The sequence below is a fragment of the Elgaria multicarinata genome, chromosome 9, assembly GCF_023053635.1.
Source record: "Elgaria multicarinata webbii isolate HBS135686 ecotype San Diego chromosome 9, rElgMul1.1.pri, whole genome shotgun sequence".
NCBI lineage: Eukaryota > Metazoa > Chordata > Lepidosauria > Squamata > Anguidae > Elgaria > Elgaria multicarinata.
Window position 1 is genome coordinate 510,679 of NC_086179.1, and position 279,102 is coordinate 789,780.

General features: G+C 57.0%; 3 protein-coding genes across 3 annotated transcripts in view; 2 read left to right on the plus strand and 1 right to left on the minus strand.

The window, feature by feature from the left end:
- The first annotated feature begins 7,492 nt into the window (after positions 1-7,492).
- On the plus strand, positions 7,493-233,431 carry SND1 (staphylococcal nuclease and tudor domain containing 1). Its single transcript, XM_063134449.1, has 24 exons — positions 7,493-7,587; positions 13,087-13,236; positions 15,027-15,147; positions 27,672-27,750; positions 29,506-29,666; positions 29,881-29,972; positions 31,074-31,232; positions 32,143-32,249; positions 33,757-33,847; positions 47,544-47,657; positions 98,083-98,172; positions 117,333-117,433; positions 132,063-132,173; positions 136,064-136,136; positions 140,934-141,075; positions 164,055-164,164; positions 222,125-222,313; positions 229,435-229,576; positions 230,230-230,353; positions 230,548-230,617; positions 231,657-231,770; positions 232,447-232,650; positions 232,869-232,913; positions 233,084-233,431. The coding sequence occupies exons 1-24, from the start codon at positions 7,525-7,527 to the stop codon at positions 233,147-233,149; spliced, it is 2,718 nt and encodes a 905-aa protein (XP_062990519.1). The 5' UTR covers positions 7,493-7,524; the 3' UTR covers positions 233,150-233,431.
- LRRC4 (leucine rich repeat containing 4) lies at positions 199,817-201,880 on the minus strand. Its single transcript, XM_063133657.1, has one exon. The coding sequence runs from the start codon at positions 201,839-201,841 to the stop codon at positions 199,892-199,894; it is 1,950 nt and encodes a 649-aa protein (XP_062989727.1). The 5' UTR covers positions 201,842-201,880; the 3' UTR covers positions 199,817-199,891.
- A 41,124-nt stretch (positions 233,432-274,555) lies between the features above and the next one.
- LOC134403922 (collagen alpha-1(I) chain-like) overlaps positions 274,556-279,102 on the plus strand; it is a 51,875-nt gene continuing 47,328 nt past the window's right edge. The window contains exons 1-2 of the mRNA XM_063134465.1: positions 274,556-274,622; positions 276,781-276,874. Coding sequence (XP_062990535.1) covers positions 274,556-274,622; positions 276,781-276,874 — 161 coding nt within the window. The remainder of the gene's footprint in view (positions 274,623-276,780; positions 276,875-279,102) is intronic.

Below are 279,102 nucleotides of genomic sequence, written 5' to 3' on the forward strand. Positions count from 1 at the left end.
CGGAGTGTGGCAATGAGGGACAGGCCTTTTCGGTGGTAGCCCCCAGACTATGGAATGATCTCCCTGACGAGGCTCAGCTGGCACCAACGCTGCTGTCTTTCCGGCACCAGGTTAAGACTTTCCTCTTTGCCCAGGCATATGGCAGCACATCTTAATCACACACATGTTTAGTTTTTTAATGGTTTTTAATGCTTTATGTATGTATGTTCAGTGTTTTAGAATTTTAAATTTTGTATACTCGTTTTTATCTCAATTTTAGAATTTCTGTAAACCGCCCAGAGAGCTCTGGCTATGGGGGCAGTATGTAAGTGTAATAAATAAATAAATAAATGAGAGGAAAAATGAATGAGCAAAGGTGGGCCTTTCTCACAGCTTGCGGCTCACCCAGGAAGAGGCTTTATTTGATTGTCCTGGCTCAGGTGGGCAGGCAGGGAGACACCCCCCCCCCCGAGCTCTGAGGCCAGGGCAAAGGGCTGCTGCCCCAGGGCGGGATGGGGCTGGGCCAGGAGGGGGTAGACAGCTTGCTCTGCCTCGCCTCCAGTTGTCTCTTTGAGCATCATCGGGACAAGCGTTTCATTGCACACTCCAGACTGCCCACTTACGGATGTTCGCGTGTCTCCCTCCCTCCCTCCCTCCCCCCCACATGCCTCCCGCTCCTTCTCACTTGTTTTCTGTCACAAAATGGAACCCTTTTAATCCAACCTTTTTTTAAAAAAAAGAAAACTGATGTGCTGCCATTTCCTGCTGTGTGCAGGAAAAGTGGCCCATCAAAACAGCCTGTGAGTGGGCCACATGGTCTTTGTTTACTTTGTCTTTCTTCTCCAGGTAGAAAGAGGAAGTATCGTGGGACAGGAGGGGGGGGGCGGAGAAGAGAACAGTAGAGAACTGCAATTCCCCCCTTCTGAGATGCACATCCGTGAGGAGGTGGAGTTGAGGCCCCCAGCAGTTCCGTAGCACCAGTCTTCTGCACCCTGCTGGGTTGCTCACCGCCAAAGGGCAGGACAGGATCCTGCTTTGGAATATTGTGGCCCTTTGGCTTCAGAACAGGAGACTGCTAGGCTTCAGAGTCTGCCTGCTCACCCCTTACTCAGCCTAGGGTTGGTCAGGAAGAGGGAGTTCGCCTGCAGGGAGCTCTTGGCCTGCTGAACCCAGAGACCCTGACCAGCCCCCACCCCCAGGACAAACCCCAAAGTGATGTAAAACCTAGAATGTCCACTTCCCCCTGACATGCATTCATACACACGTGTACACTCAAGCACCCACTCGCACACACACACGCACCCCCCAGGACACTCTACTGAGAACTACGTCTATTCCCCTTGACATTTTCCCCTTTGCAAGCCCCACTTCCCTTCCAGGAACACTGCTTCCCTTCAACTTCCCATTTGAGGTTTTGGCAGCCCACCAACAATAACATGGCTGCTACATTGTAACTTAGCCACCGCGTTCACACGGTCAATTAACCGTGGAATGTAAACAAAGACATGCATGGCTGCAAAACACCCGGCTAGCTCAGCTCCAGGGAGGACTCAGTCTACCCAAGCAAGAGCGCTATTGAAAGCCTGCGCAGGAACACACCTGGGGACACCTGGGAAGGGTAAATGGGTGCACAAGGCAGGGAAGGGAAATGGCCAGATGCCCCCCCCTCAGTAAGAACTCCATTTATCCCCATGCAAGTGGCACGTAGGCACTCACCCAGTCGCCTAGCCCAGTCAGAGGATACTGATTGAATTAACCCTGCCGAATCTACTTCACTGACTAATTGCCCAGAGATTGCCATATAAGGGAAGGGCTACGTGCAGGTATGTGGCACAAAGCACACCTGGGAGCAGGCATCTCACACATAGTGATGGCGACAACCAGATCCCCCCACCCCACTGCAGTTCCTTGCTTGAGCGCAACTGGGCATGCCTGAGTGATGTAACAGATGAGGTGGACCAATGTGATGTGGGCAAATGACGTGTAACATCTGGACTATATATGCTGTAGTTTGAATGTAATGCAGTGTGACCCTGTTTTTGCTGCGTGAGTGCCAGATCATCACCCTATTCTCGAGAATAAATGTTTGGAGCCCAACGCCTTGCCTGTGATCTTTAGCGAGCGTTTCGATATTGGACTTTGATGCACTCAGATTAGCATATTTTTTGCATCACCTTCCCTTTCTTTGATTGCCGCCACCCCCTCCCCCCTCCCTACCTTTTGAAGTGGGTGCTTCGCAGAGCCATTTTCAACACTCTGGGTTTGTGCATGTGTACATGTTTGTATTTAGTTTTGAAAACAGCGCAATTGTAAAATTAAAAAAAAATGTTTTTAAAAAGACTGCCTGCCTGCTGCAATTAAGGGCAAGAGGAATACAGCTAAGGTTTATTTATTTATTTATTACACTTATATACCGCTCCCATAGCCAGGGCTCTCTGGGCGGTTTATAGAAATTACTTCTGAGTAAGTGCAATTATTGACTGGGCTGTAATCCTCATTGATTTCACCGGAATGCTGGATCCCTTGTGTAGCCAGTTCCATAACCAGATGAGTCAACCTAATGTAATCAGTTTCACCACTGAGCTGGAAGACTCAACGTATTGATTGAACATGGTTTTGGATTGGGCTTGGGAAGATGCAGGATACAAAACGGCTCTGAAGCAGAAATGGGAGTCCAGCAGCCTAGAGGCGGCAAACCCAACATGCCACCCCACCATTTGAGCCTCGATCATTCGTGTTCCCATCCACACCTGCAAAGGGATTGTACCACTTTTCTGCTCTTAGAATTAAAAATAAATAAATAAAAGGAAGAAGCAGTGGGTAAACACACAAAAGGATTACAATTGGCTTAAGTGGCCTTGGACCCCAGCTCTGGTCAAACTGTGTGGAGGGAGGGAGGGAGGCATGGCAATTGCACATTAGTAGCCTCACCTAGAAACACCCTAAAACACGAGGACGCACAGAACAAGCTGAATTCAACAAAAGCAAGCTGAAATAACAGAAAGAGCACCACCAAAATTCAAGCAGAGGCACTACTGTGATCACCATGGGATGGAAGGCAGCCACAACCCCTCCCGCAAAAAAATAAAATAAAATAATTAATTATATTCATATCCCACCTTTTTTCAGGCAAGGAACCCAAGGCGGCTTACACAATCCTCCTCTCCATTTTATTCTCACAACAACCCTGTGAGGTAGCTTAGTGACTGGCCCTAAGTCACCCACCGAGCTTCATGGCCTTCAAAGGCTGGAGTGCTGCATGGGTGGGGCTTCTGTGTTTCAGGCATGTAGTCACAAGGAAGACCCTTCTCTTATGGGGCTCCTCCCCCCTGAAGGCCCTTTTGGCTAGAGAGGGTGTTCCAGAAAGAGGGCACCACCACCATGAAGGCCTTATGCCACACTCTCCACCCTGAAGGCAGGGCAACAGGATCAGGGCCTCAGAAGAGGACCTCAGGGAAGGGGCAGGCCAGGTTCCCCGAGAGCAAGGCAGCCCTTGAGAACCCTTGGCGGTCCCTCCCAGGCCATTTAGGGCAACCAGGATGATCAGGGGTCTGGAAACAAAGCCCTATGAAGAGAGACTGAAAGAACTGGGCATGTTTAGCCTGGAAAAGAGAAGATGGAGGAGACATGATAGCACTCTTCAAATACTTAAAAGGTTGTCACACAGAGGAGGGCCAGGATCTCTTCTCGATCCTCCCAGAGTGCAGGACACAGAATAACGGGCTCAAGTTAAAGGAAGCCAGATTCCAGCCGAACATCAGGAAAAACTTCCTGACTGTTAGAGCAGTACGACAATGGAATTAGTGACCTAGGGAGGTGGTGGGCTCTCCCACACTAGAAGCCTTCAAGAGGCAGCTGGACAACCCTCTGTCAGGGATGCTTTAGGGTGGATTCCTGCATTGAGCAGGGGGTTGGACTCGATGGCCTTGTAGGCCCCTTCCAACTCTGCTATTCTATAATTCTATGATCAGCAGCACTTTGAACTGGCCTAGGAAACACGAGATCTTCACTGGCTCCATGCTTGCTCCCCAGGGCAGTTCACACTCAATTGAAGGCACATGTGCCAAGACCCTGGCAGGCCCCTCTGTTCCAGGGAGAGGCTGGATCACGGGAGTAGATTTCCTGCATTCCCAGGGAGTTGGACACATTACTGTACTTTTATCCCGCCCTTTAGCCAATAAGGCTCTCAAGGCAGCTTACAAAAATACTTCTTCAGACAGTCCCTGCCCACAGGCTTACAATCTAAAAAACATGACACAAAAGGAAAGGGGATGGGGAGGGAGAAGGGAAAAAAAAGAAGCAGCAAATTCAGGCACTTGGTTCTTAGTTGCAAGATGATCTCTGAAGACCTGCTCAACTGCAAGCTCACAGTTCTAAGTTGTCTTCAATGGCGGCTGGCTTATTGTACGCCGCAGTTACTGTGGCAAGGCTCCCTCTACCCAGGAAGTGCTGAAGATGTACCAAGTGAAAAGGACTTGGATGTTTTAGCTGATCACAACTAGTACGATGTGGCTGCTACATAAATATGCGATCGCAGGCTGCATTCAAGGAAGCACAAGGCTCAGGGAGTCATGGGGAGAAACAGATCCACACTCCTCTGCACTGACCAGGCCGCACGTGGAGGACAGTGCCCAGTTCCCAGCACTACATTTTAAGAAGGACCTTGACAAACTGGGATGCATCTCTGGAAGAACTGAAAGTGGTGGGCAGGTCCAGCACAGAGGAGAGAGGGTTAAAGGGCAACAGGATAGCTGTCTTTCAATATCTGAAGTGCGATCAGGGAGAAGGTGGAGCAGATGTCAGCTCTGTTGGTCCTGCAAGCCAGAGCCATGGGTGGAAACAGCCAGGAAGCAGATGATACATGTCTTTACAGTGGAGGCTGTTCAGCAGTGGAGCAGGCTCTGCCTGTGGAGAGGTGCGTGTGTGTGTGTCTCCTTTGCTGGAGCAATTTGAGTAGAGACTAGGAGGCCACCTGCAAGGGATGGTGTAGCTGCACCTGGCAGTGCAGAATCTGCATAGAGCAGGGGGTGGGCTAGATGACCTTGAGCCCCTTCCCAACTCTGCTATTCTATGATTCTATGACTCTGTGCTGCGATTCTATGGTGCTTTGTTCCACAGGCACCTCCTGTCTGTCAGGGATGCTTTAGGGTGGATTCCTGCATTGAGCAGGGGGTTGGACTCGATGGCCTTGTAGGCCCCTTCCAACTCTGCTATTCTATGATTCTATGACTCTGTGCTGCGATTCTATGGTGCTTTGTTCCACAGGCACCTCCAAGCGGAGCCCCCGGTCTTTCAGTGGGGAGCACAGCCCTACAGTGTACCTGTTTATTTTCTTTATTGATTTAAACATTTGTAACCTACCCTATATCACAAGGATCTCAGGGCGGCATACAGATAAAACCATACAAACAGTATAAAACAATAAATATACACAGCTGAAAACAAATCAAATCATTAATAAGCTAAAACAGTAAAACCAATTAAACCAATTAAAACCATGTGCAGGCTTGGTGAATTTAGCCCTTGAAGGCTTTGATAAAGAGCCCTGTTTTAACCTGGCGCTGAAATGAAGCCAGTGCCGGCGCCAGCCAGGCCTCCAAGGGGAGGAATCATAGAATAGCAGAGTTGGAAGGGGCCTACAAGGCCATCGAGTCCAACCCCCTGCTCAATGCAGGAATTTAATGGACCCCACAATTGTTGTTTTTAAATGGATACTGTTGTTTTTATACTGTTTTTTATGTGTGTGTGTGTTTTAAATTGTATACTTTTAATGTTTACTATTTTTAAATGTTGTGAACCGCCCAGAGAGCTTCGGCTGTGGGGCGGTATATAAATGTAATTAAATAAATAAATAAATAAATCCACCCTAAAGCATCCCTGACAGATGGTAGTCCAGCTGCCTCTTAAAGGCCTCTAGTGTGGGAGAGCCCACCACCTCCCTAGGTCACTGATTCCCTTGTCGTACTGCTCTAACAGTCAGGAAGCTTTTCCTGATGGCCTGCCAGAATCTGGCTTCCTGTAACTTCACTCTGTGTCCTGCAGGACACTGTGTTCACGTGTCCTGTACTCTGGGAGGATTGAGAAGAGATCCTGGCCCTCCTCTGTGTGACAACCTTTTAAGGATTTGAAGAGTGCTCTCATGTCTCCCCTCCATCTCCTCTTCTCCAGGCTAAACATGCCCAGTTCTTTCAGTCTCTCTTCATAGGGCTTTGTTTCCAGACCCCTGATCATCCTGGTTGCCCTCCTCTGAACACGCTCCAGCTTGTCTGCATCCTTCTTGAATTGTGGTGCCCAGAACTGGATGCAATACTCTAGTTGGAGGTGTTATTGATTAGTACCCCAAGCCTGGCTTGGGGACTGGAATTCAACTTGCCCTAGAAGGGGTTGTGCTCCTCCTGAAGGATCAGGTCTATGGCTTGGGAGAGCTCCTTGGGGCGCGGAGGAGGGCTCCTCCGGCAGGTCTCGGGCAGGCAGGTGTAGGGAGAGGGCCTCCCTCTCGTACCGAGGCCCCAGCCCCTTAGGGCTTCGAATGCCATCACCAACCCCTCGAATTCCGACTGGAACCCTGCAGGCAGCCGGTGCGATTCTTCACGTGGCCTCCGTGGGATGTGCCGAGATGCTGCTGCTGCTGCGTTTTGCACTAGCTGCAGCTTCTGAGTGGTCTTCAAGGGCAGCCCCACGATGAGGGCGCCGCAGTAGTCTAACCGGGAAGTCCCCTGCATATCCACAGCTGCGGCTGCGGCTAGGGAGCCCCGGCCAGGGAAAAGCTGGAGCTGGCGTAGCTGGCGGAAGCCGGGAGGCGGCGGGGAGGGCCGCTGCTTTCCTCTCGGCCTCGCAGGGCGTCCGGAGGGTCGGACCGGCCGCTGGGACCGATGGGGGCGGGCGGGCCGGTGGGTGGGTGGAGGGCTGTGGTTGGACTGCAACTCCCATCATCCCCGGGATGGAGGAGGGAGGGAGGGAGAGGCAGCCGTGGGGGAGATCGCCCCAGGAGCAGGAGCGCGCGCGGATCGGGCCCGGAGCCGCCACGCGGAGGACTAGCGCCTTGGCAGCGGGGCGGGGCGGGGGGCGGGGCCCAGGACGCAGCCAGGGAATCCCCCCGCCCACGCGGCCCGCCGAGAGAGGGCTTCCCCGGGATCCCCCCGAGTGCGCACGCGCAGCCCCGCCCCTCTTCGGCGCGTCCCACGCGGGGCAGCCGCTCTTTGCCTACGTGTCCTTCTGCCAGCGTGCCCCGGAAGTCCCTCCCCCGCCGCGACGTCCTGGTTTGAATACGCTCCATTCCCTCCATGGCCGCCGCTCGCCGCAGCGATTGGTCCCCCGCGAGCCCGGGGGGCGCGGCCAGACGAAGCGCATGCCGATTGGCTCTCCCGAGCGGGGGGCGGGGCTTCTGCTCGTGCTGCGCGTGCGCGGGGAGGCGGGGAGGGATAAATGCCCGCGCGCCGCCCCGCCCCTTCCCCTCTGCCGCTCCAGCCGCGCCGCTTCCCGCAGGACGTGACCCGGCCAGAGACCCCCGGACCCCGCGCACCGGCAGACCCAGAGACCGGCGTCATGGCCTCCTCCGCCGCCGCCGCCCCGCCGGCCCCCGCCTTGCAGCGCGGCATCGTCAAGATGGTAAAGATTGCCCCTGAGCATGTGCAGCGCAGGGAAGGGGCGCGACGGGCGCCCCTCGGCGTCCTCCTGGCTTGGCCGGTGGGGGTGGTCCTCCTGCCCCCTCCTGCCGAAGCCCCCCGCCGCCCTCCCCGGCCCGACGCCTGCCTGCCTCCCTGCCTCCCTCCCTCCCTCCCTCGCTCGCTCGCTCGCTCGCTGCCTCTGGGCCGGCTGCCCGCGCGCTTCCACGTGCCCGCGTGGCCCTGGCCGGAGCTGCCCACTTGGCGCTGGGCCGCCCCGCGCCCGCCCGCCCGCCCGCCTTGGCGCCTTCCTTGCCGCCTGTGGCCCTGCGTGGCTCGGGCAGGGCTCGGTCCCCTGCCGCGGGGAGTCCGGCAGCTGCTGGCGCGGAGCGTGGCGGAGGAAGCGCCGCCTTGCCTGGCCCGGACCGGCCCGGACCTCGGGCCCGCCTAGCGCAGCGCCCAGCCCAGCGCCTCCGCCCCTGGGCCAGCTGCTCCAGCCAGCGCCTCCGCGGGGCGAGGCCGGGGTGCGCCTCCCCGCCCTCCAACCCCAGTTTGGGGTCCTCCTCCCTCTCAGCCAGGGCTGCCCTCCATCCTGGAGCCTCGGAGGGCCTCCCGGCGCCTGGCCAGGACCTGCCAGGGCTCCCTCAGGGGCTCCAGGTCCGGAAGGGAAGGGAGGAAGCAGCTGCCTGCCAGAGCCTGAGGCGCTGCCTTGTGCCGAGTCAGCCAGTCCTCCTGCCCCCACACTTCCTGCTGCCTGGATCCACGGAGCCCAAGAGGGTCAGCCCAGGCCGGCAGCAGCACGGCTCCCTCTTGCCTGGGGTCTCCTCCTGCCTGGCGATGCCACCGGAGGGTCCGCCTTCAGAGCCCTTTGCTTGCTCTTCGGCCACTGCGTGCACAGAGTGCTGGGCGAGAGGCACCCTCGGTCTGATCCGGCACCAGGGCTCTTCGGAGGGTCGTGGGCCACTGAGCCGCATCGCGTCTCGATGCAGCTGTGGGGAGTTCCTGTGTCTACCTCCTCGGACGGAGCAAGAGCCGGTTGTGACATCTGAGTCGGTCGCCTTCTTTCCCCTTGGAGCGCTTCACGCTGAGCGCAGCTGCCTTGCCGTAGGGGTGAAGAGAGGTGGGAACAGCCGTAGCTCAGTGGCCGCCCCCTTGCTGGGCACTCTGGGGGTCCCCAGCAGCCTCTCCAGGCCCCTGAGACCCTCCGTGATGAAGGCTGAGCCTGACCGACCAGAGGGCTGGCTTTGCTTTAAGGAGAAGGTCAGGCGCACGCAGCCCTGGCGTTGTGGTTGCAGCTCCTATCCTCCCCCTCTATCGGCTATCCTGGGAGGGTAAGGCCACTTCCGATGACCTGTGGAAGCCTCCGTGGTAGATGCGGCCTTCGGCCCTCTCCAAGGCAAAGGACTCTTCCGGGGCAGGTGTGGCAACTTGGTCTTGGAATCTGAATCTGCCCTTCCTGCCTCGTCCCTTGGAGGGAGGCTGTTGGTTCTGGCTTCTTCCACCTTAGGGAGGAGTAAGGAGGAACCTTTTAAACCGTGAAAGGAGCGCAGTGGAGGACGCACAGGAGCATGTCCTGCAGGCTGAGTGGACGGCTGTAACTTGATAAACAGCAGAGCAAGAACGTGAGTTTGCAGGTGCAAGGAGCGTCTCTCGTTGCGGGCTGCCCCATTTGCTTCCTTTCAGTTGGTATTTTGACCTGCTGGTGGGAATTGTGTCTGCGCAGGAGCGGAACTGGCAGCTGAGTGGAAGCCTGTAAATTGCTTTTGTTCACGGTTCCGTCCTGCTTGGGCAGAGGCTGGTGCTCAGGTCGTGCAGGGTGGTCAGTTTTATCTTGCTGTGCTGGCGGAGATGCCACGTGGAGCTGTGGCATCTGGTGTGTGCGTGCGCGTGTGTCTGTGGTCTGGCTGTGGAGCGGCAGCTGCTTGTCTCAGCCTTCGTGGTGTGAGTCTGCTTTATGTCTCCTGCTTCGTTGATAGCTGACGAGGCAGAGGTGATGGAAGCTCTCCGAGCTGCTGGAGGGTTTGAAATCGCTGCCGTCTGAATCCAAGCCCTCCTTACGCCGTCAGCGTCATACCTGCATTCTGCAGAGCCTCAGCTGCGTTACAGGGTCGTCCGTGAGAGGGTGCAGGTGTTGGTGACGCTTGGCAGGTCCCCGTTGTCTTTCAGATTTGAACTCTGAATGGACCTTGTGGATACTTACGAAAGCTGGCAATATTGGTTGGCTGTAAAAAGCCACAACGGGGGATGGATAAATCCAGGCACCTGCATGTTGAAATGCTTAAAAGGGTCCTGTGGGCACCTGGGGAATGGCAGTACTTTTGCCAGCCTCGCCCGGCCTTTGGTATCAGACCTGGGCACACACCTGTGAGTATATCCCACTACCACAATGAGATCAGTAATGACGCCTCTCTCTTCTCTGACGGACCGCTGCCCCACTGCCCGAGGGAACTTACCCCTGGAACATGCAAGTCCAAGGGAGCGCTGGGTGTGCGGGGGGAAAAGGCCTCATCCAGATTCCGCCGCAGCACAGCAGACCCTTGGGGTTTCCTTGGCAGGCAATCTGATGTGGGAAGTGCTCAAAGCCACACGTGGAACCGGTGTTTAGTGCTGTCCTAAGAAAAAAGAGCACCTGTGCCCGGAGCCTAGGCTTTGTTCTGAAGCGATGGCTCTGAACTGCGGACCTTGGGTCCCTCTAGGTCCCTTTAGGGTGCTTCAAACCAGAGAGACATCTGTGGTGCCCGCCCCGTTCCCTCGAGCGTGGCCATGTGCCCCCAGTGCAGCCAGGCCTCTCTTTGCCCAACGCAGCAGTAGGTTGCAGGTGCCTTGTCTGGTGGGTTGGTCAGGAGGACCCCTGGCCACTGCTGCAGGCTCTAGCTCTTGGCACAGTGCGTGCACGTGAATTGTGGTGCAATGACCCTGAGCCTTGGGAGCAGGCAGGCACACAGCAGGATGTCCAGGGATCCAGGCAGCCCGCCCCTCTCCGCCACACACCCCTGGTGGGACTTGATGCCCCTCTTGCCTTGTGCTACTAAGCAGGGGAGGGAACCATCCCAGAGCATGGCAGGGGAGCCTGGTCCCCTGTGTGGCAAGGGGTGGGATGGGGGAGGTAAAGGCCTCTTGCACTGGATGAAGGAGGATCACCGCTTGGGTGTGCCAGGCTGCGGGTGTCCTTTTGGCTTGTAGAAGTGCCGTTGGTGCCTGGCTAGCAGCTCCTTTTGCCCCAGGGGCTTTCCATACCATGAGGAAGCTGTGCAGCAAATGGCTCTTGGCCAGGGAAATCTGTCTCTCTGGGCCTGATTTGGCTGGCCCTTTTAGCCGCGCTCGGTTGTGCTGTTTTGTTTGAAGGTCTTTATAGCTGGCACGAAAGCAGTCAGAAATCCTGTGAGAACGAGCCCTCAAAATGGCCATGGAAGTGCTTAAAGGGAACCACCCCTGGGGTGGCTTGGGAGGGGCTGTTGTGCTGGGGCCTAGCCCCCGCTTGGCCTGCAGCAGGGCCTGGGCTCCATCGCCGGCTGCGGCAGTGCTTCCAGTGAAAAGGGCCCCGGGGGGATTTGGAGAGCCACGGCTGCCGGTTGGAGCAGGTGGTGCTGGGTCTGGCCTGGGATGAGGCGGCTTCTTCTCTTCCTCTTCCTATCCTTGTGGCCTCCTCAGAGCAGTTGGTGAAAAGGTCCTCCAGACCGAGGGGCAAAGAGAAGCGGACAGCGCAGGATCTGGGCCAAGCTGAGCCTCCCCCTTAGCAGTGGCAAGGGCTGGAACTGGAGAGACGTCCACGGGGGAGTTTCCAGGAGCAGGCCCACGATTGAGGCAGGAAGCTTGTGATCCCAGCTGCTGCAGCGCTGGCCGGTGGGAGACCACTTCACCAGCCCACTGCAATGGGCCCCAGGCCGTTTCCAAAGATGTGGGTCGGCTGCCCAGACAGCCCTGCTTCTGTGCCCTTCCTGCTGCAGCCGTCTGCCTTCTTGAGGGCCGGTGTTTCTAGGAAAGCCGTTTCTCCATGAGAGCCAGTGTGTGTGTGAGGCTCACGGCTGCTTTGACAATATGGGGAAATCTCTGCTCTTTCAAAATACAGAGAGAGATTATACATACGTTGTTGTAACTTCAGTTTTGCTCTTAGGTAGGCGACCAAAACAGTAAAAGGACCCAATACTTGCTGCTTGTCTTTCATTGTTTGTCAGATATGCTAGTAGATAAGGGAGACTTTGAGGTTAGATACAGCTTTGTAAAATACATTTCTCCTTCTGTTGCCACCAGTAACTTTCCTGTTCCTGTTTCCAGGCTGCCTAGCTCATATTACACTGACAGCTTGGAGGTGTTCATTGGCTCACTTTTTCCCTCGGCCTGGGCCTGGGCCTGGAGCCCAAGTAACTCAGGACCTCCTTCTAGCACTGAGAGCCCCCTGCCCTCTGGCTGTACCTGCCTTTGAAAGCGGGCCGGGGCCAGGTGGAGTGCCTGCCAGGGAGAGGAAGTCCGTCTCGGTCACGGAATCCCAAGGGTGGATCTTCTCCCAAGGGAGACCTGCCTGCCTGCCTGCCTGCCTGCCTGCCTGCCTGCCTGCCTGCCTGTCTCTCTCTCTTGGACATTAGATGAAGGTCGTGGCTGGGTTATTTTTTTTGATGTTGGAATCATTTTTGTTTGCGTTTTGTTTTTGGCAGCCTTCTCTGTGTCAGAGTAGCTGCTGGATGTAGGTTGTGGCTGGCTGGCACTACGTTGTGCAGCTCTTTGCTGCTTTGAGAGAGGTGTCTGTATTAACGATTTTACCCTTTTATGCTCTGTCTTGAATGCCCGTCAAAATGATGAGGGAAAATACACTACGTGAAACCAAAAAAAGGAAGAGATAGTCTCTAGTGTTAAAAAGTAGAAAAGTTTTAATCTCTTTGTACAGATGTCTCAAACGTTTAAAAATGTATTGTTGTTACAGGACTTTTTGAATAAAAGCTCGACGTTTCGGATCTGCCGATCCTTCTTCAGGAGCTGATACAACAGAATAACATGAACTACCAAAAAGTCCAAACGTTTGCTGCAGATACAACAGGCAAAAAGAACGCAAGGAAGTCTTTTGACGGCTTCATTTGGACTTTTTGGTAGTTCATGTTATTCTGCTATATCAGCTCCTGAAGAAGGATCGGCAGATCCGAAACGTCGAGCTTTTATTCAAAAAGTCCTGTAACAACAATACATTTTTAAACGTTTGAGACATCTGTACAAAGAGATTAAAACTTTTCTACTTTTCAACACTAGAGACTATCTCTTCCTTTTTTTGCTGTCTTGAATGCCGCCGTGTGGCAGAAAGGGAGCATAAACACGTTCTACTTAACTGATGCAATTTGCTGACCTGAGGTGTGGTGATGGTCAGTGGCTTTGAAAGGGGGCGAAATTAATGCCTGGTGGGCAAACGCTCCTTGGTGCGATGGGCTCTTCCTGTTCAAAGGGGTTCTGGGCCAGTGGCCGCCAGGTCCCCCAAGAGCCTCAGGTTGCCTAAACACCCTCTGTCTTCCCTCACCAGGTTCTCTCAGGCTGTGCCATCATCGTTCGAGGCCAACCTCGCGGAGGGCCACCTCCTGAGAAACAGATCAATCTCAGCAACATCCGGGCTGGGAATCTCGCACGCCGGGCAGGTGCCGCGCAGCCAGACAGCAAGGACACGCCGGATGAGGTCAGTGTGGACTCTTTGCCCCAGGTGGCACCTGCCTGATCTCCAAAGTGTGTGTGTTTTTAAGTCAAATAGAATCATAGAATAGTAGAGTTGGAAGGGGCCTATAAGGCCATCGAGTCCAACCCCCTGCTCAATGCAGGAATAGAGCTTGGACCATGGAGGATGAGGACCATACAATAAGTTTCTCCGTCTGTAAGGTGCTGCAGTGTGTTTTCCCCTCTGTGTTTGCTGTAGCCATACGTGGGCTTAATTCTGCAGCTTCAGCATTGGATTTAAGAGCGCTTTCAGCATGATCCCCACCCCCGGGTCTTAAGTCGTTTGCACTAGAATTTTTCTAACACTGTTTCTTTGATATTACTCTTTCTGGGGATTCAGTAGGCCAGAAATCTAAATCTGATTTGCTGGTGGTATTTTGTTTGGGAGCGATCTTCGCAGAGGGGCAGTGATGTGGTTTTTACGAAAAGAAATTGAGCTGGAAAATTTTCCAGAAGAATTTGTAGTGCAAATTGCGTTAATTTTCATAGTGTCATTTGCATGGGAGAATTGAACTCATAAGTAGTGTCAGTGAAGCTGAAGGTGCCCCAACAGCCTTGATGGAAAGGAGTTGAATTCTGTTGAAATAGATGAGTGGGTGTCAGCCTGCCATGGGGACAGTTCTTTGGAGTGCTACATTCAATCAGCGTGTCAAAGTTTTCAGTACCTTTCTTTAAATTTTAAGGGAAAAGAACAATGTAAGGGAAGTACATCCTGTTGTCTTCAAATTTTTACAAGTATTTCAATAACGGATTCTACATAATGTAACATTTAAATCACATTCAGTGTTTTTAAAATCCCCCCACTCAAATATTTCATGTCAATTATTTGTGGCATATTGGGACAAGCAAATAACATGGGATGCTTTTTTAGCTTTATTTACTAAATACTAATAAAATAATCTTGCTAAATTAGGTCTCTCTGGGGCATCAGAAGATCTTCTGATGCAAACTGAAAAGTTTGCTCTAAGACACAGATGTATTTCAATGACTTATCTGTATTCTTTCACATTAGGGTTAAACCACCTGAAAATCACTAATTAAAGCTTTCAAACTGTCAAGGTGGCGTAATATTGTTTTTGCAGTTGGCCTACATTCGTGTTTACTAATGAATTTAGGGAATGAAAACTTTTCCGCAAGAAGCGAACGTACTGGAATTTTTTCTGTTTTCTGCCCCACATCACTGCGGAGGGGTAGTCGTGGCAGTGGCAATGTCACGTCATGGACCGTGGCCAGTTGCTGCCAATTAATACATGTGGAGGTGGTGGAAGCCGTTATCCTGATTCAAGCCTCCAGGGATAAAATGAAACCCATTGATGAATTCTGACTCAGCGGCATCCCATTGTAGTCTCCTGGTGAAGCTTCTTTGCTTCGCAATGGGCACTTTCAGGTCCATGTCAGAGAGCCCTGGGAGGCTGGAGGGTCCTCCGGCAGGCTTTTGGATCTAGCCGTTTCTGATGTCAGGCTTGGCTCCATATATCCGTTTCCTCTCTCTCCCCCCCGCCCCCAGCGTATTGGGAGGGAAGCCTCAGATTTCAGGATGGGCTCATTCCCAGCCATTCCCTGTTTCAGTGCTGTTTGCCAGTTAGGGTAGCTTTTTATTCCGTTTCATGCTGGTGTTTCTTATTCTTTCTGACGGCTGCCTTGTGGCCAGGTGAAATGTGCCCCTTCCTCAAAGGGAGAGGTGTGGGTGTGTGGGGTCTCTAGGGTTGACTAGTGCTCATGTCATGATCTGCGTCTCTCCTCTTCCTTCCTCAGCCCTGGGGATTTCCAGCCCGTGAATTCCTGCGGAAGAAGCTGATTGGGAAGGAAGTTTGCTTCACCGTGGAGTACAAGGCCCAGATGGGCCGGGAGTATGGGATGGTCTACCTGGGGAAAGGTGAGAAGGGCCACACCTGTGGAAGGTAGAGCTCTGCCTCTTACATCTTCATGGCGCTGCAGCTCAGGGCGATGGCACTGGCGAGTATCCCCATCGGTGCTGCTGGGTGTGCCAGGCTCGCTTTGGGCAGCAAGTGGCCTGGCTTGAAGTCCCTGGCATCTGTGGGTCCTCCTGGTGCCTGTCTGGTCTGGGCTTCCCACGTGCCTTCCAAGGCGCGGTCGGCAGAGGCTGCTTGGCACAGTGTGACATTAGCGCCCTGATCTACTGATGCCCCCCCCCCTCTGCCAAATCACAGTCCAACCTTTGTCTTGCAAAGCATCCAGGAAAAGAGATTCTCCAGTGGCCTGTTGCAGCTTATGTGCCGTTCATGAACTCTTCCGTTTGGAATTTGCTTACCTGCTGTAACTCCAGGATGCCTCCTTCTGGTTTAAACCCGGTGCTGCTTGCTTGGGCTCTTGGGGGGGCGGGGGGCGGGGGGCGGGATGAGCCTCCTCTAGTTCTTCTTCGTGGTCTCTATGCATCACACATATGGGCTTTGCGCCTGCGCAGAGACCAGACCGGAACCTTCTATAGCTAAGTGGAACGTTTTTGGCGGGAACCCCTCCCCCACGCTACTGCGCATGTCCATGGGGTTCCCGCCCTACCCTCAGTTCTTCGTCGTCCGCCATCGTGCCTAGACCGAAAGACCAAACCTCTAGCGTTTCTCTGTTAAATCTGTTTAAAATATTTTCTAGCTACCTTTTTCTTCAGCTTTCTTCTTTTTCGTCCTTTTTCGTCCTTTTTCTCTTGTTATCTATAAAAAAAAAAAAAAAAAAAAAGTATTATATTCTTGTACATAGTTTATCTTAGCGACTACGGTCGCGACTGCCGCATGGCAATAAAGGCCCCGTTCCGCAAGTGTGTCAAGTGCGGAGCCAAACTACCTCCTACGGACGGACACTCCCTTTGTGTCCTTTGTTTAGGCGAAGGTCATATTGTAGAGGCGTGCCACCATTGCATGTCCTTTACAAAACAGACCAGAAAGAACAGGGCAGACCGTCTTCGCTCAATACTTTGGGAGAAAGCCCTCAGAGCTACGGAGGCTCCAATGGATAAAACGGCAACTGATAAGCCCGTTTCTGACCGAGGCACAGGGACGAGTGTGCAAGCCAGAGCAATTGATAGGGCACAGATACCCCTGACGCCTGGCCGGTCATTGGCAAGTTCTGCAGCCAAGAAAATTTCAAAAAAGGCCAGAACGCCAAAATCTTCCTCCGAAATGGAGAAGAAAAAGAAAAAGAAGAAAAAGGATACTGAGAAAACCTCTCATGGTTCTCCTCGACTATCCGAGTCTTCTCGGAGACAAACAACCCCTCCTACCGTAACGGCTGTTTCGGTATCGAGGCATGTCTCGACGCCGAGACCCCAGTCGATACCGAAGAAGACGGTACCGACGCACCCTCCCAGTTTATCGGAGGGTGAATTACGTGATTCGGCATCGGCAGCCTCATTGAGAGAGCCTATTAGACCTCAAGTACCTCAAGATATAATTCCACTACAACCTTCGCCTAGACGAACACCGAGGCGTGATTGGGACAGAATCTCTCAATATTCTGAGCCCCAAACCAGACAAGGTTATTATGACTGGGATCGCTACCGACCTCAGAGATATTATGATCAATATCCACCGGAGGAATATTTCGCCCAGCCTCCACCCACATCCAGAATTTGCCAATTGCCACTGCCTCCTTCTTCTATCCACCAATCTCCTGCTCGACGCCATAGCCGTTCGTCGACACCAATCACTGCAGCGGCTACGTTACCGACGCAGCAGGTATTAGTTGATCCAGCACAACATCAGATGCAGCTGGTTACTGTTTCGTCTCCAGAGGGTAACTACCCATCTGATTCCGATTCAGTTCATTCCGTAGTAGCATCGGTACCATCACCAAATGATGCTGTACATGGAGAGGATCCCTCATCGCCATCGGATGATATGGTGAGGTTCTCAGATCACATGTTAAGAATGGCCCGTGCACTCGGTTTAGACTTTGAGCAAGCAGACGAACCTGTAATCGATCCCATCTACGATGTGTTTCAAACAAAAACGACCTCAACAATTGCTATCCCGTTTCCGCCGGCTCTCAAACAAGCAGCGCAACTCTCATGGGAGACACCGTCTGTGACACAACCCACCTCGAAAAGATTAGAGACTCTTTATCGGATTCAAGAGCGGGATGCTGGATTTTTAATCAAGCACCCAAAACCAAATTCGATCGTGGTGGAGTCAGCTCAGGGTCAGTCACAAAGAGCCCATTCCGCTCCCGTAGATAAGGAGGGCAGAAAGTTGGATTTGGCAGGTAGAAAGATCTACTCCGCGGCATCTCTCGGTATCAAGGCCTCAACTTACGAAGCAACGATGGCGCGATACCAGCTCTTCCTCTGGGAGAAAGTGGGGTCACTATGTGACTACCTCCCAGAGGATAAAAGAGACTTGGCGAGAGTTTTTCAATCGGAGGCATCAGCGATTGCAAGACAACAACTATCGACTGCAAGACATCAAGTTGATTGTCACTCAAAGAGCATGATGGGGGCCATATCTTTGAGGAGACACGCATGGCTAAGATCTGCCAATCTCGCTACCGAAACTAAATCTAGGATCGAAAACATGCCTTTCGATGGCGAAGGCTTGTTTAATAGCAAGACCGACGAGACCCTAGATAACATCTATAAGGCTCGGTCGACTGCGAAGAAGATGGGTTTTTCTGCTCCTCCAGCGCAGTACAGACCTAAAAGATGGTCAAGGCCACTTATGCAACAACAATATCAGCAGCGGCCTCATTACCAAGGCCAACAGAGACAGCAACAACAACAGCTGCAGAGGAAGAGGCCTTACCAGGGCAGATACCAGCAGGACAAGAGGCAACCCGACTTCTCTAAGAAGCAGCGGGTTTGACTCTTCGGCCCCAGATCCACTCCCTTTTGCGAACCGCCTAGCACCCCATTACCATCAATGGGAGTCAATAACATCGGACTCCTGGGTGCTCACTATCATCAATTCGGGCTATGCCATCGAGCTCGATGCCCTTCCTCCTTTTTCCGGCGTGAAAGTAACGACTCCATCCCCTCCTCTGCTGCTCGAGGTACAGACCTTGCTGGCGAAAGGAGCCATTTCTCCCGTACCTACAGAGGAAATCAACCAAGGTTTTTTCTCCCGTTACTTCACGGTCCCGAAGAAAGATGGAGGTCTTCGACCGATTATGGACTTAAGACAACTGAACAAGTTCATCACCCCGAAGAAGTTCCGTATGACAACGGTTACTTCAATTTTGCAGCTTCTACAAAAAGGAGTTTGGTTCGCAGTGGTGGATCTGAAGGATGCGTACTTCCATATCTCCATCAGGAAGTCGCATCAAGCTTACCTGCGGTTTTCGATCGGTGCATCCCAGTACCAGTTCACCGTTCTTCCGTTCGGGTTGGCCACGGCACCGAGGGTTTTCACGAAGGTCATGGCGGTGGTATGCGCCCACCTAAGGCAGAAAGGCATTTATATTTATCCATACCTGGACGATTGGCTCCTCGTAGCGGACAGCAGCGAGGCGCTCCAGTCAGACATACTAACCACCCTCAACCTGTTGGACTCGTTGGGGCTGTGGATCAACCTCGAAAAGTCCATTTTGACTCCGCAGCAGAGATTGGACTTCATAGGGGTAACCCTATCCTCTCGAGACGGGAGGGCATACTTACCTTCTACCAGGGCAAAAACCCTTCAACAGTTAGCCATCGATACCGAGAGCCGCCGAAAAGTTTCGGCATGGACAGTTCAGAGACTGTTAGGTCTGATGGCAGCTACTACGGCAGTCATCAGATTTGCGAGACTCAGAATGAGGATATTGCAAGCTTGGTTTTTGAGGACTTTCGATCTCAGGCTCAATGCTCGACGAACTTACCTTTCGATACCGAGGCAGGTGAGGGCATCTCTGAGTTGGTGGTTCTCGATGTCGACTCTTCTCGAAGGCGTTCCATTCCAACAAGACGCGCCTTCGGTAACGATCACGACGGATGCATCCTTAGAAGGATGGGGAGCCCATTGCAGCTCTTTAACTTCTCAGGGTCGTTGGCCTCGATCACAGAGGGAGCATCACATCAACCATCTCGAACTCCTGGCAGTAGAAAATGCAGTAAAAGCATTTGCACAGATGATCGAGGGCCGAAATGTCTTGATCGCAACGGACAATACTACCGTGGTGGCATACATCAACAGACAGGGTGGAACAAGATCACACCCCCTGAATCGTTCTGCACTCAGAATATGGAACTGGTGCATAAAGAGAAGGACTTACCTGACTGCGATCCATGTAGCCGGCAAGGAAAACGTCGTTGCGGACTCTCTCAGCAGATCCTTCCATGTCGACCACGAGTGGGAGCTCGATGTCGAAGTGCGGGAAAGCCTTTTTCGGTACTGGGGCCGCCCTGTTGTCGATGTCTTCGCTACCGAGGACAACGCAATCTGCGCCAAGTATTGCAGCAGGGCAGGAAGAGGAGAGCAATCTTTAGGAGACGCCTTCACCAGGACTTGGAGAGGAAATCTCCTGTACATGTTTCCTCCCTTCCCACTATTGACAAGGGTGATAGCCAAGATCCAGATAGACAACTCCAATTGCATCCTCATCACTCCGTGGTGGCCTCGACAGACGTGGTTCTCTCACGCCCTTCGGCTATCGAGAGGGGATTACATCAGGCTCCCGTCGACACCGAAGCTACTGTCTCGACACCAGGGCAGGGTTCGACACGCAGATCTGTCGACCCTCAAGATGACTGCATGGAGGATAGCAACCACTCCTCCTCTAGAGCCAGAGTCTTGACTGTGGACCACATTATATTGGCAGCTCTAAAGCCTTCAACAAGGAAATCTTATGCAGCAAAGTGGCGGAGATTCCAGAACTTCGCATTGGAAAAGAACCAAACACCAGAATCTTGTCACTTATCCTTGATCCTCAATTATTTATTGACACTTTTCCAGCAAGGACTTAAACTTACATCCATCAGGGTTCACCTAGCTGCGATTACATCTTTTCATCGGGGCATAGATGGTTTTACACCTTTTACCCATCCAACAACCAAGAAATTTTTGAAAGGTCTGAAGAATACGATACCAACTGTGAAAAGTATCGTGCCGCCATGGAGCCTATCGGTTGTGCTGCAAGCACTGACACGCAAGCCATTCGAGCCCATGGCTTCGACAGACCTTAGGCTTCTAACTTTAAAGACTGTCTTTTTAGTAGCCATTACATCGGCAAGACGTGCAAGTGAGCTTAAAGCTCTTAGGATAGATGTCCCTTACACTATCTTTCATAAGGATAAAGTTGTGCTACGCACTGATCCAGCCTTCCTGCCTAAGGTAGTGTCATCGTTTCATCTGTCCCAGCATATTACTTTGCCTGCTTTCTTTCCTAATCCATCTACACCTCTTGAGTCTTCTTTGCATACTCTCGATGTAAGAAGGGCTCTTGCTTTTTACAAAGACAGAACAGACAATTTTAGAAAAACAAAGCAATTGTTTATTTGTTATGGGGAGCCTTTTAAGGGACTCCCTGTCTCCTGCCAACGACTGTCTCGTTGGATAGTGGAGGCAATTGAATTGGCCTACTCTATTTCTAAAATAGAGTTAGTGAAACCTGTGACAGCTCATTCCACCAGAGCTGTTTCAACTTCGGTGGCCTTCACCAGAGGTGTTCCACTGGCTGAAGTCTGTAGAGCCGCAACGTGGTCCACTCCCTCCACGTTTGTCAAGCACTACAGTTTGGACACCCGTGCGAGGCAGGACTGCTCGTTTGGGAGGACAGTGCTTTCAGAGATCTTCAGATGATGCACCAACCCACCTCCAAAGGTATGTCAGCTTGCTACTCGCCCATATGTGTGATGCATAGAGACCACGAAGAAGAAATGCAGGTTGCTTACCTGTAACTGTAGTTCTTCGAGTGGTCATCTATGCATTCACACAACCCACCCACCATCCCCACTTGGTGGTGTGAGACTTACAAATGACACAGTTATATGTGAAATGTACTTTATTAAAATTACACTCAGGTTTATGGGGGCACGATGTCGGACTCCTGTAAACTGAGGGTAGGGCGGGAACCCCATGGACATGCGCAGTAGCGTGGGGGAGGGGTTCCCGCCAAAAACGTTCCACTTAGCTATAGAAGGTTCCGGTCTGGTCTCTGCGCAGGCGCAAAGCCCATATGTGTGAATGCATAGATGACCACTCGAAGAACTACAGTTACAGGTAAGCAACCTGCATTTCTTGTTAAAGACCTGGAAATGGGCGGTTTCTCTTTCTGATCCCCCACCCCAAACAACCTGGGCCTGTTCGTGGTTGATGCAGGCGGTTGCAGTGACTTCTGTTCCTAAAGAACCCTGTCTTGTAGGAGCTGTGCTGGTGGGTAAAGGGATGGGGTGGGGCGGTAGCTCCTGAAAATACATCGACCTGGTCCACACTTAACTGCTCAATGTGGGTTAAGTAAGCTGTAGCCACACTGGAGTGAGCGATCTGCCTCCCACACACTCATCGTTTCTGCTTCACACCCAGTTTTGTAAACAACCCAGAAAAGCATCATTCCTGGATTGTGGGTGCGATGTATGAACCCAGCACTATGTGTTGTTTAAACAACCCAGAGTTTTAGCCAGCAACAATCCAGCTCCTGGGTTGTTTAGCAAAGGGGCAGTGGGTGGAGCCAGCATGCTTGTTCATTCCCACGTCCTCACAAACAGCCTTGGCTTGTTAACCATGGCTTTCTTGATCATGTGAACCAGGACATTGATTTAAAAGCAGAGTAAGAACATAGTAATGTGAGATGGCATCCGCAGATATAGGAGGAAGCCATGAAGCCTGTGAAAAAGCAAGCGAGTGGCCTCCTGCTCCTGAGGCTGCTCCCTCCCAGCCACGTCTCTGTGTGTTCTCTTCCTCCTCCCAGAGCCAGCTGTGAGCACCTCTGGGCTGATCAAAGATGCTTGTTGAGGTGAATGAAGCGGCAGGGGCGGTGTGTGTGTGTGTGTGTGTGTGTGTGTGTGTGAGGCTAGTCCAGTCCAGTGGGTCCCACCCTTCGTTTGGAACTTCAAAATCCCCTCACTCACCTTTTTATTTTAGATTTTTTGGGGGGGTTATGTTTAATCCCCTCTCTGTAGGATGTGATTCAGTTAACGAATACCAAGCAAACAGAGGCAAATAGTTAGGAATAGTAAAAATGTTAATAGTTTGCTTGGGTACATGTGCAGAATTTTAGGGACAAAAGTAGATCTTGTGATCAGTATACAGAAGAGAATCTGGGTGGTCTCTTGAATTTCAAGTCCATTACATCAGAATTGGGTGCTATAAAATCATCATTAAATTTGGGGTTAGCTGTAAGAAATGCCGTGCTGGATCAGACCAAGGGTCCATCTAGACCAGCTTTTGATTGATTTGAGATCTTAACAAGAATCGATGTTTCCCATACCTTATTGTACCCTCTTTTTAACATTTTAAAAAGGACCCTGAAAGGGCTCCGGCAGCAAGACGGCGCAGCAGCCCACCAGTTCTTCCGGCTGTTCTCTGGCTAAATAAATTCTTTTGGGGTTAAGCTGGTTTATTTTACTAGGCTTGTTGATGGACTAAATAGCTTAGCAAGCAGACCCAGTTTAAGTGAATGAATCTGCATATTTTCCAAACCTTAATTGAATGTCATTTTTGAAAGGGGACTCCTGTGAATCTGAGCTGTGGGGCTACGGAGGAGGTTCACAGAGGAGAGGGTGCCCAGGGCCCCGGCCCAGGGCTGGGCTAGTTGCACGGGCCTGGAGCCATGCCTGTAATGGGCTGGCTGGCTGGGCAACCTGCCCCCTCCCTCTCCTCAGCCCCTCTGGAGTTTGGGTTTTTACTCGTCACCCCGTCCAGCATCCTGTTTTCCAGTGTGGCCAGCCGGATGCCCGTGAGGAGGAAGCCCACAAGCAGGACCTGGGAGCAGGGGCTCATGTTCCCCAGCAACGGGTATTCAAAGCCATGATGCCTCTGATCCTGGAGTTAGCCTGGAGCCGTCGTGAGGAGCAGCCGTGCGTTTGTTTTGTCTCCCTCTGAAGCTGGGGGCCATTGCTGCGCCTTCTAGTGGCAAGCACAGCGGCCTTGTGGCTCAGCTGAGCTAGGGACTTTGGAGGCTGGTCTCAAGGCCAGGAGCCACCTCTGTCCGCAGAGCAAATCCCCAGGAGGTGAAGATGGGGCTGGCTGGCTGGCTCAGAGGAGATGAGCACGGAGTCCTTTCAGCAATGAGCCTCCTGCAAATCCCAGCAGGGCTGTCTGCTAGCCCAGGGCAAGATCTAGCGGGTTACAGAAGGGGAAATTCGTGTTGGACGTGAGGAGAAGCCAATCAGCAGAGCAGTTTGACAAGGGGATCAATTGCATAGAGCAGCGTCCCCATGCCAGGTGCCCTCCTGGTGTGTTGGACTGCAGCCCCCATGTTAGCTGGGGTTGATGGGAGTTACGATCCAATGCATCTGGAGGACACCAGGTTGGGGAAGGCTGACTTGGTGGCCTCTACTTCCCTGGGTGTCTTCAAACGACAGCTGTTTCCTCGGGATGGGCACTATGGATTCCCTGCCTTGAGCAGGGGGGGTGGACTAGATGGCCTCCAAAGCCCCCTCCAACTCAGATAACGAAGGTCACTATGTTTTGGCTCCTGTGTGTGTTGGAGCCATCCTGGGATTCCCTTCTCCGTGCTGCCCACCCTACGCACTGGCTTTTTGCTCTGCAAAGACCAGCGTTCTGCAACGGCCCAGCGAGGTGGGAGTGCGGCTAGTCACGGGGACAGCTGAGGGAGGGTTGGAATCTAGTTCTCTGCAGTCGACAAGTGCGGCCTGCTGGAGTGGGTTTGTTCTGTGGCTGTATCTTCTGAAGCTTTAAGGACCCAGAAAGAGATCTTGGGGTCGTGGTGGAAAAGCTCGATGAAAATGTCCACCCAGCGTGCAGCCGCTGTCAAGAAGGCAAACTGCGTGTCAGGCATTATAAGAAAAGGAATTGAGAATAGAACGGCCAGTGTCCTACTGCCCTTTATACAAATCTACGGTGCAACCTCACTTAGTATACTGTGCACAGTTCTGGTCACCACACCTAAAAAAAGAAGAAGAGGTAATTGTAGGTATGGAGAAGTTGCAGAAGAAGGCAACTCAGGCAGTCCAGGGATTGGAGCGTCTGTCCTGCGAGGGAAGGAGGCTGAGGGGAGACCTGATAGAGGTGTACAAAATCATGCCTGGTGTGGAGAATGTGGAGAGGGAGGCATTCTTCTTCCTCTCCCAGAATACGAGTGGGAGATTCAGGACAGATCAAAGGAAGGACTCCTTCACACAGCGCAGAGTTAAATTATGGAACTCCCTACCACAAGATGTAGTGATGGCCACCCATTTGGATGGCTTTAAAAGGGCATTGGAGAAATTCCTGGAGGAGGAGGAGGCCATCCGTGGCTACTAGTCCCAATGGCTCTGCTATCTCCAGTATCTGAGGCAGTAGGCCTGTGTGCACCAGTTGCTGGCGAACATGGGTGAGAGGGTGCGGTTGCCGTTCTGCTCCGTTGACAGCTGGTAGCCACTGTGTGGACAGAATGCTGGACTAGATGGACCTTGGTCTGATCCTGCCTCAGGGTTCTTCTTAGGGCCACTCTTCAGCGCCACGTGGGCCCTTCCGTGGTGCTTTGCTGGCTGTGCAGAGGTCTCCTCTGGCCTGGCCTGGCCTGCGGTGGGGAGTCTGGCCTGTGCATCAAGGCCGCTCCGTTGCGCTTGCGAGAGGCCTGCAGTGCCTCAGCAAACCTTCTCTTGCAGCCCCCAGTTTGTCTATCCATCTTGTTGCCTGCGCTGGGGGCTGGACATAAATCTCCGGAGGTCTTTGTTTGGCAGCAGTGCTGCTATCAGTTCTAAGTCTTCGGTTCCAGTTATCTTTCCACTTGTTTCCTGCCACATTAAGGATTTTTATGTCACAGTGGTCTCTCTCGTTGCTGCAGCTTGACAGCCCAGGATTTACTTGAATAGATGGATCTTTCCTAATGAACTTCTCCGGTATTCAAAGAGATTCATGTTAAAACTGCTGGCTGGCAGCTCTCAGCCGCTGCCTTTCCCCCGAGCCGGGCCAGGCTGGGTAGCGTGTCTGTTACTATGCACGTGTGGACCCACGTGGGGGGCTGGGAGGAAGGGTCAGGCCCCGGCCCTACACCAACTCTTGGGGAGTCTTTGGGGTTTGGCCTGGGCGAAGCTGAAGAGGCGGCAGGGCCCTGCCTTCTCCCCTCTGCAGCCCCCGTGCCTCAGTGCCCCTCGTGGCGGATGGCTTGCAACTTGGGCGCTGCGTCTGCCGCCTCCTGGCAGGCCACAAACCCCTGCCTCTGCCCCCTGCTTTGCCCCCTGTTTGCGCTGCCTTCTTTCCGGGTTCATTTCCTCAGAGCTTTCCTTGAGCTAGGAGGGCCCTTCCCCGTGGACCCCTTTGCTGTGGTGTCCCCCGTGGAGTGGCCATGAAGGGGCAGGCAGGGAGGGAGGGGTCAAGGCTGCCGTCCCGCCAGAGCCTCTCTGCCTCCCCTCCCCTCCCCTCCCCTCTCTGAGAGCTGCTTCCAAAGGGCTCTTGAGGGAGCAGCAGCCAGGGAGGCGGGAGCAGGGGGGCGGTGGTCCTCTGCGGCTCCCTCCGGGTGCGCGAGAGGCAGTTCAGTGGGGTGCAGAGGGTTGGGGGGGGGCTTCGTCTGTGTCCCCACAGGAGTGTCTGTGTGGGGAGCCTGGAGATGGGAAGGCCCTAAAAAATCATGAAAAAAACCAAACGCATGTTTTGGTCTCTCCCCCCCTCCTCCCCCCCAAATTGAACAGCTTGGATTATGAAATATTTTCTTTTAGAATTTGAGGCAAAGTATTTATAAATTGTTACCCAGCCTTAACTTCCCCCAAAAAGATTTCTCAAAACTATGTCATAAGAGCACTTTTATAGAAAGATCAGAGTTTTAAAATGCTTGGAAGTAACGAAGCCATGGAGGGGGGTGGGATCTTTTTTTAATCCTCTCTGTAAGATTCCCAGCGTAGTTATTTCTGTCATTCCTTATTGACATTATCGATCCAAAGTATATTTTGCTGATCGGCATTTATGCTCAGTTTCTGCGCAGCCTGTGAGCAGCGTCACCGTTGCCCGTTCTTGACAGTAAATGTGTCTCTGCTGTAGCAGCCATTTAGTCCCAATCTATTCAAACAATAATTACAAATTTACTAATTGCGTTTACTTTTAGAAGTATTAAAATAGAATGATAATTTTATGAGCGATTGAGTTAGGCATGAAATAACTTTATGTCCCGACAGCCCCCCCCCCAACCTGGTGCCCTCCGGTGGTTTGGGACTACAGGGTCCAGCATTCCTGACCATTGGCCATGCTGACAGGCTGATGGGAGCTGAAGTCCAAAATATCTGGAGGGCCACAGGTTGGGGAAGGATGCCAGAAAGCAACCCGGTGACTTTAGATTGGGTGCTTAAAAAAAAAGGTATTGATTATTTTCCGTTCCTCCCACCTTCCAATTTCTTATATAAAAAAAGCCCCCCCCCCCAAATTCCCAGAAACTTTACATCTCCAGTGGAGCCAAATGTGACCGGCCCTTCAGCCTGTGCTCAGTTGCAAAGATGGCCGTCCCAGTTGACCGTGGTCCCAGGCGCTCTTGGTGGTGCGTGGACTGCGCAGTGGGAGCCTGTGGCTTGGATGTGGCTGCTGTGGCCTCCCCGACCTGGAGGCCATGAGTGCCAGGCCGTCTTCAGGCCATGGTGTGTGTCTGTCACTTGGGCAGCCTGGGCTGGGGGCTGCCATCCTCTTCCTCCTCCTCGGTCTCTCGGCCGTGGGCTGGAGCTGGGTGGGACCTGTGGGAGCCCGTGCTCAGAGGGCTGAAGCCTCCTCCAGGGCAGAAGGCCCAAGCGCAGAGCCTGTGCTCTGCTGCCTGCTCCCAGGGGCTGTGGGGAGTGGCTGCAGCTGCCGCCCCTCCTCGACTGTGGGTGTGGGTGTGCTGCTGCTGCTGCTGCTGCTGCTGCTGCTGCTGCTGTTCCCTCACATGTTTAGTAAGAACATCAGCAGAGCTTGTCGCTGGATCAGGCCCAGGGTCCATCTAGTCCACAGCTCTAGTCCCACAAGCAGATGACGAGTCCAGCAGCACCCTCCCACCCATGTTCCCCAGCAACTGAGGCCCATGGGCTTACTGGCTCAGATATTGGAAGTAGCACCAAGCCGCCACCACCCAGAGGGGAGGTTGGTGCCCATTGCAGCCAGGGACTCCAGCACCATCCTCTGGCAGAGCCCGGTGGGCCGCTGCCGCCCTTGCTGGCTCAGGGCCCTCGCTGCCCACTGCTGCCTCGCCAGGGGCTTGGCCTCAGGACGGAGCGGTGAGGCCTGGGTTGGCGCTGGGGCCCCAGGCTGGACCTTCCACCGGCTCCGGCTCTGTCTGGACCGCCTCCTGCTTCATCCCCCTCCCCGCCGCCAGGCACAGCGCTGCCCTCTTCACTCTGCTTCCTTTTCATTGCAGACACGACCGGGGAGAACATCGCTGAGTCGCTCGTGGCCGAAGGGCTGGCCAGCCGCCGGGAGGGGATCCGTGCCAATAAGTACGTCCGCTTCTGTCCGCCCCCCTCCCCCACAGAGGGAGAGCCTTCCCTTCCTGGCTTGTGGTGGGGCTGCAAGTTCCCCTTGGCAAGGCCTCCTTGGCTGGCAGACTCCGGGTCCGGAGGGCGGTGTGTGTGTGTGTGTGTGTGTGTGTGTGTGTGGTTCGCTGGGAACAAGTCCTGCAAAAGAGGGAGCCACTGACCCTGTGGTCTGCACAGTGCCACCCTTCCGCTGCTGCCCCTCACGTGGTTTGGCCCAGTTGTGGTTCTTGCTGCTCTGTTTCCGTGAGTGATGGTGGAGCCCTCGTGGGTGCCCTGGGACCCAGGTGGCTTTGCAGAAGGCCAAGATGTTGGGCTTTTGTAACCGCCCCTCCATCCGCAGTGAGATGCGGGTGGGGTGCACCTGGTTCAGCCGAAGGGGGACGCTGAAGGCAAAGGAGGTCGGGCTGAAATTGCCGGCCCCTTTTAGCCTCAGAGCTCTAAACTAAGCCTTCGGGGAGGCATTTCAACCTTTTGGCAAGTGTGTGTGTGTGTGTGTGTGTGTGTGAGAGAGAGAGAGAGGGGGGGGGCAGGATGGACTCCTGCAGAACGCCTTGGGTCTGAGCAGCTGTCCCCCAGCACCATCTTCTGGAGCCATGTTTTCCAGAACATGTAAATAGGCATATTAAAAAAGAAAAGGGGAATTAGGAGTGAGCAGTGAAGTGGCCGAGTTTGCCAGAGGCACCAAATTACTTAAGGTGGTTAAAACACAAAGGGATGGTGAGGAGCTCCCAAGGGATCTCTCCAAGCTGGGAGAGCGGGCGTCCACACGGCAGATGCGGTTCAACGGAAGCAAATGCAAGGTGATGCACGGTGGGGTAAGAAGCCCTCCCAACTTCAAGTATAACCTGATGGGAGCTATGGTGGTTACTCACCAAGAACGAGATTGTAGGGTTGTGGTGGACAGAGTGATGAAAATGTCAACCCAAAGAAGGCAAACTCCATGTTAGACACAATTAGAAAAGGAATGGAGAATAAAACGGCCAGTCTCACACTGCCTTTATACAAGTCTATGGTGCGACCACACTCAGAACACTGTGTACACCTAAAAAAGGTCATTGTAGAGCTGGAAAAAGTACAGAAAAGGGCAACTAAAATGATTAGGGGGCTGGAGCATCTCCCCGATGAGGGAAGGTGACAACAGCTGGGATAGTTTAGCTTGGAAAAAGGAGGCTAAGGGGAGACGTGATAGAAGTGTACAAAATTATGCATGGTGTGGAGAATGTTTATAGGGAGACATTTTTCTCCCTCTCCCATAATAATAGAATCCAAGTGGGTTCAGGACAGATCAAAGGTAGTATGTCTTCACATAGTGCATAAACTCTGGAATTCATTCCCACAAGATGTAGTGGTGGCCACCAGTTTGGATAAATTCGTGGAGGAGAAGGCTATCAATGGCTACTGGTCCTGATGGATAAGTGCTAACGCCAGTAGAATCCTAGAAGAGCAGCGTTGGAAGGGGCCTGCAAGGCCGTTGAGTCCAACCCCCTGCTCAGTGCAGGAATCCACCTCAAAGCATCCCTGACAGATGGCTGCGTGCACCCGTTCCTGGGGAACAAGGGTGGGAGGGTGCTTTTGCACCTGTGTCCTGCTTGTGGGTCGCTGGTGGACAGCTGCCTGGCCCCTGTGTGAACAGCGTGCTGGACTAGATGGATCCTTGTTCCCCCATCTGTTGCTTCCTTGGGTTGCCATGTAACGGAAGGCCCTTCCTTCCCCCAGCCCTGAACAGAGCAGGTTGGCTGAGCTGGAAGAGCAGGCCAGGATTGCCAAGAAGGGCATGTGGAGTGACGGGACGGGCTCTCACACCATCCGAGACCTCAAATATACCCTTGAGAACCCCCGACACTTTGTGGACTCTGCGCACCAGAAGCCTGTGAACGGTGAGTCTCCCGCTGAGGCAGGAAGCAGAGGGGTGGTCGGGGCGCGTGTGCTCCGTGGCAGGTGTGGCGCTTGATCAGGGCAGCAGTGGTGGCGGCTGCTGCCGGTGCTGGCTGGGCAAAGCTGGCTTGGCTGTGTTGTGTGTGTGATGAGCCCGCCTGCCTCTTTGATCAGGCTGCGGTGGGGCGAGCTGAGCGCCTTGTGTTTCTCGTGCAGCCATCATCGAACACGTCCGGGACGGCAGCGTGGTCCGAGCCCTGCTCCTCCCTGACTACCACCTGGTCACGGTCATGCTTTCCGGCATCAAGGTGAGCTCCTCCCCCTCCCGCCCGCCTTCTGGCATCCAGGTGGGCTCTGCCCCTTTCTGTTCCTCTCTGCCTGCAACGCACGGACCGTCAGGAGGCCAAAAGGCGGACTTCCCAGCGTAGGTCGAGTGGGGCTTCTCTTTCCTGACGCAGCGTGAGACGGAAGGGGGCGTGGGGGTGTGTGAGTTCAGCTGGATTAATTGACATAGAAGCTGAGGGCCTTTGCGTCCACCTTTCTGTCTGCCCCTCTCAGTGCCAAGGAGTGTCCTGGCAGTTCCTGCCAAGGGGCAGGGCTGGGTGGCCGTTGCTTGTTTTGCTGCGCTCTGTGGGGCAGCATTTGGCCCTAAGGGCCCCTCTGCCTTTGAACTCGCATCCTGCTGTCTGTGAAGGAGTAATGAATGCAATAGCAGTGCAGCGTCTGCTGCGCTCTGTTGTTGCTGGGGCCGAAGTAGCAAGCCGAAGGCCTTCGAGACCTTGCCGGCCGTGCGAGGCGATGCGCTCAGTGTTCGGGAGGAGGCCGTGGGGCCCCCAGCTGCCTGACCTCTCTTTCCTTCCGCGCTCCGGCCCCTCCCTCCCTCCCTCCTCCTCCTCCTCTACTGCAGCATCTCGATTGGGCACCTGGGCCCCATCCCACCTGCTTCCCCCCAGATCTCCTTGGTCCTGCCACTCTGCTGCTGGTTTTGCAACGGCCCTCAGGAGGCCGTTGCTGACTTGGGCGTTGGGGCTCTTCCGTGCTGGGGGGTCCTGCACAGATCCACCTTGTCTCTGAGAGGAGGCACCTCTGCCCCCCCCCCCGGCATGGCTGACGGGTGGGCTGAGGGGGTGATGTCAGCCTGCAGAATTAGCGTTTCCCTGGGAGGCCGGGGGTGGGGGGGGTCCTGCCTGTCGGAGCTAATGCGCAATGCCGAGGCCGTCCGGTGCAGGGTTGGTGGGGTGCGTGGGTCTTGCGTCACGGTGCAGTTTGTCCGGCGCCCTTCTCTGCAGGGGGGAGGAGCGACTGGGGGGGCGCCCCTGCCTGCCAGGGCCTGCTGCCGCCGCCGCCGCCACTAGATCCCTGGCACGATTTGCCTAGCCCCGACCCCAGCCTTGCTGCTCTTATTCCAGTGCCCCACATTCAAGCGGGAAGCGGAAGGTGCGGAGACCCCAGAGCCATTTGCAGCAGAAGCCAAGTTCTTCACGGAGTCGCGGCTCCTGCAGCGAGATGTGCAGATCGTCCTGGAGAGCTGCCACAACCAGAACATCCTGGGCACCATCCTCCATCCGGCAAGTGGCGGGAAGGGGGTGGCAGGGGGTGGGGGTGGGGCGAGGTGCCGCGGCATGGCCACGCTCGCACTCCCCCATCAGCATACCAGGCCCCTCCCTGGGCTCCCGTAGGACAAAGGCGGCCCTCGCCCGTCAGGGCCTTGCAGCCCAGCGTGTGGCCGTGGGGGAAGAGCCCACAGGGACTGAGGTCGGGCCGTGGGCTGGTGCAGCGGCGCGTGTTCCTGGGGTGGCAGCTGTGGGTGAAGATCGTGGGTTGCCCTGAAGGCGCCTTGGGAAAGGCGTGTGTGTGTCTGAGGTGGGGCTCCAAGCGCCTGTCCCGGCAGTGGGTTGGGGGGGCACCCCGGGGGGGGGCTCTTGTGCCGCCTGAGCAGCGGGGGCCCTTTTGCTTGGCTGAGGGCGCTGAGAGCAGCAGAAGCCAAGGCTGGGGGGGGGCCTTACAGGGCGCGTGGGGGCAGTTCTGAGGAGAGAGGTGAGACGGTGTGTGTCCTCCCCCCTCCCTCAGAGATTGGGGCCTCAGTCTGGTTACAGACCCCCACCATTTCCACAGAAGGTGCAAGCCACGGCGGAGGCCCAGTTGCTGGTGGCCCAACCCTGTGCCGTAGCCCCTTGTCTGTGTGTGTTTAATTTCACTCCTGGGGGCTCAGAACAGAGGGGCGGAAGAGGTCTTTTTGGATCAGCTCCTCCCTCGCTGGCACTTGTGGCGACCTGAGTGGGGAAGGGATGCAAAGGCCAGGGAGCAGGGGCCGAGGGAGGCAGCGCTGTGCCTGCTTGGGGGCTCTGTGCCTTGAGGAGGGGCCTGGCGGTGGGCTTCCTGAGGGTGCTGGCGTGGGTCTTGTGCTGCGAAGAGGCCGGGGTAGGGTGGGGCAGGTGGCTTGTAGCAGCAAGGTGACGCCCTCCCTCCCTCCCTCAGAATGGGAACATCACGGAGTTGCTGCTGAAGGAAGGTTTTGCTCGCTGTGTCGACTGGTCCATCGCTGTCTACACCCGAGGAGCTGAGAAGCTGCGAGCCGCTGAAAGGTGCTCCTCATCCCTCCTTCCCTCCACTGGGCTCCGGAGGGAGCTGGCCGTGGGGGCTGCTCCGGGGCAGGCCTGTTGAGGGTGGCTGCCTTCCTCACTGCCCGGCTGGGCCTTGGGGGTTCGGTGGGGCGAGCGGAGCTCTTTGCCGACAGCCGTGGCGTTTCGTCTTCATAGAATCATAGAATAGCAGAGTTGGAAGGGGCCTCTGAAGCCATCGAGTCCAACCCCCTGCTCAATGCAGGAATCCACCCTCAAAGCATCCCTGACAGAGGGTTGTCCAGCTGCCTCTTGAAGGCCTCTAGTGTGGGAGAGCCCACTTCCAGATGTGCTGAATGCAGCTCCCTAGAATCTGGAAGTATCCATAGAAGTGTCATTCAGTGTTTACATGCAGCCCCTGAGTATTGAATACATCACTTTGTTATAACCCCACAATATAAACGTTCGGCATTAGAGATCACGATAAAAAGCCCGTGATTCAAGAGGGCATCTTTTAGACGGGGTCTCCGCCCTAAGGGATTAGCAGCAGGCGCCCTTTTCCTGCCGTGAATCGGTTTAACTCCTGGGTTTGTTGAGCGACAGCTGCCGCCCTCCCCCAGCCCACGTGGTTGGACTGGACAGCTGGTTGAATCCATTCGTGGGTTGGAGCAACTGACTGAACACCTTTCGCTTGATTAATTGGGACAACTCCTTCATTAGGCCACGTCTTAAATGCAGTTTATTTTCAAAAGGCAAAAGGGGTTTAGAAAAGCTGCCCTGGAAGAGGTGCTCTCCTTGCCCTCTCCCGGAGGGAACGCCTCTTCTACAGCTGCACCTGTTGGGAGACGTCCCTAGGCCAGCTACTTCTTACTTACCTGCAGGTTTTAAGGTGGCTTGATGAATGGACCGAGATGCCTTTCATCTCTGAGCTGTGGAAGGCTGTAAGGGTCCAGAGCCATGCCTTGGATTGGGCCCAGGAAGCAGGCCCGTCGCCGGTACGGCCTCTGCAGAAGGGGCTGGCTGGGACCAAGGCCTTCCGCCCTGGCAATCGTCCGCCTGGACAGTGACACAGTGGGAGGGGATCTGCTGGGGTCCCAAGGAGCCCCCCTCCCCCTGATGCTGCACCTGATCTGGCAGAGCCATTGATACAAGGCAGGGCAGGGCAGCCGCTCTCCCCACTCACGCTGCCCCTGGCGTGGCGAGATTCAGCCCGAGCCCCCTGACCGGTGTCCCTTCGCCACAGCCTTGAGATGCGTGTTCAGGGCATGTGCCCCAAAGAAGCCAGCGAGTGGATGCTCAGGTCTCCCTGGAGGAAGAGGGAGCGCAGCAGGCAAGCCGTTCTGGCGCCTGGACAGTCCGCCTGTGGTGGCAGCGCTTGTTCTGAGCTCCTGCCCCTCCTGATGGGGTGTGTGTGCTGGGCATGAGGCAGCCTTCAGGGCCTCCTGAGCTGGAGGGCCGGCTTTCCGTCCGTCCGTGCTGGGGCACGCCTTCAGCCTTTGACCGCTCTCCTTATGTTCCCACTGGACCCCAGGTATGCCAAAGAACGCAAGCTGAGGATCTGGAGGGAGTACGTGGCCCCCACAGCCAACTTGGACCAGAAGGACAAGCAGTTTGTGGCCAAGGTAGGCGGGGGGTGGGGCTGTGCAGGGCAGGGGGGCTGGCCCGGGGCGGCTCCCTCCGGGGAGCGACGGAAGGGCTGCTTCTGTGGAACGCTGGAGCCGTCCTCCTTCCGCCCAGAGCGCCTGGCGGGCAGTTTGGGGCAAGGGGGTCGCTGAGGCTGGGCAGCGGGTGTGCTCCCTGCTTTTCTTGGCTTGGCCAAGCCCTTCGGCGCCTGGAGGGCAGCCCCTGATCCTAGAGCGGAGGCCGCCTGATGGGGGCGGTGGGCTTCTCCTCTGCCGCCCCCACTGAGACCTTCCTGCGACCTGCTTCTCGTGGCGGGGGTGTGTGTGTGTGTGGGTTTCCTATGCGGAGGTAACCTCGTAAGGCTAAGCTGCTGCGTAGGTGAGGAAGTTAACACCAGAGTCTGCCGTGGGGGTGGGGGGGTCTGTGCTGTGTTGGGAGGGAGGGAGGGAGAGGTTGCGTTTTTACTCCGCCGTTCAGCCAGGCTGCCAAGGAAGTGTTGAATGCAAATTTGCGATAATGCAATTGCCATAGGAAGCATTTCAGTCCTGCTGTGTGGCTGCAGATGCAGAAGCAGCACGAGCATCTGTCCGGGTGCAGGGGTGTCCAGGGCTGAGTTTGGAGATGGAAGAGTCCCAGGGAGCAGCCGGGGCTTGGGCATGGAGCGCCCGCTTTGTGGCCTGAAGACCCTGAATCTGGCCCCTGACGCCTCCAGGGAGCAGGGCTGCCCAAGGCCTTGCAGAGTCAGCGAAGACCTTCCTTGGGAAGGACTCCACGTCCCTGTGTGCCGTCTGAAGTGGCCCTTGGTTGCCAGCCAGTGGGAGTTGGTATCTGTGCTGACCTGGCGTAAGGGACGTGGCCTCCTTCCCCTTCAGGGTCACGTGCTGCCCAGGGTGTGGAGGTTCCCTGGTGGGGGCTTTTGTGCCTGCGAGGGCCTCTTGGGACTGCCCAGAGTAGCACGCCGGGGAAGCCGTGACTCCCTCTCTGGTGACCTGGCATGTTCTTCAGTCCCTTAGTGCATCTCCCTTGACGGAGGCCCCTCCACCTGGGCTGAATGAGTGGCCTGGGGGTGCTGCTGTGGCAGCTCTGAGGGCCATGGGCTGGAGCTGCAGAGCCTGCTTGAGCAGCTGAGGCAGGTGTATCCGTGCAGCTGCAACCCTGGCCAGGGCGGGTGGATGGATGGATGGATGGATGACAGCGCAAGAGCCCAACAAGCCCCCCCCCAAGTGCTGAGGAGGGATGGCGCACACGCGTGTGCAAATCCCTGGGTTGTTTTGCTATTTCTATCCCCCCCTCCCCACAATGGTAACTCATTGTTAAGGTGGCTTGCAGGATAAAAAGTATAAATCAGCCCACAAATTACAATACAATCTCAACCATAAAAACTGTGAAACAGCAATGAAACAGCCTCATCGGCAGCAAAGAAAATCCCCCCTGGAGTAAAGAGGAGCTTAAGAGCGTCTTGCAAAGTGGGCAGGATCTGTGAAGGGAGCTGTCCGGCAGTTCCAGGTGAGAGGAGGCGCTTTCTGAGATGGCCCATTTAGGAACGTGAGGGCCAAAGCCAGCATCTCAAATTGAGCCCGGAAACAAATCAGAATACAGCACCCCCGGGGCGGAGTTGGCCTTAGAGAGAGTGCACCGGGTCAACCCAAAACAGCAAAACAGCTCTCGGGCCCCGTGGACGTTTCCAGATGGTTTTCAAGGGCAGCCCCAAGTAGAATGCATTGCAGCAATCCAGCCTGCGAGTGGCGGCTCGGGCACAGAAGGCCACGGCTCTAGCGCCAACCCTCTCCACGCCCCCCCTCCTAGTAGTTCTCTCCCAGGCAAAGCCGCTTCCGCTGCACAGCGCCTGGGAGGGGGCGCTGTGGCCAGGGCAGAGTTCAGCCCTTCTCCTCGGCCTCCTTCCATATTGGGGGGGGGCAGGTCCCTGCTTCGATGCACAGATCCGTGGCTGCCGCCTTCAGCTTGGGAGAGTGACAGCGCTTGACCCCAGGGACCAGAGCCTGAGCCTAGCAGCTTCAGGTCCAAGGGTGGTGGGATCAGGCAAAAGACCAGGCCTCCACAGTCCGGGTCTCAGGCGGCACAGCAGGCGAGGAGCAGGTAGGAGGGAGCCGGAGCCAGAGCCCCATCCAGAGGGACGCGCGGCAGGGACCGGTCAGAACGGCAATCGGGAGTCCAGCCAAGGGGAGATGGATGCAGGCAGGTTTGGCCGGCGTTGTTTCCCAGCAACTTCCTCAGCTTTGCAGGGCTGTCTTTATGAAGAGGCTTGTCGGAGCCTTAGATGTGCACTATTAGAGACTGCAGCTGAAGAAGTCTTATTGTGAGCAAGCCTGTTGCATACGAGTAGACCTTTTCACGCCAGGCGGCCCCTGTGGCTCAGTTGAGCGCACCTTCTGGATTCCTGCCTTCTCAGGCTTCCTCCTCCACCTCCTCCCTGGGGGTTTTCTGGGCCTCCATCCGTGATGGCCCGCGGGCTCCTCCTGGCCTCCTGCTGCAGATCCGGGCTTTGCCGGCAGCAGACAGCTCTTCCTCCTCCAAGGAGCCTCCCAGTGGGGATGCGGAGGGCTTTGGCCACTGGAGGCAGCTGGGACACGAGGGCTTTGGGGCAGGGGAAACACCTCTGCGTCCCCCCGGGAGGCTGCAACAGGAGGCGGAGCTGCACAGAGGCCTTCCCAGGCTCCCGAGGAGTGCCAAGCGCGCCCCAAGGTAACGGTTTGGAAATGGCCACCAGATGGCGCCATTGCCCCACCTGGCTGTGTGCTGGGATGGCTCTTCCTTCTGGGAAGGGGGTCCGCCGACGTTCCTGGAGCGAGGTGCTCCGGGAACAGGCCCTGCGCACCTCTCGGGAAGTGGGTGTGGGCCCCTGCTCCCTCTCTGCTCTCCAGAGCCTCTCCCGCAAGTCAAACCCTGGGACCCCCCTTGAAACGGCCTCTGGAATTCAGTTCCGGGACTTGGATGGCCTCCAGGCGCTTTGGGATCAGGGGGGTGGGGGCTTCTGTTTGACCTCTGCTGAGCTTCAGTGGAGGGGCTGGGGGCGGTGGCGAGACAGGGGCATTTGGCAAGGCAGAAGCTTCTCTGAGCCGGGCTGTGCTGCGGCTCTCGTGCTGCCTCCCTCTTTTGCAGTACGCACGCTGCCCCCTGGGACGCTGCTCCTCCCCACTGGCTGACTGGCTCCCCATGCGCCTCCCCTGGCTGTGGCTTCCGGGGCCTCCGCCATCCAGAGGACTGCCTTCCCCTTGCTCCTGTTTGGCATTGTTGGGACTTGAGCTGGGTGGTGCCGAATATAGCCAGGTGGGGAGGAGGACTCGGGAGCTGCTGGTAGGCCGAGTGTGCCTCTGGGCCACCCTGGCGTGCGTGGCGGCACATGCACAGGGGCTTGACAGCCGGGTGGGGGTGGGGGCATCGGCGGCACCGAGAGAGGCAAGCGCTGCCCCCCCTCCTGCAGCAGCATGACTTCCGCTGCTGCCTTCCTCTTCCTGCTGAGGGTGGCGGCGGCAGCGGCCTTGTTGGCTGTGGCGACTGCTTGCCTTAGCTGTGGCGGACTAAGGCCCAGGGAGCTTTGGCTACTGGGCAGTCTAGGAGGAATGTCAAGAATGCATGAATAATCGTGATCGGTTGGAGAAGGAAAGGGTTTGCGTGAGAATCTGGCGTTCCCTACCTAACCAGTGGGCCGGACAGCCAGCCCTGACCTCCGCCACACCTGGGTGGGCCGGCCGTTGTTCACCTGGGCGTTGGACGCCTTCACTCCCTGGAGGACAAGGGAGGGCTCAGCCTTGCCTGCCCTGCCTCACCCGGGGGCTAAGGATGCCTTGAGTCTGGTCTGGGCCTCCTAGAGGAAAGAGGCTGTGGGTAAGGGGGCCGCCGTTGCCTTGTTCCTCTAGACTTCGATGGTGCGGGGTCAGAGATACAGTGGGACAGAATGGGCAGATTAAAAAAAGACGTCCGACCGCATCCTCCAAAGCAGCGCTTCCGTGTTCAGAAGCAGCCTTTCCGGTGCTGGAGAGCAGGGGGCCGACCCATAGCCCTTGTGCCACTGGGCGCATGGAATCCAGGTGTGTGCGGGTGTGTGTGCTGTGCATCGGTGCTGCCCTGGGCAAGCCGCCTCCATCCCCGGCCACAGGGCTGCTTTTCTCCCTGCTCCGCCACAATCCCCTCCTCTGGTCTTCTCCAGACGGAACCCGATGGAACCTGGGTGGGAGCCGCCGCGCTCGCTGGTGGCCAGCTCTCCTTGGCGCCCTGGTGAGGCTGGGGCTCTGCCTTGCGCTCTGAAGCTGCCATGTAGACACCCAGGCCCCGGGGAACTGGCAGAGTGTCGATCCGGGCGGGGGCGGGCAGCGCCGGGGCGCCTGTGTGTGTGTGTGAGCCTGACACCACCGGCTCTCCGCTTCGCCAGCGGCCTCCGCTACCTTGCACCGGGCGAGAGCTCCCCTTGTCTCCTCCGCTTAGCTCGGCAGCATGTTCACTTCAGAACGATTAGCTGAGCTCCCCTCTGCAACGTTGCTGCCTGCCGCGGTGCGCCTGTGCGGCTTCCTTCCCCTTGTCATTTCTGCTGAGGGCGGCGCTTTCCTGCCATATGTTCCCCGGAGTGTGTGGCTGGACGGCCGGCCGGCTGCACAAGCTCATCCACGGAGGCTGCCTTTTGCAGCTGGGCACGAGCTGACACCCGAGAGCCTGCGGGGTGGGTGGGGAGGGGGCGGTTCGAAGGTTCCCCGCGTCGGCCATTAAATCCTGCCCCCCTTGTCCTCTGCCCCCCTCCCAGTGTGGCTCTGTCCCTCCTAAGGTGGGCCTCTGAAAGGTCCTGGTCTGAGGCGCTCCTTCGCCTTGGGCTCTCCGGCAGACGCCCCCTCTGCCCCGTTCCCCAAAGATCCCCGTCTTCGCTCGCAAGTGACTCTGGCTTGTTGTAGGGGGCGGGGAGGCCGGCTCTTTCGAAGCCCGCTCCAGCCGGGTTCAGTCCCGCTGTGCAGCGGAGGCCAAGCGCCTGTACTCTTTCGCTACAGAATCGGACTCAAAGAGTACTTATCAATGGAACCTTCTCAAACTGGGGAGAGGCAACGAGTGGGGGACCGCAGGGCTCAGTCCTGGGCCCAGTGCTCTTCAACATTTCTATTAATGATTTGGACGAGGAGGTGCAGGGAACGCTGATCAAATTTCCAGATGACACAAAATTGGGTGGAATAGCTAATACCCTGGAAGACAGAAACAAACTTCAAAGTGATCTTGATAGGCTGGAGCGCTGGGCTGAAAACAAGAGGATGAAATTTAATAGGGATCAATGCCAAGTTCTACATTTAGGAAATAGAAACCAAAGGCACAGTTACAAGATGAGGGATACTTGGCTCAGCAATACTACAAACGAGAAGGATCTTGGAATTGCAAGCTGAATATGAGCCAACAGTGCGATATGGCTTCAAGAAAGGCCAATGCTATTTTGGGCTGCATTAATAGAAGTATAGCTTCCAAATCACGTGAGGTACTGGTTCCTCTCTATTCGGCCCTGGTTAGGCCTCATCTAGAGTATTGCGTCCTGGGCAGCACTCTTCAAGAAGGACGCAGACAAGCTGGAGCGTGTTCAGAAGAGGGCAACCAGGATGATCAGGGGTCTGGGAACAAAGCCCTATGAAGAGAGACTGAAAGAACTGGGCATGTTTAGCCTGGAGAAGGGAAGGCCGAGGGGAGACATGATAGCACTCTTCAAATACTTAGAAGGTTGTCACACAGAGGAGGGCCAGGATCTCTTCTCGATCCTCCCAGAGTGCAGGACACGGAATAACGGGCTCAAGTTAAAGGAAGCCAGATTCTGGCTGGACATCAGGAAAAACTTCCTGACTGTTAGAGCAGTACGACAGTGGAACCAGTTACCTAGGGAGGTTGTGGGCTCTCCTATAGAGTCCTTCAAGAGGCAGCTGGACAACCACCTGTCAGGGATGCTTTAGGGTGGATTCCTGCATTGAGCAGGGGGTTGGACTGGATGGCCTTGTAGGCCCCTTCCAACTCTGCTATTCTATGATTCTCGTGGAGCCCCTCCGGCAGGTGCAGCGCTGTGCCGGGTGGTGCTCCTGCCTTGCCCTTAAAAGCCACTTAAACCTGACAGGCTCAGAGCAGGGGCTGCGGAAGAAGACGTCGCACAGAGCCCTTGGGTAGCCCAATTCCGGAGTGTCAAGTTTTGGTGCCTCTCTGCCTCGCTGTGAATTGCTAGTGACAAGGAAAATCAGGACGAATGTCTTGAGTGCTTTAAAGTGGGAGTGAGCCGCTCCCGCTCCCAATGAGCCTCTGATGGAAGGAGGGGGCTCTGTGAGCACTGATCCATCTTCATGATGCTCTTAAGAAGCACGTCGGTGGTAGTTGCCATCTATGTGTGTTGCGGGGAGGGCTGGAGTTGGCCCTGGCAGCTCCCCCCCCCCCCGGTGTCCATCTGCCTTGGGGCTGATTGCGCTGGACAGCCGGGATGCTGAGGCGTTTCAGAGGGGGGCTGGCTTCTTTTTTGTTGGGGATGCTGTGCCTGTGGGGCGGCTGCTGAAACGTGTCTGGCCCCATGTAGCACAAACAGAGTTATTGATGGTCCTGCATGGGGACCCCTAGGTCCCCACGTTCCCCAGCGGTTCTCAGAGCATCTCCAGCCCCAGTGGAGTCCTAGTGCCCGAGAAGTTTTCTCTGTCTCAGTTTTATTTCTATCCCACCTCTCCATTAGAAATGACACTCAAGGTGGCTAACAATAATAACACAAAAACAAAACCACAATGAAGGCAAGCTAAAGGCTCTTCGGGAGGAGGATCTGTGCTGCTGCTGCTGCCGCCTCCTCCTCCACCAGGCCGCCGTGCACAGCTTGCGTTCGGGCTGACCGCCTCACCGTTTCTATCCTTGGAATAATGAAGTTGCAGGAAAATCCCTGCGTGTGCCAGTAACCATGTCTGGGTCGGAAGGGCGAGAACCTCCCCTCTGTGGCTCCTTTTCAGTCCTGCTGATTGTGACGAAGGCAGCGTAGTTAGGTTTTTAATGCCCTTATTTCTTTCTCTGTGTGTGTGTGTGTGTGTGTGTGTGTGTGTGTGTGTGTGTGTGTGTGTGTGTGTATAATACTTGCGTACCACTTTTCAGTGCACAAGGCTCTTGGATGGCTAATTAGCAACTAAGGAAAGACGTGCAAAGAAAAAGCAGTAACCTATGAAACCAGTGGGCCTCCATGCCAATGTGTTACACAGGGTCCTTCCAGCGTCACCTGAGGCTGTGTCCGAAGGGCAGAAAAAGGCAAAGATAGCATCAAAGCTGGGAGTGACCTGGGGTGTGTGTATGTCTTTATGTTCAACTTTTCCAAGCTTTGAAGGTTTAGCTTGGCCCATTCCACTCCGGTTTTGAGGCAGAATTGGGCTTGGCCTCCCTGATGGATGACCTCCTTTGGGAGAGGGTTAAGGGGGAGCTTGGCTGTGTCGCTCTTTCTCGGTCTCTCAGGGGCTTTTGGGACTATTGGTCACAGCCGCCAACCGGACCACCTCCGTGAGTTGGGAGCAGTGTTCTGTGGTGGTAAAGCTGTGACTTTGCGGTCCGTTCCAGAGAATGCTGCTGTGCCTCGGCCCCCTGGCAGTTGAGCTGGGGGGGGGGGTGCAGGAGGGGAAGGGAAGGAGGTGCTTCCTTTATCTCCCAGCAGTGTAGGTGAGGATGAGAGGTGGGCTCCAGCTGTACTCTTAACCCGTCAAAGTAGACTGCTGCCACACTTTCTGTCCCCCTCGACTTAAACCGGGGGACTCCCAGGCCTTACAGGACAGACAGCCCTGGAAGAGATAAGGGCTTTGTTCCCAGACCCCTGATCATCCTGGTTGCCCTCCTCTGAGCACGCTTCAGCTTGTCTGCATCCTCCTTGAATTGTGGAGCCCAGAACTGGACGCAATACTCTAGATGAGGCCTAAAACCAGGGCCGAATAGAGAGGAACCACGACCTCATGCGATTTGGAAGCTATACTTCTATTCATGCAGCCCAAAATAGCATTTAGTTTTTTTGCTGCCACATCATGCTGTTGGCTCCTATTCAGCTTGTGATCTACAACAATTCCAAGATCCTTCTCGTTTGTAGTATTGCTGAGCCAAGTATCCCCCATCTTGTAACTGTGCCCTTGGTTTCTATTTCCTAAATGTAGAACTTGGCATTTATCCCTATTAAATTTCATCCTGTTGTTTTCAGCCCAGCACTCCAGCCTATCACGATCACTTTGAAGTTTGTTTCTGTCGTCCAGGGTATTGGCTATCCCACCCAATTTTGTGTCATCTGCAAATTTGATCAGCGTTCCCTGCACCTCCTCGTCCAAATCATTAATAAAAATGTTGAAGAGCACTGGGTTATAAATAAGTAACCGAGTTATAAATAAATAACTCGGCTACCTGGATCTGTCTTATTAGCTCTAAGCACGGGTCTTCAGTTAGGACAGGTCCCAAACTGTGAAACAAAGTCACAACCAAAAGCAGAAACGAAGATTATGATGGGCAAAATGAAACGAAGCCCCCCACCCTTCTTTTATACTCAAAAGCCTCTGATAACTGAGAGGAGTTTCCTTAGTCAATCGCCAGCTGGCTGAATAGCACCCTTAGGCTTTCTGGAGGGTGAAATTATTCAGTCTAATTAGCAAGAGTTCTGCCCTGGCCTTGAAGCCAGAACAGCACGCGATAGCGCATGCAGGTGGGGTGACGAGTGTGTGCAGCCCCATCTTCACGAAATAGGAAGTCTTGCAGGCAGCCAGAACACAAACAGAAAACTGATTTCTGGACACGGCGTTCTTCTGTCCTCCTCGCTGCTCAACATCTAGAGGAAGCCATTGGGAGCAGTCATTAGGAGATTTGGGGCGGGATGTCACTCATGTCCAGCTCTCTTTCTCTGTGACGTCTGAGTCAGAAGGGGCCAGTGTGGTGTGGTGGCTGAAGTGTTGGGCTGGGAGTCGGGAGAGCCAAATTCTAGTCCCCGACTCAGCCATGGAAACCCACTGGGTGACTTTGGGCCAGTCACAGAGTCTCAGCCCATCCTTCCTCACAGGGTTGTTGTGAGGATAAAATGGGAGAGGAGGAGGATTATGTATGTCACCTTGGCTTCCTTGGAGGAAAAAAAGGTGGGATATAAATGAAATAAATAAGGGGCTGTGCAGGTTCTGGATGGGTGCTGGGATGATGAGGGCTCAAGGGCTCCTTCTGGAGGCTAACGAGCATCTCCTCTTCTTGTCCATAAGTGGCAGATGTTTCCCGAGGGCTCTGTTCAGCACCGGACACACCTGGGGTGGGTGCTGCATGCCAGAGAGGATGGCCCTTTGCGTGCGTGCATCCCTCCATCCCCTTCCCTTCCCTGCCAGCCAATAGCAATTGTTGGCTCCGCTTTGGACAGGGTGCTTTGAAGTAGTAATTTACTGTAAAACAAAGTCATTCTAAAAGCTTTTTTGAAAGCATTTCATCAGCGTTTAGAAACGGTGCAGTAACAAGCACGGGGGGGTGGTGGTGGGGGAAGGAGCCTCGCGAGGGCTGCCTTGAAGCGGGCGATATCCCATCGCTCTCTGAAGTGACGCTGCGCGGCTCCCTCCTTGAAACCCTGTTTCCACTGCTCAGCTGAGCAGGAGCAGCTCTGTGCCTTCCTGGCGAGGAGGCTGCTGCAGCCCAGCCCAGCCCCTTTCATTAGCCAGCCTTCTGCCCAGGAGCAGCTGCCGGCAGGCTGTCCCAGAGGACCGTGCAGAGAATGAGGCGGTCGGTTCCGCGTCATTCTGGGGGTGGGGGTGTCTAATGAACTCTGTGCTGTCATCCAGTTGGAAGTGTTTGGCAGCAGGTCCAGGGCAGAAGGAATGGAAAAATGTCCCTCCGTGCAGAATTCACTGCCTCGATGTTGGCCGGCGGCCACTGGCTGAGAAGGGCTGAAGGAAGCGGAGGCTGTGCCTCGCAGATGGAGCTCTCCGCCACCGTCGGCTGCCGGAGCTAAACGGGCCCTCCCTGTTCGGAGGCAACAGGCGGAAGGAGCTTCCCAGAGGCCTCTGCTTGGCCTCGATGGGGTGGTGGGCCGGATGGAGCCCTGGTCTCCTCCGGGTGTCTCCTGGCATCTGCAGCAGGGCACTCCCTGGGTGATGCCTGCTTCAGCTCAGGAGGCACCAGCCCCAGAATTCAAGTTCCTGGGCGGTGCCTTTTCTAAGCAGGGTAATCCGCATTGTCCTGCTGGGACTTACGGGCAGAAGAGTGGACCAAGGCAGGCGCGTCTCTAGTCCAGTGTCCTGTTTCCAGCAGTGTCCGCTTGTCTGGGAAGCCCATAAGCAGGGCGTGAAGGTAAGAACATCGGAAGGGCCCTGAGGCTGGAGCAGACCCAGGGTCCATCTAGTCCAGCGCTCTGCTCCCACAGGGGCCGAACAGCCGTCGGCCAGGGACCAACAAGGCAGGACGTGGTACAACAGCACCCTCCCACCCATGTTCCCCAGCAACTGGGGCTCACAGGCTTTACTGCCTCGGATACTGGAGATAGCAGCACTTCACATCCTCCTGTGGGAGACGATTTCTGAAGAGGATCGGTGTGATTGGTCAGCTGGAGCAGTAACTGGATAACTCTCGTCCTTCTCCATGACTTGTTTGAATCTCTCTCTGCCGCCATCAAGGGCAGTGGCTGTAGCCGTGGCTTGTAGCAGGGTGTGTGTGTGTGTCGTTGTACAGAAGCATGTTGCTTCTTCTCTCCAGTGGTCCTTGGCTGAACCAGAGTTCTAGTCTTGTGCTTCTGCTGTGTCGGCCGGTGGAATCCTAGAATAGCAGAGTTGGAAGGGGCCTACAAGGCCATCGAGTCCAACCCCCTGCTCAATGCAGGAAGCCACCCTAAAGAGCGGCAGCCTTGGCCCCCCATTGGGACTTGGCTGGGCCCTTCGCGTGTGCTGGAATCTCCAGGTGTCTCAAATGCTGCCACGGCCGGTGGGGAGGAGAGAGCCCGGCCCCTGCTGCTCTGTGGGCGCCTTCTCCCCTCTTGGGAAGTGTCCCCTTCCCAGCGGGGCTGGCTGCAGCTGAGTCTGGCCGCGTCTGGCCCTGCTCTGCAGTGCGTGTAGCAACAGCCGGGCTTCTCTGAGCTCGAGGCCCTGGAGGTGTCCCGTTCAACCACTTCCCATTCAAAATTTCAGAGCGGTGGACAAAATAAAATGGAATAAAATCAGAATGAAATACACATGTTAAAAGTACATTTAAAAAGAAACAAAGTGCAAAAATAAGCCGTGGCTAGTCATTAAGGGAAGGCTTCCTGGTTTCCGAGCACACAGCCTTCCCCGTGATGGCCCCTGCTGTTGTTCAGCTGCTTCCTCCGCCCTGCCCACCTGCTTTCTGCATACCTCCATGGCATGCTCAGTACTTCCACAGTCTGCTCTGGACCAGCTGCCACTCTGCCTCCTCCATGGATGTGCCCAGGGCCCAGCTGCGTGGAGGAGAGACATGGTGCACAGCGAGGTCGGCATCTTTCAGCTTTGGAGGGAGCCCTGCTGTCCCCTGAGCGTCTCGGCCAGAGGGGAGCCTGAGCCGGGGGCTCTAGCGGACACCAGCTGGTCATGCCTGTCTTGTAGATGGTGGCAACGCCAGTGGAGCCTGATCGATTTCCCAGGGAACTGGAAACACCCGGTGGGTCTGGCAGGTGACCCACCGAACCAGGTGTGGTTTGGAAAACATCCTGCACATGTTTGCCTGTCTGAGGTTCCAAACGGGGCTGCTGTGTGCCTGGCGGGTCGGGTGGTGGTGGTGGTGCTGCTGCCTGTGCCAAGTCGGCTGGCAGCCTTTCCCAGCTGTTCTCTCAGGCTGCTTGCTGGCCTTGTCCTCTGCTTGCAGGGCTGGATCCTGGCAATGCTCACTGATGTGCTCCCTTCCACGCTGGGGGCAGGATCCCTGCTGCAACAGCTCAGACTCTGCCAAGTGCCGGTTTGAAATGTGCACCTTGGGATCCCCCTGAACAGTTGTGGAGAAGGTGATCTTCCCAGCTGCAAAGTCTCTCCTCTTTCATGGGGAGGCTGCCGGGGTTGGGCGAGGTGGTGGTGGTGGTGCCAGGTCTGAGCCCCTCCTTTGCTCTGAGAGCTGCATGATGCTCTTGGGGGGGGGAGCTGTGGGGCTGGCTGGGGGTCCACAAGGGCAGCTCATCGTGCCCTTGCCCTTTTGCTTGGTGACTGCCGGGCAGCCCGGCTCTGCAAGCCAGGGGGAGGCAGCACCTGAGAGTTCCTCCTGCCCGAGTCAGGACGGCTGGGCAGATGGCGGAAGGAGGCCGGGAGCCGAGACTCTGATGTGGGAGCGGTGTGTCTGGGGCACAGGCGCTCGAGAGAGGACTGTGGTCCAAGAGTGAACTGGACTGGAGCCCCGGAGTGAAGCTTGGCACCCCCCCGGAAGCTGGGGAGCAAATGCCTGAGCCGCTGGGGCTGGGGTGTTGCGCCATCAAGGGGGAGACGGGAGGGGGTCTGTTGAGCCCATCCGGAAGGGCTGGTGCAGGGGAGTGACTTCTCCGCTTTGACTTTTATCCCGCCTTTCTATCAAAAACTGGCACTCGTGGTGGTGGGGCTTACCAATCACAATTTAGAATAGATTCAAACCTTAAAACGCGCAAAAGTACAAGAACAGCGTAACAAGTGCAGAATAAAAACAGCATCCAACCGACAGACCCTCTTACAGGCCAGAGGCTTTTTGAAGAAAGCGTTCTTTGCCTGCCGCTGGAAGGACAGAAGAGAGGGAGGCACCTGGCAACCACCAAAAAGGCCCTCTCTAGTGTCACCACCAAATGCCGCCTCTGGTGGTGGTGTCCTTGAGAAATGGGCCAGAAGATCTTCCCGGCTGGCCAGGCTTGCGTGGGAGAAGGCTTTTAAGGCAGGGAGCCACATGTCCCCCTGCGTGCTGGTTGAGGAGCCAACGAGCCTGGCCCTGGATCAACCTGTCCAGGGCCAGATGATCCTCAGGGCATGTGGGGGAAGGGGGGTGGGGTGGAGGCTGCCCATTGCCCCAAATTTGTGGGCTTGCTTTTAAGTCCAGACTGGGATTCTCCTCAGGGAACCAGGCGTTTGCTGCTGACCTTGTAATAAACGCTCCCTTAAAGGACGCCTGCTGTGCTCTGAAGGTGTTTCAGGCTCTCCCCAAGCAGCTCTGAGCGAGTTCACCGGGTGAAGACAAATCCCTGGAGGTGGAGGAGGCCACCAGTGGCTGCTAGTCCTGATGGCTCTGGGCCACCTCCTCCCGTGTCAGAGGCAGTGTGCCTCGTACTCTAGTGGCTGGGGAACATGGGTGCGAAGGTGCTGTTGCACTCTGGCCCTGCATGTGGGCTTCCTATTGGGTCGGCTGGTTGGACTAGGTGGACCCTTGGCCTGATCCAGCATCAGGGCTCTCCTGGGAGCTCCGGGGCAATTGGCTTGGGCACGGCTGCCCCCTCCTCCTGCCCTGGCCCTCGTCTAGTGGCCCCTTCCCCACCATGGTGTGTTGGCTTGGTTTTTTGATGGGCTCCTCTTTCCCACTGGTAACGAGCTTCCAAAGATGGTGTGAACAGCCAGCGACACAAGCCCGAGGGAGTGTGGCTTGGGAAGGTGACCTCCCCCCACCCCACCCGCATCACTGGGTGTGTGTGTCTGGGGCCAGTGCCTTGTTGGACTGTGGCTGGTGGGACGTGGTTGGCCCGGTGGTGCTGGTCTTGGTGCAGCAGTGTCCTCCAGCCGTGGTAGCAGGTCTTCACCTGTGGCCTCTGTTGCTTTTTGTTCTCAGGTGATGCAGGTGCTCAATGCCGACGCCATTGTGGTGAAGCTCAACTCCGGGGACTACAAAACGGTCCACCTGTCCAGCATCCGCCCCCCTCGGCTGGAAAGCGAAGGCCCCCAGGTAAGGCGTGCTCGTTGGAGGGCCACACTTTTGTGCGTCTGTGTGCGCGTGGGGGAGCCGTTGGCTGGTTCAGAATCTGCTCCGTTGAGCGTCACTCCCTGGGCAGAGTGCCAAGGTCAGGGCTCTCGCAGTGGCTGCCCCGTTCCCGCGTGGTTGGAGGGGCTCATCCTGACGGTCTGTGCTGATGCTGGTTTTGCAAAGAGCTGCAGGGCTTGGGGGCAGACCTCCGGCCACGTCCCGCAAGACGTCGTTTTGCCGGCCTCTTCCTCTCGGTCGCTCTCCTACTCCACCCTTCGCTCCTTTCCTGGGGGTTGCCCACGAAGAAGCCTTGAAATGGCGGCCTTCTGCTCCAACGGGAAAAGGGTGCTGGGCTTTGCATGGTTGGCCTCGGGTGCTGGGCGGCTGCAGTTGTCTCTTTCCTTAAGTCAGCTTGGAGGGGCCACGAGGCCGGGGGCATTCCTACCTTTCCTGCTGAGGAGGTGTGAGCAGAAGCCGGGCCTCAAGGAGCGGTGGGAAGGGGGGGAGGCTTGTGAAGCGCTAGCCGCTTTGGAAGACAGGAAGAGCTGGACTCTACGCCTTAGCAGTGGGCATGGCTGGGTGTGGTCGCCTGGGGCGGCCCAGTGTCCGTTCCCTTTAGTCTGCTGGAACTTGAACTTTTTAGGAAGCGCGTTCTGGCTCCCCAGCTGGAAGGAAGGAAGAATCGATCTCTTGGCTGCCAGTCCTTGTCTTGGGACTGTTGTTCTGGCTTCTCTTGGCAAAACAGCTGTCGGGGTGGAAATGGTTCAGCACCAAGGACAGCATCAGGGAGCTCTTGAGCTGCAGAGTTGTATGTAAAAGCAGACGTTAAGCCCACGCTCTTAAGCGTTTTGATGCGGGGACTTGGAAGCAGAGGCCACTTGCTTTGCATGCAGAAAGTCCCCAGGTCCAGTACTGGAAAATGTTCTGCCTGAAACCCTGGAGAACCGTTGCTGCCAGTCAGTGATGACGATAGTGGACGAGAGGGACCCGGGGCCCGGCTCCCTCTCAGGCAGCTTCTGACGTTCCTAAATCATGGATGTAGAGCCAGGCAACGAATCTGGGGTTCTTCCATGTTTCTTTTGTCCAGCTCCTTGTTTATTTCACATATTTAGTTGTGGCTCTTCAACCTGTAAAGCACCCGTCAGTAGTTAAACATAAATAAATTATGCATAAAAAGCCCTCTCCGGCAGCTTGAGCAGCAAGCCGTGGCCAGAAGCCTGGCAGGAGGAGGGCCGGTACTTTTCACCAATTGTGTAAAATCAAGAGCAGGAGCCTCTGCAGGGAGACGGTTCTTACTCTCTGGGCTGCTTTGGGTATCCGGATTCCATCCCCTCTCAGAAGGGAAGATTCCTGAAGTGGGATCTCTTCCCAAGGCCTCAGTGGACGGGAGAAGAGGCGTCCCCAAGGCTCCACGGCACTTCTCAGTCTGGGGACGGAAGGCTCCTAGCCAGTGTTTCTGTCGATTCTATGGATTTTGAGGGGATCATTGTGTGTTTTTATTTCTGTGAAAAGCTCCTTTAAATACTTCCTAGCAAGGCAAGGTTAGGCCTTCTGATAATAAGCAGAAATGGTTCTTTTTGCAGACGCTGTTTCAGGGCTGTGTGGGCTTGGGTGGGGGCTTCATAACAACTTCTGGGTGTCCTGAAGGGAGTTGTGGTCCGACGTCTGCTTTGCTTCCAGCCTCACGGTGCCCCAAACTGCCCCCCGGTGTGAATCTCCACATCGTTCAGCGCATTTATTTTTTTTAGACGGTGAGGCGATGATACCTGTGTTTAATCCTACTTGGAGTAGATTTGAAAGGTTTAGAAATCTGAGCTCCTGCTAGCACCTTATTAGCCCACGTTAACACACAGTTCTTGTGGTATACGCCAGCGGTCCCCAACCTTTTTGGCGCCAGGGACCGGTTTCGTGGAAGACAATTTTTCCATGGACTGGGGTGGGGTGGGTTGAGGGGATGGTTTCGGGAAGCCCCCCCACTCCAGCGTCCTGGCTTTGCTTCGGCTGGGCAGGCGAGATGGCGCCCCGCGCCCAGGTACGCTGGGGTGGGGGTGTGAAAGCAGCTCACCTGTGCGGCGCGGTTCCTAACAGGCCACAGACAGGTACCGGTCCGTGGCCCAGGGGTTGGGGACCCCTGGTATACGCAACCCATCGCACAGCTGATTCTCTCACCCGTTAACTCTTTTATGGTGGTGCCGAGGTGTGCGTGTATGGGGGGGGGGGCAGGAACGGCAAGGCAGCGGCAGCCGGAGCCCTAGAAGGCACGGGGCTCCTCCCACGCGCAGCGTCAAATAAATAGAAAGAGCGTAATTGAATAACGCGGCTGGCTGGCTGGCTGGCACTTGTGTTTTGGCCTGCGACGTATTGAAACCTACATTCCTGCTGCCTCCCGTTTGGCAGGAAGGAAGGCCGCTCTTCTGTGGGAGGGAGGGAGGGAGGGGGGGCAGCTGGTGGCCGTCGGTAGGGGAGGGGCCGGAAATTGGCGCCGTGGCTTTTAATGAGAAGCCGGTGACGAGTCGCCTGCCGCTTGACCTCAGTGGGCCTTTGGCTTCCTTCCTGGGTTCCAGTGGCCTCCCAGGTCAAGCAATGTGTGCGGAGGTCTCCTATTCCATGGGGTGCCCCAGTCGAATGAGACACCTTCTTCCTCGTGCAGACCCGGGCTGTGGGTTGACCCTGTGAGGAGGAGGCGGCCCTGGGTGTGGGGTGCAGCAGCTGCTGTCCCTTCTAGGCCCCAGAGGTGTTTGGGGAGAGCATAGCCCCCCCCCCCCCCCCGGATTCCTAGTGTCGTCTGATTGTTCGTGACTATTCCGTAGGCAAGGGGGGAAGGGTGTTCGGCCTGTTTAAAGTGGGCTCTTTCGCAAAGCTGAGTGGTACGAGGTCTCCCTGGGAGGAGGACTTGTCAAGAGCTTGTGGAAGGCTGAAAATGGTGGGACGGCTGTCGGAATGCAGAGGAGGGCTCCGCTTGCTTGCCATTCAGGATTGGGCCCTCTTGGCATACCGTTCCCTTTAGAAGGGTCCTTGGAGGTCTCCGGAGAGCCAGGGATTATGCCAGGAGCAGCCCTTGTGTGCAGGTATGGGGGGGGGGGGGCATGGGAAGGTTGTCCTGGATGTGCAAAATGCCGGAAGGAGCAGAGGCGAGGGGCGCCTGGGGTGCCCTGCTGAGCCCAGGCAGCGGCAGGAAGAAGAGCCCACATGGGGCTTGGGGCACTGCGATCCACGTCATGGAGGGTTCGTGGCCAGCTGAGCGGGATGGGAGCTGTGCTCCTATTGACACGTGCAACGGCCATTTAGCGGAGGCGTTTCAGCTGCTGAAGCGTCTCCCGTTGTACGGTGTCCCTGTCCGGGCTACAGTGGCCCTGGGGCAGGAGCAGGTTCCTCTCCAGGAAGGCTGCTGACGGCCGCCTGATGCCCTGAAGCCAGTGGGGGTGGGGGTCATGCCCTTGCAGACGGCAGCGGCTCTGGCTCATGACTCACTGATCTTGATCTGGGAATTGTGGGCAGCAAAGTCAGGGAAGGGGTGTGTGTGTGTGTGTACATGTGTCCACACCTATCTGCCAGGGCTCCAGGCTTGCACACCAGCTCTCCTGCCCCTCTTCCCTCCCCCACCCCCCGGCAACTAAAGCCTAAACGTTTGCCCCAGCAAAGGCTAAACTCTGCCCCTGGGGTGTGAAAAGGCAGGTTGACCCCTTGCTTGTCCTTCCAGACTTTCCCGTGGAAACGGACGGCAGCCATTGGGAGGGAAGGAGCCCTGGGCACAGCTGGGGCCTTGGTGCCAGTTTTCATGGCCGCTGCACCTTGAAACGGCGCTCTCTGGGCCTTGTGCTGCTGGAGAGCCTGCTTTGCCTGCCCAGGGTCCCGGGTTTGATGCCCTGCACCGCCAGGCCCTTCGCCCTCGGCCCGGGACTCCGCTGCCAGGCAGCCTTGGCGGTTCGGAGACCGCTGGGCCCACGGTCTGTGCTGGAGTAAGGCAGCTCCCTCTGCTCCCCCTGGCAGCCACCTCCTTGGATCAGCCCCCCCTCCTTCAGTCGAACAAGCAGCCCTTGTTTTCCACATCTTTGGGGATGGATGGTGTTGGGGGTGGGGCTGGCTGCCATTTTGGAACGCCCCCTTGCAGACGGGGGCTCTCGAGCAGAGCAGCCTTTTGCCACCCGGCGTCCCAGTGAACGGACACCCTGCTGGGCCTGGGCTGGAGGGAGCGCCCGTTTGGCCTCCGGAGACGGCCCAGGGCAGGGGCGGAGCTGGTGAGCAGGGCCCCGCTCCGCTTCCACCTCGGTCGGAGGACCCACGTGTGGAGGGAGCCAAGGAGGTGGGGTGGGACATTGCTAAGGGAGGTTGGGCTGCCTGCCTGCCTTCTGGTGGTTGGAGGCCAGAGTATTTGGCCTGTTTCCCATGTGGACACATGCTCAGATGTAGCGGAGCTACGCTGTGGTCTTCCCATGCGCCTCCTCTCATGCTTCTGCCCCTTGATTTGTGGCGAAATCCTGCTTCGTTTCTGTTCAGCTTGTGGGAGCCGCATGCAGCGTGTGCTTGGCTGCCTCTTTCTGTGAATGCAGTGAGCGTGCCACTTACGCCTCCGTCCGGACCGCAGCGGAGGAAACGAGGCGAGCGCGCCTGCCCAGCTGCCTGCCAGCGTCCCAGGACAGAGGCTCGAGGCCCCTTGGCTCTGGGCCTGCCCCTTCCCCGGTCCCACTTTGGCCCTGCCTTGCCCGCCCGCCCCTTGGCCTGTGCCTTCTGGCCTCCTGAGGGTGGGGCCCCGGCCAGCCCCCCTTCCTCCCGCTGGTTTTGTGCTGCTCCGCCTTGCCGCAGCCGCTGCTCTCGGGCAAGTCTCCGTAAGAGCCGTATTTCATCTCGAGTCCATTAAACGGCTGCAGTTCCCGTCTATTCCCTGTCCTGTCATCTGCTGATTGTGAAGCTATTTATGTGGATCTGGAAGCTCTCTTTTCAAGCAGCAGCAGCAGCAGCGAGGCCTTTCCGCCTGTCCGGACTGCAGCAGCCCCGGCCTCGGAGTGCAGCACGTCAGCTGCAGGGCTCAGTGTTGCCTGGCGGCCGGCCCTGGACAGGGAGCGAGCTGCAGGGTGGGGCCCAGGCTTCAGCCGGCACGGCGGCAGTGCACAAGCCAGGCCCGCTGGTCTGGCGCATCTTTCTGGGGCGGGGGCCTTCTGTGGCACTGGCACCGGAGGGGAGGGGCCGCCCGCTGGCTCTTGGGGCACATGAAGGGGCGCTCTGAAAAGTCCTGGGGAGCGGCGCCTGCCACCGCCTCCGGCTACCTTCTTCCGGAGCTGTGGATGATTCTCTTTGTAGGTGTAAAAATAGCACATCAGAAGGGCTCAAATCTCAGAAGGTTTTCACCATTACCTGCGTTTACTTCGGGAAGCAAGCTCTTTCCTTCAGCACACATGACAGCTGACGGTCGGGGTGTCTCCAAATAGCTATTGTTAACTGCATCTCTGCCCTGGCCGCCGCTGGCTGGGGGCAGCCACACCTGGAATGAAGGGGCCCGGGTCTGGGTGGTGGTGGTGGTGTCTGTCTGGGGCTCTGCCTGCCCTGCCGTCACTCCCATGTGCTGGACACCTCAGCTGGGAGCAACGGACGCTCCTCTCCCTGTCCCCGGGCATTATTTAATTGGCACGGAGACACTGCGGCTGCTTCTCTTGACATGAGCAGTTCCTTCAGCTTGGAAGCGCCCTTATTAACCCAGATGCTGGGGCTCTGTGTCACGGCTGAATCACTGTCCGTGCCGCCCGGAGGGCTCCTCTTACTTTAGCTGCTTCTGCCCAGAGGGCTTGGGATTTGTCAGCACTCTCGGGCCACCTCGGCCCGGCCCCAAGCCGAGCCCTGCAGGGTGGAGAGCAGCCTGAAGGCCCACTGGGGCCCTTGCCTCGGCCTCTTGGTGCTCCTCTCCCAGGGGGCCTGGAGCTAGGCGGTGCCTGCCTGCCTGCCTGCCAGCCACCCACTCCCTTTCTGACCTCTCCCATGGCTGTGACTCATCCCTGGGCACGTGCCTTTTTCCAGGCCTCCAGCCCCTGGCAGCAGGTGGCCTTGCCTGAGTGCGGGGTGGGGGGGGCAGCCTCAACTTTGCCCATCCTTTGCAGGCTGCTCTGCCCAGCCATCGTGAGCTTGCAGTGCCCCACCCGCTGCCGTATTCTAGGCCTAACAGAGCTACGCGATGGTGAAAGAGTGAGGCTGATCACCACACCTAAAAAAGGATATTATAGAGCTGGAAAAAGGGCAGCTAAAATGGTGAAGGGGCTGGAGCATCTCCCCTATGAAAGGAAATTTACAACAGCTGGGATCGGTTAGCTTGGAAAAAGGAGGCTGAGGGGAGACAGGATCAACAAAATGATGCCTGGTCTGGAGAATGTGGAGAGGGAGACATTTTTCTCCCTCTCTCAGAATACTAGGACCCAGTGGGGTCATATCCCATGAAGCTGATTGGTGGGAAATTCAGGACAGACAAAAGGAAGGTCTTCTTCACACAGCGCATAGTTAAATTATGGAACTCACTAACACAAGATGTAGTGATGGCCACCAATTGGGATGGCTTTAAAAGGGCATTGGATACATTCTTGGAGGAGAAGGCTCTCCATGGCTACTAGCCCTGATGGTTGTGTGCTATCACCAGTATCCGAGGCAGTAAGCCTGTGTGCCCCAGTTGCTGGGGAACATGGGCGGGAGGGTGCTGTTGCACCGTGCCCTCCCTTGTTGGTCCCTGGTCGGCAGCTGTTCGGCCCCTGTGTGAACAGAGTGCTGGACTAGACGGACCCTCGGTCTGATCCAGCCTCAGGGCCCTTCTCATGTTCTCGGGGAGGCCTCCTCAATCTCTCTGTTGACTTATGTTGAGCCCCCCGCCGTTGGTGTGCACGAGTGTGTGGATGTGCCCTATATAGAGATGCAAACTATATCCATATTTGCCTCTTGCCGGCCCTGCAGTTTGCCTGGACCAGTTGGGAACATGTTGCACAAAGTGGCATTAAAGAACTAGTGGGGCAGTGAAAGATTAACGAGGAGCCGCGCCACGAGCTGATCCGCAGGGATCACAGGGAGTTGGCTGTGTCTCGTGCAAGGGAGCTGATTGCGGCTGCCTCGGATCCGGCCCTCCTCCTCCCCCGCGTGGGGTGCCTCTGTCGGCAGAGCGTCGCGCTGTGAAATGCTAAGTGCTGCTAATGCGTTTGCCGGCTCCACAGTGCCAGGAGTTCAGGGGCACGGAATCCAGGTGGGGTGAGGACGCTCCCCGGGAGCATTTGCCATCAATATTTCATTCGAGGCAGAGTGGATTTCCAGGAAGCTGTGCGCCGAGGCAGCGGGTTCTGCAAAGCTGTCTCAGCCCCCGAGGCAGATTGCGCTCTCTCTCTCTCTCTCTCTCTCTCTCTCATGGAAAAGGGATGAGTTGGCATCGCTGCCCGGCGTCCCTCTGTACCTTCTCTTCCCTTCTGGGTCAGAAAGGTGCCCTTGCGTCTTGCACGGTGCTGTCGGGCTGCTGAGGTACAGCTCTGGGCAAAAGGCCGAGGCGGTGCGTGCCAGTAGCCTGGCTCCGCTTGGGCAGGGGTCCCCGGGGGCAGCCTTTGGCATGGGAGGGAGGGAGCCTGAGAAGGCCCTGGGGACTTCCCGGAGGGGGTGCTCCTGGTCCTTCTGCGGAGTCCCAGCTGAGTGCTCAGTCCTGCTAGGATGGAAGCCTATTCCTTCGCGTGTGGCTGGCATTTCCCGCTTCCCTGCTCCACGGAGTGTCATTTCGCAACTTGCCAAGCAAGCCGCTGCCTGCGTGGGAACTGCCGTATCTCTGTAGGAGGGCGCCTGACTTCTGGGGCTTGGATGCTTCAGGGCCAAAGCGGGACCAGGGCAGGGGTGAGGCCCTTTGGCCAAGGGCCCCAATCCCCTGGCCAGGTGGCCAGGGAAGAGGTCTGCTCTGGGTCTCAGCCTGGCAGGGGTGGGGGCTAGTCGGGCTCGTTCCGTTCCTTCTTCAGCATCACGGCCTCCCAACACGGCCTGCAGTAGAGGCAAGCCAGCTCCTGTTGGATGTGGTAGAGAAGGCCCCTTCCAACTCTGCTGTTCTATGATTCTCTGATAAGGCAGAAGGCCCCAGGGCTGCTCGCGGGGAGGGCGGCCGGGCAGAGACTCCTGCCTGAGGCCCAGAGAGCCAACAAGATGGAGCTGAGGGTGGGCGTGTGCCTCCGGAGGGCTGCTGCGTTCCTCATTCCTCTACCGCCCGTTCGCCCGGCCTTGGGCAAGACAGAAGGGTGCCCCTTTCTCCTGGGATTCCACCTGCCTTGCTAATGCACGGCCGTGACTTTCCCGTCCTCCTCTCTGATGTGGAGGGAGGCTTCCGGGTGACCCAACATGTTTTGATGAAAGTGTGTTGAAGATGCTCCCAGTTTCACTGATATTTCCAAGGCATAAGAAATAGAGGGGGTTCATCTTGAGTTTTGTTTATGTAAAGTACCTATTTGCAGGGGATGTTTTCCTCACTTTTGCCACAGCACTGAAGCCTGTACAGTCAACGGCAACAGCTTTTATTTGCATAGAATTATAGAATAGCAGAGTTGGAAGGGGCCTACAAGGCCATCGAGTCCAACCCCCTGCTCAATGCAGGAACCCACCTTAGAGCATCCCTGACAGATGGCTGCCCAGCTGCCTCTTAAAGGCCTCTAGGGTGGGAGAGCCCACCACCTCCCTAGGTCATGGGTTCCATTGTTGTACTGCTCTAACAGTCAGGACATTTTTCCTGAAGTCCAGCCGGAATCTGGCTTCCTGTCACTTGAACCCATTATTGAGCTCAGGGGGAGTGTGACTCTGTTGATTCTCCTTGATCTCTCAGCCGCTTTCGATACCACCAACCATGGTATCCTTCTGGAACGTCTGACTGAGTTGGGAGTAGGAGGCACTGCATTGCAGTGGTTCCACCCCTACTTGGCGGGTCGGCTCCAGAAGGTGGTGCTTGGAGAACATTGCTCGGCCCCGTGGACTCTCCAGTATGGGGTTCCGCAGGGGTCAGTCTTGTCCCCCATGCTGTTCAACATCTACATGAAATGGTTGGGTGCGGTCATCCGGAGTTTTGGAGTGCGTTGTCATCAGTATGCTGATGACTCGCAACTCTACCTCTCCTCATCTTCATCAGATGAGGCTGTGGATGTGCTGAACCGGTGCCTGGCCGCGACAATGGACTGGATGAGGGCTAATAAACTGAAACTCAGTCCAGACAAGACTGAGATGCTGTTAGTGGGTGGTTCTTCTGACCAGATGGAGGGTGTTCTGGGTGGGGTTTCACTCCCTCTGAAGGAGAAGGTTCGTAGCTTGGGGTTTCTCCTAGAACCATCTCTGTCACTTGAGGCTCAGGTGGCCTCGGTGGCACGGAGTGCCTTCTACCAACTTTGGTTGGTGGCCCAGCAACGCCCCTATCTGGGCAGGGATAACCTGGCTTTAGTTGTCTATGTTCTGGTAACCTCCAAGTTAGATTACTGCAGTGGGGCTGCCTTTGAAGATGGTTCAGAAACCACAGCTTGTGCAAAATGCAGCGGCCAGATTGATATCAGGAACCAGAAATTTTGAACATATAAGACTGACTCTGGCCCGCTTGCATTGGCTGCCTGTATGTTTCTGAGACCGATTTAACGTGCTGGTTTTAACCTATAAAGCCTTATACGGCTTGAGACCACAATACCAGACGCAACGCCTCTCCCGACATAAACCTACCCGTACACAGCGCTCAACATCTAAGGTCCTCTTCCGGGTGCCTACTCAGAGGGAAGCTCGGAGGACAGCAACAAGAGAGTGGGCCTTTTCAGTGGTGCCCCCCCCCCCCAATTATGGAACAATCTCCCCGATGAGGCCCGCCTGGCACAATCATTGTTATCTTTTCAGCACCAGGTCAAGACTTTTCTTTGCTCCCAGGAATTTAACAGCATATATTGAGTTTTAATTGAGTCCAGAACTGTCTTTGTCTTGGCTGAGAGTTTAAAAATTGTTTTAGATGTTAGCTGTTTTTATGTTCTTATATTTTGTATATAGATTTTTAGTGTTCAGTTTTTTAATCTTTGTAAACTGCCCAAAGAGCTTTGGCTATGGGGCAGTATATAAATGATGATGATGATGATGATGATGATAATATAATTCCGTGTCTTGCACTCTGGGTTGATCAAGAAGAGCTCCTGTCCCTCCTCTGTGTGGCAACCTTTCAACTATTTGAAGAGTGCTATCAAGTATCCCCTCAATCTTCTCTTCTCCAGGCTAAACATGCCCAGTTCTTTCAGTTTCTCTTCATAGGGCTTTGTTTCCAGACCCTTGATCATTCTGGTTGCCCTCCTCTGAACCCCCTCCAGCTTATCATAGAATCATACAATAGCAGAGTTGGAAGGGGCCTACAAGGCCATCGAGTCCAGCCCCCTGATCAATGCAGGAATCCACCCTAAAGCATCCCTGACAGATGATTGTCCAGCTGCCTCTTGAATGACTCTAGTGTGGGAGAGCCCACCACCTCCCTAGGTAACTGATTCCATTGTCGTACTGCTCTAAAAGTCAGGAAGTTTTTCCTGATGTCCAGCTGGAATCTGGCTTCCTGTAACTTGAGCACGTTATTCCGTGTCCTGCACTCTGGGAGGATCGAGAAGAGATCCTGGCCCTCCTCTGTGTGACAACCTTTTAAGTCTTTGAAGAGTGCTATCATGTATCCCCTCAATCTTCTCTTCTCCAGGCTAAACATGCCCAGTTCTTTCAGTTTCTCTTCATAGGGCTTTGTTTCCAGACCCTTGATCATTCTGGTTGCCCTCCTCTGAACACGCTCCAGCTTGTCTGCGTCCTTCTTGAATTGTGGAGCCCAGAACTGGATGCAATACTCTAGATGAGGCCTAACCAGGGCTGAATAGAGAGGAACCAGTAGCTCATGTGATTTGGAAGCTATACTTCTATTAATGCAGCCCAAAATAGCATTTGCCTTTCTTGCAGCCATATCGCACTGTTGGCTCATATTCAGCTTGCGATCTACAACAATTCCAAGATCCTTCTCATTTGTAGTATTGCTGAGCCAACTATCCCCCATCTTGTAACTGTGCCTTTGGTTTCTATTTCCTAAATGTAGAACTTGGCATTTATCCCTATTAAATTTAATTCTGTTGTTTTCAGCCCAGCACTCCAGCCTATCAAGATCATTTGAAGTTTGTTTCTGTCTTCCAGGGTATTCGCTATCCCACCCAATTTTGTGTCATCTGCAAATTTGATCAGCGTTCCCTGCACCTCCTCATCCAAATCATTAATAAAAATGTTGAAGAGCACTGGGCCCAGGACTGAGCCCTGCGGCACCCCACTCGTTGCCTCTCCCCAGTTTGAGGAGGTTCCATTGATAAGTACTCTTTGAGTCCGATTCTGTAGCCAACTGTGAATCCACCTAATAGTTGTTCCATCTAGCCCACTTTTAGCTAGTTTGTTAATCAGAATGTCATGGGGCACTTTGTCAAAAACTTTGCTGAAGTCAAGATATATAACGTCCACAGCATTCCCACAGTCCACAAGGGAGGTTACCCGATGAAAAAATGAGATCAAATTAGTCACACAGGATTTGTACCTGACAAATCTATGTTGGCTTCTAGTAATCACCGCATTTATTTCAAGGTGTTTACAGATTGACTTCTTTATAATCTGCTCCAGAATTTTCCCAGGGATAGATGTCAGAATGACTGGTCTGTAGTTCCCAGGTTCCTCCTTTTTGAAGATAGGGACAACGTTAGCCCTCCTCCAGTCGTCCGGCACCTCACCCGTCTTCCATGATTTTGCAAAGATAATAGACAAAGGTTCTGAGAGTTCTTCCACTAGCTCCTTCATTACTCTAGGATGGAGTACATTACTCCGCTTTTGGGAGAAGACTGAGGCAAAGTAGGAATTGAGCACTTCAGCCTTTTCTTTGTCATCTGTTATCAATTTGCCATCCTCATTAAGCAGTTGAACCACCATTTCTTTCCTCTGTCTTTTACTACTCACGTATCTGAAGAAAGCCTTTTTAACTGCTTTTAGCATCCCTCGCTAATCTCAGCTCATTCACAGCTTTAGCCTTCCTGACGCCATTTCGGCACTTCTGCGCCACCTGCCTGTATTCTTCTTTTGTAGCCTGGCCTTCCTTCCACTTCCTATATGGATCTTTTTTTGTTTTCAAAAACGTTTCAGTTTCTGCATCTTTCTTGAAGTGTGGTGCCCAGAACTGGGCGCAGTACTCAAGATGAGGTCTAATCAGGGCTGAAAAGAGAGGAACCACGACTTCACACGATTTGGAAGCTATACTTCTATTCATGCAGGCCAAAATAGCATTTACTTTTTTTGCTGCCACATCACACTGTTGGCTCCGATTCAGCTTGTGATCTACAACAAGATCCTTCTCGCTTGTAGTGTTGCTGAGTCAAGTATCCCCCATCTTGTAACTGTGCATTTGGTTTCTTTTTCCTATGTGTAGAACTTGGCATTTATCCCTATTAAATTTCCTTCTGTCATTTTCAGTCCCTAGCCCCTTCTGAGCCCAGATGCTGCTGGGTGGAGGCTGGCGTGGCCCCTGGGTATGCACAAGTGGGCCCCCCTTGGGCGTGTGAGATGGCAGCCAAGAAGGGCTACATTAATAGAAGTATAGCTTCCAAATCACGTGGGGTACTGGTTCCTCTCTATTCGGCCCTGGTTAGGCCTCATCTAGAATATTGCGTCCAGTTCTGGGCTCCACCATTCAAGAAGGATGCAGACAAGCTGGAGCGTGTTCAGAGGAGGGCAACCAGGATGATCAGGGGTCTGGAAACAAAGCCCTATGAAGAGAGACTGAGAGAACTGGGCATGTTTAGCCTGGAGAAGGGAAGACTGAGGGGAGACATGATAGCATTCTTCAAAGACTTAAAAGGTTGTCACACAGAGGAGGGCCAGGATCTCTTCTCGATCCTCCCAGAGTGCAGGGCACGGAATAATGGGCTCAAGTTAAAGGAAGCCAGATTCCAGCTGGACATCAGGAAAAACTTCCTGACAGTTAGAGCAGTACGACAATGGAATCAGTTACCTAGGGAGGTTGTGGGCTCTCCCACACTCGAGGCCTTCAAGAGGCAGCTGGACTACCATCTGTCAGGGATGCTTTAGGGTGGATTCCTGCATTGAGCAGGGGGTTGGACTCGATGGCCTTGTAGGCCCCTTCCAACTCTGCTATTCTATGATTCTATGATTCTAAGGCTTTGCTCTGGACTCTTCTCGAAGGAACATCTCTGCAAGCCCGGCTGCACTAGGGGAGGGTTGCTGCTTGTGGGCTTCTCGGAGAAAGGAGAGGGTGGCCATTGGCAGTGGCCAGAGGCCAGACTGGAGGGACCCCTCTTGGACGGCTCCCTCGGGGCTCCCTCTTGTTAAATGCACCTCTGTTTGGACCTCTTCTGTGCTGTCATTTTGGGGCAGCTCCATCAATGTGCTGGGAGTATGGAGGGCTCACCGGGCTTTGTAGTGGCTCCTCTTCTGCTGCAAATCTTGTTCAAGTTGCTCCTGGCCGTTTCGTCTTTCCCAGGGTGCAGGTGAATCTCAGGTTTGCTAGGCAAAGGCTGCATGAAGCCCCCCTCCCCAGATGTGCGCTGGCTGAGGGCCGTGCTCACTCGGGGTCCTGGCTGGGCTGGCAGGACATTCCTTTGCATGGGCATCGCGGGTGCCCCTGCTGGCCCTGAGGGAGAGAGAGGGGGAGCACACTCTGTGCTGTTTCCTGCTCAAGCGCGTGTTGCTTTTCCAGGCCTGACGTGATTCTGTGCACACCTGACAAAGAATCCCCCCACCTTCGCCCCGCTTTGGTTGGATGGTCCAAGCCTCCCGCCTTGTGTGGGCGTCACCCCGCCTTGCTTTCTTCTCTGCTGCTTGCATGTGTGTGTGTGTGCGCATGCGTGCATGACCCACCGCTGCTTACAAAGCAGGTACTTTGAGGGCGACTAGATCGCATGGATGAGCCTTGAGAGAGAGAGCGCGCGCACATGCTCTCTCTGGCCTTTGCTTTGAGCAGCCCCTTGACTAGGTCTGAAGGCGCGTCCATCTCCTGATGGCAGCGAACGTGTGGTAACGCTGCTGTAGCCACGGATGGTCTGCCTCAGCCAGCCTGCTGCGGAGTCTGGCCGTGAAGCAGCCCACAGAGAGCCGCCCGCCTTGTCCAAGGCCTCCTTGTGCAGAGAGGGAGGAGTGGCCGTGGCTGCCGTCGGAGGCCACGTGAGTGCCTGTCTCCTTCCACATCGAGAGCCGAGAACAGGGCTGGGCTGGGGATATGGCCCGAGGCGGGCCGTGTACCTCTCCTGCCCTGCAATCTCCATGCTCGTCCAGGGCATCCAAGTAGTAGTGTTTGATTTTTCCTCCAGGCCAGGACTTCTGGCTCCAGCCCAGCTTGGGCCTCCAAAGAGCTAAAAATGCCTTTTCTTTCGGAGCCAGCCAGCCAGCCGGCCAGCCGGCCGGGGGCCTTGTCTCTCCGAGTGAATTAATAGCAGGATCTGCCATCAGGGAGAGGAGGCAGGCCAGGGCCTGACCTATTTAAGGCGAAGGAGGGGATGTGAGCCGCAGTCTAAGCAGCCGCTGGAATGAAGGAAAAGCTGCACAGGGCTGGAGCTGCGGCGGCTGTGGGAACTTGCTGTCCAGGCCAAGGCTCGCCCTGCTTACCTCATCCACCTGCAAGCATCCCCAGAGGAGCTGTACAGAGATGCTGCTGCCTCCTCACTTGCCCGGTCAGGCCGCTTCTGCGGCTGTCAGTGGGCACTTCCAGCCGGAGGGGCCAAGGCCAGGTTCTCCCAGGCCAGGCAAGGGGGAGCTATGCCCTGGAGGGTACCAAAGGCCCTTCAGCACACCTGAAGAACCTAACTTTGAACAGCTGGTGCAAGCACTGTCATGAATTCGCACTAGTAGCTTTTAACTCAGCAGGAACAGAATGAAACATCTACTTCCATAAACAAAGCCAGGGCATGTCGTTGTATCTAAAATAGTTTTTAGGCTGCCTTTAAGTGTGGAGTGTTCTCCATAGTGGCAAAACAATCTTGCAATGCATGGAGGGAGAGCAGCAGAATGCCGTGGGTGAGTTCAGCCCCCCACCCCGTGCATCCCCTCCCTGACTGAGTAGATCTCTCGGGGTTTATGGTCAGATTGAGTGGTTGTGGGTCAGTTACCCTTTTGTCCTCCTCACAGGATAACATCAGAGGGTGTGTGTGTGGGGGATAGTCCTGTTGTTACCTATTCAGTGCATCCTTGTGGGGGAAGAGAGGGTGCTTGACGGCACCCCCGAGGAGGAGGAGGAGGAGGAGGAGGGTGCTGAGGGAGGGGCCTGGCTAAAGACAGAGCTGTGTGTCGTGTTGGCGTGCTTACGAAGAGTTGCTTTCCAAATGGTACCTTCAGCTTTAAGCCCTAGAAGCTCCCTGGCTCCAGAGGCAGGACGGGTGCGACCCCTGTGTGGATGCCTCTGGATGGCTGTTCCATGGCTACCGAGCAAGCCCAGGCTCAGCCCTCCAGTTTCGGGCTGGAGCCGGACTTCGGCACCTGCCTGACCGCACCCCTTTCCTTATTTGGGTAGGCAGGGACTCCTGAGAGTGGGGAGGCAAGCACCGGATCTGACCTGGCTTGCTACTCTTGACCTTCTGTGCTTCTGACAAGTTCATGCCTCTAGCAAGGGATCCCGATAGCCCGAGGCAAAACCAAGGAGGCACGCCACGTTTTCCAGAACACGTAAATAGGCATATTAAAGAAGAAAAAGGGAATTAGGAGTGAGCAGTGAAGTGATCGATTTTGCCAAAGGCACCAAATTATTTAAGGTGATGCACGCTGGGGCAAAAAATCCCAACTTCAAATATAACCTGGTGGGATCTGAGCTAGCAGTGACTGATCAAGAAAACGATCTTGGGGTTGTGGTGAGCAGCGTGATGAAAACGTCAGTCCAGTGTGCAGCCGCTGCAAAGAAGGCAAACTCCATGTTAGGCATTATTAGAAAAGGAATTGAGAATAAAATTGCCAGCCTCATGCTACAAATCTGTGGTGCAACCACACCTACAATTTAAGTCACCACACCTTAAAAAAAGATATTGTAGACTGGACGAAGTGCAGAAAGGGGCAACTAAAATGATGAAGGAGCTGCAGCATCTCCCCTATGAGGGAAGGTTACAACAGCTGGGATGGTTTAGCTTGGAAAAAGGAGGTTGCGGGGAGACTTGATAGGGTGTGCAAAATTATGCATGGTGCGGAGAAGGTGGAGAAGGAGGCATTTTTTCTCCCTCTCGCATAATACTCTGTGAACAGAGTTCTGGACTGGATGGACCCTTGGTCTGATCTAGCAGCAGGGCTGTTCTATTAGTCCACCACTCTGGGTGTTGGACTAATAGATCAGAACTTGATAATCTACCATTTACCTAAAGCAGGCCCGATTCAAAGTGCTGGTATTAACATTTAAAGCCCTAAACGGCTTGGGGCCAGGTTATCTGAAGGAGCGCCTCATCCCATATGTACCTGCCTGGACCCTAAGGTCATCCTCAGGGGTCCTTCTCTGCGAGCCCCTGCCAAAGGAAGTGAGGCAGGTGGCTACCAGGAGCAGGGCCTTCTCTGCTGTGGCACCCCGGCTGTGGAATGAGCTCCCTAAGGAGGTTCGCTTGGCACCTACATTATATGCTTTTAGATGCCAAGTGAAGACCTTTTTATTCTCCCAGTATTTTAACAGTCTTTAAATAAATTTTAACTTGGTGTTTAAAATTTGTAATTTTGCATTGCTGCTGTTTTTATCTGGTTGAGCTTTTATATTGTATTTTGTACTATGGTTTTATACTGTTGTTTTATACTTCGAATGTTTTTAATTTTTGTGAACCGCCCAGAGAGCTCCAGCTATTGGGCAGTGTAGAAATGTAGTAAGTAAATAAATAAACAAATAAATAACTCCGTGCCTCTCTGACATGCAAAGAACTCCCGGTTGATGAGGGTGGTCAGTCACGGGGCTATTGGGCGATCAGGCAACCATGGGTCCCAGTTACTGCTTCCGTATCGAGGGAAGAACATGTCTGCTGTATCCCGAGGGCTTCGCTCCATGCTGGCAGGGCAGCCCACCTCGCTAACAACGTTGGCCGTTTTCAATTTAACGATGTACTTCTTATACAGGGAATCTTCCACAGATAGGTTGTCAGAGTCACAGCTCAGGCAAATTTGAAGGAGCTGTTCAAAGGAGGGAAAATGTATAGAATAGATACAATTTCTTTAAAAGATAGTCTGCTTCGTTACTGGTTCCTCCTTAAATTTGTTTTAAAATTGATTTTATGAACTTTCCGTATTGATATGGACTTGTGTATGTTTTATATTGTAAGCCATCTTGGGAAAACTGTAGTCTTGAAAGGGTTTGAAATAAATGCATTAAATAAAAAAATGCATTCGGTAGAGAAAGTAATACATTGAAATAAAGTGTTGCAGGAGCTGGTGTGCTCTGGCAAGCATAATCCCTTCAGGCTTTACAGATCAAAATGGCTCCGGAGTATGAAGACCAGCAGTGCTGTCATTAAAAGCAGACAAATTGCCCACCAGAAGCTCGGAACGGCCTTGCCGGGAGGCTCGCTTGCCTTCCTTCACCCGCACCGGAACTGCCGTGCCGTGGAAGGAGGTTCTCACGTCCTCTCCTGCCCGGTCGCTGTTTTGTGCCAAACGCAGTTCCCCGCGTGGGTGTTCTTAAGCGGCCTTTTCCGTGTTTCGCGAGGCGGCCCAGAGGCCAGAGGGGAGCGGCTCTTGCCTGCTCAGCCAGAGAGATCCGATCTGCCCAGTCTCGCCTGCCGTCACGGCTGGCAAACGGGAGGGACCTTGGGCTGTACTGGGCCTTTGCTGGTGGGGTGGGGAAGGTGGGGTTTCCCTTTTTGAGAGCTTGAGGCCCTAACCAGCACAGGGACGGAACAAAGAGCAAATCTGCCGCCTTACTCTGGCGCACCGAACGCGGAAGGCCCCTGGGAACGGCGTGAGGGCTCCCAGGAGCAGGCCGTGGCTGTGAGGGAGCCCGTTCCCTTTAGCTGGGTGCTTGTGACATAAGGCGCTTCACAGGGGATCGGCACTCGGCAGCAGGTTTTAGAAGCGTCTGTCTGTTTCTAGGTAGGCTACTCAGTCCCGAGAACTTGGGGCACGTGTTTCTGGCGTAGCTCCAGTCCTTCCCAGGATCTCACAGGAGTGAGGCGGAAGCCACGCTTGAGGGGGCCTCTGCCGTTCCCACGGATGGCAGGAGTCTCCTTGGGCCTCGCAAGCGGCACTGGTGGACGGCCTCCCGCCCTGCGTCTCCTCCTTCCCATCATCCCCTGGCCAGGGAGGACATTCCCCCCTCCAGTCGTGTCTCTCTTGCACGAATCAGGGCCTGGGCAGAGGGGCAGCAGGTGGTGTTCACCTGGGCCTCCTCCGCCAGCATCCCACCTCCCAGTGCTTGGAGGATTGGGCAGGCAGGGTCACCCTCTCTCCCTCCCTCCTTCCCTCCCTCCCTCTGGGCCCGCAGACATGGCTGGCTTTGCAAAGGGGCCTGGCTGGGGTTGGAGCCGCTCCATCTGCCCTGTGTCCAAAGAGAGGGCTGTGCCCCACGGAGGCTGGCTGGCTGTTGGCCCTGGCTACAACGGTGTGCCGAGGGCTGCGAGCAGTCTGAGCCCCCTCCCTTTCCTTGCCCTCCCCTCCGTCAAAGCCTTCGAGCCTCCTCTTCCTTGCTGGGCAGCTGCCTCCTGAGTCCTGCTTGTCCCAGGTCCACTGCTGGCCCGGGCGGAGGCTGCGTCTGCCAGGCGCCTCCGTCCTCCGCCGCCGGGCCTGATGGGTGGGCACCCGGCTGCCGCTGCCGCCGCCATTGGCCCGTGCAGCTGCTCCTTTCCACACGCTGCATTGGCCGGTGGGCGAGCCCTTCACGCCTCGTCCTCCTCCGGGCTTCTCTGGGAGGGGCCGGAGAGGTTTCCAGGGAGGGCAGCTCAGCCAGGCCAGGCCAGGCCCCGGCAATTGTCAGTTGGGCCAATTAGCAGATATGGCCGGACCTGCCTTGCGCCGTGGCTTCCAGTTGTAACATGCACACACAGCTCAGCAGGTGAATTGAGAGGGGGGTTGTGTGCTCTGGCAGCCCCCTTCCTCCACAACGCCATTCTGGTGTGCACAGGGAAAAGCAGGGGGGTGGACTCAATGGCCTTAGAGGCCCCTTCCAACTCTACTATTCTGTGGTTCTATGGGGGGGGGGGCAGTTCAGAGTCTTGCCCTCCCCGCTGTGGATCGCAGCTCTCGGTGGAACAGCACTTTGGGTGCTTCTCTTCCCACTGATTGTAGGCCAGCCCCCCCCCCCCCCCCGTGAGCAGCATTGTGGCCGTGCACTGCCTGGTCTGCACTCCCCCTCCCTTTTGAGTAGAGGGGGGCCCTGTTGCAGGAGAGGAGGGCCGCTCGCTTGTGGTGAGGGGCTGCCCTCCTGGCGCTCCTGCCGCTGCCGCTCCCGCAGAGTCTTCCGAGACTTCCTGCTCTTCCCCTCTGACTTCACCCAGTGGGGCTTGTTGCTTGCTGAGGGGCGCACGATGCTGCACACTTCACATGCCCCCCCCCTTCCCCGGGCAGCACTCGTTGGTCCCAAATGCTGGCTGGCGGTCCATCTGGCTTTGCAGCCCAGCTCAGCTGCTGCGCCTGGTGCTGGTCTGTTACGAAGGTGATGGGGAAGCGGGCGAGGGCACGGACTGCGTTTGAGCGCTGTGTTGGGGCTCTGCTGCTCTGACGGCTGCCAGTATTTGCGCTCCCGGTGAGGGGGCTGAGTGCACTGACCGCTCATCAGCCGGGGCAGCTCCTCGTGGAGCGCTCAGCTTCAAAGGCAGCAGCAGCAGCAGCGCTCAGGTCCCCTCGCAACGTGTGCCTCGAACGCGCAGCGGAGAAGAGAGGTGAGGGTGGCTTTGCAGCGTGCCTCTCAAGGACACGAGGCGAGCCCTGAGGCTGGACCAGACCAGGGGTCCATCCAGTCCAGTGTTCCGTTCACCCAGGGGCCGGCCAGCTGCCCGCGGGAAACCCACAAGTGGGATGCGAGTGCAATAGCACCCTTCCGCCCATGGTCCCCAGCAACTGGGGTGCATAGGCTTACTGCCTCTGATATTGGAGGTAGCACAGAGCCATGATTTCTAGTGGCCGTGGAGAGCCTTCACCTCCAGGAATTTATCCAACCCCCTTTTAAAGCCATCCAAATGGGTGGCCATCACTACATCCTGTGGCAGTGAGTTCCATAGTTTAAACCCTGTGCTGTGTGAAGAGGTCCTTCCTTTGGCCTGCCTTCTTGCTGGCTGGCCAGCAGCCTAGCATGCTCCAAGTGAGGCCTGGCCAGCAACTGGGTGTTGGGGAGGAGGAGGAGGAGGCTGCTTTGGGGCCAAACCCAGGTGACGCTTGGGGAGGTCTTGCTCAGAGGCTCATCCTCTGGGGATTTCTGCTGGGCTGAGGCAAGCCCTGGCGCTTCTCTGGAGCTCGCCGCTTTGTAGCCTGTTAGGGGCTTTGTCGCTCTGCGGATTCTGCCTCCCCTGCAGACTGGGGAGGCCGTGAGCGCTGGTGTGCCCACCCGCCCGCGTTCCTGATGATGCTGAACCGCCATGGGTCACAGTGGCTCGGGCCCTGTGTGTCATTTCGGCCTCTTTGCAGACATGTGTGTGTGTGTGTTTTGAGAAGGAAGGGCTGCCCACTGGGACCGCGCCAGCATCTGATAAATTGAACTCCCTCCTAGGAGCTCTTTATTGCCTGCCGGCCTGAACTGTCTCCCTTCTCAGCCGTTCTGGCACACCGCGCAGAGTCCTCAGCAGCAGGGCAGGGGGAGAAATCAATTTCCCGGCTGGGCAGGTATCAGATGGGGAGCTGCGTTTCTCACCGCTGCTGTTGGGGCAAAGGAGGAAGCCGGGCCTGCCTCACCCAGGGAGCAGGAAGGCCCCGGATTGGATCGCCTCCTGCCTCCCCGTTACACGCCTTGCAACTCTTCTTGCGCACCTTCAAGGGATCTTGGCTTGGGCCCCCTGGGCGCAGCCCGCCTCAGAAGAGAGCCAGTTCAGGGGAACCGTGAGGCTGTCCCTGGGCGCCAAAGGGCTGTGAGGTTCGTGCCCATGGTTCAGAGCGTGGCGGGGGGGGGGGCGTGTGTGCAGATTGCCCCCTTTCAGAAGGGCCCAAGGGCTGCGGAGGCTTGTGGTCTTCCCCGGCTCTCCCCTCCCCGCCCGTGGCCCCAGGTGCAGCGCCTGCTCCTGCCCGCCCGCCCGTGGTGCGCGCCCAGGCCTTCCCCAGCCTGGGACCAGCTGAGGCTCTCGGCTAATTGGCGCAGTGGCTTTCCTGGGAGGCGGACGTGGCAGGTCCTGCGGCGGGGCTCCCCGTGGGATAACGGATTGTCATGCCTCGGCTGATTATCTAACAAGCTGGTGCGACGTGTAACGCAAGCTGACAAGACAAACAACTTCATTAATTGGCGGCAGCAGCGGCGGCTCCGGCCCTGGCCCCGGCGGAGTCCCACGCCTGAGGCGAGCTGCGGAGGGGCACCTCAGGGCGGCCTGGGCTCTCCGGCTCGGGCCCAGGCCTCGCGTCCGCCCCACGACCGGCTTCCTGCTCCTTCCGAGAAATCTCCGCTCGTGAGGCGGGTGCAGCTGGGTGGGTCGGGAGACAGGCGCCCTGCTGGTTTGGCTGCAGAGGCCCAGGCGCAACATGGAGCCAAGCTGAAAGGGGGGGGGGGGGTTGCTTCAGGCACTCCTGCTTCCGCCAGAGAACATCTCCAGTTGAGGGATGCCAATTCCTGGGGAAAGAGCAGCCTTGGCTGCACCTCGGAGCTCCTCTGAGCCTTGCCGGGCGCGCATGTGTGTCTGTGTGCGCATGCGTGCGGTGCGCCCATGTGCCAGCTTGCTTTGCCGCCTCCTCCTTTCCGGCGATTAGCCCCTGTTAGTGGGGGGAGCTGCCTGCTGCTCGCCTGTGAGGATTGGGGTGGGCTGCTTTGGAACACGTCCACTTCCCTGCCAGCTGGTGGGAAGTGGGCAGAGAGTGCTGCCCCCTTGCCCACCGCCACGTGTGCCCTGGTCCCCCCTCCTCCACATAGAGCAGGAGTAAGCCCAGGCTCTGGCTTCCCCCAGAGGTCCGAAGAGCCCCCCCGCGTCTGTCCCGTAGCCACGTGGCTTGGTGGATCCGGGGCGGGTGGAGAGGGGCTGCCCCCTGCAGCGCCCGTCTGGTGACAGGTTTGCTGCCGGGAGGGGGCGGTCCCACCCCTCCAGCCATGCTTGGCGCCCTCCCTCCTTGGGGGAGCCCTTGCAAGGGGTCCGATTCTGATTCGGGATTGGGGATTTATGCATAGTTCAAACTGGTGTTTTGTTTTGCTTCCTCTTCTCTTCCGCCAGGCGTGGGCAGGGGGAGTAGGACTCTTCCCCCCCCCTCCCACGTGGTGGCCCGGAGATGGCTCTCCCATGGCTCGAGCTCGCTCGACTCGCCACACAGCGCAGGTCCTCCCAGGGTGGGTGTGCTGGCTGGCTACCCCTAATCCTGGCGGGAGATGAAGGTGGCAGGCGGGCCCGCTGGCTCCTTTGATGGCCCTTCCGCGTCTTCAACCCTGTTAAATGAGAGGATTAAAGCTGGCTTCCAGCCTCGCAGTGATCAAAAGCCTCTTCTGCGGGAACTGGCCTCTGACCCAGGGCCCCGGGCTTCCATGTCCCATTAGCTTTTTCCGAGGCTGCTCAGATCAGTGGGATGGGATGGGGAGGTTCTCGGTCTCTCTCTCTCTCCACACCCCCTCTCTCTGTCTCTGTTGTGCAGAGCCGGGCCAGGAAAGGAGCCTTGGCTCCTTGGGCTTGCCTTCAGAGAGCCACGGGCCGGGCCGTGGCTCTGTGGCAGAAGAGCCCCTGCGTGGCATGCAGAAGGCTCCCGGTTCAATCCCCATCGGCATCTCCAGGGAGGATGGGAGAACGGCCGCCTGAAGCCCTGGAGAGCCACGGCTTCTGCCAGTCTGTGTAACAGCGAGGCCGATGATGGGCTCGGGCAGCGCCTGGCATTCCTGAGAGAGCCGCACGCAAGTCAAAGAGACGGCTTCGGAGGGTGTCCCTGCAGCCCCCTCCGGCTGAGCCGTGCCATCTTCGCCATCTTTGGGTTTGTCTCAGGCCTCTGTCTCTGCGGTGGGATGCAGTTGACGGTACCTGGGCAGCAGCTGGCGGCCGGCCTTCTTCCAGCCAGCCTGGCAGGGAGGATTGAGAGGAGACCTGGCTGGCAGCAGACAAGCCCCTGTCGTGTGCTCTGATGAGCCGGGCCAGGCCGGGTGGTTGTCGTCCTGCTGCTGCCGGGCAGGGCCTGCATGTGAGCGACGGGCTGAGCCCACCCGTTCGTTGTCGTCTTTCTGTGCAACGGGGACGGCGGGCACGAGAGCTGGCGTGGATCAGTGCCACCTGATAACCGTGCAAATCTTGTTAAAATGGCCGGCTGGCAATTACCCGTCTCCAGCAGGGAGCCTGTTCTGATAATGAAATTGATAAGATGGAAGTTCTCTTTCTGGTTCGGCTCAAGCAGCTGATTTTCTCCCATTTAATTGAACTTTGCTAATGAGCTTCTAATGAGTCTTGAGCCTGAAGAAATCTATTAGTTTGCTGGACTCTGGCGTGGTCTTGGGCCCTGTCCAGGCTGTGGACGAGTTCCTGCTTCCAAAACAGACCCGGGGCGGAAGAGCAGCCGACCAGTGCAGCGTGCTGAGCGGGGCTGGGGGTGGGTGGGAATCGCTTGAATCCACCCGGTCATGGCCAGCGGCAGCATGGACGGAAGGCCCTTCCTGGCACTGGGTTAAAACCACCCAAACCGGCTTTGGGTTTACACTTAGGGCACCACCGAGATGTAAGCGCAGAAACCCTTTAAAGAGCTGCTGTCCGGCTTAAAAAGAAGCCTGTTGAATCTAACCGGGGGCGGAGAGGGTGGGTGGGCGCTCCATGGTTCCCACAGTGGCCAGACTGGTGTAGAAATGTACAATTTCTGGGAAGTTTGAAGTGAAATGTGTGTAGGGGGGAGAGAAATATGTATATATATGCGCAACGCTTACTTTTTGGGCACCCCTTGCAATTTTTTAGTCTTTCCGTTTCTGTTGTTTTAAATCTGTTACTGTATTTTAAACCTTTGCACTGGTGCTAGGTTTCTGTTTTTATTTTATATTGTAGTTTTAAACTTTTAAACGTGTTTGTTGTATTTAATTGTGTTTTCTTTTATAGTTTTAGTTGTTGTGAACTGCCCAGAGAACTTTGTCTGTTGAATGATATAGAAATGTAATAAATAAAGTTTGCTTTGTTACTTCAGGAGCATAAAATGTATTGCATGTAACTTGGTTTACTCATAAAACGATCATCAAAATTAAAATATTTCAAAGTAAATAGTAAATTTGTAATTATTGTCTGAAGAAACTATACTTTTAAATTTAATATACCAAACCTGATAATTTTCTGAGCAAACCGAGTTACACATAATGCATTTTAGAAACTTCGGCAAGTAGGTCCCTGAAACATCTGAATCAGCCTAGAAGCAGGAAGAGCTGGAGGCAGAGGAGGACTTGGTGCATAATTGGCTATTCCTGTTTGTGAGGAATTGGTTGGGGTGGGGTCTTAGGGAAACCTGGTCTGAAGGGGTAAAGGGGGGTGCTGAGTTTTCTGCAGAGGTTATGATTTGGGTACTCTAGTCACATAGTGGGAAACCGAGGGAGGTCGTGGGCTCTCCCACAGTAGAGGCCTTCAAGAGGCAGCTGGACAAGCATCAGTCAGGGATGCTTTAGGGTGGATTCCTGCATTGAGCAGGGGGCTGGACTCCATGGCCTCGTAGGCCCCTTCCAACTCTGCTATTCTAGGATTCTGTGATCACAACTTGGAGCTTCCCTAAATGTCTTATCAGTAAAATGTACATTAGATCAATAATTTTAATAACAAACAGAAGAAATAACGATGCTGGGAATCTTACGGAGAGGATGAAAAAAGCCGTTTCCCCTGCATGGCTTCAAGATGTGAAGGAATTTTACATCCTTGGTATTATATAAAAAATCTTATTACGTAGAAATCGTTTTGGGGTGTAAAAGTCAGGTAGCGGTATATGAACACCCCCTTGCCATAAACATTTTATTCATTTTAAAAGAAAATATTTCATTATCCTACATTGTTCCATTATCCCCCATTATTTGGAAAAACAGCAGCAACAATCACCCTTGAAAAAAACAGAAAATGTTGGCATTCTCTCAAAAATGTCCCCCCCCTGCCCCCCCTTCACATGTCTAGTCAAATGCCTCTGGGAAGCCCATAGGCAAGATCAACTGGTATTCAAAGGGAGACTGCTTCTGGACCTGGAGGTTCCATCTTTCCCTCCTCCTCCTCTTCCATGAATTTCTGAAATTCCCTTTAAAGCTGCCTAAGCTAATAGCTTCCACCACGTCTGTAGCAGTAGCAAACGCCACAGACATATGTGCTGAGCGAAGAATTTCTTTTGTTTATCCTGAATCTTCTGCTAATGGATTGCACTGGATGACCTTGAATTACTCAAGCTTTTTTCCTTCTTCTTCTTAAAGTACAAAGCCCCAATGATTGTGCTTCTTCTCACAGGGGCATTACTCCAACCCCTTGGATCACTTGAATTACCCTTTGAATTGCTTTTTTAAATCATAGTCCTCAGGGCCCGGCCTGGTGTCTCCTGGGCAAACAGTTGCAATAGCAACCATCTGTGGGTGTTGCAGATTGTACCGCTCCACCATGCCAAACCTCCTTCCCTGTGAGGAGTAGAATTATCCCAAAACATGTGCAAAGTGTGTGGGGCACGGACTCCCCCCCCACATAATTGGGATTGCCGGGATGCACTGAACCCCCTCTTTATACTCTAAAGGGTTAGAAGTATTTCCAGAGCTGTCTTGGAGGCCAGGGGTAGGGGGTATGAAGGCCAAAAGAAGGCTAAATTCCTCAGCGGGGGTATGGGGATGGGTGGGGGGAGGCTGCCTTTCGCACCCGCGATTCCCCTTCTGTTCTTGGGCAGGGCTGGCAGGGTGCCCTGAGGCCCTCCCTCTCGCCTGCTAAGTGCTCTTTCAGCAAGTGCATTCTGGCCCCTTCAGCCTCTCGCCTGCCTGGTGTGGGGCGCACCGAGCAGAGTGGAGCCACCACTTCCCACGGTTTAAGCTAGACTTCCGTTGAGGCAAGCTAAAATTGCATTGGCCTTTTTTGCAGCTGCAACACACTGCTGTCTCGTCTCTAAGCTTTTTGAGAAGCTGCGTTGGGTTCTTCTGCAATCTCCCGTTCTCCCCGCCCAGCTCATGTGGGATTGTCTGTGGTGGCACATTTAGTATCTCCTTTTTTAGGAAGTCCCTTTGCTCTTTGAACTCCTTTTCCTGTTAGCTTTTCCTACTGTGGGAATCCGACTCTTCATTGTTCTGAGTTTATTGAAACCAGCTTTCCTGAAGTCTGAGGTACAAGTTTGATTTCACTAGTTCCCCTTAGAGTCGAGGACTCAAGCGTTACGTGGTCACTCCCCCCCCCCCCAAAGTTCCTGTGACTTTCCCCTCACCCCCTAAGTCTTCCCTGCTTGTCAGAATGAAGTCCAGGGACGTCTGCGCCCCTCGTTCCTTCCTGCCCTCTCTGAAGGAGAGAGGCGTCAGGGGCTTCCTGGGGAGACCGGGCTTGGCAGCGTTTGTCTCCCAACCGATATATCAGGGTAACCAAAGTTGCCATGACGATGACGTCACGCTCCCTTGAAATATCTGCTGCCACGTGCTTATGGAAAGCGTCGTCCTCTTCTCCTCCTCTGCCAGGTGGTCGGACTTCAACCACACTCTTCGTTTTGTTGCTTCCTCCGTTTATTTTAACTCAGGTGCTTTTAATATGGCCGCGAAGCTCATTCTCTTGAATTTTCTGTGAAGGTGTGAACATTTCTAACATCTGGTGCAACTCCTCCGCCCTTCCTATGGTTATCAGTCATGCTGGAACCAGTTATACCCTTCAGTTGCTATATTCTACTTCTGGGAGCCATCATTCATATGCCTATTAAGTCATATTTTCCTGCTTGAATCAAGAGTTCAAGCTTGTCCTGTTTATTCCCCGTGCTCTGTGCGTCCGTGTAAAGACATCGAAAGCCATGAACTTCATGCTCCAAGGACCCTCCGGCATTTTTATGAAGAGGTTTCTCAGGGCCCCACCGCCGCTTCCCAGCCCCTGCTGCAGTGCGCGAGCCCCGACCTGGTGCCCTCCCATGTGCTTCCTCAGGTGATGCTGCTGCAAACTGGCAGAGGTGTCCAACCCCCCCCCCCCCCGCACCTGGCTGGGTTGGGCTCCTCCCGCCAGAGGCCTGGCTCCATCCACAGCCGCCTCCTTTGGGCTGGTGCTGGAAGAGACTTCTAGAGCTTCCACGCGGCCTCTCTCAACATCTGCATCGGAGAAACGCGATGACCTCAGTGTGTACCGCGTGTGTAGATTCCAGACTTGGTAGACGTGCTCTGTAGCCTTTGCACAGGAGGACCAAGGCAGCTGCCTCCAGGTATGTCACCGTGGGAGCCCTAAGCCATCCGCACGATGTAGGAGGAAGGTGTGCTTTGAAGGGCCACCTGTGCAGTGGTCCCAATCAGCCTTTCTTTCCCTCCTGCTCTGGGTTAGACTGGAAGTGCTCACACGGCCCTTCAGGGCATGAGTATGGAGAGGGTGTCCCCTGGGGGAAGGGAATCATAGAACAGTAGAGTTGGAAGGGGCCTACAAGGCCATCGAGTCTGACCCCCTGCTCAATGCACCCTACAGCATCCCTGACAGATGGTTGTCCAGCTGCCTCTTGAAGGCCTCTAGTGTGGGAGAGCCCACAACCTCCCTAGGTAACTGGTTCCATTGTCGTAGCGAGAGCTACTGTTCCGGGGCTAAAGCTGAGCATTTTCCAAAGCTCTTTTTATGCCTGCATGGAACCATCTGTCAGGGATGCTTGAAGGGGGATTCCTGCATTGAGCTGGGGTTAGACTCAATGGCCTTGTAGGCTCCTTCCAGCTCTAGGATTCCGTGAGTCTATGAACCCCCATCCGCACGACCGCACAGGCATCTGTTCTAGGTAAGCAGCCTGCTTCCCTCTCTTCCTGCACCTGTCCTGTGGTGCGTTACAAATTCTCCTGTTACCTTGCTTAATACTTTGAAATATGGGAGAAATGTCAGGCTACCCTCCAGTCTGGCTGCCGGGTGAAATATGCCGGTTAAGTGCCCTAATTTCCACGTGACAAAAACATTTCAAATCTAGCAACTAGGACAAAGAATGCAAATACATGCAAAATAATTTGCATAACCTCTTCAGACTGCAGCATTTGGGCCCCTCCCTGTGAAGCCCATGTCCTATGCAAAGCTTTCCCTGGACCCACCGGCACTCGGGGCTTTTGTGCCATGCGCCTGTTACCCCCCAGTGCACCTTTCTGCCTTCGGGCGTGCCTCGCTGGCATGGAGCCTGCTCTGGGCCTGCATGCGCTCACACGGGCGGCAGGCGTTCTTCCCACGGGATCCGTCCGTCCGTTCTTGGCTCAACTTGGTGGCGGTGGTGGGAGCTTGCGGGGGCGGGGGGGGGGGGCGGGTTTCCTGACTGTGCTCTAGCTTTGGTGCCTGCATCTGATCTTTTCAGTGTCTAATGTGATGGTATTTTATGGATGCTGTAAGTGTTTGAAACGGTTCAGTTGTGCATCACCAGGGAATCCAGGTCCCTGGGCAGGGATTTTCCTGCTCCCCTCGTGCTGGTACAGTGATCCGCTGCTGCTTACCCAAGTTCCCCCAAGCGCAGCTGCCTCGGAGGCTGGGGATAGGGAGGTTGCCCCTGGAAGCGGCTGTCGGTCAAGGCCTTTGGCAGACTTCCAGGCCGCAGGAATGATTCCAGGACTCGGACGGCCCCTCCGGGACCCCTCTGTTTTGTCTTCCTCTTTGTCGTTCGATTGATCACTGTGGCTCGCTTTGTGGCTGCTTCTGCCCCTCTGAGATGCCTATAGGGTGACCTCTAGTTACAGCAATGCAGGTAGTTATGCCAGCTTAAAGTGACCGGGAAATGGGTGTAGCCCTGTTGGAGGGGGGCCCCTGGGGGCTCCCGTGATTGGCTAAGCCCCCCCTCCCCCCTCCCCCCCTGCCTTCTGGGCTCTCCGGCTGCTGCGCTCCCTTGCCTGCTGGAACTGAGCTGGGTGGACCGGCTGCAGCTCAGCACACCTGGCCCCTGGCCCCCCTGGGCCCGCACTAGCCAGCCTCTTTGGAGAGGCGAACCTGCCTTGCCGTGAGTCTGAAGACGAGGCCGGCAAGCTGCCCCATGTGGCCCATTCTTAATGGCTGCAACTCCCCTGGTCTTTGGCCGGGCAGCGCTTCCTTTCCCGGAGCTGCTGCTGCTGCTGCTGGTGTGAGAGGCTTTTCAACTGGAGGCGCTGGGCCCTGAATCCAGGACCCTTCTGCACGGCAAGCGTGAGCTCTGCCATGGGCCTCTGGCCCTTCCCTAGGGCAGGAACGGGGTGCCAGGTGGTTCCAAAACGCCTTCCGTCTCTAGCTTCCATTTAGTGGAATTGTCTTAATGTGGGTGGAGGGTTTTTAATGGAATTGTTTTATATGTGATTGTAAAGCGCCATGATGCCAGAAATGGTGAGGTGGCGCTATAAAAATGCTTTAAATAAATAAATAATTAAATCTCTGCTGCCAAATGGCATTTTGCAAGCTGTTTGCAGGGCAGTTTTAAACTGAGCTGGATATTCCGGGTGACTCTGCTTGAGGCAGCTTCCATGGGAATTTGCATATCACCCGGGGAGACTGGCTCCCCTTCACATGGCCCAGATGGGGCAGGGGCGGCCTACGGAAGTCAGCGGGACGACTCAGGAGTAAATTTGTGCACGTGCTCTGTTACCCCACATTTTCATGGGGCTTCCCCCATGTTCAGCAAGCCCATTGTTCTGAAGAACCTTTGCTGCAGAAGCTAGGCTGCTGTGGCATTCTGGGCCTCCCCTTCAGATACAGCACAACCTCTCGGCCAGCTTCGTCCTCAGGATGATCTGGGATGAATGCGGGGTTGTTTTCAGACATCTGCCAGGGATGCTTTAGGGTGGATTCCGGCATTGAGCAGGGGGTTGGACTCGATGGCCTTGGAGGCCCCTTCCAACTCTGCGATTCTATGGTTCTATGATTCTATGTTCTATTGACAATGGGCTGGGTTTGCATGACATGGCACCCCATTCTGAGTTAATTAGCCCTTGAAGAGTCATGGCGTGTCATCCAAACCCTATCCATTGGGGATCATGCGAGGGATGAAAGACCCTCGCATAACCCCCAAAGGATGGGTTCAAAGGACACAACAACCAACCAATCGGGGGTTGCATATGCAAAAGAGCGCTGTGGCGATACCCACCTTTCTGTCGCTTAGGTATGTCTGCTTTAGTATCTCTAGTAGTGAGTGCGGAATGTTTGACTGAGTGGGTGTGGCTGATGATGCGGTGAGAGAGGGGGAGGGAGGAGTATAAATAGGTTGGCTGAGGAGATTGTGAGGGTTAGTTTGAGGTTTGGTTTTAGTCTGGGAGTTTTAGTCTGGCTTGTGCTTCGTGAAACTGTATGGTGCGAAGAGTGAGAAGAGATAGAATTTTAAGGGACTTGGGATTATTGTTTTAAATATAAAAATATGCAGGCTTGATCTAAATTGAAATACTAAAGATTTGTTAAATTTTAATAAACTTTACTTTGTGTTCTGTTACCACAAACTACGCGTCAGCTCGGATTTATTACCTGCTATTGTACACAGTGTAAAAACATCTACCGATACACCTGCAGTTCAGTACCTCAGAAACAGGAACTATTTGCCAAAACCCTTTGCCTTGTCCCCTCACATAGAGGGGAGAGGCTGTGTTGTTCTTACCCTTTCCTCAGGCATTTCAAGAGGTGGCGCTTGGCTTGAGAACGGCGTGCCAGGCGAGGCCTTCTGGGTGGGGTCGGTGCTGTCACAGAGCACCTGTGGGCACTGCAGCTGGTCTTGGGATAAATAACCCACAGTGAGCCACGATGTGTCATAGAATCGTAGAACCATAGAATAGCAGAGTTGGAAGGGGCCTCCAAGGCCATTGAGTCCAACCCCCTGCTCAATGCAGGAATCCACCCTAAAGCATCCCTGACAGAGGGTTGTCCAGCTGCCTCTTGAAGGCCTCGAGTGTGGGAGAGCCCACCACCTCCCTAGGTAACTGGTTCCATTGTCGTACTGCTCTAACAGCCAGGAAGTTTTTCCTGATGTCCAGCTGGAATCTGGCTTCCTTTAACTTGAGCCTGTTATTCTGTGTCCTGCACTCTGGGAGGATCGAGAAGAGATCCTGGTCCTCCTCTGTGTGACAACCTTTTAAGTATTTGAAGAGTGCTATTGTGTCTCCCCTCCATCTTCTCTTCTCCAGGCTAAACATGCCCAGTTCTTTCAGTCTCTCTTCATAGGGCTTTGTTTCCAGATCATCCTGGTTGCCCTCCTGAACACGCTCCAGCTTGTCTGCGTCCTTCTTGAATTGTGGAGCCCAGAACTGTATGCAATACTCTAGATGAGGGCTAACCAGGCCTGAGTACCAAAGGCAGGGTACTACTTGAGGGGCTGCTGGATCATTGGATGACCAGGGAGTTAAAGGAGGAGGAGAAGATTGCAGAGAAGTTGAATGACTGGGTTCTTTCCACCTGCCTTCGCTGCTGAAGGTGTCGGGCAGAGCCCTGTGCCTGAACGCACTAGAGGCCCACACTATAGGCATTCAAGAGGCAGCTGGACAACCATCCGTGATTCTGGGACCACGGGCTACACTACTTGGAACATGGACTGCTGGCAAGGGACGGGTTGCACCTCACAAGGGCTGGAAAGAATGTGTTCGGCCACAGCATGAAGAACTTGATCAGGAGGGCTTTAAACTGAATCTTATGGGGGCGGGAGACGTAAACTTTGAGGCAACATTGGATGAAGGCCAATGCACCACAGTACAGAGAACAGCTCCAATAGTGCCCCAAAATAGTGTCCGCAGCAATGTAGGAACAAAGCCAGACGATAAAACACATGGTCTTCGATGTCTATGTACTAATGCCCAGAGCATGGGAAACAAACAGAATGAACTTGAACTCTTATTACATGAAGGCAAATACGACTTGATAGGTATAACTGAAACTTGGTGGGATGACTCCCAAGACTGGAATATAGCAATTGAAGGATATAACTTGTTCAAAAAGAACAGAAGAAATAGAAAGGGAGGTGGAGTTGCACTATATGTTAAAAATACCTATCCCTGCACAGAAATACAGGCGGATCAGACTGGGAGCCTCATCAAGAGCATCTGGATTAAAATAAATGGGGCAAGGAATAAAAAGAACATGATAATCGGAGTCTACTACTGACCACCCAATCAAGGAGAAGACGAGGATGAAACTTTTGAGAAACAAATTGCCAGTGTTTCAAGGAAGTGTGATGTAGTAGTGATGGGGGACTTCAATTACCCTGATATCTGTTGGGAGACCATTACTGCCAAAAGCGGCCCTTCCAAGAAATTCCTGACATGTGTGGGTGATAACTTTCTCCTACAGAAAGTGGAGGAAGGAACTAGAGGATCGTCAATCTTTGACTTGATATTGACCAATAGGGATGACTTAGTGGATAAAGTGGCAGTTACGGGAACTCTGGGGGAAAGTGACCACGTCATACTTGAATTCTTGATAATGAAGGAGGCAAAAGTTGAGTGTAGCCATACACATACTCTGGATTTTAGGAAAGCTGATTTTAATAAACTCAGAACTATGATAAGTAAGGTCCCCTGGCAGGTGAGCCTAATGAGAAAAGGAGTGCAGGATGGGTGGGAGTTTTTAAAAAAGGAAATTTTAAAGGCACAGTTACAAACAATTCCAACAAGGAGAAAAGATAAAAGACAACAGAGGAAACCAATGTGGCTCCACAAAAAGCTTAGAGATGACCTGAAAACAAAAAGGGATACATTTAGGAAGTGGAAGGAAGGCCAGGCTACAAAAGAAGAGTACAGACAGGTGGCACAGAAGTACCGAAATGGTGTCAGGAAGGCTAAAGATCAGAATGAGCTGAGATTAGCGATGGATGCTAAAAGCAATAAAAAGGCTTTCTTCAGATACGTGAGTAGTAAAAGACAGAGGAAAGAAATGGTGGTTCAACTGCTTAATGAGGATGGCAAATTGATAACAGCTGACAAAGAAAAGGCTGAAGTGCTCAATTCCTACTTTGCCTCAGTCTTCTCCCAAAAGCGGGTCTATGACCCACCTGGAAAAAGTGAAGTAGAAGTTGAGGGGGCAGGATTACAGTTTGAGATTGACAAACAAATGGTCAAAGAACACCTAATTTCCTTGAATGAGTTCAAATCTCCAGGGCCCGATGAACTGCATCCTAGAGTAATGAAGGAGCTAGCGGAAGAACTCTCAGAACCTTTGTCTATTATCTTTGCAAAATCATGGAAGACGGGTGAGGTGCCGGACGACTGGAGGAGGGCTAACGTTGTCCCTATCTTCAAAAAGGGCAAAAAGGAGGAACCTGGGAACTACAGACCGGTCAGTCTGACACCCATCCCTGGGAAAATTTTGGAACAGATTATAAAGAAGTTAATCTGTAAACACCTTGAAATCAATGCGGTGATTGCTAGAAGCCAACATGGCTAATTCTGTCAGACTAATTTGATCTCATTTTTTGATCGGGTAACCTCCCTTGTGGACTATGGGAATGCTGTGGACGTCACATATCTTGACTTCAGCAAAACTTTTGACAAAGTGCCCCATGATATTCTAACAAACTAGCTAAAAATGGGCTAGATGGAACAACTATTAGGTGGATTCACAGTTGGCTACAGAATCGGACTCAAAGAATACTTATCAATGGAACCTTCTCAAACTGGGGAGAGGCAACGAGTGGGGTGCCGCAGGGCTCAGTCCTGGGCCCAGAGCTCTTCAACATTTTTATTAATGATTTGGATGAGGAGGTGCAGGGAACACTGATCAGATTTGCAGATGACACCAAATTGGGTGGGATAGCTAATACCCTGGAAGACAGAAACAAACTTCAAAGTGATCTTGATAGGCTGGAGTGCTGGGCTGAAAACAACAGGATGAAATTTAATAGGGATAAATGCCAAGTTCTACATTTGGGAAATAGAAACCAAAGGCACAGTTACAAGATGGGGGATAGTTGGCTCAGCAATACTACAAATGAGAAGGATCTTGGAATTGTTGTAGATCGCAAGCTGAATATGAGCCAACAGTGCGGTATGGCTGCAAGAAAGGCCAATGCTGTTTTGGGCTGCATTAATAGAAGTATAGCTTCGAAATCTTGTGAGGTACTGGTTCCTCTCTATTCAGCCCTGGTTAGGCCTCATCTAGAGTATTGCGTCCAGTTCTGGGCTCCACAATTCAAGAAGGACTCAGACAAGCTGGAGCGTGTTCAGAGGAGGGCAACCAGGATGATCAGGGGTCTGGAAACAAAGCCTTATGAAGAGAGACTGAAAGAACTGGGCATGCTAAGCCTGGAGAAGAGAAGATGGAGGGGAGACATGAGAGCACTCTTCAAATACTTAAAAGGTTGTCACACAGAAGAGGGCCAGGATCTCTTCTCGATTCTCCCAGAGTGCAGGACACGGAATAACGGGCTCAAGTTAAAGGAATCCAGATTCCAGCTGGACATCAGGAAAAACTTCCTGACTGTTAGAGCAGTACGACAATGGAATCAGTTGCCTGGTGAGGTTGTGGGCTCTCCCACACTAGAGGCCTTCAAGAGGCAGCTGGACAACCATCTGTCAGGGATGCTTTAGTGTGGATTCCTGCATTGAGCAGGGGGTTGGACTCGATGGCCTTGTAGGCCCCTTCCAACTCTGCTATTCTATGATTCTATGAACTGAGGCTTTCAGGAAGGAGGTCGGAGGCGAAGGGTGAAGACAAGGGCTGACAGTTTCGGCCCTTGGTCTGATGGAGAGCTGGATATCGGCCCGTCCGGAGATGCGGCCAGCCGGCCAGGGATGCAAAGCTGGGGAAGTTGGCCCAGCCCAGCCCAGCCCTGGACGGGCAGAGGCAATGGCTGTTCTTCCCATGAGGCCTCTGGCCTGGGACTCTGTGTGTGTGTGTGGGAACCGTGGCTGGAACCACGGAGGGCTTCACATCTGAGAGGGAACCAGCTGCTTTCTCTCTCCGGCCGATATTTGGGAGAGAGGCTGCCATCTGCTTTTCTTCTCGGGGCTGTAATCAAAGTCACACAGCTCTGAAGCTCTCTAATCTTATTTAACAGGCTACACTAAATCAAAAAATCCATTTTAGAGCAGCTTCAGTAGCCAACAAAATGATCCTCTTACATTCTGATGTCTAATCTGTGAATTCTAATTATTTCTCCATGTAATGCATCTTCCATCTTCCTAAGGTTGCTCTCTGTAGAGGCTGTACCCTGTGCCACTTTGGTCTTGTTGAGGCTCGTAAGAAAATTAGCCAACAGTGGGCAAACTGAAAGTCTTTTCTGTTGAGAAGGAGGAGGCTGGAAGGAGACAGGACTGGCTGGGAATCTTCCTAAGAGCGTCAGAAGAGCCCTGCGGCTGGATCAGACCGAGGGCCCATCTAGTCCAGCACTCTGTTCCCACCGCGGCCAACCAGCTGTCGATGGGGCAGGACTGCAACAGCACCCTCCCACCCATGTTCCCCAGCAACTGGCGTGCATAGGCATACTGCCTCTGATACTGGAGGTAGCACAGAGCCGCAGGGACTAGAAGCCATGGACAGCCTTCTTCAGGACTTTGTCTAACCTTTTTTTAAAGCCATCCCAATGGGTGGCCATCACTACATCTTGTGGTAGTGAGTTCCATAGTTTGACTCTGTGCTGTGTGAAGAAGCCCTTCCTTTGATCTGTCCTGGGTCTCCCACCCATCAGCTTCATGGGATGATGACCCCACTGAGTTCTACTATCGTGGGAGAGGGAGAAGAATGCCTCCCTCTCCACATTCTCCACCCCAGGCATCATTCTGTACTTCTCTGTCAGGTCTCCCCTGACCGACCCTTTCTCTAAGCTGAACCATCCCAGCTGTTGTCACCTTCCCTCACAGGAGAGATGCTCCAGCCCCTTGATCACTTTAGTTGCCTTTTTTCGCACTTTTTTCCAGCCCTACAATAGCATTTTTTAGGTGTGGTGACCAGAACTGTACACAGTACTCTAAGTGTTGGTGCCAACACGGATTTCATTTAGACGCCAAGTAAAACATGGCTTTTTAACAAAGCCTTTGATGGTTAAACTCCCTGGCCCACCCGAGACGGCCTCTGAGCAGTTGTTCAAGGAGGCACCTGGGGTGAGGGCGGAATGGCCGACCTGCCTGTTTTTACCCCTGCGCCCCCTTCCCTGGGTAGGTGTGGCAGGGAAGTAGCCCGAGGGCGAGGGGGTCTTCCTTCCTGGGGCGGGCGCTGCGCAGAGGCCACCTGTGTGATGCGTGTGAGTGAGGCACCGGCAGGGATTGGGAAGACGGAGGAGGAGGAGGAGGAGGAGGAGGAGGAGGAGGAGGCGGCTCTTTGTTTTGACAGGCGCTGTGATGAAGCGGTGTTGACGTGTGAAGCTGGGTGTCTTGCAGCGGAGTGGAGCAGCTCAAGGCTGCGGTGGGAGGGGGGTGTTTGCCTGGAAGGGAGCCCCCCCCCAGCCCAGCCGGGGAGGAAGCTGTCATCCTTAACTAACGGCTGGGAATTCTCCGAGGAGATGGGCTGCCAGGAGAGATCAGGCCCGGGCTGGGGATGCTGTGTGTTTGGATTTTCAAGGGGAGGTTTGATGAGGTTGCCCATTCGTGGTTAATGGCTGAGGCAGCAGAGCTGCAGGGCCCGGGAAGTGCTGGGTGCAGAACCGATCTCGGCGGAGTCTTGGGCAGATGGCAGCTCCAGCAACCTGGAAAAGGCTAATGGAGCAGACTGTGCTGGGGGACAGGATGAGTCCCAAGGGTGCTGAGGTGTCAAAAGCAAGCTAAAATCCGAGAAGGGGGCGTCGTCGTCTGCTGCCGTGGGGATGGGAGGGTGGTACGGATGCCTGCCCCCCCAAGCGGGCGGTTGCTCTGAAGATCAGCCCTTCCCGGCCACAGCCTCGCATTTCGTGGCGCCGGAAGGCTGTGATTTGGCGTGGCCCGTGCAGTCCGCATGCTGAGCTGCCGGGGGTAATTCTTCACAGGCCCCCTTAGCTTCCCACTGACTAGCTCCATGCCTCAACTCCCCCAGTGGAGAAAGATCCACCGTGGAGGCCTCCCTCTTTCCTTCTAGGGTTCCATTTCTGAATAGAAGGAGCAGTTACCTATAGCCACGTCTGTTCGGTGGCCTGGTGGAAGCGAAGCGTTCCTCAGCCACGGACTCAGTGCCGTGCCTTGGAGGCTGCGTGCCGGGTGGCCTCCTTCTGTCTCTCCCCGCCCCCATCACTGAGGGTGGCCGGGCGGCAGCTTTGCCCCTCTGCCTCTGGAACGCCCCCTGCGGCCCCCACCATTTCCCCTCTTAACCTTGAGTGGAGCCGGCCTCCTAGATCACTTTGAGTTGATTTGCTATGCTAATTATTTAACAACTAATGAGCCTCCTAATTAGCTCATGTGTAAAATTGGGAACTCCCACCTGCAAGGCGGCCGCCTGTCATCCTGAGGTGCCATTGTGCTGCAGGGTCCCTGCCTTTTCCTCCAGGAGGGGTGGGGTGGGGTGGGGTGGGGTGTCACGGAGACAGAAACACCGTGGGCGGGGCCCACCCTCGGTCCTGGGAGGCAGACGGGAGGGCAAAGCAAAGGGTTGCTTGGGCCTGGCTCTCTCGTGGCCCACCAAGCCAACAGGTTGCCCGGGGGGGGGGGGCTCTCCCCCGCTACATGGGAGCCTGCTTGCGTTGTGGGGCCGGGGAAAGCGGGAGGCGGGTGCCCAAACTTGTTCGGGGCTGAGCCTCCTGCCTTGCTGGCCTGTTCCTGCTGATGTGCGGGTGGCGGTGCAGAGGCCCACCCTGGCTCTCTGAAGGTGAGGCTCATGGGCTGGTGCTGAGGGCCACCAGCCCCAGGGCCACCAGTGCAGCGGCTGACGTTACAGTCTTTTCCTGCTGGGCCCCAGAACCAGGCCTGGCGCTGGAGTCCAGCTGGCTGCCACAGGGTGCCAGGGAAGCGCCCGCCCGCCCGAGCTCAGCCCCAGGCCCTTCTTGGGGCGGGGGGGGAGTGCTCTGGTGCCAGCAGGCCTAAGGAGCGGAGTCCCCTGCAAAGGCTGCAGTGAGCCTCTCTGCCTCACTTCCTGGTGTGTCTTAATCTTAATTAGATCATTGGCCTCTTCTGCCTTTGAAAAGAGCCCTTAATAGGCTGGTGCTCCTAATGGTTTGTGTAACTGCAGCGTCACCCAGTCATAAACTGGGCTCTTGGAAGGGGGGCGGGGGGAGGGAGGGAGGTCCTGGTGCCCCCCCCCCCGGCCAAGAAGGGCTGTTCCCGCCAGGCCTGGCAGTTGTGGATGCTGCTGTGCTCCCCGCCGGCTCGCCATCAGTAATGAATGGGCGGCGCCTTAGAGCCCCACTCCCTGTGGGAGGAAAGGGCGGGGGCTTTTGGGGGGCCCACATGCAGACCCTTGGCCTGAGGGGGGGGGGCGCTCAGCCCCTCTTCGCTCCAGGCTCAGGGACGGGGGGGGGAGGGTAGGTAAGGGCTGCATGTTGGCCCACGGGGGGAGGGCAGTGGGGAGGGAGGGGGCGGAGGGCCTGCCGGTTGTGCTGCACGGGGCACGTGTGTACGTGTGCGTGCTTTTGGGCTCTTCCTGCCTGGTACAAGTGACAAGAGCCGGGCGAGGAAGGGAGGGAGGGAGGGAGGGCTGGCTGGCTCTGCCCGCCCCTCCTTGGGCACCCCAGGGGTAGACTCTGCTGGCAGCGTCTCCAGGGCCAGCTCTGGGAAATGATCCATTTCTACTGATTGCTCGCTTAGCCTTAAATCCCCCCTGTTCCTCCGCCCCCACATGTGATCTTCCTCACAGGGAAACATTTCACTCTCCCCTTGCTTCTAAGTAAAGCTCGTTCTGTTCAAGTGGGCCATTTTCCTTCTCGCAGCCAAGCAGAGGGTGCAGGAGAGCCTGGGCGGACTGGTGGGCTCTGGCCCCATCGTGCCACGGGAGGGGGGGCCGTGGCTCAGTGGCAGCCCCGTGCATAGCAGGCCGGCCGGAAGGCTGTTCCAGGGTTCAGACCAGAGCAGCATTTCCAGGAAGAAGAGCTGGCCGAAGCATTCCGGCCTGGAGCCCTGGAGGGAGTGCCCTCCCTGCGGTGCTGGGCTGGATGGACAGGGTGGTGGCAGCTGGGGGTCCCTGACTCTGAGCATGGCAGCTGTTCCCGGCTGTGTTCCTCTGAGACCCCCCCGTCCCCCTGTCGGCCCTGCCTGGCTCTTAGAAGGAGGCAGTCTATCAGTGTTTGTCCAAACACCGCCTCCTTTGAGCTGAACAGGGGCCGGGGCTGTTCTGGGATGGCCTTGGCCTTGGCCCAGTGCCGTGTCTCCATGAGGAGGGTTCCTCAGCTGTGCCGTCATTGCAGAGGGCACCTACACAAAAGGCCCTTTCCTGCGTGGCTGCCAGATGGAGACATGCAGGACAGCCTGGAGTGCCCCCCGCTCCCCCCACCTGAAGATCGGAGGGAGCTGCAAGGGATGAGGCGCTGCCCCCAGGAGCCCGGTCCCAGGGCCTCGTGGCCGACTTCCGACCCTTGAACCGTGGCTCGGGAGCGCCTGTGGCACCTGGTGTGATGCTTCCGGCAGAGATGCCATCAGGTGCTAATGGGCTAGATTTTGCACGCGGCAGCTTCGGGACCAGCCTCCAGGGCCGGCAAAGGGGGAGGGGGGAGCTTAATCCCAGCTACTGAAGGTCCAGCAGAAGAGAGGAGCAGGGGAGGCCTTGGAGGGGGGGGAAAGGCCTTTGCACAGCAGCCGGGCTTAGAGCTGAATGGGGGTGAGGGTGGAGGTGGGCGCGGGGGGGTGGATTTTCCTGGTTCAAAAAGGGCTCGTCCTGTTTGACATTCATCCTGGCTACTTATCATGGGACAATAGGGTTGTAATTGTCGGCCGCAGCCGCCTTCCTTCTTACGCGGACTCCGATTTTCCCGTGTCCATGTGAACGTAGCTAAAACTGTCCCTCCCCACCAGGCCATCAGCAGACATTGGGCTAATGCCGAGTTCTGCAGATTTGCAAAAAAAGTCTTGGGGGGGGGGGGGAAAGCCCTCACTGGGTGAACCCCTCTCCCCTCCCACAAGATGCCCAGAACTCAGGGGGCACAGAACGGTGGGGGAGGAGGAGGGGGGTGAACGCCAACCCAGCGATGAGCGGGAGCAGGAGACGCTGTTCAAAAAAGAATAGACTCAACCGTCACGCTGTGCGGATCGGTCCCTTCCTGGCTGACGCTGAGAAGCTATTGCGAAATGTTCCTGGGGCGCAAGTGAGAATTGCCCAGAGAAATCTGTGGAGAAATCCTATATATGTAGCTGGGATTGGTCACCAGTACGCCTTCCTCTCCAAATGGAGAAAAAATGACACCCCATCGTCTGAGGAAAGGACTGCCCCAGCGGAGGGAAGAGCGCCGCGCATGCTCTCTTCCAGGGACATGGGTGAGCATTGCCCCGCCAGCCACGGAGCGCCTGACCACAGCCAGCCAGGAATTAAGGGGCTGGGGGGGGGTCGACCTCCAGGGGGGCTTGAGACCCAGGAAGGTTTTCTACCAAGTGCTGCCCACTGCCCACCAGTGTTCCTTCTCCATGGGCGTCCGGCGCTTGGGCCAGGGCCAGGAGCTGTTTGGCTGAACGGCATTTTGTGTGTTCAAAACCTTACGTAATCCTGCCTGTCTGTGAAAACGTTCAAGGCGGCCAGAGCTTTGGGCCACAGGCCGTCCCCCCTACCCCCGTCCCCTTGCCTTCTCCCTGCTGGCCTGGCTGCCTGTGGGAAGGGAGTCCGCGGCGGCGTTCGCAGGGCTGTATCTGCTGGATGATCCCGCGGGCTTGAAAGGATTGCTGGCCTGGAGGATGGATCGGTTTGGAAACTTCATATCCCATCTAGAGAGCAGAGAACCAAAGGCACTGTCAGTTGATCTCACTTGTCCCAGCAATAAGTTAAAATTCCTGCCCATAGGAAAGGCAATCCTGTAGCAGGGCACACAATGAGGAAGCCAAGATTTCGCAGCCTCCCGCACGAAATGCCTGGCAAAGGAGGAAGGTCTTAACCCAGCGCCCCAAAGCTAAGTCTCCGGAGGGTGGGGCTCCACAGTTCTGCCCGGAAAAGTGCCGTGATGAATCTTACGACTGAAGGCACTTCATAGAATCATAGAACTATAGGAATTATAGGTTAGGAATCATAGGTTTATAGAACAGTAGCGTTGGAAGGGGCCTACAAGGCCATCGAGTCCAACCCCCTGCTCAATGCAGGAATCCACCCTAAAGCATCCCTGACAGATGATTGTCCAGCTGCCTCTTGAAGGCCTCTAGTGTGGGAGAGCCCACAACCTCCCTAGGTAATTGATTCCATTGTCGTACTGCTCTAACAGTCAGGAAGTTTTTCCTGATGTCCAGCTGGAACCTGGCTTCCTTTAACTTGAGCCCGTTATTCCGTGTCCTGCACTCTGGGAGGATCGAGAAGAGATCCTGGCCCTCCTCTGTGTGACAACCTTTTAAGTATTTGAAGAGTGCTATCATGTCTCCCCTCAGTCTTCTCTTCTCCAGGCTTAGCATGCCCAGTTCTTTCAGTCTCTTTTCATAGGGCTTTGTTTCCAGACCCCTGATCATCCTGGTTGCCCTCCTCTGAACATGCTCCAGCTTGTCTGCATCTTTCTTGAATTGTGGAGCCCAGAACTGGACGCAATACTCTAGATGAGGCCTAACCAAGGCCGAATAGAGAGGAACCAGTACCTCACGTGATTTGGAAGCTATACTTCTATTAATGCAGCCCAAAATAGCATTTGCCTTTCTTGCAGCCATATCGCACTGTTGGCTCATATTCAGCTTGTGATCTACAACAATTCCGAGATCCTTCTCGTTTGTAGTGTTGCTGACTTCAAGAAAAGCCCTTCAGGGAAGGCCCACGCCCACGGGCCCCGACCACAGGGACAGAGCCAAGCCCCAGGGCAGCAAGGCCAGGGGCTGCTCTTGGCGCACCAAATGAAGCTGTTCTCTCTCCCTCCGCACTACGCACAGTGGGGGCCCAGCACGCATCTCAGAGGGGTGGCCCCGTAGGCAGCTGTGTGTGGAGGCTGGATGCTGGAGCCGGGGCCGCGTGCTCCTTGGGTGTCCACAGACTCCTCTGTGGACAGTGGAAACAGTGGGGTCTGGCTGTTGTCGGAGGTGGGTTGCAGCTACCACGGTATCCTGCCTCCGACAACGGCCAGGGCTCTGGGCCAGGCTCCTGGGCTGCATGTGGAGCCTTGTCTGTGCGGGAGATGACGCTGGGACTTGGGCTGACCAGGAAGGGGACGGGTCAGGCCTGAAAGCCCAGGGACGTGACTCCGCTGTCCCGGGTGCAGTGGCCCACAGGTGGGCAAGCGAGCGGCAGGATGGGCCGGCCGGGTCTTCCAGCGCCTTTCTTCTTCCGTTGGCTCGTTTGCTTTCCAAAGTTTCCCTGGCTGATGGATGTGGCTGCGGCCCACAGATTTATGCGCTGGCTTGTGGGAGGCAAAGCGGTCCGTCTCCGCTCCGCAGGGTGGAAGCAAGACCTGCCTGGCCTCCTCCTGGGAAGGGGAATGTAGCTGGGTTTTAAGTACGGCCTGCAACATCTCTTGGATTTGGGGGATAAAATATGTGCCTGCTCGTGTGATTTAAGCCTTGGGGCTCTGTGGCTGGCAAGCCAAGGAGATGCGTCTGAGGGCAACTCTTGATGCCTCGTAACAGCATAACTCAGATTTGTTCAGAAATGCTGTATATTTATTGCTTTGTCCGATGAGACCTCTGACGTCTGGCTATAAATTCCTCTGGCAGCAGCTAAATAATAGAAGCGCTTCCGTCCCCTGCCCGCCCCTCCCTCCGCTGCTGCCAATCTGTCCAAGGCAAAAGGGAAAGGCCTTGCATAATGTATCTGTGTGTGCGGGGGGGGGGGGAGAGCAGCTCTTTGAAAGCCCCCTCCCTCCCCCTCCCCCCAGCCAGGCCTGAGCACGTGGCACGCGCTGAGCAGGAGGTGCTCTTCCTGCCCAGGGGGCCACCCACGTTGCAGGGGTGCAGGGCTTCATTTCAGCAGGGGCAAGAGAAGGTTTGATGGTTGCTTGGAAGATGGCGCTGGCCAGGTATCCCTCGACTGACCCAGATGGAGCTCCAGAAGGAGTCGGGTCAGCAGGAGGCAGCTGGGCCAGAGGGGAGCTCCAGAATGCACCCTGCAGCCCTGCTGGCTTTTCCGGGTGCTGCTGCTGCTGCTGCCGACGCTGCCTCCTTCCACAGAATTATAGCGCTGCAAGGGGCCTTGGAGGCCATCTAGTCCTGCACTCAAGCAGGACCCAGCGGCAGCATCCCCTTCAGATGGTCCTCCAGCCTCTGCTTAAATGCCCCCAGCGAAGGAGACCCCCCCACCTCCTCCCCGGGCAGAGTCCGCTCCCCTGCTGAACAGCCCCTTCCCCGTACGCTGAAGCCGTAGGCTGCGTCCCTGCCGTTTCCTGCCCTCCGGAGCAGCAGAGGATGCCGGGGCTGGGGTGGGGTGGGGGTCCGTGGGCTGCTACATCTGCTGCCTGGGCACCCTTCCGCTCTCCTGCCTCCCCTTCCCCTCCTCTCCGCTTTCCACTGTTCCTCCCAGGACTCGGTCCCCCGGTCTCTCCCTCCATTCTGTGGAAGGAGCCCCCTCTGCCTGCCCCTGGACGCGGGTGGCGCTGCCCTTTTGGGCTGGCTGGCTGGCTGGCTTGCAGGGGTTTGGGGCGGAGCGTTGCAAGGCCCTCGTAGGGGTGAAGGGAGGCTTCTCTGCAGATACAACTAGTTATTTTTCTCCTCCTTGGATTCACCTGCTTGTTTCAGCCCCACATTAAGGGTCTGTTTTTAGGCAAATTGGGATGATTGCGGGGCAATAAATACAAGGGCACCAAAACTGAGGAACAAATGAATGTGTGAAAGAGACACTCCTTCCCACTCGGGGCGGCGGCCCGCCACCTTCTGCGGTCCGGGAAGCTCAAAGTTAACGTTTAGAATTGGGAAACGATACAGTTTTTAAGCTCTGAGGGCTCCTGGGGAGAGCATTGAATGCGTTGTAACCTTTGGAAGGGTTTCGTGCTTACTGATGTGGAGTGGGGGGTGGAGGTGGCGGCATGACTTCATCTGAGTCCAGGATAGCTCATAGTCACTTGCAGGCTGCGCCTGTGCGCTCGGGGTGGGGCCGTGACTTGGCAGGGGAGCCCTGCTTGGCGTGCAGGATCGGCCCCAGGATCGACCCCAGCAGCACCTCCAGGGAGGGCGAGGAAAGGCCCCGGCCTGGGGAGCCGCTGCTGTGGCTGCTGAGCGATGCCCTGTCATGCCCGCCTCAGCCCTCTGATGGGTTGGCCCTGTCGTTGCTGAGCTGGGCGCGGCGGCCCAGGGCCTCTGGCTCTCTCGGTGGCCTGGCGGGTCCCCGGGCCTTTGGTGCTGCGGAATCCCCCTGGCTGTGTCCCGCAAGGGCTGCTCCCACTGCCTCGGGGGGCTGCCAGTGTCGGGGGCCCTGGACTTTGAGGGCAAAGGGCCCTGGCAGGCAGGCGTTGGAGTTGAGGGTCTCCCTTGGCCCCAGTGGGTGGGTGAGAGAGAGGGCAGCCGGACGGGCCCCCTCTCCGCCCACCCGCCAAGGCTGCTCAGAAGTCCGGCACATCAGAAAATGTCATTGAAAGCTTAAGCCGGGAAAGAGCGAATGCTTCTCAACCGATGAAAGGCATAAATGCGCCACTCAGGGAATGTCAGGAAATGAGCCATTTACAGAGAAGAGCAAACGCGAAGGGCCGTACATCCACAAGTAAAATGTGAAGCACAGAAACATTTCAGAGAAACTAAAACTGTAACCACAAGGCGGGATGAGTGTTACATGCAAAGATTACACCGTGCAGAGAGAGTTGACTACAATTTGACTCCTGTTGAGGCGTGCGAGAGAAACAGTAGCTATGCCATGCCGGAGTTATGGCGGGCAAAGCTATTGATTTATTGCATTTATTTCATTTCTATACCGCCCAATAACTAAAGCTCTCTGGGCGGCAGAGCTCCGACTGGTCCAGACGACTCCAATGCCGTCCTCAAAGCGCCCCACGCTGCAGCTGTGCAGCCTAAAAGATGGAGGAGGAGGAGGGAAGGTCGGGGTGGCAGAAGTCAAAGGGGAAGTGGCGCCCCCTCTCCTCAGCAGGGACCAGGGCACCGGCTTCCCAGGACCCCGGTGAAGAGGATCGGAGCAGGTCTCTGCCAGGCTCCCGAGTGTGGGATCCAGGACAGACCCAGAGGAGGGGGGGCGGGGAGGGGGGAAGCTGGCCCAGGCAGGTGGGGAAGAAAAGGTCTTAAGGGGGGGGAGGAGAAGGAGCCACCTGTGGCTCACCGGTGGCCAGAATAAAATACAGAAGAATGGGGAGGGGGTGCTGCTGCTGCTGCTGCATCTGTTCGAAGTTGCTCTGGCTCCCGGCCCCTGGCCCCAAAAGGATTGCTCTGGGAAGATGGCCAGGAGCAGCCTCAGAAACCGAGCGATCGAGGTGGTCAAAGACAAGGCAGGAGGGCAAACTGTGGCTCCCAAGGCCCCCAAACAGCCCAAATGTGGACCTAAGCAATAGCAGCCACAAGAGCTGGGGATCAAGGAGACCAAATAGGGTGGCTCCGTGAAAGCTGTGGCGGCAGTGGCGGGGTTTCCATTGCGTTAAGGAGGGACGTAGCCCCTGGGCCTTAGCAGGGAAACACTCTGGGCTCACGGAGCTGCTGGTCTCCCGGAATAAGGAACGCTGAATGTCTCTCCCCCGCCCCCGCCCCCCCACAAATACCAGCCTGTTGTCTCACAGCGTGGGTGCCCCCTTTCAGCGTGGCAGTCTTCTCCTGTGTTGTGGAGTCCAGGCGCTGGAACTTCCTACCCTCAGGGAACGGCTGCCCTGTTTATGAACCAAAGTTCCCCCGTCTGTTCCATTTCATGGCTCCCTGAGAAGCCCTCTGGCCCCCACCCCTGAACCCCCACCCCCACCCCACCCCAGAGGGACCTGGGTCACAGTCTTGAGAGCACTGTGCCTGCTGTCTCCCGTCCAGTGGAAGTCCTTCAGCCTCTTCCTGGAGTTGCGTCTTCTGTCAGCTCGGCCGGTGCGCTGCGCGTGATCAAGCAGAGACGAAACCTCTGGCTCCCGCCCGGTCCATCAGCTTCTCATTTTAGGGTGCTCCTTTTCCTGACCCCCACGTTCCTGAAGCATCCGTTCCGCCTGCTTTCCAGGAAGTGTGCGAGTGCACGGTGCGTGGCGGATGGCTGGCGCAGAGGCCCGCTCTTGGGGCATCCCTTGGCAAAGGGCCGTGGGGACCCTCCCGTGCCTGATTTAGTATTGGCAGCGGCAGCGGCAGCATCAGAGGCAGCGAGGGTGGAGGGTTTGCGCAGGCCCAGGGGAGAATCTAGCCAGAATCCTCCTGAGGCGCTCCAGGCGTGCAGCTAAAGCCTCAGCCTCCCGTAGCGGCAGAGATATTTGCATAGGTAATGAAGTGGCGGCGCTTGGATTTCAGTGACCTTGGCTGGCAAGCGCCTTCAGCTCTTTGCTCCTGCTGCCCGGTGAGCGGGCAAAGGCAGTCTGTTTCTAGGGTGGAAGAGCATGTACACAAAAGGAAATAAGGAATTGCCCAGCTTTGTCTGCAAAGCGGGATGTGAGGGAGCTCCAGGTGGAGCAGGGCAGAAAGTCCAGCAGGGCGTCCTTCCGTCTCTCTGTCCTTTGCCGCCGGCTCCAATCACAAGGGTTTCAACAAGGCGGAGGCGGCCAACGGCATCTTCTGGAAAGGCCTTTCCCTGTCACGGGAGCCTTTCCTGCCAGTGGGTTCTTTTGTTGCCTGGGGAGACAACCGTTCACGCCTGGCTCGGAGCGAGGCCACAGCAGGCCAATCATTTCCCATAAAAGCTGGTCTGAGCAAAGGCTGTGCGCGGCAAGGGGTTTCAGTCCGTTGGCAGGTGACGGTGCGTGTGTGCAAGAGGCCAGCGAAGGCGCGAGTGGCAAAGCCCCAGAGGCCTGCAGGGCGGGCGGGCGGGCGGGCGAGTGCCCTCCCGCTCGCCTCGTTCCATAAGAACATCAGAAGAGCCCTGAGGCCGGATCAGACCAAGGGTCCATCTAGTCCAGCACTCTGTTCACACAGTGGCCGACCAGCCATCGGCCAGGGACCAACGAAGCAGGACATGGTGCAACAGCACCCTCCCGCCCAGGTTCCCCAGCAACTGGGGCACACAGGCCTACTGCCTCAGAGACTTGTGATAGCACACAACCATCAGGGCTAGTAGCCATGGATAACCTCCCCCCCTCCCCCCCGGAATTTATCCAACCCTCACTGAGCTCATGGGAAGGGTCCGGGGCCCCTCCGACAGTGTTTGCGCGGTTTCTGTTGGGCTGAATGTTTCAGCAGAGGTGGACTTACCGTCGGCATGAGGATTTTCTGGCCTCCCCATTTGTGGCTGAGCTGCGTCTGTGAGATGTGGGGTGAGCAATCCACCCTGGGCTCCTGCTCCAAAGGGCACAATCCCAGAGGCTTCCGTGGCTGGGGCCTGGCATTGAGTCAGGCCTCTGAGGGTGGCCGTGGCCGCAGGCCTCCCCCTGCAGCTGCCAGAGACATTCGGCCACGATGGCCGCTCTGATGGGTTCTGCATGGAGGCGGCCTTCCCTCCCTCCCTCCCTCCCCAAGCGAGCTGGGCTGTGGACGTGTGGCAAAGTGCCAGGCACAAGGGGGGGGGGCACGGTGCAGTTTATGGCTGGTGGTTGTGGAGGGAGGGGGCAAAATTGTCTGCACTTGGCTCTGATTGTCTTAAGAGCCCACGGTGGGGCACCGAGCGAAGCAACTAATGCCTGGGGAAGGACAGTGATGGTGGCTGGGCTGTGCTGGGCGAGAGGAAGACCCGTGGCCCTGCTGCTGGGCTGGGCAGGAGAAGTCACCTGAGCATAAGGACTAAGAAGCCCTCTTGCCACGAGCCGCCTGAGGCTGGTGAAGGAGCTGGACGGGCAAGCAGGGTGGCCGCCGTGGCCTTGGAATGGCCCCAGCTCACTTGGAGAGGATGAGCTGGAGCCTACTGATGGGGCAAAGGGTGTTGACGGACCCGAACGGAAGCGTCAGCGGAGATGAAATGCCTGAATGGGAAGGGGCCGGTTTGGCTGGGTGCGGAAGGAGGGGGCTGGGGGCCGTTCTGGCAAGCTGCCAGAACCTGCACAGATGCAAATCCAACAGAGCGCTGTTGGGACCGGAGGGGTCACAGCAAGTGCAGCGGGGGGGGGGGGGGTTCCAAGGGGCCGGGAGGCGCCGGCCCACTTCTCTGCAGAGCGGGACGGCAAGTGGGCCTTGCCTCTCCCCTCTGGCTGGGCCACCACTGAAGAAGGAGGCTGTGAGTTTTGACGCTTGGGAACATGGCTACCGCCTGTGACACACCTGTGTGTACTCGCACGTTCAGCCCAAGCTCGTGCACCCGTTAGATCAATGTTCTTTTCACCCAAGGACGAAATCCAAACAGCCCCTAAGCACAACTCCACCATTCCAGCGACAGAGGGTTCAAAAGCGCTTTATTGATTAGTAATCAAGGCCTGGTCTCTTCAAAGGGAGCAGTCAGACAAAAGACATAGGGAATACAGTACAGTATTTGAGCTTGCAAGGGGCAGGGCCCTGTTGCAGCATAAACCAATCAGAACATAACACTGGGGCATAGCTAATTATGCTAAACAATTCTCTCTGTTCTGTAAACAATACCTTTGGCCTGACAGTAAGTTACAGAAGTTAACTTTGACACAGCATCACTGGAGCCAGCTGGAGCCAGAGCTCTTGTTTATGTTAGATAAGAAGGATGCACTCAAGGAGACATTCTCGCATACAGGACATCATGACATTTTGCTTGCAATTTGATGGCTACTTTACAGTTTCCTGTTAAAAATGGAGGTGGTTGTGCTAACACACCTGTCTCAGCAGGTGCCACTGGGAATAGGCCTCCTGCTTAGAGGAATAAGTGGAGCTGGAGATGAGGACAAATGCAGTTAAAGCAGGGGCAAGGGGCGCCCAGAGGTTCTGTCCATAGGGCCGTGGGAGAGGGGTCCCCGGGGTCAGGCAGGCCGGGCCGTGGCAAGAAGAAGCCTGACGGGAGGGTGGCCTGTTGGCAGCCCTGGGCGAAACCCCCCCATTGGTCTCTGATGTCTAGGGGGGCACGTGGCCATGCTGCATTGGCCCTGCCCCCAGGAAGAGCCACTAAAAGGCTCTGTCAGTCCAGGGTTCGAGAATGCCGGCACCCCTCCCGGGGAGCTCAGGGGAGAAGAACAGCCGCCGTCCGTCAGTCCATCCAGCGCCAGAGCCACGGAGAGGTGGAATTGCGCCGAGTACATTTTGGGGAGCAGCGGAGGAAAAGAAACCCCAATGGGCCTGAGCTAAGTGGCGGGTGGAGAGGGAGCCTCCTGGTCCTCAGGTCTCGCGGCAGGCAAGGGGCCCCGTGGCCCCAGAAGTGTCCCCGTGGGCTTTCCTGGGGGAGCAGCTGCTGAAACCCCTGGCCCTGGTGCCTCCGTTCCCTGAGGCCCCGTTGGATCTCTAACGAGAGGATGGGTAGCCTCTTTCTGCTCAAGGGCCAGATCCAGGTGGGGCCGTGGCTTAGAGGCTGAGCGCCAGCCTCATGTGCAGAGGGAGCCAGGTTCAATCCTGGCTTCCCTGGGAGAGCCTGGAAATCGCCTGCCTGAAACCCTGGAGAGCCGTGGCTGCTGCCAGTCTGTGTCGACACTGGGTGGACCCGGAGCTCTGTATAGGGCAGCTCCGGATGCTCCTATGGTGTGTGGGTGGGGCTCATTGCAGCAGTGGGCGGGGCTGAAGGCAAAGAGGGCAGGGCCAAGGATGCAAAATAGGAGGAGCCTATTGTGGCTGAACATTTGGCCCTCTCAGAACTGGGGGCAGCAGCCAAAAGGCTGGGAAACGATGACGTGCCCTGGGGGCTGAGGAAATGGGGTAGGGGCTGGCTGGCAGACCCAGGAGGGCTGGGGGTGGGGTGGGGTGGGGGGCACGGGCCCAGGGTAGAACACAGGGGGCTGCTGGGGGAGGTGAAGGCGGCAGAGCTGGCCGGCTGGGCTTGCAGGCGCGCACGAAGCGTAAGGGCTGGCCTTGCACGGGGAGGAAGGCGCGCCCACCCTTTGGGAGACTGGAGCGAGCCCCAGCAGTGGGGCAGGAGGATTCAGCCGCAAAGTACAAGGGGCGGGGCTTTTCCTTCTTAAAGAGATGCCCGCATGGGCGTAACATAACGTTGCCTTTGACGCGTTTACAGGACTGACACCCTCCCAGCCCCCAGTCCCCCGCGTTGGCTGCAGTGGACGGTCCCGTGGCCTATTCCAGGAGGGAGGGCGACCATCCTGGGCCCTGATCCGCCCGGTGCTTGTATTGCTGTGCTCACTGCCCTTGTTTTCCCTTCCCCAGGACAAGAACCGGAAGCTCCGCCCACTCTATGACATCCCCTACATGTTCGAGGCCCGGGAGTTCCTGCGCAAGAAGCTGATTGGCAAGAAGGTCAGAGCTGCTGCCGGTGTGTCCGTGCGTGGGGTGGGCTGGCGCTGCGGGGCCGTGGGGGCTGCTGTGCTTCGGGGCCGCTCTCGGGCCTCCCGGCTGGCCTCGCAGGCCACGTGGCGCTGCTGGCCTCGCTCCGCTCCTTTGCCTCCTGGGGTGGAGGGCGTGTGAGAAGGGCCGTGCCTCTCCAGCCCAAGTGCACCGTTTAAACACTCAGCCAGAGTTAGCCACGCACAACCCGGCTTCTCTGAGCTCAGCGCCCTTTAAGGAGCAAAGCCTTGAGCCTCGTGAGGCAGCCTGGCTTTCTTCTTTTTGGGGGGGGGCGGGGGCGGCGGCAGGGGAAGTGTTCGCGACTGGCTCAGCTCCGCAGCTCGTCCAGCAAGTCGTGGCCAGTTGCTTGCGTTTGCCCTATTTGACCTGCAGGGAGCCTTGCTGACTGGGGGATGCATCTGGACCCCACCCCAAAGAGGCCGCTGCGGGGCGCCTGCTGTGCAGGGTGGGTGGGTGGGTGTTGCCGCAGGAAGTGGGCGGCGGGCAGGAGGGAGGGAGGGTAGCAGGGCTTTGGGCAGGCTTTGGGGCCTTCCTTAGAACCGACCCCGTCTTCCCTCATTAGCCGTCCTCAGGAAGACCCTTCCTGATAAACATCTCCTTGCCAAGAGGTTTCTTTGTGCAGCTGAGCACACCAAGGAGGGAGTGGACTGGGCAGCCTCTTTGTCCTGGGGTTTGCCTGCTGTGCCCGTGGGGTGACGTTCCGCTCGTAATCTTCTCTGGCAGCCCAGCTCTTCCCTGCTGGGCTCATGTCTGTCTTGGTCAGTGGCAGAAGCAAAACCGGCCTGCCCTGCCTGCTCTTGAGGGCCTGGCTGATGGGCTGCCGGACGCCCCGGGACCCTGACCTCACCCGCCCCCTTCTCCCGAGCGGAAGACTCCCCTTGTGAGGCTGTGCTGTGGGAAGGCAGAGGCCCGGCCCTGCTGGAGCCCAGCTGGCCTCTTGCCGGCTGTCGGCCTTCTGTGTTGCAAGGGTCCTTCAAGGCGGCAGCGGCCGATACGCAGGGCAGAGAAGGCGGCCCTGTGGGGGAGGATCTGGTGTCCAGGTGGGGATTTTGGCTTCCTGCTCCTCCTCCTCCTCCTCCTCCTCTTCTCTCAGCCAGCTCCAAGCCTGGGTGGCTGCAAAGATGCTTACGTTGTACGTGGGCTGCTTGCGCGTGACGCCTGCGGGAGGTCCTCTCTACATCCCTCGTGGCTTCGGAGGGCGGGGCTCCCTTGGCCCTTCTGGGCAGAGTTGGGGAAGGGGCTCTCTCCTTGCCTCTGTGCCCTCGCGGACCGATGGCTGGGGCCTGCTCTGATCTCCCCCTTGCTGGGCTGCCTTCCGCTCCGCACTTCCAGGACAACCGGCGGCCGTGGCAGCTTCGTGGTTCTTGCTGTGGCTCAGCCCGGCGCACAGGGCTGCGTGGTGCCTGGCGGTGGCAAGCCCTTTCTCCAGGCCCAGCAGGGCTCTGGATTGCCGAGCAATCAGCTCACCGGAAGCTGCTGCTGAGGCTTCTGCTGGGAGTGGAAACGGCCCCTCTGTGCCTGCCAAGCCTCCCGGTCACCTTGGCAGGGCGCGGTGCCTGGTTCCGGCGCTTGAGCAGGCGCTTTTCGGCGGAGGCGGCCTTGGGAGGCCAGCTCCCCATCGCCTTTGATGTCGCAGAACTCGCTTTATAAATATTTCCTTTGTCAGCACCACGTTTTTCACTTCAGATTAATTTGATTGAGTTAAGCGATGAAAAAGTCCTTTACGTTAATGATCAAAACCGTCCCTGGAGGTCTGGAGCTTGCTTCTGATTGGGAATGACAGGCGCGGCCGGGGCCGTCTGTCCTTGGCCTTTGCTCTGCTCGCTGCTGGGATCGATCTGCGCGTGGCCGTGCCCCCCTTCCCCCGCCCCCCCCCGAGCGAAGGGATCCGGCGGCCCCAGTCCGGGGCCCGGGTCAGCTGGCGTCGGAAGGCCCCCTGTGGCCCAACGGCCTGGTGGCTCAGGTGCTTGCTGTGTCCTGCCTGCCAGCATGGGCCTGGTATCCGCAGGGCCGGTGGCCAACTGGCAGCCTCGCTTGCCGACTCTCCCTTAGCAAGGGCAGGCCCTGGCAGACACGCCTGGCTGCGTTGGTGCGTTGAGGGACGGGCTTTCTGGCGTGGGGCCGCACCGGGACCGCACGGCTGTTCCAGGTGTGGCTGCATTAGCGACTTGGATCAAGGCATGCGCGGCCTGGGCTGGGCCCCGTTCCCCCGTTCCCTTTCCTGCAGGTCCTTGTTGCGGAGCTCTTCTGCCACTCCTCCCCCTTGGGCCAAAAAGGCCCCTCCCTCCTCTTAGGTTGGGGTCCGCCTGACTGCTAACACTCGCAGCACCTTTGCTGGGAAGTCTGTGTTGGCCCCATTTTGCCAGCGGTGCCCAAACGCACCTTCCTTGCATGGCGGAGCCGCTTTGGAAACATGCTCACCGCACGGTGTTCCCGCGTCCCGCCTTCTTCCCGGGACTGAGCTCAGGGGAAATGGGTCCTGTGCGCTTGGGGCAGGCGGGGCTGTGCTGAGTGGCTGGGGGCTTGTGACGCTGCAAAGCCACTTCCCTCCCTAGGAGCCGTTTCCCAGCTCTTTACAAAAGGCAGGTGTGCGCGCGCCGTTTCAAGGAAGGTGCCGAACAGCTGGACAGCCCGTTGCCCGGGGAGGGGAGGGCCGCAGCTCCGTGGGAGGGCCCCTGTGGAAGGTGCTTCTTGAGGCGCCCGGAGCGATGTGTCCAAGGCCTTCCCTTCCGCCCGGGGAGTCTCTGGCCGACACGGGAGTCGCGGCTGGTGCTTGAGTCCCGTGGCTGGGACCATCTTCCTTTCCCCGCTGGCTCAGATGAGGTTTAGCGGGCCCAGCAATGCTCAGCCGAAGGAGCCCCAGAGGCGCCGGCTGGAAAGGTCTGTCTCTGGGGCCAGTTCCAGACGCTGCCCATGTTGCTCGGCCTCACCCCCTGTGGTCACTCCAGGGGCGGGGAGGGTGGGGGCTCAGGGGGTCCTCTTTGCAGCCCAGCATTGCTGGGCGTTTTCCTTCCTGGGGAGCCCCATGCCCCCCTTCGCCTTGACCCCTCTTCCCCAGCCTTTCCCTGCTGGTACTTTTCTCACTTCTTTCGGGTCACCTCCTCTGATTGGAAGCTTGTCAGGGCAGGGACTTGTTGCTTCTGTAACAGCAATTTTGGGAGGCGGTGGAAGAGTCCAGAGGGGGAGGGAGAGAGAGAGAGAGAGAGAGGGTGGCCTTTGTGTGCAAGGTGGCCCAAGGCGCTGCCTCCTGCTCCGTCTGGCCATTGGCCTGCCTGGGCCGGGGTCCTCTTCTCTAAATGGCAGCTGCTCTCCGGGGCTCCAAGACCCTTTGAAACAAGACATTGAACCCGGGTCCTCCTGAACGCAGAGCAGGGCTTCCTCTGCCGTGAAGCTCCAAGCCCCTGGCACGGACAGCCTCGTCAGCCTGCCGTGGGAGGCAGGGCAGGAGCTGTGGCTGCAAGCGCCTCCTCCGCCCATGCCGACGTTGCAGGAGGGGCTTGCTTGCTTGCTTGCTTGCTTGGGGGGGTCGTCTTGCCAGCGGGGCAGCCTGTGGGCCCCTGGCGGCAGCCTGAGGAAGAGCTCCCTGCCCTGAGCTCCGGCGCAGGCCTTGCGCAGCGGCTCCTGCCAGAGGCGCTCAGCGGTGCTGTGCAGCTGCTGCATTGCCGGTTGGAGGGAGGGGGCGACCCCTGGGCTTGATGGACAGCCTGGTGGCGTTGCCTGTCAGACTCCACGGCGGCGGCTCTTCCTGGCATCCTGGCCAGGTTCCCACTGGGGTAATTGCTCCTCGCTGCCTTTGGCCTTCGTGTTCCGTTTGGCAGGGGCTGCTCGCCGCTGCTGCTGCAGCTCTCCTTTCCGGGCTCCATCGCTCGGGCCTGGGCGGGGGGTGGCGGCTGCCGTGGCCCGGCCTGGCCCAGAGGCAGCTGCGGAGAGGAGAGGAGAGGAGAGGAGAGGAGAGGAGAGGAGAGGAGAGGAGCGGCCACCCCGGCGCTTGGCTTGGAACGGTGCCTTGCCTGGCACTGCCGACTCCGTGCCTCTGGGCCTGTGATCTGGGAGGCCGCCTGGCGCTGGGTGCCTTCGGTCGCTCTGCGCCAGCTGAGGGTGCTGAACAGCACCGAGAAGGGAGACTGAGGCAGACGAGGGGCTGGCAGAGATGGGAGCAGGAGCCGGGGGCGGCTGGAGGCCGGGGGCCTGCCCAGCTGGGTCTGTGCGGAAGGCAGTGCCCCCGACTCTGCTCCTGGGCCGCTGCGTCTCTCCCCTTTCCTCCCCTGCTGCTGCTGCTGCTGCTGCAACTGGGAAGCGAGGCAGGAGGCCCGGCCCTCGCGTTGGCTGCTAAAGCACCAGGTTCTTCCCCGACCAGAACGAGGTGGCCATGGGCCCAGTGGAGCCGTTTGCCCCCCCCCCGGACCTTAGTGTGTGTGTGTGTGTGTGTGCATGGAGCTGCTCCTACTTGCCTGGCCTCCTCGGTGGCTGCCTTTCGCCACTTCCTCCAACGACCGGCCTCACAGGGCTGGGGCGCTGGGCCGAGGCCGCCGGGCTGCTCTCCGTGGTCTGGCCCGTGGGACTGCGCTTTGCCGGCTGCGATATGTGTGGAATTCCCCTGTTTGCTGCCTCTGCTCCCCTGACCGCCTCCCTTGGCTAGCAGGTGCCGGGCGCGAGGACCGTCTGTCGCAGGAGGGGCGCTGGGCCTGCCATGCAGCCAGCAGGGCTCATCCTTCCGGAAATGCTGTGGGTGTGAAATGGATTGCAGCCACGCCAGCGCCTCCCCCCCCCCCCCCGGACGGTGACCGCTTGCTGTTGCTTCCAGGCATCGGCTGGTGCAGCTCAGGCTGAGAGCCGGGGACGTCCTGGCTTTTATGTGTGAGGTCAGGCTAGGGAGGCCTGGCTGGGCGGGGCACGGATGGCTGGGCTGACTTGGCTTGGAGGGGAGGGGAGGGAAACTCCACAGGCGGGGCTGTGGGGCAGGCGAGGCGCCGTCCAAGGAGAGAGAAGCCCCTCCGTAGGCCTGGCAAGTGCAGAGCCCCCTCTTCAGCCCAGGACCAGCCCGCCTCCCCCCCCACAGCCAGCCAGGGGCGGATTCCCACTTGGGCCTCCGCTACGGGGCGCCCTGTGAGCAGGTCTAGCAGGGGGCTGTTTGGCTGCTAGGGGAAGGGGGTCCCGTGCCGTGGGGGAAGGGGGTCCTGGAGGCTCCACGGTGGGCATCCTGCTCCTCAGCTGTGTTTCAGCAGGGCACCTCCCTTCCTGCTCCCAGGCAGTCATCCTTCCTGGGATGGGGAACGCCCCTCCTGCGCTCTGGGGGTGGGAGTGGGGGTGGGGGTGGCGTGGACCCTTCTTGAAGACATCCAGGCTTCTTGCTGCGGTGCGGCCAACACCCAGCGGGCACCTGCTGGCCTCCCAGTCTGGAGACCCTGAGGCTGGCTTCCAGGTGGGGAGGTGTGGGGAGCCCTTTGTCCCCCTGGGCAGCAGGTCTCTGGGAGAGTCTCCCGGCCTGCCGCTCCTGCGTGTGGCTGAGGGTGCGTTTCCAAGGAAAACCCGGTCCAAGGAAGCCGCTGCGTCCGCTGCTGCTGCTGCTGCTGCTGCTGAGCAGATACGAAGCCCCTGCAGGGCCCGGGAGACGGAGGGCCCTGCAGGGTCTGTTTCCCGTCCTGCCCTTTCATCAGAGCACCATGAAGTTTTATGGAGCGCTGCCGTGACGGAGCGTCGCCTCGCTTCGAAACAGGCCTCATTTGTTTCTTCTGACCGCCTTGGCCACCGTGGCTGCCAGTCCATAAAGCACAGCCTCTGGGATCAGCCAGGCTGTGGCGGGGAGGGAAGGGGGTGATTGAGTGCGGGGGGGGGGTAGGGGAGTGGCGGGCCCGGTGCGTGTCGCTTGCAAGGGACGTGCCTGGCCTGCTAATGGGCACCTGCAACGTCAGGGCCATGGCAGGATCTGTGCCCCGAATGCCACATTGCTGGCATACTGGTGGCAGCGGCGGCGGCAGCAGTGGGGCTGGGAGGGGGGAACACAGGCTTAAGTCTGCCTTGTCCTGTCCTGGCTGGGCGTCGGGGGCCTCCTCTTGGGCCCGCTCCTTGGCAGGCGCTGACCCTTGGGAACGGGAACGGCCCTCTTGGCCCAGCGGTGGAGCCGGCAGGCTGGGCCGGGGAGGGAAGAGGCAGCACCTCGAGATCCGCCAACCGCAGCAGGCGCAAAAGACGTGCGCTTAGCATGAGATGACGAGGTGCCCAGGAATTTGAACTGAGCTCATGGCCCTTTAAAACAAAAGTCTGGCCCTGGTGGCCGCCAAAAGCTCTTTGTAGCACCAGTTTGTTTGGGGAGGGGATGGGTTGGGGGGGGGAGGGAATTCACGTTTTCCCTGTTAAACAGTTTGGAGCCCCAAATCCTTGCTGAACCATTGCAAAGCACCCAGAGATCTGCTAGTAGATCCCGATCTGGGCTTGATGGGCCCCTTAGAATGCTTCTTAACCACAGCTGTGGCCCTTGTGACTGAGCTCCGCTGGGCTTCCGGCAGAGTTCCCCCCTCCCCTTTGTGCGGTCCCCTTGGAAGACATGGCCCTTGGAAGACATGGCCCTTGGAGGCAGAGCCACCACCAGATGGTGGCCCTCGGGGGAGGGGCCGTGGGTGCCAGCTCCTGGGCTCCCAAAGTCTGCTCAGCTGCACACCTGGGCGTCTGAGAGACCTTGGTCACAGGTGAGCAGCCGTTTCTCACCTGCCTCGGAAGGGGAGTCTTCGCCTTGACCTAGGGGCGGTAGCTTGTTGCCTGCCCTTTGCTGTCGGTGGGCGAATGCAGTAGCCGACGGTCCCAGGTAGGCAGCCAGTGGCTGAGGGCCTGGCTGGTGGAAGGGCCCGGAGAAGGGAGTGTGTGGCCACCAAGGGCCATGGGCTGCCCCAGGGAATGCTGGGAATGGGCATATGTGTGTGTGTGAGGTTGTGGTTGCTTATCTCACAAAACCAGTTGGAGGGGGGGCAAAATGCCACCTCTGTCCTCAAGGCTGGCTTGCAGAGAGGGGGGGGCGACGGAGCGGTCGTCCCTCTTCCCGGATGGAGGCGCCCTCTGGGCGGCTTCTCCTGCCCAAAAGGCTTTGGCTCACCGAATCCCCAGCTGGAGAGCTGCTGCCGGACGGCGCAGGGGAAGAGGCACCCCGATGGCACCCGGCGCCAGCCCCTGCCGCCTCCCTCGAAGCGCTTCTGTGGCGGCAGCGGCGGCGGCGGCGGCTGCTCTTCTTCTTCTTCTTCCTCCCTGGGCGCCAGCACCGTTTCTGTTTTTACTGACAGGCAGTTTTCTGTTTGTTACTGACAGTCTGCAAACTTCCTGACAGTTGGCAAGACGAGGTGCGTTTTGCGCTCGTAGCGTCGGTGAGAGCCTGTTCTCTCTGCCTCGCTTCTGGCGGGGTGACAGCGGTGGAACCCTTCCCAAGCGGTCCTGAACCGGGTGGCTTCCACTTCGCCCCCCTTCCTGGTGTCAGCCGGCGGGCGTCCCTTTGGAGTGGCCAGAGGGGCCCCGTGGCTGGTTTTTCAGGCCACAGGTGGCCGGCTGTGGCTTTTGTCTGGAACCCGTTGTTTTTGTGGGGACTGGCGGTGGGCGCTTTAATGCCGTCTCGTGTTTAATCTCGTATTACTTTGCTTTGCTTATCTGTGGACAGGAAAGCACCTTCCGAATAATGAGTCCGATCGGAGCGGTCTTCCTTCACGCCTTTTGAGCCTCTGGGGGACGTGGCTCTGGGTGGGGGCCCAGGGATGGGCCACCTCTTGATTCACTTTGGGGCCTCTGGGAGAGGCCTTCTGCTGCTGGCCAGCAGGGCAGTCTCCCCGGGGATTTCTGTCCCTAGGGCAGGCCCGGCGAGCGCGGCCCTGGGCCCTGAGGCATCGATGCCCTGGCAAGCTGAAGGATGTGGACCTTGAAGGGGGGCTTGCAGAAGCCCTGCTGGGGAGGGGGGAGGGGGGCTCAGCGGGCAACAGTGGGGGTGCTCCAAGCTTGGGGTGTGGCGGTGAGAATCTCTGGGTGCCGATGAGAAGGCGGAACGTGGCTTTGGGGCAGGGAGGGGACATTGCCAGGGCAGGGGGGCGTGCTCTGGAAAGGCAGCTGGGCTTCCCAGGCTGCGGGAGTTTTTCTCGGGAAATCGGCTCGGGGCTGGGCGGAGCCCTGGGAGCCCTCAAGGTGCATTTGTGGCTGGGGGCTGGGGGGGGGACTGGGCTTCTGCTCAGCCCTGCGTGCTGCCTCCCGCCAGCTGGCTGCCTGTCCCTGCAGCGCCCTCTCCTGCCGCCTCTGGAGAGCAGCTCCTTTGCCCCCAGAGCCCTGGCACTCACACAGTGCTCCCACCAGCTGGCCAGGGGCTGGGGCAGCGTATTCTCTCGAGCCTCTTGGATGGCACAGGTGTGGCTGTGGCCGGTCAGCCGCTCTCTCTCTCTCTCTCTCTCTCTGTCTCCACAGCCTGCTTTGCGGGGTGGGGGGAGGCAGCAGCAGGTGAAGTTGGCGGGGGGCAGCAGCAGTAGAGGCAGGCGAAGGTGCTGCTGCTTTTGCCTCCTCTCGTGTCGGTGCTGAGGATGGGGTGGCTCAGCCCCACTCTGCTCTGCCCCTTCCCGCCCAGTGCCTTCCTTAAAAGCACCGCTCCTGGTGCCAGGTGCCCCGAGGCCGCCTGGGGTGGCCAGACTGCCTCCCAACTGGCAACGGAGCCGGAGGGCCAGAGAGCCTGGAGGCGGCTCCCTGGTGCTCCCTCTCTCGGCTGCTTGACTCCAAAGGCACGGTGTGGAGGAAGGGACGCCACGTGACCTCTGGGCCTGCTGGTGGTAGCTGCAGAGGTGGCTGGAGCAGCCTGGCGGCCAGAGGGGGGGCAGAGCTATGGCTGAGCGGGGAGCCAGGCCGGCGTGGCAGCGCCTGTGAGCTGCTGCTGCTTCCGGAGGCCTTTCGAGAGGGGCGGTGATGTTCCACACCGAGAAAACATCGTGAGCCACGCAGTGCTAATTGTTGTTGTTGTTGTTGTTGTTGTTGTTGTTATTATTATTATTATTTCTTTCCAGCCTCTCCATTCCGATCGAGGCAGGGAACAACAGCAAATACAAATCCATAAAACTGAATTAAAACATAATATATGTAGTTAAAACATCCTAAAAATATTTTTAAAATGTCCTAAAATTCCCCTGGATAGGCCTGCCGGAAGAGATCAGTCCTTATAGCTTTCTTAAATGCTGATAGACTGTTAAGTTGACGAGTCTCCTCCGGCAAATGAAGACTAAATTGTACACGTTTTATGCCTTTCTCCTCTGCGTTTTCTGCTCTTTCCTTTTTTTCCTTTTTAATTTTTTATTGTTTCGCAAACATACCTGACATAAAAGCGTTACATAAAGACATTTCATCTGAGGAAACGGGGGAAAAGGAAAAGAAAAAAGAAAAGAAATACACACACCAAGGTTAAGTTGTATTTTCGGATCTCTACATATCCCAAATGTGAATTATATTCTCTCCTTGTTTGATACATTTAACACAATAATCAAATTATTTTCTTATAAGTTAACTATATCTCATACACTGAATCCACAGGCAAATACATCATTTCTCTCTGTTTCTTGCAAAAATTCTATCAGAGATTTCCATTCAGATATAAATGTGGCTGTGGGTTTATCTCCCATTATCGCTGTAAGTTTTGCCATCTTTGCCAACTCGCAGTCTCTTCAGTAGGCACTCGTCCATTGTTGGCGTTGCTTCATTTTTCCACTTCTGTGCATACAACGGTCTCGCTGCCGTTGTCATGTATAAAAACAAAGTTCCCCCCTTCTCTTTCAGTTGGTTGTCGATTAGCCAAAATAGAAAGGCTTCTGGTTTCATTTGTATATTAGTCTTTAATATTTTTTGAATTAAAGAATGTATTTGTGTCCAGAAAGCCTTAGCTTTTTTACAAGTCCACCAGAGATGATAAAAAGTTCCTTCTTCCTCACATTTCCAACATTTGCCTGAAGCTCCTTTATACGTTTTCTGCTCTTTCCAATAAGCTAAATTGAAGAGAATTTGCAAATGCCACATGAGGATTGAAGGCAGCCCAGGCGCTTAGTCATGAATGGACAACGGTCGTCGTATGAGCAAAGCCGTGGCAGAGGGAGGGCAGGGCTCCGCTGTGTCTTCCCCATCAGGGACGGGAAATGTACGTTTTGTGGACAGCAGAAGTTGAGCTAAGAGCTGAAAAGAAGCCCCCAAATTCAGATCTGTTCAGTGAGGGACTCAAGTGGACTGAGGGGAGGGGGAAATGAGCGTGTCCCATCACAAGGACATCTCAAGGGCCTTGAGGATGGAAAAGACCAAAGTTCCATCTACTCCAGCACTCTGTTCACACAGTGGCCAACCAGCTGTTGACCAAGGACCAACAAAGCAGGACATGGTGCAACAGCACCCTCCCACCCATGTTCCCCAGCAACTGGTGCACACAGGCCTACTGCCTCGGATACTGGAGGTAGCACATACCCATCAAGGCTAGTAGCCATGGATAGACTTCACCTCCAGGAATTTATCCAACCCCCTTTTGAAGCCATCCAAATTGGTGGCCATCACTACATCTTGAGGTAGTGAATTTCATAGTTTGACAATGTACTGTGTGAAGAAGTCATAGCATCATAGAATAGCAGTGTTGGAAGGGGCCTACAAGGCCATCGAGTCCAACCCCCTGCTCAATGCAGGAATCCACCCTAAAGCATCCCTGACAGAGGGTTGTCCAGCTGCCTCTTGAAGGCCTCTAGTGTGGGAGAGCCCACAACCTCCCTAGGTAACTGATTCCATTGTCATACTGCTCTAACAGTCAGGAAGTTTTTCCTGATGTCCAGCTGGAATCTGGCTTCCTTTAACTTGAGCACATTATTCCATGTCCTGCACTCTGGGAGGATCGAGAAGAGATCCTGGCCCTCCTCTGTGTGACAACCTTTTAAGTATTTGAAGAGTGCTCTCATGTTTCCCCTCCATCTTCTCTTCTCCAGGCTAAACATGCCCAGTTCTTCCAGTCTCTCTTCATAGGGTTTTGTTTCCAGACCCCTGATCATCCTGGTTGCCCTCCTCTGAACACGCTCCAGCTTGTCTGCGTCCTTCTTGAATTGTGGAGCCCAGAACTGGACACAATACTCTAGATGAGGCCTAACCAGGGCTGAATAGAGAGGAACCGGTCCTTCACGTGATTTGGATAAAGTCCTTCCTTTATCTGTCCTGAAACTCTCACTAATCAGTTTCATGGCATAACCTTCGGTTTTAGTATTTTGGGAAAGGGAGAAAAATGTCTCCCTCTCCACATTCTCCGCACCATGCATAATTCTGTACACCCCTATCATCTCTCTCCTTGGCCTCCTCTTTTCCAAGCTAAACAATCCCAGCTTTTGTAACCTTCCCTCATAGGGGAGATGCTCCAGCCCCTTAATCGTTTTAGTTGCCCTAAAATAGTGACCAGAACTATACACAGTATTCTGACTGCGGCTGCACCATAGATTTTATGATATTGGCATTTTTATTCTTAATTCCTTTTCTAATTATACCTAACATGGAGTCCGTATTTTTTAGAGCGACCCAATATGGGTTGGCACCTTAATCAAGGTGTCCACCACAACCCCAAGATCTCTTTCTTGGTCATTCACCCCAGCTCAGAAGTTGGGATTTTTTGCCCCACTGTGCATCACCTTACACTTGCTTACATTGAACTGCATCTGCCATTTGGACGCCCGCTCTCCCAGCTTGGAGAGATCCCTTTGGAGCTCTTCACAATCCCCTTTTCTCTTAACCACCCTAAATCATTTGGTGTCTTTGGCAAACTCGGCCACTTCATGGTCACTCCTAATTCCAAATCATTTATGAACAAGTTAGAAAGAATTGTGATCCCTGTGGGACCCCACTATTAACATCCTCGCATTGAGAGAATTTACCATTTATTCCTACTCTGCTTTCTGTTCTTTAACCGTTGCTGATCCATAAGAGGACATCACCTCTTATTCCATGACTGCTAAACTTGCTCAGCAGTCTTTGGTGGGGGACTTTATCAAAAGCCTTTTGGAAGTCCAAGTAAACCATGTCCATCGGATCACCCCTGTCTACATGTTCATTGACACTCTCAAAGAACTCTAAAAGATTAGTGAGACAGGACTTACCTTTCAACCTCAGTTCCTTCCCTGGGGACAATACTTCTGTGCTCTCCAGAATCCTGCCCCTTTCCAATTGACACCACCTGGAAGGGCCTTCCTCCGACCACTCTGACCTTCGAAGGTCAGGCGGGTGGCAGGCTGGGACCAGGCCGCAGTGCTGCCGGCGCCCTTCCTTCAGAAGGCGGTTTGTGTGCTGAGTTTTGGAGGCCTGGAGAGAAACTGTGTCTTGGCTCAGGGCCATTTAGATTCTTGCAGCTTGTTTTTGCTTCTTTCATGGCTGTTTTCTGCTATCTTACAGTTTTAGGGTGTGTGTGTGTGTGTGTGATTGGGGTATATTGTTTCCTGGAGGTTTTTTTGTAAACTCCCTTGGGACATATCTAATTGAGATGTGCTGTAGAAACATTTTAAATGGGTAAATGATAAAACCATTCCGTGCCCTCTGTGGCCTGTGGTTGTCTGATCATTGAGGCGCGTCATGGGCTGGAAGGCCATGCGCCTGCTGCAACTTATACAGGCAGGACGGTGCGTGTGTGCGTGCGCCCGTGTGGCTTCCCGCCTCAACTGTGTACGTGTAGGGGAAGGATTCTGCCAAGAGGTTTTGGGCACCGTGTGCAACATGTCAGTCTCACATCATACACGTGTGGGGCGTGTGGGAGGCGAAGTGCCCGCATGGCGCCATCACACAGTGTGATCGAAATCCACAGGTGCCCACGCGTGGCTCTCTCGGCCGTTCCACTTGGAGTTCATGTTCCGTGGAGATCCTGTCTAGTTTCTGGCTCCTTCAGGCCCAGGGAGGTGAGTAGAGAGGCAGGGCCTTCCCTGAGCCCTGGGCGGGGCCTGCTTCCCGTGAGTGCCCGACCCTTTCCGGCAGTGGCCAAGGTGTCTCCAGCCCGGGCCTGCCCTACCAGCTGAGCCAGATGGCTGTCTCAGATGGCCCTGTAGCCATTTCAATTTCCAAACCTGCCTTTTGGAATCGTGGCTGTCTCTTTCCCCTGCATACTTGTTATGACAATAGTTTCACCGCAAGGAATTACTTTAACCCCTACCCTTAATTGGCTTTTTCCTGACAGAGCCCCCTCTTCCGTTGCTCGTGGAACATGATTAGATGCGTCGTGCGAGCCAGTGATCTGCCGGCAGGAGTTTTTGAGTCAGTCATACCTCTTTGCATTTTTATGCTCATTTAAAAGCAAGGCTTGTAAAAGAGCAGTGGGTTTGAAAGGATTTTAAAGACGCTCTTGTAACATTGATGAGCTTGAAGGCTGTCTGTCTCTGGCTGCCTTTGACTCCGTCGGCTGTGCCGGAGACCATGCTGAGCGGAGAGAGGCAGGAGCTGAAGGACGAGGCGCAAGGAAGATTGCTGCAGAGAGGGAGAGAGATGCATAAAACATGCCCGCCTCCTCCTCCTCGTGGCAGAGGCCGAGGTGCCTCTGGCGCCCTCCTCCCCTGGAGCTCCCCCCCCCAGCTCCTGGCAATGAGCTGCAGAGCTCATTGCTCCCCGGAGCCTCAGTTCTTGAGCACCCAAAGTCCCGAGTCCCCAGGGGCTTTGGGCTGCTTTGAGAGCAAGGAGCCACGTGGAGGGAGTCCTGAGGGTTATCGGTGGCCTGAAGTGGCTTGAGCGAGCGATGGCTGGCACGGCAGCACTGGTCCTTCCCGGGAAAGCATCAGCAGGCCACAGGGATGGCTGTGAGGACCTCCAGTTCTGGTGACGGCCAGGTGTTTTGGGTGGGGTGGCTTGGAAGACCTTCTCGGGCCTGGGATCCAGCCATGAGTCTTTTAAGTGGCATGCACCGGAAAGAGCACAGGAGGAGGAGGCGGGGTGGTGGGGGCACGTCCCTCAAGGACTCTCCTGGCTTTGCCCTACACATCCTGGAAGGGTCTGGGACCATGGTAGTTAAAGGACTCCTGCCTGCTCCCCACCGTGAAGGCCCTTTGGGAGGAGGGGGGGAGCAGACGCAAGGCCTCTTGGGCAGCAGCGCCTAACCAGCGGAAGGGGATCCTTGTGCCTCTTCAACTCGCACCTGCTCCGTTGGCCTTCAGATGTTTTGAAGCTTATGCAGTTGGTTTACCTGGGCGTTTAGTGACCTTTAAATGGATGGACCGGGAAGTTAGTGCATCTCAGCTGTATTTGTGGTGCTTCTGTATTCTTAATTTATATTGCAATTTGTAGCAAAAGGCAGGATGCTAATATTTTAAAAGGAATGCATTGAGAAGGGTTGCTGACCTACCCAGAGCGACTAAAGGATGGCAACCGAAGGCAGCCTCTAAAGGATCCAGCACTGTTGCATAGCTGGCCTGGAGATCTACGGGGCTCATGGAGATGTGCAGTGTGTTTGCAGGATCTGCCCGTTTTTAAGGACTTAGAATCGTAGAATCATAGAATAGCAGAGTTGGAAGGGGCCTACAAGGCCATGGAGTCCAACCCCCTGCTCAATGCCGGAATCCACCATAAAGCATCCCTGGCAGATGGTTGTCCAGCTGCCTCTTGAAGGCCTCTAGTGTGGGAGAGTCCACAACCTCCCTAGGTCACTGGTTCCATTGTCATACTGCTCTAACAGTCAGGAAGTTTTTCCTGATGTCCAGCCGGAATCTGGCTTCCTGTCACTTGAGCCCGTTATTCCGTGTCCTGCACTCTGGGAGGATCGAGTAGAGATCCTGACCCTCCTCTGTGTGACAACCTTTTGAGTATTTGAAGAGTGCTATCGTGTCTCCCCTCCATCTTCTCTTCTCCAGGCTAAACATGCCCAGTTCTTTCAGTCTCTCCCTATAGGGCTTTGTTCCCAGATCCCTGATCGATCTTGTTGCCCTCCTCTGAACACACTCCAGCTTGTCTGCATCCTCCTTGAAGTGTGGAGCCCAGAACTGGACTTCACGTTCTCCCATAGGGCTTAGGAAACCCACTTCCCATCCAGATGTGCATAGGAAGGGGCAACGCCCTGCCCTGCTCCCCGCCTCTTTTGGATCTCTTGGATTGGCACATCCAAACAATGACTGGAATGTGCGGAGTATCATAGGATCCTAGAAGGGTAGAGTTGGAAGGGGCCTACAAGGCACCCGAGTCCAACCCCTAGCTCCATGCAGGCATCCTCGAAGCATCTCCGAGAGACTGGTGACCGTCCAGCTGCCTCTTGAACTTGAACTCTTATTACATGAAGGCAAATACAACTTGATAGGTATAACTGAAACTTGGTGGGATGACTCCCATGACTTGAATATAGCAATTGAAGGATATAACTTGTTCAAAAAGAACAGTAGACATAGAAAGGGAGGTGTAGTTGCACTATATGTTAAAAATACCTATCCCTGCACAGAAATACAGGCGGATCAGACTGGGAGCCTCATCAAGAGCATCTGGATTAAAATAAATGGGGCAAGGAATAAAAAGAACATGATAATCGGAGTCTACTACGGACAACCCAATCAAGGAGAAGACGAGGATGAAACTTTTGAGAAACAAATTGCCAGTGTTTCAAGGAAGTGTGATGTAGTAGTGATGGGGGACTTCAATTACCCTGATATCTGTTGGGAGACCAATACTGCCAACAGTGGCCCTTCCAAGAAATTCCTGACATGTGTGGGGTACCGCAGGGCTCAGTCCTGGGCCCAGTGCTCTTCAACATTTTTATTAATGATTTGGATGAGGTGGTGCAGGGAACGCTTATCAAATTTGCAGATGACACAAAATTGGGTGGGATAGCCAATACCCTGGAAGACAGAAACAAACTTCAAAGTGATCTTGATAGGCTGGAGTGCTGGGCTGAAAACAACAGAATGAAATTTAATAGGGATAAATGCCAAGTTCTACATTTAGGGAATAGAAACCAAATGCACAGTTACAAGATGGGGGATACTTGGCTCAGCAATACTACAAATGAGAAGGATCTTGGAATTGTTGTAGATCGCAAGCCGAATAGGAGCCAACAGTGTGATATGGCTGCAAGAAAGGCCAATGCTATTTTGGGCTGCACTATTTTGGGCTGCTATAATAGAAGTATAGCTTCGAAATCTTGTGAGGTACTGGTTCCTCTCTATTTGGCCCTGGTTAGGCCTCATCTAGAGTATTGCGTCCAGTTCTGGGCTCCACCATTCAAGAAGGACGCAGACAAGCTGGAGCGTGTTCAGAGGAGGGCAACCAGGATGATCAGGGGTCTGGAAACAAAGCCCTATGAAGAGAGACTGAAAGAACTGGGCATGTTTAGCCTGGAGAAGAGAAGATGGAGGGGAGACATGAGAGCACTCTTCAAATACTTAAAAGGTAGTCACACAGAGGAGGGCCAGGATCTCTTCTCGAGCCTCCCAGAGTGCAGGACACGGAATCAAGCTCAAGTTAACAGCTCAAGTTAAAGGAAACCAGATTCCAGCTGGACATCAGGAAAAACGTCTTGACTGTTAGAGCAGTATGACAATGGAATCAGTTACCTAGGGAGGTTGTGGGCTCTCCCACCCTAGAGGCCTTCAAGAGGCAGCTGGACAACCACCTGTCAGGGATGCTTTAGGGTGGATTCCTGCATTGAGCAGGGGGTTGGACTCGATGGCCTTGTAGGCCCCTTCCAACTCTGCTGTTCTATGATTCTATGATTCTATGAAGGCCTCTAGGGTGGGAGAGGCCACCGCCTCCCTAGGTCACGGGTTCCACGGTCGTACTGTTCTCACAGCCAGGAAGTAGCTGCTCTGGGCTTCCACCACCTCCTGGGGCTTCCTCTTCCCTCCAGCCACATTCGGCAAGTGGCTGAAACGAGAGCTGAGGAGGCTGCCAGTGCCGCCCCCCCCCCCCCCCCCAGCCCTGCCCTTTGATGCCTTGTGCTGCAGAGCTGAGGCTCTTCTATGCCAGACTTGGAAGGAGGCCACCGGCATCTGTGGCTCCTTCCGGTTCAGGAAGGGCAAACGGGCAGCCAGTCCAGCAATGCTCTTGGCTCAGAAGCGCCCCTGTGCCCAGGCCGTGGGGCTCCATTGCACCATGGCAGATGATAGAGAGGTGAAGGGTGTTTTCTGGCACACGTCCTGCTACTTCTAGAGCTGGCAAAACTAGCCAGGCCATGTCTCGGACCCTGTCTTTTGTTAATTCTTACTCTTAATATTGTCTTTATTCTTAATATTCTTAATATTTCCTTGCTGGTTTTATTTAAAAGTTGATCCTCTAGTTGATATGATGATCATAGAATCATAGAACAACAGAGTTGGAAGGAGCGTATAAGGCCATCGAGTCCAACCCCCTGCTCATTGCAGGAATCCACCCTAAAGATGATGATACTACTACTACTACTACTACTACTACTACTACTAGTAGTAGTAGTAGTTACCCGCCTCTCCCTCTGGATCGAGGTGGGGTACAACACAAATAAAAACACCATAAAATACATACAACTAATTCAAACGTTTAAAACCAGTGTATCGTTAAAAGCAGCACACCATTAAAAAAGACATCTTAAAATTCAGCTGGGTAGGCCTGCTGAAAGAGATCCGTCTTTATGGCTTTCTTAAATTCTGGAAGACTGTTAAGTTGATGAATCTCTCCCAGCAAGCCGTTCTACAAACTGGGAGCGGCAGAAGAGAAAGTCCTCTGGGTAATAGTTGTCAGCCTTGTTTTTGTTGACTGGAGTAAATTCTTCCCAGATAACCTGAGTGTGCAGGACGGATTGTACGGGAGAAGGCGATCTCGCAGGTAGCCTGGACCCAAACCATGTAGGGCTTTAAATGTAATAACCAACACTTTATACTTTGCCCAGAGACTAATTGGCAGCCAGTGAAGAGATTTTAAGACTGGTGTAATGTGATCCCCCCTGGGTGTACCGGTGACCAGCCTGGCTGCCATTTTTTGCAGTAGTTGAAGTTTCCGGACTAGGCACAAAGGTAGCCCTATGTAGAGCGCATTGCAGAAGTCGAGCCTTGAAGTTACCAGTGCGTGGACTACTGTCTTTAGGTCTTCTAACTCTAGGAAGGGGCGCAGCTGGCGTATCAGCCGAAGCTGATAGTAGGCACTCCTGTCCGTCGCATCTATCTGGGCTGTCATTTGGAACGACGGATCCAGAAGCACCCCCAAGCTGTGAACACAGTCTTTCAGGGGGAGTGTAACCCCATCCAGAACCGGTTGACACACCTCCAAACCCAGGTTGCAGGCTTTGACAGTGAGCACCTCCATCTGGTCTGGATTCAGCTTCAGTTTGTGTTTCCTCATCCAGCCCATTACCACCTCTAAGCATTCATTCAGAGGAGACACACCTTCCTTAGCGGACGCTGCTGTCGAAGGCAGAGAGAAATATACTTGGGTGTCATCAGCATACTGATAGCACCCCGCCCCCCCCCCCAATGCCTCCGCATGATCTCTCTCAGCGGTTTTATGTAAATATTAAATAGCATTGGGGAAAGGATGGCACCTTGTGGTACACCACACGGCAGCGCCTTCTTTGAGGAGCAGCTATCCCCAAGCATCACCACCTGGAACCTGCCAGAGAGGTAGGACCGGAACCACTGAAGCACAGCTACCGCACGCTGATCCAGAGAGGAGGAGGGGAGGAAGGGGGGATGGCCTTCCTTTTCAGTGTCCTGGGCGTTTGGCTTATGCTGTGGGTCTGGTGGCCGCTCACCCTTGGCTGGAGTGCTTGGGGTGGTGTTGAACTGGAGACAGCTTTGTGGCTTCATCTGCGCCTGCATAAGGACTGCGAAGTGGTCCTCCTGTATCTGTTTTGCAAGGAGCTCAGCTCTCCCCCAGGGTGTGTTGCTAGCAGGAGGCCCGCCGTTTCCCCGCTTGGAGTGGCTGGCTTCCGTGGCCGCCCACCTTTATTATTATTATTATTATTATTATTATTATTATTATTATTATTATTATTTATTTATATAGCACCATCAATGTACATGGTGCTGTACAGAGTAAAACAATAAATAGCAAGACCCTGCCGCAAAGGCTTACATTCTAATAAAATCATAATAAAACAATAAGGAGGGGAAGAGAATGCAAACAGGCACAGGGTAGGGTAAAACTAACAGTGTGCCTTGCCTGTGTGCCTTGCTTTGCAGGTGAACGTCACAGTGGACTACATCCGACCAGCCAGCAGCGCGACAGATACGGCGCCCGCCTTTTCGGAGCGCACCTGCGCCACGGTCACCATTGGCGGCATGTGAGTGTTGGACTGGAGTGGAGGGGGCTGCGGCTGGTAGGGTTGGTGGGAGCCTCAGCTCTCTTGTGTGGTCCGAGCAGAAAGGCAGGAGCCACTTAAAAGCTGCCCTCCAGGGCGGGCTGGCCCAATGAGCTCTTTTCCCCTCACCTGCTCTGTGGGGTGACTGGGGCCTGGGGCTCTTCTCCCCTTGGCTGTGGGAGGTGATTGATCTCATTGTAGGGAGGAAACTAGAAGGCTAAAATTCTAGGGCCCCTAGTATTGAAGACTCAGGCACACCCATCTCAGATAGCCTCAGTTTGGCCCAAGTGTCGTAGCTGCAGGCGCGCTTGAGGGTTCGAGACAGAATGTTTGCATTCACCCAGGTTACACTTAGAGCTTAAGACATCTACTTAAACCAATTAAATGTGTTTTATTCAAGAAAAGACAAAGTTTAACACAGTCACCGACCCTTTACCCAAACAAAGCAAAATGTCACGCTCACAGATCTTGTGGCTGTGCACTGACAAATTCTGCACCACTCATAGCTGACTTTCTCTGCAGAGGGACTTCCATCTCTCCCAGGCCAAACTAAGGAGTCACGGAGGCCGACGCGCCAGGCTCGGAGCAACATCCTGGATCTCATCAGGCTTAAAAACCCTTCTCAAAGTCAGGGACCTCCCTCTTAGTACATATTCATTTAAGCAGGATTTTAAAATATCTAGGTTCATTGGTCCACTTCATCAGTTTATCCTCTTCCCAGAATGTCTCATCCTTTCTGACCTACTTGTTTATCCCTAAACCGGACATCACTTCTGCTTTTCATGTGGTCAGCTGTCTAGTTTACTTCTCTTTTCTTCCAGACACGGGGATTTTCTAAACCACAACTCTGCCTTTCTCTAACCATTGACCAGTCACTTAGTTACTTTAGGAGGAACACGTACTGCTGGAACAAGTCACAAGCGTTTAATGGCGAACGTCTGGTCATTTGAGCAATATCAAATCTTATCAACCCACCACCCCCACAAATCTTACCTTTATCTCTGCCTTAAAGCATCTAAAAGCTCCTTTTGTAGTGATTCTCTATAGGCCCAGTTGCTCCCTTAACCTTAAAGCATTTCCCCACTACTCCTATATCGCTTTAAACCCCTTTTATGCCCCCAAAGCTTCTTTCCCTATGCTATCCTAACAAGCCCTTATAACCCCCCACCCTTTGCACATACTAAGTAAAGTAAATAAATAAATACGTTGCAAAACCCAAGACAAACTCCTCCATCAACCCCGTTAACGGTGTCTTAGACGGTTGCCATCATCACTTCATCTTGTGGAAGAGAATTCCACCGCTTTTTTTTTTTTTTTTAATAATTTTTATTCATTTTCAACACTATATAAACATAAATGAACATTTCCAAAATATAATTGAAACAAACACAATAAGAAAAAGAAATACATCAAATATCTGCTTCATACATATTGAATAATTGTTGAGTACAAATATCAAAAACTTTTACATATGCCTTATCACACTACAACATTTTCATTCTTAACATAAAAGTGCACCCCCCACCTCGGGATCATTCTTGAGTCCAAAATCTAATCGTTTCTTCTGATGGTGGTTTCCCATTTCCCTTAGTAAACACGAACACTAGGAACTGTTTCCAAATTCCTTCGAACTCATTTATTTTAGTTACGCCTTTTCTCCACTTAATATTACATGTCAGTTTATCATTAATGGCTATATCCCATACTACTTTATACCACTCCTCAATAGAATATTCCCCTTGGATCTTCCAGTTCCTAGCTATCATCAATCGTGCTGCAACCAACAAACTCGATATCAGCTCTATAGTTCCTTTTCCACACTTTATATCTTCAAATAGTGACAGCAATGCTATTTTTGGTGTTTGTTCTATTTTCATTCCCACTATTTCTTCAATTTCTGAGAACACCATCTTCCATAATCTTTGTACATATTTGCATTGCCACCACATATGTAAATACGTTCCTTTTCCCCCACATCCTCTCCAACAATTTGCTGAATGTTGATCACTTATCTTGTTCAATCTAACCGGGGTTAGGTACCACCTCCATAAAATTTTAAAATAATTCTCCTTTATTCTTACTGATAAACTTCTCAACACTCTTTGTTTCCATAGTCCCTCCCAGCTCTGTCGCCCTATTTGTATCTTCAAATCTGATTCCCAAATCACTTTCTCTGTATTCTCTCTAAACTCCTTCTCTAACAATATTTTATATATTTCACTCATTAATCCTTTTGAAACTATACTACCTCCTTTTCCTTTCTCCTTACTTACTACTAATTCTTCAAACCTCGTCATCTTTCTGCACATTCTATTATCTTTAATCCACTTTTTATTCCATTGTTCTAATTGACCATATTCTAGCCAAGATAGCTTCTTCTCCTTTAACAAATTTTCCATATCTTCTCTTGTTTTAATATCTCTTACCCAATCCTTTAATTTTATTTTATTTTTCTCTTTTAATATTTTACATAATCTACCCTTTAGATCCTCTGGGAAATTCTTTAACATTATTATCGGTGCTAAGGGAGAGTTGCTCGGAAGCAGCTTCCCTTTAAATTTGCTCCAAATTTCCCATTGAGTCCTCAGGAGTGGATTATCTATACTTCCAACCCATTTTCTTCCTCCATCTTTAAAAAAAACATTCTCCAGATTCATCTCTACCTTACTTATGATTTTTTCTTCCATCCAGTATAAATCTCCTACTCCCATAATTGCTTCTACAACATGTCTTAATCTATTTGCTACGTAGTATAATTTTATGTTTGGGAGACCCATTCCCCCCTTTTTTTGGCTTAGGTACCAATTATTTTTATTCACTCTTGCTCTCTTTTCTCCATTACAATATTTATTAATAATATTTTGCCAACTTTTTATCTCGGTTTCTGATATTTTTATAGGTAGCATCCTAAATACGAAATTAATTTTAGCTAGTATCTTCATTTTTATCAAAGCTATTCTCCCAAACCAAGATAAATTTAATCTTTTGTATTTCTCCAATTTCTCTAATACCTCCTTCTTTAACCTCGTTAAATTTTCCCTTTCTAAATTCTCTAGATTTTTTGTAATTTTAATTCCCAAGTATTTAATCTCATTCTTAACTTTCAATTCCATCCCCTTAAATTCCCAATCCTTTTCTTCCTTCTTAGTATAGTTAAACAACATCATCTCTGATTTAGACCAATTTATTTTTAACCCTGTAATTTCCTCAAATTCCCTCAACTGATATTTAATTCTTTCTAATTTTCTTAATGGATTCTTAATGGTCAATAAAGTATCATCCGCAAACATGTTTAGCTTTATCTCCCTTACCTCTCCAATTCCTTCTAATTCTTTATCCTCCCTTAGTGCCTTCGCCAAAACTTCCATAACCATTACAAAAAGGACCGGCGAGAGCGGACATCCTTGTCTTGTTCCTCTGGCTAGTCGTATCTTTTCAGTAAGTCCGTCATTTACCACCACTACCGCCGTATTTTGGGAATATAACTGTTCTATTACATTTTTAAATTTATTTCCAAATCCCAATTTATCTATAATACTCTTTAGTGCCTGCCAGCTCACACAATCAAAAGCTTTAAAAATATCTAATGCCATAATACCTGCCTTAATATTTGCTTTTTTTATTACATTTATTACATTTAAAACTCTACCCACTAAATTATGCATATGTCTTCCTACCACAAACCCACATTGATCTGCTCCTATATATTCTGCCAAAAATTTATTTAATCGTTTGGCCATAATAGATGTAAAAATTTTAGCATCCTGATTTATTAAAGAAATAGGTCTATAAGAATCAGGATTAGTCAAATCTTTATCTGGTTTTGGGATCAGAATTATCACTGAATGTTCCCATGATTCAGGTATCTTCTCTCCTGATAATATCCTATTATAAAGTTCCATTAATTTTGGAACTAAACAATCTTTGAAGACCTTATAATATTCTGGACCCAAACCATCTGCTCCTGGTGATTTACCCACTTTTAACTTATCAATAACTTCTTCAACTTCTCTTTGAGTTATTTCTGACTCCATTAACTCCTTATATTCTGATTTTATTTCCTTCTTTATAAACCTTCCAATATACTCCTCCACCTTTTCTTGTTGAATTTCTTTACCCTTGTACAATTCCTGATAAAATTCCTGAAAAATTTTTATTTTAGCTTTCATTGCATGACAATAATTCCCTCGACTATCTTTCAACGTTTCTATCCCATTCCTCCCTTTTTCTTTTTGTGTGAGCTTGGCAAGCAACCTCGAGTTCTTATCACTGTTTTCAAAATATTCCCTTTTCATATACATTAAATTCTTTTGAATCTCTTCTATATTTAAGTTTTCTAATTGTTTCTTCTTAGCTTGTATTTCCACTAATTTATATTTATCTTTACTTCGCCAATATCTTTCCTCCAAGTTTTTAATTTCTATCTCTAACTTTTCCTGTTCTGCACGTTGTTGTCTTTTTAAACTACATGTTTCTCTAATACAGATTCCTCTTGCTACAGCCTTCATGGTGTCCCAAATGACTGACCCAGCTGTTCCTCCTTTTTCATTAATTTCCCATGCCTCCGACAGTTCCTTCCGAATTTTATCTACTATTTTATTGTATTTCAATATCTTTGTGTTCAACTTCCATCTATATGCCTCTTTATAATCTTTCTTAACTGTAAATTCTAAACTTAACAAGGCATGATCGGTTACTTTTATTACCCCCATTTCCATTTTACAAATCCTCGTTGCAAAGTCTTTTGAAACAAATATATAATCTATCCTGGAGTATGTATGATGAACTGGGGAAAAGTATGAAAATCCAGGCCTATTCCCATAAAGTAAGCGCCACGAATCTAAATAATCATTTTCTTTTACTAATTTATTCAATATAGTCATATTGTTCCTCTTTTCAGCATTAGTGGGATTTGACCTGTCCCTTTTATTATCCATAACCATATTAAAATCCCCAGCTAATAATGCATACCCCTCCTTAAATTCTTCTATTTCTTTGAACAGCTTTATAAAAAATTCTCTATGCCTCTCATTTGGGGCATAAACATTAATCAAAGTATAAACCTTTCCCTCAATTTTACCTTTTAACATAAGATATCTACCCTTATCATCCTTTTTTACCTCTTCTAATATAAACCCACTTTTTTTTGAAATCAAAGTGGCCACTCCATTTTTTTTTGATGTCCCTAATGATTTTTCATAATAGGCTAACCACTTTAATTTTATCATATTCGAATTCTCGGAGCCTTGGTGTGTCTCTTGGATCATTATAATATCTGATCCCTCTTTATTTAGCATTTGTTCTATTCTCTTCCTTTTCACGACTGCCCCTAAACCTTTAACATTGAGTGTTGATACCTTTATCTTTTTATCCATAATCACCCTTTTGAAATCTCTTCCGATCCCTTGTGCTCAGCAATTCAAACTTGCTTACATAAAAACACAAACTCCATACATAAAACCCACACCCTCCTACCCCGATCCCTCCTCCCCTACCTTCCCCCCCTCCCCACCCCCCCACTCTAATCCCCCCCCCATATCCCCGTGAGTCTAATACTCCAGCCATCTACTTTAAAGGGGGAGGGGGGAGGCAGTGCTGTGCCTGGCCGGCAGGTCTCTATATTAGCATTTTTATTTGCAATTATCTCCAACATAATTAACAATTCTCTTACTCTCCAGATGTCCCAGCCTCATTCCCTCCCCCACCCACTCCAGCCCCATCTGCTTCCCCATCCAGACCCAGCCTCTTCAGCAAATCTTTACCTTGATCCAATGAGGTTACTCTGTATTCCCTCCTCCCATATGTAAATCTTAAAAAAACCGGGTAACCCCATGCATAAGGAATTTTATTCTTCATTAATGTTTCCGTTATTGGTTTAAGACTACGTCTCCAATTTAATGTGCGTTGAGAAAGATCATTGTAAATTTGCACTGGTTTGCCTTTACACTGTATCTGAACCTTAGATCTCAATCCTTTCATAATTTGCTCTTTTTTGTAATAGTTGCCAAATTTCACCAATATGTCTCTAGTCCCTTTGTAGTTTTTCCCCCCCACACGGTGGACTCGGTCCAGATCCGATCCATCTATTGGAATGTCAGGCGTCAGCTCCTTGAACCAGTTCACGATAATTTCTCTAAGATCTTCTCCTTGCGTCTCCTTCAGCTGCTTTATTCGAAGCGAAGATCTACGAGATTGATCTTCCAAGGCGATCAAACGCAATTCCCATTCTTTAAATTGTATATTAGTTGATTTTTCGAAAGCCTCTTGTTTCTTCTGGTCCAGATCCACTTTAGCCTCTATCTTTTTGATCTTATCCGAATTTTCCATCGTTTTATCCATAATAGTACGCATTTGTTTTCTGAATTCACTCATTTGCTGATCCATTTTTTTAAAAATAATCATGTTATTTTCTGCTATAATAGCCTTGATTTCCATTAAAGAGGGAGGGTTACTACCACTTTCTTTCCCCCCTTCTGCCATGTTTCCTTCTTTATTTGGTATTGTATCCAAAGAGACTGGGTCTATATCTTCCTCTTCCTGTTCAACTCCAGGGGCTGTACTTCCCAGGAAGGAGAGGTAAGCCAAATTATGATTTGAAGGTTTCTTTTTTTGTTTATTAAGCTTTTCCCAACTTTTGATCTTTTTTTTAACGTTGGGCATGGGTCCCTTCTGGGTAGGGCATAAATCTTAGAGTCCAACTCTCTTCCTTAGCAACTTATGCTGGCTTCTCTATTATATAGCACTCACAGCTCCTTCTTCACGAGGAGGGGGGAAAAATCCAGTTCACAACAGCATTCACTAGAGGGGATCAGATTTAATCACTCAAAGTCTCTCACATCCCACATCTCCCTCACCGAATGCCAAATGCAGCTTTTTTCACCCCTTCACCCCCCTTCTCGCCACGCCAATAAATCCAGTCAACCACTTTAACCTTAGAAAGCCAGCATTCCAATCGTTCCCATGTGAGATAAAGATGAGAGGTTATATCACAGATCAATGTCCAGCAAACATAAATTCCTTCTTTTTAAACTGCGTCAGTCAGCGTTTACTTTCACTTTTCATAGAGTTACCGTTTAGACAGACATTGCATTAATCATAGTTCATCTCACCTCCCTTCTCCAAATCTCTCCACTTTCCCGGCTCCTGTTGGTTTTATAATCATTTTCTGTCAGTTGCTCAAAGATTCATGCCCATTAAAAGAGAGATAATTGCCTTTTCCGGCAAGCGCCGTTCAGAGCCTCAGAAGAAACCCGCCATCGCTCAGGCTGCCAAGCTCCGCCCCCCCAGAGAATTCCACCGCTGAGCTCTGAATCCTGCCTAGGCTTCTGTTTATGTGGCCTAAAATCGGGTTTAGGTTTTTATCAGCCGCCACGTGCTGTGGGCGCATGTCCAGCTTATGATCCGCCAAGGCCCTCCACGCGACCGTTCTGCCCAGCCAGGTCTCCCTGATCCCGTACTTGTGCCTTTGATTCTTTGTAGCTACCTCAATGCAGGACTTTACATTTATCTCCTTTGAATTTTGTCTTGTCGATTTTGGCCCAGTGTTCCCATGTGTCGAATTGGTTTTGAATCTCGTTACTGACTGCTCCCTCCCCCCTTCAGCTCATCTGCAAAATTGATAAACACCCCTTCTACTCCTACACCCAAGTCATTTCTAAGCACGTTGAAAAGCGCAGGGTCTTGGACAGGAGCCCGCTTGACACGGGCCGTTCATGAGGGCCACGCTGGGTGTGGCAGCTCGACCAGCAGTGGATCTTATCCGGCAGGCGTATCGTCCAGCCCCCACATTTTAGCAACTTGTCAGCAAGGATGTCACGGGAGATTTTGTCAAATGATTGGCTCAGATCAAGATATACTCGGTCTACAGCGCAGTCACGGAGGCGAAGGGGGCCTGGACTGGATCCTCTTTGCTCCAGTACAAGCATATAAATGTGTGGAAGAAATGCATAAAAGTTCTGCATGCCTGAGGCCCCCCCCCCCCGCATTCCCCAGAAGAGCTGCTTCCAGGGTGCTGGTGTTCGTGGCCCTCCCCTGTGGCATCCCCTGTGGCCCCGGGAAGGCTAGCTTTGGGAAATACGTGGGGGCTCTCTGGAAAGCCCCAGGAAGCACGATCAGGCCACCAAAGCCGCCCGGCGTCCCTCGGTGCTCTGTGCCGCTCTCTGGGGCTGCAGGGCAGCTGCGTGTCTTTCAGAGCTGCCCTGAGTGGGCCAAAGGTGACGGTGGCGCTCCTTGCTCGGTGCTGGAGCAAACCCTGTGTGCCTGGGTGGGTGGGTGGGGGTTGGCTCAGAAACGTGGCGTGGAGCTCTGGTGTCCTGGCCAAGGCGGCTGTGCGGCTGAGGTCATTGGGCACTTGGTTCGAGCAAGCTCCCACCCAGTCCCTTGGCTACAGCTGGAGCCCATTAAAGCAGGTGGGTGGCTGGGTGGGTGGGGGTCCCTTGGGGGTCCCTCTGACAATCCCATCAGGAATGCCTGAGGCGGCTGATGGCCTAGCCAGGGAAGCAGGCCTGTGATTTGGCAAACAGGCTACATGCCTGGGCTGGCAGAAGCACAGACCCAGGATCCCAGGTGGCAGGGGGGTCCCACTGTCCCTCCTTCTTGGCCCATGCAGAATTCAAAACGGCGCCCTGGACCCCCGCAGGGAGCTTATGGTGACATGCAAAGTGGCCCACAGAGGCTCTGTGTTCAAGTGGAGAGAAGGCCTGGAGAGTAGAAGGCAGGCAAGGAGCGTGTGGGATTCTCCCAGCTGGGCCAGCATGGGGATGGGAGGGGGGGGCTTTGCAGTAGAGAGACCCATGTCCACGTGTGTGAGTGGGACGGGCAGCTGATCTCCTGTCTGTCAACTGCGAGGGTGGGGAGCAGCCAGCCTCCCCCCCCCCCGGCAAGTGCTGCGGTCTGCTGGGGGGCAGTGGCACTGGCACCAGCCCGAGGGACACCTGGGGCCTGCTGGGGGCTGGAGACACCCTCTCCCCCCAGGCTCTGATGCTTGCAGTCAGTGTGGTTGCTTTCCTGAACCGCCACTCTCAGTCTGGCTCCTATGAGGAGAGACTGGAAGAACGGAAAGGCATGTTTAGCCTGGAGAAGAGGAGACTGAGGGGAGACACGAAAGCACTCTTCAAATACTTCAAAGGTTGTCACACAGAGGGGGGCCAGGATCTCTTCTCGATCCTCCCAGAGGGCAGGACACAGAATAACGGGCTCAAGTTACAGGAAGCCAGATTCCAGCTGGACATCAGGAAAAACTTCCTGACTGTTAGAGCAGTACGACAATGGAACCCGTGTCCTAGGGAGGTTGTGGGCTCTCCCACCCTAGAGGCCTTCAAGAGGCAGCTGGACAACCATCTGTCAGGGATGCTTTAGGGTGGATTCCTGCATTGAGCAGGGGGTTGGACTCGATGGCCTTGTAGGCCCCTTCCAATGCTACTGTTCTATGAACCTATGATTCCTAACCTATAATTCCAAACTGGATCAGACCCGGACACGCACTGTCTGCTGACAACAGCGGGGTGGGGGTGCCGTTGGCCCTGGGGTGGCCGTGCCCCCTCCCCCGGAAGCCCCAAACTCCGTGCCTTGGGGAGCGAAGCTGGAGGCTTCTGTGTGGCTGGGGGAGAGGACTGCCCTTTCGGGGGGCTGCACAGCCTCTCCTCTCCCCGCTTGCCTGGCTGTTGTCAGCCGCCCCTCGCTGCTCTCGCCACAGATCTGCCACGCTTGCTGTGCTGGCGGTTGTGCCGTTGCTCCTTGCCACCTGCCGAATGGAAGGTCTGGGCCAGGGCCGGCCGCCTTGCTCCCTCCCTCCCCCCGCCTCTGCCAAGCTCCAGCATTGAGCCCCCCCCACTCAGCACAAAACCTCCATGAACTGATCAGCTGCAGGCGTCGCTTTGCCAACATGCCCCTGTGCCAATCTCCAGCGCACAGCCTCCGAAGCGCCTGCACAGAGCGGAGACTCGGCTCTCTCGCTCTCCCCCCCCCTTCGCCTTTCTTCCAGGGGTTCCTTGTTTGCACAGGCATCTGCGAACACGGTGGAAATGCAGGCCGCCGGGAGCTCTTTTTTGCTGAAAAGCTGAAAGCAACCGGCTCCCTGGGGAGCGACCCTGGACCTCTCTGGCCACCACCCAGCTGGGCGAGCATCGGATCCTGGCGCGACCCGGCAGGGGCAGGAGCAGCGGTGGCTCAGGATGGGGCTCCCCCCCCATCCCAACCCTGCCGTTCAGATGGCTGCTTAGGGCTGCCGAGAAGCCTTGATGTGGTGCTGGGGAGGGAAGGGGATTGCGGTGGCTGCAGGTGGCCCAGAGGCCAGGAGGCCACGTGGTCAGTCACGGCGAGAGCGGTGGGGCCACTCTTCTGCTGTGCTCTTGACCTGGGGGCAGGCAGGGAGGGAGGGCAAGGCGTGTCGCAGCCTGGCTTGCTCCTTCTCTGCGCCAGGCAGGAGTCCCTCCTCGGCCCCGGGGGAAAGCATGCCGGCTAGTGGACCAGGACCTTTCCCACTCTGTCCCGTGCAGGTCAGGGCTGCTGGTGCCCTCTGGGTTGTGCTGAGCTGGGGGCGGGGGGGGGGAGAGGCAGGGGGTCAGCGCTGGCGTGTCCCCGGAAGGCAGGGCGGGGAGGCAGGCCGCCAAGGGGTGAGCAGCGCCCGGCCTCCAATGGGCCACCAAAGTCTTTGCTGAGCTGTTGGGCCTGGAGGGGTGCATGACGCCGGGCGGAGGAAGAGCCTGGCCAAATGCCTGGGCAGTCGGGGCAGAGGGCTTGGAGCTGCCAGCTGAAATGTGGGGGGCAGGAGCAGCCCTCGTGGGGCAGGCCTGACTATTTATTTATTGTCAGGTGTTTCTTGGCCGCCTTTCAAGGCAGAAGCCTTCCCAAGGCGGCTTACCGCAACAAAATACATAAAAGCAGTTGAAATATTAAAAGCAATAAACACAATAACTTTAACAACAATAAAAGCAAACCATAAAAACCAGCAGCAGTAACAGCGACAACAGCAGTCATACTAAGAGACAGCCAAGGTAAAACAACATGTTTTCAAGGCCTCCTTAAAGCCTGCAACAATGATGCATGATGGCGCTCCAAAGGCAACTTATTCTAAAAGTGTGGGGCCACTGCAGAGAAGGCCCTGTCACTGTGGCTCCCACCTCACTGATCTCACTCTCACGGGTGGGCAAATGAGAAGGGCCCCTCATTCCGTTCTTAAAGGGAGGGCAGGACCAGCGCTTTGGATCGGGCTCAGAAACACTGTGGCAACGGCACAGCTGTCACCGGACAGGCCTCATGTGATCGGAACTCCTCGTTCCCACTCATCCTCAGGCGGCAGCATTCTGCACGAGTTGAGGTTTCTGAACTGTTTTCAAAGGCAGCCCCACAAACAGCACACCGCAGTAGTCCAGCCTGGGAGCCACTAGTGCAAGGATAGCTGAGGCGAGGTCTGTCCTCTCCAGGGAGGGCCACAGCTGGCGCTACAGCCCAAGGTGGTGGAACGCACTCCCGGCCGTCCCCAGTCAGCGCGGAGTCCAGCAGCCCCCCCGCCCGACTGCGCCCTCGGCCTTTTAGGGAGGGAGCGGCACCCACCTACGACCCGTTGTGAACCTCCATCTGAAGGAGCCGGTTTCCCAGCCCAGAGGACCTCCGCCTTGATGGCCCTCTCCGGATCCTCTTGTGGCGGGGGAATCCCCTCCTCCTCCTCCTCTTGTGCAGGAGAAAAGGCCGCCTGTCCACCTGCGCGTGGTGTGGAAGCCAGAGGGACACCTGCTGTTCTGCACTCTGTTCTGCGTGTGGGAGGGAGGCAGGGAGGGAGGCAGGGACAGACCCCCAAGGAGCATCCATGGTGTCAGCAGCAGCCCCCTGCCCCCCTCCCTCATGAGCCCTTTGCTGGCCAGGCCCAGCAGGCTCCTCTCTCTGGCTCCTCCTGCACAGACCCTGCTGACGGTTACCTCCGGGGGCCGGGGGTTGGATGGCGCTCCGTGCTTTGGGGCTTTGCTCCCCTGGGCCTGAATTGCTCAGGTCCCCCCCTCGGCCCCCAGCGCAGGCTATGGGAGGCAGCTGGCTTGGGGAGGCTGGGGGTGGGCGTGGGGAGCTCCGTGGGCTGCGGGTGTGAGGCAGCCTCCTGCCTCCCGTTCCCCGAAATAGGCAGCGGTGGCGGCGGCTGATTCCTGATTGCCTGGCATTTCGCGCCCTGCCTCTGCAGCTGCCCCGTTCTCTTGGCAGCCAGTTCCCTCCTTTGCCGATCCTGCGATGTGCCTCCCCCCTCCCCTCCCCCCTTCTCGGCCCAGCCTATTTTTGGCTCCCAGGAACAGCTTCACTCCCCCCCACCCCTCCTTGCTGAGGCAGGAGCTGCTCCGAGCCAGCAGCTCTGGGCCCGTGGCCTGCCTGGGCCAGTGTAGCAGGGCGGCTCGATGCCGTCGCTCAAAGGGGCCCTGGGTTCGGCCACCGGGCCACGACTCAACGCTGGCCAGTGGAGGGGGGCGGTTGGGGGAGGAACGAACATGCAAACCGTATATTTCCATGCCACGCTGTGCAGGGGGCGAGGTGGGGGGAGGCTGGGGGTGGGCTGCTTCCGGATTACCATGGGCAAGAGAGGTGTCAGCCCCACCTTCATGGGGGAAGGGCTACAGAGCAGCAGGGAAGCCCCCCCCCCAGCCCCTGTGCTTGTGTTTGCGTGTGTGTGTGGGGGGGACAGGCTCTGTGCTTGGCTGGATCCAGAGGTGCTGCCTTATTCCACAGTCTTTGTGCTGAGCGCCCCTTTCTTTGTGAAGAAGCATTCGGGGTGGGGGGGAGGTTCAGCCACAACCCTCCCCTGTTCCTGTGGCCCAGTCTGTGGTTGACCTGTTTCTCCAGGGAGCTGTGAACCCCCCCCCCTTATCCCCCACTCCACCTGCCACTCATCAAGCCATTTTAAAACCTCCTCCTGATCTCCTCTGTCGTAGAAACATAGAGTAGCAGAGTTGGAAGGGGCCTGCAAGGCCATGGAGTCCAACCCCCTTGCTCAACGCAGGAATCCACCTTCAAGCATCCCTGACAGATGGCTGCCCAGCTGCCTCTTGAAGGCCTCTAGCCTGGGAGAGCCTCGGGGGTCTCCGTAGGTGGACTGCAGAGTGGTTGCAGAAGAGTTGAGAACACCTGTACTTTTATTTATTTTTCATGACGGACCTGTAGGCCACGTTGCCCAGGCGTCGATGGTCAAGGCTAACACGGGCCATTCATTCCCCCCTAAAACTCTGACCAGTTACACATTGCCAAATGTGTCTTGAGGCGAAAGCTGGTGCTCTGCAAAACAGGTCCAGCTGTTGCCTTGGAAAGGGCAAGGCGACGGTTGCGCACGTGCCTGGATGAGCAGAAGGTGGTCCGTTGAGCCCTCCTCAAGTTGTCCGTGGTGGTGGGGAACTCGGCACTGCTCCTCCAGGATGAGGGAGGTGGGAGGCGAGCCCTCGAAGGGCCCCTGGGCCCTTTCAACCTTGATTGATTGATTGATTGCTTTTCTATACCGTCCAATAGCCGGAGCTCTCTGGGCGGTTCACAAAAATTAAAACCATTCAAAGTATAAAACAACAGTATAAAAACATGATATAAAATACACTATAAAAACACAACCAGATTAAAATCAGCAGCAGTGCAGAAATAAAAATTTAAAATACAAATTTAAAACAGCAAAGTTAAAATTAATTTATAGACTGTTAAAATACTGAGAGATTAAAAAGGTCTTCACCTGGCGTCTGAAATAATATAGCGTAGGTGCCAGGCAAACCTCCTTAGGGAGCTCATTCCACAGCCAGGGGGTCACAGCAGAGAAGGCCCTGCTCCAGGTAGCCACTTGCCTCACTTCCCTTGGCAGGGGCTCATGGAGAAGGACCCCTGAGGGTGGCTTTCGGGTCCGGGCAGGTACATAGGGGAGGAGGAGTTCCTTCAGATAGCCTGGCCCCAAGCCATTTAGGGCTTTGAATGTTAGTACCAGCACTTTGAATCGGGCCCGGACCTGGACTGGCAGCCAATGAAGCTGGAAAAGGACTGGCGTAATGTGATCTCGCCGGCCAGTCCCTGTTAGTAAACGTGCTGCCCTGTTTTGTACCAGCTGAAGTTTCCGGACTGTTTTCAAAGGCAGCCCCACGTATCACGCGTTGCAGTAATCCAAACGAGAGGTTATCAGAGCGTGGGTCACTGTAGCTAGGCTATCTCTGTCCAGATAAGGGCGCAGCTGGTATATCAGCCTGAGCTGGTAAAAGGTGCTCTTTGCCACCGAGTTCACCTGTGCCTCAAGTGACAGCTCTGGATCCAAGAGCACCCCCAAACTATGGACCCGATCCTTTAGGGGGAGTGCAACCCCCTCCAGAACAGGGTGAACGTCACCTTGCCGGACAAGCCAACCACCCGCTAACAGTGAGCCGCAGAGCTTGTCTGGATTGAGTCACGGGGAGTGAAGCAGGCCAAGGCCAGGTGCCAACCCTGTGGCCCCGAGGCGGGTGCGTCGCCTTCTGGGGACGAGCGGGGTTCCTGTTGCTCTCCGAGATCACGGAGGAGCTGCTGGGGGGGCTGGGCACAGAGGGGACGGTGTGGGGCCTGCACAGCCAGAGCCCCCGGGAGCCTTCCCTGCCTCCGCCCTCTGCGGCTCATGGCCTCTCCTCTTGCCTTGCAGCAACATCGCCGAAGCCTTGGTCAGCAAGGGGCTGGCCACGGTCATCCGCTACCGGCAGGACGACGACCAGCGTTCTTCCCACTATGACGAATTGCTGGCGGCCGAGGCCCGGTGAGTGCAGCTGAGCACCGGCCGAAGGCAGCGCCCCCGAGGGGCTGCGGGAGCGGGACCTCTGCAGACTGCTCCAGCGCAAAGCCTGCGTGGGGCGGGGGAGAGGGCAAAGGCTGGGAGGATGCGGGAGCCCTGAGCGGACATGGGAGCGTCGAGGGAGGGGCGGTCATGAGCCGCCGGGTCATGACACAGCGGGGAATCCGCCCCTTTCCCGGCGAGCGTCTCTGGCCGGAATCCAGGCCAGGCGGCTGGCCACTTGCTCCCAGGGAGGGGCCCCCTCTGCACGGCTGCCCAGGGACAGGCCTCTGGCCGACGGCCCGGCTGCTGCAGGTCAGCGGGTACCTAATGGTGTCCCCGGAAGGTTTTAATTCCGGCACTCCCAGTCGGCAGTGTGAAGCAGACCCCGTGGACAGAGTGTCTTCGGAGGGGAGGGGGGTGTTCTTACACAGATTGCATGTGTGGCGAGGTCTCCCTGGAGTAGGCCTGGGAGACGTTTTGCAGTCCCGGGACCACCTTCTCTTGGGGCTCGCCTTCTGGGCGCCGGTGGAGGGCTTTTCTCGGGCCCACGCCTCCTCCAATGGTGAGGCTCCTCCGGGTTTTGCAGGCAGCCGTACAGCCCGCTTTAGTCAAGGGATGCGCCAAAGGGCCGTGATTCACCCCGCCCCCCGCCCACCTGCCCTTCAGAGTCATTCAGCCCCCAATTAACCAAGCGTGCTCAGTGACAGGGCTGCGCTGGGAACCTTGGTAGCCTGCAGGAAGGAGCGATGGCACCGCCTGGACCTGACCAGAGCAATGGCCTCCGAGCATCATGGCTGGCATTGGGCTTTGGGGGCCCTGGCCAGGCTGGCACTGCAGGGTGGCTCCCCTGGTGGGGCTTCTGTCGGAGGGCAGCAGACAGCCGCCTTGCCAGCCCAGCAGCCTTCCAGCCGGCCCAGGTGCTGGAGAGCCCCCCCCCCCCCAGGCACGACCTCTGCACCGAGGGTGATTGGCAGCCAGCAGCGAAGGTTTGGGTAGCAGGAAAGGAGGGGCCATGTTGTGGAGCAGGCAGGGTGGGGGGCTTCTGCCCTCAGGTGCGAAGCAACCCCCCCCTCCAGTGGGCTCCTGCAGGGGTCGGGCGCTAGTCCGGCGCAGAACCGGGACGTGCTTATTTTGCACTTTCGGTCGGGCCCTTCTGCCGTCTCCAGCGGCCCTGGGCCTGGTGATGGGGCAGGACCCTCCCCTCGCCAGACCCCTTGGCCGGGCATTTAGGGTTGGAGAAGGAGCGCCTTTGTGGGCCTCAAATGGTGGCAGAGAAGGGTTTGAAAAGCCCATCGGGGCGGTTCTGAGGCTGTTTCAGTGGTGCCCTTTCCTTTCCTTTCCTGCATCACTAATCTCTGGAAGATCAACACAGTCTTTGAGAGAAAATGGCGCAAAATGCAAATGTTGTGATCGAGGCGGAATCTGCTCCAGGCGCCTGGATTGTTCCGGTGGCAGGAGCGGGACGTGGAGGGAGCTCAATCTGCGCGGGGCTCCCGTTCTCCTCCTCCCCTGCCCCCAGTCCCTGTGCAGGGCTCAGCCGCGGAGGGGGCGGGCAGACGGTTTCTTCGGGGAGGGCTTTGTTGCTCCCAGCCTGTGCAACATGCGCTTCCTCGCCCAGCGTTCCGGAGGACGGGAAGGGCGGCCCGCTGGCCGGCTTGAACGCCTCTCCTGCCCTCCTGCCCGGGGCCAGCATTGTGCCGGGATGGGCTCCTGCAAACAGCTGGTTCCTGGTGCAGCGCGATTCAACAGGCCGGAGCGGCCCGGCTCATTGACGGCTGCACAAAGGCCCGGCAGGCGCGCTGCCTGTCTCCTCGGAGCGTTTTGTTTGCTTTGCCTCGGCGGAACAAAGGGCCGCCCCTGGGATGGGGTGGGGCGGGAGCAGCCACGGAGCCGGCCTGGCAGGGGCAGCGTCCGAGTCCGGCTCCTCCGCTTCTGGAGGCGTCCGAGGCGGTGGAAACGAAGGCAGGAGCGGGGAGAGGGGCGGGAGCCCTTCGGTCAGCCACCAGGCCCCAAGGAGCTGGGAGGCAAAGGGGAGGCCACGAGAAGGGCAGCTGAGCAGCCGGCCCTGGCCGGGTAGCCCCTGTCCCCGCCCTGGCTTTCTGGGAGAAGCCGTGGAGATATCGCCCTGTGGGCCCTGCGGGGGGTGGACTGAGGCTGGGGCCGGGGGCACGTGGCAGGGCGCTCTGCCAGCCTAGCATCTGTGGGGGCCCCCACACGCTCCCCCGTCCAGGCACTTGCTCAGAGTGGCCCCGGCATGCCTGCAGGCGGGCTGTGCGGACGGGTGGCTGAACCTGCGCCCTGTGGCCCCCCAAGGCAACGGCTTCCAGGGCGCCTTCCCACCTGACCCCGGGGCTGCAGAGGGAGCTGGTTCTCTTGGAAGAACGGTCTCACGCAAAGGTCTCTTTGCCTCCTGCTGCTGCTGCTGCTGCTGCTGCCGCCGCACTGGTGGCGGTGGGCAGCGTGTGCCCACCCACGCATCTGCCCTCATCTGCCCCCGCCCCATGTGCACAATGAAACAGTCCCCGAAGACCTCCCGAAGTGCTTGGAGCATCCGCGCCTGGGCGTGGGTGGGTGCCGTTCCTGGATCCCAGGCCTGCCTGGGCTCTGCTCCACTTCCTCTCTTCTGCTTTGAGCTCCCCCGGGTGCAGCCGTGAAGGTGCAGAGGGCGCGCTCCACCTCTCTGTCCCTCCTGGATCCAGCCCCCCACCCCTGGCCGTGAGGGAGGGCGGAGGGCAGGGCAGGGTGCCTCCCGTCTGCGTCTCGCAGGAGCCCCCGTGCAAATTCTCCAGTTGCTCCCACTGCCAGCAAGGGAGGGAGGCAAGGGGGTAGTTGGGGGTGTGTGTGCGTCCATACGCAGCTCTTCTGGGACGCGTTGAGAACCACAGGGGGCGAGGTGGGGGCAGCATTTGAAGCAGGAGCTCTGCAACGGGGCGGGGGGCCTGGAGCGTCCACGGGGGCGAGGGGCAGGCTAGCAGTGGGGCTCAGGCCAGCTCAGTGCTCCCCTGGCTGCCCTGCTTGGGCCTCAGTTCCACCTGCCCTGCCGCCCTGCCCATGACGTCTGAGTGGAGCCTTCATATCCAAAGGCAGTCTGTCTGTGTTCCTCCCACCCCTCCACAAAGTTGCCAAGCCCTCCTTCAAAGGCAGTGTTTGCCTTCTTGCAAGACCCGTGGCTGGCCACTGTCAGAAACAGGCTGCCAGTCCACGCACACGCAGCCCACCCCACCCCGCCCCAAGCATGCTGGGCTGGCAGGATGGGTCTGACGCTGCCCTCCGTGGCGGCGCGTCCCTCGCTGTGTCCAGGCTAGAGGAATATGGGGGCTGGCTGGCAGCGCTCTTCTGCTGCTCCTAGGGGGGTTCTAGTGGCCGTGGCACCCCCGTGTTGGGGTCACCTGCCGAGAGGTCTGGACTTTGGTGCAGGAGCCCTTTGCTCCGGCCGGCCTCTCGGGGGCGCGTTCAAGGCCTCCATTCAGGCTACGTCTCATTTAAGAGCAAAACCTGGAAGGAGGAACGGATTTCCATTAGAATTGGAGCCGCTGAAGAAGTGTATTTTGCATTTCAGTGTTACAGGCGATTAAGCACCAAGAGGAACGGGCCGTTGACGATCCGGCTGCCCTCTTGGTCCTGGCTTTTCTCGGGGGAACAAGGCAGCCCCGGGTTCAGCACCTTGGGGCTGTGGTGGAGCTCAGGCGGGCGCCTTCCCAGGTGTTTCTGTTTGGGGCTAAGAAGCCCCTTCCTGTGGGGCTGAGGCAGGTGCTGCGTGCCAAGTGGGGCAGGGCCCCTCTTCCTCCTCCTCTTCCTCCTCCTCCTCCTCCTCCTCCTCACGTGCTTCTAACCCCCTGACAGCTGTCTTTCTCTCCCCCCCCCCCCGGCAGGGCCATCAAGAACGGCAAAGGGCTGCACAGCAAGAAGGAGCTTCCCATCCACCGGGTGGCCGACATCTCCGGGGTAAGGAGGGCTTTGCCCGGGTCAAGGCTGCGGCCAGCTCCCACCGGGGGCCTTGTGGGAGGGAGGGCCGGCTTGGGGCAGGCAGTCCAGCCCCCCATCGTGGAGAGGGCAATGTGCACGTGGGCTCAGGGAACGGCCCAGCATCCCGGCGGGGTATTGAGAGTCCACTTCCAGCCCTCCAGATCAGGGCCTTTGGAAAGGGATCTGGCGGTTGCCTGAGAGGCCTCGGAGATCCATGTGTCCCTGCCCCCTGCCCCCCATTCCTCGGCTGCCCTCCGCCTCCAGACGGAGCTTTCCGGGGGCCGCAGACGCCGTGCAGAGCCTCCTCCTCCCCCTCCCCCTCCTCCCCGGTGTCTCCTCGTTACAGCGCTTTGATTGCATCTGAGTGGCTCGCTGTGCCAGGGAGAGCACTGTGGCTCCAGCTAAGCGATTCGAAGCCGCCTCCGTGGGCAGGGCATCGAATCCCGGCCTGGTGCCGGGAGGCATCCGAGGAGCTGCACCGCTTCGTCACCTGACCTCGCCTGGCGGCTGAGCGCATTCCTGTGCCTGCCAAGAGGGCGAGAGCGGACGCTCCGAAGCCCTCGGGAAGCTGCTCCCCCCCACCCCGCTAGCAGCCCCTCGGCGGCCGCCTCTGTGCTGCCTCGCAAGGATCACTGGGCCTGCCGTGATCGTGGAGGAGGGGGCGTCGGCCTGTCCTGGCGCACCCTCTCCCTTCCCTTCCCGGCATGGAATCCTGCTCTGGAGCAATTTACAAAATAACTTAAGCCCTGGAAGCCCAGCCTGTGTTGGCATGACGGAGCCACAACTGCCGAGAGGGGGAGGGGGAGGGGGAGGGGGAGGGCCTGCCTCCTCGCCCCCCCCACCTGCCCACCCACCCCCGCCCGCCTGCCTGCCTGCCTGTCCATCCCTCCACAAAGGCCTCGCATAATTTTGCATAATTGGCAGCGCTTCACATCAACATAGAGTTACGATTCTATTTTTCTCCATTCTATTTATGCATAATTTCCTTTCCATTCAAAGATAATTAAGACTGGGGAGGTTTAAAATGCGGACGCTGCCTGGATCTTCTCCGTCTTGCGCTCCCTTCCTGGGCTGAGGAGCAGCCAGGCAGCTCCTCTCCCTTCTTCAGAGGCTGCCAGCGTGAGCTGGAAGAAGGGACGGCTCCGGCCTGGCAGTGCTGCAGCCGGGAGAGGAGGGGGGGAGTTCCCATGAGCTCTGAAAGGGATTGGGGCCAGCCAGGCCCTTCCTCGGCTGCCCACCCCCGCCCCACCTGCGCTCGGCGCTGAAATCGGGCCGCCCCTTGGGAGCCGGGGCCTGGCCCTGCGACACTGCCCCTGGGGCCTGGCTGACCGAGGCATAGTCCCGCATACTCAGCCGAGAGCCTTCCCCAAGAGAGGCCGCAAAGCAGGCCCTGAGCTTCAGCTCCTCCACCCAGGGCTGGAACACGTCAGCTTTGCCGGAGGATCCTGGTCCAAAGCCCCCTCTCCCCCCCCACCCCCCACCCCGGACCCTAGTCTTAGCACCAATGCGTCTGTCCAGAGATTGTGCACTCTGGCAGAACGATCGCTCTGGGCTTGGCGTGCCCAGATGAGGGAAGGGGGCGAGGGGGGCACAGCGGGGGCAACATAGAAGCAGCGGGGGCCAACAGGATGCCTGTGTGGAGTGGCTGGGCTGCCTTCCACGCCAGCCCGAACTGGCACGGGGCACACCTCCTTTGGCACACCGCACAGCCGTCTTGCAACCAAGCCCAGAATGGCGCAGTGCGGTTTGTGCCAGATCTTTTCAGTCCATGCGGCAGGAGCCCACCATCCTGCCTGCCTCCATCCATGGCCAGAAGAGGCTGGCTTCCTGGCTCCGTGGCTCCCAGCCCAACGAGCTGCACTGGGCCTGCGGGGCGAGGAGGCGATGCCTGCCGTGAGGGCACAATGCAGGGTGCTGCTTCCGCCGGTGGCAGAGGCCGCCTTGTGGGCCGCTCATGCTTGGGCCTGCTTGGGCCAATGCCTTTTATGCAAGTTCCCGCACTGACGGGCGGGCCTCCTTTCCCCAGCCGGGCTCACTGGAGGGAGGGATGGCCGGACAGTAGCTTAGCTGGGTCTGAGCCCCTCCCTGTCCAGCCTCTTAGAATCGTAGTAGACTTGGGAGGGGCCTGCAAGGCCATCGAGTCCAACCCCCTGCTCAGTGCAGGAATCCTCCTTAGAGCATCCCCGACAGACGGCTGCCCAGCTGCCTCTTGAAGGCCTCCAGGGCGGGAGAGCCCACCGCCTCGCTAGGCCATGGGTTCCATTGGGAGGTAGTGGGCTCTCCTGCCCTACAAAATGCAGCTGGACAGCCACGTGTCAGGGATGCTTTAAGGGGGTTGCATACATTCCTGGAGGAGAAGGCTGTCGATGGCTACTAGTCCTGATGGCTCAGTGTCAGAGGCAGGAAGCCTGTGGGCACCAGTTGCTGGGGAACGTGGGTGGGAGGGTGCTGTTGCACCATGTCCTGCCTTGTTGGTCCCTGGTCAGCAGCTGGTTGGCCCCTGCGTGAACCGGCTGCTGGCCTAGATGGACCCTCGGTCTGATCCGGCCTCAGGGCTCCTCTGCTGTTCGACGGTCTTGCCCTTGCTCGTCAGGCCCGGCCCGGCCAGGGAAGCTGTTTCCCGGCCATCTCCCGCCCCCCTTTGTCAGGATTTCAAGGAATCCCAGATTGAGAGAGTTTGGCCCACGGTTCCGCCTTTGCTTCTCTCCCCCTGCCCATGATGACTCCTCTACACATTAATCAAATCGTGACTCTGGTGATCACTGCTAGTAATTAGTAGCCTTCATTAGCTACTCCCGTTTTAGATTTGCATATGTTAGACGAAAGCGGTGAAGAGCTGGCGAGGGTTCTCCCCCCCCCCCCGCTTTGCTTGCCGATGGCCGTTCCGCACGTGCGCATGAACGTCTTGAGCGCACATCTGTTCCATCAGGGCGAGGAGCGCCTGTGCGCGTTTCTGCGGGGCTGCCGTGCGCATGACCACCCGAGAGGGTGTGTGAGTGGGAGGGTGCTGCTCCGGCCTTGTCTCTGGCGCTGCCTCCCACGTGTCGTGGGCCTCGGGGCAGCTTCGGGGTTGCCTGAAAGCGCAAATGTCCGAGGCAGGGAGGGGGTGGGGCAAGTCGGAGCCAGAGGCCGGGCTCAGCGGTCGGTTCCTGGGGCAGCGAGGAGGGCCCACGGGGCCGGCTGCCTTGGGCGAGGCTCTGGGGGCCCTGGAATGAGCAGGGTGGGTGGGTGGCCTGTTTATTTTATTTCATTTCATTTCATTTCATTTCATTTATTTTTTATTACATTTATATACCGCCCCATAGCTGAAGCTCTCTGGGCGGTTTACAAAAGTTAAAAACAATAAACATTAAAAAGAGATATACAAAATATACAAAATTTAAAACCACCAAAAGTATAAAACCCAACAATATCCATTTGAAACAACTCTTCTCGGGTCAGTTAGGCTGGCTCCGTCCCTCCACGAGGGAGGCCTGGCTGGGCGCGCTCTCCGGCCGGCCCGCCCCCTCTGCTCCCTTCCTGAGCCCACCTGTGCAGTGCCGGCCCTCGGGTGCAGGAGCCTCCCGGGCCCCTCGGAGGCCCCTCCCGCTCCCCCTCCCCCTCCCCGTGCTTTGGCCGTGGAGTCAGGCAGCTGGGCGGACTGGAGCCCTGCGGGGGGCTTGTGGCTCCCAGCGAAGTTCCCTTGGCTGCAGCAAGTTTCTCTTCATGGGCGGCTTCCCCTTTGCCAATTGAGGCAAGAGCAGAAGCAAAAGCCGCCTGGCTTCGCTCTTCAGCGGAGGAGCTTCTGCTGCCGCCGCCGCTGGGCTATTCTGCCCCCCACCCTGCACATCACACACACAATTTGGTGAAATAAATCAGCTGCTGGTGGCACTCGCCGCCTTTGTTTCTGGAAAAATTGCTGCGTGCAGAGATTTGGGCTATGATTTCACACAGGCCAATAAGCCAGCCAGGCAGCAAGGAAACCCAATGGGATGAGGCAGGCCCAAGGCCCAGGCTTGGCCCGCAAGGAGCGGCTCCAGATTCCGCCTCCTCTGGGAAATGCATTTCCTCGGCTTGTTCTCTTTGTCCTCTCCGGTGGGGTCAGGGAGCAACGGGCTGGCGGAGACGGTGCGGACGCCTCCGCTTTGCCTGCCTACGGGGCCTTCCGACGCAGCAGGCGGGCAGGCAAGCGGGCAGGCAGGGTGGGGGAAGGAGCCCCCTTGCGTCTGTTCCGGAGAGGCCAAGGGCCCCTTCGCGCAGCAGCGGATCAGGCTGCCCGGCGTGGGGCGAGCGTCCCGGACACGCCTCGCTCGGCACTCCTCCATCTTCTCCTCACTCAGGGGCAGCTTTTTAGTTTCTTTTGGAGGGCTGGATGCTCCTGCCTAGGTGAGCTTGTTGTTAGGAGCAGAAATCTGACGTCCAGCTGAGAGGAGGCTTGTGGGGCGGGGGCGGGCACTCCGCGCAGCCCAGGTCCGTCCGTGCGAGAGAGAGGACACGGCCGTGGCACTCCAGGTGTGCAAAGACCGGGGAGCGTGGGGAAGGGGTGCTCCGTACGGGGCTCCCCTGCTGAGCTGGCCCGCCGAGTCACGAACCCGGAGTTGCGCCTGGGGTCCCGGAGGCCTGGTGGCTGCCCTTGGCCGCTGCTTCCCTCTGGGCTGGCGGAAGGAGCAGCGGCAGCAGGCCCTGCCGGCCACCAGCCCCCGGGGGGGAGCAGCCCTGCCGGCGGGGGAGGCCTGGCTGTGGGTGCGCCCCTGACAGGCCCCCCTTCATCCCCCTTGCCTTCCTTTCACCTTCCAGGACACCCAGAAAGCCAAGCAGTTCCTGCCTTTCCTGCAGCGCGCCGGCCGCTCGGAGGCGGTGGTGGAGTACGTCTTCAGTGGCTCTCGCCTCAAGTTGTACATGCCGAAGGAGACCTGCCTTATCACCTTCCTGCTCGCAGGTGAGCTGGGTGGGTGGCTGGGGGCAGGCGCAGTGGGGTCTGGTTGGGGAGGGGGCATTCCCTCGGCTGTGTTGTTGCCATTGATTCTGAGGGTGGGGGGGCGGGGGGCGTCCTCCAGGCATCCAGCCTGCTGCTGTGCGTGTGTGGAGACCCACGGGCGTTTTGCGGTCCGTACGTGACAAGCCGGCTCGGAACGGTCTGAGCTCCGGTTGCAGCAGCCTTTAGGCGTAGGCGCCGCCTGTGAGTGGGGAGACGGGCCCTGAGCCCTCCGCTCCGTCCTGTGACTCGCTGGCGCCGATCCGTTGATGGGAAATAGGCAGCTCTGTGGGCAGGTTTGGGGAAGCTCTTACATGCTTAACGGAGGCGGCTTCCGCCCCCTGGCCCATCCGGTCTCCTTGTCCCGGGCTCGTGGGACGGGGTGCGCAGGGGCCCTCGATCTCTGCCCAGTGGGTGGGTGGGTGGGTCTCCTGTTCCTCTCCAGCAGCGCTTCTGCCAGCAAAGGGAAAGGGGGCTGGCGGCTCCTCTAGGCAAAGCGGGCCTGCTGCTCTGTGTGCCAACGGCCGGGGTCCCTGCCCAAGCCCACGTTGCTGGGCTTTGCAGAGGGGAGCGGCGGGGTGGGAGTGGGGAGCTGCCCAGGCCAGGGCTTTGTTTGCCTGTTCAGTAATCTGGCGCTGGGTGAAACTTGCTCCGCCATCAGGAGGAAAAAGTACTGGGCTGCGTGCCGATATTCTGGTGAGTTCCGCAACCTTACTGCAGGCCGCCAGGGGTCCGTGAAGCACGGTTTGCAGGCAACGGTTGCCCCGTGGTAAGACAGGTGCCCTGGAAGCATGAGACGGAAATGTGCCCGGGGGGGTGGGGTGGCGGCAGAGGGGGGTGGAGGAGCAGGGCCTTCTGCCTTCTGCCTTCTGCCCATGGGGCTTCCTGGGGCTGTGCTGTGGCAGTGCTGCTGCAGGGCACGCTCCGTTGCACGTGTCGGCTGCCGTGTGCGCTTGGCTGCCAGCGTTGCACTGAGCTGCCCAGCAGCCAAGCCCTTAGGGTGCATCAAGGCAGGGGGATCGTGGCCCCCTTTGGCGCACAGAAGGCTCTAGGTGGAATCTCCATTATCGTCTCTGGGGAGGAAGGCTCCAGTGGCAGGCGAGGAGGAGGAGGAGGAGGAGGAGGAGGAGGAGGAGGAGGCTGTTCTGGTCGGGCCGGATAAATGCTCCGGCTGGGTATAAAGCCAAAGCAGGCAGCCTTCGTGGGGCAACCCTTTGGCTGGGGCTGGGGCTGGGGGGTGGGCTCGGAGGTCTCAGGCCGAGGAAGGCTCCTCTGGTCGTGCTGCTGAGCTGCTCCCCAGTCCTGCCTGCCTGCCTTCCCAGGGCGGCCTCCTTCATTCTGCAGGTCTTGAGCGGTCGCTTAGCCCCCCCTCAAGCTCAGCCTCGTGGGCCCCTTGTGTGCTGCCCCCCCAAACGGAAGCGGAGGGGTCCTGCCCACTGTGCCGTGCTTGGATGGGGGGTTCAGCTGGCCGAGGAAGAGGAGGTGGCGTCTCCGTCCTCCGTCCTTCTCCTCGTGGCAGGTGTGGCTGCGCCTTCCGCCCACCCTGAGGCCTTCCCTCCCTCCCGCTTCCGTGGGCAGTGAGAGTGGGCTGCCAACGGCCGTGGGCTCGGAGAGAGGAGGAACGCCCTTTATACCCACAAGAACAAGATGCTTTTGTTCTTTCTTTCTCCCTTTTGGCAAGCAAAAAACGCCGCGCGCCCCTTGTCGCCCCGGAGGGATGCTCAGCCTCGTCAAGCAGGACCTGGACCCTCGAGCCGCTGGGCTAAGGGATCTTCAGCAGGCTGCGTTGCCCAGAGGGGTGTGGCGGTGGTGGCGGCGGCCTCGCTGGGTGGCAATGCCGCGTCTCACTCGCTGCCATTCCTCACCGTTGCCAGCCGGAGGGTGCAGGGGGAGGGCAGCACGGTGGAGGAAACCCAGGGCTGGAGTCGCCCTGCAGCGGGCGGAGGAACATCTGGCTCCACGGCAGCGGCTCTCCCTTGGTGGGGGTCCAGGCCCCCCTTCACCTTTGGGGCCTCCCCTGCGCCCAAGGCCAAGGCCTGGGACGTTGGGCAGCGGCCGGGGGCCTCCAGGGGCCTGGCAGGCCGTTGCTCTCTCTCCTCGGGCTGCACCTGAGCATCCTGTCCTTGGGAGCCTGGCGACTTGGGCCTGCCGGCCCCCTCCTGCCTCGTTGCTATGGCAATCTCCGTGGCAGAGAAGATGACCCTGAACGTGGATCGAACTCCAGCTCATGGTTGGGCAATTCAGTAGGCGGGCAGCTCCCCTTGGGCGGGGCTTCCCTCCCCCAGCAAGGGCAGAAGAGGTGGCAGCGGGGGTGGGGGTGGGGGGTGGGCTTCTCCCTCCCCCCCTCCCCCCTGAGGCATCCCCACATCATGCTCCTTCAGGGTGTCGACTGGGCCCATGGCCCCTGTGCTGAAGAGCGTGTGTGGGATAGGCCACTGGTGGTCCACAGGCTGCCAGGGGCAGTTATTTATTCATTTATTCTTGAGTATTTATATACCTCTCCCCATTTTGAAATCCTGAAGTGGTTTACAGCAAATTCTAAAACAACACATCATTACGAAAGCACAGCAACGTTTAGACCAGTTATCGGTTGGGGCATGTCAGGATGAACCAAGAAGTCGAAAGCATATGATGGTCCGTGCCTGACGTGTCTCAGAGGGGAGGAGGTAAGTCCCGAGGCTGGGGGCCACCACAGAGAAGGCCTGTGGCCGTGCTGCCGCCAGATGGGACTCCGTGGGGTGTGTGGCGTGGATCGCGAGGTCTCCCCTGAGGGTATGAGCGGTCTGAAAGGGCCACGCAGGGAGGCTACGCTTCAGGTCACTCGGCCCTAAGTGGCTTTGGGCTTTCTGTGTTGGTAATCATGCCTTAAACCTGGCTCAGTAGCAAACTGGCAGCTGCTTGCATGTTGTTTGGGGCTGGGCTGGATCGGGGGCTCCCCGAACGCTCCTCCTGGTGCCAGCAGGGACCCCAAACCCCTTGGGGGTCCTCTTAGAGAGAAGTGTAGGGTGCTCTTCGCTTCCCTGCTTTGGGTGAAAGTCGCTGGAGCTGGTGGGGATCCTCCCCCCCCCGTGTGCACACCTGGGCCAGGTGATGCTGGCCGGCTCCGCCTTGCACTTTCCTGGCTGAGCTCTGCCGGCCCCTGGTCCTGGGTCCCCTTCTCCGGATGGTTTGGATCGCATCCTGCCTCCTCCTCCCAGCCAGCCCTTGTCCTCGGCCAGCCTGCCTCCGCACGGGACAGCCGGCATCTTGAGAGCTTCCTGGGGCGTGGTCTGGCAGCGCGCACGGAGCGGGGCCATCTGTGCCTCAAGCAAAGACCTTCCTGTTTCTCCAGCCTTTCATTCATGACGCTTCGGGTTGGGGGTTTTGGCGCCTTCCCACTGATTTGCGGCTCTCTGACGCTTCACTTCTTTTTAATGCTGTCGTTCCGCGCCTCGTTTTCTAAGTCTTGGCAAGAACCGGGCTGCCTGGGAGTTTTGGAGTTCTGCCTCCGCCCCCCCCCCCGGCCCTCCCCCCGCATTTCTGGAGCACTCCTGCCTGAAAGAGCTGAAGCATTCCACGGATGCCGCTCTGCCCCCCCCCCCCCCGTGCTCCCACTCTCGGCTGTTCGCAAGCATTCCCACACCCAGCAGAGCCTGGTGGCCGGCCGTGGGTGGCTCTTCCGGGCAGGTGGGCTGTGGGTTTCCTGGTCCTTTCTCCTGGCGGCGGAAGCCACCCCCCACCCACCCCCGGCACGCAACTCAGCAGCCCCTGCCCACGTGGCGCAGTGCCAAGCGCTGCCGCTCCCGGGGCGGCCTCCTCCTCCTCCTGCCAGGTGCAAGTGGTGCTGCCGGCTTCCCTGTCCCAGCGCCGCCGGCAGAAGCGGCCAGATGGAGGAGGAGGAGGAGGAGGAGGAGGAGGGCAGCGGAGGTGCCGAGATCTCTGCTCCCGGCGGTGGGCGGCCCCCACAGCCCACAGGCGCCCGCGTAGTGTATGTGTGCAATACGGATACCTCAGCCTGGAACCTTATTTATAATTAACTAGTCCTAAAGTCAGCGGCAGAAGACAAGAAAATGAGACTCCTCGTTCCAGAGCCGCTGATATTTTAAAATTTTAATAAGCGCTAAAACTCCCACTTACGTTAAAAAATAAATAAGAGATGCCATAGCAGAAGGGCAAAGTCCTGATGCCTCCGACACGGGTTCCCTGCTAGCTGTGGAAGTACAAAATGCTTGTGTGCAGGGCGGGCGCTGACTCTTCTGTGCGCTGCGCTCGCTCCCTCCCTCGCTCCGTGCGTGCGCATGAGAATGTCGAGCGGAGCCTGCCGTTCTGTGGAACGGAAAATGCTGCGTTTTCTCTCTCTCTCACCCAGATTGCTGGACAGATGTGTGCGCGCGCGCCTGCATATTCATGAATCCCTTGCAGGGGAGGTCAGCTGCGGGGTGGGGGTGGGGGGAATCCACGCTCACATTCGATCAAGGCAGGCGATTTGCAGTGGAAGGAGAGCAGCCCCTGTTTTCCCACTGGAGACACCCCCCCCCCCGAGAAATGGAGCCGTTCCACGGATTGGGCTCCTCAAACAAAGTGGCACAATTAAGGCCCCCGGTCCCTAAGTGGAAATCCCACTTGATGATCACGGGGCCTTAATGACTCAGGCAGCGAGTGTAATTGTGTTCCTGGCGTCCCAGTCCTTAATTATGCAATTAGCGGGGCTGTGAAGACTGAGGTATTTGCCTGGCTTCTGTAATTGAATTGCAGTTTTATGGAAATCCGGAAGTGGATCGTTTCCCCCTCCCCCCCTCCCCACTTCATGCCTTGTCCTGGGCTTGAGCTGCCGGTGGTGGTGGTGGTGGTGGTGGGTCAAGCGGGGAGGTGACCGGCCGGGCTGCCTGCACGAATCGGGTCTGAGCAGGGTCTGGTCTGGTCTTGGTGAATCACGAGTCCTTGTCGTTTTCATTATTTACAAAAGATTTTATTTAAAAGGTATTTCTGTTGCTGGAAGCCGCCCCAGTTTCACGAAGGAAGTTGGGATACAAAGGCCAGACATCACCCCCCCCCCCCGCTTCCGGTGGTCTCCAAAAGCCTCGGCCGCCCCTCGCTGGCTTGGGCTCTGGGGGCGCTGAGCGGCCTGCGCAGGGCTCGCCAGGCTGGGTTGGGAAGGGGGGTGGCTGAGGAATGGGGGAGGCACCCCCAGGTCCATTTGGGGTGTGTGTGCATGGGGGGCGGGGGCGGGAGGGGCTTTGCGCCCTGCCCCCAAATGTGGGCAGCTCCTTTTGCGCCCCCCTTCACACTCGCGGTGCTCCAGTCGCCGGCCCTCCTGGCCCTGAGCTGTGCTTGCCCAACCGTGGTGGCGAAGGCTAGGGTTAGGGATCCCGGTGGCATCCTTTGCGTGTGGCAGCTTCTCCTGGCCCCTGAGAGGCCCCCGTCCCTCGGCACGGCCCCTGTTGGGGCAGGGCGTGGCCGGGCGTGGCTGTTGGGACGCCCTCCCTCCCTCCCTCCCTCCCTCCCTCCCTCCGGGACGCCCTCCCTCCGCAAGCTTCGTGGAGTCGCCGCTGGCTTTTTTCAGGGAGCGGCAGTTAAATATAGCCCTTCCAGCTTCCCCCCCCCTTGCCACTCTTTGTGGCAGGCGGCAGGCGGTGTGTGTGGGGGGGCTGTGAGTTGTTGCAGTTGTTGCTTTTGTGTCGTGGAGCTAATTTTGGACGCGGGGAAGGAAGGGTGCCGGAGGACGCTCGGAGCCTCCGGGCGAAGGCAGCGCTGGGCTGATCAGGCCTTGCCGGAGTTTCTATTTAAGTTCCGTTGCCATAGGAACCGACTCTGGCGCCCTGCGCGGAGCGAGGCCGTCCATCACCTGGGGCCCTTCCTCTAGTCGGGTTCCGCGGCTCCCCCACGGCCCCCCCTTCACGGCTGGCGGGAGGGCAGGTGGTGCTCATGGGGGCGTCGGAGGCCTCTGCCCTCTGCTTGTTTCTCCCCGCTGCCGCTCTGGGGGCTCGGAGGCACCCTGTGAGTAGGCTGAGGCGGAGCAGCGCCCCCCTTGCCCCAGGGCCCCTGTGTCGTGTGAATCGGCCCACGTTCCCAACTGGTTCAAGGACGCTCACGTCCTACGCGAGGCCCCGGGCGCATCGCCTCCCCTCTGGTCTGTTCTGAGACCAGCACTTCTCGGGGTGCCGTCATTGAGGGCATCTAGGAGTTTTGCCTCTTTGTCATGATGGGGCACGTGCGAGGGCAGCCCATGGCCGCCATTCGTCTTCCTCCCTGATTTCATCCTCCATCGCAATAATCGCCCCGTGGATTGGGGCCGGGGAAAGGACAGCGTGTCCGGAGTGCTATGCTATTTTGGGGACCTGGTAATGTCACCCACAGCGGTTCTGTGGCGGAGTCTGCCCGTTTTGAGATTGCCCGTGTGTTTGACGCGAAGCCTTCGCTGCTGCACGGGGTGGCGGCCCTGCTCCAGTCTGGCTCCCTGCATCCAGAGACGCCCCAGAGCCCGACGGCTGCCTTCATTCCGCCGCGTTTCCACCCTGCCCACCGTTCTCCTTTAAAGCCAGGCACACCGGCTCCCTCGCCTCGGCTCAGAGGCTTCTGGCATTCGTGTGGAAATGCCCACGCACTGTGCCCACATCTCCCCCTGCGGCCCTTCCGTCTGTTGGAGGGTCACGGTTCACTCCACGCTCTGGCCTCTTCCTGCCCCGTCTTCATTTGGGTGATTGGAAACATTCCCCCCCTTGTCCCCAAGGGACGATTCTCCCCCAGCTCCCGTCAGCTTCTCCCCACCCCCCTGTGCCTGGCATGGAGCGTCCTTACCTGTCCAGCCTCCCAAGCCTGCTTCTGGAGTTCCTCCCCACCACCTGGAGGTTGGGACTAACCCTCTTCCTCCCCCCCCCCCCCGGGCTTCAGCGGGGTGCAGCAGAAGCAGAAGCAGCGTCTCCTCATCGCCCTCCGCCTGGGAGGTGACCAGGACAGGGGAGGTGAGGGAAGGACGTTCCCCGAGTGGCTCTCCCGCCCTCAAGGCCTTCAAGGGGCAGCTGGACGGCTGCCTGTCAGCGATGCTTTAAGGTGGGTCCCAGCATTGAGCAGGGGGTTGGACTCGATGGCCTTCTGGGCCCCTTTCAGCTCTACTCTTCTAGGATTAAAAAAAATTGTTTATGACATTTCTATCCTGCCTTTTCCTCCAAGAAATCCAAGGCGGCGAACACGATCCTCCTCCTCCTCCTTCTCCTCCCCCTTTTACCCTCACAACTACCCTGTGCAGCAGCGTAGCCGGAGAGTCAGTGACAGGGCCTCGCCCAGGGGGGACTCTACCACCTGGGTCTCCTCAGTCCTAGCCCAGCGCTCTAACCACTGCACCACCCCAGCTCCTGTTTTAGCAGAGATTGCTGAATCTCTAAATGCCAGCGACTCCCTTCAGTCTGTTCTCCTGCGCCTCCAGCCACCGCCTCCCCTTGCAAGTTTCCCGGGAAGTCTGGCAGCCCTCTTGCCCCTCTTGCAGCCGGTGGCCTCCTCCGCGACGCTCCTGCATCGAGCCGCTTGGCAGCAGGGGAGGGGCCTCGCCACCCGCCGTCCGTGGCATTTTCCCTCTCGGCACCCCCCTCCCCCCCAATATCTCAATCGGAAGACGGCGCCCGTGGGCTTCTCTCCGCCTACGGCGACGGCGGCCCCCTTTGCGACAGCAACACGCTCGTCCTCGCTGTCTTCCCAGCAGTGACGCGCTCGCTTGCTCGTTAGCATTTGCATTTTAAATTGCCAGGCACCGTTGGTGGCTATATTTGTGCTGCCTGTGAATGGCAGGGCGCGTGTGAGGAACGCTGGCCCGGCTGTGTCAAAGTTGGCCACGGTCCTCCTCGCACCGCTGCCTCCGAGCGAGGGCAGCGCTCTGGGCCGCAAGGGAAGCAAGCGGGGCGCTGGGCTGGTGCTCGGCCCAGCAGAGAGCGATTGCCCCGCCGAGCGAGGGGGTGGCTCCCGTCTTCCCCCGGAGGGCGGCTTCGATGCCCTCGGATGGTGCGGGGCTTTCGACACCGGCCTCTCTGGGACGGAGGGGATGTGACGGACGCTGGCCTTTGCGGAGCGCCCGGTATTGAGGAAGACTTTGGCTGCCAGTTAAACTCCCTGGAGCTGATGAATGCACTTGAAGCAAAAATTGTTCTAGCTGGATTCAGTTTTGGTTTTGCACTAACAAGAATTAGCAAAGGAAAATCTTTCTGATCCATTTTACATTTTTATTAGGGACACTCTTGTAGCATCACGTTGGAATATATTGTGCACGTAAAAAACCCTTCGTTGTTAAGCAGAGCGTTGCTAAAGACCCCTTAGATCTGAACGGCCTGACAGGAAACAGAATTCCCTAAACGGTCCTTGTTCTCCTCAGACTTCTGACCCTAAGACCTTCTTAAGGAGAGATCTCGTGCTGAGGGGCCCAACTCTTCCCCCGAGGAGGCCCTGCTCCACCCTCAGGGACTCCGGGCCTGGTGAGCTTCTGAGGCGAAGCTCCTGCCTTCTGGAAATGGGGTTTTCTCTCCCCCCCCCTTTTGTGTGCGTAGAAATTACCTCATAGCTAATATTATCTACTGTCTCATAAATTAAGGCTCACAGTCTTGATTATCTCATTGCTATAAAGTTATAACATGCAAAAAGGGGGCTTTACATGTACAACTTTCGGGCTAGTTGCAATCAATTTTGACTGATGACTTTGAGAAGAAAACTCCTTACTCAAAATGTGCCAAGCAAACTGAAGTCTGTAACGCTTTCTAGAGATCTGTCTGTTTGATGTGGATACTTTACATCCTAGTTTTTGCTCGTTAATTGATAAGTGAAAACGTTAAGCCCACTTCTGACCTGGAAGGAAACCTGCTCATTACTCAAGTAACGTTTTGGTTCGAGTGACGGTGCGGCTTTTTGTCCGCATTTTGTCTTTGGAGACCATCCAGGCCAGCTTGACCATTATTATTATTATTATTACTATTACTATTTAAATGCCAGTTACCCAGCATTCATTGTGATTCTGCTTGTGAACCTGTATCTTCTCTTTGATACCATTCCTACATTTTACTTATTTACACTTTCGGGTGCTTAATTATTTTTCATTGAGCATTTGGCCTCTCGTCATCAGGCGGCCCGGTCTTGCTTTCAGAGCGGTGGGCCCGGCGTCCCCCAGGCCATCTCCCTGGCAAGCCTGCTGGCGGCATCTTCTGTCCTTGCCTCCGTTGCTACTTTGGATTTCCCAACCGAGCAGGGAAGTGGCGTCATAAATTTAACAAAACGAGATTGACTCTCTCTTGCCTGGCTTGGGGCACCTGAAGTGCTGGGCCAAGGAATGGGGGATGTGGTCTCTTGGGGGACGCAGCCTCTTTGCTTTGATGCGCTGGAGCACCCCCACCCACCCCCACGCGTGTCACGTGGAGGCCATTCTTTGGCCTGTGCAAGGAGGAAGCGGCTTTGCTCTGGGAAGGGGACACGACCAGGCCTTGGAGCGTGTGCGTGGGCTCACCTTGTGTTGCCTGCCAGGTGGCTGCTGGAGGCCTCCTGGCGATCCATTGGCTCAGCAAAGACGTTTGCCTGGAGAACAGGCCTTGCTAACGGGCTAATCCAGGAACTGCTCGGGTCATCTAAATGATGCCAGGAGCCTTGCTGTTCAGCCGCCCGGCTGGAGCTTCTGGGGCGGGATCCCAGAACCATAGAAGAGTAGAGTTGGAAGGGGCCTCTAAGGCCATCGAGTCCAGGGGGGCAAGCGGCCTGGGGGCTCTCGTGGGGAACAGTACGCTATGGGCTACCTCCGGCATCAGAGGCAGCGAGCTTAAATACACCAGTGGCTGGGGAACATGGGTGGGAGTGTCCTACCCTGTGGGTTGCCGTTTGATGGCTGGTTAGCCCCTGCGTGGACTGAGTGTTACACTAGATGGATGCTGGCTCTGATCCAGCCTCAGGGCCCTTGTGTCCTACCTTGTGGGTTCCCGTTCGATGGCTGGTTAGCCCCTGCGTGGACCGAGTGTTACACTAGATGGACGCTGGATCTGATCCAGCCTCAGGGCCTTCCTTATGCTCTTCTGTTCTTAAAAAGAGGGGGGCAGGCACGCACCCCCCTTCCCCTCCAAGCCTCTCCCTGTTCTCGCGTGGGTCCTGTGTCCCTTTGCCAGACCCAGGCGTGGCCGTTCCGGGAGGAAGCGTGCTCGTGAGGGAGAACCGCCTCTTGCCACGGAGCTGTGTCTGCCTGCCTGGCAGTCAGGTCTCCCGAGCGGCCCACTGCCTCTGCGTGAGCCACGTGGGCCCCCCAGCTGCACCCCGCTTCCTCTCCAGGTCCCGCAAAGAGCCACTGGGCTTCGCCGCGGAGGGATGACAGATATTGGTGCCCTGATGCCGCTCCGCAGCTAGATCTCACCTGGGTCTGGCAGCGATCGGTGGAGCAGCGCACAAAGCCATGACTCAGCCGGCCGGCTGCTCCGTGGGAGCAGGGAAGGATGGGCAGGGCGGAGCTGAGGCTGGGACTGGCTGCTGCGCCCGGCAGGGTCCAGCCCCCCCGTCCCCTGTGGGTGCAACGGCTGGGCCCCACATGGATTCCAGGGAGAGAAACGGCTGCTCAGGAGGGGCCGACTTGTGGGCCCTCTGGAGCTTTGGCCTGCAGCTCCCGGCGCTCCTGGCCACTAGCCCTGCCGGCGCCTGCCAGTGGGAGTTGCCGGCCGCAGCGTCCAGAGGGCCACCAAGTTGCCCATCCCTGAAGAGGAGGGAGCGAGGCGCCCGTGGTTGCTGTGGCTGAGCTGCCCGGTCCATGCGCCCTCTCTGGCGGCAGAAGTGCCAACCCACGTCAGAGAGCGGCTGCTGTTGCCCTGATCCTCTCACCTGCTGTGTGGTGGGGCGTCACCTGGGAGGGACGGAGCCCAGTGTTGAGCAGCGCAACCTAAGCCCCAGCCTTTGGGAAGCGTACCCCCCCCCCCCGCCCGCAGACAATTAAGCGTGCCTGTTCAGCCCCAGGTGCTGCTGCTGCTGGTGGTGGTGGTGGCATTTGCTGGGGCCACTGTTCGGTATTCTTGTGAGCTTCCTTGAGTGCGTTTTGTTGCAGAGGGACGGAGTGGAACCCCTTGGCGTCGGTACGCATGCCAGGTGGGCGGGAGAGTGCCAGGCACCACCAGAGCACTGCCTCTGCCTCCGCCTCCCGGGCCAGCGGACTCCGTCGGTTCCGCATGGGGCAGGGGGTGCCGTTCCTCAGGAAAGGAGCGCCCCGTCTCCTCAGGGCTTGTGCATGTACCATGTGGGTGCGCGGGTGCGTCTGGCAGCGCACGGGGCCTCCGAGAGTGACGGCGACCCCCCAGGAGCAGGGGCCGACGCTCTGCTCGCTCCCCCAGCTTCCACCCCTTCTGCTTTGCTGGAGCTGCTCTGTGGCTCTGATCACTGCCAGGGGCCCCGCTTGTCATTTCCAGCCCAGGATGCAAAGCGCCCTTCGGCGGACGAGCGGAAGCTGCAGTAGCCTCATCTGGGCCTGAGGAGCTCTACCGCCGCGGCTTGGCGGGCGCTCCGCGTCTTTCCCGCTCTTGCCAGAACAGCCGCGGGGGCAGGGAGGCTGCTGGGACCTGGCCGGTGCACAGTGTGCCAGCCCAGGAGGGGCCTGGCCCCTGGGGAGGGGGGTGCTTGCTCACGGCAGGCAGGCAGGCGCTCCTCCCGGCTGCCCTGCCCTCTGCCCGGTTTTACCCTTGCGGCCTCTGGGGCCAGAGGGCTGTCCCTTCTGCCCAAGCGGCAAGCATGCGGCCGAGCAGGGCGGCCCGCGTTGCCACCTCGGTCTTTGAGTCCGGCTTGCTTGGCCCTTGGGTGGGGAGCCTGGGTCCCACGGAGGCCTCTCCTCTACCCTGCTGCATGGGCCCTGGTGCTTGGGGAGCCTTCAAAGCCCTCACGGGACCCCAAAGGGAGTAAGATAAAATGCCAATAAGCAAACGAGTGAAGGAGAGCGGCCACAATATAGGAGCTCTGAGAGGCGGTTGGCAAGAACTCGCCCTGTCCTGCCTGACGGCTTCTCTGGTCTTCCCTGAGGTGTTGGGGGCTGCCCCAGGCCAGGGAGGGGCTGCCCCGTTCCCTCTCTAGGGGTCCAGCCTTTCACTGCCTGCCACTCCAGAAGAAGAGGCGTTGTCCATGCAGTCAGGGGGAACCTGTCCCTCCGGCTGAGAAGTGTGTGTGTGTGTGTGGGCTCCTTCCTCCCCCAAGCTCCTGCCTCCCCCTCAGCATCGGCCCGTGTGCTGTCGGCGTCTCCGCTCATGTCTCTGTCGGCTGCCATCCCAAGCATGGCTGCTTGCAGGGCTCAAACCCCGCCCCCCACTGCCCCTTCTCAATGGACCGGACAAGAATTTAGGGGGCGTCAAGAGAGCAAAGGCCAACAAAGTGTAGCTTTCAGGCGTAGCCTGCGTGGCCTTGAAGTTTGGGCCTGCTCGCCTGAGTGAGGGGCTTCAGTGTGCAGGCTTCAAGCCAAGCAGAAACACACGCATGCACGTCCACCCTGTGGCCTTGAGTTCCCCATCCTGGCTCCCTGTCCCTGGCTTGCCAGGCCAGGCCAGGCCAGGCCGGCGGAGTGGGTGGGTCAGGGCTTGATGGCCTGTTGAGAAGGAGCCACCCCATCCCAGACGGCTTGGTCCGATTGAGGCAGGTGTTTTGGGGGGCCGAGAAGGTTCATGTGGGGCAGGCCCCTTGGTGAGGGTGGCCACGGCCCTGTGGGTGGGTGGGTGCAGAGCCCCCGCGTGGCTGCTGCTGCTGCCTCTGCTTGGATGCTCAGCATGCCAGCCATAGCCAGGCCTCGTAGCACTGCCCCTTCATGCCTGGTGCACAATATCCTGTTTATTGCTACATTACAGCTCCTCGTTAAAGCTAATTGGCGATTGTCAAAGTAGATGAGCCCTGGGTGCCTGGTGCTGCTCCTAGCAGCTCCGGTGCCTTCAGCCTCCGGCTCCCGGGTGCCCTGTCTGGGGAGGGCCGGGCCAGGCCAAGGGGTTTTGCCATCTGTCCCTGTTTGGGGGCCCCTGCTTCAGAGGCCCCCTCCTGCCCACCGAACTCCCTGGATTGCTCTCCTGTGGACTTGCAGGAAGCTGCCATCCCGCGGCGGCCGCAGCTCCGTGCTCAGGTCACAGCCGGGGCCTCCTGTCGTGTCCACCTGGCAGTGCAAGCGTGGGGTGGGGTCCCTGGCGCTGGGCAGCACCCGCCGTCCCGCAGGGCTTCGATATCGTCTGTGCTGCAGTTGGCTGCTGCGGGTGCGTCTCCTGCTGTGCTTCTGTCCAGAATTTTGAAAAAAGTTATCGATATTTATTTATTGAGTTGCTTTGTACCTCTACCTTTCTACCATGAAAAATGGCACCCACAATTACGTGGCACTCAAAGGGAACATCATTGTTTTGTCTTAAGTACTCCTAGACCATATTTTAGGGCAGAAAGGCAGTTCACGAATGAAATGAGAAAGCAATAAAAGCATAAAATAAAAAATGATTAAGACAGCAGCATAAAAACTTTCATAAAACATTTTTTTTCTACTAGTGACTGTTAAAACCACAGCAAAATATTAGACCGACATCATTATTCAACTAAAACCAGATTGGAACATCCAAGTTTTCAAAGCCCATTTAAAACCAGTACGGGATGGTGATAACCACACTTTCCGAGGAAGGGAATTCCATAGGGATGGGGCCACCGTCCCTTGGGCCTGATGGGACTTGTTGATGGGCCCTTGAGCAGGGCATCCACACTCAATCTTAGGGCCTAGGCAGGTTCACTCAAGTATAACTGCTCCTTCCAATAACCTGGTCCTGAGCCATTTAGGGCTTTAAAGGTAACCTTAAATTGGGCCCAGAAAGCAGTGGCATCTAGTGAACCATTTCAGCCCTAGGGTTCCGAATGTGCTGTACTGAAGTCTAGGTTGCTGAATTCGTTTGCGCAGGGGTCAGTTTTTTTGCAGGGGTCACGTTTCTCAGGGAAGGAAGACAGGAAGTGACCAGCACGAGGGGTTGTGTCAAGTAAAGGTCAGAAAGGGCTGTGTGTATGCTGCTCCAACAATGAGCAAATCAAAACTGAGCCTTAAAGAAGAGTTTGGCCGCTTTGGGCTGGTTTGCACCACCTCCACGATAGTTAAGGCTTTGTCTCTTAAAGGGGTCTGGCCTGTTTTAGGAGCCTCAAACTGTCCCAGCGTGGGAGTGGCTGTGGTATGCTTGTGTCCTCATGGCCAGAGATGGCAGGGCAACCTCCTTTGGACACAGGACTTGACCTCTGGGTTTTTTCCTGAAGAACTGGGCCCTGAGAAAGTGGCACCCTCAAGATGCCTCTCCGTTCCTGAATCCTCTTCCTGAGCTCTTAACTCTGGATCTCTGGGCAAGGGGTTGGGGGTCCGCTGAGGACGGGGTCCTGGCCCGTGACACCTTGTGGAGCTGGAACAGAGCATTTGGTGATATATGCTGTGCTTAACCCCCATGGCCAACTAAGCGGCTGCATTCTGCATCAGTTGAAGTTTCCAAATCCTCCTCCAAGACATCCTCACAGAGAACAGTGGTGTAGCCTGGATGTCACCAGGGCAAAAATGACGGTAGCGAGATTTTTCTGCATAGGGACACAGCTGGCCAATCAGCCAACCACCTGACACCACTTGGATCTCCGTAGATAAGGCTGAGTCCAGAAGGACACCCCCCCAAGAAGCACGCCTGGTCCATCAGGGTCAGCAGGCTCACACAGCTGCAGTACCTCCACTTGATCTGGATTAAGTCTTGATTTTCTTGCCCTCACCCACCCCAAAACTGCCACCAGACGTTTGTTCAGGATTTCCACAGCCTCTCTGGGACTGGCATTTGAGAAGGAGATAGAGCTGCATGTCATGCACATATTGGGGACACTTTAGCCCTAATAGCTTTGGCTGTTGAGTACTACAGAAATGAAATGTCTGGATGACTCCTCCCAGCAGCTTCATGTGAAAAATGAAAAGTGTGGAGGACAAGATGGAGCCACACCCCTCCACACAAACACAGTGGCCAAGGGTGGAACATGAGTCGCCCAGCATCACCTTCTGGTTTCCCTCACCAGAAAGTCACTGAAACCCCCCAAAGTCCCTCACTGGCCGAGTGACCAGAAGGATACCACGGCCAATGGCATCGAAGACTGACGGATGGACGGTCCAGGAGAACTAGCAGGATTGCTCCCCCCCCCCACGCAATCCATTCCGTGGCATAAGGGCACCCACAAGGGCGAGCAAAGCTGCACCCTTTTCCAGTATCGTGCTCAAGAACGGCACATAAGAAACCAAGCGAACAGCTACCCAAGGTCAAAGGATGCAAACTCATTTTTGCTTTCTAGCAGGGGTCTAATCGCTGCCTCCTTGAAGCCCGTGGGAAGGACGTCTTCTCTGAGAAAGGCATGAAGCACCTCGGAGATGCAAGGAGCGAGCTCAGACCTGACAGATTTTGGCATCCAGTAAAGGCACGGATCCAAGGAGCGACATGCCCTGGCGCCAGCCATCTCTTCAAAATGGTGAATAAGCTTTCCTGGCTGATTCCGGGCCAGGTTGGGCCTGAGACAGCCACCTGCGGCCACCAGGGCCTCTAGCCGAGCTCTTGTTGGCTCTTGCCACTGAGCAAGCCCACGGCCTTCTGTCGTCACCTGGGAGAATGAGGCTGGCCAAGGAAGCTCTTCCGCCCACGTGTGGGTGTCCATGTCCCAGTGGCCTCTGGGTTTCTCCTATTCCAGGGGGCTTTGCCGTTACACGGCCGCCCTTGTTCTTGCAAGCCTGGGGCTCCGTCATGGTTGCAGAGTGCCCCCTCCCCTCTCCTGGTCTTCCACGGGCCCCTTCTCCCCCACCCCCTGACTTACCTCAGCCCTCTAGCGATGGAAGGGGACAGCCTCAATTGCTCTGCTCTGCTCTGTCCCTGCTTGCTGTAACCTTCCTATCTCCTTTCTCGCTGGCCCCCTCCTGAAGATCAGTTCTCCCCCGGCAAGACTTTCGAAACAGACTGGTGGGCCATCGAGCACCAGCCGCAGCATCTGCTGGAAGGTGACCGTACAGCGAAGCCCTCGCGCCCGCAGGCAGCCCCCGTCCATGGCTTCCTCTGGCCGGCTGGCACCTCCCTGCATCACCCTGAAAGGAAGTCGATGCTCGCAAGGGGGGGGCTTCCCTGGAGGGGATGAGAAGAGAAGCGCACTGCCGCCCGCCCCGGCTCTCAGCGCCTTTCTGTCCCACTGAGTCAAGTGTGGGGAGAACGTGACTCTCCGCCTGGTGTGCTTGTGCCAAGAAGCAGCTGAACAACTGCCCCAGCGGATGCCGGGTGGAGAAGGTGGCCTCGGTTCCGTCACCTGGGCAGGCGCTCTGTGCCAGTGAAGCTGTTCAAACTGGCCAAAGCCGCAGGGCCCTGTTTTGCGTGGGAGATGGGCGGAGGCAGTGTCCCCCTCTGCACCCTCCATGCCCCCTTCTCTTCCTCCTCTCGAGTGCCAGGGCCACCCGGGCCTGATCCTGCTGCCTCCAGCTGCTTCCATAACTGTGGTGTGTGTGTGGGGGGTGCTCAGTGTGACTGGCCTGGCTTTGAGCACCACTGCCTGCACTCTTTCTGATTGGATGAAGGTTCTGCTCGCCCCGTCCCAAATTCTGGGCCCTGCTTGGGCCTTGAACCTGTGGTGACAGAGCTGTGCTGGGTGAGGGGTTGTGGGTGCAGAGGGTGAGACCCCCCCCCCCCGGGGGACTGACCAAAGGGATCGCATCCTGCCCCTTCTTCAGCCACCCCGTTGGCTGTTGCTGGTCTCTTCCGGGCACCCTTCAAAGTGCTGCATTTCGCCTTTCAAGCCCCAAAGAGTTTGAGACCGAGCTCTTGGAAGGTGACCTTGTCCCATGAGTCCCGGAAGGCGGGTGTGTGTGTGTGTGTGTGGCCCTACTCCGAGACCCTTCTCCATTCTCTGCTGTGAGGTGGGGGAGGGCGGTCTTTAGCTCCGGTACCCACCCCCGCCCCGCCCAATTCAGTATGCCTCCCTGGGCGGATGGCCCACTGCCTCGCTCGATATGCTGCTGGTGCTGTGATGTAGCTAGGGTGACCCTATGGAACGGAGGACGGGGCTCCTGTATCTTTAACAGTTGTAAAGGAAAGGGCATTTCAGCTAGAGGCATTTGTATCTGGTCAAGAGGGCAGGGCTCCTGCAGCTTTAACTGTTGTGATGAAGAGGGAACTGCACCGGGAGCTGCATGTGTACAAATGACACTGGCTGAAGTTCCCTTTTCTCTACAACTGGCAGAGATACAGGAGCCTGGTCCTCCTTTCCATACGGTCGCCCTAGGTGTGGGTGTGCTTCTGCTCCTCCTGGCATGCAGCATTGCCCTAGGGGTGGGGAGCACTGCATCCCCCCCCAAAAAAAATCCGTTTCTCATGAGGTCATTTCCCATTGGAGTGCTGGCAGGTGGCCGTGCGCTGTCTCTCTTCCCGTCCGCCCTCCCTTTGGGCCTGGAGGGGCAGGAGTCTTACAGAATAGCAGAGTTGGAAGGGGCCTACAAGGCCATGGAGTCCAACCCCCTGCTCAGTGCCACTGGAATCGCAGTCCTTTCCGGTTCTGCCCTGTAGGTGCTGCAGGCAAGCAGGGCTCCGGGCCGCCTGGCCAACTGAGGCAAGCGAGGGCTGGCCTGGCCTGGCGGAAGCCTCCTGCAGGGCTCCGTGGCGGGCATCCCTCGTCTCCCCCATAACGGCCCAAGGAGCCCTTCTGCCTGCAGGGAGCCTGCCACACCCCACAGGGGAGAGAGGCGGGACGATGTCGGCTGCCCTCGGATATTTTCCAGAGCCCCTGTAAGCCCTCGCCGGGAGAGGCATTTGCCAGCTCACTGAGCAGCGCCTGTGCCCGAAGGCCTCCAGCACCGCACTCCTGGCCAGCCGAGTGGCTGCGCCCCCCGGTACAGGCAGTGCAGAGGGCCTGAGCTCCCCCTGTGGCCAGGGGCTGTTTTGAGGGGAATGGCCAGCCTGGAACGGCCACGGGCCTGGCCTGGCCTGGCCTGGCCAGCGGTGGGGCTAGGCCAGGACCTGGGGCCTTGTCAGGGGGTCCAAAGGGTGAGCGGAGCGTGGCCTTAGGCGGCCCAGGGGGCAGGGCGGCAGAAGCCAGCTTCATGCCGTTGCTGCAGCCCGGGTGGTTGACGTGAGCCTGCAACACCGCGTGTGCTCAGAGGAAGCCGGGGCTGGCGAGCTGCTCCTTGCCATCCTCGCATGCTGGGAATGTAGAAGCAGCTTCCAGCCAGGGAGGGAGGGAAGGCAGAGGCTGGCTGCAGGCTTCACAGCTGAAGGAGGAACACGCGGGGCTCTCTAACGCGCCCCTCGCCACCATAAGACCACGAAGTCCAAGCTGTAAAACTCCTCCGCTGCCCCTCTGGGCCTGGCGAAGGGCCCAGGCAAAGGGAGGCACAGCTGTTTCAGTTTCGGGCTCCTCTGCTGAGTGGGGCAGAGGCGGCTCAGGTGCCAAACTGCACTGAACTCGTAGGTCAGATCTCTTCCCCCTCCCTCCTGGGCTGTATGTGTGTGTGTGGGGGGCTCCCTTTCTTTGGTTATATTTTAATCTTCAGGAGTTTGGAGGGGGGGTGTACTCAGGATGGGGGGGGGGAGAAAAGGGCTCACGAAAGGCATGTCTTCCGCCTCTCTGAATGCGTCGGCCCCTGTGCGTCTTCCTGGGTAGGGTGGGGTCCGGGGGCCCTTGGACACTCGGGCCGCCTCCAGCCCAGTCTGCCTCTGCCCTCCTGCAGCCCGTGTGCCGCCCTTCTCCCCGCTCAAGAGACGCGGTGCCCAAGGGAAGTCCGATGCGCGGAGTCTGGCCGCGGAACTCAGCGCCACGCCGTTGGCTGGGTCCCAGGCCAGCGCTGGGCTGGAGCTCTCCCTCTCCGCCTCAGGCACGCGTGGGGCAAGGCACAGCCCCCCTCTGCCCGCTTACATAAGCAAGCCCCGTCATGGATTGTGTTCCTAGCAGCGAGAATGGGCGTGTTTAGGAAAACTGATTTGTGGCTGAGTTATTTTGAGACCCCAGGGAAGAGCCTTTGCGGCGGCGGCGGCGGCGGCATCAGCAGCCCAGCGCTCTGCAGTCTTTTGAACTGCCTCTCCCAGCTGCGCTGATTAATACATTGCCGGCTCCTGGGCAAAGCCACATGAGCTCCTCCTTTGGATGCGCCGTGCAACGTGGGCCAGGGCTCGCGTAGATTTGGGTTGCTGCTAGCGCCCCCTCCCCTACGCCCACCCACCATTTTTCGGAGTTTGGGATCATGTTCAGTTCACGCTTTTTATCCTCCCTCCCTCCCCCCTCCCTCTCTCTGGACCACGTGGTTCTCCTGGCACACACATCCCGCTCTTAATGCGAGGCGCATCGTTGCAGTTTTAGCAGACCTCGGAGCGCGAGGGACCTGGGGAGCCGTTTCCCCAAATTGCAGCACCGCCTGTTTCAGCAGGGCTGGAGGCAGCAGATGCTCGTGGAGGCCTCTGCTGGAGATGTGTCCCCCCTCCCCGCCCTGTCCTGCCCTGCCCCAGGCGAGATCGTCCGGGGCCCAGAAGGGCGGAAGAGCTGCGTTGCCTTTTCCGCTGGCTGGCTTGCCTGCAGCGACTTCTGGAGATGGCTTTGCTTTATTCCTTCTCCGAGCTTCCCAGCGTTGGAACCGCTTCAGGGCATAGAACCTCTTCCTTCCCCAGCCCGCTGCCCACCCTGGCCTCCCAGCTCTGCCACTCCGATGGTGCCTTTTGCAGCTCTTGGCCCTTGGCCTGGGCAAGGCTCAGGGAGCTCCCTTCCCTTTCCTGGCCAGCTGGCCGGCCACAGCACTCTTTCCCTGCCCCAGCACTCACTAGGCAGTATGCTGGGGGACATCGCATGTGAAAAGCAGCAGCCTCCTCCTCCTCCTCCTCCTCCTCCGCCATCTCTCCCCGGGATCATTAATATGTGGCAGCGTTGGGTGCAGCAGTTTTGCTGCACGAAGCACTTTCCCCCTCTGATTTATTCACCTATTTCTCTCCAACGCTTCTCTTTCTCTCTGGATCCGGTCCAAGAAAACTCTGTTTGAGGGGTGCCTGAGCGCAGGAGCTGGGCTTCCTCTGCCAAGGGAGGGGTCTCTGTGCGCCTGGATTGGAGGCTTTGCAGAGGGACTGCGGTGTCCTTTCCCCTCGGACACCCGCGTCAGGCCAGCCCAGGGCCCCGTTCAAGGCGGCCCCTTCAGGGAAAGGGCACCGCAGGTATCAGGGGGAGTTCTCCTTACCAAGCCCGCTGCTGCTGGGGTCCTCCACGTCCCGCCCCGCCGGACTCTGGCAGCAGGCCGGTCTGCGTGGTTGCTGGTGTGCTGTGGTGCCAGGCTGCCTGGAGCCGGCCCTGGGATGAGGAGGCGTCTTTGCCAGCCCTTTCAGCCCAGGAGCAACAAGGCTGCCCAGCGCTGTGCCCCTCCCTGCCGGGGCATCCACCCGCCGCTGCCCCCGGGGTCTGGTCAGCTCATTTCCCGGGCTCAAAAACCATGGCCGGGACGGATGTTCGGGGCCTTGCCTGCCTTTGGCGTGGGCTGCCATGGCATAGAGAACCACCTGCAACGTTGGTTCCCGCTCTTTGGAGCGGCCATTTCCCCAGCCTCCGTGCCGCCTTCTCCCATGCCTGCAATTTACAGCTGGTTGCGCTTTTTATACTGTATTTCGTAATTGTGTTTTTAACCTGTTGGATGTTTTTTGTGGTTTTAATTTTTGTGAACCGCCCAGAGAGCTTCGGCTATTGGGCGGTATAAAAATGTAATAAATAAATAAATAAGCTGTGCGGAGTGTCACCTGGGCCACTACGGGGCTAAGGGACTTTTGACCCTGCTGCCCAGCAGCCGCCGTCCTTCACGCGGTGCTGGCCAAAGGCCGAGCCTGTCCGGCGCTGTGCAGGTCTGCTCAGTGCCGGGGCTCATCCTGGCTGACTGACAGGAGAGGGGCTCGGAGCTGCAGGCCCCCGCTGTGGCTCTCCGTGGGCTTCTGCAGGGCCATTCCTTCGGCTTCCGTGGCAAAGGCAGGACGTGGGGCGGTGCCTCTGGGGGGGGGTCTCCTTCCACTGACGTCTGGCGAGAACCTGGGGGAGAGGGGAGGGGGCCAGCTGGTGCTTCAGGGATGGGCATTTCAAAGCAGCTGAGCAGGGCGGGGGGCGGAGCAACGCAGGCAGAAGTCAGCTGTGTGGGACTGTGGCACAGCAAAGGCAAAGCTGGTTGCAAGAGGCTCCGACACTATGGGGAGGGGGCTGGGGGGACAGAAGGGTCTTGCCCAAAGCGTTCCTGAGGAAGCAAAGCCTGGGCAGCCCCAAAGGGGTGGTTGTGTGACAACTCAAACTGAGTTGTGTGACAACTCAAACTGAGCCAAAGTGGGAGGTTGGGGGGAATCTTTTAGGGGATCTTCCCTTCCCTCCTTCCCTGGAAAGGGCCCCCCTTTTAGTCATGCTTTCTGTGTGGGGGATCCAGTCAGAGGCGGATGTGTTGACCCGTTGGGCTGGCAATGGGTGGAGGGACCCGCTCCTGGCTTAGTGGTGCGCTCTTGAGGCTGTGCTGCGGGAGAAGCCTCTCAGTTGATCGCAGCGGGGGGCAGGATGCCTCACGCGTGCAGAGTGTCCTGTCAGGCGTCGCTCATCCAGCAACTCCCCGTCTCCTGACCCTCAGAGGGAGGCTGAGAGAGAATTGTGGAGCTGGAAGGGATCAAGAGGGTCACCTAGTCCAACCCTCTGCAGTGCGCGGGAAGACCAATTAAACCATCCTCGAGAGGTGATTGTCCAGCGTCTTCTTAAAAACCTCCAGAGATGGAGAACCCACAACCTGGGAAGGGAGGTTCTTCCACTGTTGTACAGATCTTACCGTCAGGATGTTTTTCCTTATATTTAAATGAAATCTAGGTAGCTGGAACTTCTACCCATTATTTCGGGTATTTGCAAAGCATCTGCCTGAAACAGGTGGCCTCTGCAGCCCGTCTTGGGCTGGGGGTGGGGTGCGTCTCTGAGCGGCAGCTGGCTCTGTGGGGCCTTGGGCAGAGGGCCCTCTTGCCCCCTGGGCAGGAGCAGTTCGGGGCTGGGCTGGGCTCTACCCTTCAGCTCTGCCCCCCTCCCCCCCCCCCCGGTATCTCTGGCTCATAGGAGGGGTGGAAACACAACACGGGCCTTTCGAATAAACTGCTTTTTTTTCTTTCTCAGTTTGATCAGGGATTTTATGGATTTACTTAGAAAATGTCTACCCTTCAGTGACTTTTCTAAAACAACAATAGCAACAAACAATTAAATAAAGCAGTAGTAAAAGAAATATATTCCAAGAAGAGACCTCGGCGGGTCCCCACTGAAATTGTTTTGTGCGTACACCTCTCCGCTCTTCCCACACCCTCGAATATCATCCATGGTTTTTTTAAAAAAACACAAACGAAATGTTCCCAAGGCGGTTTGTGAACAAGAAAACCATTAATTTTGCTTCCCCAGAAGAAATGCAGCAAAACAATATAAAACAAATTCAGCGCAAGGAACAGCTTAAAAAGCAAACTTCCCCTCAATTGCCCAAAGCATATCTCTGAAAAGACCCCAAAGCGGAGCGTCACTGGCCGCGTGCGCCTCCCGCAGCCTCCCGGCTCTTGACACGGTGGCGCTCAGCGGCTCGACTCTGCGCCCTCAGGGGCGGCTCCGTGGCAAACTCCATGCGAGGCGTAATTCGGAAAGGACTTGAAAATAAAACTGCCACTGTCGTACTGCCTTATGGTGCAGCTGCATTTGCACTACTGTGTGTATTTCTGGTCACTGCACCTCAAAAAGGATATTGTAGAGCTGGAGAAAGTGCAGATGGTCCAGGGGGTGGAAGGACGGTTACGACGTTTTGGACTGTTTAGCTTATAACACAGGTGAGTGAAGGGAGACATGATCGAGGTGGGGAAAATGATCTTCTTGTCTGGACGTCTTTAACTACTATGGTCATTGTTCCAAAATCGGAGCGGGATTTGGTGCGTCAATGAAGTGGACGGCCCCAATCCACTGAGCCCCCCTCTTCCTTCTCCCCCCAGGCATCGAGTGCCCCCGTGGAGCACGGAACTTGCCAGGCCTGGTCCAGGAAGGGGAGCCCTTCAGCGAGGAGGCCACTCTCTTCACCAAGGAGCTGGTGCTGCAGCGGGAGGTAGGCATGCGTGTGCGCGTGCGCCCGTCCATCCGTCCCTGGGGTGCTGGCCCTCTCCCTCCCCAGCCTTCGCAGAAGTGGCAATGGCGGCCAGTGCCCAGGGCTGTGGGAGGGCTGGAAGGGGTGTCTGTCGAGAGAGTTCGGGCCAGGATGCCCAGATGCAGGCTCAGCCTGGTGCCGCGAGGGTCCGGAGCAGGGTCTGTCCCCCTTCGCGTCTTCTCCCATCTGGTTTCAGCAAGTGGTGAGTCGGGATTGCTGAGGCTGGAGTACATATTCCGTTCTGATACGTGGCTGTGGCTTGTGGGCCCTGGTCTGCACCACGGAAGCCTGGCGTGGCCAGCATGGAAGCGGCTGCCGGTTTAGCTTCTTGGGCCACGTGGTCTTGTGCCACGGCAGGCGTGGGCTGTCTGGAGGAGGCCCTCCCCACATTTTGCTCCGCTGGTCCTGAGACTGCACACACACACACACACACACACACACACACACGCGCGCGCGGAGGCATGTGACAGATGGGCCTGCCCAGTTCTTGGCATTTGCCTGGCTCTGGCCAGGAATATTCACTCATGCTCTTGGGGACGGGGAGCCGAGGCCGCTGATGGCTGGTTTTGTCATAAGGGTGCCAGAATACCTCCCCCTCTTCATGCTTGGCATGTGGGGCTGCAGGTTGGCCCTTGGCAGAGGGGGCTGTCCCGTCCCCCCGCTGGGAACCCCCCAATAGCCAGAATTGCCTTTCCATGCCATTGTATAAAGAGAAATCGTAATGGGGGCGGAGGCCTGGGAATTCAGACCCACCCAAAGCAAAGGATGCTCAGGGGTGTGGGCCGGGGAGGATCCATGACTGGAGATGGTGGGCAGCAGGGGTGGGGTGTGTGTGAATACGTGGGGAAGGTCTACAGGACCAGAGAGCGACTGCCGTGCGTCGTTGTGAAATGGTTTGTCCAGCGGCGTGGAAACGCCTGTCCAAAGCCACCCTCGCGACGGGGGCCGGGCGACGCCTGTGTGGGTCGCTGAGCCCAGGCGGAGGCAGTGCAGGACCCTTCCCTCCACGTGGGGTTTGATGGGCTTTGGATGTTCTGCTCCCCGCTTCAAGGGGGGATGCTTGGGAGTCACTTCCCCGCTCCTGCCTTTTACCGCCCTTCTTGATGGGGAGGCAGGAATTGACTTCAGTCCAGGAGACCAGGAGGCCGCCAGCCCAGAGGCCTGGGACTTTGCGTGCTGCACCTCCCCACGATCTGGCAGCCTTGCCGCTGTCGCTGCTGCCCGGTTTGGACTAGCTGCCCGGTTTTCCCAGCTGCCCCTCACTGTCAAGTTCCTGCTGACCTTGGCTGCCAGCCAGCCGTTCTTTCCCAGTGGAGATGTCTGGCTCACGAGGGCATGTGCCACAGGGTCGCGCCGGGGTGGGGGGAGAGATGCTTGGCGTGTGAGGGGCTGCAGGTTGGCCCTCGCCCACCTCACTCCTGGCGCACAACAACACCATAGCTGCTCTGTGCCCTCCTGCCGGGCACAGTCCCGGAGTCTCCTGCGAGTCGCCCAAAGGAGTGGCCTTGCAGGGGATTGGGTCCGGGGCCTCCTCCTCCTCCCCCGCCCCAGGCTGTGACTCGTAGGCCTGCTGGCAGTTAGGCCCCTGGCCAGGGACTGGCTCCTAATGAGGGGGCCGGACAAGCTGGGCATGTCCCTTTGCTGTCGGAATGACAGGCGCTCTGGGCCATCTGTGTGTGAGGCGGTGGGCAGGTTGAGCCCACTTGCCGTCACTCTGGGACTGCCGGATGCTACCCATCTGTCAAGGCTGGGAGCAGCTGGGCCGCTTGGGGTGCCCAGGTCAGGCGTAAGGGTCTCCCGGAGTCCTTCCGTGCCTTGCGAGAGAGATCCTTCCAAGCTGCCTCCCCCTCCTTCCAGCCCAGGTGGGGTGCCCCCCCCGCCCACACGGACAGCACCCACAAAGGAAGCATAGTTGTACTCGTGTCCTGGGTGCCTTCCTGGGGGAGGGAGGGGGGAGGGAGAGAGGGCCTGGGGCTGCCTGTCCCTGATTACAGCCCCCTGGGGACTCCCCCACAGAGGGCCCGTTGCCAGTGACGGGGTAGTGGGGAGGGGGCTGGGGGCTAGCAGAGCCCCCCCAGACGTGGGGGTCCTGATTAATACTCCCCCAGGGGGAGGGGTCCCGTTGGGCTGCTGCAGCGGCAGGCGCAAAGCTGGTGCAGGAACGCCTCCTCTCCCCCCCGCCTTGCCTGTGCTGGCTTTGCAGACTCGGGTCTCTTCCTGACAGGCTCCGTTACTTGGCAAAGCGCGCGGTGGCACCGTCCGAGTGGTGTGACAGGAGCCCTTCCCACCGTGCTCGTCAGGTGGGCCCAGCCCTCATGGCATTGGGACCCATCAGCCCAGCCTCGCCTTGTCCACCAGCTCTGGGGGCTTCTAGGGTGCCTGGGGTGGGGCAGACTTCTCTTGTGGCCACCTGGGCGAGGGGAACCGGGTCTGGTGCTGCCTTTCCGTTGGCAGGCCCAGGGGGGTGGAGGGCAGGGCAGCCCCGGCCCTTTGATCGCTTGTGTGCGTCCCAAGGGTGGCAGGAGACCGGGGGTGGCTGTGGAGAGCTCCCCCCCCCCCAGCTGTGGCTCAGAATGCAAGCCATAGGGCAGGGTGTTTTGCATTCTGTTTTATTTTGTTCTGTACAGCACCATGAAAATGGATGGCACTATATAAATGATGATGATGATGATGATGATGATGATGATGATGATGATGATAGGGCACGCCCAGGGATGTGAGTGTGGGTGGTTCTGTGACTGTTGGCCGCTCTGCAAAATGCCCAGGCGGGGCTCCCGGGGGTGGGGGGAGCTCTCTCGTCGCCTCCGCTTCAGGCCTGGCGCTGTTCAGAGTGGTGGCCGCCGCAGGCCTGTTCCCGCGTGCTGACGAGCGGTTCGGCCGGCTGTTTTAATTAGCTGAGGTTATCCGTACGCTCCTGTTCTGCAGCGGCCGGTCTGTGCCCAAAGCGGTTCTCCAGAAACCTCAACTTACCCAAAAGTGTCCCGTTGGGAAAACGCATTCTACAAAACCTTTCGATAAATTCAAACAGAATTCGATACACACAGGGCGCGTTTCACAGCTCAGTAATCTAGGCTAATACGAGACACGAGAGCAAAATCAAAAGTGACTGGCTGATCTCACCCTCTCTGTCCCCGTGAGTCTTTCTGCCCTCCCGGGGACCACAGCAAAGGCTGGGTGGGAAAGGGGCCGAGATCTGCTCCCCGGCCTTGATGGTTTCCAGGTGGCCCCTCCTTCCTCCTCCGGCAGAGGCCCAGTGAAAGGGGAAGTGCGTGTGTGTGCATGTGTTGGGCAGGGTGTGTGTGTGTGGAGCGGGGAGGCTGTTGTAACAACAATCACAGGTATTTCGGCTGCTGGTGCTGGTCTCTCTGCCCCCAGCACGACCGGCGGCGCTGGGGGAGAAATCTGTGGAATCCAGCACAGCCTTCGCCCTTGTGGCACGTGGACCGGACGGTGGGTTTGCAGTTGTATCCGAGGAAATGAGCAGCTGTGCCACGTCCAGAAGCGCTTTCATTGGGCCGCCTTTCCAGTCGGGAAGTAGCGTCTGCTGCAAACAGCACTGGCTTAGCTGCCGCTGGAGATCTTGACTACTTTGGATGAGAATTTCTGAAGTGTGTAAAACTTGCAAATGTGACCACGTTGGGAGGGGTCGCAGGCGTTTCTGAGAACTGGCTAAAGCCAACCAACAGCTGAGTCCGCGTCTCAATGGCTCCGCCCTGCGTCTCCCACTCTGCAGGCGGGTCCCAGTCTCAGCCCTGCGCCTGGCGTGCCCAGGGCCCCTTTGCCGGCCTCTGCCCACGTCCCGCTCTTCTTCCAAGGGTGGCAGGGACTGCGCCGTCTCCCGCGGCCGATCCCAGCTGGCCCCGGGCTCTCTCAGGCGCCTCCCTCGATCTCTTGTCTCTTTCCCCTCTGGATCTCGCTCTGCGCAAAGGCCGCCCGCCTCCCACTCGGGGTGGAGCTCTGGGAATGGTGGGGCAGGCTGGGAGCTGGGGCGGAGGAGTGGGCTCGCCTCTGATGGGGGGTGGGGGACGAGGCCCTGCCTGTGGGAAGCCCGCCCGCCCGCCCGCCCGCCCATCCACCCGCCCGCCCGCCCGGGGCTCTCTCTCTCATCCTCCTTACCTGCATCGCGCCGTGGCAGCTGACCTGTCCTGAGAGGCGCTGTCGCAAAGTGCTTGGCCCGAGCATGCCGTGGCCTTCCTGCCACGAGGCTGGAGGCGGGGGCCTCGACGGGTGGTCCCACCCCCCGCCATCAGCACAGATCCCTCTTCGGGGGGTTCCTGGTGGCCCGTGGCTGTTGCGGCGGCTGCCAGTGGGTGGCCCTTGCCCAGCTCCCCCGTCAGTGGCCCAATCAAGGCTTCTCCTCCACTGGGGTGGGGGGGAGGGGGAGGGCGGTCTGCCATCTCCTCCGCCCTGCCTGCCTTCCGGCCCCCCAGCACTCCGAGGCTGAGCCTTCGAGCCGCGCATTTAATTGTGATGAATGCTCCGGCTGCCCATAATGGATTTCCGTCCGCTGCAGCCGTCTCGTTGCGCAAAGGCTTCCCAGCGTCGCCGCTGAACGAGGGCGGCAGCAGCAGCAGCAGCAGCTTCCAATCAGGGGACGTGGCCAGCACTCCATCACGGCAGATGGGCTATGGATTTTTGGCCTCATCGGCTCCTGGTGCTACCTGGCAATTTCAGAGCAGGGGGAGCCCTGTATTTCTAGCCCGGGCTGTAGGATGTCGGGGCCAAGTGCTCATTGCACGCTTTCGCTGCTGCCCGCCCGCCCCCCTCGCCCCCCGGGGGGGGGCAGCCAGGGAGGCCAAGGGGCCTGAGCTCCGAGAGCCGGGCTCTAACCCTCCAGCAGCTTAAAGCGCGTCAGAATCCGCCTCTTGCCTCTTTCCCCTCCGAGGCCCAGGGGCGCATTTGAGCGCTGTCTTGTAATAATCTCAGCACTTCAGCCCGTGCCAGGTCAGCAGCTCTGCAACTCTTTTTGCTAACTGCCGGGTCCTCCAGGAATCGGGCAGGAGAGCTGGTGCTTCCTTTTGATTATTTATTGCCAGAGTTAAATTTAGGGCCCGGCTGCCCACGTGGTGCTCAGCTGGCACTTCCAGGGGAATGAAGGGCGTTGCCTTCAGCCGCCGTGACAGACCCCGGTGTAGCCGGCTGTGGCTGGAGCCCCCTCCTGCCCCTGGAGACGCTGCCAGGGCTATCCGCCTGGGGCCTTCTGCAGGCGCCGCGTTGCGCTCCGCCCCAGGGAGGCTCAGGGGGTGCCCCAGCCCCTCCTCCTCTGGCTCAGCTGCCACCTCTTCCTTCTCCCCCCTCTGGACTCTTTGGACAAAGCGGCCAGGTGGAGGGGATGGAGGCTCACTCAGCCATTTCTTTATTTCAAGTCATCCCAAGTCATCAAAGTGGCATCAGACCCATTCATAAGAAATGATAATGCTAGAAATAGACCCACGAGCACGGGAACTCGTTGGTTAAAATAGCAGAAAGCAAACCCAAGATGCCTGCTGGAATTAGAACATTCTCAGCAACCATCTGTGCTCTGTGGTGCTTGTAGCCGTGGTGCTGCCACAGAGAAGCACCCACCAACGGCAGGCCCACTAAAGATGGGCTGGAGGGCAGGGTGCTCGTGGCACTTCCTGACCCTGGGGGTGGGAAGAGCAAAACGGGCCTACGTTCCTGCAGCAGCTGGGCAGCCGGGCCAGCTGGCCACGGCCACGAGCCCCTCAGAGCCACGGACGGAGCAGCCACCAGGGTATCGTGGCCTGCTGCTGCTGCTGCTGCTGCTGCTGCATCTCCTGCTTTCCTGTTGCTTGTGCTCCAAGTGAGGCGCCCTGCCCTGCCCTGCCCTGCCCTGCTTGTGGCGGGAGAGGAAGACTCAAGGCCAGGACCCCAGTTGGGGAGGGGGGAGAGCAGGTGGGCTTTTTCTGGCGATCATCCTTTTCAAGACCAGCTGGTTTCCAGAGCAACAGGAGTGAGCTTTTGTTTCCTCCGAGTTCGGTGGAGCCTCATCCAAGGACAGGCTTCTGTGGCTTTGTGGTCTGGATCCCTGCAGGAAGCTCTTGCGGGATGCCTGGAGCAGCTCTGCCCGTGGGCGGAGGGCGGAGGAAAGAGAGAGAGGAGGGCCTTGGCCGTTGTGCCTCCCAGTGCTCGGGGCCGAGCCGAGGGCCGTCCGTGGCCAGTGTCCCTCGACGTCCAAAGTCTCCTGCCCACTCGGGGATGGTGGGAAGCGCTGGATGGGGGCTCCCTCTGCCTGCCTGCCTGCCTGCCTGAGATGTTGGCCTAGGCGGACCCCGTCCAGCCCGCCTGGCGATCCTCCTCCCTAACCTCCGAGAGCCATGCCAGGAAGGGAGCCTTTGTGCTGCTTGTAGTTCCCGTATGGGCTGAGAGGGAGGAATGGGTGGTTTCCAAGGCCCCCTTGGAGAACTAGGAGGCTCCTTTGGATCCAGGTGAGCTCAGTTGCCCCTTGTCAGGTCTTCAGCTTCTGGCCCAGAGCTGGGGGCATCAGCAGAGCCCTCCCTTCCTTCCTCCCTCCCTCCCTCCCTCCCTCCCTTCCTTCCTTCCTTCCTGGCTCTTCTTCCCTCCATGGGGCTCCGGGGCTGCTTTCTCCTTTGGCGGCCATTCTGCCGGCCTTCTGGCCTGCCTTCCTGCCTGCCTGCCTTCTTGAAGATGAGGATGGCGGAGAGGGGCCTGAGCCTCAGGGGCAGGATCCCTTCCCAAGGCCAGGCAGCTCACCTGTATCCTTCCGTGGCTCTCCCGTGCAGCGGAGGGCTGGTGCTTTGCCCCTTTCTCTTGTTTTCCTTGGTCAGAGTTTGAGCTGAGAATCATAGAATAGCAGAGTTGGGAGGGGCCTCTAAGGCCATCCAGTCCAACCCCCTGCTCAATGCAGGAACCCACCCTAAAGCATCCCTGACAGATGGTTGCCCAGCTGCCTCTTAAAGGCCTCTAGGGTGGGAGAGCCCACCACCTCCCTAGGTAACTGGTTCCACTGTTGTACTGCTCTAACAGTCAGGAAGTTTTTCCTGCTGTCCAGCCATGTTGTTATCCTGTCTTCAGGCAAGTCTTAGGGAAATGCAGCCAGGGCTGAAACGTTGATTGTAGCAGCAGTGCCATTTATTAAGGGCTGGAGAGGGGATGGGACTGTTGGGATGGATGGATGAGTGGGTGGGTGGGTGTGTATAGCTAGGGTGACCCTATGAAAAGAAGGAGAGGGCTCCTGTATCTTTAACAGTTGTATTGAAAAGGGAATTTCAGCAGGTGTCATTTGTATATATGGGGAACCTGGTGAAATTTCCTCTTTGTCACAACAGTTAAAGCTGCAGGTGCCCTGCCCTCTTTTAAATCTGGTCACTCTAGTATAGCTCCTGCACTCTAACTGCTGTGATGAAGAGGGAATTTCACCAGGTTCTCCATATATACAAATGACACCTGCTGAAATTCCCTTTTCTATGCCACTGTTAAAGATACAGGAGCCCTGTCCTCCTTTTCATAGGGTCACCCTAGCATAGCTTCGAGTGGACCTGCCATTTTTAGTTCTTGCAGGAGGCCTGGGTGGGGCTGCTCCTTACCCACCCTATCTCTCAGTGCAAGCCTTGAAGCCAAGACAGTGTCCCACACAGCTCCTCGGGAGTTAGTTCTTTCTCATGCATTGTAGTAATAAAAAACCTTCTTGAGAAAGTCCTTGAGCCCTTCTGGGTGTTCTTTGGAGAGCAGAGCCTAGGAGTGGACTGGATTGCTGCCTACCAACACCCTCACCCTCACACCCACACCCGTTAACCGGGCACTTTGCCCCCAAAGGCCATTACAGGGCTGAAGGGGGCCAGGGAAAGAAGGAAGGCTTCCACCCCCACCCCCCCATCCACCCTGGCCTTGTGGCTGCTCCTTCCCCAGATCCACCAGAAAGGGCAGAGCTGTTCTTTCATGCTGTCTGGGCGTCTTCTTTTTAAGTACAGCCATACCCAAAATTTGCAGTTACAGGAAAAGAGTGTGCAGTTCCAAGAGAACGTTGCCACAGTTCAAAATCCCAGCTGTGGAAAAGATGTATTGTTAGCTGATGTAAAAATTGGCTGAAAAGTAATGTGAGGACTCCGGAGGGCCCTTGACCCTTACATCGTTACCAAGCACCCCCATTCCCCACCCCCCACCCCCGGTGCCAAAAACATCCCCCCTAGACTTCACTGCTACACGCTACGGAGCGCTGACCAATGTTTCCGAGGTGAAGGAAATCATGCTAGGAGGAGTCGTGGGAAGTTGTCCGTGTTGTGATGAGGGCAGCGAGGCCATAAAATGTGCGCTGTGACACCCTTAGGAGGCTACTCTGCCCTGCTTGTGCACCTGGGCTTTTCTTCTCCTGTTCCTCGTTGACGTGTCCTTGTATATCCCTCACTCCAAATTAAGTTTCATGGGAGTTCCTGACGCCTCCTGTGTGAAGCTGGATCGTGACCCGCTTCTGCGTTTGAGCCGCTCTCAAACTCCCAGGGTCTCCGACTACTCTCTCTTCCCAAAGTCATGGAATATGGCGCTAAGCAACAAAGCACACGTTATTTATCTTTTTATTACATTTATATACCGCCCCATAGCCCAAGCTCTCTGGGCAGGGCGCATGATGTGTGCAATTTGCAGGCACGCAGTGCTGTGTAGCCCGGAAAAATCCCTGTGGGCACCCTGGCCTCAAGCTCCTCAGCACTTGGAAAGAGGAAGAGGACGGCTCCCCAGCACCCTCAATCGGGCAGGGTGGGGTGGGGTGTTTTGCCCTGCTGTCAGGACTGGGCTCCTGGGCTCCTGCTCCTTCTCCATTGTGTGGTGTGTGACGTGCACGTGTGGTGTGTATCTCTGCCCCTTCCCCCCCCCCGGCCACTTGCCTGTAATTTGTACAGCAGCGTTGCGAGGTGTTGATGGTTCAATAGCAATTCACCCTTTTCCCTTTATTGATCCAAGTGACTGGGAGAAAAATAATGGGCAGTGCCTGGTCATTTATCATAAAATATTGGGGGGTTATTAATGTGTGCTAGAGAAGAGGAGGGGGGCCTTGCCCCGAGACCAGGGGGGCTGCAGTGCACTGGACTCAACCCCGCCCCCCGCTTCTCTGGAATGGATGCCCTGAGCCCACTCTCTTAGGATGGAGGCTCCCAAGGACGTTGACACCCAGTCGCTGCATCCCAGGGTTTTCTCAGCTAGGGGTGCCTTTCGGGGGACCCCCTGCACACCTCATTTTCGCTCTGTGTTCCTGGTTGACCTGGCCCCCCTCGGTCATCGTCCCCGTCTGCCCTCTTGGGTCCCTTTCAGAGGGCTGAAATTCTTCAGCTCAGCTGCTTGGGGGGGGTGGAGGATCAATCCCCCGCTGCCCAGGCCTGGCCTGGCCAGGATCTTACCTTGTCTCTGCCCCTCGTGTCCTTGCCATGATGATATGCCTCTGAAGAGCCACAAAGTCTGGTGCTGCCCGGGACGGGGGACGGGGGCTCTTGGAAAGCGTGACGTAGTCGGCAATACTGCTCTATCTGCCCCCCATCCACATCTCCCCTGTTTTGCCTTTCCCATCAACACTCTATCAGTCCTGGGGAGGGGCAAACAAGGCATTTCTCAAAGCCCTCCTGGTGATGTGCTGGCAGTCCTGCCATGGGGGGGGGGGGCAAAGGCCCCCAACAAGCATTTTGTAGGTGGTTGTGTGTCTGTGTCTGTCTCAGCCCTACTACCACACCCCCCAAAATCCCATTGCTCCTGGCCCCCACATTCATAGAATCATAGAATAGCAGAGTTGGAAGGGGCCCATAAGGCCATCAAGTCCAACCCCCTGCTCAATGCAGGAATCCACCCTAAAGCATCCCTGACAGAGGGTTGTCCAGCCGCCTCTTGAAGGCCTCTAGTGTGGGAGAGCCCACCACCTCCCTAGGTAACTGGTCCCATTGCTGTACTGCTCTAACAGTCAGGAAGTTTTTCCTGATGTCCAGCCGGAATCTGGCTTCCTCTGGGTGGCTCCGTATGCTGGTGACGGCTTTGCCTCCTGGGCAGGGGTGCTGGTGCCAGCCAAACGGTTGGTTTCATTGGGGGGCGAGGGCAGAAGGTGGGGGCAGACAGCTCCAAGAGGCCACCAGGCAGTTAGCCTCCTTGCATTCCAGCACCTCTTTGCTTTAGCCTGTTGTGCAAACGGGCAGCAGCCTTGGGCAGAGGAGGTGACAGGGGTTGAATTCAGAGGACGATCTTCAGGACAGTGACTGGGAGGTTGCCTTAGGGCTGGCTTGTCCCAGCCCAGGAGAGCAAATCCTCCTGGAAGGCTGACGACCCTAGAATCGCGGGTCTGGCGTGATCTGACATGCTAAGAGGTGCCAGCCCAGCCTAGCAGGCTCTGGGCAGCTGCCTTTCCTGGGGGAAGCTTGTCTGTCCAGGCAGCTGGTGGGCAGGGGGTGGGAGGAGGCACTCTGGTCCGGGAGGCAGGTGTCCAGAATCTGCTGCTCCCCTTCCTCGGAGACGGGTGGTGAAGGCGTGAGACAGCCATTGGTGGCTCTCCTTGCAGAGCATCCTTTGCACGAAGGAGGAGGAGGTGAGGATCCGTCTAGCACAGGCAGGCAGGCAGGCGGGCGGCTGTGTCTTGACTGACACCATGCCAGTGAGACTGACAGGTGAGGAGGGGGAGGCTGGCCTGCTCCTCCCCCCCATCACCATCTCCGTCTCCTGGAACAGGTGCCGCTGTCCTCTCCCCGCCCTCCCCACATACCGTGTGAGGACCAGCACAGCGTGGGGGGAGAGGAGGCAGGGGGCCTTCCGAAGGACATCCGTCCCTCCACTTCTCCAAATGAGTTTGGGCACGGAGGGGGAGCTCTGCTCTTAGGCAAGGTGGGCGATTTGGCGGCCTGTGGATGGGCACGCCTGCCCAGCCCTTGCCTCTCCCCAGCAGCACCACCACCGCCCTGCGCGCCCTGTGCTGCTCCTGAGGACCTGTGTGCCAATGAGAGCGAGGCCAGGGCCGGGCCTTCTCTCGCTGGCTGCTAGTGGCCCGCTCTGTGTGCTGGCCGCAGCGTTAAGCTGAAAGCTGCACCTGCAAAGAAGCCAGAGGGTGCTGCGGGAGACGTTTCCGGCCCTTTTCTCCAAACTAGGGCTGTTTTAGCAACATGGTGTTCAAATTCTTTCTCTCCTCCACCCCCAGCTGTTTTCCGCGTCTCCTTGTCGTTCGCTTGCATTTCCTTTGTCAAATCTCTGCTTCTTTCTGTTCTCCTCATTTGGGCAAGGCTTTGGTTTTCTGAAGGGAGCCCTCTTGACTGTGATCGCTCCCTTGTCACTGCTTGACAGCCGTGCTGAGGGCCTCTTGGACTTCGTGACGTGTCTCCTGATCTGTGGGATTCGTGGGAGGCCGGATTCAGCGACCCCCAAGCTCTGTGGCGGAATTGGACCATTCTGACTTACCCCTTCAACTTGATTTTTTTTTTATCAATCTTCTCCCTTTTTTAGAAATTTATTTTTAGTTTGTTTGTTTATTTATTACCTTCCTGCACCGCCCAATAGCTGACGCTGCCTCTTTTGAAGTCACACGTGACTGTGTCGGACTTCCTTGGCAATTGTCCACTTTTGCACGTGACCAGATTGTTAGCCCTGGGTCAACATCACTTGAATGGCTCGCTCCAGCTGGCCCTCCGCGCCGTTGACCATCACCCTACCTCCTGGAGGTGGTGGTAGAGGTGGTGGTGGGGGAGCAGAATGCGAAGAGGCCACCTGGCCCCCGAGCGCCTGTGCAGCTCTGGTCTGCTGCTTGGGTGACCTGGCCTCCTCCTGAGGTGTGAATTCAGCCAGTCAAAGAGAAGTGTCCATTTGGTGAGATGGTTCCTCCCTTCAGGGCAGATGTCTCTGCCTGCTGTGCTCTTCTCTGGGGGCCTTCCGTGCCGTCAGCCCGTGTCCGTTCCGGAGGGGGTCCTGCGGGGCCATCCCAAGACCCCTGGCTCTCTTCTCTCCAAAGACCAGGCGCAGCTCAGTGCTGCCGTCTCCAAACCGGGACCCTCGAGAGGTAGTGCAACGCAACGCACGTCCTCCCGAGCCGGCGGGGCCATTGGCTGTGCTGCGTACGGCTGCCGACTGTTTGTGCGGGGCAACCGGCACGCTCTCAACCTGTCCCACGAGCCCACGTAAGTCCCACGGCGCTCCCGTTGGCCAGCCTCGTTGGCCACCCTAAGGCCGGCCATTGGTCTGTCGAGCTCAGCCTGGCCTGCATCAGCTGACAGCTGCGGCTCTCAGGCCAGGTCTCCTGCAGGCAGAGTCTCTGCAGGTCCTCTCTGGAGAAGCCGGCTCCTTCTGCGCGCCACGCAGGGCCTCCGTGGCCACGGTCCTGCCGCCTGCCCAGTGGTTCTAGCTTTGCCCGCTTCACTGTGGTCCGTCAGCTGCTGGGAAAGTTCTGTGTCGGACTTTGTAGAGGCCCCCAAAGCTGCTGATTTATGTATCTCCATCCCTTGGGGGGGGGGCTTTCTGAATGCTCACCCGGGCCTCCTCTTGTTCTTGGTGATGTGGACTGTGGGGAAGGGGAGACACCTCTCCCCCCCACCCCACCCTGCCTGCAGCAGGCTGTGCGGGAGAGGCTGCTCCGGTTGGTGTTGTTTTTCATGCCTTGTCTCTGGTCCCTTTGCTGAGACGCCGCTGAGCAGCGCTGGGCTCCCTTCGCACAAAGGCAGCTCAGGCAGGCCTGGTTCTCTGCCCACTCTCCGCCCCCGCAGGAGCCAGCGAGCGAGCGAGTGAGCGAGCAAATGCCTCTCCTGCATCCAGAAAGGGATCCAGGGCTTCCGTTGTGGTGGCCGAGGCTTGGGGGGGGGGGTCAGCTGTGGCATCCACCCTCTGTTGCCAGTATAGAGCATGCAGGCAGCTGTCACCTGGTTCTGCTGAATCAGCTGCACATCTTCGGAGGGGGGATCTAGCTCCCCTATATCATGCCTGCCACCCCCAAACCCAGAGTTGCCAAGGAAATAATCCTGACGCCCACCGGCTTTGTTAAATTAGCTGCTTCGTTACCTGAGAAACCCCCGTGGCAGCTTGATTCTACCGGCAAAAGAGGGGCTGATTGTGATGGCCTGGCTGGTTGCCCCATACTGGGGGCTAAATGTATTGGGGGGCGGGGAGGGGGTGATTCTGGGTTGTGCTGCTGATGTGGCTGTCTGGGCAGCAGCAAAGCCCCCCACCTCACTTTCAGGTAGGGCAGAAATGGCATAAGAACATCAGAAGAGCTCCAATGCTGGATCAGACCAAGGGTCCATCTAGTCCAGCACTCTGTTCACACAGGGGCCAACCAGGGACCAACAAGGCAGGACATGGTGCAACAGCACCCTCCCACCCATGTTCCCCAGCCACTGGTGCACACAGGCTGACTGCCTCGAATACTGGAGGCGGCACACAACCATCAGGGCTAATAGCCATGGATAACCTTCGCCTCCTCCAGGAATTGATCCAACCCCCCTTTGAAGCCATCCCAATGGGTGCCCTTCACTGTCCTTACGGGTAAAAGCCCCACGCCGCTCCACGTGCTGCACTGTCCTTCACCTTGGCTCAGCAGCACCAGGCCCAGGGGGTCCAGGGGGCGTCAAGAGCGCCAGTTCCCCAGCGCTGCCTGGCCCAGAGGTGGCAGCGGCGGCAGCAAAGGGTCTCCTCTCTCGTTTGCCCAAGATCTTGGCACCACATCCTCTCCTTGCCTCACGCCACAGTAGCTCCCTCTGTTCGTCATCATTGGGGAGGGTTACGTGGGGCTGGACTAGCTGTGGGGCTTCCTTTCATTCCGCACACTCACCTCCCCCCCTTCCCGAGAGAGGCCAAGGCTGCTGGCGCCATCTAAGGGGTCCTGCGACGGGACGGGCTATGAGGTGTCCGTGGTGGCGGTGGCACCTGTCTCCACACCAAGCAGGATCCTGGGCTGTGCAAGGGGGCTGTCAGAGGCAGGAGCCACACGGCTGCTTTGTAGTGGTACTGAAGTGCTCTGGCAACCAACTGCTGGGGCCCACTGACACATGTACCGTTGACCACTTTTGTGGCACTAGATCGTGGTTGGTGTAGATGAGGCCTTGGAGGCCGAGGCTGCAGGGCTGCCTGCCCGTGTCTGTGTCCTGCAGAGAAGGGCTCCACCCCGCTCTCCATAGAAGTAGAGAGGGGTGGGTTCCAGCAGACGGACTTCTGCACGTGGCGGCTGTGATCTCAGCCCTGCTTCCGCTCTTGTGGCGGGGCTGGAATCCCCAGGGCTCTCGCCAGGTGCCGTTGGGCGGCAGCTTTTCATTGGCTGCCTTAATACCCCCACCTGTTCCTCCATGGAGCCCGAGGTGGCGGTGCCCGTGATTCCTCCGTTCCTCTCCAGTTTTTCCTCCCAACAGCCCTGTGAGGTAGGCTAGGCTGAGAGTCAGTGATTTGCCCAAAGGCTCCCGGTGAGTGCCACGGCCGGGTGGGGACTAGAACCCGGGTCCCCGCTGTCCCAGTCCAGCACTCTAACCACTAGCCCCACGCTGGCTCTGTGCTTCTGCCTGTCTGTGGCATTCCGTGGCCGGTGAGCTCACGCCTGGGCTGCTTCAGCTTTCTGAAAGGCAGCGATGGTTTTGGCGGCCTGGCTGGCGGTGGCCCATCGCCAGGGGAGCTGCTCCCAGTTGAGTCCGGAAGCCGCCTCCTCTCCCGGCCGCGTGCCCCTCGGCTGCAGTCCTGAGCCCAGCAGCGCTCCTCGCAGCGCTCTCCGGGTCTCGCGCGCCCCCTGCGTTGATGCCTCCATTTTGCTCCGTCCTGCTGAGTCCAAGGGACTTTCTTTGGGGAAAGCAGGGAAGAGCTGGAGGAGCCGAGGGTGCCGGCTGTGCTCTCTGGGGGTGGGGTGGGGGGAGGTCAGGCTTCCTGTTGGTGGCTGCTTCCTTCTCTTATTCTCAACAGATGGGGCATAGCTGGGCTGGTTTGCTATGGATTCCTCTCTCTCTCTCTCTCTCTCTCACACACACACACACACACGCACGCACGCACGCACGCGCACACCCACCCACACCCTCCCCGGCCCCCGCTTGTGCCTCAGGCAGCTCTGCTTCCTCAGGCTCTGAGTCCCCCTGCAAAAGCCTTCCCCTGGAGCACAGTGCCCCGTCCCGTGCGCGCCTGCACACTGCGTTGATGGAGCTGCCACTCGCCAACCAGCGCTGGCCTTTGGGATCTGCCTCCCCCCTCCCCTCCCTCCCCCTTACGTAACCACTCGTCTACAGTTGACCAACTCCCGGCCCGGGCCCAGCAATGCTACCTTTCACGGGGGCTCTGCCGCTGCCACGCGAGGCAGGCAGCCTTTGTTCCCCACCGTTGTGGCTTGGGGTGCAGGCGTGGCCATCGCTGACTCGCCTGCCTGGAGCAGGAGCAGGAGGAGGCAGTGGCTCCTGGGGCCCTTTGGCCACCCTGGAGTGGTGGCTGGCGGGTATGTGCCCAGCCGGGACAGGAGCCTGGCCATGCATGGGGGGCGGGGCTTCTGCAGCTATAAGAAACGGAGGCTACTAGCTCTAGTGCTAAGAAATGTCAAAAGAAATTTCTTTGTTTTTATCCGAAATATAAAATTTTAAAATGTCCTCAGGAAGCCCCACTGCTGCCCCCCCCCCACGTGGCAGCACCCAGGCCATGCTCCGAGCAGGGTGAGTGGGGTGCGTGTGTGCGTGCCTCCCTTCATCTGAGCTGGGGCTGGTGGCAGCGATGCGGGCCTTTCCTGGGCCAAGGAGGTGGGCGGCTTCCGGGGCTTGCCCTGGTCCCTGACGTGACGCTGAGCCCCCTGGCAGGCCCGAGGTGGGCTTCTTGCCATGGCCGCTGTTGGGCAGGAGTGTGGCTTCTCTTTGGCAGGCAGAGTAGCCTTCCCAGGGTGCCGGGTGGCCACTCAGCTGCCTTTGGGCCCCTCTCACATGGAGCTGTCTGGCTTGATCCCAGCGGCCGTGCTTGCTTTGGCGCATGTCAGAGGAGGAGAGGGCTTCCTCAGCACCATTGCCGGGAAAGACCAGCAGGGGGCAGCTCTGCCCACCTACACCCCCTCACTTCACTCTGGGTGGGGGGGTCCTTCTCTGCCGGAGCAGGGGGTGGGGGGCAGCTCAGAGGCACTGGAAGCTCAGTCATGTCAGCCATCAGCTCACTCGGCCAACGGAACCCACTTGCAGGAGGAGCGAGCAGGGGCCACAGGGGAACGGAAGGCAAGCCCCCACCCCGTACCTGCCGGGCTCTTGTGGGGTCTGCTAGCACAAGCCCATCTCTGAAGGCTGCTGTGAAGGGCTGCGTTTTGCTACTTGCCACTGGCTAGCTCTGCAGGCGTGCGAGGAGCGTTGCTGTGACCTGGGCAACGGAGGAAGGGGCCGGGCTTGGGTGTTAGGCAGCGTGACCCTGCAGCCCAGTTCAGAGTGCACTTGGCAGCTCTGGCCTGGGGGCAGATGGAATGGCCCTTCCCCAGATCATGGGGTCCTAGAACTGGGAGGGGCCATGGAGGCATTGAGTACAACCCCCTGGTCAGGGCAGGAGTTCAGTGTAAAGTAGCCCTGACAGATGGCTGTGCAGGTCTGTTCTGGATAAATTGGTTGAAAGCGTTATTAAAGACAAAATTAGTATAACCTGATGGGATCTGAGCTGGCGGTGACCGAACAAGAAAGAGATCTTGGGGTTGTGGTGGAAAAGCTCGATGAAAATGTCCACCCAGTGTGCGGCCGCTGTCAAGAAGGCAAACTCCATGTTAGGCATTATAAGAAAGGGAATTGAGAATAGAACAGGCAGTATCATATCTATGGTGTGACCACACTGAGAATACTGTGTGCAGTTCTGGTCACCACACCTAGAAAAAGATATTGCAGAGCTGGAAAAAGTACAGAAAAGGGCAACTAAAATGTTGAAGGGGCTGGAGTTTGTCCCCTATGGGGGAAGGTTACAACAGCTGGGATTATTTAGCTTGGAAAGTGAGGCAGGGGGCTACCAGGAGGAACAGGGCCTTCTCTGCTGTGGCACCCCGGCTGTGGAATGAGCTCCCTAAGGAGGTTCGCTTGGCACCTACATTATATGCCTTTAGATGCCAGCTGAAGACCTTTTTATTCTCCCAGGATTTTAACAGTCTATAAATAAATTTTAACTTGGTGTTTTAAATTTGTAATTTTGCATTGCTGCTGTTTTTATCTGGTTGAGCTTTTATATTGTATTTTATATTATGGTTTTATACTGTTGTTTTATACTTTGAATGGTTTTAATTTTTGTGAACTGCCCAGAGAGCCCCAGCTATGGGGCGGTATAGAAATGTAATAAATAATTAAAATAAAATAAAATTCTGGGGAGACCTGATAGGGTGTACAAAATTATGCCTGGTGTGGAGAATGTGGGTAAGGAGACATTTTTCTCCCTCTCCCAAAATACTAGAACCCAAACGGGTCCTATCCCATGAAGCTGATGGGTGGAAGATTCAAGACAAATAAGAGGAAGGACTTCTTCACACAGCACAGAGTTAAACTATGAAATTCACTGCCACAAGATGTAGTGATGGCCACCAATTTGGATGGTTTTAAAAGGGGATTGGATAAATTCCTGGAGGAGAAGGCTCTCAATGGCTACTAGCCCTAAAGGCTATGTAGTACTTCCAGTATCTGAGGCAGTAGGCCTCTATGTGCCAGTTGCTGGGGAACATGGGCAGGAGGGTGCTGTTGCACCGTGTCCTGCCTTGTTGCTCCCTGGCCGATGGCTGTTTGGCCACTGTGTGAACAAGAGTGCTGGACTAGACGGACCTTTGGTCTGATCCATCCTCAGGACTCTTCGCATGTCCTCATGTCAGACTGTGGCTGTCAAGGGTGCTTCATATTGGATCCTGCCCTGAGCAGGGGCTTCAATCCGAGGCCTCAATGGACCCATCCAGTTCTAGGATTCTGTGACCTCAGGAAGGGCTGTTCCTTCTGCCCCCAGATGCTGCCACTTCCAGCAGCGTCCAAGGACACTGCTGGACATTTTTGTACTTTACCGGAACATGATTAGTTAATGTTCTGTTGTATGTTTGGCTCAATGGTGTTGTAGAAAGGTCCGCCTGGTTCTAGAGTAGCCCAGAAGTGGCAGGGACTCGCAGAGGGCCTGTGGTGCTGGGGGTGGGGTGGGGGCTTGTTGCGAGCAAGGCCCTTGAGTCCAAGGCTTGACCTTCTCTCTCCTGAACTGAGGGCTGGTGGATCAATGTTTTGGCAGGCCTGCGGCGAAAGGCACCAGATTGTGGCTCACCCTGCACCCGTTTTGCAGCCAGCTTAACTGTTGCGGGGCTGAAACCCTCCCCTCCCCTCTCCCAGCCGTGCAGAAAGGGGAGCGGATGAAGCAGATCTGCATTACATCCATGCTGACGGAAAACGTCTCTTCAAGCATTAGCCCAGTTTCTGCTCTAACATAAGCTGGATTTTTTTACCTGTCTGGTTTATGCAAATGGAGCAGATTTGTGCATATCGCTTATTTTGCATAACGTCCTCTGCTCCTGCCAGTCCTGGGAGCCGTAAGGCGCTCTGCTTGAGACCGAGGCTTCCTTCCTCTCCACCCGGACGCTGGGATCACCGCTCGGCACCAGAATGGAACCCAACCGGGGCCTCCTGGGGGGCTGCAAATGGAGGGGGTCGTCGGCACTGGTGTTGGGCAGAAGCCACGGGCCGCAGGGCTACCGAAAGGCCCCTGGGCCACGTGCCTGTCGACGGGGGGGGGGCAGCTTGTGGGAGCTCTGACCGCCCAGCCCCTGGGTCACGGGGGCTCACAGCATGGCTGGATCCAGCACTCGAGGGAGGGAGCCGGCCTGAGCGGGAAGAGATCGGTGGCCGGGCGTTCCGCTGACCCCGGCCTGCCAAGGCCCAGATGAGGTTTGGAGAAGGGCCCCCAGCCATGGGGCACAGCAGTGGCAGCCCCCGCTTTGCATGCCGCCCTCCTGGGGTTTGGGAGAGCTTTCCCTCTGCCAGAGACCCCCAGGAGCCAAAGGTGGTCCTCCCCCGCCCCCCCCCTTCGTGGGAATGGCCCCTCCGTGCAGGGAAAGGCGCACGGCTCTCCCACAGCAAGAGGCCCTCGGATGCTCTGCCTGCCAGTTGGGCTACGACAAGAGCCTCCCTGCGGCCTTTCTTGCTGGGGGTGTGGGGAGAAGCAGGGGTCTTTGCCTTCCCAGCTTCCTCTGCAAATTGCCTGCCAAGACACATCAACCTCTGCCTCTGATGTTAATTATGTAAATGCCTATGAATGCTGACTTTGCATCATTTTGCCAAGTCTGCTGCTGGTGGGGAGGGATAAGAAAGTGCTGACCGCCCACCCCCACCCCTGCCAAGCACTGGCCGTCCTGCTGAGCCCCGTTCCGGCCAGGCAGTCTCTGCCCCCCTGTCCAGACGTGACGTGACTGAGAGCACTGGGGAGAGGCGTGCTGTTGTTGTTTCTCTCTGAGAGCCAAGCCCCCCCCACCTGCCCCCCCTCCCGGTCACCCAGCCTGCTTGCCACTGATGTCCTGCGGCACTGAGGGGGGTGGGGTGAGGCAGAGCGAGGGGCTTGGGGGGGACGGGGCAGCTGCTGGGGGGTGTCTCTTGGCTGACCCTTTGGCCCCTCCTGTTGAACCCAGGGCAAGCGGGCAAGGCTGGAAAAGGAAGGGGCCTGGGCATGTGTGGGGCGGCTCTGCCTCCGTCCCGAGCCCGGCTTTGCCAGCACTTTTGCCAGTGCTGCCTCTCCGTGCCTGGGAAGGCCTGGGGCTCCTCCGACGCCTCGCGCCTTGCCCTGGATCCTGGCCATTTCCCTCCTGGGCCAGCCAGGCCTTGTGCCCTTCTGCCTGCAGGTCCTGCCTGCCCTGAGGGACCTGCTTCCCCACCCCACCCTCGCCACTAGAAGCCAGCCAAACATCCACCAGTGCAGCATGGCTGGGAGGGGAGCGGGCCTGGTGCTAATTAGCTGCTAATTAGTACTGTACTCTTTCATTTTAAAAAAAGAAACATGCGAGCGTGGTCTTTTAGCAGCTAACATGTGGAACAGTGCGTTCGTTAGCATTTGTGTATTAATATTTATATTACTACCAATTGAAGCACTGTGTTACGTCGACGGGCTGCGGAAGCCATGAAACGGACGGTTTCCCTGCTGCCTCCCCTGGAAGGACGCAGTGGACGTGGGGTGGGGACGATGGTGTTTGGAGTGGCACGCAGCTCTCTGTGGCACTTAAAAAACCCGACCTAGGAAATGTTTGGCAGTGTGTGTGTGTGGGGGGGGGGGGCAGTTGTACCCTCTGGCAAATGAGCTTGTTAGTGTCCAGCCGCCGCCTTCCGAGCGAGCGAAAGTGTGCTTCGTGGTAGCCGGGGAGGGGGGCGAGGAGCGCTGTGGGGCCTGGGACAGTCCAGCACCTCCCAGGCACTGGTTTCTGGCTGTTCCTGAGGCCTCTGCTTGAGGGCACCTTGGAGGTAGGCCCATCCGCCCTCTCCCTTGGGCCCAACAGTACCCCTGGCGCTTCCACAAGCGAGGCTGGACACGAGAGGCCCATGTCCTTGGCCACCGCTGCCGCGTTTTAGCAGAGGAGAATCCCTCCTTCCAGGAGCAGGCCGTGGCCCGCCGTGGAGGGCGCTCCGGACACGCTCTTGTGTGGACAGCTCCGTTCCCAGGGACGTGTCCACTGGGATCCTTCAGCTTAAATAGCCAACTGGGGGTGGGTGGGGGTTGTCGAAAGGGCCGCTCTCCGTGGGGCCACCGTGGCCGCTCCGTTGATCGGCTCAGAGCCAGCCTTGCCGACGGGGGACGCCCTGCTCTCTGCGCCACCCCTGGCAGTTCTCCAGTTTTAGGGGTTCGGGCGAAATAGAATTTACTTCAGGTAGAAAACTGAGACGAGAGAGAGGGGGCCGGCATGGACCCCCCAGTTGGTGGTGGGGAAGGGGAGGGTCCCTGCAAACAACTGGCAAGGACCCCCCCTCCAGCAGCGCTAGCCTCTGGGTCACGGGAGGGCCGTCCCTCTGCCTCGTGGCAGTGTCCACAACCCACGCCGGGTGGCTGCAACGCTCTCTCCTCCCATCCCTCTTCCGTCTCCTCACAGGAGGAATCCAGCCGGGGCTCACGGGGGCGGGGGGCGGGGGGCTGGCAGCCCAGCCGTGCGCTTGCATTTGAATGGTCTTGGCTTGGGAAGGAGCCACCAAGTCACCCTCCTGCACTCCATCGCTTTGGACCTCGGTGTGTGTGTGTGTGTGTGTGTGTGTGTGTGTGTGCAAGAGTGGGAGGCCCACCTTCGTTTAAGCTGGGGGAGCCACCACCATTTTGGCCCTGGGTGCCACAGCAGGAGCCCCACGGGCGTTTGCACACACACACATCCCCCACTCACGCACTCCAATCCACGTGATGCCCAAGAGCCTTTTGGCGTCCTGGTGCTGGCTCGGTTCAGGTAAAGCCAGCTCCTCCCTCCCTCCCTTCCTCCCTCCCCCCCCCTCCGCCACAAAAGCCTCTGTTCTCAAGCCCTGAGGGTAAAAGGGAGGCTGCGGAAACAGCACGGGGGGGGGGATATGTTTTAGCACTGGGTGCCCACTCTGAGGTGGGGACAGGCTGCTGAGCCTTGCTAGAGGCCTTCTTTTCCTCTGCCCCCCCCCACAACCCACTGGTGGCCTCTGTGCCAACCCACGGGTGAGTTCTCTGCTTCCAAGCAGGCGCCCCCAGCCTTCAGTTCAATCCACAACCCCCCTCCCCCACCCCAGACTCTGTAGCTCTCTGCGGGGCCCAGGCTGATGAGGGCAGAGGCTTCACCTGCGTTCACCAACCCCTTGTGCCAAATGGCACGTTCAGTCCGGCATTACAGTACATGTAAACCTGAAGTTTAGTCAGAGGAGTAATTCTGGGATGGAGTGAGATCAGGGAAGGGAAGGGAAGATGTCCACAAGTGGACCTCCCGAAGACACATGGGTGGGGACTTGTGATCATCCCAGGCCTCCATCGCTTCTTCCAGCACGCCAGGAGGGGAGCTTCCTCCCTCCCTCCCATAGCTGGAGGTGGGGGGCTGACGCCCCTGGCATCAGTTCTCTCCCCCCCCCCCAATAATTATGATATGGTTTTCTCATTGCATGTGGCTCTTCTCGGACTCCCTCTGAAACCCTCTCCTCCTTTAGAATGCATCTCAGCAGGGAGCATCCCTTTGGGGCCAGAGACATGCAGTGGCGGTGGTGGCGGTGGTGGTGGTGGTGGTGGTGGCGGGGGAGCAGCCTGCCCCCGCCTGACCTTGGAAGAGGGGGGGTGGGGTGAGTGTGTGCACGCGTGCGCACATGCATGGGCACACCCGCAGGTAGGATGGAGCATCGTCTGGTGGGGCTCTCTTGCATGCCACGGGGACTGGCGAGGCCACCCACAGGCCAGTGGATGTGCAAAGGGAGGCCAGAGATGGCCATGTGGCCACGTGTGCTCCTGGGTGGGCAGGCTAGGGGAGCCTCGGAGGAGGAAGCAGGCAGAGACCGGGGCAGGAAGCATCGCTTTGGGAGCTCCGAGTCAGCTTGGCCTGTTGGTGCCATCAGTTCTCTGCAGGGGTGAAGAGCCCAGCAAGAGGGTCCACTTCGGAAGGCTTGTAGACCCAGATGCATTTCTGGTGTGTCTTGGGGGGTTTTCCTGGTGACTTTATCATTTAATTCTATTTTAAAAATTTATCCCACACCGCCCCTCTTTATGGGGGCACTCAAAGAGGCTTATAAAACCCAACAAAGAGACTTAAATTAATAGTCCGCATCACTAAAACAATACAGCGAGTCCCACAGCAAGCAGCGTAAGGGGGGAGGGAGCCGGCCCATAAATAGCCCCCTAGGCAGCAGCAGGGCAAAGTGCTTGTTGGACGAAAAGAGGCTGGAAGTGCCGGCAGAAGATGGGCCAAGCTGAAACTGAGGCCGGGTCTTGGGGCCGCCCAGCCAGCCGCCCGCTGAGACCCCCCCCCCCCAGCCCTGGGAAAGGCCTCCTGGCCCCTGGTTTCCACCCCAGTCTGCTGCTGAGAGGGGCCTGGCGCGTCTGGCTGGTCTTGGTGAAGCCGGCAAAGGGCCTGCGGAGTAAATGCCCTTTTCTGTCCACTGCGGCCACCAGGCAGCTCAACATTTCCTGGTGGTCAGAGGCCTTATTCCGGGGGGGGGGGGGGTCTCTTTCAGCCTGGGGGCAGAATCCATTTTGGAGAAGCTCTTTTGGGTCTCGTTCCAGGGGTGGGGGGAGCCTCGTGTGGCGCAGCGTGGTAAGCAGCGTGGTAAGCGGCAGTTAACTCTCCCCACGGCCTGAGTTCGATCCCAGCGGAAGCTGGTTCTCAGGTCGACTCAGCCTTCCAGCCTTCCGAGGTCGGTAAGATGAGTACCCAGCTAGCTGGGGGAAAGGTAACCATGACTGGGGAAGGCAATGGCAAACCACCCCGCTACAAAGTCTGCCAAGAAAACGTCAGCGAAAGCAGGCGTCCCTCTAGGAGTCAGCAATGACTCAAGGGCTTGCACGAGAGGTTCCTCTCCTTTCTTTTCCTTCCAAGGGCAGGGTGGAGTGGAACCAAAAACTCCTGCCTGTTTTGGATTAGTGCTCTTACAGCCTGTAATGATGCCTCCGGGGAGGGAGTTCAGCCTTTCAGAATGGGGGACTGGAAGGCATAGGAGCTTGGGACCCGCCAAACAATCAAATGCTGGGGGGGGGGGGGAGGCATGACTGCCTGGGGAATCCAAGAGGGCTGGATTAAGCCCCTGAGCCAAATCCTGCAAACCATTTTGCAGACAAAGCTACTCGTGTTTGTCCCTGCCTAGACCCTGTTTTTTCAAACAGCCAGAAGCGGCAACAGGGCTGTCAGGTCCACTTGCATGGATCCATTTCAGCCTGTTCACCCCGGAGGTTGTTGAAATGTGAGGTTGACAGTCCCTGTGTTGCACTTTTGCCGTTCTGGGCTGCTTCACGTGGACAAAGCCGGTGGGTCTCAGAAACAGTGGACCCTTCTTTGGGGCAGGAGGGTGGGGGTCCCACGGCACTAGAAGAGGCTGCAGCGAGGGCTGTTCTGAAGGAATCCCGTATGCACCCAGGCACGGTGTGCGGCCCCTGCCAAGAACGCAAACTCCATGTCAGGTATTATTTAGAAAAGGAACTGAGACTAAATCTGCCAGAATCACACTGCCTTTATACAAATCTATGGTGCGACCACACTTAGACTATTGTGTACAGTTCTGGTCACCACACCTAAAAAAAGGATATCATAGAGCTGGAAAAAGCATAGAAAAGGGCAACTGAAATGGTGAAGGGCTGGAGCATCTCCCCTACGAGGGAAGGTTACAACAGCTGGGATCGTTTAGCTTGGGAAAAAGGAGGCTAAGAGATTGATAAAATCATGCATGGTGCGGAAAATGTGGAGAGGGAGACATTTTTCTCCTTCTCCCATAATACTAGAACCCAGTGGGTTCATTCCATGAAGCTGATTGGTGGGAGTTTCAGGACAAATAAAGGGAAGTACTAGTATCCGAGGCAGTAAGCCTGTGTGCACCAGTTGCTGGGGAACATGGGTGGGAGGGTGCTGTTGCACCGTGTCCTGCTTTGTTGGTCCCTGGTCGAGAGCTGGTTGGCCCCTGTGTGAACAGAGTGCTGGACTAGATGGACCCTCGGTCTGATCCATCCTCAGGGCTCTTCTGATGTTCTTAATTTTATTTTATTAGAATGTAAGCCTACGCGGCAGGGTCTTGCTATTTACTGTTTTGCTCTGTACAGCACCATGTACATTGATGGTGCTATATAAATAAATAATAATAATAATTAATGCTGACAACTCACTCTCTGCCGAATCTCCCTTCCTTGGGCAGGTGAATGCATCTTAGATCCAGGGTTTCCTGGATGAAACCAATTGCTGCGATCCATTCCAACCTGCCTTCCAGCCTAGTTTTGATACTGAAACAGCCCTGGTTGCCTTGGTGAATGACCTGGCTCAGGAGATAGTTGTGGGGAAGGCAACCCTCTTCATTCTCCGTGACCATTCTGAAGCTTCCGATTCCGGCTTCCTTCTGGGGCATACGAGGTGCCATTCCAAAGTGTTTCACTCTTTCCTTTAAGGGCCATCCCAGAAGGTGCTTGCATTCCTTGGCCTCTGATCTTCCACAAGGCTCCATCTGATCTCTCATGTGTTCTGAGATCTACATAGAATCCTAGAATAGCAGTGCTGGATGGGGCCTCTAAGGCCATCGAGAGCAACCCCCTGCTCAATGCAGGAATCCACCTAAAAGCATCCCTGACAGAGGGCTGTCCAGCTGCCTCTTGAAGGCCTCTAGTGTGGGAGAGCCCACCACCTGCCTGGGTCATGGGTTCCGCTGTCATCCTGTTCTCACACTCAGAAGCCACTGGGTGTGATCATGGGGCATTTGGTGGAGGCATCAGTATGCTGATGACGCACAGCTGTACCTCTCGTTTCTATCCATCTGATCTCAGGGAAGACACGGAAGTGATGATTAGCTCATATCTGGTGTCAATCCAGGAATGGACAGGAGTGCCGGGGGGGGGGGGGGGAATAAAACTTAGTCCAGACAAAATCAACAAATGGACAAAAGGTCCTGTTGATCAGGAAGCCTGTTAAGCTGGCTTAGCCTCTTCTGAATAGGTTCACCCACTCCCTGAAGGAGCAGGTGTGAACATGGTACCATCACTTTCCCTGAATGCTCAGGAGGAGGCAGTGACCAGTTAGGCATATTGTTAAACTATGGAATTTGCTTCCACAAGATGTAGTGATGGCCAGCAACACGGGTCACATTGTTTACTTGGACTTCCAAAAGGCTTTTGATAAAGTCCCCCACTAAAGACTCCTGAACAAACCTAGTACTCATGGAATAAGAGGAGAGGTCCTCTTATGGATCAGCAACTGGTTAGAAAATAGAAAGCAGAGAGCAGAAATAAATAGTCAATTCTCCCGATGGAGAGAAGTAAATAGTGGAGTCCCACAGGGATCAGTATTGGGACCAATTCTTTTCAACTTGTTCGTAAATGATCTGGAATTAGGAGTGAGCAGTGAAGTGCCCAAGTTTGCCGACAACACCAAATTATTGAAGGTTGTTAAAACACAAAGGCATTGTGAAGAGCTCCAAGGGGATCTCTCCAAGCTGGGAGAGCGGGCGTCCAAACGGCAGATGTGGTTCAATGTAAGCAAGTGTAAGGTGATGCACGTTGGGGCAAAAAAAACCACCCCAACTTCAAGTATAACCTAATGGGATCTGAGCTGGTGGTGACGGAACAAGAAAGAGATCTTTAGATTGTGGTGGAAAAGCTCGATGAAAATGTCCACCCAGTGTGCAGCTGCTGTAAAGAAGGCGAACTCCATGTTAGGCATTATAAGAAAAGGTACTGAGAATAAAATGGCCGGTAACATCCTGCCCTTATACAAATCTATGGTGCGACCACACTTAGAATACTGTGTACAATTCTGGTCACTACACCTGAAAAAAGGATATAATAGAACTGGAAAAAGTGCAGAAAAGGGCAACTAAAATGATGAAGGGGCTGGAGCATCTCCCCTATGAGGGAAGGTTACATCAACTGGGATTGTTTAGCTTGGAAAAAAGGAGGCTAAGGGGAGACATGATAGAGGTGGAGAATGTGGATAGGGACACATTTTTCTCCCTCTCTCAAAATACTAGGACCCAGTGGGGTCATATCCCACGAAGCTGATTGGTGGGAGATCCAGGACAGATAAAAGGAAGAAGTTCTTCACACAGCCCATAGTTACATTATGGAACTCACTATGATTTATTTATTTATTGCATTTTTATACCGCCCAATAGCCGAAGCTCTCTGGGTGGTTCACTACCACAAGATGTAGTGATGGCCACTGATTTGGATGGCTTCAAAAGGGGGTTGGATAAATTCCTGGAGGCGAAGGCTCTCCATGGCTACTAGCCCTGTGCTATCTCCAATATTTGAGGCAGTAAGCCTGTGTGCAGCAGTTGCTGGGGAACATGGGTGGGAGGGTTCTGTTGCACCATGTCCTGCTTTGTTGGTCCCTGGTTGACAGCTGTTTGTCCACTGTGTGAACAGAGTGCTGGACTAGGTGGACCCTTGGTCTGATCCAGCATGAGGGCTCTTCTTATGTTCTTAAAAGGGGATTGGACAAATACATGGAGGCAAAGGCTATCCATGGCTACTAGTTCCTGATGGCTGTCTGTTGCCTCCAGGAACAGAGGCCATCTGCCTCTGTATGCCAGTTGCTCTGGAACGGAAGTAGGAGGGTGGACTTGCACCCATATCCTGCTTTTTATTTATTCAGTTAGTTATTCAGTTATTTATCTACTTCTCCATATATGAAACTGATTCCAGAGTGGTGAACATAAGAAATAAATAAAAAGATTAAAACAACACATTAAAAACGAAATGCCAATAAAAACCGTGGCTACCAATTTAGGAATGCTTCCTGGAATAGAGCTGTTTTCAGAAGGTGCTGGAAGCCAAACAGTGTTGGCGCTTGCCTGACCCCCAGGGGCAGGGAGTTCCAAAGAAAGGGGCCACCACACTGAAGGCTCTTCTCCTGTGGACTTCAATCACTGTTGTAAACCACCCAGAGAGCTTCGGCTGTGGGGCAGCATATAAATTTAATAAATAATATCAGGCCATAGGTCCATGTGGAACCACCAGGAGCATGTTCTCGGATGACCTCGGTGACCAGGTGGGCTGCTAAGGGAGAAGGCCCTCTCCCAGGTGTCCTGGAAAGCCTGCAGGCTTTCCACAGCCATCCACTGTAGGAACAGGATGTTGGGCTAAACAGACGTATTGCCTGGCACCGACTTCATTCGCTGCCTATTCGTTTACAGCAGGGTCGGTCACACGCTGCCCTCCTCTACTTTGCAGGGTTCATTTAAAGTGCTGGTCCCAACTGAAAGCCCTGGGACCTGTCTGCCTAGTAGACCGTCTGCTCCCCTCTGGATGGGCCTGGGCCCTAAGGTTGGGCCTTGCCCTCTACCTCATCGCGTTGAGCTGCTAGGCGAGGGGGCACAAGAGGCGGGGCTTTTTCGGTTGTGGTGCCCATCAGCACTGGACCCCATGCTGTGAACAAGGTTGTGTTGTTGTTGTTGTTATTATTTGCATTTTTATACCGCCCAATAGCTGAAGCTCCCTGGGCGGTTCACAAAAACTAAAACCATTCAAAGTATAAAACAAAGAGTATAAAAACATGATATAAAATACACATTAAAAACTGATTAAAAACATACCATACATGATTAAAACGTCTTTAAAATTATTATTATTATTATTATTTATTTATATAGCACCATCAATGTACATCCTTATGGCTCCGAACCCTCCTGCTCCTGCTATGAGTATCTTCTCTTCCCTTTGAATCCAGCCTTTCGGCTCATTCCCTTGACCCCACTCGGGGTCTCCAGTCTCCTTCTGCTTTGGCACTGGGCAAACCACTGCTCTGGCCCCGCGGCTGCCGGATGAGGAAGGTCAGCAGCATTATGAGCAGAGGTGGAAACGAAGCCCTGGGTGGGGCCCAGGTGTGAGTGGGGCTGCCTGCTTCGAGCATGCGCACGCTCCCTCCGGCTTGCTCCGTCGAAAAAAGGACAACCTGAAACTCGTAACAAGGCAGAAAGGCCCACCTTCGGGCTCCCCACAGGACGGTTGAACTTAGAAGAAACACAGTGAGGCGGGTGTGTGTGTGTGAGGCGGGCCGAATGCTGCGTCTTCGTGAAGGAACGGGCAGAGAGAACCAGGGGCGGCAGGGTTGCGGGCTCAGGCCCTCCACAAGGGAGCAGGGTGGCCTCCCGTGCCTCTCGTGTCCTGGCCTTCCAGCCAACGTCCTGCGGGCCGCCTTCGCTTCCTCAGCGGCCCACGAGCCTCCTTCCTGCAAGGACTCTGAGCTGCCTGCCCAGGACGCCTCCCTCTCCTTCTCCCCCTCCCCCTCCCTCCCCAAGACCCCCCATTTCTAGGACGGCTGAGACCCCTCCCCGTTCACCTCCATCCCCAGCGGAAAGGAAGCCTCGGGGCACCGTTGGCTTGTCTTTCTCTCAGACCCTGCTCTGCTCTCCCTCGTGGTTTAAATGTAGGTCATGAGCTCTTGAGGACGCAGTGGTCTGCCTTTCCCCTCCCCTTCCACATGGTCTCCTTGTTCTATAACATCCCATGTTCCTTGATGATGATAATGATGATGATGATACACCATGTGGCCAATAGCTTTTATGGCGCAGGAAAAGGGCCTGTCCATGGTTAGATGCCAAGAGAGCCAAGAAGGGAGCCCCCACGTGCCGCTCTGCCCTCTGGAGGCAAACCGGGATGGACAGCTGTCCCCATCGTGGTCATGTGGCTGACCACTCCTGAAGGCAGCGCCTTGGGCCAGCCAGACCGTTGGCCTATCCTGTCCAGAGTTTTTCTTAGGGTGGAGACAGATTCGAGTGAACCTGCTTCGTCATGTCATGAGCTGCCCCGGCCTCTTTGCTGCCTTGGCCCGCTCCTGTCCAGACTCAGGTGTCCTTTCTGTTTGGTCATGGAAATGTGGCCACCATTGCACTTTCAGTGCGTGGCCATTGTTGGAATGAGCAGACGGAGGGAGGGAGGGAGGGAGGGAGGGAGGGAGGGAGGGAGGGAGGGGGGAACCGTCCTTGTTACAGCGGTGGTGAATGAACCCTGTTGCGTCCTTCTGCCATCCCACTTCTTGAAAAACCATGCCAGCTTCAAGGAGGGAGAGCTGAGAGACGTCCAGGGACAAACCTAGATGCTTGGGGGTTCACACAGTAGCTGGCCACGCGCTGTGGGATCTGTAGCTGGGGGCCAAAACTAGGGTTTGTTTTGCACTGCTTGGCACGCGAACAGCCTAAAATTCACAGGAGCCCTTAAAAATTAGTGGCTGAGGGGGAGGGAACAGCCTTCCTCCTCCCCAATCTCTCTGCCCCCCCCAATAGGTGTTTGATTTTTTTGGTGTGCAGGACTTTAGACCAAGCTTGCACAAGGGCAAAGCCTCCCAAGTTGTGCTGATAAAAATGCAACCCCCAGAACCAGAGATTTAAAACCGTAGATAAAAGCTTACAGAGGGGTGGGCAGTTGTGTTCGCTTATTGCCGCAAAAACAACCGAAGAGTGTGGTGGCACCTTAAAGATTAACACTCCTATTCTGGCATAAGCTTTTGTGGACTGTATGCACAGAATTCATATACATGAAACTCTCTGTAATACGACATGTGCCTGACGGGCTCCATAGGTCATTGGTTCCATTGTGGTACCTGACCCATGAATGAGGGAGGCTGTGGGCTCTCCCACAGTACGACAATGGAACCCATGACCTAGGGAGACTGTGGGCTCTCCCACACTAGAGGCCTTCAAGAGGCAGCTGGACAGCCCTCTGTCAGGGATGCTTTAGGGTGGATTCCTGCATTGAGCAGGGGGTTGGACTCGATGGCCTTATGGGCCCCTTCCAACTTTGCTATTCTAGGATTCTAAGAGAAGGGGTGGTGGACAAATGAAGGTGCAGTGCGTCCTGTGGGTCAGAACTCAGGGCAAGAGGTGGGGTGCCAGGCGGTTTTGGGTGCAAAGAGAGACATGGCTAGATTCACCTGGTAGGATGCCTGAGCATTTCTCCCCTTGGCGGCCCTGTGGCTCTCAGGGTCCCAGGAGTTGGGCTGCCACCCTCCACCCCTCCCCAACTCCCACTTCCCCTCCTGGCTGTGTGGCTCCTGGGGCCTTTGCCCCCTCCCTGTGGATGCGTGTCTATATGGGGGGCGCGGGGGGGGGATTGCACAGTAGGACACTGACACTCCTGCCAAGTCGGTCGCCTCAGTTCTGAACTAATTGCGGTGCCTTAATTGCCTGTTTGAATGTGTAAATGTGGATCTGAAGCACAACTAGTTTCATCCTTGCCTCGTTTGTTTTACTGCTTTAGTAATGCTGATTATAATTATTATGGATGGTTTTGATGTTTGTTGTGATTTCCTAGTTTTGCTTTGTTTGGGGACGGGGCAACAGAAACATGTAATCAACAGCAGGGCGAGTGAGGAGAGGGCCGGTGGGGGGCAAAGGGGCTGGCCGGGGGGGGGGGGAGTGTGGGTGGGTGGGTGCTGCTGCTGCTGCTGCTGCACTACGCGCCTCTCCAGACCCCTTTGCGGCCCTTCCCACTTTGGAGCAACTGGGCAGGCGGTGCAATGCCCTGCCAGCCTCCGCCTGCCCCGTGGCCAGGCCGCCCTCGCCTCGCTGCAGGGCCCCCTTCGTGCCCCTGGCCCCACAGGCCTCCTCTCGCCCACGGGGTCAGAGCATGTGGCTTTTAGGCCCTGCGACCCTCCTGCGGTGCAGGCTTGGAGGTTGTGCAGCAGGAGGGCCCAGGGCCCCTCCCCTCCCACCTGCCGGGCCTCGCGCACCAAGTCCCTGGGCCACTCTCTTGGCTCCCCCCAAAGTTACCCCCCAGCCGGGCTCCACCCCGTCCTTGGCAGGGATTTGTGCCTAGAGGTGCAGCATGGACCCGGCCTGCTGGCCGGCTCTGCTGTTGCATTTGGCTCTGTCTCTATCCCTCCCTGGAGAACAGCCCCCTCCCCTGGCCTCCCCCTCCGCCACGGGAGCTCCGCACTCTCTGATGCTGATGCCGCCTCCAGCGGCCTCCGAACCTTGGAGAGTATCAGCCGCTGCGCTGCACTTGGTGGGCTGCCAGAGGCCTCCCCCCACATCCATGCATGCATGCGTCCATGCATGTCCAAGCACTGACTGTCAGCTGCAGAGTCAACTTTCAAAAGGCAGAACAGGAGCGTGTCTGTGTGTGTGTGTGTGTGTGTGCGTGTGTGTGTGTGTGTGTGTGTGCATGTGCGTGTGTGTGCGCGTGCGTTTGGCCTCTTCCTATCTCATTTCCCCCTTCTCTCCGTATGATTGGCTGCATTATTTAACTTTAATACCACAGCAAAATTAAAATCTGAGCCCTTCAATCCAGCCAGTGCCGTTCCAGCCCTCTTTTCCGCCCTTCATGCATATTGGGGTGGGGGTGTCTCTTCGAGGGACGGAGAGCTCCAGAGGGGACAGTGTGGCCAGTCTGTGGGTGGGCGGGGGGGGCGAGATGGGGACCTGCAGAAAGCGCCCCAAGCACATGCCGAGTTTGTGGTTGAGCTGCAGCTGGAATCAGAGCGGTGCGGAGCAACGTCTTTGTTAGCGGATGGTTGCAAGTGATGAAAGGATGCCGGCACTGGGCATAAAAGCCAGACTTCTGTTTTCACAGAAAGGCTCTTAGTCTGATAGCAGGAAATGGGGAGGGGGGGGCGTGCCAGGAAGAACCCCTCCTCCCAAAGGGCAACGGCTGCGTTCCACTCATTGGGGGCTATTTGGGCAAAACGGGGGTCTCTGCTGCCTTTTTTGCTCCCCAAGGGCGGCTCGGGGCCCTTTCGTCAGAGTACCACCCTTGGCAGGAGCAGGCCCCACAGCTCAGCCTTATGCTCCTGTGACCCTGTGGGGCAGGGATGGCGCAGCACTTAATTATGCTGTGGCACTGCAAAGAGGAGGGGAGCCGTAGTGGCCGGGGGCGGAGGCGGGGGGGGGGGGCTGGCTGGCCCATGGCTCTCAGTCTACAGAGAAGGGGTACTCAGGCTGGGTGAGAGCTAGTGGTGCTGGAGGAGGCAGCTGGCTGCCTTGATTTGGGGGGGCAGGAAGGTGACCCCCACCTCACCCAGCCCTGTGGTGAATGGAGCTGGAGCCCCCTGGTTTGGCAGGCAGGCTGCCCGGTGTGGGGATGGGATGGGATTGCACTTAGATTTGGCTGGAGATGGCTCTCTCCCTGCCAAGGGGGTGGGGGTGGGATCTGTGCCCCCTGGCACGGTGGGGGTGGGGAGGCAGCTCCTCAGCTGGGAGCTGTCCGGACTGGAGGGGGGTCCCTTGCCCTCCTTTTGGAAGGGGCAGAGACTGTTCCCGAGACTGGCTGGCTGTTTGAGGGAGGCCGTCTGCCCTGAGCGGCCATTTAATATTTCAAACAAGGAAGCTGATAAGTTAGGGTGTCCTGAGAGGTGCCCCCCTTCCCTTTTGGCTGCCCCCCCCGTTCTGTCCCTCCCCTGAAACCAGAAGGTTTTCCTGGCTGGCCTGCAGGGAGCAGCAACAACGGCCCAGGAAAGGGTACAGCTTGCAGGGAGATTTCATTGGGGCTGCCCTGCCCTGCCCTGCCCTCCCCCCTCTAATAGCAGAGGGAGCCCCACGAGTGTCCCTGGGCGTGGTCCTAGCAGGCCCGAGATGGGGTGGAAGCACCCTGCATCATCCCCTCCCCCCCCGGCCTCCATCCCTTTGGAAGGGGCTCCTGGTCTTTATTCTCGCCCCCCCACCCCCGCATTCCCCCCTGAGCCCTGCTGCAAATGGCTGCCTGGCCTTGGGCAGGGGCTGACCTGGCAGGGGCAGGAGGGCTTGGAAAGGCCTCTCCTATTCCCCCCACCAACATGTTGTGTGTGTATGTGGGGGGGGGGGACTCTGTTGGTTGGAGAGGAGGAGGCTTCCGCCTAACAGGCAGGCAATGATGACGCTTTAATAGGGGCTGCTGACAGAGCTGGGATTTTAACACCTGGCAGCTACAGCTTGGGGGGAGGGGGGGCTAGCTTTGGACTGAGTCCCTCCCCTCCCCTTCCGCAAACAGATCCCCCCACTCCAACACTGTCCCTGCATCTCAGCCCTCTGCATGCTAAGCCCATCCTGCCCCCCACCCCCACGGGATTTCACTGGGCGTCCGGCTTCAATGGCTCTCAGTGGACAAGTGGGGGAGAAAGAGGGCCGGGGGGTGGGGGGGGGAGGCCTTGATTCCAGGGTTCTGCCCCATCCTCCCATCTGCAAGGGGCGCCTGCACTGGCCATTGTGTGGCTGCGTGTGCTTCCAGGAAAGGTCACTCGACATTATGTATCTTTGAAATGAATCTTTTCGGGCTCCTGATTGTCCCCCCCCCCCCAGAAGTAAAGCCCCTTCTGAATTTCAGCTTTTCAGGCCAGTTTCCCAAATGTTTGGAAATGTCGTGGTTTTGTTTCTGCACAGCCACCCCCCCACCCTGCTCCCCCACTCCCCCGCTTCTGCCCCAGTTGTGGCATTCAGTGTAAACCTTTAGGGACATGGCATTATTAAAAACTTTAACAATATTTATTAAAATACAAAAATACAGATGTCTCAGATTTACAGTCAGATTATTCTGGCTTTTGAATTGTTGTCCTTACCCTCACCCCCCCCACCCCCGAAGACTGCAACCCCTTTTGACCAAATCACCAGCTTCCACACTGAAATGAGTAACCAAAGCCAGGAGGAGGAGGAGGAGGAGGAGGAGGAGGAGGAGGCTTTCAGCAGACCAAAAAGAAGCGGGCTGCATCCTGCCACCGCCGTGGGATGTGGTGGGAGAGGGGCAGCCCCAGCCCCCAGCCCCACCAGGCCAGTTCCCCACATTGTTCTCTGTGCTGGCATCTCGAGAAGTGGGGCGGGGGGGGGGCTGCAGTGGGCCCTTCGCTCACTCCGCTGGCGGCTGGCTGACACGGATGGGGATGGGGCAGCTCAGACCCCCGCCGCCTCCCTTTTTGGGAGAGGAGGAGTCACAGGCCCCATAGGGGTGAGGAGGGAAGGGAGAGCCCCATTTCTCAGCACCAAGTCCTTCCTGCCCCTCCCTCCCTCCCTCCCCCCCCTCCCTCCCCCACCACTTGTCCCCTCGAGGGAAGGAATGAACAAAAAGCACTGAAGAGGTTCACAGTTCTACAATCATATGTCAGGCTGCCCACCGCTGTGGCCGGCAGACCAGCACCCGGAGCGGATCCAAGGCCCTCCTCCGTCCAGCAGGTGCATCCCCCGCCCCCACAACCCCCCCGGCCCGCCTTCTCCCCCACCCCACAAAGCCAAAAGCTGGCTTGCGCACCGGGCCCTGCGCACCGCGGGTTAAAGGGAACCGCAGGAATGTGGTGCAGTGAGAAACCACCAGCTGGCTGGCCTGAGCACAAAGCAGCCTTTCCTTCCTCTCAACCACGGGGATGATGGGGAGCGTGCCAAGAGCGCTCTGCCCCGCTGCCCACTGGCAGCCACTGGGGGCTCTGCCACCCCACCCCCCACATGGTCGGCCACACTCCTGCCACACGTCCTCAGGGAGGAGCAGGTGCTTGCTGGTTTAAAAAAAAAATTTTTTTTTGCAGTCTGATACAAGTATTTCATTCTCTTCTGGCAAATGTCTTTTTTTTAAAAAAAAGAAAATAAAGAAAAATGACCTTTTTATTGCATTTGTAACGTTTTGGCACAGAACACACTCCTGGCGCCTTTCCCTTTTTTAGTAAATAAGGTAACTGTAAATATGGGAGCTTCATTCTTCCTGGGCTTTAAGAAAAGAAGCGTCTCTATAGAAACAGGGTTGTTTTTACTGCATTCTAAGTAACATCTTCTAAAAAGGACAAATCCCCCCCCCCTTTGCTACTCCCTGGTTTGGGGATTTTCTTTTTTTATCTTCCCCCATTGTCTTTGTGGGGTTGTTTGTTTGTTTGTTTGTTTTCTGGTGGGCTCCCTCCCCCCCCCCTTTTTGCTTTAAATGCGTCTTTTACCGGAGAAAAGTCACAATGGCAAATTCTGTCTCTTTCGCTTGGTGGTGGTGGGAGGGGGGAGGGGATTTCTTGTAGCTGTTGCCTCCTTTTAAATAGAACTTACATGTTAGAAAATAGGGTTTTCTTTACGTTTTTAATATAATCTGCTTCTCTTTTCTCAGCCCAAAGACTTAATATATAAGCATATACAAGGGGGGAAAAACCGCCCACCCGCCACCCCACCGTCTCTGTACAAAAGTTGATCTCTGATGTTTCAGTTTTGTGCATTCTATTGCATTTTGTTTGTTTGTTTAAAATAATTTCTTGAGGGTGGGGGGGAGGAGTCAGATTTGAGTTTCCTGCACTTTCTCCTTGGGGTGGGTCTGAATTATATAAGGTTCTGCAATAGTAGTAACCGTGGGGTGCAGTGAGTTCCCCAAACAGTTTTCTGTCCAGTGGGCCCCGTGTGACGGTTTGTAGGTGTTGTAGTTAATGTGGTCATGAATAGCTGGCAGTACAACTGCCCCCTCACCTGATACAGCTGACGTGGCGGTGGCGGCCGCCGCTGCCGCTGCCGAGGCCGGAATGTCCTCATCCACCTGGATGATCTCCACAGTCCTGGCGGCCGCCACGGTGCTCCGCTGCTGGTGCCTCTTGCGAAGTTTGTAAAAGACGATCAACATGGCCGCCGCCAGCAACGTCACGGCCACAAAGCAGCCGATGATGATCTTGGTGGTCTTCATCACCTCATCCAGGCTGGTCTGCATCTTGTCGTTGTTGTCCGAGGCGGGGTCTTGCCGGGGCGTCTTGGTGGTCTGGATGAGCACGGTGGTGGTGGTGGTGTAGGCCGGCTGGTACCCCGTGGACGTCGTGGGCACCGGCTTGGTGAACTTCGGGAAGATGTTTTCGGGCGAGGTCTCCGTGGTCTCCACGGTGACGGTGGTGAAGAAGCTGTAGTTGGAAGTGTTGAGTTCGGCCGTGCTCACGTTGAGGTAGGCCGAGGCGTTGGAGTTCCCCGCCACGTTAGTGACCATGCACGTGTACACCCCCGTGTCCGTGAGGAGCACTTGGGAGAAGTTCAAGGTGCCGTCGTTGAGGACGGAGATCCGCGGGTGGTGGGACGCGTGGCTCAGCACGGTCCCGTTGGGCAGCAGCCACCGCACCGAGGACATGGGCGGCGTCCGGCACCTGAGCTCGGCCACCCTCCCTTCCGAGATGTTGAGATCCCGGGGGGCGTCCATGATGAAGGGCGCCGAGCACTGGAAGGCGGCCTGGTCCACCTCCACCAGGAACTTGCCCCGCATGTGCAGGGGAGCGTGGCAGCGCCCGCAGCAGGTGGAGTTGGTGGGGATGTACTCCCGCAGCCACCAGGAGAGCCACAGGACGTCGCAGTCGCAGCTCCAGGGGTTGTGGTGCAAGTGCAGCTCCACCAGGTACCTGAGCGGGGCAAACAGGTCGTGGGGCAGCGAGGTGAGGTTGTTGTGGGCCAGGTTGAGCTCCACCAGGGCGGTCAGGTCGTCGAAGGCGTTCCTCTCGATCAGGCTGACCTGGGAGCTCATGACCCACAGCTTCTTGAGCGACCGCAGGCCGCGGAAGGAGCCCGGCTGGATGGCGGGGAAGTTGTTCCCCGACATCTCCAGCTCCTCCAGCCCCACCAGCGGCGTGAGGTTGGGCATGTCCCGGATGCCGCACATGCCCAGGTTCAGGTACTTCAGGTTGTGCAGCCCCTCGAAGGCCCCCTCGGAGACGTACTTCAGCTTCTTGAGCTCGCCCAGGTCCAGGCGCAGCAGGGAGGGGACGCGGTTGAAGGCGTAGGACGAGATGCTCTCGATGGGGTTGTTCCGCAGCCACAGCTCCCTTAGCCGGGACAGGTACTCAAAGGCCCCGCTGGGCACCACCGTTAGCCAGTTGTCGAAGAGCTCCAGCGTGTTGAGGCTGGCCAGGCCGTTGAAGGCCCCCACCTCGATCTGCCGGATGGCGTTGCGCCCCAGCTGCAGCACCTCCAGGTGGTGCAGGTGGCGGAAGGTGTCCGCCTGCACCCGCTTGATGCTGTTCTCCATCAGGTTCAGGTGCCGCGTGTTGGAGGGGATGCCCGGGGGCACCTCGGCCAGCCCGCGCCGCGTGCACACCACCTTGCTGAACTGGTTACTGCACGAGCACACGGAGGGGCAGCTCTGCGGCCCCGCCACGGCCGCCACTGCGCACGCCAGCCACGTTTGCGCCACGAGGTAGACCAGGGCGAGCGAGGCGGCGTTCCAGGCGTGGTGCACAGTTGCCTGCCACAAGAGCCTCATGGTGTGGCACGTTCATAATTCACCATCGTTCGGGACTTGGCATCGAATCCAAAACTGCCCCCTCCCCCCCTCCGCCTCCACCGCTAGCCCGGCTTCCGTGCGCGGCAGCCGCTGCCTCTCTCCATCCGAAATGGGGGCCGGGAGCACCGGGGGGGGGGGCGCGGGCGGGAGGGGGCAGGCGGGCGCCGACCCCGCGCTGCGGTCCGACGGGCAGCCCCGCAGGCTGCGAGGCGTCGGCGTGGGCTCCTCTGCTCAGCCTGGGCGCGCCATGCCCGCTTGGCTGGCTCGACTCCGGGATTCAGCAGGGCGCGGGGCGGGGGGGCAAAATGGTGCCTACTCAATCCTGGCCAGCCCGCCAGAGCGAGCAGGTGGCGGCGGCGGCAGCAGCGCGGCCTGGCCGGCGAGGCAGCGGCATAGCAGGGGCCGGGGGCCCGCGAGAGCGTGCCCGGGGCCCGCGGCGGCGGCGGCGGCACTTGGCAGGCGCGTCCTTGGGCGCGGGGCGGCGGCGCGGGGCTGACGGCGCGGGGGGCGCTGCTCCATGGCCCGGCCCGGCTCCTCCGGCGGCGGCGGCGGCGGCGGCGGCGGCTGCTCTCCCCGTCCTCGTGGCCCGCCTGGCCCTGGCCCGGCCCGCGGGGAGCGCCGACTCCGGCCGGCCCGGCCTTACGCGGCTCCCCCGAGCCTCCGCGGCGGCGGCGGCGCTGGCAGCGCGCGGGAGCTCTCGGCGAGGTGGCGGCGGCGGCGCTGGCGGCGGCCGGGAGCCCCCCGGGGCGCGGCGGGAGAGAGTTGCGGCACCAGCTCGCTGCTGCTGCTGCTGCTGCTGCTGCCGCCTTCAGCGAAGCCTCGGCGGCCCCTCGACTGCGGCGGCGGCGGCGGCGGGGGGAGGAGGCGGGGGCGGAGGCGGCGGGGCGCGAGCGGGGGCGGCGGCGGCGGCAGAGGAGCAGCCCGGGACCATCTTCCGCGGGCGCCCGCGCGGCTAGCGGCGGCCCCCCTCTCGCCTCCCGGGGCTGGCGCAGGCAGCAGCCGCCTGGGCTGCTCTCGCATCCTTTTGTCCTTCAGTCAGAGCGCGAGTGTGCCGCCGCCGCCGCCGCCGCTGCCGCTGCTGCTGCTGCTGACGCATCGTGTTCTCGGGCAGAGCAGAGCGTGATGCAGCCGCCGCCGCCGCCGCCGCCGCCGCGCGCTCGCGGGTGTCAGCAGCGCCCCCCCCCCCCGCCGGCTCCCCTCCCCTCCCCTCCCCTCCCCTCCAGGGGTTAAGGGGGAAGAAGGCGCCCAGCCAGCGGCGCAGCCCTTTGCTGAGCTCAGCTTCCCCGCGGCCAGGCAGAGCGGCGGGACGGGCGGCCAGCGAGCCCAGGCGGCGTCGGGCGGCGGCGGCGGCGTCCTCTCTGGGCAGAGGGCCCCTTGCAGAGGCGGCCGGCTCGCGCCCCCTCGCGCCCTTGCGCGCCTCCTGGAGCTCCGCTGGGTCAGCTGCAGGGGATGGGGGGTGGTCCCCGGAGGCAAGAGGTGTGTGTTGTTTTGGGGGGGGGCGGTGGAGGGTGGCTGGTAGTGCAAGTGGGGGAGGGGAGGGGAGGGGTGTCCCCGGGAGACGCGCTCTCGTGTGCACAGCTAGCTTCTGGGTCCGCGGTTGCCTGCCGCCCCTCCCCCTTGCTGCCTTCCCAGCCGAAAAGCGAGCCCAGGGGCAGAGGCGCCTGGGAGCCCCATTTCCCACTTAGGGGGTTCTGAGCCTCACTTGGCCAGCTGTGCCCAGAGGTGGGGATCGCTGGGGGCAAAGGAGCCCCTCCTGGGATCAGGCGGTTTGTGCCGCTGGCTGGCCGTGACCTTGCAGCAAGGTCCCTTTGAAGGCTCTCCTCTGCCTGCCTTCCTGGCTGAAGTGCTGGCCTTGCTGGCCCCTTTGGCTGCTGGTCCAGCAGGACACTGGCCACCTTCTGCCCTGGCTGCAGATCCATCCGAGGCTGCTGGCCTCCTGGGAGGGGAGCAGTGGGAGCTGGCTCTGCAGGGGGCAGAGGATTCCCTGTGCCACCCCTGTGCCCATGTCTGCCCCCTTCCTTTGAGCACATCCCGTCCTCCTCGCTCATCCTGCTTGCTTCCCAGCAACGGCTAGGCTGCTCCAGAAATGTGGCACCAGTGGCCCACTCCACACCTGAGTCACCACGATTAGGATGCAGCATGAACCAGAGCATCCGGGTGAACCCCAGGAGGGAGGTTCTGGTGAGGTGGAATGGGCTCTGATTCACATAGAATCCTAGAATAGCAGAGTTGGAAGGGGCCTCTAAGGCCATCGAGTCCAACCCCCCATCTTGTAACTGTGCATTTGGCTCAATGCAGGAATCCACCTCAAAGCATCCCTGACAGGTGGCTGTCCAGCTGCCTCTTGAAGGCCTCCAGTGTGGGAGAGCCCACCACCTCCCTAGGTCATCCTTCTTGAAGTGTCTTAAGAAATATTTTTGTAAGCTGCCTTGAGAGGCTTTTTGGCTAAATGGTGGGATAAAAGTGCTTAAATAAATAAATAAATAAATAAATAAGAGTGGTGCCCAGAACTGGACGCAATACTCTAGATGAGGCCTAACCAGGGCCGAATAGAGAGGAACCAGTACCTCACATGATTTGGAAGCTCTACTTCTATTCATGCAGCCCAAAATAGCATTGGCCTTTTTTGCAGCCACATCACACGGTTGGCTCCTATTCAGCTTGTGATCTACAACAATTCCAAGATCCTCCTCGCTTGTAGTATTGCTGAGCCAAGTATCCCCCATCTTGTAACTGTGCATTTGGTTTCTTTTTCCTAGGTGTAGAACTTGGCATTTATCCCTATTAAATGTCATTCTGCTGTTTTCAGCCCAGCGCTTCAGCCGATCAAGATCACTTTGAACTTTGTTTCTGTCTCCCAGGGTATTAGCTATCCCACCCAATGTTGTGTCGTCTGCAGATTTGATAAGCCTTCCCTTCACCTCCTCGTCCAAGTGATTAATAAAAACGTTGAAGAGCCCTGGGCCCAGGGCGGAGCCCTACGCTACCCTGCTCATTACCTCCCCCCATCCTTGAAAGCCCCCAGCCCCGGCTTTCTCTGAGGGTAGATCTCATCCTTGCGGTAAAGCCCTTTCTGCAGGTGGTTTGTGAGTGAGGGGTCCTTGGCAGCGGGGAGGCGCTGGGATCTGCAGGGTGGCAAGTGGGCCCAGGGCAGCTGTGTGCACCTTCTGGCGGGGGTGGGGGTGGGCTGCCTTTGTTGCCTGCAGGGTGACCAGAGGCAGGAAGTGTGTGCCCTGGCCCCAGATCTCTCCTGTTAGAGAGAGGGAGCGAGCAGGGGGGCATCCCTGGGTGCTGATCCGCAGCCCTGTCACCCAGCCAGAGGGCAGCCATGGCGGCCTTCTGTTTGCTGGGCTGCAGGCTCAGATGGGCCACACGCATGCGTTACTGCTGAGGCAGGGTGAGGGGCGGGGCGGGGGGGGGGCGGTCCATTATTCCCTGGCAGGGCCATCCGAAGCTGGCTGATGCTCTGTGTGTGTCTGTTAGTGCCTTGGTTGGAAGCTGCCTGCCGATGGCCTGGCTTACTGTCAGCCCCCCCACCCCTCACCCAAGCAAAGTGAGGCCTCACTCTTGTGCGCCTCACAACTCCACTGAGGAGCTGGTGGCTGCTTTCAGTATTGCAAGCCCCTGCTAGTTGAAGGAGTTGCAAGGGCAGGATCCATCCATTTGCAGAGCAGGTGTTTAGAGATCGGCCGTGGCATCCAAATGGAACCTCCACATTCAGAGACTGAATACCTCTGATTACCAGGTGCAGCTAGCAGGTGGGTGTGGGTGTGGGTGTGGGTGTGGGTTTGGGTGTCTCCACACACTCTGTGCTTCCTAGAGACATTTCACAGCTGCCTCGGACCTTGCAGGAAGGAAGCTACTCGATCACGTGTTCAGGTCCAGCAAGGCGGTGACAGGGGAGGCCTGGCTCCAGGGTCCCGCGTGGGTTGGATTCTGCTTTGCCTCAGGGAGAGTTGGAGGTGGCAGCATGGCTGGGAAACGCAGAGGGAAGGGGCGTGCACCCCTGTGGTTCCCGAACAAGCCCACAAGGCAGGGTCCTGGGTCCCTTCTTTGCTGAACTCCATTCCCACAGAGCGTACCCCTAAGCATGTACAAAGTGCCTTTCAATCCTCACTCAGTGTCCAGGGACATGCCCTCCCTAAAGGCATCGAATGATCAAAGCGAAACTTTATCTTTGCCTGAACCGCCCGCCCCACCCCACTTTCTCTGAGTGACCTGGGAGAGCGCTCTCTCTCTCTTTCTCTCTCTTCCCCAGCCGAAGGGGTCACATACTGAAAAGCCTCCTGCTGAATGCCCAGCTGCCACCGCTGCCATTGTGGCTCCAGGGTCCCGTGTGGGTTGGGCCTGGCTTGGGGCTCCTTGACCTGCTGCATTCTCCTTTGGGAGGCGGCCATTTCTCAGTGTGAGCCTTTGGGAAGCGGCCAGGTGCCTGGCCTTGCACCTTGTGGGGCTTTATGAATCTGTAGGGACATGGGCAGCAGCCTTATCCGGGTTGCCGGACCCCAGCAGGATCCAAGGGCTTAGCTGCTTCCCCAGCAGAAAGGAGAATATAGGAGCTGGGCGAGGGGGTGGGGGGAAAGGGAGGTATATGGGGTGTTCATCTAATCATGGGCTCAAGTGACAGGAAGCCAGATTCCGGCTGGACGTCAGGAAAAACTTCCTGACTGTTAGAGCAGTACGACAATGGAACCCATGACCTAGGGAGGTGGTGGGCTCTCCCACACTAGAGGCCTTCAAGAGGCAGCTGGACAGCCCTCTGTCAGGGATACTTTAGGGTGGATTCCTGCATTGAGCAGGGGAGGTTGGACTCGATGGCCTTAGCTCTACTAGGCCTCCACCTCTGCTATTCTAGGATCCTTCTAGGATCTAGTCCAGCTTTTCTTCAAGAGTGCCCAGTGAGATGTCACCAGAAACCTCAGGAGCCTTGAACGCCTGTGTTGGGGAGGGGAGGAGATGTCCAAAAGGCAAGCCACTCGTGGGAAGCCAGGCGTGGCCGGGCATCTCGCCTCGCTGTTGTGGCCGGTGGAGCCCTGGATCCAAGGCGTTCCAACGCGCCTGGTCTTTGCAGCCGTTCCACCTCCTGGGCGTGTGCAGTTCAGCCTGGCCACCTCACTGCCCCACCCTTGCTCCGTTTTGCCCTTGAGGTTGGCGCTCGCTCTCCCCACGAGGCCGGCCGGATGCCTCCCGCGCACACTGCCTGAGCCGTGGCTGCACCAGAGTGTGGCTAATCTGAACTGATTTCTGAAATTAAACGCCTTGCTCGCCCACCGGCGGAACGCTCTCTGCCTGGCTATTGTATTGGCTTCCCTGGCCAAGCCCTGCGGGGGTCCTGGGGCCTCCCTCTGCCCGATGGCAGCTCTGCTTTCTCTGAGGCCCGGGCCCCGCTCCCTCGGCGCAAGCCTGCAGCGAAGCTGTTCGTCCGCCCTCTGTGCCCCCTGCCCGGGGGAAGCTCTTTTTCCTCTGGGGCCCTTCCAGGCCGTGCGAGGAAGATTTCAAGCGCAGGCCGTTGCAAGCGTGGAGGGTGCTTTGGATGCAGGTTCCTGGCTGTGCAGAGACTGGTACAGGATCTCCTGGACACCCTTAGAGCCTGGACCACTTAAGATCGGATGAAGGGCTGGGCTGGATCAGGCAAGAGGGCTCTCTGGACCAGGCTTCTGTTCCCACAGTGGCCAACGCGGTGCCCATGGGAAGGCCATGAGCAGGATAGGAAGGCCACAGCACCCTCCCGCCCATGTTCCCCAGCGGCTGGTGTACAGAGGCATACTGCCCCTTGCTAGTGGTAGCCATCAGGACTCTAGTAGACATTGATAGCGTTCTCCTCCTCCTCCTCCTCCTCGAAGCTGTCTGGATTCTAATATTATGAGAGAGGGGGCAGGGGGATGCCTGCCTGCCTGCCTGCCTGCCTTCCTATCTACTGTCTCCACACCTTGCATCATTTTAGGAGAGGACTAGGCAAGCTCATGGAGGAGAAGGCTAACACTAGTCATGGTGGCTACACCTCGCCTCCCGTGCCAGAGGCCGTCTGTCTCTCGGTCCCAGCTGCTGGGGCTCATGGGCAGGAGGGTGCGAAGCTGGGCTCTTGTCCTGCTTCTGGGCTTCCCGTTAGAACGTCTGGTTGGGCGCTGCGGGATCAGGGCCTTGGTCTGATCCAGTGCGACTCTTCTTAGGTTCTTTATGCGCCTGTGTCGTGTCCCCACTTACTAAGTTAAGCGCCCCAAACTTTGCAGCCTTTCCTCAGGGGGAGGGGCTGCCCCTTTCTGTGGCCCCTCCCACCACCGTCTTGACTAGAACTGTATCCAGTGTGCCACGTGTGGCCACACCATAGATTGGCACGTGGACAGTTTTATTTCCAATTCCTTTCCTAATGGTCCCTGCCTTTTTCACCGAAGCAGCACACTGGGCCGGTGTTTTCAGCGCCTCCTCATCTCTGGAGGCCCTTACTGCTGCTGCTGCTGCAGCTCTTCAGAATGCCAATTTGCAGGGCGGCCCAAGTCAAGCCCAACCAGACGCTGATGGGAGGAGGAGGAAGGGGGCTCAATACTTGTCAGTGAAGGTGATGCGGGGGGGGGGGGGGGCGAGCAGCACACCCAAGAGCCCAAGAGGTACCCGAGAGGGGCAGGGAGGCGGCTTGGATGGGCCGAAAGCCTGGGGCTGGGCACTGAAGCCGCCTTCCCACGGCCCGCGCTTTGCCTCCACGACGGCGCCTGGTTTCGATAGCTGAGCAGCACGAGCGTAGTCAGTGGCAAAGCCACCTGAGCTTCCAGGAACTGAACCCCGGCTCAGGGCCACCCTCCAGGTGAACACTGGGATCCTGGGAAGTAGATCCTTGGCCCACCAGTCTCGGGATCTCCTCCACTGTGGGCTTTGAACCCGGGGCCATTTGCTGGCAAGGCCTGAGCACGACCCCGAGGGCCGAGCGGCTCACCTGTGTGATGGTTGGGTGGTGGTGGTGGTGGTGGTGGAGAGGAAGCCTAGAGTGCAGCAGGCGTCTCCCTCAGAGGTGGAGAGAAGGCGGATGGATGGATGGATGGATGGATGGCCACCTAGCTTGACGGCCTCACGCCTTCGCTCTTGGAGAAAAGTGAGGAAGTGCTGGAGCCTGACGGCGGCTCTTTGGAGAAGGGGTGGGGGGTGGCGGTGGAGTGGGCCGGGCGGGGCGCCCCCACTCCTTCCCTTCGGGCCTCCCTGTCTGGACGGCCCGGCAGATGTGCGCTTGTTGGCTGGCTGGCCCTGGGCCAGAGCACTTCCTCATCCTGGCCCGGCTGGGCTCCGGGGAACCAAGGCCACATCACTGGGTGCGGGACAGAGCGGACTGAGTGCCCTGCAGAGCCCAGGCAGGCATTTCCTCCCAGTTAAAAGGCATTCCAGAAATCGCAGCGAAAAGCACGACAGCGTCTGACCCGTTGCCTCAACTTATTAGGAGTCAAAGAAATTTATGGGCTGCTATAAATATTGCTCCCCGCCGGAGTGTTGTAACTCAGCGGGGCTGGCTCGTCCCCGGCATCTCGTGATGGCGAGCAGAGCAGGGGCCTCTGTCTCTCCTGCTGCCTCCGATAAGGGCCGGGCCGCGATGTGCTCCCAGAGGCCCCTAAATCATCCCCAGCCAGGAGGCGTCCTTTGGGCCGGATCTCCAGGAAGGAGGCAGCAGCTTAGCGCTCCATCCCCACGCGCTCGGCTCAGCTTAGGGTGGGGTGGGGGCATGGAGGAGGCTGGGGCTCCTCCTCAGGTGGGGAGAGGCTCCGTCCCAGAGAGCCGGAGCTCCTTTCGATGTGCTGTCGCTTCATGACGCAAGGTGCGGAGCTGAAGGCAACGGCAGCGCTATTTGTGCTTTGGTCCCGCTGCTGATGTGTGTCTGTGGTTCTGGATACTCAGGGGTGATTGTGGAGATGCTCGGAAGCTCTCGTTTCTTGAATAAGGGTTTCAGCTCTTGTGTGCCTGCACTTTGGCTCTGGTTCAGCCCTGCGTCTCTGCCTCCTTCTGTGCTTGGTGCTGGGGGCGGGGGCTGCTGGCAACCAGGGGAGGTCAGACGTGGCTGCCAGGGAAGTTTGCCTCCTCGTCCCTCTGCCCAAAAGACGCTCGGTGGGGCGGAGGAAGAGGAGGCCTTCCCTTCCGCATCGTGAAGCTGCCGGAACACACCACAGCCCATCCCTTCCGCTGAAGACGTGTCGTTTTATTTATTTGTTTGTTTATTTATTTGAGCAATTTATATACCACTCACCATCTCTAAAAATATCTCTCAGTGGTAGAAATATTACCATCCATCGCAGCACTGCCTGGAGCTGTGGGAGGGCGTCTCCTCCCCTCTCCAGCTACCGGGGGGGGGGGGGGGGGCTGAGTGCCGAAGGGCCACGTGTGTCTCGGTGGCTTACTGGCACCTGGCAGCGCCCTTCCTGGAGGGCTCGCCCCAAGGCAGCGCCAACCACCCCCGAAGGGCTGGGCCTGCCTGGTGCAGCAGAGGGCAGAGGGATCAGGGGGCCCTCTGCATTCTGACTAGTGCTAGGCTCCCCCCAGTTAAGAGGGCCGTGTTTCTTCCATCCCACTGGCAGAGTCCACTGCTAGGGACCCCGGGACCCCTGGGACTTTGGGAAGGCCGAGGCACAGATTCGGGGTGCTGGAAGCGGACTGTGTTGCAGCCTCCCTCCGTTGCCCTGGCTCTCGCCGCTGCCCCCCCCCCGCCCCGGATCTGCTCTGATCTTGGCTGTTTGCTCTCTCTTTCCCCCACAGCACTTCTTGCCCCTCAAAATGCAAAAGTGGGGGAGGGGCTGCAGCTCCAATGGCAGGAGAGCTGAGACTGGCCCAGCCCCGCCCAGCCGTGGCCCTCCCTCCTCTGCCCAATTGGCAGGCCTGGGCCACGTGCCCTTGCCAAGAGGCCGGTGGAGTGGGGCAGAGTCAAGCTGGCAGGACCGGGGAGCCTGGAGAAGGGGAGTCCGCCCAGAGGCCCCTCTCTTCCGGCCTCTCTCTTGGGCTGGCCGGCCAGCCGGGTGGCTGTTTCCAGCGCCAAGCCCCGCTAGCCGGAACTGGTTAGCTTGGCCAGCTGCGCGCTTGTGCCCTTGGCCCGCTGCCACCGTGGGCACGGCTTTCAAAGGGGCCTTTGTGCAAAGCCTTCCAGGGTGGGGGCTGCCTTGAGCGGGGGCACCCGGTTCCCACCTCCTGGCAGGGCTCTATTCCTCAGCCGTTTCGCAGGGCAACCGTGAGCCAGAGCCTGCCTGGGTTGCCCTGAGCCACGGAGGGTCCCTGTGCCAGGCAAACCCGTCTCTTTCCCGGGAAAGCCTTTATTCACCACTGGGATCTTGATGTGTTTTTCAGAAGTACATTGTGCCCAAAGCAGTTCACAGAATCAGACCGCTTAAAAACAATAGCAGTAATAAATGAGAAATGTAATACGCTCCAACATAACATTGCCTTTTCAACAATTAACTTTTCATTTAAATCATCAAAGGTAAATAAAAATTCATCAGTCAAATCAATCAATAGGTAAATTAACAAAATCCGGTGCCAATAACATTACATCAAGCGATTCATTCAGGACACAAGACTCTTTGCCTACGTCAGAAAAGAGAAAGAGAAAACTAACGCCAATCCCAAGTATCTTCCGCAGCAACCTCCAACCCAGCCAGGCCAACTGCTCTAGACCACGAAACCCCGACACAAGACCAGATGTTGAACTAAAAGCCCTGGTTATGTCCAGAGGAGGCCTCATCTCCCCACCCCACCCGGACTCACATGCACAAAACACACCTAAGAGCCCTGCTGGAACAGACCCAAGGCCCACCTGGTCCGGCATCCTGTTCCCACAGGGGCCCAGTGAGATTCCCCAGGCAGAAGAAGCAGGACAGGAGGGCAACCGTTGCTTCTCAAACTGCTCAGCAACCAGTATCCAGAGGCAATTTTTGATACCAGACGAAATAGATACCCAGGATGATGGTGATGATTTACATTTCTATACCACCCCATAGCTGAAGCTCTCTGGAAAATTTACAAAAGATTACAACATTAAACATTAAAAGTCGATATACAAAATTTAAAAAACAATATACAAAGATAATATCCATTTCAAAACAACTTTGACCTCTCAGCCAAAGATAGATCTGAGATCAATTAAAATTCAACATATGCTGTTAAATGCTTGAGAGAAGAGAAAAGTCTTGACCTGGCAACGAAAAGATAACAATGTTGGTGCCAGGCGGGCCTCGTCAGGGAGATCATTCCATAATAGGGGGGCCACCATGGAGAAGGCCCTCTCCCTTGTTGCTGTCCTCCGAGCTTCCCTCAGAGTAGGCACCCGGAGGAGGACCTTAGATGTTGAGTGTAGCGTACGGGTAGGTTCATGTCAGGAGAGGTATTGTGGTCCCAAGCCACGTAAGGCTTTATAAGTTAAAACCGGCACCTTGAATTCGGCTCGGAATCATACAGGCAGCCAATGCAAGCAGGCCAGAGTCGGTCTTATACGTTCGAACTTCCTGGTCCTCGTTATTAATCTGGCTGCTGCATTTTGCACAAATTGTAGTCATTGCTGGCTTTCTCCTCCTCCATGGATTTGTCTAAAACCTCTTTAAAGCCATCCAGGTTGGTGGCCATCACTCCATCGGGTGGTAGCAAATCCCACAGTTTGACTATGCGCTGAGTGAAGAAGGTCTGTCCCAAATCTCTCACCGATCAGCTTCGTTACATGACCCGACGTTGTAGGAAGGGGAGGCATGCCATAGGAATACAAAATCATGCATGGTGTGGAGAATGTGGAATGAAGTTTGGAATGTGCAATGAAGACAAACTCTGAAGAATTGCATTCCTCTGCAATTATTCTCCTGTAGTACTCCTTTAACTTCCTTGAATTCCAACCTTCAAAATATCTCCCTAGCTGATTTCCTGCTTTCGATGTATTACAGCATTTTGTATTGTTGATCTTACCATAATTAATTTCAAAATAATTTTCAAAATCCTGTTTTTCATCCCTTATTGTCTACTCGCATTTCTTTTGTGGCTGCTGCCTCTGTTCCTTTTTGTTCTCCTCATTTGGGCAAGAGTTCCATTTTCTGAAGGAAGCGCTCTTTTCTCTAATGTCTTCCTTGACCCTACTTGTTAGCCATGCCAATGACCTCTCAGACTCTGTGCTGTCTGTCCTGAACAGTCTGGCTCAGCTTCCATTATTGCGCTTTTGAGCACCCCCCACCCCGCAAGCATCCTAGAAGGAATTGACCCTCCTGACTTTCTCTTTCCACTTCCTTTTTACCATTTCCCTCATTTTCATAGAAATTTCTTCCTTTTGAAGTCAAACGTGGCTGTATGGGATTTCCTTGGCCATTTCCCCCTGACATATAAATTAAGTCTAATGCCACAGTGGTCACTCTTTCCAAGTGGTTCCACAACACTCACAGTCTAGCACAAGGTCCTGGGCACCATTTAGGACCAAGCCCAAGGCCGCCTCCCATCTGGTCATCCCATGACAAATTCATGGAATCATAGAATAGCAGAGTTGGAAGGGGCCTACAAGGCCATCGAGTCCAACCCCCTGCTCAATGCAGGAATCCACCCTAAAGCATCCCTGACAGAGGGTTGCCCAGCTGCCTCTTGAAGGCCTCCAGTGTGGGAGAGCCCACCACCTCCCTAGGTATTGTTCTAGGGCACAGTCATAAAGGCAATCTGCCCCCGCCCTTCGTCATGGCTGAAATGCACATTGGTCCCATCTATGTGAGGTTAATTTAAAGCACTCTTTACGCCGACACTTTATCCCTTTGGATGCTTCCCTAGTTTCATTCTCCATCTTAAGATCGCTGTGAGTGCATTGGTCAAGGAGATGATCGTATATCCCCCCGGGACTAAATACCTTCCACCCAGAGCAATGCCACGGAGGAGTGAGTCCCTCTCTTTCGGCGCGATGCCGCCTGTGACGTACGGAGCCAAGACCCTTGTCCCGCCTGCCTAGCCCATGTCCAGAGAGGACGGCGCCGTGTTGGTTCTCCCCATTCCACCAGGAGCCCCCACCGTATTATATGACTGACTGACTTACGTTACTTACTTGTTTCGTTTCTATACGGCCCAACAGCTGGACCTCTCTGGGCGGTTTACAATTATACCCACTATGCCACGTTCTCTTTTAAAATCAGGCCCTGCCAGCTTAGCTCAGAGGCTTTCGCACCACACACACACACACACACACACACACACGGGCAGCATATAGGGTGGGGCAGGCCAGGCCCTCATTTGTCCTTCGACTTTACTTGGGGGCAGTCAGGGCCCAGCCTGAGGGCCTCCCTCGGCCCATTGCCCACCATGTGCTGGAGACTGCGCATCGCTGGCAGCGTGTGACAAACGCCAGCGTTTCCCCTAATGTGTGTATTGAGCCTTCTAATCCTCTTGGGGAAGGAAAACAGTTCCCGACCGTTAGAGCGGTATGACCATGGGACCCGTGACCTAGGGAGGTGGTGGGCTCTCCCACCCTAGAGGCCTTCAGGAGGCAGCTGGGCAGCCCTCTGTCAGGGGTGCTCTAAGGTGGATTCCTGCATGGAGCTGGGGGTTGGACTCGATGGCCTCAGAGGCCCCCTCCAACCCTACTCTTCTAGGATTCTGTGACCCTCCCCTTGGCTTTGGCAAGCAGTCACATGGCAAGGCTGCAGCTAGGGACCAGGGGTGGGGGTGGGGGTCTGCTGAAGAACCTCCCTCCCCTCCCAGAGCGGAACCTGTGCCGCTTCATTGCGCCCCACTCGTCTTCCTGGAGCCTGCCCCCTCCGCTGGCTTCAGGGGCAGATTGGAACCCGTCTCTCCCCACAAAGTTTTCCGCTCTGTCACTGTCTCCTTGTTTGCTTGTCTGATCCAGATCAGCAACCTTGAAGGTCTCTGCAGCTTCCAGGCAGGCTATCAGGCCTGTCCTGATAAGATCAGGGTGCGATAGGCGAGGGGCGACTGAAGAGAGTGTCAGGAATAATCCATCATTTGTCCCTCGCGCGGACGTGGTGGGCCGCGGCCGTCCTCCTCTTGTGGAGCGGAGCACTCTGCTTCAGCTGCCAGGCCTCACAGCTGCCAGCCTCAGTCGGACCCATTTCTCGTGATACACAGCGCGTTGAGGAGCTGCTTCCCAAGTGGCGCACTGTGCATCCATGTTGTATTTGGGGAAGCGATCCTGGGCACGTGACGCCCTTCACGGAGCAACCCTTGGTTTTCCATTGCCTGGTCCTACGAAGTCTCCGGCCTTCGCTCCCGCCTCCCTCTTAGAATCATAGAATCATAGAATAGCAGAGTTGGAAGGGGCCCACAAGGCCATCGAGTCCAACCCCCTGCTCAATGCAGGAATCCACCCTAAAGCATCCCTGACAGATGCTGGAGAAAAGGAAAGATGTCGACAGGCCCCACTGCTTCTCAGGTGGGGGAAGCAGCAGCGTGAGCGGGGCCCCCCCCCGGGGTGCTTTGGGTTTTCCACCCCTGAAAGGCCCCCCTCCCGTTGCTTTGGACAGGCCTTCCCTCGAACAGCAGCACTTGCCAGTTGCTGACCCCTGCAGAAAGTCCCTTCCCATGAGGGCCGTGAGGGGAGGAGGGGAGGCTGCAGGGGAGCGGCCTGCCAGAGGGAACACGGTGAGGTCAGAGCAGAGTCGGAAGCCCGGGACCCTCAGGAGCTCCGGGCTGCACCGGCCCTACACCACCGTCTCTCTCTCTCTCTCTCTCTCTCTCTCTCTCTCTCTCTCTCTCTCTCTCTCTCTCTCTCTCTCCCCCACCCCGGCATCACCTCCAGCCGTTACGCCCCCGGAGTCCCGAGCAGCCAGGGGGGTCGACGCCTTCCTAGGGGCCCCGTGCTTCACTGCTCGACCCAGGGCAACTGAGGCGCGGCTGGCGATAGCCCAAGAAGGATCTTGTTTGCTTGGAATGCCTCCGCCGCTTGTTGATGGTGCGATATCCATAGTGGCTTACAAACAGCGCGGAGCTAATCCAGAAAATAACGTAGAACCAGAAGCAACAGGCCCTAGCCTGGCTGAGGAGGGAGGGGCGGACTGTGGGCTCCCCCCCCCGCACCTCCTGCCTAGACTCTCTGCTCTGTTTCCTGCCTGTGCTTGAACTCGCAGCATCTCTCCCCGTCTCCCCAGAATCCTGCAAGGTTGCTTAGTCTGCTTAACGAGAGGCGGGTTGCCTCTCCTTGTTGGTGGCATTACCTGCCGACGCAGCACTTCCCGTGGCGGCGAGAGGCCTTTCTGCTGCCTTTCAGGGGGGGAGAGGCAGGCCAGGCTAGGCCAGGCCAGTCCAGGGAGCTGCGCACGGAGGGACCCCCTGCGCTGACCAGCCCGGTGCCTGCAGGTGGGAGCCGGCGCCTGGAGGCGGGGAGGCTGGCGATGGGGTGTGCGTGTGATTGTGCATGGCGAGCAGCTGGGGGGTGGGTGGGTGGCAAGGCGAGGCGAGGCAAACAGGACTTAAGCACAACAGGGGGACGGCGTGTGTGGCGGTTGTTCTAAATCCAGCCGTGCAGGAGGCTGGAGGATGGGCAGATGGACTCCCCTCAATGGATCTGCCTTGCCCACTGGGCTGGTTGGTGGTGGCTATAGGTAGCCAGTCTGCCTGCTGCAGCTCTCCTGGGAATGTGTCTGGGTGGGGGCTCCGCTTGGGCCCCAATCCACTGGCCAGGAGGTGGCCCAAACGACTGGCCGGGTTTCACTCCATCCTCACTCGGCCCTGGCGTCACGGAGCACCCACAGGCCGTGGGCTGCAGCAGTGGGGAGCAGGGGCCTGGGGGCAGGTGGGTCCCTGTGCAACAATTCCATCTTTGCCTCCTGAACGGATTTTCTGTGGTGGGCAACGCAGGAGGGTCTCAAGAGGAAGACGGCATCAGCTGCCCCATAAACCTCAGAGAATGGGGCAAAGCCACTGGTGGCATCAGGGACGCCCCTCCTGGAAGCACCCTGGGTCCTCATCCTTGCCCAGCCTTTGAGTGCCTCGGGAGGGGCGGGATAAATGGGCCCTGGGGTGGCGCCAAGCTCCTCAGTGGTGTGCCACCACGGGAGCAAAAGCAGAGGGCCCTCGCCCGCCCCCCCCCGCCCGCCCCCTCGCCCGGCTGCTCTGCAGCCACGCTGCTCCTTTCTGCCTGGGCTGCTCGCTGCCTTCATCTCTGTGACAAGCCGCTTGGGAGGATTGCGAGCTGAGCAGCTGGCCGGGCCTGGCCGAGGGGTGCGGAAGGAAGGGAACCAGGCTGCGTCACGGCGGAGCCGCCACGCTGGTAGCTCCCCTGGGAGAGGGGCCCTGTGAGCCAACACAAGCTCAAGCCTTCCCCGAACCCGAGAGAAAGCGAGCCCGGCGCTTTCCGCCGGAGTGTGGCTGCCTCTCCCTTCGCGCAGAGTTCATGGGCTCCAGCTTTGCGCTTTCCCAGCCAGGGCCAGGTGGGCTGGCAGAGGCCGTTTCCCTCCACGGACGTCCTTCACACTCTCACACACCCCCACCCTAAAGCCCCCCACCCATAAAACCACCCACTGGGACCGGCCAGAGGTGGAGCGGAGCGCGGCAAGGCCTCGCTCCCCACAAATGGCTTGGGCCTTGTCCATGCTGCGTCTGGGGGGAGGGGGGAGGGGGGAAGTGTTTGACACGAGATGCCTACAAACTCCGGTGCTAATAGACACTTGTCAGGGAAAGAGACAGGAGCTTGACAGGCAAGTGCCGGCGTGTTTACCTAGCGACACCCGTCCATCATCCCTTCGGCTGGAAGGCTTCCGTGCTCGGCCGCCGTGACAGCCAGCGTGGCAATGGGAAGTGAGCCGGGCCCTGCGTGCGCGGACTAGGGGCGGCCCGGGCTGGGCCCTTGGGCTGCTCTTTCCGTGGGCTGTTCTAAGGGCCACCCGTGCCATGCCGTGCCGTGCTGTGCCGTGCCGTGCCGTTAAGCCGTGGGACGTGCTTTTCCACCTTCATGCCCACCGGTGCAGCAGGCCTTACGGCAGGTCTCTGGTCAAAAGAACCCGGGGCTCTTCCACGTTCAGGGCCCGTTGCTGCCCACGTCCTCCGTGACCCTCGCCCCAGCCCTGGAACTGGGAGTCGCCCTTTCTCGGTCCGGGCCAGAGTGGAGGGTGGGCTGGGCTGCTGCCCTCGGTCAGTCTGTGCGGCTGCAGGGACGGCTCTGCATTCCTGGCCAGCAGGCGCCACGCGCACATTGTGTGGAAACGTGAGATGCGCAATGTGAAGGGTGCCCCCCGGATCCCTCCCTGGGGACTTCCCTTCGGCCGGTCCTGCCGGCGGCCCAGCTGCCTTTGCACAGCATCGCCTGTGGCCTCTGGCCCCACGGCTGATCAGCTGCAGCTTCTCCCCCCAGGCAGGCCGGTGCACGTCTGGCCTCCCCGGCTCACCACACGGTGTCGTTTTCACGGCTCGCTTCCGCCTGGGAATACTTACTTTAAAACTTCTGCTCTCTGCTCAGCGGTCAGTGATTCCAGCCTGGTTTCTACGGGCAGCAAAAAAGGGCGAATGGTGGGTCTTGAGGGGCGTCAGGAAGCCAGAAGTAGGGTCTCAAAGGGGGGTGGGGGAGGGCAAGGGAGGGGTGATTCCCCCCCCACACCATTCAGTTCAATCACCTGGAGCGCGTCGCCCCTCTAATCGGACCCGTTCTGCCTCCTGCACTTCAGTTGTGGCCAACGCTGCTGTCTTTCCAGCGCCAGGTTAAGACTTTCCTCTTTGCCCAGGCATATGGCAGCACATCTTAATCACCCACATATTTAGGGTTTTTTAAACGGTTTTTAATGCTTTATGTGTGTATGTTCTGTGTTTTAGAATTTTAGAATTTTGTATACTCGTTTTTATCTCAATTTTAGAATTTCTGTAAACCTGGCTATTGGGGCGGTATATAAGTGTAAGTAATAAATAAATAAATAAATAAATAAATAAATAAATAAATAAATATAAGTGTCAGGCTGGGAGTCGGGAGAGCCGGGTTCTAGTCCCTGCTCGGCCATGGAAACCCACTGGGGGACTTTGGGCCAGTCACAGACTCTCAGCCCAACCCACCTCACAGGGTTGTTGTGGTGAGGCTAAAATGGGGAGGAGGAGGAGGAGGATTATATACAGCGCCTTGGATTCCTTGGAGGGGGGGAAAAGGCGGGATATAAATGCAATCATCATCATCATCTTTTCAGTTATAAAGTTTGGAGTCCGGAGACGCTCTGGGGCAGAAGGGTTGGCCCTCTGCGCTTTGGCTCTCCCCACCCCCCTTGGCCTCTTTCTTGGGAGGGGCTTCCCCTCAGAGTGCCCCCCCCCCCCCAAGCCCCTGGCCAGCAATTCTGGAAGCTTCTCTCCAGCTTCACTCTCCCTTGGGGAGCTAAAGCCCAGAGCCAAAATGCTAAAAGCAGCTGCCCCGGCCTCCCCAGGAGAGGAGCGGGGAGAGGGTGCAGTGCCTGTGCAGCCAGGCTCCCTGAGCCCCCCCCCCCAGAGCAGCTGAGCCCCCAAAGGAGGAGGAGGAGCAACGGAGGGCAGAGCCTGGTGGGCCGGAGGAGGCGGTGGCTCAGGGCTGCGCCAGGCGCTGCACGTGCACAGCACCCTTGGTGGGTGTGGAGGCAGTCCAGTGTCGGGGGGGGGGGTGCAGGGTTGGAGGAAGAAAGGGAGGGGGCTCCCCGAGGTCTGGGCTCCCCTTTCCAGCAACAGGTCCACCGGCCCTCCTCCGGGAGCTGCCTGCCCCTTTCTCCTCCCCCCCCCCCCCCCCGCCGCCAATGCAGCAGTTTAGAAACAGTGTCTTTGCTAAGTGCTCGGCTTTATGCATCAAGAGCCTTTTCACAACTGAATGAAGCCCAAATGACAAGAGAGGGAGGGAGGGAGGGAGGGAGGGAGGGAGGGGCATGTGGGTGGGTGGGTAGGAGGGCAGCCTCCGCTGTGGGCAGGACACCGAGGCCTCCCAGTCCGGGGCCCAGATGAAAGCCCCCCCACACACACACTCAGGCCCAGCCGGCTCCATGGCCCCTCCTCCTCCTCTGGAGCCCCTTTGCCCAGCCTGGGGGCCCCTGACAAGTGGGCATACTGCCCGTGGGCAACCTCCCCTCCCAGCCCTTGCTGTAAGTAGCCAGGGAGGCTAAGAACCGCCTTTGCCCCCACCCCCCATGCGCAGGAGGAGGGCAGCCGGGCAGCCTTTGGGCTCAGGGTGTGGAGGGGGGGGCGCTGCAGCCCTTGGACTGAAGGCTCACGGCTAGCAGTCCTTGTTGGAGGGGTGTGTGTGTGCGTGTGTGTGTGTGTGCAGGGGAGGTCCTGAGTGCTCTGGGTGCAGCCGTGGGCCTGGCCCCTCCCCGGTGCTTGGCATTGTGCCTCCGTCGGCAGAGGGAGCCATTGGCATCTTGGGCCATTGGCTCCTTGCTAATTCTGGGCCCCTCCAATATGGCTGGACGCTGATCTATGATGGAAGTCAGCAATGAGCGGGGGGCGGCGGGGCCCCACTGGCGTTCGTTCTTCTCCCTTGCTTAATCTATTTCTGTCGGGTGTCTCCCTGCGTTAGAGAGAGGCTCTTGCTGCTGCCGCTGCTGCCGCCTCTAGCCTGGCCTGCTGCCCCACATGCGCATGCACAGATGCTCGGAGAGGGACCCTCACCTCGTAGAAAGTGGGGGGCTGGACAGCTGGACCCCCCCCTCACGGGCCGCGCCTCCTCCTCTACCTGACCCTCTCCCGTCGCTGCTGCCGTTCTGGGCCTGATGGGAGCTCTTTCGCCATACTTGGGCCTGGCAGCCAGAGCCCTTTGGGGTGGGCAGGGCGGGTGCCCGTCCAGACAGTCTCGGAGGCTCCTGGAGCGGGCTGCTGGGACGTGCCGGACATCCCACCCAGTGGCCCCCGAGCCCGGCTCCTGCAGGGCTTGTGCCGCCGCCGGGCTCCTGCCTTGGCCAGCGCTGCACTTGTGCCCTTGTCTGCAAACCTCATCAAATTCCTGGATATTTAGACATTCATTTTATTGCTTAATCGAGCTTGAAGCAGCTTAAATGAATACAAGTGTTTGTAGTCACGAGGGCGGAGTTTTATGGCCTGGGAGCCGGGGCCGGCTTCAGCGCAGAGTGACGGCGGCTTCCGAAACGGAGGAGGCCCGAGTTCACCCCACTGGTGCCGGACGGGTAGGCAGAGGCGGCTGCCTTTCCTCCCAGAGGGGCTGTGTGGGGAGCAGCCGCAGCCCCCCCCCATCTGGGCTCCCAAGGCCCCCCGGAGTCACCCTCACCCAGGGCCAGAAGCTGCCCAGCCCCCTTTGGTGCCCAGGAAGCAGGCGGAGGCCCGCTACCGACTGGTGCGTTTGGAAGTGGGGCCGGCCTGCATTGCCACAAGGCCGCTGCTTGTCCGCCTCTCATTTCATTTCCACCCGGTAGCTAAAACTTCTCTGGGAGGTTATGCTTAAAACCATAAAATACAACATAATAGACTAACCTGAAGTTTTAAACCCTGTTTTCTTGCTCTCTTCCTCACAACAGACCTGTGATGTGGTTTAGGGCGCAACTTGGCCCCGGGTGGCTGCGAAGTGTCCTGGGCAAGCAGGGGCCGGTGGGATCCCCAGCAGGGAAAGGCCTCTGCAGTGACCACAGCCCCCACGGTCAGGAAAGCGCTGCCCTGAGTGGGCTTCTGTCCTGGACGGGGGGGGCTCTCTGGGGGACCCCTGGGGCTAGGAGAGCCTCTTCCTTCACAGTCCAAGAGCCTCCGCAGAGCCCGGAGGGTTGGCCTTCGGAGCATGGCCACAGGGCCCAAACCCCCCCCCCGACAAGGGGCCGTGCCTGCTGGGGTGGGACCTGGTGCCTCCCCCAGTGACGAGGCCGCTGCCCTCGGCTACCCCCCCCCCCCGCCCCGCCCGGGCCTTTCCCTGCTGCTCCCTCGCTCGCTCGCTCGCTGTGTCCTGAACAAGAATCGATTCCCACGGCGTGTGTCTGACAAGGGCAGGCCCTGAAGCAAAGTCATGTGCCGCTTGATCCCAGGGATCAGCGAGCGCATTGATTTTGAGTTTGCTCAAGTGCTGTAGCCCTAGGCGGGGGTGGGTGGGGTTATTTCGCAGCTGCCTCCACCCCCCACCCCCCAGGGGCCAATGCAAGGTCCGCAGGGCTTGGAGGAGATTGGAGGTTCGGGGCGCCTCCCTTTGCTCCTGAGTTTTGGCTTACAAGGGGGTGTGTGTGAATCTCTACGATGCCCCCCCCTCCACAAGCCAGACCCTGCCAGGTTCAGTGTGGGGCTGGCCTTCGGTCCAAGCCACGTTGGGGGGGAGGGAGGGAGGGAGCGGCTGTCTGAGTGCTGACCTCCTCCCCCTCCCCCAGCTCGCCGGCTGACACCTCCCCTCTCCTTCCCTTCGTCTCTCTGCAGGTGGAGGTGGAGGTGGAGAGCATGGACAAGGCCGGGAACTTCATCGGCTGGCTGCACATCGATGGAGCCAACCTCTCGGTGGCCCTGGTGCAGCAGGCGCTGTCCAAAGTCCACTTCACAGCTGAACGCAGCAACTACTGCAAGCCCCTGATGGCCGCTGAGGAGGCCGCCAAGCAGAAGAAGGAGAAGGTACCCGCCGGCGCCCCACCCCAGCTCCCCAGGGACACCCGGGTGCCAGGGTGCGCATGCGGGGGGGGAGGCAGCAGGCCCCCTTTGGAGCTGCCAGGGGCTGCAGTGGGTGGGCCAGCTGCAAAAGGCACATGTGCTCCTCAGCACGCTCCCGTCTCTGGCTCCCCTGTGCATGGGGGGCTGCATCCCAAAGCTCAGCGAGCCAGCAGCAGCCCCCGGGGCTCTCAAGCAACTGGGGTTGATGCAGCCGAGTGCCCTGGCGGACCGGCTGGGCACCTCTCCCCTCTGCCCTGGGACAACTGCACAGCTCCAGGGGTGGGGGGGTGGCCACCCCTCCTCTGCTTCCAGAGCTATGCACCCCCCCCACCCCCGTGTCCTTTTGCCAGGCCAGGGTCTGACCCCCCGCCTTAACCAGGCTGCCCAGGCTGGGGGTTCAGTGGCGCCTCCATCCCCAAACGGCCCCTTCTGTCCGCTGCTGTGCTGAAGGCAGCAAAGGGGGCAGAGTGGAGATGGCCCCCACAGTATCCCCCCCTCCACAGCTACAGTTGCATCCCAGTCTAAAAGTGGGCATGCGCCCTGGCACACAGGTGTCGTGTTCGTGCCTGTTCCCTCTGGCATTCACACGTGCTGGCAAGCTGACACAAGACACATCAGTGAGACTTCTTTTGCTGAGGAAATCACACGGTAGACAGGCGTCATGGTTAAACGCAGTCCCCAAAACACACTGAAAGCTGAACGATGGTTAGGAAGCTTTTGGCTCCTTTTCTGATGCGACCCTTAAGACACACACTCGGAGGGGGGGCGTGTTTAGGGCACGGCACCCTCCAGCTTGAGCTTCTCCAGATGCCGCAGACTCTGGCACCTCAAAGGGACATTTGGCCAGTCGCCTAAAAGAGCATCCCAGGGAGGGGTTCGCTCTGAGCCCCCAGAGCCGGGCAGAGAAGATCGCTCACGCACTTGCCAATCTCAGCCTGCCACGACTGAGCTGACCCTGGTTACCATGACTTTAGGAAGGATGGCACGGGAGTCCTACCCTTCTGCTAAGGGCTGGCAACTCCTTGCCACCTGAGTCAGGCCACACACACACACACACACACACACACAATCCACAGCAAATGCAAGTCCAAGTCTATGAAAAGCCTCACAGTGCTTTTCATGGCACAGTTCTTAGAAATCCAAAGTCCGAATAGCAAAGCGTCCATGTGCAGAGTGCTTTCAAAGTCCCAAGAGGGGATGGAATCCCAAGCAGGAGGGAGGTCAGGCCTTGCGTCGAGAGATACAACCTAGCAAAGCTTTTTCAGATTTGCACCAGCCTTTAAGGCCTATTCAAAGCCACTTGACAGACAGGTCCTCTGACCTGTAGGCCATGCCCATGTGCCAAGGGGGCGGGACAGCACAACCCACCATGGTGACGCTACAATCTGAGTGACAGCTTCCAAGAGTGGCCCCCTCCTTTCCAAACACTCTCATGTTCCTAGAGAGCCAGCAGCTAGATCCCGTGGGAACGTCTTACTCAGAGAGAAGCTTGCAGGGACATCTGACAGTCTCAAACCGGCCTCGTACCTATACCTGACAACAGGTCTCCTCAGGGGGAGAAGCGGCGGGCCTGGCCAGGGGTGCGGAGGAAGCGGCGGGGCCCTATGCGTAGCCGAGGCCGCTGGTTGTCCAGGACACGAACCCAGCAAAGGGCCAGCCACGAGAGCGAGCCCATAAGCCGAGCCCTTCGCGCCTCCCTTCTTGCCCTCTACCTCCCGTCATAGGTCAGTGGCACATGCCACGTGGCTGCACAGCAGGCAGCCCCAGATCGCTCAAGCAAGTGAGCCAGGCCACACCCACATGTTTAAATGCTAGAGATGCGGGGGGAGGGATTCCCACGTTGATGTGCAAACGGGTTCTTTGTCCTAGCCACCACACCCATGCCCCCCCCCACTGTCCTTAGCTGTGGATATTTTCTTGGCTGTGTGCTGCGGGTCCCCTTGAGGTCATCCAGCCTGCCCTCCCTTCTCCTCCCACTTTTGGCCTGAGCTGGAGTGGGCTTCTTGGCTGAGAGTCCAGAGCATGTGCAGAACATGTCCTCGTGCATCCGGAGTGGTGGTGGTGGTGGTGGTGGAGAAGGCTGCTGCTGCTGCTTAGAGGAGTGAACCTTCATGCACCCGCAGGAAGCGTTGCTCTCTGCCAGCACCTGCTGCCCTCCCTGACCTTTGGCCGGTGCTGGAGAGCCCGACAGGGAAGCGGCAGCCCTTGGGGGGCTACGGAATCACACCCGGTTCCGGCAGCACAAACTCCTGCCCACGAAGGTGCCTTTCCGGTCCCGGAGCGTCAGGCCAGGCGGTGTCCTTGCGCAGCAGGGGCACCGCGTCTCCTGGCCGGCTTTGCTCCACATCCCCCAGAGCAGAGCCCAGGAAGGGAGCAGGCAGATGGTAGCGGGGCGGAGGGGTGATTGGCTGGCCGGCCGGCCGGCCGGTGTCATGCTGGGCCAACGGCAGGGCCATAGGGCCTGTCAGGGCCTGTCTCTTCAAAGGCCCGGGGCATGAGCTGCCAGGCATCCCGGTTTGAGGGGAGCGTCCTGGGAGCCAAAGCGCGTTCACTTCCCCTGACTAAACGGAACGCGTTCCGGCGGGAGTGTTTTGCCCACGAAGCGCTGGCCCCCGAGGGCTCCAAGCGCCGTGCGACTTCATAATCCCTCCGTTAATGGAATCAAGGGCCTCCTCTCGGCCCCTGGGGGAGCAGGCGCGCCATCCGGCCTTCGTGGGGCTGGGCAGAGGCGCTGCGTCACGGTGTGCTTCTCTGCAAGGGCCGTGCTTCCTCGCCTGTGCCAGCCACAGGAGACCATGGGAGGAAGGCGACCTCCATGCCGGCCAGGCCCACCTCTGCCGCCGTTACGTGCTTTGTGGCCGGGCCCCAACTCTGCTCCATGTGGCACAGGGCTCAGCGCGGCCCTGGAGTTGGTGCGGCCAGGGCCAGCGACAGTCCCTTTGGGGCGTGTGCCTGTGGGGCTCTGGGCAAGGCGGCAGCCCTGCGCCTCCCTCCGTCCATAGACCCAGTGCTGAAAACGACGCCCGGGGCAGCCCCAGGCTCGCCGCCTCGGCCTCTGCATGGCCTATGTGGGAAGCGGGTGTTGGGCCAGGGAAGCCCAGGGGCCCTGATGCCGCTCCAGGGCTCTCGCCTCGTTCCTCGCTTTGCGTCCCGCCAGCGGCTGCACGCTCCGCTGCTCTTCCTTCTCGGCTTGGGCTTCGTTGGAGATCTGTGGATGTCCTGCCCGGCCGCCGCTTTCCGCCAGAAGCCATTTCTGTGCCACCCTCTGGGAACGTGGAGGATGGAGCTTGTGAACGAAGGCGCGTCGCAGGCCAGATCCCCAGGAAGGCCCCGCTTTGAGTGCCAGATTCTCGCCACTGCCCCGGCTTCCCTGCTCTTGGCAAGGGGGGTGGGCGGGTCTGGCCTCTTCTAAACAAAGCCCAGGCAGAGGACAAGGAGCGTGGGGGGGGGGAGGTGGCATGCTGGCCTGGCGTAGAGCGCCCCTGCCCCCGGCACATGGTGGTCCCAGCCCATGGGAGCTGCTAGCCAGGCCTGCTCCCGGACAGCATGATGGAAGAGGAGCTGAAGTCCAGAGTGCAGGATCCCAAACACGCCGGGCAGCGTAGACACACCTGAAGGACATGAGCCGCTCTGGCACTGGTTTGGCCCCAGCGCCTCCCCTGCTGCTCTGCCCGGCAGCTTGCTCAGCCCTGGCCTACCCACACCCGAGATGCTGCTGCTTTGGCGTGGAAGGCGAGCCTCCGTTCCTGCCTGGGGAAGCACAGAGGAAGGCGGCCATCCGCAGGGCCTGGCACTCAGAAGAGAAGGGTCTGCGCGCCCCCTGGCAGGACCCTGGCTTCCTAGACCCTCCCTCGGCCTCCTGCCCGCCTTTGAGGCTGTTTTCAGGTTCCTCCAACGTGTCGGTCCAGGAGAGTCACCAGCGGACTCCTCGCAGCAGCAGCCCGGTTCGTTTTGACCGGTCTGCTTAAGCTGGGAGGGAAATTCCCCAACCAGCACACGCCGCAGTTTTGATGAGCCAGCAGAGACAGAATTTTGCCACGGTTTGAGTTTTAGTAATGAAGCGCAGTTTGGGGGCAAACAAGCCACACTCGGAGAGTGCCCGGGAGTTGTGGCTCTTAGGCTCAAAGAGGCCACCCCCACCTTTTATTTATTTATTTATTTATTTATTTATTTATATAGCACCATCAATGTACATGGTGCTGTACAGAGTAAACAGTAAATAGCAAGACCCTGCCGCATAGGCTTACATTCTAATAAAATCATAGTAGAACAATAAGGAGGGGAAGAGAATGCAAACAGGCACAGGGTAGGGTAAACAGGCACAGGGTAGGGTAAAACTAACAGTATAAAGTCCGAACAACATCAAGTTTTAAAAGCTTTAGGAAAAAGAAAAGTTTTCCTCCCCCACCCTGTGGAACCTGCCCCCCCCCCCGGGTGCTCTCTCGGCTGTTGAAGAGGCACCGCCTTCGCCTCCACCTCCGGCCCGCTTCCCTGCCTTCATGGCCCACCTCTGCTGTGCCAGAGGGCCCGGGTCCCCTGCCCCAGTTCCTCTCTAGGCGTGAGCCTCCCCCATCACGAGGGCTGGGCTGGCCACTTGCCCCCTTGCCTCCCTCGGCTCAGCCCCGGGGCGCCCCCCACCCCGACCACACACAGCTACTACTCAAGCGTTGCTTTTTAAGGCGCCTGCCTCCGTAATGAGGGCCTGCCTTTAGCCATGACCACGGGGCTCCTGCATGGAGGAACCCTGACCCTATGAAACCCATGCCTCTGGCTTTAGCCTCAGGCTCTGGGGGGGTGTTGTAGTTCCTCTCAATAAACTCCTCCCGGGTCACCCAGGGGGCCCTTAGCCCCGTGAGGCCCTCTGCTTTGGGACGCTCCATGCTCCGCGGGGAAACAATCCCTTCCAGACGTCCAGGTTACATGTCTAAAAGGGCCGACCTGTGCCAAAGGGGACGCTTGCTAACACCTCTGCCTTCTCCCCCTGGGCAGGCAGGGTGGAGGGAGGTGTGTGTGTGTGTGGGGGGGGGTTCCCCTCTTCCTGGATCTAGCAAAGGGGGAAAAGCTAAGAGACACTTGGATCTTCCTCAGGCAAAATGGTGGCCAAAACACAAACTCTAGTGGCCATCAGCAGTAGTGGGGCAGAGGGGGTGGCACTGTTGCCACCTGGCGGGCCCTTCCCACCGTCCTCCATTTCCCTTTTGGGGAAGACCCCGTGCATGAGGAGCGTTGCACAGGCTCCTTTCTGGGGAGGGACCTTTCCCGGTAGCTCTGCGGTGGATCCAGGCCCTGGCGGGGCGAGAGACCTGCGTTCTGTATCTCGGGGGGGGGGGGCGGACCCGCTTTGGGTGGGCAGGGGCTCCTCTTTGCACTTCCACCTCCCCCCGCCCCAGTTCTCATAGCAGCTGGGACAGGCAGAGGTCTGAGTGTGGGGCAGAGAGCAGCCTCCGGGGCTTGCGCGTCAGCCCCCCTCCCCCAGCCCCCCCGCACAGCTGTCTTGTGCAAACTGGCGTCGCGCGCTCTGGCATATGGATGTGTAAATGGGCGAGCGCGTGAGAGCGATGGGGGGTGGGGAGGGGTGGGGGGAGGGGCTCTGCACGCGCTCCCTTCCCTTTCCCGCCCTGCCCTGGCTCTCGCCGCTTGGTTGCCCACCCGGCGACTCAATTGGACTTGACAGGCTGTCTGCTTGCATCAGTGCCGTGGCGCTGTGCTCCTGTTGCGCAGGGGCCGGGGCAAGCGTGCCACCTGGCACAGGGCATGGCGAGGTGGTGGACTGTGCCGGCTGAGTGTCTTCTCCTCCTCACCCTGGGGGCAGGGATCACGGCCCATCCAGGGAACTCGGGTAGAGGGAGGGAGTCATTGGGGCTTCCGTAGGGCAGGCTGCGGGCTTGTTCCTCCACATGTGCACAGACAGCTGGGGCCCTAATAGAGGGGCCAAGAACTCTTGCCTCTGGGGTGACCCTGCACCACGGATCTTCCTCGCTGGCCCAGTCCAGAAATGGCTGCAGCCAGCTGGAGCCCCAGCCTGGCTCTGAACATCAGCTGCTTCCCCCCCCCGGGGGGGGGGATGGACGGTCAGAGGAGCTCCACCCCCCTCCTCCTCCTCCACCAGACTCAGGTCATCCGCAAAAGCTCTCCGGCCCAGCCGGCCGGCCCTTCCCGGGACTTCCCTGAGCCCTGCTGGGGATGCCGCTTCCTCCCTGGGGCTGCCCCCTGCTGGCCCCAAGGAAGCCCCCCCTCCTCGGTGGTCCCTGGCAGGTGGGGCTGGGGGAGGGGGAAATTCCTGGAGGCAGAGCTGCTGCTGCCGGCCCGCAGTCCTGGGCCAGCTGCGCCAAGGCGGGTCTCACCCAGGGCAAGGCGGCTTTCCCCGTTTATTGATTGCAATTTTTATACCGCCCAATAGCTGAAGCTCCCTGGACGGTTCACAAAACAAACAGTATAAAACAAACCTTATAAAAACATGATATAAAATGCAATATAAAAGCACAACCAGGATAACAGCAGCAGCAGTGCAGAAATATAATTTTAAAATACAAATTTAAAACAGCAAAGTTAAAATTAAATTTATAGACTGTTAAAAAGCTAAGAGAATAAGAAGGTCTTCACCTGGCGTCTGCAAGAATATAGTGTAGGTGCCAGGCGAACCTCCTTAGGGAGCTTGTTCCACAGCCGGGGGGCCACAGCAGAGAAGGCCCTGCTCCTCCTGGTAGCCCCCTGCCTCACTTCCTTTGGCAGGAGCCCACGGAGAAGGACCCCTGAGGATGACCTTAGGGTCCGGGCAGGTACATATGGGAGGAGGCGTTCCTTCAGATAGCCTGGCCCCAAGCCTTTCAGGGCTTTGAATGTTAATACCAGCACTTTGAATCGGGCCTGGACCTGGACCGGCAGCCAGTGAAGGTGGAAGAGGACAGGCATGGTGTGGTCTCGTTGGCCAGTCCCACGTTCCTTGGCTGTCGCCTCCGCCCCATCTGCCCAGGCCAGCCTGTGCCCTCGCCGGGGGTGGCCGAGGTGTCTCTCGACTTGCACCTTGAACCTCTCCCGCACGCACCCCCTGCACCTGAGCGCCTCATCCCCATCTCCCCCTCCAGGTGTGGTCACAGTACGAAGAGGCCCCCGTGGAGGACGTGGTGATGGTGCCAGAGGAGAAGGAGCGCACGGCCGCCTACAAGCCCGTCTTCGTCACGGAGATCACGGACGACCTCCACTTCTACGTGCAGGATGTGGAGACAGGTAAGAGGCTGGGCCTGGGGGGGTGGGGGTGGGGGGGCTGCCTCTTCGCTTGCACTGGCCTTGCCCGGCGTGCTGCCCTCCGGAGGTTTTGCGCTACAGCTCCCAGCCAGCCTGCCCAGTGGTCTTGGCCGGTGGGGGCTGCCCTCCACAGCCCCTGAAGGCCTCCATGCTGAGGCAAGCGGACTTCGCCCGGCCTGCCGGCAGCTCCCAGGACAGCCTGCAAAGGGGAGCGTGCTGCGGAGCGATTCCTCCCCTCTGGTGAGGCATTGGAAAAGAAAGGGCAGGTGGCGCCCCCCCCCGCGTTGCCCCCCGGCTGGCCATCCTGCCCAAAGGGGCCGTTCAGAACATCGTCAGGGCAGAAGAGCCTCCGCGGGTGATGCTGGGGGAAGGATCGTGGCCACCCAGAGGAGCTGCTGCGAGAACAGGCGGCTTTCTCCCACGAAGGCTCAGTAGCTAGGGGGGCCGAGCGGGACGTCCGGTGCTTTGGCCAAGTGGGTGGGTTGGGGGGCTGCCAGTCTTCAGTTCCCCCTCCTGACGCAGGAGTGCCCAGTGGGCGCGCCCTCCAAACTGCCCCACGCAGGGGGAAGGGGATCGGGGCAGCACGGGTGCCCAGAGCTTGCTGCTGGCCCTGATCCTTCCTCCCTCCCCTGCAGGGACGCAGCTGGAGAAGTTGATGGAGACCATGCGGAGCGAGATCGCAGCCCACCCGCCCGTGGAGGGCTCGTACACACCGCGCCGTGGGGACTACAGCATCGCCAAGTTTGTCGACGGAGAGTGGTACGAGGGTGGGGCTGGGGGGGGGGAGGGGGCTCTGGGAGGGGCCTGGGGGTGCTTGACTCGCTCTCCCCCAGCCCCGGTCCCCCACCCAGCACCCCCTGCCCGCTGCCCTTGCCTTCCTGGCAGTGGCCGTGCGCGTGTGCGTGCAGGGCCCCCCGTGGCGCGGCTCACGCTCCTTCCTCCGCCCCATCCAGGTACCGAGCCCGCGTGGAGAAGGTGGAGTCTCCGGCCAAAGTGCACGTCTTCTACATCGACTACGGCAACGTGAGTGCGGCCTTTGGGGCAGGATCCAGGGGCAGCCAGGCTCAGGTGCCCCCCCCACCGCCCCCTGCGCAGTCGTGGTCATCGGGGCAGCCGCTTCTTTCTCTGTACTTGGGGGGTCCTCGCACGAGGCAGGAGCAAGCAGCTCTCTCGCTGCTTCTGGAGGAAGGGAGGCAGGTCACACAGCAGCCCCTCCTGCCTCCGCCCAACCCAGCCTTGTGCTGGGGCCTGTTCTGGGGCTTGGGGGGTGGGGAGAGGCCCTGGTCTGCTGAACCCCGTGGCCAGGAGCTCTCGGTACAGAGGAAGGGAAGAGAGCAGGCGCCTCCCCCACCCACACGGCTCGGGGCAACCCGGAGAACACGAAGGCGGCTCAGCAGACCTTTCCCGGGCGCCGCTATCTCTCTCCTGGCCTCGTGGCCGTGTGGCTGACGGGGCAGAGGAACTGATGCCCGCTGAGCAGCGTGAGGCGGAACCTCCCCGGCGCTCTGCAAAATGCCTTCAGTAGTCGGCTTCGGACACCGTTCCGCTGTCCTTCGTTCCGCATCCGCACAGCCCTTGAGGAGACAGAAGCCCCGCCTCGGCCAGGTGGCTGCTTGGGGCAAGAGGCAGCCCCTGAGGAGGGGCGGGGGGTGGGAGGGCGCGGAGCAGAGCTCGGCTTCCTGACGCACCACCTCGAGTCCCAGGCAGCTGCACTGATGCCAGCCCCACGGCACCGTGGCCACCAGCGAGGAATCCACATGGGGTGGTGAGGAGAGCCGGGAAGGGACCCTGCTGTGGGGTGGGGGGGAGAGCAGGGCAGTGGGGGGCTCTAGGCGCCCTCACCAAGGACTGCCCGGCCCACGGAGCGGCTCCTCCTTGCACAAGCGGCAGCGCCCCCACTGTGCCCGTGGAATGGCGGCGTCCACACAGCCCTCCTGGTCAGGCCCGCCTCAGTTGTGAATGTGCGTCTCCATGGATGGACCCAAACCTGGGCCTGGGAGCCGGGAGGTGCCAGCCCCCCTCTCCCTCCCGGCCCTGGCCCAAGCCTTTGCTCTCTCTGCAGAAGGAGACGCTGCCCTCCACCCGCCTGGCTGCCCTGCCGCAGGCCTTCAGCACACGCGTCCTGCCTGCCCAAGCCACCGAGTACAAGTTTGCTTTCATCCAGGTGCCCCAGGATGTAAGTCCAGGGAGAGGCCCAGCCAGGGAGGGGGTTGAGGGAGAATGGCTGGGGGCCGGGATGGGCAGGGGGTGAGCCGTGTCCTGTGCAGCCTCGTCTTTGCTGGAAAAGGATGGCCCTAGAAGGGAGCCCGGCTGGAGCTGCTGATGGTCGCCAGGGGTAGGAAGGGGGGCCGCTGAAGAGTTCGGGGACGGAGTGCCTGGAGCCGCACTGTTTGAAGCCTGTGGGGTTGTGAGGGACGCCTGTCCTGCCATGCCCTGAACGGGGTGGGGAGAGGATGGAGCCCTTAGCCAGGCCCCCTGTTCAGGAGGGGCAGTCAGGGCAGGGGGGGACCAAGGAGGAGGGGTCCTCCTTCCCCCAGCCAAAGGGGATGCGTGTGCGGAAGTCACGGCCACCGGCGGGGGAGGGGAAAGCCCCCCACCAGCGCCACTGGCTTTCAAGGCGGCCTGGGTGCGTTCTTTCACAGAGGGGCGTTTGGGGCCAGGAGACTCCGTTGGCCCCGGTCGCTGGCAAGACGGAGCATGCCAGGGGTGAGGTGCTCTCCCGCTGAGGACCGGCTGCTGGGGGCAAGCCGTGGTGTGGTGTGGTGTGGTTGCTCCCACCGCCGTGTCCTCCTTGGGAGCAGGGGGCTGGGTGAGGCCCGTCTCGGCTCTGAGCCACCCTTCCCTGTCCCCAGGAAGAGGCCCGGGCGGACGCTGTGGACAGCCTGGTGCGGGACATCCAGAACACGCAGTGCCTGCTGAATGTGGAGCACGCCGGTCCCAGCTGCCCCCACGTCACGCTGCAGTTTGCGGACTCCAAGGGCGACGTGGGCCTGGGGCTGGTGAAGGAGGGGCTGGTCATGGTGGAACCACGCAAAGAGAAGCAGTTCCAGAAAGTGGTGAGCCCGGGGGCTGGGGTGGGGCGGGGCGGGGCGGGGCGGGGCGGTGGTTGCTGGCCAGCCCTGGGGAGGCATCCTGCAACGGGCAGCTGAGGGACGGCTTGGGGGTGGGGGTGGGGTGGGGGAGCAGCGAGCACTGAGGAGACCCTGAGCTGGCGGGGAGTGGGGGGCGCCAGCGTGTCCCTGCCCCTCACTCTCATGCTGCACCTTTCCCTCAGATCACCGAATACCTGAACGCCCAGGAGGCAGCCAAGAGCGCCCGGGTAAGTCAGCCTCTGCCCCACTGGCCCTGGGTGCGTGGGGGGGAGAAGAAGTAGCCCCGGAGGGGGTGAGGGGCAGGCAGCTCTGGGGTGCGGTGGGCGGCTGGGAGGGGGCCCGTGGGGGTCGAAGGCCCTGGCTGCTGGCTCATCCTGCCCCTCTCCTCTCCTTGCAGTTGAACTTGTGGCGCTACGGAGACTTCCGCGCTGATGACGCCGATGAATTTGGCTACAGCCGCTAAGCCACCACCCAGGCAGCCCGATGGCTCTGGGCCACGCTCCCCTACCGCGTCCCCTCCGTTCCGAGCGCCACCCTCTGCCCTGCACCTGGAGCTCGAGGCCACGCAAGCCTGAGGGGGCGGCAGCTTCGTCTGACTCGCAGACTGGGTGGGAGGGGAGCCCCCCTGCTGCTCCTCTCCGGCCCCAACAAGCCGAGCCTGCACCCCCCTCGCGCTCCCAGGCAAGCAGCAGGAGATATATGACCTGTGTGAAGCTTGGAAGCAAATAAAAGTAGTGAGAAGCTGGCCACGGGTGGCCCGTGTCTTTTCAGGGGAACAGCACCGGAAGCCCCCCCACCTTCAGCTGCTCGTACAGCCCGTCTTCGCCCCCAGAGATGGGGCATCACAGAAGGCCCAGGCAAGCAGGGCGCCCCTGTCTAGAGAAGAGGGCTCTGATGCCAATGGGTGGGGGGGGTGGACACACATACATGCTCCAGCTGGGCGGAGCTCTCTGTCCATGGCAGCAGCCGCGAGCAAGAAGGGCCAACGTCGCTTGCTCCAGAGGAGAACAGAGGCTGCTTGGACTCTGGCTGGGGCCGGAGCACCCACACGCTGCCCAGCCCCCAGGTGGATGGAGAGAGCAGCGCCAGCAAGGCATGCTGTCAAGGGGGTGGAGAAGGCGCTTCTCTGGGCGTAGGAGTGGGCTGGGCCCCCGCCTCTCTTCCCCCTCCTCCTCCTCCTCCTCCTCCTCCTCCTCCTCCTCCTCCTCCACTTGCAGGCGCCAGGGTGCGTGCAGGAAGCACCGGGGGGCTGGCTCCAGTTGGAACTGTTCCGAGGGTTGGAAGCTCCTTGTGGCTTTGCAGACGGGCAGGGCGTGCGTGCGTGCGTGTGTGGTTCTGGGCCTGGGAGCTGGTGGGTGGTCAGGATCCTGGCCCCACCGCAGCTGCCGCTCCTCCCGCCCTGGCGCCCCCTCTTTTGGTTAGGAGCAGATTGGCAAGGGGGCGGACAGTGAGTATCTCGTGGGGAGGGTGCCCCTACTTCCTGGGGACTTGGCCTGATGCGCGCGGGTTCTCTTGAAATGGTTGGAGCCAGCACAGCAGGAGTTGGCTGAAGCAGGTCTTGCGTTTGGGAGACGGTGCTTCCCTGCCCTCAGGATTGGGTCCAGTCCCACTGGCCCAGCCAGACCGTTGCTCCGGGGCAGGCAGGCAGAGCCAACTCCGGGCGATTGAGTGGAGCAGACGGCCCATGGGCCTTGCCTGTGGCCGTGCCCAGATCCTGACAGCACCCGCACTCTTTGGAGTCAGTCTGGGGAACCCCGGGGCCAAATTCCAACTCAGGAAGGATCTCGGTGTGTGTGTGTGTGTGTGTGTATGTGGATTCCAGCAGTAGATGGGGCACGGGGTGGGGGGTGGGGGGTGGGGGGCAAGGACAGATGCAGTTCTTAAAGATTTGGACATTTCCCCTCCTAGCACGGAACACACGGCTGAATTCTAGGCATGTCTGCTCAGGAGAAAGCCCCCGTGCAACAGCTTTCAGCCCTGCAAAGCACAGCGCAATTCTGTGCAGGTATGACTGGCTTTTTAGTACCCTCTTAGATCTATCGGATCACTGATTGGTGATTGCCACAGGAGAAGCTTGCAGGCTGGAGAGGGTATCACACCTGGCCCATGGGCCAAGGGCCCCCACCCCAGCTGGGGCGAATCTGGTGTGACGGTGCTGTAGAAGTCCCCGGCCCTCGAAGCAGCAGCAGGCAGCTGGGCGCCAGGCGCTTCATGCGCTCCCGGAATGGCGCTGCTCTCCCTTTAAATGCTGCTTAAACCCCTCCCATCTCAGCACTGTGCCTCCGCGTGGGCGGAGGGTCCGGTGGCCTTTGGGCCTGGACCTCTGAATGCCCAGGCAAAACTCGATATTCCGGAACAAAGGGGGGCGGGGCGGGGAGTTAATCCGGAAAAATGAAGTGAAACCTCAGACGGCGCGCATGAGGAGAATTCAGGCTGCACACCCCATTTGCGCCTTCAGTTCGCTGGTGACATCACCTGAGCAGCGCAGACACCTTGGAGAGTGACTCTCCTGGAGGGCAAAGCCCCGGGAGCCCCGGTGGGACCTCTGGGAGACCCAACGGACAGGCAGGACTGACCAAGGGAACGAAGCGCCCAGAAGCAGGTCCCGGCTGATGGTCTCACGATGATGCAAACCTGAGAGCTCGGCTAGTTGGCTCGTTCCAAATGATTTGAAGGCCGTAGAGCTGGTGGGGTTGCGGGAGAGCAAGGGCTGGAGCCGGGCAAGTTCTCTGGGCGGCAGATTGGACCGAGGTCACTCTGGGGAACGGCCTGGGAGGGGGGGGGCAGCCTGCACAAGTGCGCCCAGGCGCCTGCACAGCGCCCCGCCCTCGTCTTGCACGCCGGGGCCCCGAGACTAAAGCCGAGGGTCCGAGCGGATGCTGCCTAGCCGGGAAGACGGAGGCAAGGGGCCTGATAGAGCAGCGGAATCACGGAGGTGCCATTTATTCGACTTCTGTCACACGTGTCTGGGTGGTGTAGATGCCCCAGTGCGCACGCGCACACTCTATCCTCACAACAACCCTGTGAGGTAGGCGAAGCAGAGAGTGACGTCGCGCTCCGGACTCCGTGTCTGAATGGGGTGCTGAACCTGAATGTACATCTCAGGCTTCACCGCAGCACTGCGCCGGTTGGCTCTGTATCGATCAATCTGGGCACCATTGGCTGGGGGACCCAAGCGGGGCTGGGGGTGGGGCTGGGGGCGGGGCTGCTGCCCTCAGGTCTTGCTCACTGGCTTCTCGTTGAGGAATCTGGTTGGCTGCCGGGTGCACAGAATGCGGGACTGGATGGACGCGTGGTCCCACCCAGCCTCGGGGGCTCTGCTGGCCTTCTTAGCGCTCCGTATCAATCCCATCACTTCTAGTGCCTGGACTTGCAGCGCGTCCCCTCTACCCCTGGTTGCCTCTGTGCGTGGGTGTGGGTGTGGGTGTGGGTGGGTGTGGGACTAGACCCCTGCCCCCATCAACTCAGGTGGGCTGTCCTTTTCATGGGATCCATTTTCCAACAAAGAATCAAAGACCTTACGGAGCGGTGGGTGGGTGGGTGGGTGGGTTTCCTCCTGCTGCTGCTGCTGCTTTATATATTTGCGGCACCGGCTTGGTGGTCAAGCCTTGTAGGTCGCCCCTTGCTCCCCCCCCCCCGCCCCAGGGCCAGTGCCAGAGACAAGCACCAGGCAGGCCGGCACAGACTCCATACACTGACTGGCAGGGGTTCTCCTGGGTGGGGTGGGGGTCTTTCCCAGCCCTGCCTGGAGAAGGTGGCGGTGGGACCTGAGCCCTTTTGCACACAAGTGTGTGCTTGGCCCCAGGGTGGGAGCGCCTCCCCCCGCCCTCCCTTTCTCTTGGCTTTTATTTGCAGAGCCTACGTGCTTCCTTCTGCGTTAAAGGGTTCTGTGCCTCTATTCCAAAGCCAATCTCCGCTGAAATTGCATGAATCCGCCAGGCCCTGATGGCAAAACGAGGAGAGGGAGAAACCCAATATTGGCAACAAAGCAGATTCCAGGCTGCTGCTCCGGCTCCTCCACCCGGCAGGCTTCCACGGAGCGCTCGCGGTGCCTCTCCCGCTGGGTCAGGCCCTCATGAGGTGCCTCTCTCTCTGCTCTCAAGCTCCAGCAAAGCTCTGCCCTCCAGGACGCTGCTTCTCCCCCGCCCCCTCCGCATGCGGATCCCCTCCCAGAGGCCCTGGGCTACCTTGGTGTGCCCTGCTGTTGGCGTTCAGCAGCCCGAGGACCCACAGCGCTTTCTGAATGGGTGGGGGGTCACACACCAGTGGCTGCGTGGGTGGAGGAAGCAGCCTCTGGTTGAGCGGGTGCAGGAGGGCCAAGCCCTGGAGCGGGAGCAGCCAGGCCTTGACGAGGCTCGGGCTGTGGGGGTGGGCTGCTCGGCCTCCGTCCTGTTGACGCCCTGCCAGCCCAAATGGCACCTGAGCCCCAACAGAGTGCGCAGGGTGTGTGTGTGTGTGTGTGTGTTCCCCTTTGCTAGTCACCAGTGGGTCAGTCCTCATGAGCTGGAGGGCGGCAGGGTGCTGGGCCCCTCGGCCTTGACTCCCCGTTCTGCTTGTGGAGAGGCTTGTCACTAGCTCTGCATGGCAGGCAGGATTCCCTTTCACGGTTTCCTGGTGTCCTGGTCTCCGAACAGCCATGGAAAGTACTATACAGTGGAAAGCAATGGACATGGAGGGCAGGGAGCCAGTGGGCTCGCTTGGACCGCCCAGGAGCCCCCCTCCCCCTGTCTGAACTGGGGGGGGTGTGGGAGAGAGAGAGAGAGGCTGCTGCTGCTGCTGCTGCTGTGCTCCACGCCAGTGGCTCTAGGCACAAGTGCCCTCCTGAGGCAGGTGGCATTTTCCCGGAGTCGCCGGGTGCACCTCCATCCTGAGTATCCACTTGGGCCACTACTTCTGGTGGCCATAGTCCAGCTGTGCCCTTCACATGGCCTGAGGGAGCAGGGAGAGCAGTTCCTTTTGCCCCAGGGTTGGCGTGGGGAATGTGGGCTTTTGCCAGGGGTGCGCCCTTCGCTGGAGGGGGAGGCAGTGGCCAGCCGTGGCGCGGTGTGGGAAGCGTTTGACCTCTCGGTGCTGCTGCCCTTCAGTCCTCCTTCAGGAAGGCAAGGAGGGCCTTTCTGCCTTCACTAGAACTGCAGTGTCGCCCTGGCCAACAGCAGCCCCTCTCCTGCCATCCTGGAGCGGAGGGGTGTGTGTATGGGGGGAAGAGCCCTCCCTCAGGCCCCTGCTTCCTAACACACAACACCCCGCCACACTAGAATCTGGGAGGAGGCAGGCGGGCAGGTAAGCAGACCCCCCCATGCCCTTGGCGGACAGCTCTGTGGGGCGAGGGGGTTGGTCAAGCGTCCTCTCCTGACCCTGCATTCCTCAGTGCAGCCAGCTGACACACACACACCCCGCCACTCTCCCTCTCTCCACAGCAGTCCACAGCGTCTCCGGTGAACCCCGGGTGGCACCCTCTGCCCTTCGTGGCTGGCCAATAATAATGATAATAATAAATGTATTTATTTATTTATTACATTTTTATACCGCCCAATAGCCGAAGCTCTCTGGGCGGTTCACAAAAATTAAAACCACAATAAAACAACCAACAGGTTAAAAGCACAAATACAAAATACAGTATAAAAAGCACAACCAGGATAAAACCATGCAGCAAAATTGATATAAGATTAAAATACAGAGTTAGAACAGTAAAATTTAAATTTAAGTTAAAATTAAGTGTTAAAATACTAAGAGAATAAAAAGGTCTTCAGCTGGCGACGAAAGGAGTACAGTGTAGGCGCCAGGCGGACCTCTCTGGGGAGCTCATTCCACAACCGGGGTGCCACAGCAGAGAAGGCCCTGCTCCTAGTAGCCACCTGCCTCACTTCCTTCAGCAGGGGCTCATGGAGAAGGGCCCCTGTAGATGATCTTAAGGTCCGGGCAGGTACATATGGGTGGAGGCGTTTCTTCAAATAACCTGGCCCCAAACCGTTTAGGACTTTAAATGTCAATACCAGCACTTTGAATCGGGCCCAGACCTGGTCTGGCAGCCAATGGAGTTGTAAAAGGACTGGCGTAATGTGATCTCCCTCTGGATCGAGGCAGAGAACAACACCAAACACAATATAATACATAAAATTAGTTAAAAGAGTGTATAAAACCAATGCAATATTAAAATAATCGCACCACGATGCCTTGGGCAAGTTGGGCTCCGTGGCGGAGGGAGCCAACAAAGGAGCGAGGGTCTCGGGACCCGGGCGGGGGAGGAAGGAGAGACGCCCCCCCCCCCCCGGCCTCGGTGTGGCATCGCCAGCCAGCAGGAGCTGCAAAGGCCTGGAGGGACGCCAGAAGCGGGTCTGGAGCGGTGCGGGGAGGGGGGGTGTTTCTGGGCATGTGGTTCTGCTGCCGCTTGAGCCCCCTCTGCAGAGGCGGCAAAGGAGCCTCCGTGGAGGTCGCTTTGGCTTGGTTGGGCAGGAGCAAAGATGGGCGGGTGAGACCCCCTCCTCCGCGCCTGCAGCCACCCTACATTTTCTCTTCCCCCCCCCCCCCCGCTAAACAAATAATTATAGAACAGTTTGGAATTCTGTCTTTCAAAGGCCTGCAAACCACATGAACTACTTTTGGGGGGGCCGCCCCCCGGAACTTTTAGGCTGGCTACGGGCCTGCCCTCCCCTCTCCGGGACTCCGGAGATCCCCCCCCCCCACGGGAAGTCCACAAGCAGCGCATGAGCCGAGCACCCCCGCCCCGCCGCTGCTAAAGAGAGCGGCTGCCTTCAGGGCTCCGAAGAGCCGCGCGGTGCAGTGGTCGGGGAAGGCGGGGGCGGGGCTTCCAATCCCCGGGACTTCCCTGGGCCAGCCACGCGCTCCCTCTTCCCAGCTTGTCCCACCTCACAGGGTTGTTGGGAGGCTAAAATGGGAAGGGACCGTGCAGCTCCTTCAGACAGGCAGGATACAAATGCGGGGCGGGGGCGGGGGCCGGATTTGGCAGGTGGATGCAGGGCGGGGCCCGCCGGGGCCTCCTGGTCGCTCCGCCGCTCGCTCTGCCGGGGGCCCGAAGGGGCAGGCAGGAGACTCGGGCCCTCGCCCTTCCCTGCGGGGTCATTCCCCCCTCCCCGGGATAGCAGGAGCAGGGCCCCAATCCGAGGAGGGCGCTTCTTTTTTCTTCTCGCCCCTTCCTGCGCGCACATGGCGGCCTTTCCACCCTCTCCCCTCGCCAGAGAAAGGAGGGAGGGCTCCCCTCAGTGTGTGTGTGGGGGGGGGTGTCCCGTGGGGGCAGCCGCAATGCTTTGAAGTGGTCTGAGTGCCTCGCATTGAAGCCAGCGAAGAACAAACCCTGCCCTTGGCACGGGCGGGGCGGGGCGGGAGGGTGGTTTCCTTTCTTTTGCGCTTAACCTTGAAACGGCTCACAAATTGCGCTGCTGGGGTAACAGGGAGAGGGGGGAGTGATTGGCAGTTGGAATCCCAGGCCGCAGAGCCCCCTCCCCCCGCCGGGTCTTCTTGGCGCTGATGGCCAGAGGACGTTTCTCCGAGCCAGGGACATGCGGCGGCCGACTGGGGGGTGGGGGGGAGGACCTCGCCAGGCGCCTGTTCGCTCCCCAAACTTCCGGCTCGCCCTGCAGCCCGGGTCCTCCACCTCCTCCTCCCTCGAGGCAGCCAAACAGCTTGGCCTTGAAAGGGCAGGGCTATTCGCAAATACCCCCGACCTTTGCCCCACTCTGATGAGAGACTGAAGCCCTTTAAAGATTTTCTCATTCGTTGCCATTTGCATTTCAGGGCAAATCAAGCTGCCCTCACGAGGCGAGCGTCTTAAACACATGAAATCATCACAACCACATCCTGACATTAGGCATATTGTAAAGGTCTTTTTACGTGTTTTAGATCTTTCAGATTTCAAAAGTCAGCACTCACATTTTGAACGTGAAATCTGAAAAGTGAATTTTGACTATAAAATTTAAAGTACTTTAGGGCGCAGCCCCTATGCCTGTTTTGGCAGAAAGAAGTCCTGCACTTCCCGGCCAGCCGAGTCATAGGACTTCTTCCTGTTGAAGCAGGCATAGGGCTGCACTCTTAGAGTCGTCGGCCTGCCACATTTTTGCCAGCTTCGGAATAAACCCCCCTCTAGTGCCATATGGTCTCCACGCCGTTGTATAGTGAACCACCCTTGAAACCCAGAACCACTGGTTCTCAAAACGCAGATTTCAAATATTAGATTATATTTTGTGTCAATATATGGCGAATATTGTACGACAAATTTCAAAGGAGTTTTGCTGCGAATGACTCGTTTTGGCTCTAGCTTCTAAGTGACGCTCGGTCGCGTCACTCATCAGCCACAGCCACAGCAGTGCCACCAAGCGCCGGGGCCTCCCTGCTGCCTTTGTGCCTCGTCCTTCCCTTGCAGGCTTCTGGGCAGAGCTGTCTGTGGGGAGCCGCCTCCTTTCCCACGCTCAGCAAAGCAGCTGCTTGAGGCAGAAGCTCCTGCTGGCCCCAATAGTTGTGATTTAAGATACTGCTGCAAGGCTCTTTGCTGCTGCTGCCACCTGCCCAATAGCAACTCCTCTTCAATGCAATAATAACCGTAAGACAGGAGGTCGCCAACGCTGCGCCCGCAGGCACCATGGAGCCGACAAAGCTCTTCACTCCCAGACACAAAAACCTGGAAACATCAGGCGCCTGATTCTCCTTCCTGTTCCTGACTCTGCCACTGATGAATCATAGTCATAGAATCCTAGAATAGCAGAGTTGGAAGGGGCCTCTGAGGCCATCGAGTCCAACCCCCTGCTCCGTGCAGGAATCCCCCTTAAAGCATCCCTGACAGATGGTTGTCCAGCTGCCTCTTGAAGGCCTCTAGGGTGGGAGGGCCCACTGTTCAGAGGGCAGGAAGAGGGACAGAAAGGGCAAAGGCCTGAGGCTCGGCGGACTAGGAGGCTGGGAATGGCATGAAACAGCAAGAGAAAGGGATGAGTGGGAGAAAGATTAGGGGCTAGGAAGGGGGAGGAAGAGGAAGAGGAGGAGGAGGAGGAAGAAGAAGAAGAAGAAGAAGAAGAAGAAGAAGAAGAAGAAGAAGAAGAAGAAGAAGAAGAAGAAGAAGAAGAAGAAGGCTAAGGATGGGGGAGGGGAGAGAAAAAGTCAGGAAGCGGGTTGGGTGGTGAGAAATCAGAACAGAGGAAGAGACCTGCTGCTGGATCACACCAAGGTGTGATCACGTCTAATCCAGCATTGTCTTCACAGAATGGCCAACCAGCTGCCCACTGGAGGACACCCACAAGCAAGTCATGAGCGCAACAGCACCCCGCCCTCATGCCACCCACGTTCCCCAGCAACTGGGTACAGAGGCATACCTCATATATTCATAAGGACTAGTAGCCACTGATAGCCAGGTTTCAGACAAATAGGTGCAGGGTTTTGTTTTGTTACACACCTTCACATTTTCATTTTCTTTATTTTAAAGGGAGCTGCCAGTTTATGCTTTTTATGTCTTAGCAGAATTGGATGGAATTTGCAGAAACACTTGCATGTTCTGAGGGGATGAAGCCTGCCAAGTTTTAGATAAATAGGTGTAGGGTGTGTGTGCAAGAGTAGAATCATAGAATCATAGAATAGCAAAGTTGGAAGGGGCCTACAAGGCCATCGAGTCCACCCCCCTGCTCAATGCAGGAATCCACCCTAAAGCATCCCTGACAGATTCTTGTCCAGCTGCCTCTTGAAGGCCTCCAGTGTGGGAGAGCCCACAACCTCCCTAGGTAACGGATTCCATTGTTGTACTGACTGGACAACATTGTTGTCCAGTCAGGGAGTTTTTCCTGATGTCCAGCTGGAATCTGGCTTCCTTTAACTTGAGCCCATTATTCCATGTCCTGCACTCTGGGAGGATCGAGAAGAGATCCTGGCCCTCCTCTGTGTGACAACCTTTTAAGTATTTGAAGAGTGCTATCATGTCTCCCCTCAATCTCCTCTTCTCCAGGCTAAACATGCCCAGTTCCTTCAGTCTCTCTTCATAGGGCTTTGTTTCCAACTCAAAGCCTTTACAGTTTCAGGGACTGCATGCAACATTTCAGAAGGATAGGTGGAGCATTATTTTTTATTATTGGAATGGGAGTGTTCAAATCGGGGAGGTAAGTGATTCAGTTCCCTCTGTGGTTTTGTATTGTGTTGGTTTTTTTGGTAATTGGTATGAAAATGTCAGAAGTTTTCCTAGGCAAGAAACCTGCAAAATTTCAGAAGGATAGGTGCCGGGGCTAGGGGAAAAGGCAAGCCCCCTGTCCGGCTTAATTAAGGGATTGAAAATGAAACTCCACCACCCTTAGTGGAGACATTTGTCTCCCTCGTTCGTAATACTAGGACCCAGCGGGGGTCATGATCCCATGGAGCTGGTGGGTGGGAGATTCAGGACAGAGAAAAGGAAGCACTTCTTCACACAGCGCAGAGTTAAACTGAGGAATTCGCTACCACCAGACGTAGTGATGGCCACCAATTTGGATGACTTTAAAAGAGGTTAGACACACTCCGGCCACGTCCCTGAGAATGCCTTCCAATCTTGCATCTACCGGATGCAGCGGGCTACTTCTGCTACTGCTTAAGGGGTTTCAGGATATGAAGCAGCAGTGCAGAAGTACGAAGGACACAATAAGAGATAAATTAAAGCCCACGTCATGAAACTGGCAGCTGCTGAGGAAGACCCTCCCCGTTGGCCCAGGGAGCTGAGCGCGCCTGCCTGCCCTTTGCCACGTAGGGGAAGGGCGGGGAGGCGCCCTTGGGAGACCTGCCTCTCTCGTGAGGCCTCATGGACCCCAGGGCGGTGTGTCGCACCTGCCGTTTGACTTCCCGCTTCTCTGAACTCCACCAGGCCTTGATGAGGAAAACCGCGCTATTCCTGTGCAACAGCTTCTTTCAGAGCTTCCCTTTGCTTCACCGACAGGTTTGTGGAAGTCAGGAGCTCATTGCTGGCATTTTAAGCCTCGACTAATCCACTCTGATCACGGCGCTGCCACTTGTGCATTACTTCTCCCTTCAGGGAAAAGCAGCCGCGTGACGGGACTCTGCTGGATTATGCTGCTCCTCTGGGCTCTTCTCCCCTCTCGAAACCCAATTTGGGCTCTTCCCTGGGAAGGGGCGTGCAGAGGGCAAGAGTGCAGCCCGCCGGACCCTGGGGTTGGAGGCAAGGCAGCCATCTCATTTGACTGTGGCACACCATAGCCGGCTCCCATGTCCAGCCTATGCTGTATGGTTAGTTGCTTCAGGCCGCAGAAAAACCAGTGTGCGTGCGTGCGTGCGTGCGCACGTGCCCATATGAGAGAGATTTCTGCCGCCAGCCTTCCTCGCTTTGCTAAGAGCTAGTGCAGCACCAGACGGCGGAGAGGCAGCGCTCCGACCTGGGTGGGCCCTCTGTTTGAATCCAACCCCAGCCACAAAGCCACACAGTGGCCTTGGGCAAGTGGCCCTAGGCTTAGCGTCTCCCCCACTGGCCGCCAGACATGTGGGGGGTAATATTGCCCTGACAGAGCGGTGGCAAGAGGACAGCTGAGAGGGTGTTGCTCTATGAGCTAAGGAAACGCACGTGTCCTTCCTGTGCATGGGCGGGGGCAGGAGCGGGGCCGTGCTGACGTTTCACCTGAGTTGCCAACATAGCTGAGGCGCCGGCTGCCCCCTCCCCATTCCTGCCTCCTGCTCTCCTCCTGGCCTTTGCTTGCGCACATGGGAAGCTGCCGTGGACTGAGCCCGACCATCGGGGCCCTTGGGGCCTCTGAGCGGCAGAGAGGAGAGGAGTCCCCCCTCACCTGCCCCCTGAGGGCCCTTTACCTGGGGATCCTGGGGAAGGACAGGTGGCCCTGGGCTTGCCACAAAGGTGCTCCCCCCTGAGCTATGGCCCTCCCCCCTGTGCTGCCAGCTGGCCAGGGGAGCACCAGGTGGCAGCTGTGAGGCAGAAGGACCCCCCCCCCATACTTCAGAGGCCTCCCACAGGCCTGCTCTGCTTGGAGAGCTGCTGGGATCGGGGCCTGGAGCCTGATGTGTGGGGAGTAGGGCTGCACGACCCCCAAGCCTGGCATGGAAAAGTGGAATCAGCTCAACCTTCTGTAGCCTTTGCAGCGGGAAAGGGGGAAACGTGGGGAAACGTGGGCTCGCTCTTTGGGCCCCGTTTTGCTGCCACAGGCTGTGAGGCGTTTGTGAACTGCGCTGCAGGTGGCCCAAGCTGGTGGTGTTTTGTTGCCAGCACGCCTCCTTCTCTGGTGCCATCCTTCGGCTGTGCGTATTTATTTATTTATTTATTTATTTACTTATATTTATTTATTTATTTATGACATTTTTATACCGTCCAATAGCTGAAGCTACTCTGGAGCCCTCAGGCGCATCTTTCCACCAGAACCTGAGGCAGAGATGTGGGAATCAATTGCCTTGCGGGCTCCAGCTCTATCAGGCAGCCACACCTGAGAGCCACTCTGGGCCTCATGACGCATCAGACCAGTCGTTTCATTGCACGCTGGTTGCTGGGCGCTCACGGATTTTCGCGGGTCCGTCTGCCTGCCAAGGACCCTTCTAGCCTCCTTGGCATGACAAAAAGCACCCCCTCCCCCCGGTGTAATCAGTGTTATTTTTAAAGAAGGAAGTTGCCGCTGAGGAGCTGAGCACTAAAGACGCCCCCTGAACGGGCCGTTTGCGCGTTGCTGACTTCCTCTCTCCTCTCCCTGAAAGATGAAGCAGAAAAGAGCGGGGTGGAGAAGCGACGGCGGGCAAGCGTGATTCCACATGGCCCCCGCCCCAGTCTGATGGAGCCCTCAGACTCTGGCCTCCCCTCGCCCAGGATCACCTGGGCGCGGGGGCGGGGGGGACTCGCATCGGAGGAGGACCCCTTTCCTGCGGCCCCCGTGGGAGCTGCCGAGGCGCCTGGGCCCTGGGCCCCTCTGCTCGGCTGACTCGGGGGAAGCGCTCCCCTCTGCGCCCTTGCGCCGCTCTCTTTCCTCTGCCCCATGGTCCGGGGGGCGGGAGGGCTTGAATAGGTGGGAAAGTGACACACACACACACGCACACCCCAGCAAGGAGAGGATGCCAGACGGGAGGCATCAGGGAAGGAAGCAGCAGCAGCCCCTCGGCCCCACTGGCCAGAGAGAGGTGGGCCAGCCCCCCCCCCAGAAGGGGGGCGTGTGCTGGTGGGGGGCGCGGCCACGTGGGGACCTCCGCTCGCTCGCTCGCCGCCGCCGCCTCGGCTTTCTCTGCAGCCGCGTTTGGCAAGCGGGGTGACGACCTTTTACGGAGGAGAGGAAACGCGCTTCTGCTCTCCGCTCAGGTCACAAGGAGTGAATCCTGTCGTGGGAAAGCAGGAGCGGGACGCCCTCCCCCCGCCCGGCCCCCCACCGCTCTAATCACAATTAAAAGGGAGCGGAATAATTTGCCGGGAGGAGCAGCGAGCGGCGGAGGAGAAGGAAGGGCCGAGGCGCAGCGGAGCGCAAAGGCAGAATCCCAGCGGCGGTCCGGAGCCCGGCGGGACAGGCGCGCGCCGCCCCGGCACGGCGCTCACAAGGCCCCGAAGTGGGGGGGGGGGGTCGGGTCGGGTCGGGTCGGGGGAGAGCTGCTCGGGCCTCCTGCGCCGGAAAGGAGCCTCTCTCTCGGCCCGCTCCCTTGGAACGGAGAGCCAGGGCCCCGCCCGGGGAAAACAGGCAGCAGGGCTGCCCGCCGCGCCCCGGCCTTGCAGCGCGCACCCCTGGCGGCCACGCTGCTGCTGCGCGCTGCCTGCCTGCCTGCCAGGTGCGTCGGCGGGGCCAGCACCTCCAAGGCCGTGGGTGAGCGCCGTCTTGGCATGCGGACGGCAGGCAGGGCCCCGGTTCAAGTGCCGGCAGCATCGCCCGTGGGGAGAGGAAAACATCCTGCCCAAACGCAGCTGCCTCCGGGGCCCGTGGGTGCTGCTCCGCTGTGCTGCGGCACCCACCAGGCCGCCTCTCTCACTGTAGGAGCGAAAGCAACGGTTCCTCCATTCCCTTGCATGGGGCGGGTGGGGCGGGGGCGCTGCCTTGCCCCCCAAAGTGGCCGGAAGTGCAGCAGTGAGTTCCACTGGATTCAACAGGACCTGTTTTCCTGGGAAGGTCCTGGGTTGGGCTGTACATTGTGGATGATGACTGATCAGAAAGAGACACAACTGTGCTTTTCTTGGGGGGGGGGGGTGATTACCTAGTTCCTTGCCTAGTTCCCCTGGCCTCCTTTGTTTGCCCTCCCCCTGCCCAAAAAGTCTAGAAGGCCTCTCCGCTCAAGGCCTCATCCTGGCTGCTCTAGGCAGCTTTCTAGCCAGCCTCATCTTGCTTTGGTTCCCGGAGTGGCGGGCATCAAAATACCATGCAGTGACAATTAGAATCATAGAATCATAGAATAGCAGAGTTGGAAGGGGCCTACAAGGCCATCGAGTCCAACCCCCTGCTCAATGCAGGGATCCACCCTAAAGCATCCCCGACAGATGCTTGTCCAGCTGCCTCTTGAAGGCCTCCAGTGTGGGAGAACCCACAACCTCCCTAGGTAACTGATTACACAAGGTGCACATGTGTGTGTGTGTGTGTGTGTGTGTGAGAGAGAGAGAGAGAGAGAGAGAGAGAGAGAGAGATGGGGTGGCGGTCGGAGGGTGTGCGTGGATCAGACAGCTAGTGCTGTTGTGAAGATGGTTGATGTTTCTCCCCTCCCCCACTGAGTAGGAGCTTGTCTTTCTCAATGGCTGGAGAGGAGTGAGGTGTTTTTGGTGTGTGTGTGTGTGTTGTGCAGGCATTCCTCAACCCCCCAACCCCCACCCCAGTCAAGGAGGCCCCCAGGGGGTTTTGAGGTTCCCTTCTCAGTTGTTCCATGTTTCTGTGTTTTGGGGTGGGGTGGGGGCAGGGTTAACACTATTTCAGTTTCCTCTGGGCACGGTCTGTTGGGGCAGGGAAGGGAGGGAGGGCTCTATTCAACATCCTTTGAAGGCACTTTGGTTTCATTTAGGTTCTTTGACAGCCAACAGCCAAAGCTCCCTGGGTGGGTCACAAAGAACTTGTATGAATGTAGAATTTAGCCCAGAAGCTGCTGTGAAACAACAGAACTCTGTTCCCTTTATGAGCTCAGTTTATGCAGTGAAAATGAAAAGAGCCCCACCCACCCAGTAAAGAAAACCACCTTCCTTTCTTCCTTCCTTCCCTTCTTTCTTTTTAAAGCTCTGGTTGTGCAAAGTTTTCAGCCTGCAGGGGAGAGAGAGGGGCTTATTTTGGCAAGATCTGAGCTGCAGGATCTGTTTTCAATACCATGGCGGAGACGTGGAACAGGTGATGTGATCATTCCTGTGAGCACTTCCAAGCACATGCAGAGTGCCTGTCCCCGCACACCCCTCAGAACCAAGGCCCAGCGTTTGCTTCCAAGCCTGCCTGCCACTCCAGACTCATTTCCACCTGCTTAGCTTGCTCTTCTTCAGCACCCGGGACAGCTCTGCCCTCGGCTCTGCTCTCCATGGGCTGGAGGCCTCCAGACTGAGCCACTGGAATGTTCTCCTCGTGGGGCAGGGCTGCCTTGGAAGACAGCCCTCGTGCAGAACGCGGCCGGCCATCTCCTCGAGGCGAAGGGCTGGCTGGCCGGGTCATGTGAAACCCCGCACTGTCCGTTTCTGAGCCCGGTTCCATGTGCTGCTTTTGACCTTTAAGGCCTTAAGTGAGTTGGGGCCTCGTTACTTAACTCTTCACAAGTTTTGCTGTTACTTGCATTTTGTTGGAAGCCTGCTTGAGTGGGTTGGAAGGTTTCACCCTTAAAGGCGGCATATAAAACTTTCAAACAAATAAATACAGCATAAAATTTACATGGAGAATTGATTGTTCCAATTCAAGGACAACAAATATTTCAAATTCTCTGCCCCTGGGAATCTCTTTCCTTAGCTGCAGGTTTTCTCAAGCAATGGGAGGAAGGTGACCACATCAGCCTGCAGCCCAGCAGCCCGTGGAAGGGAAGGTACATTTTTGAGAAGCAAAAGTCATGTTTCTGTGCCTTCTCATCTCTCCTCCATTGGACAGCAAACATGGAAGACATGTGTTATTGTTCTGCCTTGGTGTGGAGGGAGAGTTACACAGGGAAGATGGCTCAGGTGAAGTGGGGCACTGGCTTGCCCAATGAGTGCTAAGAGAAGGGAGGGTCCGCCCACAGCTGGAGGTCCAGGCAGTCCCCATCCCTATTCCACGTGCAGCCTGGCCCCGGTTCAATCCGCGGCTCTCTCGGGCTGCTCCGGTGGCCAGGGGAGGAATCGAAGCCTGAGCCCCTGGACAAGAGCCAGCTGCACAGGCCGATGGTCAGGGGTCAGCAGAGGCAGCCCAGGATGGGCCTGGTGGCAGGAGCAAAGCCCACCAGGTGCAGGCTGAGGCCAGGAGAGCACCCAGGCTGGCCTGTGGGAAGAGGGCGCAAGCCAAGAGCAGGCGCTGCAGGCACAAGGGGAGGTCTGGGTGGCCGTTCCTCTCATGCCTGTGCCAGGCTTGGCAGGTGCAGCTTCTGGTGCCACAGGGATGAGTCAAGAACACCCCACCACCACCCCTCCTGTGCAGCAGCTCTGATGGAGTGAAGAGGGCCTCCTCCTCCTCCTCCTCCTCCTCCTCTCCTGCACCCAATCACCTGCCAGGGGCTGAGAGGGCCCTCCCCCCATCCCAGGGCTAGAACAGTTTGAAGACTAGAAGCAGCACTGCCCCCCTCTCTCTGCCAGCCTCCACCACCTTACCCCCCGTGGGCTGGTGTACTCCAAGTTCCTGCCCCACAGGCCAGACCCACGAGCGCAGCCCACAGCGAGGACAAGCGCCTCATCTGGATTACGCATGAGAGAGAAGAGTCAGCTCTCATGAGTCACAGGGTTGGGGAAGTGCTTCTGGGCTCATTTTTCTGGGATCGTCTGCACCCATCCTGCCTTCCCTCCCCCCCCCACAGATGGCCTTAAAGCCAGAGAGAGACAGTGAGATTGTTTTTTTAAAAAAGTTGAAGGGGGGATGGAAACACAAGAGTCCTCCCCCACTCCAAATCCCCAAAGAACCCTGGAGTTTGTGATGAGTTATCTATTTCCAAGAACTCAAAGCAGAATAATTATGCTTTTTTTTTTTAAGGGTTTGCATTTACTAGAGGCGCCAAGCACAAAGGTCTTGGCAATGAAGCCCCTGAAAAGCAGGTGTTGGAGCCCTGCTCCTTTCCTGGCCCACGACCCCACCTATGGCCAGCTCAGCCTGCCCTTGGTCAGCCGCGTTATCCGGCTGCAGAAACCCCTCTGACACAGGAGGGCTAAGGCTGCAACACAGGGCTCTTTGGGCTTGGCTAATAATCAGGACCAACAGACGACCCCTGGCGCTGTAGCCGGGGCACCCATGAGCCGTCTCTGGTGGCCCGCGGCCCCTGGGCTTCAAAGGGCTGGGCTGGGCTGGCCCCTGAGGCAGGCTCTTTGCCAACGGCCGTGTTAGCTCTGTCTGAACTAGCACCGTGCGCTTCCCTGACTCTGGGCTGATTCTCGTGACAAGTTTCTAGGGCGGTTGGTGGTGGGGTGGGCATGCTTGGAACAGTCCCATCTTTCTACAACTTAATCAAGGCAGCTGCAACTGTCAGCACAACAGTAACGCAACAAGAACAACTCTAAAAGCAGAAGCCCCCACTTAGAAGCAGCCGTGGCCTCCTGGTTCGATCCGGCTGTGTGGCAAAGCAGTGGGGATGCAGCCGCTCCCTTGGCCTGCGGCGTGGAGAGTCGAGAAGGAGGTGTGTGTGTGTGGGTGTCCTTCTCACACCGCCCTTGCCGCCAGGGCCACCCAGGGGGTTGTGGGGTTGGGGCGATGGTGGGAGCCCTGCCGCTGCCTCCCACAAGGACCCCCACATGGGGACGGGAGGGGGGAGCTCTGGTGAGCCATGTGGCAGGGGCCAATGGAGTGTACAGGAGCTGAGGCACTCAGTGTGTGTGTGTGTGTTTCAGGGCCCAGGGCAAATTGCCCCAGTTCCCCCACCCCACTTCCAGCAGCCCCGCTTGGGGAGGGACGGCTTTGCTCAGCTGATGCCTGGCTCCCCATCATCATCAGTGGTCCCTCCCTCCCTCCCTCCCTCCCTCCCTCGAGTAAAGGTATACAATTGTTCAGGCAGCAGTAGAGACACTGGAGCCTTTAAGCAATTAATATTTATTTCTTCTCAAGAGACGAAGCGGTGAATAAAAAGGAGAGCATCTTGAAAACCAACAACATGGTAGCCCAAGGCACAGGCGCACAGGTGTGGTGGGATGACGGGGTGAACGAACAACTCCACTGGCGAGGCTGCAGGCCGGCTGAATGGAGGGTGCAGGGAGGCTGTGCTGGCCTCCAGGCAGCCAGGAGCTGGAAGAGTGGCGTGTGTGTGTGTGTGTGTGTGTGTGTGTGTGTGTGTGTGTGTGAGAGAGAGAGAGAGAGAGAGAGAGAGAGGTGTGGGGGGGGTTGATGGAATTGGCTGCACTTGTGGGTTCCAAGGGAGAGAGGCTCCTGCACAGTGGGGCTAGAGGAGGAGGCTGTTGGGGGTGTCCATAAAGGAAGCCCCTGTGGCCCTGGGCAAGGCATACCTCCGTAGCCAGCAGCTGCAATAGGAGATTTGTACCAGGCCAACCCTGGGCAGGGAACTGGGCCCATCCCATCCCAGTGGGGTTGCCCTCTTCATGCAGGAGACACAGCTGGGTGAGAGCAGGGAACAGGAGCCAGAGGAAGCTGTGGGCTTTTCTGTGCCAGATGTGGCCCTGGGGTGCTGCCCCCCCCCCATGGCACTGGGGCAGCACAGGAGACACAAGCAGGCAGCCTTGGGAGGAGCTGGCCTCTTGATTTCCTGAGGGGACAGGCGGTTAATTTCCTGCTTTGCTTTTGTGCCACCTGCTTGAAACCTGACCAGCATCTCTGGCCTCTGTGCTGTGGAAATGCACGTCCTGGTCTGTCCCCCCCCTCCTCCCCATGATCCAGAGGTCTGCAGCCCAGTCAAGAGGGTGGTGTTGGTGTTGGGTGGGGGGCTTGTGCTGCCAAAGCCACATCTGTTTTTCATCTGTTCCTCTTTCCTTTCTTTTCCTTCCCTTCCTTCCTTCTTTCCTTCGGGCTCTGTGGAACGCACAGCCCTGCTTCCTGCCCTTTGAACCCCAGCTGGCCTCTCACTAGTTCTGTGAGGGAACAGGGGCAGCTGAGAATACAGGGCAGGAGGGGGGCCTCCAAGGCCGCCTCCCAAATCCCCACAGCCCATTTTCAGCTCTGGAGAATTCTGTGGGGAAATGTCCTGCCATCAAAGGTGCGTGTTCGATCTGCCACTCTGGCCCCTTGCTGAGTCACATCTTCTTCACACCTCTGAGAGTGTCTGCTGAGAAATGGCATCTCTCTGCAAAGGGCATCAGCCCTCAAATGGAGCCACTTACCATCATCCAGGTGGCCACGATAAGGGAATGGGGCTGAGCATCAGGACCCAAATGGACCCCTCTCTCCCCGCCCCCCCCCCGTTCTGCCTTCTGGCACTGGGCATCCTTTTTGTGGCAAAAAACCCAGCCCTGTTCAGAAGATGCCCATAAACCTTGGTGGTTAAGGCTTCTTTTTGTTAACAAAGAAGCCTTAACTACCTTGGTTTAATCCTTAACTATCGGGGGTTTAAGGAGTCTTCTGAACAGGGCTAATGTTGAGCTGGAGCGCAGGGTTCCCTTTTCTCACTTGGCAGAAGTGGGGTGGTGGTGGCACTGCCTTGAAGCAGTGCCAGCACTATGAACGAGAAGGATCTCGGAATTGTTGTAGATCACAAGCTGAATAGGAGCCAACAGTGCGATATGGCTGCAAGAAAGGCAAATGCTATTTTGGGCTGCATTAATAGAAGTATAGCTTCCAAATCGCATGAGGTCCTGGTTCCTCTCTATTCGGCCCTGGTTAGGCCTCATCTAGAGTATTGCGTCCAGTTCTGGGCTCCACAATTCAAGAAGGAAGCAGACAAGCTAGAGTGTGTTCAGAGGAGGGCAGCCAGGATGATCAGAGGTCTGGAAACAAAGCCCTATGAAGAGAGACTGAAAGAACTGGGCATGTTTAGCCCGGAGAAGAGAAGATTGAGGGGAAACATGATAGCACTCTTTAAATACTTAAAAGGTTGTCACACAGAGGAGGGCCAGGATCTCTTCTCGATCCTCCCAGAGTGCAGGACACGGAATAATGGGCTCAAATTAAAGGAAGCCAGATTCCAGCTGGATATCAGGAAAAACTTCCTGACTGTCAGAGCAGGATGACAATGGAACCAGTTACCTAGGGAGGTTGTGGGCTCTCCCACCCTAGAGGCCTTCAAGAGGCAGCTGGACAACCATCTGCCAGGGATGCTTTAGGGTGGATTCCTGCATTGAGCAGGGGGTTGGACTTGATGGTCTTGGAGGTCCCTTCCAACTCTGCTATTCTATTTATTTATTTATTTATTTATTACATTCTATGATTCTACGAAGCTTTGCACACTAGCAGAGGAGAGGGGGGCGAGCTGTGGTCGGCTGGCCTCTGGGACCCCTCCTTCCCCACAGCACATATCCCCCAGGACTGGATCCAGGACTGCTGGTCCAGCCCTCCCTCTCCACTTCACTTTGCCCCCCACCCCCGGCACACCTGCCTGCTGCCTCTCCAGAGCCAGGATCTGGTGGAAGTGCCGGTGACCCCCCTTGCTTTGAGTTCAATGCCCTTGGCCCTTGGCTGTGTCTTCTTAGGGTCTGTTTAAGAGCACACAGCCATCACTTCCTGGTGCAGGAGCCTCCTGAAATGAGGTGCCATTGCATGGCGATTCTCCCAAGGCTGTGACATAAGCGAGAGGCTCACCGCAGGGTGATGCCGGAGAGAGGGCCCAGAGTACACCGTGGACTCATCTTTGGGCCAGCAGGTAGTAGGCCCCGGATGACTCTAAAGAGCTCCACTGAGAGGCCCGTGGGGGGCTGACTGGAGGCAGCAAAATGCCTCTTCCTTGCCTCCTTCACTGCCTCAGTGGGGCATGAACAGCCGCCATTTTGGATATGCAAACCCCCCCACTCTGCTCTTGTGGTGTCCTTTTTCTGGACTGGTAATACGGTGCTCTTTGCTTGCATACTGGCTTAGCTAAATGGATTTGTCCCTAGTTTGCCCCAGAGCTGACCCCCACCCACCCCAGCCAAAGCAGGACACAGCCCCACATATACTCATGCATATGGGTTCTGATTTGGGGCCTCGTTTTCTCTCTCCGGTGTCTCTCAGAGGTCTTCCAAAGGGCGGCCTTAAGAACATCAGAGGGCCCCTGCTGGATCATAGAATCATAGAATCATAGAATCATAGAATAGCAGAGTTGGAAGGGGCCTACAAGGCCATCGAGTCCAACCCCCTGCTCAATGCAGGAATCCACCCTAAAGCATCCCTGACAGATGGTTGTCCAGCTGCCTCTTGAATGCCTCTAGGGTGGGAGAGCCCACAACCTCCCTAGGTAGCTGATTCCATTGTCGCACTGCTCTAACAGTCAGGAAGTTTTTCCTGATGTCCAGCCGGAATCTGGCTTCCTTTAACTTGAGCCCGTTATTCTGTGTCCTGCACTCTGGGAGGATCGAGAAGAGATCCTGGCCCTCCTCTGTGTGACAACCTTTTAAGTATTTGAAGACTGCTATCATGTCTCCCCTCAATCTTCTCTTCTCCAGGCTAAACATGCCCAGTTCTTTCAGTCTCTCTTCATAGGGCTTTGTTTCTAGACCTCTGATCATCCTGGTTGCCCTCTTCTGAACACGCTCCAGCTTGTCTGCGTCCTTCTTGAATTGTGGAGCCCAGAACTGGACGCAATACTCTAGATGAGGCCTAACCAGGGCCGAATAGAGAGGAACCAGTACCTCACGTGATTTGGAAGCTATACTTCTATTAATGCAGCCCAAAATAGCATTTGCCTTTCTTGCAGCCATATCGCACTGTTGGCTCCTATTCAGCTTGTGATCTACAACAATTCCAAGATCTTTCTCATTTGTAGTATTGCTGAGCCAAGTGTCCCCCATCTTGTAACTGTGCATTTGGTTTCTATTCCCTAAATGTAGAACTTGGCATTTATCCCTATTAAATTTCATTCTGTTGTTTTCAGCCCAGCACTCCAGCCTATCAAGATCACTTTGAAGTTTGTTTCTGTCTTCCAGGGTATTAGCTATCCCACCCAATTTTGTGTCATCTGCAAATTTGATCAGCGTTCCCTGCACCTCCTCGTCCAAATCATTAATAAAAATGTTGAAGAGCACTGGGCCCAGGACTGAGCCCTGCGGCACCCCACTCGTTGCCTCTCCCTAGTTTGAGAAGGTTCCATTGATAAGTACTCTTTGAGTCCGATTCTGTAGCCAACTGTGGATCCACCTAATAGTTGGTGGATCACCGAAGGCCTCTCCAGTCCAGTACCCCATCTCCCACACTGCCCTCCAGAAGCCCCAATGGAAAACCCTCCTGCCCATCATCCCCATGAACTAGCACTCAGAGGCATACTGCCTCTGACCCAGGAGGTAATATCCAGTAGTCGTTGATAACCTTCTGGTTATACTGGGCTGGGGGGTAACTGTTTGACTCCATGACCTTTGGCATAGGGTGTCTCAAAGGCTTGTTTCCCACATGTTGTTCAATATCTACATGACACCACTGGGAGAGGCTATTCAGAGCTTTGGAGTAAGGTACTGTTGACACACGGATAACACCCAGCTCTACTGCGCCTCATCACCTAATGCCATGGAAGCAGTTGAATGCCTGGAACCTTGCCTGGACTTGATAATGTGCCAGATGATGAAGTCAAACCCAGAAAATCCTAGAATCATAGAATAGCAGAGTTGGAAGGGGCTTACAAGGCCATCGAGTCCAACCCCCTGCTCAATGCAGGAATCCACCCTAAAGTAGAGTGACCCTATGAAAAGGAGGCCAGGGCTCCTGTATCTTTAACTGTTGCATAGAAAAGGGAATTCCAGCAGGTGTCATTTGTATATATGGGGAACCTGGTGAAATTTCATCACAAGAGTTAAAGCTGCAGGTGCCCTGCCTCTTTTAAGTCTGGTGACAGTATAGCTGCAGTATAGCTCCTGCAGCTTTAACTGTTGTGATGAAGAGGAAATTTCACCAGGTTTTCCATATATACAAATGTACCTGTAGAAATTCCCTTTTCAATACAACTGTTAAAGATACAGGAGCCCTGTCCTCCTTTTCATAGGGTCACCCTACCCTACAGCATCCCTGACAGAGGATTGTCCATCTGCCTCTTAAAGGCCTCTAGTGTGGGAGAGCCCACCACCTCCCTAGGTCACTGGTTCCATTGTCGTACTGCTCACATTTGGCTCCAGATGGCTGCCTTGGTCATGACCTTGTAAATGTCTCACCTGGCCAGCTGTGGCCCGGCCCGGCCCGGCCCGGCCCTCCGAACTGTGGCTCCCAGCGCCCCCTCCTCGGCCTGCTTGCTGGGCCATGCTGCCCATGGAGGGTGGCTTTGGTGCTGCTTGTGCTCCTTGACTTCATGTGCCTCTCCTGTGGAGATCTTTCTGGCGGTTTGGGCGGGTGTCCTGCCTTGCTCCTCTGGCCTGCCCTGTGCATTCGGTTGTTTGCAGAAACACACTGCTGCTGCCCTCTGAGTAGGCCGCGTAGCTGTGCGCCTGCTGAGATGCCAAGTGAAGCGCTCGCTCCTGTCCTGATGCATCTGCGTCCAACTCCCTGAAGTGTGTTTAAATCCCATCCAAACATGAGCGCACACTTGACACGTCGAGAGGCACTAAACTCACAAGAGCAGCTGGAGGAGGTTGCAGAGGGACTCGCTGGATCCCAGGCTGATGACACAACTCTCCCAGGACCGTCAGCTCCATTTGACTACGAAGAGGATGGAGCCCCCAGAGGAAGCTGGGCAAACGCTGGATTTTTTCCAATTGCACAGGCAAGATTCGTTCTTAATGCTGGGGATGTGGCTAGGAGAGGGAAGCCGTTCACGGAAACGGCAGCCCCTGGGCTCTGGGTAGAGATGGAGGGCAGAGGTGGACCATTCATCCGTGGAACGTGCGGGCTCTCTGGTGACAGCCCTGCACTAGAAGGTGGAATCCGTTTAACTGCCATGGCTCCCCCTCCTGCACCCTGGGAGCTTCAGTTCTGAGTGAGAGGATGTTCCCCTTACAGAAGGCGCGTGGGGGCGGGGTGAGGCTTGGAGCGTAGCCGCGTCCCCCTGGGACAGGGAGTAGTAGAGCCAAGGAGAGCTCCTTGGTCTCTCAACAGCTGGCTGGCAGATGGCTTCCAGTCTGCACTCCGCTCCATCCAGCCTGCCCTCACAGGCAGAGCCACACACGTGGCTGTGGTCATGAGCAGAGTCCTGGACCAAAAATGAGTCGACAGACATGAGGTCCTACTGCGTGGCTGGACAGCAGGCTGGACACTGTGGTTCTGCTTGACTCTGGAGAAGGCCCAGCGTCCCAGGGAATGAGAAGGGTCTGTGCAGGCTGATTCAGAAGCATTAATATTCCAACCGGAGGTTTGTTTTCCTCCTTTAAAATCATCATCCCCACAAAGCTAATAACTTGAAAAAGTCTAATTAAGAAAGTGAGGTGCCTGCAGCACTCAGCGCTGAGCGGAGACGCCAGCTATTTGCATTTCTCTGGGAGTATAATTGAGCTGTAACGGAGCGCTAATATGTCTGCATTCCTCCAGTGGTGAAAATGAACTCCAGTGTTGTCTTTCCATGGGCGGGGAGTCTGGTGAGCGGGGCTCCAGGGTGGCTTCTGTGCCACAGCAGGAGACTGGGCCGGCTCATGGCTTCCGGCACCCTCGCCTGAGCCGAGAGCGGCATCTCGAGGTCCCTTTCAAGGTCGCAGAAGAAGCCAAGGCATTGGTCCCAGTGGCCACAGCTGGCAATTGGCACCCTTAGAAATGTTTGCCTCTGCGTTGTTGTATTTTTTTAGCTGACACTCCACACACAGAAGTGGGATATAAATTTAATAAAACAAATAGAGCAATTATTCATATAATTATTTGTATCCTACATTTTCATCCTCAAAGGTCTCCAGAGTGACTTTTGTGCACAAATGTCACAAAAACTAAACAATTAAAACTTCAATCCTTATACAACATGCAGAAGCAATTTTATCAAAGCAGTGTCTAGAAAAACAGCAAAAGCAAAGCAACTCCAACGAAAACTAAACCAGCATCAAACGATATTGGAAAATGTGCAGTCAGAACAGTTTTAACTCTCCATCTGCACAGGCTAAAAGACGGAGCAGGCAGAGTCTCCTGGGACAAAAGCGGCCACAATCTGGGTGCCACCAGCACAAAGAGCCATAGAGCGTCAGCTATGGGGTGGTATATAAATGTACTAAGTCAAATCAAAGGCCTGATCCCACGCAGCTGCTCTCTGTAGTCCTCAAGATAACAGGGTGCCCCACGGCCTCCTAACAATCTCAGCAATCCTTCTTGTAGGTGGAAGTGATCCTTCAGATAAGCTGGTCCCAAACCACTGATTAATTTAATTTAATTTGTAGCCTGCCTTTCCATGCAGAAATGGCATTTATGGCGGTTAATAATAAAATCAAGATTAAAACAAAAACTTAATTAAAACAAAATATAAAAAGAATTGCATTAAAACACAATTTATAACACCACAATACAAGAAATAAACAGCATCAACCAATCAAAAACTCCTCCAGCAACAGAACAATGTGTTTTTAGTGCTTTATAGGTGAAAACCAGGAAGGAAACTGATGGCCAGCGCAGCTGATGCAGGAGCGGTGTCACCTGTCCATACCGCCACGTCCCCCCCCAGCAGCTGGACTCTTCCAGGAGGAGGCTCCTCAGCCCACACCAAGTCCAGGACAGCGGTTCCATTGTGGATTAACCAAGGTGTGCGGCCAGATCGCTTTTCTCTTGAAATGGCTGGGGCTGGGGCGCCGAGTGGAAGTTGGGCAATGGGGCCCCTGGCCATGGCCACTACGTGCTCATGCCGGCCAGGTCTGAGACAGTCCCAACCGGCGGTAGAGCAGGCTTGGCTGGAACACCACTCCCACCTGAGCTCTCTTGCCACCTGCCGGCACTCCTGCCTTAAGCCTCAGTTTCTTTTCCTACATCCTTCAGTGACTCAAAGCTTGTTTTAAACAAACAGAATCATAAAGTCAGAAGGAACCTTGGAGGTGTCATCCAAGTGCCTGGTCCAATCTGGTCCCAGGACCAAGCGCCCTTCAGCTGTCTGGCTGCTGCTGCATTCTGCACTAAAAAAACCCCTCCCCGGAGGTCTACCCCCCCACACACACACACACCATGCCTGCTCTATGCAGGCTCTGCACTGCAGACTCAAATTGCATCATCCCCAGCAGATGGTCCTCCAGCCTCTTCTTAAATGCCCCCCAGTGAAGGTGAACCTCCCCACCCCAGGCACAGTCTGTTCCCCTGCTGGACAGCCCTGTCTGTTAGAAAGCTTCTCCTGTAAAGCCAAGATCTGATAACTCCCATTATCTCCAGCCAGCTGTAATCCAACACACCTGGAGGCCAGCTGAAAGAGGCCTCCTGTGACAGCATGGCATCCAAAGGGGCTTCCATTAGGAGAAAATCAAATGGTTTTGTTCACAAGATGCTCAGCAAAGAAGTGCCGTGGCAGGCCAAGGGTTTAGGGAACCACGCTGGGTGGTCCCCCATAGGAAGGGACCTCGTGGCACCTGGAGCAGTTCAGGTGCCACGAGGTCCCTGATGGTGCAAAGAAGGAGTCACTCCACATCTCCATCAGAAACGCTTAGAGAGCAGGCCCTAAAGTGGGCTGGAGCTGGAGTTGGCTGTACTCATCCCGTGCTGTTTCTTTAGCCATCAGCCCTGCTGCTTCATCACCTCAAGCTCCCTGGTATCTCAGGGAGCTGATTGGTCTCTCATTAGCAGGAGAGGATCCACTGCCCATGCCAGGGATCAACCAGGGCTTAGTCAGAAGGGCAGGGCAGGCGCATCAGCGGGAAACCCCCTGGGGGCTGTCATGAAGTCATCGGGATCCATCAGTCTCCAGGGCTGAAAGGAGAAAGGACGTAGGGAGACTTTTCCTCCCTCTCTCATGAAAGTAGAACCCAGTGGGGTCGTCCCATGAGGCTGATTAGTGGGAGAGTCAGGGCAGATAAAGGCAAGGACTCCTCGGCACAGCAGGCGGTTGACCTATGGCATTTGCTGCCACAAGATGCAGTGATGGCCACCCACTTGGAGGCCTTTGAAAGGGGAGAAGGCTATCAATGGCTACTAGTTCCGATGGTTGTATGCTGCCTCCATGATCATGTCACTGGGGAACAAAACTGGGAGGGGATCTCGGACTCTTGTCCTGCTTGGGGGGGATCCTGCAGGCAGCTGGTTGGCCATGGCTGGACAGGATGCAATGTGGACCTTGGTCTGATCCTGCACAGCTCTTCATAGGCTGAGGACTAGTGGCGATGGGTCAACCTAACTGGTCCCCCAGCCCGACCGGCAGGCTTTCCTGCCAACTATTTGGTTAGCACCACAGCTGTCTGCTTTACATGGGATTTAGATTTGCCATTTTGCCAGCCTACACTAAATCCTGAAATCCTGGAAGTGTTAGTAATTATGTGGGGGGTGAATGGAGAGAAGAAGAGAAATTACATGGCAATCAAAATGCAGACAGCAGCTGCCGAAGATTCGAGGCTCACACCTAAGTGTGTGTGTGTGGCGGGGGGAGAAGCCTGCCTTTTCTGCCTACAGGGAAAGGCAGGCTCTGCTGTGAAATGCCCACGGCTCTCTGGCAGGTCCATGTCCCCCTGGCCCTTCCCAAAGGCCTCACTCACTTTGCAGACTCTGAGCCCTTGCTGCTCACTAGAGGAAGGGCCCCGTTCACCGGCCCAGCCCATGGTGGAGGGGAAGCGAATGGTGGCACCTCCTGCATGGGGCTGCTTCATACGCGCCCCCCCCCCCAGCTCCATACCCCCCCAGCTCACCCTGCAGGTCCCGGCTGAGCCACCCACGTGGCCCCCTTGCACCATTCTCCCCCCCCTGCAGAGGCAGCTTTTCCGGCCTTCCCCACGGCCTCCTGAGGGCGGCCAGAGGGCCCAGCCAGGCCCTGTGCTCTCCTTGGCTGCCCGCTGCCTTCAGGACCTGGCTGCAGAAGGCAGATGAAAGGCAGCCTGGGCAGAGTACATTTCATTTTCCATTATGAGTTCAGGAAGGAAATGACCCCTCTGCAGAACTCTCAAAGAGATTGTTTTCAAATCCCATTAGCTCCCTGAAAAATAACGTGTCGGCCCTGATTTGTGGTGGCTGCTCCTGCTGCCGCCGCTGCCGCGGCTCACGCCCGCTCCTCTCTCTGTGCACTCAGCGGCTGCTGCTGTGCCACCTGGAAAGGGCACCGCAATATGCTGGACTCCAGGCAGGAGGAGGCCGTGGCAGCGTGGGGCAGGGAGGCCACACGCCATCCTGTGGGCAACGCAGTTCCCAAGCTGAGACGCTGGCCTTAAAAACAGGCTGGGTCTATGTTGCAGGCTGCCACCGGCGGTGGTGGATGGATTAATGGACATTCCCGCATGGGAATGGGAATGGGAGTGTGGGGGGGGGGGCTGCAGGTGGGGCTTCACACCCCTAGCAAGGAAAACAAGGCAGGGGTGGGATGGGCAGAGCAACCCGCCCCCCGAGCCAGGTCTCTCTCTCCTACTGCCGTGTGCAAAGTCCTCCAGTGGCAAAGGCACAGGGTCACCTGGCACACAGTCCTACACTATTGGTTTGGATGGGCATGTGTCCTACTTTACCCAGTCCAGGTCTGGTTTAAAGGTACGGAACCATCCAAAATCTGCCCTGGGCCTTGAGGCTGCCCATGAGTGCTCCCTCCCCCCCAACAGTGGCGGCGGCAGTACCTGGCCAGTCTCCCTTATCGGGTGCCTTTCCATTTAAATTATAGTAATTGTTTCTAAATGTGCAGCGATCTATATAAATCACCATATGCAAATTCTGTCCAAACGCATGCCCTCTTTGGGGGCAGTGCTGCTGGTGGCGCATTGCTTCCGGTGTGGCATTCCCTTGAGCAGCTGAAGAGGAGGAGGAGGCTGGCTGGCTGATTTGGGATCCATCCCGAGGCTCTGCTATTCTCCACTGCCTCAGTTGTGGGGTGTTACCAGCAAGGCAGCTCAGGCTGTACATCCATGAAGCCTCTGGATGGCTGGTGTGTGTGGGGTGGGTGGGAATAGAGCCTTCCCTGCCTCTCCCCCTCCCTCTGCCCCCCTCTGCCCTGCTTTGAGGACCTTGAAGCACAGCTGCTGCTGCTGCTGCTAGGGTGCCATCTCTCTGCTTCCTTCTGCCCATCTTCCCTGCCCTGTGTGCATTATTTGCCTGTGCTATTCTTGAGGAGCCTGGCACGAAAGCCCTCCCTTCTGCATAATGGCATAATTTGGGGGCAAAAGGGAAAACTCCGGTCACCTTAATGTAAAAGCATGCCCTGCTGTCCAATTCAGCCCTGGGGCTGATTAATCGCATTTGACTGCAGCCCAGGCCCAGCAAGGCGGGAGACGGTGCGGTGACTGGATGGATCCATCCCCATGAGCAGTTGACCCTGGGCCAAGAGCCTGGCAAAGGCTTCAGCAGCCTGCAAGTCCCCCCAGCGCCTGCCACACATGGGATCTGGGCCTCCTGCTCAAGGAGGGGGTGAAGTGGGGACGGTGGTCAGGGCTTGTTTACCTCTAAAGGCATTCCTGTCCAGGGGCTCCAATGGGCATCTTTTCCAAATAATAAATCTCAGCTGTGTGTGCATGGGAGGGGGGTGCAGGGGGGACGACTCATGTGTCTGCCAACTAGGGGTGTGCAAAATGGGTCTTCTCTGCCTTGAAATTCAATCTGGAGCTCTGTGGAGGTGATTCTCTGCCTCGATTTCGGAGCTGCTCCCCTCTCTCCACCTTGTTGAATTACCCATCGAAGAACCGTTCAGTATTTGGTAACTGGTATTAACAGAAATGCTTACAGCTCCCTCATTTTTAAAGGTAAAGAGATAAAAACTTGGCACAGTGATAGCTCTTAAGGAGGGCTTTAGCCTTGTTGAGTTTGAATGAGATCGGTCCATGGTTTGATTTTTAAGGAATTTTTAAATGGAAGTTAACAAAAATGCTTACATCTGCATAATTTTTATAGATAAAGAGATGAAACATGGCAATGTGATAGCTTCTAAGGAGGGCTTTAGTCATGCCAACTTTGAATCAGATCCATTCATGCCTTGATTTTTACAAAAAAACAAACAAAACTTCAGCCTTCTCCAACCTGGTGCCCTCCAGATCTATTGGAGGGAGCCCTCCCCCTCAGAACAGGAAGCCCAGCCACTGAAATAAAGAGCCTGCCTGTGCCTGACTCAGGTGTAGAAGCTTTCTCACTCACCATGTCAGCCCACCTGCCCAGCAGCACTTTCACATTGTGGAAATGTGGATGATTGACTTCTATGTGTCTGAGCAGAAATGTGCTCTCTTCCCCTCCCCACACAAACCCAAGGCCAGAATCAGCAGCCAGTTACTGTTTCCCCCAAACAATGTGGTTGGAGAAGAACACGGTCAGCGTTAGAATCATAGAATCATAGAATAGCAGAGTTGGAAGGGGCCGACAAGGCCATTGAGTCCAACCCCCTGCTCAATGCAGGAATCCACACTAAAGCATCCCTGACAGATGGTTGTCCAGCTGCCTCTTGAAGGCCTCTAGTGTGGGAGAGCCCACAACCTCCCTAGGTAACTGGTTCCACCTGGCTATTCCTAACTGGTTTGCTTCAGAAGTCAATGACAAAGCTACCCCTCACCCCACTCTGTGCCTTCCAAATATGGAGCTGTTCAATTGAGACACAGGCACACGGAGAGTAGGATAATTCCGGACACTTTAGAGGCTCTGATTGGGCACGTCTCTGCTCTGATAGTAACCAGTGGGTTTGGAAGCGGCAAATCTCTGCTCCGGAAGATCGAGTGCTCCACGGATGTTTGCAGTTACCAGATAATTCCAGGGCAGAGAGCCCACCCCTACCGCCAACCCCTGATTTAGTTCAAAAATAATGAACCAGAAGTTGATAATGAACCTCACGTGATTTGGAAGTAATAGAAGTCTAGCTTCCAAATCACGTGAGGTACTGGTTCCTCTCTATTCGGCCCTGGTTAGGCCTCATCTAGAGTATTGCGTCCAGTTCTGGGCTCCACAATTCAAGAAGGACGCAGACAATCTGGAGCGTGTTCAGAAGAGTGCAACGAGGATGATCAGGGGTCTGGAAACAAAGCCCTATGAAGAGAGACTGAAAGAACTGGGAAAGAGAAGGTTGAGGGGAGACGTGAGAGCACTCTTCAAATACTTAAAAGGTTGTCACACAGAGGAGGGCCAGGATCTCTTCTCGATCCTCCCAGAGTGCAGGACACGGAATAACGGGCTCAAGTTAAAAGAAGCCAGATTCCAGCTGGACATCAGGAAAAACTTCCTGACTGTTAGAGCAGTACGACAATGGAATCAGTTACCTTGGGAGGTTGTGGGCTCTCCCACACTAGAGGCCTTCAAGAGGCAGCTGGACAACCCTCTGTCAGGGATGCTTTAGGGTGGATTCCTGCATTGAGCAGGGGATTGGACTCGATGGCCTTGTAGGCCCCTTCCAACTCTGCTATTGTATGATTCTGTGATAAGTGGAAGGATCATCCTGTGCAGGGATGAGTGACTGGTGGCCCTCCACATGTTTTTGCCTACAACTCAAATCAGCCCCAGCCAGCATGGTCAATAGTTAGAGGGTGATAAGAACATGAGAAGAGCCGCGAGACTGGGTCAGACGAAGCAGCACAGTGTTGCCACGGTGACCAACCAATTGTCGACCAGGGATCCCCAAGCCAAGCAGGACACGGTGCAGCAGCACCCTCCCAACCACGTTCCCCAGCAACTGGCGTATCTATAGATGGTAGATGATATCCAGGCCAGGACTGGATCCAGGGGTGTGCCTGCTGGGGCCACCCTTGCAAATTCTGAGGGCAGGATGGCGAAGGCGTCTGCACAGTAAAGGACTCTGGGAATGGCAGGGCGCGAAGCCGTTAGAGCAAGCAATGAAACGATTCATTTGCATGGGGCCCTGGAGGAATCGGGCAGATGAACTCCGCTAGACCAGGCCTGGTGGGCTGCTTGGTTGATAAAGCCACTGGCCTAGTTGACGAGGGCACGGCCATCTATTCTGTCAACTAGACTTCAGCCAGAGCTGATCGACTCCCACATGCCCTCCTTCCAAGAAAGCTTGAGAAAATGTGGACTCAAAGAAACTGCTCTGAGAAAAAGGACACAACAGTCAGGAGCATTTATTTTCTCTAACAAGAACTGTAAATGCAGCTGGTCAGCAAGAAATATTCCGGGGAATTCTCCTGTGTTATCCAATTTTCTTTATTAATGAATTGGATAAAGGAAGGGACTCGTGCGTTTCTCCAGCGTGTGAATGACGCAAAGTGGGAAGAGCTGCAAGGATTGCAGCGAACAGGCCAAAAAAACCCCACAAATCGGCATGTCTGTTTGAAAGTGTACATGCTGCTTGTTCTTTCAGAAGAACTCAAAGGGATTGAAAACAAAAACCGGACCAGCAATAAACACTGAGAGCCACGGCAAGGCCCAAGAAAGCGGGCAGCAGCAGCAGCAAATGGCAAAACAACTCCATGAAGTGGTGCAGACCCACCAAAGCGAAACGTCTGTATGGAAATCAGTTACATGGAGGGCGGGGCTGCACACCCATGGCAGCGGCAGCAGCGGCAGCAGCAGGGGCATGAGGCCATCAGCCCATTCTGGAGTGTAGGCAGGCACTGAGCAGGCCCCATTCCGCAGCCCTGGGGTGGGCAGAAGGTAGATCAGGTGTCCTGATAGGTCTCGTGAGAGATTTGCAGGCCATCTCCAGGGGTTCCGGGCGCCCAATACTTTTAACAAAAGCCAAAGAAATGACAAGGGAAATAGAATCTCTGCAATAGCTGACTTTGGGCAAATTGCTCCTCTCCCAGCCTCAGTGTTCCTCATCTGTAAAATGGGAGCGCTAATTGTTGCTTTTGTTCAGAACTGTCTACGTTCAGCTCTACTCAGCCCTGTTTTAGAGTGTTGTGTTGGAACAAACCCTGTTATTTGGTACCTGTTCTTCCTCCTGCTGTTCTTCAGTCAGCAGGGAAAGTGAATTCCCATCTCTGGAGATTTGCTGATCAGAGGGCTCCAGAACCCTTCATGATCCTGTGGAGAGCTACCCTAGATTGTAGAATGCATCCAGGATCTGCCTGCTGTTGGTAGAAGGGTTCCGTTCTCGGGAGGTGCAGCCTCCCAATTTTCAGGGTTTCCCCATCCCCCTCACCACAGCCCACCCCATTCAACAAGGTCCCCTGATCCTCTGGAGAATGTTCAGGGGGCTGGAGGGCTGCCATAGAGATGGCAGGGGGCGGAAAGCCCACTTTCACCAGCCCAATTGCGTGTGCCTCCGGCTGGATCCAAACCAATATGTAGAGATAGAAAACTAAATGGAATCTGTACCCAAACAGCCACACTTGGAGTCCTGTGTTCATTTTTGAGCACCATGATCTTGAAGAAAGCCACAGAGATGGTAAAACAGGTTCCCCCCACAGCACATACATATTTCAGAGAGGTGGGGGGCTGCAGGATGAGCTTTAAAAGATTCCACATGGAAACGAACGTTTAGGCTGAGCTTCCCACCAGATGTTGGCTGAGTGATGCAATGAAGGGTCTAATCTGGCCATGGGGAGGGCGGCCTTTTTGAGACTGGTGCCTGTTTGGGCTGGGCCTGGTGCACCATACCGGCTGGGAATGATGGGGGTGGTAGTCCAACACATCAGAAAGGCACCACATTGGAGGAGGCCAGTTTTGAGGGAAGAGGCTCCTCATGAGGTCCAAGGGGGATGTGGCAGCCATCCCAGCTGGCCTCCAGCCCACCCTGGACCCCCCCCCTCCAGTCCCTGAGCCAAAGGAGGCAGATGATTCTCTGCCCCTTTGCTCTTTGGAGTCTCTTCATGCAGGGCAGCTTCCCAGACTGTGCTGGGCAGGTTGCAGCCTCCAGGAGGTATTCCAAGCTCCTGCCCTCAGAGCTCATCGTGTGACCCCCACCTTTAAGGGCCCATCCCCCACCCTGCTTACACTCCCCCCGCCCTTGCTGCACCGCCAGCAACCCAATCTCAGAAGGAGCCATGTGGTCCCACTCCATTGGTGCTGGGAAAAGAACAGCCCAGTGGAGAGGTCTCACTGCTGTGCGGAGGCAGCCTGGTGCCTGGGGGACCCTTCCTAACATTATCTCTATTGATCTGCAGGGGATGTTTAGATTAAATAGCTTTTTAAAAAGCTCTGCTGACTTTTTAATATCAGGTCAGATCGAATCCCATCTGCCTTCAGGTGCTGTTTGCTTTGGATTGCTCAGATTGCGCGCAGATCAGAATGTCTCTGCAGGGCACGCTCCCACTCTCCGAGGGATCGGAACCAAGCGCCTTCAGGGACTCCGAGTCCTGGCAGGGGAGAGGAGGCCAGGCGAGGAAGAGCGGAGGGAGGCCCTGGAGCTTCCAGCAGCCTTCCAGAGGACTCAGTCCTGGAGCTGGGTCTGAGTGCGGGAACCTGTGAGGGGGTCATAGACAAGGGAATGTCGCTGACAGTCTGCACTGCGTGGCCAGAGAGAGGAGAGGGGAGGGGCGGGGGCCCACTAGGGGCAGGCGGGGAGGGGGTCTGAATGTGGGGCAAACTTGATTCTGATCTGGGATCCTGGCTGGTTTGAGGGGGTGTTTGGGGAGGCTCAGGTTAAATTGCTGTTCATGAGTGTTATGGGGAGGGCAGGCACAGAAATCTCTCTCTCTCTAGCCTACCTTGCAAGGGGGTGGGAGCGGCAGATGGCACGGGGGGGGCGGGGAAGGGAGATGTTGCTCTCAGGCGTCCCGGTAAGGACTCTCTCCACAGTGAAGTGCCCAGAGTTAGTGATGACGATTGACTCAGTCTGGTCTAATCGGTGTTTGTAGGGGGAGACCCTGAAGACCTCCCCCTGCCTCAGATGCTGACTGTGCTCAGGGCAAGAGCTCTCCTCCTTCCCACCTCCCACGCCGCCCCATCCAATGAACGGACCTTGTTGTCCCAGGGGAATTATCCGAGTGGCAGGCAGCGTGGGGCTGGGACCCCAGTCAGGGCTGGGTGTGTGGGCCATGCTGCCCAGTGAGGAGCATCAAGGGGGCTCCAGCTGTGAGGAGTGAAGTGGCTGGATCTCTCTGTGAGCCCCAGCCCCTGAGCCACGCTCCGTCACTCACGGAGGTAGCCGGGAGGACGGCCGTGAAGCAGCCAGGTCCAGCTCCACCACGTCCAGAAACCCCCTCCCTTCTGTCCTGACGAAGACGGAGGCCAGGGCAGGAGCATCAGCTGCGCCAGAGGACATTTGGGGCTGCATTTCTACTGGCGAATGTCTCAGTGCTGTGCTCCCCCCCCTTTCCCTTCCTTCCGAGTCTCTCCCCCACCCTGCCTCTGTCTCTGGCATGTTTTGTGACAATCTCTGCTGACGATCTCTGCACGCTTCCTTCCTCCTGGGGAAGGGCCTACAGGTTGCCTTTGTGTGGCTTCATTAAATCATGCCATGTTACATCAGTAGGCAATGCTAATTTTGCTGGAGTGTGCAAAACCAGAAGGCAGCATTCGGAGGCCTCTTTGCCAAGGAAGGCAGAATAAGATGGCGCGGGGCGTCTTTTGCGTGCGGCTGGCCAAGCGCCTCCATCTTAGCTGTGAGTTTTCACTTGGCTTGCGGTGCGGTGGCGGTGGCGGTGGCGGGGGATCCCTCCAGTCCAGGCTGCCTGAGATGGGGATTCCAGCCACTTAACCCCCACTGTACCTTTTCTCTTGGACATGATGCGCAAGCGTCCTTTGGGGAAGAGGGAGGGACTGCCCAGCTGAAGCAGAGTCTGTTCAGCACCAGGCTCAGTACAGATGGAGGGCAGGGTGGTGACGGGTGCCCATTTTTGACCTGTCTTCAAGTTCTGGTTTAGAGCATACCAATTGTCCCCTGCAAATATGGTAGTTGTGTATTCACATGAAAACTCTCTGGACACTCCAGTGCTCCAGTATTTGAGGCTACAAGAGCCCAGCAGGGGTGGAGCCATTGCTCTGTTGCAAAACCCACACTTTGCAAATTTGCATGCAGGAATGCCTGGGCTCAATTCCCAGTGATCCCACAATCAAAACAAGCTACTTCGGCTTATTGAAGCCATGATGACTTGTTGTGAGCCACAGTGCATGCTGGGCGTGATATGTACAATCACCACCTGCCCACAGCTTATCTTGTCATTTGAACCCAGAGCGACATGGCTTGCTGGAGGGTTAAACAACCTTCAAATAACCTTACAACAGCCCATGATGGCTTATTTTATTGTGTGAACCGGTCCAGGATACCTGCCGAGAAGGATCCCAATAGTGAGGATGGGAAAGGCCTCTTCAGCTTGAGACCTTAGGGGAGGTGGCGCCTATCAGATGAGGTAATATGAGGCCAGGTGGACCAGTGGGCTGCTTGGTATAAGTGGTCCGTTTGAATTTTCTCTTTCTGGGAGCTGCCCAGCCCTCTACAAATACCGTATTTCTTCAATTCTAAAACACACCTTTTCCCCATATAAACAGCTCTAAAAACGGGGTGTGTCTTAGAATCACGGGTGTGTTTTAGGGTTTTTTTTCCCTGTGGTGGTACTGAAATTAGTGTGCGTCTTACAATCGGTGTCTTACAATCGAAGAAATATGGTACTTGAGTATGAAATGTTTTTCTTGCCTCCTTCAGGTTGTTGCTAGAATGTCAAGGGGAAAAAAACCCATCCATTGTCCAGAGTCCCAAGTGGGCCTCATCAAAATGCAATTATTTATCAAGATCCTAAGAATAACTCACTGCCCCACCTGAAGGCTGCTTTGGTGGGTTATTCTTAGGATTCTGATAAGTGACGTTTAGTGAGCTTGATTCATGTTGCATTTTATTTTAAAAGCAACCGATTATTTCTCAACTTTTCTCTGCTGGTTCTTTAATAAAGGCATATATTGAACTGGAAACTGGAGCTGATTTGCCTGCTTCAAGGGCTGGCTTCACCCATGGGCAGGACTGCTTGGCAAACACGCAAACCTGGTTACTGTGTGTTAAGGAGGTTAAAGGAAGCTCTGAAAATGGGCCTCTTCCATTCCCATAGAGAAAAGCCAGAAGCCTGAATTGCAGCTGAGCCTGGGGGGGTGGGGGGCTCTGGGAGCGCAGGCCACGCAAGCCTTCCGCTTCAGTCTCGCCACGTGTCCCCCTTTTGGCTCCCGTGTCCTGGATCCTTGATCTTGCGCTGTGACCTAACTGCATTGCTTCTGGGTGCCTGCTTGACTCTGATTCTTGCATGGCATTTGTGTTTGACTGCTCACCCTCGGCCGTGCCTCAGAGATTTCATCTGGAACACACTCGCTTGCCTGGGAATACTGTGCCTTTAATTGAGTACTCCTGCCTTGAACTGCTCTCTTCCTGGACTGATACCTCTGTACGTGACCTGTTTGCCTGTTTATTGACTTGACTTTGGGATGCTCCTCAGTTTGCCCTAATGCTGAGCCTGATTCAGCCATACAGGACAGATGCTGGACTAGGTGGACCATTGCACTGATCCACCTTCAGGGCTCTGCTTATATTCTTCTGCAAATTTGAAATGTTTGCCAAATTTCGAGCATTTTCTTACCAAGTGCAGCATCGCTTCCTGGTTGTTGCTGCTGTTTGTTTTTTATCCAGTTCTCAGTCTAACCCCAGTGTAACTCTTAGCAAACTTTGTCAAAGCTTTTGGAAAGCGCTCCCTGCCCCCATTTATGCCAACCCTCTTGCCGTGTCTACCTCGCCAGCAGAATGGTGTGATGGCAGCATCCTCCAGCGATGATTCATGGAATCCATAGCCCACCCACTTCCTGGGGATTTGGAGTAGTTAGCAGTAATTTAAAGGGCACTTGCACATTGTTTATAATTGACCTATTCAGATAGAACACGATTAGATGCGCAAGACAAGAATGATTGCATCCACGGTTGATTCAGCCCCAGCCATTTATGTTATCAAATAAATAAAAGCAAAAAGGAGCGTGGCCCAGCACCAGTGGGCATTGGGAGCAGCTGCCCGTTGCCATGTTGAGCTGGCTGCACTGATTCGTGGCTCCCCAGGGGCTCAGGGAGGGTCCTTTGCCAGACCTACCTGGAGGTGCTGCGCCGGGGATTGAGCCGGGAACTGTCCGCATGCTGTGGAAGTGCATTGACAGTGGCCAAAAGCCCTTCCCTAATACAGGGAGCCCAGAAGGTGCTCTTACACCCAGTCAGGCCATTGGTGTACTGAGTTAGGCTGACCCTATGGAAAGGAGGACCGGGCTCCTGTGTCTTTAACAGTTGTATTGAAAAGGGAATTTCAGCAGGTGTCGTTTGTATATATGGGGAACCTGGTGAAATTCCCTCGTCATCACAACAGTGAAAGCTGCAGGTGCCCTGCCCTCTTTTAAATCTGGTCACTCTAGTATAGCTCCTGCACTTTAACTATGGTGGTGAAGAGGGAATTTCACCAGGTTCCCCATATATACAAATGACACCTGCTGAAATTCCCTTTGCTATGCAACAGTTAAAGATACAGGAGCCGGTCCTCCTTTCTATAGGGTCACCCTAACTGAGTACACCAGCCGGCAGCGGGCTCTCTGGGGTTTCATGCCTTACCTGGTGGTGTGTGTGCATGTGTGCGTGTGTGTGTGTGTGTGTTGTTGCTGCTGCTGCTGCTGCTGCTGTAGCGCTGCATTTTCAGCCATGAGCAGGGTGTTGGGCTGTAAGGCCTTCAAGCCCCCCAGCACCAACTGTATGATTCTATGGGATGCCGAGAATGGAACCCGAGGCTTCTGCGCCCCAGGGCCACGCTCAGCCACTGCGTTGTGGCTCTTCCTGGAGCAACTCAGGCACTGGGGAATCCAGTGGACTGGGATTCCAGAATTAGGGTAACAAGCCCTCCAGTGGCTTTCAATCTCTTGCTGACTCTGCCACATGAGTGGCCTGAGATTTCCTGTGGGGCTGCAGGGTTAGGGTTAGGGCTACCCCCCCCCCGCCTCACCCTGTAAACCTTTCTATGGATTCAGAGTTGACCATGGAGGGCATTGTTTGGAGCACCCTGGATTGTGAGACAGGTGTAAGCCAGTGCTGCAGATCCAAATCACCTATAAGCAGGTGCAGAGTGCGTGTCTTATAAGCACATAAGAAGAGTCACGTTGGATCAGACCAAGGACCATCTAGTTTAGTATTCTGTTCACCCAGTGGCCAACCGACAGGCCATGGGGAATCCCCAAGTAGGACATGAGGGCAGCAGCACTCTCCCGACCATGTTCCCCAGCAACCGGTGTACACAGGCACCAATGAATAGCCACAGCCGGCCTCACATTGGCACTGGCAGGTGAGGTCTTAGAGCCATCGGCTTCCAAGCAGGCTCAACACCCACCCACCCTGCACGTTGGGGCCAGATTCTGCGCAGGGCTGCGCACTCCTGGCCTCCTACATGATCGGCTACAGCTGGGTGCGAAGCGAGCACTTTGCTGCGGCGGCTGCTTCTTCCCATCCTCACTCGTTTGCTGGTGAAATATGTCATTGCGCTGCAGCAAATAGGAGCTTCTTTTGTTGCCTTGCGGGGTGGGGGTGGGGGTAGCACGAATCTTTCTGTGGAGCCATGTTAACAAGGGCCGCGTGTCCTGATCTATGCAGCCCCCGAGAGCGGGCAGCAGTAAACAGGGCAGTAAATCGTGGGCAAAGCAGGGAGCGGGAGGTTGATGGATAGGCCTTGTCCACACTCCCTCTCCAGGGCTTGGCACTGCACTGCTGCGTTACCAGGGAGGGACACGCGGCCCTGTTTGCTTTGCCCTCCCTTGCTACAACGGCGGCCTCGAGGGCTCAGTGGCACCGGATCGGAGCGCAACCTCTCCTGGACCAGGGCCTCCTCTTTCCCTCGCCCTTTCGTGGGCCTCCCCCTTCCACTGCTACTGCTACACACATTTTGCCTCAAATCCCACAGAATCCACACAAACATCAGTGCAGTGTGCTTCAGGGGAACTGTCAACAACTCTTGGATCCCTGATCCCAAAGAATGTGTGTGCTCCCCCTCCACCCCCACGTCCGAACCAGCTGGTCAAAGGCATTTACTTTGCAAACCGGGATTAAGCTGTGAAGATAGCCTAAAAGCACAGCCTCTGTGCTCAGAAGCAGGAGAGCTCAGTCTGTCAGACGGTGCAGCTAACTACAGCGAAGGGCTGTTCCCATCATGCTTCGCTTGTGAACCTCCCCGAGGCCACTGACGGCTCTCCACTTTCAGACCGCACGCTGACACGTGAGAGGGGTCTGTGGCTTGCCCTCCCCGGGGCCTTTATAGCCTTGCAAGCAAATGCGGTTTGTATCCATCAAACATCCATCAGTTCCTGGCTGCTACTGGGAAATCCTCGACTCCTGTTTCCCCAATCTGAGAATTGCTGACATCTGCGAAGGGGAAACTCCTTCCCACCGACCCGTCTTCCTTTCGTGGCCCAGACGGATGCTTGGATTTCCAGACGCTAAACAAACAAATGAAAGAAATGAAAACTGAACTCGACTTTTTTTTTAAAAAAAATTAACAACTAAACTTTACTTAAAACTACAAACTTAAAAAATGAGACACAAAATACCAAAATGTTGCTGTGGTGATAACCAGGCATATACAAAGATACAGTCAATTGTCGTGATCTTTTATCTTTAACCAGATAATGAACTAACCCAAACTGACCAAAACGGATTAAGGTTTCTTCATCCTCCTGTGTTAGAGAATGAGATGTCGAGGTATGGACTTTCCTCAATCACATCACATTTAAGTATGATGGAACGAATGGGTGGCCGGAGGGGTGGGGGGTATGGAAGAGGGTTGCTTCCATGGCCCCCTCCTCCCCACTGGCGCCTGGCAATGCTGCTGCAACCCCTGGGCCCTCATGAGGCGCAGGTGGCAGTGCTGCTAGGGGAGCCCCATTGCCAAGCGAGGTCTCATTGATGCTGATTCTGTGGGGCAAGAGAAAGGGGGAGAGTAAGAGAGAGAAGGGAAATCTCTTACCAGTCCCCCTTGTGGTGTTGCTGGCGAGTCGCCCTGTCCTCCTCGCCCATCCTGCTCTGCGAGAGGGGCTGGGGCTTCATCCCCTCCCTGCAGCTGAGGTGGGGAGGCCGGACTGGAGCACTGCAGCAGCAGCAGCAGCAGCTACAGCTGTGATGGCGCTTGCGGCTTGGCTAGGGCCGAGCTCACCTCGGCAGCGATGGACCCCACGAGAAGCGGCCCGAATGCCGTGTGCCTCCCAGCACTGCTGCTTGTCTCTGCCATCTCATACTGTGGGAGGAAGGAGCCCTGGCTGAGCAGGGAGCACCTGTGAGCAGCCTGCCCGGCTGGGGAGTACGCACGGCACCCCCGGCACACCCCCTGCGCACACCTACGATGCACATCTAAGACGACCGTCTGAGTCTTGTGTGTTGACTGAACAAAAAGCATAAGCATCTCTTGCTTTCTGACTTCCAGGGCATCTGGGCTATGGCCCTTTCTACACTATCCATTTTTCGAGGGATCATTTTTGAGGGTTGGACTTGATGGCCTTGTAGGCCCCTTCCAACTCTGCTATTCTATGATTCTATGATCCCTGGATCATCCCTGTGCATCCAAATGACACATAGGGTATCCCGGGAGCAGGGAGCGATGATCCCTCCATTTCCCCGGGAAAACTGAGACCTCAGTTATCATGGTTTTACCTGCGGTCCCAGGACAATCCTGAGGACCGCGGGGGTGTGGGTGACCGTCCCAGCATCTTCCCTCTTCCCCGCGAGTAGCCAGGATCATCAGTGGGAAGGAGCTGGGACGGGGGGAGTCCAGAGCCCTTGGGGGTGGGGTGGGGAGTGGGGTCGGGGCTTTTTTTTTTTAACCTTAATTTTCACTGGCGCTCGAGTGCACTCCAGCGCTTTCCCTTTAAAAGAAATGGTGGCCATGACGGGTGTGACACACATGACGTCACGCGGCCCATGTGAACTGAGGGCGATGATCCTGAAAGCAGGTAAGTCTGGGATCGCCCCCTCTCCCTCCCTCTACACCCGTAGGCGTAGAAAGGGCCTATGTGTGGTTCAAATGCCTGCTTGTTCTTTGTTGCGAAAGAACCCCACATGCTGTACGAAGCACCTGTAGATCTAGGATGTGGTTCAGCGATGCCCCCTCCCGCTCCGGAGGTGGGCAAGTGGGCCTTGGTCCTGCCAGCAGGGGCCGGGCAGCTTGAAGAGCTGGGTGCATGGCGTGGGCTGCGCTGCACGTCCTGCCGAACGAGGGAGAGATTGTGTTTGCATCTCCAGGCAGATGCTTCGTTCCGGTTTGCCTTTCAGAGCAGCTCCTCACTGCTGCAGAATGCACAGAACAACGTTTTCAACTTATGGTTGTCATCACAACCAAGAATGCCAATGCTTTCCCCCCTGTAAACCACTAGACGATCAAAAATTAAATCAGAATGAGAACATGAAAGAGCTTTCTATATAACATCTCTCCCAAGGCTAAGCAGGCATTTAAACAGAAACAACAACTGAAATGAAAGATGGTTCAGTGACTAGGTCTTCAGCAGAGACGGCAGCTTGCGAGGTGGGGGGGGGGCGAGCATCAAATCAAATCCACAAGCGCACCTCCAAGGCGTGTGGCAGTGGCCTCATCTACACCAAGCAGGACGTAGCGGTATGAAAGCGGTCTGTGGTACGTGCCCCAACAGTTGTCCGTGCACTTCAATACCGCTCTAAAGCAGTCGTGTGGCTCCTGCCTTTCACATACTGCTTTCATAGTGCTACGTCCTGCCTGGTGTGTGGATTAGGGCCACACTATACCACCAGCATCACACAATCTGTGGAATCAGGCTGGGCTCTCCCAAAGTGCAAACCAGGTGTAATACATCCAGTAAGGGAAATGCCCCTCCCTGCCACAGCTGTTTGTAATCATCCAATGGAATGGTTGTTGTCCTGCGCTGTCCCTTGGCTGGCACGGCCCAATGGACACAATCAAATGCCTTCTGATGCCCACTGCTGCAGCCTGGGGGTTATAACAGAACAAGGAGCAAAGGCGGATGCCAGGAGAAACGCTTTGCATTGGCAGAGAGAGAGAGAGAGAGAGAGAGAAGCCCTGTGCGGTGGTGCCCAGGGATGCACAAAGGGAATCTGGGCCAGGGAAGGATGGTAAAGTCACTGGCACCGGCCATCAGTGAGGGCAAACCGGTCAGAGGGCCCCACCTATGAGCACCAGGCAGGCAGACAGACACACACAGCTCGGAGGAAGGCAGCCAGCTGAGAGATCCACCCACCCACCCTGCAGTATTGATTCTAAAAATGGTTCTGCAACCAACAGAACTAGAAAATGGCTTTTTAACCACTGAAGTCAGAGGCAGAAATTCTAACAGTGCTTGTGGTGAGGCACGTCTTCCCCAGGCTTCATGACCTTCCGATACCTGGGCCCAAACTCCTTCCTTGCCTTGTACGGTGCTTCCTGCCCTGCTGGTGCCAGACAATCAACGGATCCTGGCCACGCTCCCAAAGCCATGACTCTGGCTTCTGCTGCATCCATTGCCCAGCCCTGGGAGGAGTGCAGTGCTAATCATCTTCTAGAAAGAAGGGTGGGGCAGGCCCTGAAGCCCACAGCACCTGGGGAGCAAGCCAGCTCTGTGTGGAGCTGAGCTGTACGGTCAAGGGCTCTTCCACATGTCCTGCCTTAAGAGGACATGATAAAGGGCCATTGATAAAGTCATGAGTGTTGTGGAGGAGAGGGACAGGCACAGCTATTGGCCACGGGGTGTGTGTGTGAGGGCAAACCATGGGAGGGAGGGGCCCCTCGGTGCCTTCATGTCCTGCTTGTGGGCTTCCTAAAGGCACCTGACTGGCCACTGCAACCTTCTGCACAGGGGACATCAAAGGAGCCTGCAGTTCTTTGCAAAGAGGCATCAGCAAAGCCAGAAGGAGGCCAGGATCAAGGGGGGAGGGGTTGGATTCAGTGGGGCATTCTGGGAAGTAGTGGAGCTCTTTGTGGTAGCATCACAGGCCCTGGTCTGGTCCAAAGAGTGCAAGTGAGAAATGGCATAATAATTAGGGCTGTGCACCAGGCCCCTGAACCGCTTCGAGACCTAATCCGGAACTTTTGGATCAGGCCCGAACCGGTTCGCACTGATCCGACCCTCCCCCGACCTGCTCCAGATCAGATCCCGGAGCGAGATCCAAAGGGTCGGATTGTGATTTGCCCGCCATTTTGCCCCCTTCCCCACTTACTTGACTCCACAGAGGACGGCAGGTAAGTGGGGAAGGGGGGACAAAATGGGGGGTGAATAAGTCCGCCTCCCCCCTTACCTGGCTCCACCATCCACTGCTGCATGGACCAGAGCAGCGGTGGGTGGCAGAGCCAGGTAAGGCCCCCTCCCCGCGCCACTTATCTGCCTCCCTCACGGTCCGGCGACGGCTTCAACTGAGGCCCAGGCCTCAAAACGGAAGACCAGTTGAGGCCTGGGCCTCAGTTGAAGCCACCGGCGGACTGCAACGGAGGCAGTTAAGCCCCCCTCTCCCCCTGCCCCTTACCTGGCTCTGCCGCCGTCGCCACATGGACTGCGGTGGTGCCAGGTAAGCCCCCCTCCCCCCACACTTACCTTTCTTTTGGAGCTCCAGATCAAGGCGAAGGATTCATTTTGTCTTGATCTGCTTCATCTCAATCCGCAGCTCCCCCGACCTGATCCGTCTCTGCCTTTTTCGGAGGCAAAACAGGCTGCTCCACTATCGCTTCTACGAACCGAAGCAGAGTGGAGCACAGCCCTAATAATAACACCCCCCAGCACCTGTGAACCATGGGTTATGGGTGGCTTGTTAACCATGGTAAGAACCCACCCTGGCTGGGTTCACACAACATGACAAGCCACGCTGCTGAGGGTAATTATACAACTGCCCCCAGCATGCAACTGGCATTGGTGGGGGGAAGCCACTATGGCTTGTCTCCCCTTCTGTGATTGTGTGAACCTGATTGCATCAGGGCAGTGGGAGGAGCAGAGCTGAGGAGGGAGGGGGTGCAAAAGGCTAAGGACTTGTGCAAGAGAGCAGAGATGGGGGGAGGGGCTGCATCCCTTCCTACTAGCCTCTGAGTACGGGGGAGTGACAAGCCCTGGGTTGCAGCTGCTGCTGCTGCCAACGGAAGACAACGGCTGCTGTTCTGCACAGCCTGCTCTGCAGGTGAAGCGTCTTATAATGCAGAAGTCATCTGAGCCACAGAATCATAGAATCGTAGAGTTGGATGGGGCCTATAAGGCCATGGAGTCCAGATTGTGCCATTCAGTCATGCGGACTCCAAAGCCCTGGCCAAGCCGTACGGCCACAGCCCCAAAGAGCATGTTTCTCCCTTTATTCACAAAACCATCCCGCTCCGCCATCAGCACATCACAGCCCCAGAAACATATGGCAGAGGGATGTCTGCCGTGACACCCGGGACTAAATGCATTTGGAAGCCTTTTAGTGCTAATTAAATTGCAGATTTCCCCTCCTGTGTCTCCTCGACAACACCGTGTCAGTGCCAAGTGCGCGCGGTGCGCCCAAGGTGCAGAGGCGGGTGGCTGGGCAGGAGGAAGAGGCTGCCAGAAGGGCTGGGAAGTGCAGGATGAGGGGGCGGGGGGGCAGGGGGGCAGAGTGGGGTCCAGGGCTGCATGAGGAAGCTGAGGCAGGCAGCTGGCAGCTGGCACTGCAAATGTAGAGCCTGTGATGCAGCCCCACTCCCTCCACACACGCCCTCCCCTGCTCACTAGCAGGGCCTCCCTGGGGATGCCAAAGGGCTCCGGAGCTCCTTGCAATCTGCCACCAGTGCCGCCAGAAGCAGGCTTCCAGTAGGGAAGGCCCCGCCTGGGCACCGTTAGACATGCTGCCACGTAAGGCGGGGTGTGGGTGTGTGGGCACTTTGTTCATCACAACCAACTTGAGCCTCTCTTCAGTCCCCTGCATGGGTTAGATTGTCAAGATGTCGGGCTGACTGACGGCACCCTGGTGGACTACAGGGCACCAAGTTGACATGTGTGCAGGCACTGCATCCACGCACGTGCGCTTGCACACACACAAACTCACACAAACGTCAGAAGCAGCTTCTTTGCGGTGGACGGCAGCTGCTGTTCAGAACAGAAAGTGGAAAATCCCCACCAGATTCACAATTTTTCCTGCCCATTTTTCTGGAAAGGAGACGTGCTTTTTAAAAGTGCCACGTTAAGAGTGAAAAAAGCGCAGGAAATACAGAAGAATATTCAACCTCATTAGTAAAAAGTAAAAGTATCAGCCAAAGGGAGGGAAAAGCCCCTGTGAGTGAAGAGTTAAACATCAGCCAACCAGTTTTGAGAATGAGCAGGCAGCTCAACGGCCTCACCAAGAACAGAAAGCAGATGCCCTAGAATGACAGCCCGGACGGGCAATGTGCTTCCTAGTGAAAGGAGCAGCCGGTCTTTGGGTTGGCCGGCTGGCTGGAGGGTGGAGGGTCCTCCTGCTGTCTGAGAGGACGAT

Bases quoted from the DNA above. Each gene is read 5' to 3' on its own strand.
- LRRC4 (XM_063133657.1), bottom strand. From the start codon at position 201,841: ATGAGGCTCTTGTGGCAGGCAACTGTGCACCACGCCTGGAACGCCGCC.
- SND1 (XM_063134449.1), top strand. From the start codon at position 7,525: ATGGCCTCCTCCGCCGCCGCCGCCCCGCCGGCCCCCGCCTTGCAGCGC. The intron at 29,667-29,880 runs GTGAGTCTCCCG...TTTCTCGTGCAG, and splicing joins GCACCAGAAGCCTGTGAACG to CCATCATCGAACACGTCCGG. The intron at 230,354-230,547 runs GTACGAGGGTGG...CGCCCCATCCAG, and splicing joins AAGTTTGTCGACGGAGAGTG to GTACCGAGCCCGCGTGGAGA.